We start from the raw sequence: 276,695 nt of genomic DNA, 5'->3' as shown, positions 1-276,695 counted from the left end.
CTTTTTGCTGTCCTTGTTTTTGGGTTTGTTTGTTTCACTGAATTTTTTAGAAGGTCTTCTATTTGGTCTGTTGCTTTTTCAAGGTCTCCTTCCTCTATTAAAGTTTCTATATGTGTTATTTGTTCTTGCTGGTTTGTTAATTTTTCTATACCTATTTTTCTTTGTGTGATATGGTGGGTCTTTCTTGCTGGCAGTGATGTGATGTTATTTATTTTTATCTTCATTGGAATGTGCTTTCGTATAGGAGTAATGGAGTCATGCCATACTGGTTGAATACTTCCTTTTATTTCTCCTCTTGTTAATGCGATATCAATGGTGCTTTTCCCATTGTGGCATATGTATGTATGTATGTATGTATGTATGTAGGTATCTATCGTTCAGTAGGGTGAAACCATCTTCTTCTAGGGTTTCAATGACTATTTTGTTTTATAGTTCTCCGTGTCTATTCTACAGTTGAGATCGGCTGCAATAATGGTGGGTTTGCTGTCGCATTGTTTGACGAGTATGACTACTTCGTCAATTATTTCTACAGCATTTGTGTGCGGTTTAAAATGGGCTACAATTTTATTGATTTCAGGAATTGCAATTGTCCCACCGCAAGTACATTGTACAGTGTGGTGTTTTATGGTTTTATTTATTCTAGTACATTTTGGCACTTACAAAATAATTTATGTATTAGAAAGTGTGAACAATAAGGAGAAAATTGTGGCGGTCGCTGGCAGTTTGTACGCTACGTGCTTGTACATTTCTCTAAAGAAAAATTTCACAATACCTGTAAAATAATAGACATAACACAGTGACTAATAATCGACAATAATGAACAAAGAGCCAACATTTTATTGGTGGTCACCAGTAAGGCTGGTTTATACAACTCCTCCCTGCCTTATACACTTCTTTGAAGACGCCTACCCCCCCCCCCCCCCCCCCCCCGTCACAAATGTGTTTAGTTTTATTGAAATAAAATAAGTGGTCTTAGTGAAACACACATACCATTTGCGTTGCTTTCTCCATCTAAAAACAGTTCATTACAAAAGATGTCGATGTTAGTACTTCAGATGTTTGCTCACACGGGGGAGAAATCTACATGGGGTCCCAGCCTTTGCAGCATCGTTGCCCTACCTGCATGTCGATCCTCCTGCTGTTCTTTTTCCCTTCCCTTCCCTTGGGGAACATGTCTGGGGTGTTTTCAGGAATGTGCTGCACTGTGCATAGCTGACATACGAAAAGTCTCGCCACTGTTTTCTGTTCCTTTTCTCATTCACCTTCTCCTATCCTTCCTCCTCTTCACCGTTTGAGGCTCATCTTTTTTCTTCTTTCTCCCTATGTGCTCCTGAAGGCAGCCCCCATGAGTCTAACGCATAACAGGGTAACACATAATTCCCAGCCCCGGGTCGACAGGTAGGGTTCGTACGTACCCCCTGGTACAGGCCAGGCCCAGAGAGTGTGATTGCCTGAGCTGCTACCTTCCCAAATTGCCAATTGGTCCCTCTGTCAGGTGTTCGTGAGGTGTGAACAGTCACCTAAGGCAGATGTGCCCCCTTGTGAAGGGAGACCCCAGTTGGAAGGAGCATGCCATTGGAGACGCTGGCAATCATCTTCACAATCACTGTCTACAAAACGTAAATGGAATGAGGCTAATGATTCAAGACCCCCTCAGCTGGAGACTACGTCTGACTCTCAAGCACAACTGCTTGCGGCTTCACTTCTCCATGGCTATCCTATTCTGCGTTGAGGCCCATCAAACACTGAATTCTTCCTGTGGAGTTATTTACACTAGGCTGCTCAACGATCTGATTGAGGCCGAAATCAAAACATACATCTCTGATCAGGGTGTCATTGCCATCCATTGGGTGATGAAAAAGGTAGATGCCTCCTTGCCCACATGCACATGAGACCTCAAATTCAGCTCTGAGATTGTGAAATCACCCATTGTCATTGTAGCATTGCCGTCCCCTTGTCCAGCTGTGCAACAAGCTATCAAACTCTTACCTTACAGGGTGAAGTCACCAGCTACACAACTGGCAGGACAGAAAGAATGCTCCCATGAAGACTTCCTAGACCCTCAAGCCAACCAACACCCAAGTCTCGACATTTGCTAATGATTGCATAGTGTGGATTTCGAGCACGGCGTTCTGGAGTTGACCATCTTGTTACTTTGTCCACCCATGTCATGAAGGGTTTTCTGTGGAAACCCCATAATGTGGCCGTGTTTTTTCGATTTGGAGAAGGCCTACACCTGCTGGAGAACTGGTATCCTCCATACTCTTTACACGTGGGGCTTCCTTGGGTGCCTGCCCTGTTTTCTTTGGGCATTCTTATAAGACCGAGATTTCAAGGTGCGTGTGGGTTCTGCCTTGTAGGACACCTTTATCCAGGAAAACTGGTGTGCCTCACGGCTCCATTCTCATCCTCTATGCTATCACCATTAACGCTATAAAGGCCTGTCTCCCGCCGGACATCTCCAGCTCTCTTTTTGTACACAGATTTTACCATCTGTTGCAGTTCTCCATGGACCTGTTACTGAGAGGCATCTTCTGCATTGTCTTGGTCATCTGTACTCCTGGAGCATCAACAATGGCTTTCGCTTTTCCCCTGACAAAACTGTCTGTATGAATTTCTGGCAACGCAAATGGTTTCTCCCACCATCTCTACATCTTGGGCCTGTTGCCTTCCATTCGTTGAAACAATGTTTCATCCTTGATAGGAACCTCTCTTGGTCCTGCCACGTGTCTTACCTGGCAGCCTGATGTACATGGTCCCTCAATCTTCTTTGTGTCCTCAATGGTACCACCCCTGCACGTCCGGGGGTTGGAATAGGCCTGAGGTATTCCTGCCTGTTGTATGAGGTGATTAAAAGGAGTTTCACACGTTTCGGCCTTTATGTGATGGTCCCCTGTAGGGTTTGACCTCCATTCTTCAAAATTTTCCCAAAGAGCGAGCCAACTGGGGAAGGGAGCCTTACAAGGTGCATTGTGCATTGAGATCTTTAGCCCACTTTCTCGTCGCCGCACTGCAGTCCTGCCCATTCTCCATCTCTTGGTTGAGGACACCTTCCTGGGTGCGTTTTCCACCATGACTATGCAGTGTTGATTTCTGCATTAATGATGACCATGGATTTCTTTGCACATGATATCCAGCACGGCAACCAGTCCGTTGTGGGGGGGCCGCCATGTACCCTGTTGGTTGTAGCCCTCTGACCACACACGGATCGCTCTGCTGATGCCTGTGCCGTTAACTCCCCATGTATGCCATGGGGTAGATGCCCAGCCACCTGGGGCATTGGGAATCCCAGCAATGGCCATCCTGCCAGGTGGCCTTTGCTGCGGCTGGTGGCACCCATGGGAAGGGCCCCTGGTCGGACTGGGTGGCATCAAGGCGGATGACACAAGCTGAAGCATAGTCCATCATCTCTTGCTGGTGGTGAAACACCAGCAGTCTTTAAGCAATCACGAGCTCAATTCAATGCACAGAAGTACGAACCCTAATCATTCCCCTCCCTGGCCACACCATGGGAGGAACATCAGGCCAAGGATGGCAGCGGATCTTATTTGCCTTGGTACCTTGTATGTACGAGAACTGATGGAGAATCTTTCATGATGATAAAGCCTCAGTTTTTTGTTGAGCATTCAGAGGACAAGTTCGGGGACGTGGAGGACTTGTCCAAAATCATCCTCTGCCCAGTCACGGGAGTTACTCACCTGTGACAAGTTGGGGGGTGTTTCTGTAACCATAACACCTCATAAGAGCTCACATATGATCCAGGGTATAGTATTTCACAGAGACCTTCTTTTGCAGTCTGACAATGAATAGCGCACCAATTTAGAGTGGCGAGGTGCACATTTCGTCTGGCATGTCCACCGGGTCCGAAGGACAATCAGGTTGCCACCAGTGCCTTCATCTTGGCCTTCGAGGGTAATACATTGCCCGAGAAGGTCAAGGTCAAGGTGACGGTCTACCGGTGTGATGTAAAGCCCTATATCCCTCCTCCGATGTGGTGCTTCAAGTGCTGAGAGTTTGGCCATATGTCTTCCCACTGTACTTCTAGCGTCGCATGCCGAGACTGTGGATTCCCATCACATCCCAATACTCCATGTGCCCCGCCTCCCATCTGTGTCAACTGCGAGACCACCATTCGCCTTGCTTGCCTGACTGCAGGATTCTCCAGAAAGAAAGGAAAATAATGGAGTACAAGACCCGGGACAGACTGACCTACACTGAGGCTAAGAGAAAATTTGAACACCTGCATCCCGTGTGTATGACATCGTCTTACGCCGCCCCTACAACAGTTCTGGCACCATCAGCTCCACAATGCAGGTCACCTCTCAGAGCCGGAAAACTACACCTGCCCCCTTGATGGTGGGGGGGCATATCCCTCCCTGTTGCTCCTGCACCACCTACTTCGGGAGCAACACCTCCCCCAATTATCGGGGGTGTCTGTCCCCACTTTTAAGCCGGAGAAGCGTAAGTCCTCTTCGGCTTCTCTCGCTAGGAAGAGTCCCTTGGGTAATTCCCTTCCCAGGTTTCTTCTACTTGGAAAGACGACACCCGCCATTGGCTGAAGGGCCCAAAAGCAGCTGGTTGTAGGGCTTCACGCTCATCCTCAGTCCCAGTCAGAATTTCTGAAAATGTGATATTCTCTTTTCTCTGTGAGGTTTTGGACGGATTAAATAAAAGGTTGCGAACGCTAGGAGTTTTCTTTGGTTTAACAAAGGCTTTTGACTGTGTTGACCACAAAATTTTACTGCAGAAGTTGGACCATTATGGAGTAAGGGGAGTAGCTTACAATTGGTTCGCCTCTTACTTTAAGAACAGAAAGCAGAAAGTAATTCTCTGCAATACTGAGAGTGGTAGTGATGTTCAGTCCCAATGGGGCACTGTTAAGTGGGGCGTTCCCCAAGGGTCGGTGCTGGGGCCACTGCTGTTTCTTATTTATATAAATGATATGCCTTCTAGTATTACAGGTGATTCAAAAATATTTCTGTTTGCTGATGATGCCAGCTTGATAGTGAAGGATCTTGTGTGTAATATTGAAACAGTATCAAATAATGTAGTTCATGAAATAAGTTCGTGGCTTGTGGAAAACAATTTGATGCTAAATCACAGTAAGACTCAGTTTTTACAGTTTCTAACTCACAATTCAACAAGAACCGATATTTTAATCAGACAGAATGGGCATGTTATAAGCGAGACGGAACAGTTCAAGTTCCTAGGCATACGGATAGATAGTATGCTGTTGTGGAAAGCCCATGTTCAGGATCTTGTTCAGAAACTAAATGCTGCTTTATTTACCATTAGAACAGTATCTGAAATAAGTGACACTTCAACACGAAAAGTAGTCTACTTCGCATATTTTCATACGCTTATGTCGTATGGTATTATTTTTTGGGGTAATTCTTCTGATTCAAAAAGGGTATTTTTGGCTCAAAAACGGGCTGTTTGAGCTATATGTGGTGTAAGTTCCAGAACCTCTTGTCGACCCCTATTCAAAAATCTGGGAATTCTGACATTGCCCTCACAGTATATTTTTTCTTTAATGTCGTTTGTTGTTAGCAATATTAGCCTATTCCCAAGAGTTAGCAGCTTTCACTCAGTTAATACTAGGCAGAAATCCAATCTGCATGTGGAATGCTCTTCCTTGACTCTTCTGCAGAAAGGAGTACAGTATTCTGTTGCACCCATTTTCAATAAGCTACCACAAGAACTCGAAAATCTTAGCAGTAGCCCAAATTCTTTTAAGTCTAAACTTTTTCCTCATGGCTCACTCCTTCTATTCTGTCGAGGAGCTCCTGGAACATCTAAAAAATTAAGCAAATTCCAGTGTTACATTGTTGATTTTCTTTATTTAAACTTACTTGTCACCTGATATGTTTTTTATATTTCATTTTATCTGTTTCTAATATCGTGTTATAATTTCATGTATTGACTTGTTCCATGACCATGGAGACTTCTCCTTAATTTGGTCCCATGGAACAAGAAATAAATAAATAAATAAATAATAATAATAATAAAAAAAGAGACTGAGCCAGTGAAGTCTTCCGAGCCAGGGAAACCCAAGGAATAGCAAGAGAAATCCAAAAACAAAACCCCTAAGACCAAGGAAATTGCAGCGGCACCCACACCACCGCTACCTACAAGCTCTGTGGCTGAGGACGGGGTGGAGATTTTAGCGTCAGCTGAGAACCTAGATCTCGCCAGACCATCAGACACAATGGCAATAAATCTGTAGCAGCAGGTGACTCTGAGGTATAAACTGCCTTATTGAATGTTCCATGCCTTCTCAGTCTCACGGTGTCGTCCTCTAGTGGAATTGCAGTTGTTTTTTCCACCGACTGGCTGAGTTACGGCAACTGTTAAGCTTTACACCTGCTATCTGCATTGCCCTCCTGGAAACCTGGTTCCCAGCAATGCGGACCCCTGCCCTCCATGGCTATAAGGGATATTACAGGAACCATAGTGACTGTAATTGAGTGTCAGGTGGAGTTTCGTTTATGTCCTAAACTCGGTCTGTAGTGAAGCTCAGGTTGTCAGCATAAGGACGATGCAAGAAATAATTTTCTGCAATGTATATTTTCCTCCAGATGGTGCAGTCCCCCTGAGTGTATTAGCTGCACTGATTGATCAACTCCCTAAACCTTTTCTACTTCAGGGAGATTTTAATGCCCATAACCCCTTGTGGGATGGTACCATGCTTACTGGCCGAGGCAGAGATGTCGAAACTTTACTGTTGCAATTTGACCTCTGCCTCTTAAATACTGGGCTGCCACACATTTCAATGTGGCTCATGGTAGTTACTCGGCCATTGATTTATCAACTTCAACCATCCATCCACTGGAGAGCACATGTCTACCTGCTGCCCCAGCGTCAGGCACATGGACGCCTGCCCAGATGGGCTTTGAACAAGGCGGACTGTGAACTTTCACTTCTGCTGTCACCGCTGAATCTCCCCCACATGGTAACATCGATGTGATGGTTCAGAAGGTGACTAGCACAATTGTATCGCAGCAGAAAACGCGATCGCTCGCTCTTTAGGGTGCTCGAGGTGTAAGGCACTCCCTTGGTGGTCGCCTAAAGCCGCTGAAGCAATTAAGGAGCGTCGACGAGCTCTACAGTGGCATAAGGAGCACCGTTCCCTGGAGCACCTCATAGCCTTCAAATGGCTCCGTGCCCGTGTTGGCTACCTTATCAAACAAAAGGAGGAGGAGTGTTGGGAGAGATACGTCTCCACCATTGGGTGCCACATGTCACCTTCCCAAGTCTGGGCAAAGATCAAACGTCTTTTCTGGTACCAGACCCCAACAGCTGTCCATAAATGCCGAGCACTTTTTTGCCGAGCCTCTGCGTTGGAGAATTACACCCCCCCCCCAGCATTTCACATACTCAAATGGTGGCTGGAAGGGAACGCCCTCTCATTCACTACACGCTGAATCCTATAACACCCCATTCACAGAGTGGGAGCTCCTCAGTGCCCTTACACATTGCCCCGACACAGCTCCTGGGGCTGATCGCATTCACAGCCAGATGATTAAACATCTCTCATCTGACTACAAGCGACATCATCTCGTCATCTTCAACCGGACCTGGTGCGATGGAGTCTTTCCATAGCAGTGGCGTGAGAACACCATTATTCTGGTGCTCAATCCTGGTAAAAACCCACTTGATGTGGACAGCTATCAGCCCATCAGCCTCACCAACATTCTTTGTAAACTGCTGGAACATATGGTATGTCAGCGGTTGGGTTGGGTCCTGGAGTCACGTGGCTTGCTGGTTCCATGTCAGGGTGGCTTCAAGCAGGGTCACTCTGCCACTGATAATCTTCTGTCCATCGAGTCTGCCATCTGAACAGCCCTCTCCAGACAGGCAACATCTGATTGCCTTTTTGTGACTTACGTAAAGCATACGCCATGACTTGACGAAGAATATCCTTGCCATATTGTGTGAGTGGGGTCCACATTGTGAGAGTGGGGTCTCCGGGGACCACTCCTGATTTTTATCCAAAACTTCCTGTTCTCCACACTTTCCATGTCCAAGTTGGTGACTCCCATAGTTCCATCCATATCCAGGAGAATGGAATCCTCTATATAGAGTGTCTCTCTATTTTTAGTGGCTATTAATGGTCTAGCAGCAGCTGTCGGGCCCTCCAACTCACCTTCTCTGTATGCAGACGACTTCTGCATTTCGTACTGCTGCTCCAGTACTGTTGTTGCTGAGTGGCACCTCCAGGGAGCCATCCACAAGGTGAGTCATGGGCTCTAGCCCACGGCTACCAGTTTTCGGCCGCAAAGTCGTGTGTCATGCACTTCTGTCGGTGTTGTACCATTCATCCGGAACCTGCACTTTACTTTAATGATGATCCACTCACTGTAGTGGAGACATATCAATTCCTAGGTCTGGTTTTTGATGCTCGATTGACTTGGCTCCCTCATCTTCGTCAGCTTAAGCAGAAGTGCTGGCAGCACCTCAATGCCCTCTGTTGCCTGAGCATCACCAGTTGAGGTACAGATTGGTCTACACTGATGCAGCTCTACAGAACCCTTGTCCAATCCCTAATTGACTATGGGGGTGTGGTTTATGGTTCAGCAGAGCCTTCAGCATTGCATTTACTCAACCCTGTGCACCATTTTGGGGTTCGATTAGCGACAGGAGCTTTTAGGACGAGTCCGATGACCAGCGTACTGGTGGAGGCTGGTGTCCCTCCACTGCAGATCAGACGTGCGCAACTGCTTGTCAGTTACACAGCACACATTCATAGTTTCCCCTGAGCATCCGAATTACCATCTCCTTTTTCCGCCTGCGGCAGTCCATCTCCTGCATCGGCGGCCCTGATCGGGGCAAACAATTGCGGTTCACGTGCAGACCCTTCTCTCCGAACTGGAGTCATTCCCTTTACCACCTGTACTTGCGGTCCGTTCACGTACGCCTCCATGGTGTACGCCTTGGCCGCAGCTTTGTCTGGACCTTTTGCATGGCCCTAAGGACTCCGTTAATCCTGCCGCTCTCCCGTTACTTCCTCTCGACTCTTGACATGTTCCGGGGCTCTGAAGTGGTTTACACAGGCGGCTCAATGGCTGATGGTCACGTAGGCTTTGCATATGTTCAGGGAGGACATACTGAGCAGCACTCCTTGCCAGTTGGCTGCACTGTTTTCACTGCAGAACTTGCAGCCATATCTCATGCTCTTGAATACATCCACTTATGCCCTGGCAAGTCATTTCTCCTGTGTACTGACTCATTGAGCAGCCTACAGGCTATCAACCAGTGCTATCCTCGCCACCCTCTGGTAGCATCCATTCAGGAGTCCATCTGTGCCCTGGAACAGTCCCACCATTCCGTGGTGTTTGTGTGCACCCCAGGACACATCGGAATCCCCGGGAACGAACTTGCCGGTAGGCTGGCCAAACAGCCGACTCGGAAACTGCTTCTGGAGATAGGCATCTCCGAAGCTGACCTGCATTCTGTCTTACATCGCAGGGTTTTCCGGCTTTGGGAGACGGAATGGCATAAGAGCACGCACAGCAAACCGTGTGTCATTAAGGAAACTATGGATGTGTGGAAGTCTTCCATGCAGGCCTCTTGCAGGGAATCAGTTGTCCTCTGCTAGCTCCAAATTGGCCATACGTGGCTAACGATTGGTTACCTACTCCGTCGCAAGGACTCACCTCAGTGTCGCTTTGGCTCCCAAATGACAGTCGTCCACCTCTTGTCGCTCTGCGCAGACTTTTAACTTTCCCAGCACCCTGTCTTCGGTGTTGGGTGACAATGCTCCACAGGAGCTTTAGTTTAATATTTTATCCGTGAGAGTGGGTTTTATACTTCTATGTAGGTTTTCGCGCATGTCCTTTGTCCCTCTGTGTACTCCACCCTAGTGCTTTTAGGGTGGAGGTTTTAATGTGTTGGAGAGTGGCTGGCTTTCCCTTTTTATTCTCGTGGTTGTCCAGCCACTGTAATCTGCTTTCATGTTTTACTCTCTTCTGTTTCCTGTCCTCTTTTGTTCCTTTTAGTGTTCATTGCCTTCCCTTCATTCTTGTGGCTTTTCCTTTCTTTCCGTTTTGTGTTATATGTTTCGTCCGTTTTATTCTCACAGTTTGTTTTCTTAGGAACAAGGGACCGATGACCTCGGAATTTGGTCCCTTCTCCCGCCTTTAAACCAACCAACGATCTTCCATTTGTTGAAACTACGAAATTCCTGGGGCTCCTGCTCAATAGGAAACACTCTTGGTCCTCCCACGTCTTACCTGGCAGCCCACTGCGCGCAGTCCCTCAATGTCCTCAACGGTACTTCCTGGAGCGCAGATCGAACCACCCTCGTTAGTTTGTACTGGTTCCTTGTCCATTCGAAACTAGACTATAGGTGCTTTGTTTATGTATCTGCACGTCTGTCCCTCTTGTGCTGTCTCAATACTATCCACCATCGTGGCATCCGTTTGGCCACAGGTGCCTTTTACACTAGACTGGTTGAGGGTCTGTATGCAGAAGGCGCTGAACTACTGTTGTCTTACTGCTGCGACTTCCTCCTCATCAGATATGCATGCCGTTTGTCTGCCATGCATCGCCACCCATCCTGTGCCTTCTCCTTCTATGACTGCTTTGATCGCCACTATGGGGCACATCCGTCTTCTCTGTTTCCTCCTGGAGTTCGTTTTCGGCTCTTGCTCCGGCAGATTAGTTTCACACTCCCTGCAGCTTTCCTGGTGGGTGTGGACTCACCACCACCTTGGCTTCGTGCGGCGGCCCGTGTTCACTTTGGCCTTCAGCTGCTTCCTCAGGACACCACACCAGCCTTGCTGTATTGCCTTCATTTTCACATGGAATTTCGCGGTAGTACCTTTGTGTTCACTGATGGCTCTTGGACTGATCATTGTGTCAGGTGTGCCTTTGTCGTTGGTACCAAAGTCTCACACTGTTCAATATTTACAGCAGAGCTCTCTGCCCTATATCAGGCCATGGAGTAAATCCGGCGACAGGCTGGACAATTGTGTCATCAGCTCAGACACTCTTGGCACCCTTCAGAGCCACTGTGCACTGTACACCATCCATCTCTTAGTGCAATGGGTCCAGGAAAGCTTGCACTTGCTCACTCTTGATGGAGCCACTGTGATGTTTACGTAGGTTCCTGGTCATGTCGGTATGACAGGAAACGAGGTTGCTCACACTGCTGCCATGGCTGTAATCCTCGTACCATAGCCTATGAGTTCTTACATTCCCTCTGATGATCTCTGTGTTGCCGTTTGTCAGGAGGTGGTGTGACTTTAGCTTTCCTTTTTGGCCATCGCCATTTGTTAAGTGGCACTCCCACACCACTTTGTGGACATTGCACCCAACTTTTAACTGTCTGCCATGTCCTGATGGAATGCCCTTTCTTTTTACCTATTATGTTCTTGTTTGAGTTTTCTGTCTGAATTACTGCCTTTTTAGTGAACAGGACTGTTCACTGCGTTTTACTTTTTATCCACTTTAGCAATATGACGAAGAGCATTTAATTTTTAGTTCTGGACCTCTATTTCTCTATTGCGTATTTTATAGATTTTTCTCCATGTCCCTGTTTTTAGCTGTCTGCTTTTCCATTGTTGGGGACTGACATGTAGTCTTTTGAACTTCTCTCCTTGTCTTAGTGTTTCACAGTTTTGACATGGTCTCGTATGACCGTAGTTGTTTCTGCACCCTAAAGCAAAACGAAACAGAATGGGGGAGAAATATGGAAGTCCTTACATTTTTTGTTGTTGTCAACTTATGTCTTTACTTACCTCCGAGATCTTCATATTTGTAAGAGAAATATGCTGTACTTGTCGGGAATTTCACTAGGGGAAACTTGTGGCAACCCTGATTGTACCTCTAATGTAGGTAACGGTAGGAGAGTGAATGAAAATGTTTGAAACTAGTCACTAAGAAAAGTTTTATGAGCAACTCAGATGGAAAACTTAGTTAACAAATTACAAATATATTGAGCTGTTGACCTGTTGGTCCTGATACCAACACAATTACATACATACACGAAAACAAACTGTGTCTTAGTGGTCACATTCAGGATTGGAGCTATAACACAACCCACAGGTGTGCTGCGTTATGACGATCTGCCTCTAGACTCCAAGAAGTCAGCGATATATTTATTTTATTTACTGATAGTTTGAGGAAGTGGGTTCTATTGAGAACAGTTACTGTTAGTGAAGCATAATAACTCCACCACACACACACACACACACACACACACACACACACACACACCACTGCACGATGGAATGGATGTGTTCTAGATAGTAGCTAACCATGAGCTGGATTAGGTTCTAGTAACTGGGGATTTTATACAATTTTGATAAAAGTATTGAATTACATGGTTGGGTTTGTAAATATTCTTATGGGAGGGGCTTTAATGTAAGTACTCCTTTCTGCATTTTCTGTGGGCTGATAACATTAAACAGCCTAGATAACAGGATTAGTTTTCTACACCAAAGAATTATCTCCTTCACAAGCAACCAGCGGAACAGTTACTACGAGGACTGTTCAAAAAATTCCAGGACATTCGTAATTTTGCGCCAGTGGTGTGTTGGAGCACAATGCAGTTGGCATCCCCGCACATGTCTGTGTTACAAATGGTTCCCACTGTAGAAAAATGGCCAGGCAGAAGTTATAGATGACCCTCATTGAGCGTGCCCTCCAATGTCTACTGACGACACTCATGTCGGGAATGACAACGAAATTAAGCATGCCAATCAAAGATTCACTGTCAGAGATATTGCAGTAGACGGGGGGAGGGGGGGGATGCAGAGCTTTGTTTTGTATGAAATTTAAAGTACTTTACTTTTCCACTGGGAAACAATTTCATTAGAAGCTGCGGTTTTCAAGTTATTTGAGATAAACAAAAAAGTGACCTTGAAACCCATCCCCACCCATCACTCACATCCCACCCAGATTAGGATTTTTAGTATGCTGTTCATGACACGGCTTCCTAGCACTGTGCAAAAATTTGTGACTGTGAAGTTCCCCTCCCTAATTGACCTTTCTTAGTTTTCGTTAATTGGGCTATCTACCTAATACCATAACACAACCACGAAACTTGTGAGAAATCTTCTCTAAAATCTTACTCAAATATTCTGCCACTATTCTCAAGGTAAAGGGTCTGTAAAAGCTGGCAATAAGTGTTTGATCCACCTTTAACACTTAAGTCACCCAACAAACAAATTATTTTACATGCAAAATCTACTAACTTCAATAAAAATTGTATTATTTACAGCTATAAACATTCCGCCGTCACCACTGGCATTAAGGTATTTCTGCAATATATATTCCAACTTGAATTTGTAATTTTATTCCGTCTAACATCTGGTTTTAAACAGTTTTCTGCCCCCTAGTACTACTTGGGTGTTGTTACTGTTTATAAGAGAGATAAGTTCCTGGAACGTTCCATAGATGCTCATGCAGTTAGCTAGTATATACTACAGTTTACAAATGATTAATTAGGTTTTGGATAAATGTATTTCACAAAGTATTTACAAAATAGTGAATTATACACTGAACAGGAAAGTATATTTCAAGTTTCTTACACATCATTATGTATTTTCTACATTCTCTCCACTCATTACACGAAAAAAATTGAGGCAGTCAAGTTCGACCCATAATGTCCCTATCAAAGTTTGCCAATGCACAAGTAATGTGAACCTGGTGCTCAGTCAATTTTATCGGCAAAGGCTGTGTGTGAACTTTGTCTTTAATGTACCCCCTTAAAAAAAAGGTGTGCAAGACACACAATAGCTGCTTCCTGTATGTAGTGTATACCTGATATGGTATCATGTATTAGTATTACCCCACAGGCGTTATGCAGTTGGCAACGGAATTTCAAGTTTCTATCAGATGCTGATAAGTCGCATGGGCTCTGTCAGATCCAATGGTGCACATCCGCTGAGCCTCACCTCCAGTGCCTCGTTACAAGTGCCCTCTGCTGCCACAATATAGGATGGCCAGCAACAGTTAGACACACCATTCGCACTTGGATCCTTTTCGCTGTGCGATGCCACTGAAATGTTTTTGACCTCCTCCTCATGTTTGGAGCTGAGTCAGAACACTCGCATTTGTTCTGAAACGTGATGTATCGTGTGTTCATTTATCTTTAATGTGACTCAGTTGCAAATAATTGCCTTCTTCATGTGGAGGTTCTGCAAAGCAGTATCTCTGTAGAACAGTGTGTTGCCCTGGAAAGACTTGAACTCTTCTCCTTTGCAGCTGTTACTAGTGGAAGGAAAAGCAATACCTACTATAATTACGAAATTACATCAACATCTTATCATTGGGGTCTTGTATTGGTTTCTAAGGGTGTACAGATCACAATTACTCTCTAACTTGGAGCAGATACAATATAAATTAAGTAGAATGTCCACCTTGAAGGTTCGACAAGAATTAAGTGACATTTCATTTTAGAGCTTCCTTTGTTCATTGCTGTTTACATTCTTGGAGAGGGTGTCTGCTCCTTGACAGTGGAAACACCGCCAAGGCACGACGTCAAAACATAAAAAGCCCCATCCACAGCAGATGAAGACATTTACTTGCTGTCACACCTTGCCATTTACTCTAACTGTACACCTCTCCTTTCAACCCTGCACAAATGTGAAACAAAATGACTGTACAAAGTTTGTTTTTCACGACTTATTCCCTACCTAATGCTACTTTATTATTTTGTCATGATCACCTTTTCTTGTAGTAATAGGAGTGGGAAATGTCATTTGCCTAAACAGCATTTAACGTTACACTGTGCAGTCACAGCTCTGACATCACTAATTGTGCTTAGTTTAGAGCGCCTCTTCCTCATTGCTATTGCCTGAGCTGGACTCTATTTCTTGCTGCATTATTTGTAATGAGTCTTCGTACACTTGGAGAAACACAAGTTAAGCAAATCTTCTGTTTACTGTGTTAACTTACACATTAATCATTTCTACTCCTGTCCAGCTTTCCTATGACAACAGTTGCCACACTACTCTGCAGTCCACCACTACTTATTACCGTGTACAAAGTCGTACTCAACACATGACCTATTAAAGGGTATCCTGCAATCCTCCACTTGGTAGTGGAGGTAGAGAACCCTGCATTGACATCATCACGGAATTGCCTGAGTCTTTGGCTTAAGACTTCCACTTGGCTCTAAAACAGAAGTATCAGTATCACATCTAGAAATGCTCCTGCCCAATATTAAGCTCTCTTCACCACCTGTGAGAACTGAAAATGTCTTCTGAACCTAGGTGGCAGGCATCACTCATCCCAATATGAGTCAAGAATTGCAGGTGGGTACACCCAGTGCACTCGGTCACTCCTGGCAAAGCCTCCTCCACATCTTGGGACATATCCCCTGACAAGGAAACTGAGTGGACACTGGCCTTTCTTCCTTCCTGACCTGTGCTCACTATTTCTTTAAGGGGCTCCACCACCTGCCTAATGCTGGATCTCTAAATGACAAGCATTCCCACTATCTGTGCTTGTTCAGACCTTTCAGGTTGATCACCTCCATCCCAACATACAAGGTGTCCGTACTGACTCTGATGTACTTTCGGCAGTCTGCCTTTGCTGAAACCTGTTTTTAAGCCTTAAAAGGAACAACTGGATAGCCAGTGTCCAGAGATTTGTGCCCCTGTTCACTTTGCACTCTCAGGTTAGTGGCGACCAGTTAGGATCAGCAAATCTGAAGGCACTATGGCATCAAGAATGCCAAGTGATGCTAAAGGCACAGTATGTGGCAAAACACTCGCTGGTATGACTAAGAAGTGAAGAATAAAATCTGAAAGAATTTTGTTGATTTCCGCCCATAACAATGTGCAGCGTCTCACAGAAAATCTTTTTGTTGTGTAAGACAATGTTTGTGGAGATTATATTGACATGATTATTGACTGTATGCTGCCAGAAAGTCAACTTTATAAAATTTTCTGGAATTACATTAACCAACAAATTAAGTTTCAGTTTCTCCCACCAAGAGCAAATCTGGCATTGTTCAGTATCTCATAACCGTTTCTGGTGCCCATATTGAAGAAATTAAGTAGCTGTTAATCTGTTAATAATAAATTCAGCATTATGCCTTTCTCACACTTCTGACCTTATCTACCCACACCCCATCCCTAATCCATTATATATGGAAACATTTCTGTATGTCTTTCTTGCATTCACATTGCCAGATTTTCAGTTGGTGGGCAAAATTAGAACAAATCCCCCCCCCCCCCCAAAAGCGAAAATCGGTTCTGCATTAGTGTGTCAATAGTTTCGCTGCCATAAAATAATTGCAGTCCACACTAGACTTCTGCCAGTAACTGCACTTTAATTATAACCAACTTGTATCTCGACCTTGTACAAATGAGGAGACATTAATACATTCAGAAGCAAATAAGTATAAAAAGTATTTGTAATAAATATGTTTGCATTTTACTTTTTGTGTACATGATAACTTTTTCATTATGATGCAAGGTCTACCAGAGTTGCTGCTCAGGCTCCATGCAGTAGGCTCTCAAAATTTGTGTCTTCTACAATATCTGCCACCCCAGAACAATTGACAACTGTACACATTGTATATGATACTACAAGGAAATGAACACCCTTAGCTGCTTACAGGCGTTGACATACGTCAATGGGGACAGATGAAAATGTGTGCCCCGACCGGGACTCGAACCTGGGATCTCCTGCTTACATGGCAAACGCTCTATTCATCTGAGCCACCGAGGACACAGAGGATAGCGTGACTGCAGGGATTTATCTCTGGCACGCCTCCCACGAAACCCACATTCTCAACATATGATACTGTTTGGTGACATCATAATGTCTATGTTGTGATATCATAGTGCAATTGGTTTATGGAATTTATTAGAGAAACCGTGTTCATGGAATTAGAGTTCTTGACAGGAGAAGAGTTTGCAGGAGCTCAAACAATTTACAAACTGTGGTTGCCTTTACGCAAAAGAAACACTGCGCACACATTTATGCAGTGTAAGTTGTTAATAAATGAATAATTTTATGGAATACTGAAAGTTTGTTGGAACTGTTCAGTCGGAGTAGTCAGGGTCCAGATTTAAATTTGTACAGGTAATCATATTCTTGGAATGGAATACAGGTGCTCACGGTGTTCTTAACTGGACCTTAGAAATGGAAGGTTGCTTTGAAAGTTTAGTGCACCATAAATGGATATTGGCAATATCTTTCCAAAAGTGGCACAGAATACATTTATACAACAAGAATTTTACAATGAAGGTGAAGGTGCCTCTATTTAATTACATAGTGACAAGCTGTATCTTAAATGGCTACCTATGTGAAAGTGTCTCTAAACATGCAAATTTTTGAGTTTAACACCTTAATATACAACAGATAAATTTATGTAATTTTTCTTTGAGATTTTTTTTTTCTCAATGCAGAGGTTTCTCTCAACATAACAATACCCTTGATACTTTTTACAATGAGAATTATGCAAGTATTCCATACTATCTCTTCAAGATTATTGCCCAGGTTCCTTAGTTTTGTATATCATCTTCTTATGCACCAAATCTTTTCATGTCATCTGACCATTTTGGAACCCAGTAGTCACTGGTTCCTCAGTTTTCTACTTCACTTTCAGGTTTGGTACTCTTGTTTCCTCCATGTCTGTACCACTTCGGTCCAGCACATCACATATATTCCTTTCAGATTAAGACTGAGACTTGAACTGTGGACCTTTGCCTTTTGCTGGTTAGTGCTCTATCAACTGCTTTACCCGAGCATGGCTCATGATAATGGCGACAACAATGACGACATATCATCCGATGTGCTTGTGTAGTTAAGTTGGTAGACCACTTGCCCGCGAAAGCAGAGGTCCCAAGTTCGAGTCTAGATCCAGTATAGAGTTTTAATCTTTCAGAGAGTTTCACATCAGCACATACTCTGCTGCAGAGTAAAAAATAATTCTGGAAATACCACATATCTTTTCACTTCCATTATCTTTATTACATCGATGTTCTTTAAGTCCTCTTTCGGTTTCTGATTTTCACCATAAATCTATCTGTAATACTTCACATAGCTTCAATGTCTCTGATTAGGTGTCTAGGATACTGCCCCATACAGGACTATAATATCAGCTTGAGTATGGGTCTCTTAGTTCTGTTCATCACATTCCTGCTCCGGAAGATTGAATTGAGCAATCCAACGACCTTGCTTCTGTTACTAGGATTCTTTTATTAATTTAAGTTTCCCTCTTTTTCTGAAGTGGACATCAAGGAACAAAATATTCTGACCTTTTTGGTTTTTTCATCCTTTATGTACGGACCAGGAGTTACCAATCTGGAGATTTGGAAATATGGTTATTCATCAAAATAATGGAGATATAACACTTAAGGAAATGAAGCTAGGTTATATTACTACAGTCAAACCTTGATATAACAAATTTCATGGGACCATGAAAATTAAATTGTTGTACCAGGGCTATTGTTGTAATGAGGTTTTGATATCGTGACTCGGAGCAAGGAGCCATGTTTTCATGGCTGGGAAGTACATTACTGAAGTATTTTTCTGATGAAAAATGACGTTAAAAGACAAATAATCAAAACCTATTTTGTTCACTTTATTTATTAATCCTGTATCTGTAGAATATCTTACTTTTGTGTACAGAAAAATCCCCTTATTTTCCTTTGTTTCTTTTTTCTTAAGGATTCTCTTCTGAATATTGTCTTTGTCTCCTCTAATGCAGTCAATTGCTGTGCTGAAACAACGGGGATTGAAGATGCTACTCAGTGAATGGTTTCCAACTGGCCTATTAGCTCCATCAGAGGCGGGGGATTCGCACTTACCACATTACTGTCATTGTCAGAATCTTCAACAGTCGAATTACCCTTTAACTCCTCAATGATAGTCATTGGTATATGCTTCAAACACCAATATGCCTCATCATCCACTTAAAAGTATTCAACTAATGAAGCATCTATAGTTTTATCAGTAACTGGTGTATAAATCTCCAAGTTACTCTGAATATCATCCTGCGTTATTTCATCCACCACAACTTTCTCACCAACATCCTCACTTTCGGAAATTCTTGCATTTTTCCAGCAGTTCACAATCATATACAGCTGTACACTGTTCCAGGAACTAGCAATCATGTCACAAGCCTGCTTCACATTGAAACTGTAGCAATTGCTCACCTTTCTTTCAATGATTGCGATCACCTGTTGAACTAAACGTAAGCGGTATTTTGTCTTAAAGTTCTTAATTATCACCATATCTACTGGCTGAAGAATATGTATATAATACATTATTTTGTACCAGTGATAATGTTGGGATACAAACAAAACCTGTAGAGAGATGCTCTTCAATTGACTGATTTCTGTATCTCCACCTGTTTGCCTCTATACATGGTAGCGGGCAGACATAAGAAGAGTTCTGCTGTTGTAGTGTTGTTCAAAACTGTGTATTCTAACCATACATTAAAGAAGTGTTATAAAAGTTATTAGGGAGATGAAGTTCATGTATTGATATTTATATACAGGGTGATTATAATTACAGTTAAACTTTCAAACCGCAGTAGAAATAACATCACTGGTCAGAATGACATCAAATTGTAACAGAATATAATTAAAGAAGGAGGAAAATGTATGGCAGAAGAAAAATAAACAAATTGTAACAGAATATTATCAAACAAGGAGGAAAACGTATGGTAGAAGAAAAATAAATAGTTGCAAAGTGTAGCATTACATGGTGTGTGAGCATCATAATTTAATAGTGGTAGACTACAAATGAATCATACAACAATGCCTGAGGTGTATGTTTGGTGTTAAACAAACTGTACTACTCAGTGTGCTTGGTTGTACAGATGTGATACTGTTAGTTACGTAAGCCCATCCACCACAGTAAGGTCATATCACAAAGAATGGGAAAAAAATCACTTTTTAATTGTCCTGAAGCTAAAAACTGCATAAAAAGCATCAATCAAAATCAAATCGAATTACCTGTATTAATTTCCATGTGACTGGCATAAAACATGTTCAATATGCTGTCCGCCATTTTCTGCAACAATTTGAAATCAAGAAACAGCAATGTTCCACAACTAATCGAAGTGTTTCCGGTGTCACGTTCAGAATGTGTTGCACAGTGTGTGCCTTCAATGCAGCTAAATTTGCAATCGGAACACTGAACACATCTTTCAGATAGCCCCACAGCCAGAAGTCACACGGATTAAGATCACATGACTGGGACGAGCAGGCTGTAGGGAAATGGCGGATGATAATTCTAGCATTTCTGAAATGGTGCTTCAACAGCTGTTTAACTGGATTTGCAATGTGCAGAGGTGGGCCATCTTGCATAAAAATGATCTCATCCACGCTGTTGGAGAGCTGGAATGACGTGGTTGTGCAAAAGACACTCATAGCACTAACCAGTGAAGGTACAGGTAACAAGACCGGAAGCAACTGTCACTTAAAAAAATATGGCCCTATGATAAATGATGTCATAAACATGACCTTTTCAAGATGAAGTGGTACTGGTTGATTTGAATGTGAATTTTCTGTTACCCATATTCAACAGTTCTGTGTATTGACATATCCTGTCAGATGTAAGTGGGCTTCGTCTGTCCACAAAATCTTCCACAGCCAATCATTGCACACTTCCATGAGAGCAAGAAATTCTAAGCAAAGATCTCGCTTGCTGGCAGGTCAACAGGAAGCAATTCGTGCACGTGGGTAATTTTGAATGGATAGCAAAGAAGGATGTTTTATAGGACTTATGCAGTGTGCACACAGTTATGTCCAACGCTCGGGCAATTCTTTGTGCACAACATTTTTGTTCACCACTGCTCATCTTCTCATGAAACTGCTGTGGCCACTGCTTCCAATGATGTCGAATAAATTCGTTTCGTCCCTTTACCAAGTTGCACACCAAAAGAACCCATCTTTTCAAATTTCCGAATCATTTACTCCAGACCCACGGCAGTCATCAGACCAAAGCCTTTTCCCAAACCGTTCAGTGGCCAGAACTTCAACAGAGCGACATGTGCACAGTCATCATTCTTGTAATACAGCTTTACAAGCAGAGCGTGATCCTGCATTGAGACAGTCGTGGCGAAAGTTGCAGACACAAAATGAGGAAAAGCTGCATACCCGGCGTGTTTATACCAACTTCAATGGGTCGTGCACATGACAGGTGTTTTCATTTACGTATTCTCACACATACAGCGCCATCTACTGATCAATTTTCACACTCTTTTTTTTTTCTCCTTCTTCTTCTGCTATAGGTTTTCCCCGTTGTCTGATAATATTCCATTGCATTTTACTTCATTTTGACCAGTGGTGTTATTTCTATAGCATTTTGAAAGTTTATTTGTAATAACCCTGTATATAACCCCATCCGTTCATCATTTCGCCCGCGCCGAGAATCGTGCATCAAGAGGATCTTAGCAGACAAGAGGAATTTGCGTGGGCGAATGTCATAACCAGCTCTATGCACAAAGGTGATAATCAGAAATTTAGATGATGAATGTTGATCTTAATGTATTGAATACTGAAGGTCTGTTGATATTAGTGCCAGTTAAAGTTCACTCAGAATATGAGTACATTCAAATTTTTTTTCCATTACTCTTTCCAATTCTTTTAAACATTCAAGCAGCAATTATTAATCAGTTTCCATTATATATTGTATCTTATGGCTCCCTCCATATTCTGCCACTTTTCACTGGTGGCCATGTAAAGGATGGTGCCAAGTGGAATATGAACAGACTTTTCAATTGTTGAGATAAATTATCCATTTTCTCATTACAAGAAAATAATGAGACCTTTGTTGCATGTCTGTGAGATTGGAGACAATAAAAACTTGAAGGAGCAAATTAAAATTAAATTCTGCCTACAAATGAGACACACCAGGAATGCTGATTTCAGCAGTTAAGGTAGGAAACTGTTACGCTGTATGTTTATATGGCTGCACTTGGCGCCATCTCTCTTGCAGTAGATAATCCCTTTCCTTCCAATTAATATATCCTTTACGGAAAGCACATTTCTATAGAAAAGACAAAAAATTGTATAAAGTCCAAAATAAGTCTTCCAAATTCTACAAAATTGTTCTCAGAGAATAATCAGATTCACTAAAGAATACGCACATAAATCTACTTTAATTGAAAAGTACTGATACAAAATTTGATTTTTGGAAAAACAAAATTTTTCCATATTTTTGTTAAACACTGTTCACAATGGAGTCAAAGGAAATGGCCATTGTTGAAAACGCATTACAAAATGCATTATGCCAATATGTCAGGAATCCGAGCTTGGCAACAGTTGAAAGTAACGTGACAACTCGTGAACTAGCCGATGGCTACCAAAACAACCGGATTGGCATTCCACTATTAAAAAGAAGACACTGGTAATATAACTAATGATGTCACTTTTATGACGATCAATAAGACAATTTCTCAGTTCTCACCATGAAACATTTTTTTCAAATAGTGAAAGTGAAGTGCGTGAATGTGACAATTCCATTGATTAACTGCTCACGTCGTGTATGCAATAACATGAAACAGTTCATAAAAGCAATGTTATTACTAGCGAGACACACAATTTGACACAACTCGTGCAACTAATAATACAACAGGTTACACAGCACTTTACAAGACACTGGGAAAATATAGGACAGCAGTTTACACAGCAAAATCAAGCATTTAACGATTTCAAGAATAATATTAGTCAACTGTTCAGCGAGGTGAGAAAAACTACACACAATGAATTATCTGACGAACTATTTGGGAAGTTGACAGAGCTCAGTAAACAACTAAAACAAGGAATAATTACCGACAAGTTCCGTAATATAAACACGTTAACAGAAAAAGTAACATCCATCGATTACAAGCAGGAACAACTTGCAGGCAAGTTACAAAACCTTAGAGAAGCATATTCTCAAATTCAGGAGACTCAATCTATGTGGATGTGTACAATGCAGTCAGCAAGCTGCAAGATGTATGCAAAAACCTACCTACTGAAATACAAAAGTTGAGTCTAAGAGTAGATTGTTTAAATTTAGAATCAGAATTTGCCAAACAACAGAGAGAAGTTATGTGCAGATGTAAAGGAAATAACTGAAAAAGCTGAAGCCAGGATGCTGGATAAGGGCAGCACACTTGCTGAAAAGGTAGTGTCACAGTGAAAAAATTTATGTAGATACTGTAGAAGCAGCTCTAAAAGAGAAAGATCAACTTCTAGCTAAAATAGATTCAGGTTTAAATGAAGCAGAGGAAAGGTTATGAGGCATTGTTGCTAAAACTACTGACATTCCAAAACATATGACAGAAAACAAACCCATGCTTTTAGAGAAGTTAGATACCTTTACACTGGTTACCCACAATACGGGCCCCGTCGAAGGAAAATACCGAAGGTTGCACGATGCAACTATACTTTCCAGCAATTGCACCTCTTGAGCTATGCGGTATGCCACAAGTGTATGTAAACGCGCCTGTTACTGACAGCACGGCATGTTTTTCAACACTACTTGCAGATGAGGGGTTACTTAGGCATCGATAATTTCCGATATTTATCTCTGAAGAAGAAAGCACACAGAGCATTTCGGAATGCTTTGCCTTGTACCTTGTACCTGGACCGAAGCCCAGAAAATTAGATTTGTTGTTGGATACACACAGGGTGGTGATCTGCTATAGGTTATGGACATGGCACAATGTTGCCATTACTATGAACAGTTTGAGAGAGCATTTTCTTGATAAGTATTGATCTGAGGCAGTACAAGAGAGGCTCAGACGTGAAGCATTCAACCCAGTTCCATTCAATATCAATCGGAAGTTTAAGGGGTTATTTTGAAAAATATTTGAATAAAACCAGATACTGTGCGAACCCGGTATCTCAAGAAGTGCTGAAAATTTTAAAGAGCTGTCTTACTGCCCACATTAGAGAAAAACATTATCATTCCAGAACACGATACCTAATACTTTCTTTATGTACTGGACTCAATAGATTTAATGTACACACATCACAAAAAGTTTCACTTCACCTTGGTTCTGGAACCTGTACAGAAAATTGGAATAGTGATCAACATAAACATCATTTCCACCCTTTTTATTGCTCATGAAAACCACGCATTGCATGTTGTACCACTATACAGCGAGACCTTCAGAGGTGGTGGTCCAGATTGCTGTACACGCCGGTGCCTCTAATAACCAGTAGCACATCCTCTTGCATCGATGCATGCCTGTGTTCGTCGTCCCATGCTATCCACAAGTTCATCAAGGCAATGTTAGTCCAGATTATCACACTCCTCAACAGCGATTCGGCATAGATCCTTCAGAGTGGTTGATGGGCCACATTGTCTATAAACAGCCCTTTCAATACATCCCAGGCATGTTCAGTAGAGTTCATGTCTGGAGAACAATGCTGGACACTAGTTGAGCGGCGTCGTTATCCTGAAGGAAGTCATTCCAAAGATGTGCACGATGGGGGCAAGAATTGTCATCCATGAAGATGAATGCCCTGCCAATATGATTGCAGTATCAGTCGGAGGAAGGCATTCACATATCATACAGCCATTATGGCACCTGCCATGAATACCAGCGGCATACGTCGGCCCCACATAATGCCACCCCAAAACGTGGGAACCTTCACCTTGATGCACTCGCTGGACAGTGTGTGTAAGGTGTTCAGCCTGACCGGGTTGCCTCCAAACACGTCTCTGATGATTTTCTGGTTGAAGCCATACACAACACCCATCAGTGAAAGGAATGTGATGCCAATCCTGAGACAACATGAGTCATGTACTTCCTTCCAGGTGGAATGACTAGAACTGACTGGCTGTTGGACCCCCTCTGTCTAACAGGTGCTGCTCATGCATGGTTGTTTACATCTTTGGGCAGGTTTAGTGGCATCTCTGAACAGTCAAAGGGACAATATCCACAGTCAATGTCTATCTTCAGGGGTTCTGGGAACCGGGGTGCTGCAAAACTTTTTCTGATGTGTGTATTAAGAGAGACCAGTACAACCCAAGCCTGTTAATAGGCCGATGTGCTACAGAGATTCGCGAACCAACAAAGTAAACAACAGATTCATAGTGCAACATGGATGGCAACCTTACCCCACACAGATCTATGATAATGGAAACGATAATCACAACGGCAATGGAGAAAGCCTTAGATTCAAAAGTGGATATAAAAGATCTGGGCAAAAATGTAGCAAAAAAAACTATAACTGGCAAGTAGCATGCGGCCAGTCTGTACAATATGTATAGATAGAAGCTACTGGCAATAATCAGCTGATCGCTTGACAAACGCAAAACAATACCAGACAATCGAATAACCCAAAGATAGCACTATTCAGCCAGCAAAGTAATGTGGATATGCACAGGCAAAGAGAATTTCAGTCAAGAGCCTTACAGGATACTACTTGAGGTAATCAAGCACCAACAGTCCACATAGTGGAAGTTACGCCTAAGTCAGAGACCGATGCCACCGAAACACCAGAAAACTTGAACCGGTCATGGTAAGCCCCTGTTCTGTGACCTTGGGGGAGAGTGGTCGACACCTGCTTTATCAGATATGATAATGGTAGTGACGTGAGAGATGTTCTGTATCAAGGTAATGAGGCAGAAAAACTTGACACACTACTACTAAAGCCAAAATATTTGACCATGGTGTACCCATTGTGCATGACACAGGTGCTACGACTAATTTGATATCACAGGGATTCTTTCAAGAACTGAAGAAATATGAGCGTATACCAACACTGCCTGTGCAAAATTGCAAGGTACAAACTGCCACTTGTCAGAAATCGAAACGAGTCAAGGTACAAGCTTTAATTCCTGTACAATTAGGACAGTTTCCTGCATGATGTAATTTTTTTATAGTAGAGAAATTAATAGTTGATTGTTTAATCGGTAAGGACACACCAAGTACAAACTGACACAGGAAAAGGTCAATGTCATTTCACTGTAAATAACCAATTGTTTGTAATAGAGCTAATCAGGGGAAGTACTAATGGACATAAAACTGAAGTTACTCATGACTTTGAAGTTAAATTGGTAAATCCCATAGTTATGTTTGTCACCACATATAATAACGACCAGTCGGCAGCAGAAGTAAATATTGACACAATAAGCACAAAGGTAAGTGAATCAAAATGATTGTCTCGGGAACAGCAAGCGGAACTTAGGAAACTAATACTTGTTTACATGTATTTGAAAAAAGATCAGAAATCATTGAGGATTTTATGTACAAAATTGAAGTATATCCTCACAAAACTTTTGTTTTACCTCGTACCTATACCATGGACAAAGAGGGAAGCAGTAAGAAAAGAGATTGACAGGATGCTTTAATGGGCCGTGAGTAAGCCAGATGGCAAAGTGCGCTTGGTCCTTGACGCACGTGACATTAATAAGATTATTGCACCAGTCTGAACATGTCCAGATAATTTAGAGGAACAGCTTATGAAATACCATCTAATGCCAAATTTCTTACTATAATCAACCTCCGGTCTTCATATTGACAAATAAAACTGCATGAAGAAAGTCGGAAGTATACCGCCTTTGTACGTGGGGGCAGGAGCCTCGAATTTCAAGTATTACCATTTGGACTGAATGTAAGTGCAGTTGTATTTATCTCTGCATTTGACAGAGTGCTAGGGCCTAAACTTTTGTGTAAGATAAACAGTATATGTGGACAACCTTTTAGTCAATACACCCACTTGAGAAGAACATTTAAGATTACTTGGACAGGTATTGAGCCGCTTTTGCGAATATGGAATAACAGCAAATCTCAAGAAATCTAATTTCGGACAAGAAAAGGTAAAATTTTTAGGACACACAATCTCTTCAGAAGACATACTGCCCCGGATCTAAAAAAACTTGATGACATTAGGACCTACCCTGTTCCTCAAAACAAGAGACAATTAAAGGCATACTTAGGCCTAATGTGATTTTTCAGGAATTTCATCCCTAACCAACAAATGAACAGTGATGCTTTACTCAATCTTCTCCAGAAAAACAGACCTTGGTTATGGGACAAGCAATATCAAACCAATTTCGAGAACATCAAGCAAGCCTTATTAAACTGTCATATTTTATCTCAACCAGGTATGGAGGAAGATTTTTGTTTATGCACCGACACATCTCACAGTCTGGGTGTGTGCCTTTTCCAAATGGTAGATGAAGAGGGAAATTTCATCCCTAAAGTAATTAGCTTAACCAGCTGCACCTGGGAAGGTTTGGCTGTAATTTGGTCAATTTGTTCCTTTAAAAAGTTTGAATATTCCGTTTGAGGTAAACACACAAAAGTGTACTGTGAACATCAGTCCCTATCATTTTTGTTAACTTGTAAATTGCTACACCAATGGATAGCCAGGTAGTATATATAACTTCAAGAATTTGATTTTGAAATAGTATACATAAAATGAAATCAAAACAGAATAGCTGATGATATTTCTCGACTACCACAAGGCTTAGAGGAGTTCAACGATCTGTAAAAGAGCAAAACTTACACATAATGGTGATGAAAAGTTAAAAAGCTTTTCCACTATTCACAAAGGTGTTTTGTTCCGAAGGAACCCTCCTGAACTAGAACAATGGCACATGTGTTTGCCAGAGGAATTTGTGGATGATTTTATCTTATACACACACACACACACACACACACACACACACACACACACACACACACACACACACACACACACACACAATATTTGGGGCCATTATGGCACTGCAAAATGCACTGATAGAATAGGTAAATATTGTTATTTCCCCAACCTTAGATGAAGAGTACCACAGCTGGTAAGAAAGTGTATTGTTTGCCAAAAACCAAAATATAACTACTCCAAACAGATAGAACTACATCCCATTGTGGCCAAGAAACCTCTAGAAAAGGTATCATTAGATATGGCTGGAACCTATCCCAGAGGTAAGGGGGGGAGCAAAATATATAGTAGGCCTGTATGATATTTTCACCAAATACGTGAAACTGTACGCTATACAGAAAGTTACAGCCAGTTCAATTATAAGACAAATTAAAGAGGATTATTTTGCAGGAGTAGGAAAACCAGAAGTCATGTTAACAGATAATGCTTCATATTTTGTTGGATGCAAATGGAAAGAGTTTTTAGATTGCAACCAAATCGAACACATTTTAGTAAAAGTAGCATAGATCAGTGTTCTCCAACACTGGAATGTTGTTATGCACCCTACTATTATCCACCAGCAAGGCAATTTTCTTACTCTTCATTGACATCTCTTTATCAAGCAAAAGCAGCCACTCACTAAAAAAGAGTAGACGCCATCCATGCTTTTTTGGTTTGCCTTGTAATTGACTGCAATAGAAGAAATCACATTTACGATATGACTGTAGCAAAACATTACAGTTGAAGCTGTACTGAATTAACTAATAAATTAAAGGACGATAAAATAAAATGTATGTACCCTCATACCTGGTAAGCTTCTTACATTTTTCAAGCACTGTGGGTTTGCTGATCGTGCGATTCCCAGTGGTGTCAATTTATAAGTACCTGACACATTGCTGCAGAGACAAACAGTTAGGCATACTTTACACTGCTTCCCTCCTTTACAAGTTTCTCCTGTAAAGGCCATCGTCTTCTCTGGCATCTGCATTGTACAAGTTTTCAGGACTGTATTTTTCCTAACAGTTTACACATGGTGTTTTTCCTCCAAAGTTACGCATCACCTAAGGTGCTGATTTTTCTTCTCCGGAAATCACTTTAAAAATGATCCCAAGTCTGTCCTTAAATCTTTGCAACCATCTGTTGTTGTTGTGGTCTTCAGTCCTGAGACTGGTTTGATGCAGCTCTCCATGCTACTCTATCCTGTGCAAGCTTCTTCATCTCCCAGTACCTACTGCAACCTACATCCTTCTGAATCTGCTTAGTGTATTCATCTCTTGGTCTCCCTCTACGATTTTTACCCTCCACGCTGCCCTCCAATACTAAATTGGTGATCCCTTGATGCCTCAAAACATGTCCTACCAACCGATCCCTTCTTCTAGTCAAGTTGTGCCACAAACTTCTCTTCTCCCCAATCCTATTCAATACCTCCTCATTAGTTACGTGATCTACCCACCTTATCTTCAGCATTCTTCTGTAGCACCACATTTCAAAAGCTTCTATTCTCTTCTTGTCCAAACTAGTTATCGTCCATGTTTCACTTCCATACATGGCTACACTCCATACAAATACCTTCAGAAATGACTTCCTGACACTCACTCAAATCTACACTCGATGTTAACAAATTTCTCTTCTTCAGAAATGATTTCCTTGCCATTGCCAGTCTACATTTCATATCCTCTCTACTTCGACCATCATCAGTTATTTTACTCCCTAAATAGCAAAACTCCTTTACTACTTTGTCTCATTTCCTAATCTAATTCCCTCAGCATCACCCGATTTAATTTGACTACATTCCATAACCCTCGTTTTGCTTTTGTTGATGTTCATCTTATATCCTCCTTTCAAGACACTGTCCATTCCGTTCAACTGTTCTTCCAAGTCCTTTGCTGTCTCTGACAGAATTACAATGTCATCGGCGAACCTCAAAGTTTTTATTTCTTCTCCATGAATTTTAATACCTACTCCGAATTTTTCTTTTGTTTCCTTTACTGCTTGCTCAATATACGGATTGAATAACATCGGGGAGAGGCTACAACCCTGTCTCACTCCTTTCCCAACCACTGCTTCCCTTTCATGCCCCTCGACTCTTATAACTGCCATCTGGTTTCTGTACAAATTGTAAATAGCCTTTCGCTCCCTGTATTTTACCCCTGCCACCTTCAGAATTTGAAAGAGAGTATTCCAGTTAACATTGTCAAAAGCTTTCTCTAAGTCTACAAATGCTAGAAACGTAGGTTTGCCTTTTCTTAGTCTTTCTTCTAAGATAAGTTGTAAGGTTAGTATTGCCTCACGTGTTCCAACATTTCTACGGAATCCAAACTGATCTTCCCTGAGGTCCGCTTCTACCAGTTTTTCCATTCGTCTGTAAAGAATTCGTGTTAGTATTTTGCAGCCGTGACTTATTAAACTGATAGTTCGGTAATTTTCACATCTGTCCACAGTTGCTTTCTTTGGGATTGGAATTACTATATTCTTCTTGAAGTCTGAGGGTATTTCGCCTGTCTTATACATCTTGCTCACCAGATGGTAGAGTTTTGTCATGACTGGCTCTCCCAAGGCCACCAGTAGTTCTAATGGAATGTTGTCTACTCCCGGGGCCTTGTTTCGACTCGGGTCTTTCAGTGCTCTGTCAAACTCTTCACGCAGTATCATATCTCCCATTTCATCTTCATCTACATCCTCTTCCATTTCCATAATATTGTCCTCAAGTACATCGCCCTTGTATAAACCCTCTATATACTCCTTCCACCTTTCTGCCTTCCCTTCTTTGCTTAGAACTGGGTTGCCATCTGAGCTCTTGATATTCATACAAGTGGTTCTCTTCTCTCCAAAGGTCTCTTTAATTTTCCTGTAGGCAGTATCTATCTTACCCCTAGTGAGACAAGCCTCTACATCCTTACATTTGTCCTCTAGCCATCCCTACTTAGCCATTTTGCACTTCCTGTCGATCTCATTTTTGAGACGTTTGTATTCATTTACTGCATTATTATATTTTTTCCTTTCATCAATTAAATTCAATATTTCTTCTGTTACCCAAGGATTTCTATTAGCCCTCGTCTTTTTACCCACTTGATCGTCTGCTGCCTTCACTACTTCATCCCTCAGAGCTACCCATTCTTCTTCTACTGTATTTCTTTCCCCCATTCCTGTCAATTGTTCCCTTACGCTCTCCCTGAAACTCTCTACAACCTCTGGTTCTTTCAGTTTACCCAGGTCCCATCTCATTAAATTCCCACCTTTTTTCAGTTTCTTCAGTTTCAATCTGCAGTTCATAACCAATAGATTGTGGTCAGAATCCATATCCGCCCCTGGAAATGTCTTACAATTTAAAACCTGGTTCCTAAATCTCTGTCTTACCATTATATAATCTATCTGATACCTTTTAGTATCTCCAGGATTCTTCCAGGTATACAACCTTCTTTTATGATTCTTGAACCAAGTGTTAGCTATGATTAAGTTATGCTCTGTGCAAAATTCTACAAGGCGGCTTCCTCTTTCATTTCTTCCCCCCAATCCATATTCACCTACTATGTTTCCTTCTCTCCCTTTTCCTACTGACGAATTCCAGTCACCCATGACTATTAAATTTTCGTCTCCCTTCACTACCTGAATAATTTCTTTTATCTCGTCATACATTTCATCAATTTCCTCATCATCTGCAGAGCTAGTTGGCATATAAACTTGTACTACTGTAGTAGGCATGGGCTTTGTATCTATCTTGGCTACAATAATGCGTTCACTATGCTGTTTGTAGTAGCTAACCCGCACTCCTATTTTTTTATTCATTATTAAACCTACCCCTGCATTACCTCTATTTGATTTTGTATTTATAACCCTGTAATCACCTGACCAAAAGTCTTGTTCCTCCTGCCACCGAACTTCACTAATTCCCACTATGTCTAACTTTAACCTATCCATTTCCCTTTTTAAATTTTCTAACCTACCTGCCCGATTAAGGGATCTGACATTCCACGCTCCGATCCGTAGAACGCCAGTTTTCTTTCTCCTGATAACGACGTCCTCTTGAGTAGTCCCCGCCCGGAGATCCGAATGGGGGACTATTTTACCTCCGGAATATTTTACCCGAGAGGACGCCATCATCATTTAATCATACAGTAAAGCTGCATGTCCTCGGGAAAAATTACAGCTGTAGTTTCCCCTTGCTTTCAGCCGTTCGCAGTACCAGCACAGCAAGGTCGTTTTGGTTAATGTTCCAAGGCCAGATCAGTCAATCATCCAGACCGTTGCCCCTGCAACTACTGAAAAGGCTGCTGCCCCTCTTCAGGAACCACATGTTTGTCTGGCCCCTCTACAGGTACCCCTCCGTTGTAGTTGCACCTACGGTACGGCCATCGGTATCGCTGAGGCACGCAAGCCTCCCCGCCAACGGCAAGGTCCATGGTTCATGGGGGGGGACCATCTGTTACTTACCTTAAAATTAGAATAGCCCAGCAACTTAGCGAAAATCTAAGGCTTTTTGGCATTTCAACGGACCATTAATTGGTACATTGTGTATGTATCTCATTAAACCACCGCAGTGTAGCACTGTCTGCATCGTCAGCAGCAGCCGTCTTCATTCTTTTTCTTGAAGGGTTAAATTTGCGACCTACAAAACTATCTTCAATTTCTTTGTTTTTTAAGGAATATAGCTAACATTGATTGTGCAAGTCCATACTTCCTCGCCACATCTACTTGTGTCATTCCATTATTAATGTCTTTGAAAACATCTATTTTTCTCTCCAACCTTATTTGTTTCAGAGTTACAGCCATTGTACAAATCTTAGCGGAGTCCAAAGTGTTTACATCAACTAAAAATCATGGAGATAAGCTGCGTGTGAGCCTAGAAAAACACTTCTGTCTGCTACTGAAGCTCAACAATGGGCAAATTAAATACTCGTTCAAACAAAGGAGCTCTTTGACGTTTGTCGCTCAGTACAGCTCACCCGTGGTTGTAAGCTACTCTCTTTACCGCTAGAATAAATACGGTACTGTAGTATGTACTGAATCTTCTGGAAATAAAGCGCCAAAAGTCTAGTAGCTAAATAAACAATACTTACCACTATAGTGAGCTTCTTATAAGTAGGAAATAGTAAATTCCTCAAAATTTTGTCTTTGTTATAACAGGGTAATTAACATAGTACATATAGGAAATCAGCTGGGGCCATATAAAATTATCGCTGTACCCGGTTTTATCGTTGTATTGGTAATCATTATACGGAGGTTTGACTGTACCATATTTAAGAAAGGAGGTCGGAGGTCATACAATATGTTCAAGAAATGTATGCTTTTTATATATATATATATATATATATATATATATATATATATATATATAAGAAAAAAAAACACCAAAGTGGAAACTAATTTTACGATCCAAGAAGAACAACATGGTTTCACAGTTGATAGATCATGTACAGACCATTTTTTTGTATTATAACAGATTTTGGAAAAATATAGGGAAAAATTGAAAAGCAATGCATTAATTTTAGGAACGACATATGACATCTTTCTACAAAAACTGCTTTGGAAAGCATTACATATGGCAGACACATAGGGTCCCTTTATTAAAATAGTAAAAGATATGTGCAAAGGTAATATATGCCAAATAATAATTGGTAATATAATTTCACAGAAATTTAGTACAACCAAAAGTTTGCTACAAGGCTGGCCAATGTCACAACTGCTATTCAAAATACAGTATAACCCCACTTTTACGCTCCCAGAATTAACATTTTCTGACTATTTATGATATTTTTTATTGCTACTGTCAAATTTCATATGTCCACAACGTTAATTTGCACCCAATTTTGCATTAACATATTCATAATTTTCCCGCGATTTACGCTTTATGAGAAAATGTTTGCGGGCAAGAAACTGGCATAAAATGACACTGGTATGATGTTGACCATCAATTAGTGTTTACATATGGTACCTGGTTCAGTTCCTTGACACCAGGGAACTCTACTCAGCGGATCTGAACCAGTGAACAGGTAAATGTTGGAACAATTCACGCCATATCTCCTGCCTCTGCCAAGCCCTACTTGGCATACTGCCTGATGGAAGTAACGAGGTTAGTTCGAATAAGGATAACATGACCAATCAATCATTTCCAAACTGTCTCTACTGCGCATGTGCAGCTTCATGATTGTTGTGCTCTTCGCAACACCTTCATTGAACCACATTTTGTGCATTTCATCATTTGGCCACTTGTTGTTGTAGTTAATGCCTTTGCTCAATTTGCATTTTTAACACAGCACCAATTACATACTTCTTCATGATTAAGAAGACGTGTTCCAAGACTTTATTGTTATGATGTGCAGTAGTTATGTATGTATCTTTTGTGATGTTTCACAAACAAAGAAAATGAATAAGTGTGTGTGTGTGTGTGTGTGTGTGTTGTTGTTGTTGTTGTTGTTGTTTTCTACATAACCGAGGAGGCACAGTACCTGATCATCTCAAAAAGACGACTACAGTGCAAGAAACGCAGAACAACACTTACGCAGACTCCACACAAAAAACATATGTAAATATTTGCACTTGACAACAAGAAAAAATTCTCAAAAATGGCTCTGAGCGCTATGGGACTCAACTGCTGTGGTCATCAGTCCCCTAGAACTTAGAACTACTTAAACCTAACTAACCTAAGGACATCACACACATCCATGCCCGAGGCAGGATTCGAACCTGCGACCGTAGCAGCCGCACGGTTCCTGACTGCGCGCCTAGAACCGCGAGACCACCGCGGCCGGCAAAAAATTCTCGAAATGCCTCCTGCTAAGCATGAAAAAATACATAATTGGTGCTGTGTTATTCTTTTAAATAATGAATAACAGCTGCAGGCTTTGCAAAACATCAAATAAGACGTATGAAATTCAGTCAGACGTTTCTACTTCTCAGACAGTTACCAGCTGCAATAACTTTATTAGATAATAAACAAGTCCCTGACAAGTATTTTGATGCCTGCTACATACATATATCATACATTAAGCGCAAAAATGCAAAAGGGGATTCTATAAGTAACTTTTGCCACTCAAAATGTTATTTCCCACATTTTACATTTTCCTGCATTTTATACCATTTTTTTAAAGTCCCTTGAAAAGTGTAAAAATGGGGTTTCACTGTATGTAGATAGAGTCTCAGGAAACAATCGCATAAACACATGAGAATGGGATTAGAAATTGCAGGTGAAACATACCTGCAGCACTATTTACTCTTTTGCTGGTGACCCAAGTCATCACAGCACAAGATAGAGCAATAACACATAAAAACTAGGGCCTGCAGATAAATAAAAAAAATCTAATGATCTGAATGAACAGTAATATTTTAAATTTATTTATAAATTAATAATTTTAACTGTCATATATAGGGCACATATCAAGGTTACAATGATAAGATAGTTACTCATTTGCTTCCATATGACACTTCATTTGCAGTATTGTGAATCATTAAAAACTTGCATCCTGTTGCGTAGCTAATTCCCTCTGGCTTTGCAAGCTAGAACTCGTCTAACAATACATATAAATTATAATATCACCACAAATGGGTGTTTTATTTATCAAAATAGTTTAGTTCTGGATCCTAATTAGCACTGCAAAGCAGATGTGATAGGTATAACTTCTGTGAGCATGCAGCCATAATACTTATATTTAGAAAGAAACATGAGCATGGAATATGCAGATGTATCATGAAATATATTCATCACACTGAATTAAACCAAGGTTTTTGACTAGACGAAAGCACAACATGACAAGCAAAATTTTTGAACATGATAGTGCTTTACAAGGCTGGATGTGCTACCCCCTTGCCTTCCTTGGCCTTTAAACAGACTTATGCAGCCAGTTATATGGGGTCTTACAATTTAATGTGGCCCGAGAACCATGGTGTAACTTTACAGGTGAAAGAAGCTGTAAGTGACAGAAAAAAGACGTGAATTTTAAAATGTTCCCTGTGAATTGAATGTTAAAAGACATTTTCTATACTCCACAATATTTCGATTGTACACTTGCAGTCTTTGATGGTTCACATGAGGATTACTGATAGGTTTCCAGTCAAAATAGCATGAAGTGTAGTGAACATCATCTGGCTGCAGGCCTGCAATATCCGTGAACAGAAAATATTGTTTGCCTGAGTGAGGATTGAACCTTGCACCTCCGAATAAAGTCGAACACTTACTCACTGAGCCACTATACTAAATGTAATTTCATAAAATTTAAATAAACGCAAAATGCCGCTGAAGTGAGTTTAGTAGTTCTTGGGAGCCTGTGTGGCAAGGATATGCTTCAAGAGCTTTCTGTATAACAATGTAGCTAGTTTGCAGATCACCCATCTGAAACAAAACAATACAAATATTTTAATGCTTCTCCCTCTCGCAAGCTATGGAGTCATGGTTTCATAGTAGACACCACCTGTGCCGTACCAGTTAATTTTACTTTTCAGTTAATTATCTGAAATAGTGTATTCTGTTTCTTCTCTCCAACATTTTAGGGATACTAAAATGGTTCAAATGGCTCTGAGCACTATGGGACTTAACAGCTGTGGTCATCAGTCCCCTAGAACTTAGAACTACTTAAACCTAACTAATCTAAGGACATCACACGCATCCATGCCCGAGGCAGGATTCGAACCTGCGACCGTAGGGGATACTAAAAACTTGTGAAAACACTGGATCTACTGCACTAAGCACATCAGACAAAAAAAAAGTAGTCACCTTCCCAGGAGACATTGTGCTAATAACAAGTAACTCTGCCTCTAAGCCTGATTATACCTCTTTTTGGTGAGGAAGGGAGTTCATAAGTTTGTACACGTATGCATATCCAGCTGAAGCCATTCATTAATGATTATTTCCTGTACAGCTACCAAATTATGGAGCTGTTAATTGCTACATTTCCACCCAATATTTCAAATAGTCCCAGACAGTTGCTATAGAATTAAGACTGGGTGTTTTAGTGTGCCAGTCAAGTTTTAATAGGGTGCCCAAGTGTTTGTCAAATCAGAAATGTATGCTTGCACCCCTGTGACAAAGACTGATATCTTGGAAGGCGGAAAAATGCTCATCATGACAACAAAGGAAAAGGATAACACTTGTTCGCAGAGAATGTTGAAATAAACATGAACCAGCATGACCACAGTGACCTTAACGAGTGGGTCCAAGTCATGGTATGAAAAACACTCACAAAAACATTACAGGACCATGTTTGGTCTAAACTACACCCTTCACACACTGTGGGTTAAATGCCTTATCAAGCTGTTGGTGCACCTGACACCTGGTGCAATTTGAAAAGAGGCCAAATTGAGGCTCATCAGACAACACTTCCAACCAGGTACTGCCTTATTTCTGTGTTGTTTGCCTCACTGAAGCCATGCAGTTTTATGCATGGCTGGCCTTTTGTGAGGTAAATGATGCTGAGTGTCTTCCATCTTACAGTTCTGGTTCCGTACAACTAAATGGCTCATACACAACACATCACTATCATCACTCACATCAGTGGTGGAGGATTATACAGTTCCAGAATGAGATTTTCACTCTGCAGCGGAGTGTGCGCTGATATGAAACTTCCTGGCAGATTAAAACTATGTGCCCGACCGAGACTCGAATTCGGGACCTTTGCCTTTCGCGGGCAAGTGCTCTACCAACTGAGCTACCGAAGCACGACTCACACCCGGTGCTCACAGCTTTACTTCTGCCAGTACCTCGTCTCCTACCTTCCAAACTTTACAGAAGCTCTCCTGCGAACCACCTGTTTGATTATACAGTTGCCTGCAACTAGATCTACAGCACTCCGAAGTTGCCAGTGTGCTATTTTAATGCTAGTAAGAATATTTTGGCTGGTGAACTTATTTTATAACTACAAGTGCAATGTAGAATATGGGATCTTGCCTCCCATAAAATTCTTTTCTAGCAATGAAACTTTAAGTTTCTACACATACCATACAGTGGAACAGTAAATTAAGAGAAATGAGGAGAGGAACTACTCTTGCAGTTGACTGATGTACCATGTGTCAGTCAGCTACATGAGAGTGGTTACCTTCATTCAGTTTTATTTACTGTTTCCAAATTTGAATTTCTGTTACTGTAATGCTACAATACGCCAACAATATCATCTGAAACAACTGCCATGTTATATAATCTACAATATCTGCATCTGCTTCCAAAGTCATTAATACACACACACACACACACACACACACACACACACACACACACACACACACACACACACAAAGTGATGCTCTTACATTCCATTCAAATTCTAGGCTACTAATTATAATTTTAATATTATATTACAATCTGGAAAGATACTCCATATGAAGCATTACAAGCTACAAATGTAGGGACCTAAGACATATTAAAGGACACAGAACTATGCAACAAAAGAGTATTACAAGAAGTCTAAAACTGAACTGTTTTGACCTGTTGTTATTTTCAGAACATTGTCAAAGTTGTTTTCTTTTTCCTTGAACAACCCAAAATTATCCTCCTTCCTTCCTGCAAACAAGGGTGGGTAAAAAAGTCATCTCCCAGAACTAATGCGAGCACAGCTCCATCTTCCTTGATGTCGGCTAACATCCCATCTTCCTTTGGGTCTATAAAAGTGTGCTTGCTCCATCAGATGGCGTTACATCATCTCTTGTTAATGTGAAATCCATTGCTTTTGATAGTTGAGTACTTCATCAATAATTTCATTAATATTAAAGTTCCCTATGCATAAAGCCACTCCTAATATCTCATAAAATTACTTTCTTGGTATATAATAAAAATCTAACATATAATGTTTCCATTCTTCTTTTATCTTGTTGCCAAAATGCCCATGTCTCACTTCTCTAATACAGACCTAATTTAAGAGATGTTACGCTTACTGTCTTTCATCGTATGTTTTTCAAAGTGCTTATTATGACATTTACTCATCTCCATTAATAGGGAGTATGGGAAACATACTGGACAGGATCTTAAAATAATGATTGGTGTATACTGTTATTTCTAAACCAGCTATGTTTTATATAACGCCAAGCCCTTGTCACAGTCACATAAAGTGGCAACTGCAGAAAGTAGGGAATGTCTGAAGGCGTGTAATGAAAGTGAGGCTGAGGGCCCTACAGGAACCTATAAAATTACAGCAGGCCTCTGGTAAATATCTTGACAGCAGCAACAATGTACAAGATGGTTTTCTGTGCTGTGGAGTTGATGGAGGAAGCATTCTAACCACTGCTGTGTGTGGAAGAGGGACCTTTACACACCAAGGGAGATGACAGAAAATCAGGCATGTCAAGAGACCTCCACATATCACACCAATTATACGATTTCTCAGCAAGACATTAGTAACCTTCTATGGAGACACACAAACAGACTCATCAAACTAAGGAAATGGCTACACTGACATCAAAAAATAATAATAAATAAAAAGTTTTACTTTTCATTCACTGTTAACTAATTTATTTAGTGCAAACATATGCACAAAAAATTTTTCACACTAGCGACAGATGCCCAAGCAATATCACTGATACTGACTCTTTAAAATATCTTAGTGTAACCAGCTATCACATTTTCAATTATGCAAATGAATATGTCAAGCAAGTTATTTACCAATCAAGTCTGGTTGTATGGCATTAATATGCCTTCCAGAGGACACAGTTTTAACCCAGTTTGCTAAAATGACATGAAATTCTAGTATTGGTTACAAGTTTTTGGTATTGGTGATACTAATTGACTTTGCTTACAGTCGCAGTTTGTGAGAGATTTAGGCTGTCGGTAAGAAATTTTAGTTCCAAAATAAAAAATTTCTGAAATTTTTCTTTCTGCTTTGGTATGCTGGACCAAGCTGTGGTTATGAGTTAGTTTCCATTTACCTCCAGGGAATATCTTTTAGGCAAAAACCAAACATTTCTTGGATCTCGAGTAAAGTCTTCTACACATTCAATCCCAAGAATCAGAAGAGGACTGTGAATCCCAATCTGGAATGAAAACCTCTAAACTGGAATTCTGAGCTTAACTGTGACAGTGCAACATTTGGTGGAAATGTGTTATTCTGGATGCACATGGTAATCCTGGAAAAATCTTTCTGTTGTGATGACAGGTGGGTGCTTCACAACTATGATCTCAGTGACCTGACCCTCCTTTCCAATCTTCCCCAACCATTCATTCTTTCCCACCTGAGAAAGAATGTACAAGTTCTGAAAGTTACGGACAGTATTTTCCATTTTTAAGTGTTATTGGCTATACCAAGTGTTTACCTCCTGAAGATTAGTGGTGGTTCGCCAATTGACCACCGCCTAATTTAATAGATTTTTCACTTTAATTTTCTCACTGATACAACTACCATTAACTTTTGCCCACAATTGTGACTATTATTGTCTGTTGTAAGTATGTTTGCATTATTATTTGACTGTAGCTTCATTCTGAAGATTCTTTATCAACATGAAAGAAGTTTACCATTACCCACATAAACATTCATTTAGGGCTTAGGTGGGCAACAAGTGGCCCATGGCTGGATTCGGCATGCGATCGGTTTCAGTCCGGCCTACGGAAGAAATAATGGAAAGGAGAGGGGGGGGGGGGGGGGGCATATTCAGAAATTCGCAAAGCAATTTTTTAAGACAGCTATTGCTGTAAAATGTCATAAGTCAAGAAATATACATGCCACATAAGCAAATGTAAAGGTCTGAATAAGGGATGATGTACCCTCAAAAACACTTGTTTTGAGGCATGATTTGATAACATGGCATGTCAGGAAAAGGGTGCCATTTACATCGGTGTGTTACCCCATAAAAATTAATGTCATCGTCGCTACTGCTTTGACTTCACAGGCTAGGGGTGCTGCTACTGCATCACATGACGATGTAGCCCATGACCTTAAGACAGTATTTGAATCGGACCCGTGGTCCACCAAAGGTTGCCCATGTCTGATTTAGGTGATGTTTCTTTTCCACTATTGTTTTCTGTATAACTTAATTTAGTTGCAGGGTTGAAGGTATTTCTTATTGTTTTCATTGTTGACTGTATAGTTGTGTTTTCATACTTTTTACAACTTCCACACTCAGCCCCTGAATACCATGTGATTCTGGCTAGTTGCTGGGTTTTCCTTTGCCAGCGGTGTCATTTGAACATGATATGGAAGGGATGAGGTCAGCATAACATGCTCCCTGCTGTTGTTAGCTTTACATTACTGCTTACCATTTAAGAAGCTCCTCAGTTGGGACCATGAAGCTGAGTGCACTTCGTTCCCATCCTCCCACCAGAAAGCCTGTGGCAGTCATGGGAATTAAATTTGGGTCATCAACATTGCAGTCAGAAACTCTCACTGCTCAGCTACGGAGACAACATTTTTTGTATACATTTTCTGCAAATTTTGAATGGCTTGACTGATTATTTAATGCTGCTGTGTATTACTTACATCCAGTGTCATAAATTTATCCTTGTTTGTTCTAAGTAGTATTTTCAACATCACATACTGCATTGTAGCTGGCAATCCCCAATTTCTAATAGCTGACTTAATTTATTTTAAGTTTAGAAAAATGCATATTGAATCACATGAAGGATAATACATATTTAGGTGTTGCACCTTAAATACTTTATTCAATGGCTCTTTGATTATAATGGAATGTTACTGTCAAATGCTTTTACTTTTATGGACAGAAAGGTCTCTATCATGATTATGGATGGGCTATTTAATCTTATTTGGGGGAGGAGGGGGCAGGTGCGTTTTAGACACTAAAAAAAAATGAGAGAAGATATTTCTTGATAATTAGATACAAAAAAGATCTAAATGGAATGATGTACACAATCTTTCATCCAACATCAGTTTGACTGATGATGCACAGCCACATTAGAGCCACTGTTGCTGCCAGAGGTGACCGAATTTCACACCCTTTGCACCTCAAAATCACCTACAAATTTAATATTGTATTCTTGCTCCTGTATCATATATGTACATTATTTATTATCCTTCCTGAGAATGTAATTTTAATGGTCAGCATAGAACATCTAAAAATTGGGAATTTCAGCTGTATTTATGTACAAGGACTAGGGGTAGGATATTCATTTGTCTTCTCTTTACACATATTTTTTTCACTATTTACTGTGATGTGTATGAAAGGTGCGAAAAAGTCTGTTGTAAGAAAAATTCATTTTTACCTTCTCTGCTAGAGAGGCATGGTTGTAATGAGGTTCAAACAAATATGGCGCAAGGCAGCCAGCAGCCTGGAAGAATGCTCGAGCTTGCTCATAATGACCCCGCCTTAGTTCCAGTACACCCAGGTTGTTGTAAGCAGGTGCATGGTTACTGTCTGCACTCAGAGATAGTCTCAGGCACTGAGAAGCCAGCCCACAGTCTCCGACTCCCTACATGAACAGGAAAACCAATAAAATATGCAGAAAACATGAAACACCTCAAACATAGAAAATACTATGAAAATCCTATGTAAACTAGTCTTTGAAATATACAATCAACCAGTATATTTCATAATGAAATAAATAATTTAATGATAAAAAATAAAGAGAAATAAAATACATACAATCAACAATAAATAACTGAATGAAAATGTATGTAAGCATGAGACAATGAATTTGTTAATGTTGATTCAGCTTTCCAGCTTATGTTACTGTACCTACTATGTCATGAGATGTGGAGTGAATGCTGATAAAGCCTTCAGCTCTCTGCTCAATGTGAGACTGCTCTAGTACAGAAATCAACAGGTCCATACGCTTCATAAAACAAAGAAACTGCATGCCTATAGATAAATGTTTTGTAAACAAAAAAGGTCTGAGTTTGTCAAACAAATAGCAGATAAAACATGGGAATCAGTATACACAGAGGTAGATGCAAATGAAAAATTCAAAAATTTCATGACACTGTTCAAACTTAAATGTGATAAGATTTTTCCAGAAAGTATAACATCCATTATCAACTGTGGAACAAAATAAATGGGTGACAAAAGGTACCAAAAATCATCCCAAACACTGAAGTACCTCAATTCAATTAAAAGCAGTAAAATTAATCCACCTTTCTCGCACTGTTATAAAAAGTTACCAAACATACAGGAAAGTGTTGCTCGCAACAAAGAGGGCTCGTAATTCCAGACTCTACAGCATGCTACACCCTCCGAATTCTTACACTGGTAAGTGATATTTCTCGTATCATATCAATATATTTTGCTTATGTTCATTTTATTATTAGTTATGGCATAATCTTTTGGGGAACAAATAGAATAAATATTCAAGTTGTACTGAGACTGCAGAAAAACAGCAAGCCTGCAACATGCCTCACTGCCTCAACCTTTTTAAAATGCTGTAAATCTTAATTGTCCCTTGTGAATATATTTTTCACAGTGTATGTAAAAATATAAAATAAATAAATTTGACTACTATGTTAAAAATTGTTTAGTACACGATTATGAAACTAGAAACAGTGTTATATGCATCTGAATGGAAAAAATAATGTAACACAGCAGAGTTTATTGTACAATATCATCAAGTTATATAATAAATTACCACAATATATAATTAATTTCCTACACAATAACTGATAATAATTTTTCTTTCAATCTAATTTAATTTTTTTAATCATATATAAAGAAAATGCATTATCAATTACAGCATATGAAATTAATTTATGCTGTTAATTTTTTACTGTTTAATGTAAATTGTTTCATGGTTTAACAAAGAAATCAATCAGCCACTGCCACTGTTAATGCCTTTTTGTTCATTGTGTTATATGACAATGCCTGCATATGTCTACACTTACAGCCTGCTCTGTGTACTGTTAATTGTCCACTTATGTAGTCAGCAGACTGGTGGCCCTACTACACACAAGCTGTTATCCTCTCATCTGAAGATACAAACAATCTTTGAATAGCCAGCACACTGGTTTAATTATTGACATTTTGTACCATGCTTGTCTCCTTGCAACACGTGCACTTTGTAACATGTACAACAATTTTCCAATTTAATGAATCTCCTTACTGGACTATGGCTAAGTTACTGACTGGGCACAGCTGAAGCTGGCACAGTACTTACAGTAGAATATCTTTGGCTTCCCCCTGACAACCATGCCTCCATCCTTGCTACCCTCCCTGTTTTCCTTTCCCAGTTGCTTCATAACCTGGGTTGTGAGTAACTGAATCCACTTTCCCTTCTTCCCTTTCTTTCCCCTCTCTCCTTCCTGATGAAGGAACATTTGTTCCGAAAGCTAGGAACGTAAATTTTCGGTTCTGTTTTTTGTGTATCTATCGGCTGTACTGAGCTGAGGTAAGTACTGGCCAGCCCCTCTATCTCTTTGTTAGTATTTGTTTCACATCTTTGTATGAGATTTTCCATTAATCATTTTGACTGGGCACATTGATAGACTATGACAATACACACATGTGTAATGCTGCTTATGAAGTACCAATATTTTCAATTATGCTGCTGACAATGGCACAATGATTGATACTAGCTGCACAAGACTTTAAAACATTTATATTGCGCAACTTCAGCCAGTAGTCCTATTATTATACGAGGAATGACCTTCATTCAATATTAAATTTCAGTGTGCCTGTTGTAGTTTCCCCATCACAGATCCACCTAAAGGAGGTGCTCTGGCATAAATTCAACTGTGAGAGTGTAGAAGACATGATATGTCATTGAAAATTATCCACACTGATGGTGCAAGTTCAGCAAATAGTTAAGATGGATGGGAGAACGATAAGGTCTCATACAATATGCATGCATGGAAAACTTAAGTAACTAGTTGGACTGCAAGTAACTGACTCTCTGACTTGCAGCAACTCTAACATGAAAACTCCCCTCGAAGCCCACACACAAATGATAGCCTAAGTGTCTCCACATGTTGTTTTTTTCCACATATATTTACACTTTTCTTGCAGACTTCTTATGTAATTTCATCAATGTTATGTATCTCCAAGCTGCAATAGTAGGAGTAGTAGTAGTAGTAGTAGTAGTGTCTTTACTGATTATTTCATAGGCTCTGTTTCTGCCTGGTAGTCTATGTTATAGAACCATTGTTGAGATGTTCCATGGAAGAGACACTTTTATGCATTCTTCTAGATCAGAACAACCAGATTTTTCTCAGCAAGTTTTCACTGTTCTAGAGTTGGAGCACTAAGCCTACACCTCTATAATTAACACAGTAGTGGTGGTGGTGGTGGAAGAGGCGAGTATTGGAGGAAGGGAGTGGTCCTAGTGTCGAGAAATTACAGATTACAATATAGCTGGCAAGTTGGTGTCAAAACTTAAAAACCTATTTTGAACATGCTGATTATCAAGATATTTTTGGGCAGAAGATACACTGATCAGCATCAGTTCTCGTGTGTAAAGCAAATGTCGTAATCTCATAAGTGAGAATTCATCCTAACTTCTGCATGCCTTATGCATCTCCTCTCCTGAAATAGCACTTGATAATGAGTGTGAGGTTCAAAACTGGTTCTGCTAAAAGGAAGCAGAAAGGAGATTTTTCCAACTGAGGTGGTAACCGACCAAGCATTTCCTGTGCTATGACAAAAAGACCACAGCACTGCAATATGAATAAACTAGTATTTATAATTATGTAAAATTCTGGACGGCAAAACAATGCTGTGTGAGAAAGATCCAACAATACTACTATAGAAAAATTCTGGCTTCTGAAGAATTGAGAGCCAGAAATGTGTGCAAGAAGTGATTCATCATGATCACAGTGTTCATTAGGATGAATAATCATTAAGTATCATAAAAAACTGTATCTGGTTACACTCTGCTTTCAAACATATCAGTCACAAACTACAGTACACACTCACACTTATCGTACATAGTTAGCATAATGGACTCTGAATGAAATTATGCATCCAGTACCATATAATTTCTTGTTTGCACTTACAGTCCACATTGTATTTGTTTACATCCATTTCTCCAATTTACCTTTGATTAACTGTGACATAGACTACATTTTTAACCATAACAGAAATGAAATTAATTAAATTGTCTGTTAAAATACAGATTATAAAGCTTGTGGTGGAAGATCAAACAATAAGTCACATAATACCCACAGGTGACATGGGTTCTTATTTAACATCAGACAGCTCTTTATTTTGAGCAGTTACTTTTTCATGTTCAACTGTGGTTCTAGGCTTACATCTAACAATGTGAATAATGTAAGAAATTGGATATGACCTTGCTGCCAGATTTGTTCTGGTCTTCAGTCTGATCAAAACTATGCTCCAGAAAAAATGCCTTCAAGAAAGACTTTATATTTAAATTTGTGTTAGAGTGTGACAAATTTCTCTTTTTCCAAAATGCTTTTCTTGCAATTGCCAGTCTGAATTTTATACCCTCTCTAGTTGGGGCATCATCAGTTATTTTGCTGCCCAGATAGCAAAAAATTATCTACTATGTTGTGTGTCCCATTTTCTAATATTATATTTCTAATATTTTATCTCTGTTATCTTTAGAATTTCAAAGAGTGTATTCAAGTCAACAATGTCAAAAGTTTCCCCTAAATCTAGAAATGTTATGTATGTTTGCCTTTCTTCAGTGTATCTTGTAAGATAAGTTGTACAGGGAGCACATGGCGTGTTCCTATATTTCTCTGGAACCCAAACTGATCTTCCTAAAGGTCTGTGTCTACCAGTTTTTTCCATTTCTCTATAAATAACTCAAATCAGTATTTTGCAACCATGTTTATTAAACTGTTGTTTCAATATATGTATGCCTGTAAGCACTCACTTTCTTTGGGAGGGAACATTTTTACTGAAGTGTGACATCATTAAACTTGTCTAATATGTTGCATACTAGGTGTAGTAGTTTTGTCATGATTGCCTCTCCCAAAAATCTCGGTAATTCTGATGGAATGTCGCCTACTCCAAGTGCAGTGTTTTTTTCCTTTTCTGTTTCTATAGTATTCTTTTCAAATTTGTTTGCCTTGTACAGACCATCTAAAGATACCCTCAAGCTTTCAGCCTTGCCTTCTTTGCTTAGTGCTGGCTTACAATCTGAGCTCTTAATATCCACACACTTGCTTCTCTTTTCTCCAAAGGTCTTCAATTTTACTAGAAGTGGCATCTATCTTCCCCTTAGTTATGCATACTTCTCCTGCCTTGCATTTGCCCTCCAACCATTCCTGCTTAGCCACTTTGTGTTTTCTTTCAAACTCATTTTTAGACATCTGTATTCCTTTTTGGCTGCTTCATTTATTGCATTTCTATAATTTTTCCTTTTTTCAGTTACATTCAATAACTCTTGAGTTATCCAAGGATTTCTACTGGGCTTTGTCTTTTTATCTATTTCATCCTCTGCTGCCTTCACTACTTCATTCCTCAAGGCTACCCTTTCATCTTCAACGGTGTTCCATATGCCAGTTTCAGTCAATCATTGCCTAATGCTTGCTTTGAAACTCTCAACTATTTCTGGAGCTTTCAATTTATCCAAATCCCATTGTCTTAATTTTCTACCAACAAGTACGATCACTTTTATGGGATGGCTTGATTCCAAAACCGGACAAACTGATGATGTTTAATAGCTATTTCATACCAATATTGACCTATGGTATTGAAACATGTACCATCACAAAAAGAGAATCATCAAGGCTGCATCAGAGATGAAATTTCTTAGATCCACCATCCAGAAGACCAAGACGGACAAGTTAAGGAATGAGGACGTGAGGAAAGAAGCCGGAATAAAGACATCCCTATTAGATCGAATTGGGGCATCTAGACTTCGATGGTACAGGCATGTGATGAGAATGGAGCCAACTAGAACAGCCAAAATAAATGTGGAAAGATAGATGGATGGGAAAAGACCTCAAGGAAGACCTCGAACCCGATGGATGGACATGATTAAGGCTGATCTAGTGACCAGACGATGGACAGTGGATGATGTTCTCCGTGAACAGGTGTATTTGGACAGGACGAAATGGAAGAGGCTTATTACCAGTACCCGGTAAACTGGAACTGTAAATGATGATCAGTTTAGTAGTGTAATGTTGCAGTTTTGACCTTGCATTATTTGTCTTGTGACAGTATGTTCCACAGATCTGAAAATCTGAATGCCATATCCTGATATATGTATGGATTATGATCTGTATAGTAGATATTTTTCTTATGTTTTCTGTAATATGTTATGAATCAGATACTTCTAAACGTCCATCTGCTATCTTGGGCATCATTATGTACACTGTTTGGCATACCTTATAGTCTGTCACAAAATGTTGTAAACATACTGTTTGTGAGAGGGTATTGTAATGGGACACCCTTTTCTAACATAACTTTTTTTTTATATATAAAAACAAAGATGAGGTGACTTACCGAACAAAAGCGCTGGCAGGTCGATAGACACACAAACAAACACAAACATACATACAAAATTCAAGCTTTCGCAACAAACTGTTGCCTCATCAGGAAAGAGGGAAGGAGAGGGGAAGACGAAAGGAAGTGGGTTTTAAGGGAGAGGGTAAGGAGTCATTCCAATCCCGGGAGCGGAAAGACTTACCTTAGGGGGAAAAAAGGACAGGTATACACTAGCACACACGCACATATCCATCCACACATACAGACACAAGCAGACATATTTAAATTGTCTTTAAATATGTCTGCTTGTGTCTGTATGTGTGGATGGATATGTGCGTGTGTGCTAGTGTATACCTGTCCTTTTTTCCCCCTAAGGTAAGTCTTTCCGCTCCCGGGATTGGAATGACTCCTTACCCTCTCCCTTAAAACCCACTTCCTTTCGTCTTCCCCTCTCCTTCCCTCTTTCCTGATGAGGCAACAGTTTGTTGCGAAAGCTTGAATTTTGTGTGTATGTTTGTGTTTGTTTGTGTGTCTATCGACCTGCCAGCGCTTTTGTTCGGTAAGTCACCTCATCTTTGTTTTTATATATAATTTTTCCCACGTGGAATGTTTCCTTCCATTATATTGATAACTTTTTTTTTTATAGATGTAACCAATACCATTTATACTATTGAATCTGGTATAGGTGAACATTCTTTGCTATTTCACTGAATGAATTTCACACGATTATGAATACGATGCATTATATTTCAGGCTATAATTTATAAAAAGAAATTAATTTGTTAGTACTCTGTGTGTACAGTTAAAATTACTCTTCTTTTACAAATATTTGAAATTACAAAATTTCTGGTATACTTGAAATTCATATTATTAATTGCACAATCTGATGCAAATTATTAAATTTATTTGTGGACTCATTTACAAAGTAATGATATATTTTATCAAAGATTCTTCTTTTGTCAAGAATGTTTGTAAACTCTTTTTTTTTGTAAACTCTTTGCAATATTGTGAGTTCGGCAGATGTAGGAGTAATGGGCATACCTCTGATGGAGACAGATGTTTTTATATGATCGACACTAACAAAGTAATTTGGAATATTAAGTTGAAATTGCAAAAACGGTGTGATATTTAAAAATATTAGAAAGAATAAAGTTCAAGAAATATACAGGCAAATCGTCATCAGTTATTTAGTCATCAGGAAACCACAGCATTAAATCAAAATTTCAGCCACAAGAATGTACCCCTAGACATAAGAGTTGGAGCCAGCAACGACAAGAGAAAATGAAGATAAGTAAAAAGTTTTTCTTTTGTATATCTTATTCCTCTTGAATATTTTGAAAATAATGAAGAGACTAAGAGAAATTTAATGGTGATATGTGGGAAGGAAAGATTACACAACCTATAGATTAATGTGGAAACTCAAATAAATTTTGTTTCTGGTGGATCTCCACATCATTGAAAGGTGACTGATAGGTTAAAAAAAATATATATAAAAAAATAAAAAAAAAATCCATGATCCAGCAGGGCTTTGATCCCACAACATTTCACTGCCAAACATGTGCTTTACTGCTAGACCCAGTATCCCGGCTTCAATTCTGCTCTTGAAAATGAGACCTACAGTTTAATGTGGAATCTGAACTGTGTTTTTCTTTTGGCACATATTCACATCATTGAGAGGTAAATGCTACATTAAGACGTTGAAAAATTCATGCAACCTTTCGGTTTCAGGCACTTGTTTTGCTAGCAGACCACGAGGCCTGACTCAAAGTCTCATCACATTTTGCTCCCGTCTGGAGTTATGGTGGGTGTACCACAAGATAGCAGTACCAATGTTTTCACAGCAGTGGCGAACTTTAATTCATCACAGTTCAGCCAATTACTACGAAATATTTATAAACTTTACATACAAACCTACCTTGTGAATCGCTGTATCTGTTACTCAAAACCAGACCAAAATCCTTACAGTGGTTATCCTATAGGTTCCCAAGCTGTGACGTGATCGTGAATTGAACAGTGACCAGAATATAATTTAAATTTCCTTTACTTCACGTATATAGTCAAATTTTTTTCATCAGACTACCGGTTTTGGTCTATAATGACCAGCGTCAGATCTGTTTTACAAAAACATGTCCTAATATACTGGAACCATAGTGGCATCATCAAATGTTAAACAGAAAACCAGCATGATCAAATACACATAAATAACAGCATATGCAAGAGTTGTCTTGTTAGCAGCACTATTGTTCAGTACAGTTGTGCTGCTGACACGATGACTATATACGTGAAGGAAATTTTTTATCCTATAGCACAGTAAGTTGTGTCAGAGCAGGAAGAAATACTGAATCTACCAATATAATCCATCTTTTATCATCTACTGAAAGGTAGCAAAGTGGTATGACTCTACTAGCTCTGATATCACTCCTACTATGAATCCTATTTTTTCCTTTTCTTATTTATTTTAAGTAGTTGATGCTACACACACATAAAATACTTAATTCTTTGCTAAGATGTAAATTTCTAAATCTTATTGTTCACAGTATAATTTTCATGTCGCTGATGATAACTGTAAAACTATTTTCAGTAGAAAAACTGTGTTTAAGGAAATATTCATAATTGAAGATTCGTGAGAACCATGAGCACTTAAAAATCCAACCAATTTAATAAGTGTTAGTTTCAGGATTGACCTACCTCACCTTTGAAAGATCTATTTCCACACTATTTACTGAACATCGCGTCTGTTTTCTAAATGTTATAACTCGGGAAATATTTCATCTCAGGAAAGTCATTGTATTATCATTCAAAATTTAAAAAGCAAAATTTCAAAAGTCTATTGTCACTGCCTTCTAACCCTATATGCCCTATCTCAAAAAATGTGTAATTTTACTGCAAATATATCTTAGTTAATTCTAGGAAAATCTTGCTGGATTTTGCTAGAACATAGAGAGGAAAGTAAGTGCACGAAAATATGCTCATAAAATTAGAATCTAGCATAAAAATTATTTACAGATTATATTGCCATTGGTTAATTAAACTAACCTCATGATCTAATGTGTAAAATTATATGTCTATAAGAATCATAACTGCTGTCTTATTCCAAACATCTCATGGACAGAATGGAAATTTCTGGAACCCAGGGACCAGATGCCCCTCATCATGTCCCTCATGGTGACAATACATTCCTCATCTTGAATCAAAGTGAGAATGAACTGATGTATTTTTTACTGAATTAATTTTCACAACCCTATTCTGAATATACTGTTAACTCTCTAGTGTTGACCTGCACTGACGGGTATCTCCGTACTTCTGTACAAATTAAACTGACTATTAAAAAAGAATACTTCCACTTAGACAGTTTCTAAACATCCCTCCTCTACTACCAAACTGTGTATGAATTTGTCCAAGGTGCTACAGAAATATTACCCTCTCTTCTCACTGTCTTCACTTCTCATAATTATCGCTGTAGCCCTAATGCACCAGAAAAACCACCTCATGCCACTCATTAAATCTACCTCTTTACTCAGCAAGTCACCTTATTGTGTATAGTGGAGGGACCTTTATGTACCACTGTCACAGCCCCTCTTCCTCATTCCAATTTGAATGGTATCTGCAGAAGAACAATTTTTGGTAAGCCTCACCCCTTTTCCCTGGGAACCTAATGTGCTGACGGATGAACTACACAAACACACAAACAGGTGACAGATCCACTTCATATGTGGTATACGCTGAGGCCTGCCAGACATCAAGATTGCCACCAGTGCATTCGTTCCCACTTTTCAGGAGACTTTGAATCGAGAGTAGGTCAAAACCTCTGTTTACTGCTCCAATGTGAAGCCAATTTCCCATCCCAATGCAGTCCTTGAAATGCCAGCCATTGAAGCATACGTCTTCCCAGTGCACATATGACCAAATTTGTGGAGACTGTGGTCCAACACCCAATGTGTGCTATCATATTCAAGGAATGCAAAACCCAGGAACTGAAGATTATCCATCACCTCACGTATTTTGAAACTCAGAAATTTATATGATCATTTGTATACAGTCTCAAAGATACTGACTTTTGTCACTACTGTGGCAGGTCATTGGTAGTGCCTGGTGTATCCACTCCCTTTATGTCAACCTCTGGTAGTCACACAAATAAACTTGACACCTCTCACGGTTCCTGTGGCATCACCTTTGGGAGCACGCCCAGCTGAAGCATTATCCTCCTCCTCCTCCTCAGGAATGCTGTCCCTGGACATCTATACATAGCTATCTGACACCAGCCACTGGCTCAAGGAGCCATGGATTGTAGGTTCTAGAGCTGCCCGGTCTTTTGCCATTCCTACACCCACAGTGGATAAGCTCTGACTAGACTGTTGACTGCCAAAAGTTGTTAGAGAGAAAAAGAAGAAATACCAGGAAAAGGTTACTCTGATAATCCTGGAGGAGCCAAATTCCTCCATGCTGTTGGACTATGCTCTGATGCTTGTTGACAATGTTCTACCCCTACCAGTGACAGTGGTCCTGGGGTGTGATCTACTAGCTCCTTCGTGCCTAAGCAGAACACCCTCCATGGGTTAATTCAATGGAACTGCAATGACTATTACTGTCACCTGCCAGAACTACAACTACTTCCTGCTTGTGCAGCAGTCTGTGTTGCTCTCCAAGGAACATGCTTCACTGATGATGATTCTCCAACTCTTTTCTATCACAACAGTGCTGGGTCCAAGCGAGCATCTGGAGGAGTCTGTAACATTAGTTTGCACAGCTGTTGTCCACGAGTGCATTTCCCTCCATACCAAGTTGGAAGTTCAGCAGTGTGAGTGCAGTTCACCCCAAGCAGTCACCATTTGTAATGCTTGTTTACATCCAAGCAGTTTATTTACTTGACTTGATGTGGTCATCCTAATCCAACAACTCTCTTCCCATTTTCTCCTACTTTGGGAATTCTCTGTATACCAACCCTTGTGAGGAAGTACCATTTCATCTGATAGGGGTCTTCTGATTGACCAGACTCTTCTGATCTTGATCTGTCTTCTCAATGATGGTACTCTTACCCGCGTTAGTGCTGGCCATGCACCTTTCCAGCTATCGACCTTATACTCTCTTCCCTCAATTTTGTGGCTTTGCTAATTGGGAACTGCACAACAATCTTTATGACAATGTCCACTTTCCAGTGATCCTGTCACTCCTTGTCACTGCCTGATAGACCACTTGTCATGATGGACTTTCAAAGAGCTAACTAATAGTTATATTCCTCTATCATCACTTTTGTCCTCTCTCTGTCAGGTGCATCAACGAGGTTGTGGGAGATGTCTTCGATGGAATCACCAGCATCGTTGGACCTGCTATCCTCCTTTCTACGGGCCCACTCCACAGTCAGCTGGTGCCATGGCTGACCAAAGATATTCAACACTTTTTACCAGCTAAATGCTAAGGTCCACTATCTAATTAGACACAGTAAGAAAAGAATCCTAGGAGCACTAGTCTCCTCCTTGGGAATGTATGCCTCTTTATTCCAGGTATGGGCCAAGCTTCACTGCCTCCTGGGCTTTTGAAGATTACCAACCGTCCCAGGTCTCTTCCCTCAAGGTGGCATATCTACTGATATGTCAGTTCTTGTTGAACACCTTCGACTCACTTTGTGACAGAACTGGCTTCCTCTATTTGTCAGTTTTTTGTCCCACTGGTTGTGTTGTGTTAGAGTTGGTACATCTCTCAATTCAGCACAGGTCCGAGAGAATGGAATCCCACAGGGCTCTCTGCTGAGAATTACAGTCTTGCATGTCATCATCAGTGGGGTAGTGAACTCTATAGAAACAGTGGTCACACCCATGCTGTATGTTGATGACTTTTGCATTTGGTGTAGCTCCTAATCTGTAGCCTTGGCTGAATTCCAACTCCAATGAGCCATCAGAAGGCCCTCCACTTGGACCTTTCCCATGGCTTCCAGTTCTCTCCTTTGGTCATACTACATTCCATCCTGATCTAGAACTGTACTAGAGTACCCATTGCTTGGACATTGTTGCACAGTCCCGACTTTTTTGGAATCCTCTTTGATAACATGCCTGCCTCATATTTGTCAACCAGTAACTTGATGCAAAAGCTTAACACACTGCTTCCTTGCCCACACTTCTTGGTTGCAGACTGCACTACTCTAGTCCATATTTACTGATCCCTGGTCTTGATGCAAATGGACTATGGTCGGCAGGTTTATGGCTCAATGGCATCTTCGACTTTGAAATCATTGGGCCCAGTCAATCATCGTGGACTAAGACTGGTCACTGACACCTCTCAGGCTAGTCCCGGAGACAGTCTCCTTGCCAAAGCAGGGATCTTAACTCTTCATTTCTGGTAGTACCAACTCTTGCAATCTCGGTCCAAGTATTTCCTGACCATCCAACTTATCAAATTCTTTTTGCATACATGGGGCACAGAACCTCTCACACCTGCCGCCTGTCCTCAAGTGGAACTATCAGCTGGAGGAACACCTCTCGGCTGGGATTATTGGAATGCATCTGAAAGCCCTCTGCCTGACCCCTTCGACTGTGTTACCCATGTTTCCCTGGTCCCCCTGCCGGTTACTATACAGGCCATGAGGTAGGATTGATCTATGTCAAGGACCTAAATTTCAGCCACTGCCATGACCCTTTGGCACCTGTTTCTCTCAGTTCTTCAGGAGTATCAGAGTGCTACCATCATTCACAATGACAGCTCTAAAACCATGGATAGCACAGGGTATGTTGTTACAGTTCCCATCAGTCACGAACAACTTTTGTTGCCAAGAAAGTATATTGTTTTTACTGTGGAGCTGATAGACATTAATAGAGCCCTACATTTTGTGCAACAAACCTCCCTCGACAATGTCTTAATTTGTAGTGTTTCAGTGAGAAGCCTCTAGGCTATTGATTGATGTTACTCTGGTCACCCTATGATATCTGCTATTCATGACGTTACCTCTGACCTTTGTAATTTAAGTATTGTGAGGAATGAACTGACAGACCATTTGGTTGGAGAAGCGATTACTAGTCTAACATTCACTGTGATGATCCCATGTGCAGATCCGAGGGTACAAGTAAGACCTCTCTTCACTCAGAGATGGAAATACATCAGGTGGGCTACTGCCCCCTCTATTAAAACTTGCACTATCAAGGAGACTGCTGCTACACAGTGGTCCTCCTGCCATCATCCTATATTGCCTCCACACTGGTCATACCAGACTAAATCCTAGATTTATGTTACATAATGAGCCATCCACATATTGGGATTGTGAAGCCTTACATAAAGCACACATACATTATATAATTGGAAAGATAAAAGATCTGCTCACCAAGCGGTGGCAGAACACACACATAAAAGACAGTTGTAACTGGCAAGCTTTTGGACCCAGTGGCTCCTTCTTCAGGCAGAAGGGTTGAAGGGAAAGGAAGAGGGGTGAAGAAAAAGGACTGGAGAGGTCGAGGAAAAGGGTTAGATTTCATGAAAGTCACCCAGAACTGCAGGTCATGAGAGACTTACCATACAGGATGAAAAGGAGTAGATTTTTTATCGATCCAGTTAAATAATTTTGTCAATAATTGATTGTTTTCATTGTTATGAAACACATATACATTCACACCAGCAAGCACATCTCATGCACACATGACCACTACCACCAGCAGTTCTGACCAGAATGCGAAAGTTGCGTGGATAGCAATCTGGAGTGGGTCGGGGAGAGGATGGCAGGATACAGGTGAGGGGGGGGAGGATGGGGTGAGAAGAGCACTGTCTGGCGAGGCATGCAGGGACTTGAGACTGCCAGGCGCAGTGTTTTGAGGTGGGGCACGGAGGGGGGATGGGGAGTGGGAAAGGAGAGGAGAAGGAATGGGTAAAGGACAGGCGGGTGAACTGGCAGAGGGTGGCACTCAGTGATGGTGACGGTGAGGGTGAGGGAATGTGAAAAAGGAGGAAGTAATAGGACGAGGGGGCAGAAACTGTTGGGTGGAGGGTGTAGGGACAGTAGGTAACCGTATGATGAGGCACGGATAATTTCAGAAGCACAGTACATGTTGTAAGGATGACTCCCATCCGTGCAGTTCCAAAAAGGTGGTGGTGGACAAGAGAATCCACATGACCCACATTGTGAAGCAGCCAATGAAGTCAAGAGTGTTTTGTTTAGCTGCATGGTGTGCCACAGGGCGGTCTACTTTGCTCTTGGCCACAGTTTGGCACTGGCCATTTATCCTGGTGGACAGCTGGTTGGTAGTCACACCAATATAAAAAGCTGTGCAATGGTTGCAGCAGCAGTATACAACATGGCTTCTTTCACCGATGGCCCAGTCTTTGATGGGGCAATATAAGCCTGTGACAGACCTGGAATAGGAAGTGCTGTATGGGTGGATTGTGCAGGTCTTGTACCTGGTCTTCCACAGGGATATGATCCCTGTTGCAAGGGGTTGGGAGTGGGAGTGGTATAGGGATGGACTAGGATGTTGTGCAGAATGAGTGGGTGACAGAACACTGCCCTAGGAGGGGTGGGAAAGATCTTGAGTAGGCTGTCACTCATCTCAGGGTATGATGATAGATAATCAAAGCCCTGATTAAGGATGTGGTTCAGGTGTTCCAGTCACGGGCAGCACAGGATGAAGAAGGGCGCACGCTTTCATAGCTGGCTCTTCTAGGTGGTAGGAGGATTGAGGGTGTATGGGGAAATGGCACGGGAAATCTGTTTGCAAACTAGGTTTAGTGGACAGTGCCTGTCTGTGAAAGCCCTGTGAGAACTTCACTACACCAGGAAAGGGAGTCCTTGACACTGCAGGTATGCTGTATGGAATGGAGTTATATTGGTATGACTACCCACCATCTACCATGACGAACGGACACTGCCAAACTGTAGCCAAGGGCAAAGTAAACCATTCTGTGGCACAACATGCAGTTGAAGACAACATGCTTGACCTCAATAGCTGTTTCACAACCTGTGCCATTTGGATCCTTCTCTCCACCACCAGTCCACCACCAGCTTCTCTGAACTGTGCAGATGGGAGTTGTTCTTACAACACATTCTCCACTCCTGAAATTATTCCGGCCTCAACCTAAGGTAACCTACGGTTCCCACAACCTCCACTCAACAGTTTCTACACCCCCCCCCCCTCCCCCCCAATCCTATCAGATCCTCACTTTTCACATTCCCTCACACTCTTTATGTGCCTTCCTCTGCCAATGTACTCCCCTGTCCTCTCCCCTTCCCCACCCCTCCCCTTTTCTGCTCCCCTAGTCCAACTCCCCCCCAAATCCCACTTCCCATCCACCAATGCTGTGCCTTGCAGTCTGTGGTCTCTGGACACCCTGCCAGACAGCACTCTTCTCACTCTCTCCCCTTCCCCCTCCCACCACCCGTACTTTGCTATCCATCCCCCTTCTACACCCCATTCCAGATTGCTAATCTCGTGACAGTCACATTCCAGTCAGAGCTGCTCATGGCAGCAGTTGTGTGTGTGAGGTGTGCTTACTTGTGTGAATGTGTGTGTTTTCTTTGTTGAAGAAGGCTATGGCCAACAGTTACAATGTAAGTCTTTTTGTTGTACCTGTCTCCAACTCAATGGGTCATCTTTATGGTGAGTAGCAGTATATTCTTTTCCTAATATTGTTGATATTCCAATGTGGAGTTTCTATTGTTTAAAACAATAGTGACTGGTAGGAGAAAATATGAACAAATAACAACTTACTTTTATTCAGGTGTCAAAATGACAATTTTAGGCTTTTATACCTCCCCCCCCCCCCCCCCCCCCCCCAAATAAATTTCTGTGGATGCCTATGGTGATATGGTAGTGTTAAGACATCAAGGAATCATTTGCATGATACTTTAGGGAGCTTAGAGGGTAAACTGTTGGGAAAGAAAGAGAATGGAAAGCATCTAATAAGTAACTGATGATTTTGGCTGCAAATGCTACTCTGAGATGAAGAGGTTGGCACAGGAATAGAATTTGTTGTGGAACACATCATTCCAGACAGAAAATGCAATCACAAAAAAATTAAATTGGAACTCTCTGTACACATTCAGATGGTTCCTGCCAGTCACCAGGCTTCACTAATTGGCTCATTTCTACCCCGATTCACTTTCATTGCATATAAAATAATACTAGTTGTTTCAAAGCCCCACTGAGCATAAAATTAAAGGGTATAGCCATCCTAACAACAAAATATGTAACTTAGCATGAATTGATTTAAAAAAAAAAGAGGGGGATTTGTTCTTACAGCCGATGTGACTGGCAACATATTTGCTCCTTTCAGAAACAAATTTTCCAGTGTATTCACTTATAAGACCAACTTTTGTCACTAGTATATAAAATTTTGCTGCAGAATGAAAGTTAATTGCTTATCACGAATGGGATGTGGGCAGACTTGTTTCTGTGGCTACATCATTTGCAGTCCCAATATAGCATGCAAAGACTATGTTAACAAATTTCTGATTTGACTCAATGTCCAAAATTTCAGAACAAATATATTTACAAAATTAAAAAGAAAGTACTTACAATTGCTATATGTGCAATATTATACCATATATCAGCAATTACTTCATCTGTTGCTAAATTTAAAGCTCGTTCAAAGCATGTCAGTGTCATGTCATATTGCTGAGCATAAAAACAACAGAGTCCAAGATTATTGAAAAGCTCTGCATTGTATACTCCCATTTGCAGCAGACGTCTGAAAAGGAAATGTTATTCTTAATATTTTGCTTATTGTCTTAAAGGTAGGAGATACTAACATACATAAAAGTAATTGTAGTACACTCCAAAGTCACGTTGATGAAAAGTTAGGACAATAGGTGCTTGTAAGAGGGGTGGAGTGGGGGAGGAAGAAGAGGGGACATTTGTAAAATGTGTGTGGGACAAAGCAACATATTTCTCATCCAATCTTGGAACACAGAAACAGTAAATCTTATCATGATGCAAAACACATTTATTGCAATGTTGCTCGTTGGAGCCTGTTGACATAATTTTGATGATAAGCCATCTATAAACACACGGCTCTCCTCTAAATCTTCTATGGGTGTCTTCCTTCACATCAAAATTTTATAACGAGTTCAATAGTCTTACTTTCCAGCACTTGCTTGCAAACTGATAAGTGAGGTGATATATCGGCGAGGCATCTCTTAACCTTTTTTTATGTAGTGCCGCTGTCAATTAACCTCTCTAGCCAAAACAAAAAGCACTATCTTGTGTACCCCATGAGAACCAGGCACAAGGTACTATTTACATGAGTAGACATAGAACGAAGATAGTTATAACAAATTTTTAGTCCAGCGTGTTTGGCATTAACTCATTAACTTTTACAGCTTGCAAGTTTCAATAGAGATAATAGTACTCTTTCACTATGATGTAGAATATATCTGTTACTCTACAAATGTAATCACTTTCTCAGTGAGAAACGTGACAACATGGCTGTTTTTTATTATAATAATCTTAAATTGTCTTTATTTTTTCCATACGGTTGTTATACTTTCTCTCTCTTACTTTCTCTCTCTCTCTCTCTCTCTCACTCACTCACTCACTCACACACACACACACACACACACACACACACACACACACACACACACACACACACACAAAAATCAGAAACTCTAGGAATTATGCTACTGAAAAGAGCTGTCAATTATATTCCTCAAGTCACTGAATAACGGTGAGATTTTTATGGCTTAATACCTCACCCCTTTCTGTGTCACATCAGGGCTGAGTAATGAGTAGCGTCATTTCTCCTTCTACTGTTCTTTTTACGAATGTTACTGTTGTTTTGAACTGTGACTGATTGTTGGCAACAAACTTATGGTGGAGTAAATTCACAGACGACTGCCAGTATGCATGACTGTTTATAGAACTGTCTACAAGAGTTTCTAAAGCAGACGCTACACATCATCTTTATTAGAGACTTTTGTGCAACAAATTTCTTCCTCAGTGAAGGGTTGTTCGCAGAATATGATGCTCTGAAACATTAGTCCCCCCATGAGCCAAAAACTTTGCCAAAGACTGGTGGCATGCATGCCTCAATGATATAGATAGTTATAACATAGGTGCAATCACAACAGAGGGGTCCCTGCGGAGCAGTCAAATTAACCAGTGGTTTCTGAAAAGGGCAGCTGCCTTTTCCGTAGTTGCAGGGGCAACAATCGATAAGATCAACTGATCCGGCTTTGTAATATTAGCAAATATGGCCTTGCTGTGCTGGTACCATGAATGACTGAAAGCAAAGAGAAATTACAGCCATAATTTTTTCTGTAAGGGAGTGTAGCTGTAGCAGTTGGCTTCTTGGGTGAATTAGTCTGGAGGTAAAATAAGCCCTTTTGGATCTCTGGGCAAGGACTACTCAGGAGGATTTCACCATCAGGATAAAACAACCTGGTGTTCTACAAGTCAGCATATGGAATGTTAGATCCCTTAATCACGTAGGTATGTCAGACAATTTAAAAAAGGAAATAGATAGGTTGAAGTTAGTGAAGTGCGGCAGCAGGAAGAACAGGACCTCTGCTCACATGAGTACAAGATTATTCAAACAAAGTCAAATACAGGTAATGCAAGAGAATGCCTAATAATGAATAAGTATGTAGAAATGTGGGTAAACTACTATGAACAGTATAGTGAACGCATTATCGTAGTCAACACAGAGACAAAGCCAACACCTACCACAGTAGCACAAGTTTATAGATCAACTAACTCCACAGATGATGAAGAGATTCAAAAAAATGTATGATGAAATAAAGGAAACTATTCAGATGTGTGAAACGAAAATTTGACTGTGATAGGGGACCGGAATTTGGTTATAAGGTAATGAAGAGAAGGAAAAATAGTAAGAGAATATGGAATGGCAGAAAAGAATGGAAGATATAATCACCTCGTAAAATCCACAGAGCATAACTTAGTCATTGCTAACTCTCAGTTTAAAAGTCTTGTAAGAAGACTGTATATGTTGGTGAGATCTGAAGAAACATGCATGTTTCAGATTAATTGTATAATGCTGAGACAGACATTTTGCAACCAGATTTTAAACCTGAAGACATTTCCAGGGATAGATACTGACTCTGACCATAATTTACTGGTTATTACCTGCACATTAAAACTGGAGAAATTGAAAAACAATAGGAAATTAAGGTAATAGGACCTGGGTGAATTAAAAGAACCAGACTTTGTTTTGAGTTTCAAGGGATCATGAGGCAATATTGGTCTGAATATACCAGAATATGAATGAGTAGCTTTGACACATGAAACAGAGAAGACAGCGGAGTGTGCCAGCACAATTTATCTTTTCTGCTTTTCTGCTAACATCGAAAGTACTCAACTTAGTGGTTCTGCAGAAACATGGCCTGCCTTCCAGTGGCATTTAATGTTCCTCGGGTAAGAAAAGTTGTACACACACACACACACACACACACACACACACACACACACACACACACAGACTGCAGTCTCTGACTGCTGAGGGCACACTCCATCCTGGATTTTCCATTGTTGAATTCTCCCAGTCCTAAATTGCATGAAAGACCTCTTCTCTAATAGGCCAAATACCACTGAAGCCAATCTGCTTCTTACCTCGATGACAAAAATTGTTTCGGCTGGTATACAAGATATATGAGACAGACGGAATGCCCTCAGACTTTAAGAAGAATGTAATCATTTCAATTCCAAAGAAGGCACATGCTGAGAGGTTCCAGTGTTACAAACTATCTGTTTAGTAAGACATGGCTGCAAAATATGTCCCTCATTATTAACAGTTGAATGGAAAAACTGGTTTATGTTGAACTCTGGTATGATCAGTTTGGGTTCCGGAGACATCTAGGAACATGCGAGGCAGTACAGAGCCTACAACTTATCTCAAAGTTAGCCTAATGAAGGGGAAACTTACATTTATAGCATTTGTGGAGTTAGAGAAACCTTTTGAAAGTGCTGACTGCACTACTCTTGGGAAATCTGAAGGTATCAGGGATAAAATACAGGGAACGAAAAGTTACCTACGACTTCCATTGAAACTAGACTGCAATTATAAGAGTCGGAGGACATGAAAGGGAAGCATTAAAAGAAGGGAGTGGGACAGGGTTGTAGTCTATCCCAGTGATATCCAATCTGTATATTGAGCAAGCTGTGAAGGAAACAAAGGAGAAATTTGGAAAGATAATTAAAGAGCAGAGAGAAGAAATAAAACCTTTAATCTTTGCCGATGACATTGTTATTCTATCAGAGACTGCAAAGGACTTGGAAGAGCAGTTCAATGGAATGGTTATTGTCTTGAAAAGAGATTACAAGATGAATATCAACAAAAGTAACATAAGGGTAACGGAATGTAGCTGAATTAGATAGAAATATTGTTAGCAGATGAACTAAAAGAAGTGTCTGTTATATGTGTTAGTGAGCACTGGTTATCCGAAAATATGTTACATCACACAAGGATAGAGGGATTTACCCTTTCATCTTTTTTTTGTAGGAAAACCTCCATGCATGGAGGAACATGCATATATGTTAGAGAGGACGTCAAACACGAAAATTTAAAGTTCACTAACCAGCTAGGGGAAGAGCAAAACTTCGAAATTTCTGCTAAAGAACTGACAAATTTAAATATAATTGTTATTTGCATATATAGAAGCCCAGATGGAAACGTAACTACTTTCATTGAAAATCTTGAGAAGGCACTTAACAGTATAAAAATAGTTAGTAAAACAACCATCATATGTGGTGATTTTAATATAGATTTCAACAAGAACTCAAAAGACAGATTAAACTTTGAGGCCTTATTAAAAACCTACAACATACATACAACTATCAAATCCCCCACCAGAGTCACCAAATCGTCAAGCAGTGCTATAGATCAGATACTAATAAATACAGATAAATATTTATACAAATCTGGAAATATGAATACAGGTTTCAGTGATCATTATGCACAGTTTATTGAATTCCCAGTAGACACTGCAGGAAATACTGAACAACAAATGACAAGAAAAGGTAGAAATTTTAGCAAGCACAACCTAGAACACTTAAGGCACTTACTGAAAAAAGAAACATGGAATGATATAGACAACTATGAGGACACATGTAAAAAGTTTGACATGTTCATGGAAATATTCTCCCATTATTTCAATATTTCTTTTCCAGTTAAAAACCAAAATAAAAAAATAAAAAAAGAAATGTTACATGGCTGACGAAAGGCATTAAAATATCATGTGTTGAAAAGAGGAGACTTTATGAAATCTCAAAAACACAAAATGTTACAGAAGAATTTCTGGTGCATTTCAAGAATTATAAGAGAGTGCTTCACAAAGTCATAAAAGAATCTAAAAAAAAACAACAAATGATCACCATATAAAAATGGCCAGGAACAAAATGAAAGCCATGTGGAAGATAGTCAGAGAACAAGTAGGAAACGAGACCTCCCAAAATGTAAATCTCCAGGTAATCCAAGATGGCAAAAAAATTACAAATCCAGAACAAGTAGCCAATGCTTTTAATACATACTTTGCAAATATTAGTGAAAAATTACTATCTGACATAAAATCTTCAAATAAAAATCCTGCTACAACACCACCCAATCAAAATAGAAACTGCAACTCCCTATTTCTTACTCCAACCAACCCTAAGGAAATTATACTATCAATAAGAGAGTTAAAAACAAAATTTTCAACAGGTGTGGATGAGATTCCAGATTATGTCATTAAAAATGTGGGGGACCTCATTGCAATACCATTAGCCCACATTTTCAACAGTTCATTAACAAATGGAGTCTTTCCTTCCTGCTTAAAGACAGTGAAACTAAAACCACTGTTCAAAAAGGGTAAGAAAGAAGACATAGCCAATTATAGACCTATTGCCTTGCTATCTACATTTTCTAAAATACTAGAAAAAATTTTTCATAAGAGGTTGCTAGATTTTCTAGAAAAGTGCAAAATATTATCCACAACCCAACATGGCTTCCGGAAAGGCCGATCAACAGAAACAGCAATATATGAATTTCTGGGTGAAGTACTCGAAAAAATTGATAGTGGACAAAAAGTAACTGGCATATGCCTTGATCTGTCTAAGGCTTTTGACATCATAGACCACACTCTATTGCTGCAGAAGCTTGAAAGAATTGGTATCAGAGGTATGCCTAACAGCTGGCTTAGATCATATCTTACTGACCGCAAGCAAGTAGTAGAAATACATTTTCACAAAGAAAATAAATCAACAAGACACTATTCTGATTATAAAGCAGTAAAATATGGAGTACCGCAGGGCTCGGTACTGGGCTCTATCCTATTTTTGATATATATAAATGACCTAACATCAGCCAACCAGTACCATAGCACTATCCAGTTTGCAGATGACACAAGCATATTAGTCAGCGGGAAGACTGCAGAGATACTACAGACAAGACTGTCTGAAGCATTAACAAATGTTGTAAACTGGTTCAACCAAAACAAACTAATAATAAATAAAAGCAAAACAGTAGCATTAAATTTTCATAATATCAAGAGAAACATTGAAGAGGATATAAGAATTCAGATGTCAGATACGGATATTGCAAGTGTGCCTAATACAAAATTTCTGGGGGTCTGGCTACAGGACAATCTTAGATGGGAAACTCACATTGACAACATATTAAAGAAGCTAAGTACCATGTGTTATTTAATGAGAGTGCTAGAAAACTGCTGTCATAAGGACTGTCTAATGACAGTTTACTATTCTAATATACATTCTGTCCTAAAATATGGGATCACTTTTTGGGGTAACTCGCTATCCTGCCTAAAACTCTTCAGGATGCAAAAAAGAATAGTGAGAATCATGGCTGGAATAAAAAGGAACAAACCATGTAGACCATTATTTAAAAGGATGGGGATTCTTCCCCTTCCATGTATTTTCCTATTTGAAAGTGCAATGTTTATAAAGAAATATCCAATAACAAATCCTAGTATCCTCCCCAAAAATGAAAATGTTCATCATCATAATACAAGACAGAAAACTGACTTTCATGTACTCCATACAAAAACCAGTTTGTGCCAAAAAGGAACATTACACCATGGAAAAATTATCTACAATAAATTGCCAAGAGAAATTAAAGTAATGACAGATGTAAAAATTTTTAAAGCAGCATTAAAGAATATCTGTTGACACATTGCTTTTATAGTGTGGAAGAGTTCCTCCAAAATCCTCGAGAGTCTAAGTGATGATTATGCAAATACTGTAACCATTAATATTGGCCTATAAATACATTCAGATGTAATTCTCAAGTTTATAATGGGGTTCAAGTAAAAGTTGTATAGCGATTTGCCCAGTATATGAAGTAAAATTCTGTGAATGTAATTCTCTAGTGTACATGTCAGTTCATAGTGTAGAAGAGTTCCTCAAAAATCCTTAGAGCTTAAGTGAGGATCATGCAAATACTTTAATCGTTAATATTGGCTTATACATGTATTCAGTTGTAAACTTCAAGTTTCTAATGTGGTTTAATTATAACTTACACATTGACTTGCCCAGTATATGAAGTGCTGTAAAATTTTGTGAACATAATTTTCTAGTTTCTAAAGTGTTTTAATTATAAGATATACTTTGACCTGTCCAATATCTGATGTGCTGTACTGTACATGTAAGATTTACTGGAGCAATAAATACAATACAATACAATACAATACAAAATCAGGCAATGCTCATGGAATTAAATTTGGGAATGAGCCACTAAAAGTAGTAGATTAGTTTTGTTGTTTGGGTAACAAAATAAATGATGATGGCTGAAGCAGAGAGGATACAAATTGCAGACTGACAATAGCAATAAAAACATCTTTCAAAAAGAGGAATTTGTTAGCATCTTACATCAATTTAATTAAGTGCTAGTGTATCTTTTCTGCTTGTATTTGTCAGTAGTGTTGCCTTATACTGAAATGAAATGTGTAAAATAATCAGTTCAGAGTAAATGTGAACAGAAACTTTTGAAAAGAATTCTGAAGATCAGATGGATAGATCAAGCAACACATGAAGAGGTACTGAACAGAATTGGGGGGAAAAAGAAATTTGTGGCACAACTTGGCTAAAAGAAGTGACTAGTTGATAGGGCACATTCTGAGGTATTGAGAAATTTTCAATTTGGTAACAGAAGAGGTGTGGTGGGTAAAATTGTATGAGGAGTCCAAGGCTTGATTACTGTTAAGTAGGTTCAAGTGGGGGTGGAGGGTGTAGGTTGCAGTACTTATGCAGAGAGAAAGAGGGCTTCACAGGATGGACTAGGATGGAGAGACTCATCACAATAGTTTTCGGACTGAGGACCACAACAACACAACAAGGCATTAGTGAATGAAAATATGAAAAACATGTAAACTTTTTTACACTTGGTATAATCTTCTGCAGTAATGTAGCTGAGGTCAAGAAAGTTTTTTTTAATTTTTTTTATTTTTTTTTAAATAGAAGCATGCAGAATGAATACTGGTATTATGTAAAGGTAATAACTGAACATCCTACAGAAGCCTTATAATCACAAAACAATTTACCCCTTAATGGTAAATTAGGAAATTCACGGTCATAAACTGGAACTAAAGCTAATATCTATACAGGCTATGCGTGCCTGGCTAAGATTCATAACAGAGTTTTACATTCTTATGCAAAGGTATGTAACAGTCTGCCAATAGATCAGTCAGACATCTTCACATCTCAAAACTAAAGTAAAATCATATTAAGTAATTTAAAAGTCAGTCCCATTATTATTAGTATGATTATATTAGCAAAAACAACAATTTGTAGTCAGTATACTTTATAGATGTTGCCTGCCATGGTTGCTCTGCCTACTGATACTTAAGTGTTTCTCAGTCCTGTCATAGAACTAAGCCAGAATGAGGTGCAGACTATGGACAGTTGGAGGGAGCTGTCATTTCTGGTCTTTGTGAAGTTATTGGATCCTGTACAAGTATAAGTATGGTATAAATATATAAGAATACCAGTTACGGCTATTCTATGTGTGTGCAGGGTGGAAATGTATGTTAACATTTACAATGAAGGTTATGGTTTGAGCATGGACAATGTAGTCCAAAACTAGTCACCAAAAATAAAAATGTTTGAATGCAACTGTGACAGGAGCTGGAAAAAATGAAATTTAGTAATCCAAGTTGATCGTCCTCATTCCCATATTACACTGAACTTCATTAAGATGAAGTGTTCCATTTAAAACACAACCAGCTTCTGTGGCTACAGTTCAGCTACTTGACTTCTTTATCACCAATCATGAATAAGATGTGTAACTCTAACAATGGAATAATGACAATACTATGAAAAGGATGGATTGCTACTCAACATGTAGTAGAGATGCTGAGTCGCAGACAGGCACAACAAAAAGACTGCTGAGCAAGTAAGGCCTTCTGAATTAGACTAACACACACACACACACACACACACACACACACACACACACTTGTTCATGCAAATGCATCTCACACACACACACACACACACACACTCACTCACACACACACACACACACACTCACACACACACACACACACACACACACACACACACACACACACACACACACACACACACACACACACACGATCACCGACTCTGGCTGCTAAGGCCAAACTGTGAGCTACAGTGCATGATGGGAGAAGCAGCCTGGGTGGTGTGGATAAGGTGCAGGTTGGGGTGTGGGAGACAACAGGGTAGGGGTGGAGGAAAGGAAAGTGCTGCTTGTGGGAGCATGTACAGAGATGAGGTGGGGAAGGGCAGCTAGTTGCAGTCAGGAGGTTATACAGAGGACAGTGGAGGGGGGCATGTGGAGGGGAGGGGGGGGGGGGGAAGGAAGAAGAAAGACTGTGGGTGTGTTTGTGGAACACAGGGTTGAGTGGGAACATGGAAAGTGATAGGCAGGTGGAGGACATTGAGTAACGAAGGCTGAGGCCAGGAAGATTACAAGAACATAGCATATATTGCAGGGAGGGTTCCCACCTGTGCAATTCAGAAAAGCTAGTGTTGGTGGGGAGGATCAAGATGGCACATCTGTGATGTAGTCATTGAAATGAAGAATGCTGTGTTGGTCAGTATGCTCAGCAACTGGTTGGTCTAGCTGTTTCTTGGCCACATTTTGTGGGTGGCCATTCATGAGTACAGATAGCTTGTTGGTTGTACAGCCCATGTAGAACACAGCACAGTGGTTGCAGCTTGGCTTGTAGATCACGATAGGTTTCACATGTAGTCCTTGTAACGATTCAAGTGTATGTCACACAGCTAAGAAATTGTTCCGTTTTATTTCGTAGAAGTTATTTCGTAACTTAAAACATATGATCAGTTGCAGGGCAGTTGAAAAAACAGTATAAACCAAGCAGTGAGATGACAGAGCACTGAGGGCGCATGTACCATCTAATGGCAGCAGGGTAAAGTAAGGCAGCTTGCTGCTGTAAGGTGGTGGTCGGAGGATGTATGGGACAAGTCTTGCATCTAGGTCTATTACAGGGATATGAGCCATGAGGCAAGGGGTTGGGAGCAGGGATTGAATAGGGATTGTTACGGCATAAAGTCAGCATCAGCACACCAGTTGGGAATGACAGAGAAGAGGCGACTGTGAAAAGAGGTCATGCAATTGCACACTAACCAACCTCCCTCAGGACGACAACACGAGAGCAGCGGCTGCTAGATGAAGAGGACATAAGCACTGCGCCTGACTGGTGGCAGCCCACAGTATTCTCTAAGTAGCACAGACTTGTGTGTGTCTATTCTGAAGAAGACTAATTATTTTGTATGTCGCCCTTTCCTTGCGACACAGCTATCAAAGTTAAGTATTGTAATCGTTTCGTTGTAATAAAACTCATTAATACAAATTGTTTGATTGGTTGTATAGCAAACCGAGTATGCAGGATTCCTAGACACGAATGAATAACTTAGTGACAATCTGTTAACATTCGAACCCCAGCCATCAGCTGCCACCAATTGTCTCTGTTTTGTTTTGTCGTGGACTTTTGTGCTTTGCTGGCGCCTTAATTCTACTCTTCTCAGGAATGTGTTTGCATGTTTTAACAATGTCTTTTACAGTGTTTCTTTCTATTCAGTGTCTTTATGTGGGTGTTGCACAAATTTTCTTTGTTTGTGTGCTTGTTTTTATTGCTTGCAGTCTCTGTTTCTTGCATTTGCCTATTCTAAAATGAGCAAACCACCTCTCCCAACCCCTGCTCAGGTGCCTCAGCTGCAAGCGATAGATGCATGCAGCTAACACAGATGTTTCAGTTTCAGACGCTGCAGACTGCAAAATTTCTAAACACGGTACAGCAGTTACTCGCCGACCAAGACACAAGTACAGTGCGACCAACCAACCAACATGCAACAATTGTAGCTCTGAGTGCCACATCGCCTTTTCGCCAGTTTAACAAAAAAGAAGAGGAATAGTTCGAGTGGTCACAACAGTATGAAGCCCACATCATTGCTTACAAAGTATCAGGTACTGTGAAACCACATTACTTTTTGTCAAAGGTAGGAAGTGCAGTCTTTCACCTGTTCAGAAATTCTTCCCTAATGCCACTCCGAGTGAACTTTCCCATGATCAGGTTGTAGGTTCTCTAACTAACTATTATGACCAGCAAGTGAATGTGTTGGCAGCTAGGTACCAATTCTTTCATTGCAAGAAAAGGCCAGAACAAACTTATTGTGAGTGTGTAACAGATTTTCAGGGTATGATAAGAAAATGCAAATTCAAATGTGCTTGTGGTGATTTATATTCACATATTATATTGTGTGATGTGATCGTGTACAATGTAACCGATGTCAATCTGTTCTCTAACAGAGTTTGAAACAGTCAGATCCATCATTTCATCAAATAGTGCAAATTCTAGATCAGTATGATTCAGGTGCCTGGTGGCCGATAAACCTGAGTAACCACCAATTCATTGGGTTGACTCATCCTTTGCTCACAACCGGCCCAGTAGGCAGCAACAACACCCGTGCACCAAGCCATGTAAACAGTTCCCTAAACAGGCGGCTACATCATTGAACAGAATGAAGTCATGCCCTCGGTGCTATTCAAGGCACAAACGCCAAGACTGCCTGTCCAGACAAGCACAGCGTTACGCTTGTGGCAAGAAAGGTCACGTACAATCTGCATATTTGCAACGGAACAAATGTAAGTATTCTGCCCACTCACAAAAATCTAGTCACAAGGCCCATGTAATCAATGCAGTGTTCAAAGCCTGCTGCAGGCATTAGCAAAACTAGCAAGCAAACAGTTTCCGTAGTGCTATGCCAGTCCAACAAACTTTTTGTTCTTTTGCATCTTAATGGAAAATGTGCGAAATTTCAGTCAGACACGAGTACCTCTGTTACATTGCTGAATCGTAACACACATGAACTATTAGGCTCCCCACGTCTGTCTAAAACTAGCATGCACCTGACGGCTTGTAATGGACAAGATATTCTCATTCTCAGAAAATGTACTTTGCCTGCCATGTATCCCTCACATACACGAACTGTGACTTTCATGGTGCTACAATCACATGATTGTGAGAACATATTTGGCCTTGATTTGTTTGGCTTTAAAATTCAGGAAAAGGTGTTGTCAGTGACTGCATTCAATGCCAAAGACAATGTAGCCAGCTTGCTGAGAGTATTCCCTGATCTCTTTTCTGAAGATTTAGGCAAGGCTAACAATTTTGTTGCACATATTACTATGAAAGACAATGTTCAGCTGAAATTTTGCTGCACCAAAACTGATCCCGTTGCATTATGGGACAAAGTGGCTGCTGAACTCAGAGAATTGCAAGACAGCGGAGCTATTGCGCCCATACAAGCTAGTCAATGGGCAACTCCACTGGTTTTTCTCCCCAAACCTTCAGGTCGCATTTGCCTCTGTTGACTAAGTCTACAGTCAACCCACAAACTACGATTGCTACTCATCCATTGCCATGCCCTCAGGATCTCACGGACAGATTAGGCACTGGTCGCTACTTTTCAAAAATTGATTTGTGCGACGCATATCTTCAAATACCACTAGATGAAGAATCTAACGCTGTGTGTGTTGTGGACACTCATATGGGCTTGTTTAAATATTTGCATTTGCCTTTTGGCAGTGCTTCCACACCCAACATTTTCCAACAGTATTTAGAACATACGACTCCTCAAGTACCAAAAAGTTTAAACTATTTGAATGATATTGTCGTAGCAGTTCATACTGCAAATTTTCGTGCTTTGTTTTGGGTGTTATCTGATGCAGGACTAAAGTGTAGACTGTACAAATGTGATTTTTTTAAACCTGAGTTTCAGTATCTTGGTCATGTCATAAACAGTCAATGTGTACATCCTCTTTAGTCACATTTGTTAGCCATACGTGACCTGCCAGTTCATCGCAATGTCACAGAATTTCAGTCAGTGTAAGGGAAAACGAACTATTATATACGCTTAATATCGATTGCTGCACAAATTGCAGCTCCATTGCATCGCTTGCATTGCAAGAATGTCCCCTTTGTTTGGAGAGATGAGTGCTAAGAAGCTTTTCAAAAACTTAAAGATGCATTGCTCAGTGATTGATGCTTGGTTCACTTTGATCCTGACAAACCGGTTGTGTTGCAAGTTGATGCTTCTTCTTATGGAATCGGTGCAGTGTTTTCACACAGATTTGGTGATAAAGACAGGCCTATTGCTTTCGCATCAAAAATGTTGTCCACAGCTCAGTGTAACCATTCACAGATAGAGAAAGAGGCATTGGCTATTGTGTATGGTGTCACCAAATTCCACCACTATTTGTATGACAGAAAATCCTACTTAGTAATGGATCACAGCCCACTGCAGTCCTTGTTTCATCCAAAGAAGCTGGTTCCTCTATGAACTGCCTAAAAATTGCAAAGATGGGCTTTGTTGATGTCTCAATACCAGTACGAGATTCTGTATTGTCTGACAGCTTAAAATGGTAAAGTGAACGCACTTTCATGTCTTCCGATTGGCCCTGATACAGACTTTGATGCTTCTGCTGCATCTTGTCATCACATCGATGCTCACAATTCTGAACTATAGGAAAACTGCACAGGGCACGGAAGCTGATTCAAATTTGAACATTTTGTTAACATACATTCACACAGCTTGGCCTCACTCATTGCATAACATAAAGAACTCTATAGTGCACTGACACTTTGCACAACGACATACTCTCACTATACAGCAAGGTATGATTCTTGTTCAGAATGACAGGACAGTCAAGTGTGTTGATCCCCAAAGCTTTGCAAAAAGAAGTGTTGCAGTTACTTCACCAAGGACACTGGAGCATTGTTTATACGAAACAGTTAGCGTGTCAACACTACTTGGCAGGGTATGGGCACCCAAATAGGTCAGCCAATGCCACGAAAATTCTCTGCTTGGCCTAAGTCGCATTCACAGTGGCAACGTGTGCACAGAGAATTTGCGGGATCTTTTTGGAACAATCGTTGGTCGATTGTGGTAGACTCTTACAGCAAGTTTCCTTTTGCTGTGCCAATGAGCTAAATGATGTCACATAGCACAGCTCAGGTGTTGTCCTCTATTTTTTGCCTAAAGTCATAGTGTTGGAAAATAACCCTCGGTTTACGTCAAATGAATTTGAAACATTCTGTGAACACAATGGCATACAGCATCTAACTAGTGCACTGTTCCATCCACAGTCAAATGGCAAAGCGGAACGTTTTGTCAAAACCTTCAAGCAGCAGATGACCAAACTTTGCACCGCACACACCAGAGAGCAAACATTTCAACTGTTTCCCACCTCCTATCATTTGTATCCACGAGACGGACCACTGGTGTCAGAACTGCTTCACAGCCCCTGCCATTGGACACTGCTCGACCCACCTCAGCATCCAGCACCGATGTTTTTCAGGGCTTTTTATGACAGCAGACAGTGGGCACAAGGCGAGATCCTTTGTTGACTTGGCACATGCATTATCTCATTTCAGGCCCAGACAGACTTCTGTGCCGACCTCACAATCAAATTTGGAACTGTTACGTGCACAGCAATCCTTCTGTATCTCTTCCTCCAGATTCACAAATCCCAAGGACAGCGCGGCCACAGAAGCTGCCAGAGGGTGTCATCACGACACTGCAGGACGACCCCATGGAGATGGAGCCTTCGCCTCCTCTCGTCCTACTGATGGAGCTGGCTCCACCCATAGTGGCTGACATCTTCTACATCATGGTATGGGCCTCAGAAGGTGGACACATACCCTTATGGGCATTTTCCAGGAAACGTTTCCATCAGAGTGAAGGCTGAATGGTGGCATACAACTGGACGTCTGACGTCCCCTGCAGCTACAGCTTCTGGTCCATTAGAGTGTCCACACCCCTGCTTCTCCCCCTCCCCGTTGTCGTGCTCCATATATGACAACAGTCAGCCACTTTGGGGGTGGAGGAATGCTGCAGCGTAAAGTCAGCACTGGCACGCTAGTCGGGAATGATGGAGAAGAGACAGCTGCGAGAAGAGATCAGCCAAACACATGCTGAGCGACCTCCCCCCAGGATAACAATGCAACAGCAGTGGCCCCTAGATGAAAAGGACATAAGCGCCACGCTCGACTGAGGGCAGCCCACTTTGATAGCAGCCGCAATGTTAGCCACTTCATTAGCCAACACATTGTAGCATCTATCATTAGAATTCTCTATATAGCACAGACTTGAGTTTGTCTATTCTGAAGAAGACTGATTATTTTGTATATCACCCTTTGCTTGAAACACATCTATCAAACTTAAGTATTGTAATTGTTTTGTTGCAACAAAGCTCATTAATACGAGTTGTTTGAATGTTTGTCTAGCGAACTGAGTATGCAGGATTCCTAGACACAACAGGGATGGATGAGGATGTTGTAGGTTCAGTGGGTGGTGGAATACCACTGTGGGAGAAGAGGTAAGGTTAGCAGGCAGGACATTCCTTATTTCAGGGCACGACAAGAGGTAGTCGAAACCCTGGCTGAGAAAGTGATTCAGTTGCTCCAGCCCTGCATACTACTGAGGCATGAGGGAATGCTCCTCTGTGACAGGGTAGTAGGACTTTTGGAGGTGATGGCTGACTGGAGGAATAGGGTACTGGATATCTGTTTCTGAGCGAGGTTGCATAGTCTCCACCTGAAATGAATGTATGATTTCTTCTGACATGTCAGGAGCTGCACGTCTAGTTAATCAAATCTAATGATGAAGCCGAAACAGTGAAATAGTTAAGGAAAAAAGAAAAAAAACTTATTTATTGCACCACACACTGACACAAGTTTACTGCCTACAAGATGATTTAACACGTCTAAACTGCTGTTTCTTATATACTTTTTAATAATCACATGTGAGTTCATATATTGTTTCAAAGAGACTTTTTAAAGTTAACAGTTAAAATTTGATTGCTTTTACAATTTTACAGAATTTGGTTCTATAATATGTTACAATACAAGGCGTTTCAATCCTTCTGGGTCAAATTGAAACAAGTGACAGTGAGTCGACAACCGATTATATTGAGATAGGGTGCTTATTTATGTGTAGAGCATAACAACAACGTGTACTGCACAATGTGTACTGCATAACAACAACGTAGATCATAGTAATTGTGCAAAGTGACAACCGCCAGTTGCCTGCATGTATGTCAATGACACATAAAGTTCTGCCACACTCTCTCAAAGATCCCTGGTGTCTGTTGTACCAGGAGACAAGCAGCTTGCATTTTAGCAAGCAAATCTTTATCCATTTCTACCAGGAGTTCATAGACCAACATCTTGTTGTAACCCCAGAGGAAAAAGTCTAGAGATGCGAGACCTGGTGATTGTGCTGGCCATGGGACAGGACTTCCCCTTCCAATCCAACGATGAGGATAAATGTTGTTCAGCTGCTTGTGAACATTAATGTCGAAGTAGGCTGGTATATTGTCATGTTCAAACCACATCATTTTGCACACAACAAGGAGTACAGTCTCCAAGAATTATGGCAGCACGTCTCACAGGAACACTAGGTAATGTGGACCAGTCAAACAGGAAGACAGCAAATAAGGTCCTATTAGGCGATCACTACCAATGCACGAATGTATGTTGGGCAGAGAATTGTTGCTAGTGGCCACCAGTGTGGGTGGCATGGGGATTGTCCTCACTCCAGACATGGTTGTTACAGCTGTTGAAAATACCATCACAGGTGAATGAGGCCTCATCCACAAACAATAAAAACTGTACAAAGTTTGGCACTACAGGACTGTGATGGATAATCCATCCACAAAAGTGAGTACGGGGCTCAAAATTCACTAGTCCCAATGCTTGCACACATTCTTTATGATAGGTATGTTATACTTGTTCCACAGTACTCTCCCCACTGTACCCCTGGGATCTTTGCAAGAGTGCGGCAGAACTGCATGCACCATTGCAATACATGCATTGAGACTGGCGGTCATCGCTTTGAACAATTACTATGAGCTACGTTGTTAAGATGCATCCATATGATGCCTTTTTTGTGTTCAACTTTGCACAAGTGTGTAAATTTCTAACAGTGCAACTACGCATGTGCATTTATGCATACATAATTTCCTGGAAATGGAGGCTGTGCATAAAATGCACTTTTTAGCAGACAACAGGTAGCTGAGGCCCACGTGTGTTCGATTGTGTAATGTGTTGAGCTTAGACTGTGAAGCAAATTATGCGCAATAATGTCTGTTGACTCCAAAGGAAGCACACTTAAGTTTATACATGTTTACAGACAAAGAAGAAAGTAGTATGGAGTGCCCCTTCTGAAGATTATTTGAATAAAAATTTGAGATTTGTTGCCCCGAGTGTCAAATACTATACAAAAGTTTAGAAGTAGAAAAACTGAGAAGAATAAGCCAAAAACTTATGAAAAGTGTGGGCCTATATGAAAACTGGACGAATATTCATGCTACGGTGACTTAAAAGCACAACTGGGAAGCCTGACATTTGGAGGGGGGAGGGGGAGGAGAAGGGAAGAGTTGATTCTCATGTCTATGAAAGTCCCAGATTTTTCAAATGGGAGGATGTTAATCTTCCTATTATCTTTCATCATTAAAGTTACATAAACAAATAAAATATAAACGATGCATTGAAAGTTAATTAACCTTCACATAATGACTAAGAACCTCCCTTCAATATTTCTCAATTTCAGGAATAATTACTGAAATGCTTTGTTTTGAAATGAAGAATAGAAACTGGTATATAAGTCACCATTTAATAGCTAACAAAATTTTATTGCCAGCCTTATCACCGTAGGTTCTCAAGCAGAAATCTAAAGTCTCACTGTGACCTCCTTTGAAATTTGCAGACAAAATATTATCACCACCTTGTATCTCTCATACTGTTGTTATAAATATAATAGAGGGAAACATTCCATGCGGAAAAAATATATTTAAAAACAAAGATGATGTGACTTACCATACGAAAGCGCTGGCAGGTCGATAGACACACAAACAAACACAAACATACACACAAAATTCAAGCTTTCGCAACCAACGGTTGTTTCATCAGCAAAGAGGGAAGGAGAGGGAAAGACGAAAGGATGTGGGTTTTAAGGGAGAGGGTAAGGAGTCATTCCAATTCCGGGAGCGGAAAGACTTACCTTAGGGGGAAACAAGGACAGGCACACACACACACACACACACACACACACACACACACACACAAGCAGACATTTGTCACAAATGTCTGCTAAGGTAAGTCTTTCCGCTCCCGGGATTGGAATGACTCCTTACCCTCTCCCTTAAAACCCACATCCTTTCGTCTTTCCCTCTCCTTCCCTCTTTCCTGATGAAGCAACCGTTGGTTGCGAAAGCTTGAATTTAGTGTGTGTGTTTGTGTTTGTTTGTGTGTCTATTGACCTGCCAGCGCTTTTGTATGGTAAGTCACATCATCTTTGTTTTTAGATACATCATACTGTTGTTATTTAGATACTCATTTACCTACAGTCACTTTTGTGCTTTCTCTTTCTGTAACCTTTTCATCACAATAAACACAACAGAAGCTCCCAAGCAAAGAAGGGAATTCATAGCAGACTGCTTCCACACTGAAGTAATGTATGGACACGAGACCACCCATGCATACATGTAGTCTACCCACAAATTTTTGTGCACGCTCTTTTATTCCCACGCATCTGTGATTATACACGACAAAAGAGGCATCATGTGGACATATGTTTATGCGGTGTGTGCTGAATGTCCATAACACAATAAACATATGTTTCTGACCACTGGTTCCCTATCTCAATGTAATCAAGTTGTGGATCAGCTATCAATTGTTTCAATTTGACACAAAAGGTTTGAGGCACTTTGTATTTTTAAATCAGTTAACATTCTGAAATATCACAATTATCTTGACTGAATTGCAAAAAATGCCTTTCTACAACAATGTTTGAATTACTTTAGTTAATAACTTTATAAATACTGTTTTGCTTTGATCACTAACATGAATTTTGAAACTTTATGGTTAGCTGAAGAACACTAGCTATCACTTTTCCATGTACAAATTTCGTAAATGCTAGTTTAGACATTTGTCTACATATGTCTTAACGTATTTTCAGTTAATGATTAGATATAATGTTATGTTAATGATATTTCATGTTAATTACTCTCCTGGTGACTTAAATTCATCAATGCAGTGAATTAACAATATTACAACACAGGCTCATACATTTACACAATTTAGTGTAAACTTCGCAATGTAGTATCATATACATCAAAAAGATGCAAATTACAGTTCTTGTTAAATGTTTCCTATTCTCACATTCTATGTTGGTTGGCTGTGGAAAGATTTCAGATGCAGCTGCTTATTAATTCTGACCTTCTGCACTGCAGTACTATGTCAGAACAAACACATGTGTCTCCCAGTTGTAGACTTCTTCACCACTTCTTCTGTGCTAGCTGAAATGCTACTTTAGTATTCAGTCTCTAGGAAGGGACATACAGTTCTTCTACATAAATTATGCATGTCTTGATTTTCATTACAATATGAGGACATTTCACATGCAATTTGTTTACAGAAGTTTATAGGAGACTGTACACACAAGCAGTCTCTTTCAGCACAGTTCTCTCAAACGAGTACTGCCTTCATTAGTGTGACAGCTCCACAGTTGTCACAATCTTCGCTGTTCTATGGCCCGCAGTGCAATTCCTGGACAGGAGTCTAGGAGCATGGAATAACTGCCCAAACAACATATTGCACCCATCTACATCTGTGCACATGTACGACAGAAACAAATTCTGCCACAGTATGCGTGACAAAATTTATAACTTAACTAATAAAAAAAAAAAAAAACTCTTCCTAAAGTCACAAAGATGATTTGTAAGTCAGAGAGACATGGGGTAATGCATCATTTTCCCCAAAATGGTATGTTACAGCACAATATATAATTTGATTTGTTTCACATTTCTAAAAGCTCTGCTTCATGATTGGCTTTGTGGAACATATGTGTGATCAAATGAATAACACCTGCTTACACAAAGATGTCTACATATGATTACGATTAAACAATGCAAACTCCAGGTAGGAATATCAACAATGTAGGAAAAGACAGATTGCTACTTACCATAAAAAAGACATGTCAAGTTGCAAACAGGCACAATTAAAAGACACTTACATAAAGCTTTTGGCCACAGCCTTCATCAGTAAAAAAGAGACACACCATTCACACACATACAACCGACAACTCAAGCATCTTGGACCACAATGTCAATGCCATGAGTATGATTATTACGTTTCTTTTCTTATCTGCAGATTGTTACTGGAATTTTTAGCACGTCCTTTATGTTCAAGGTCCTCATATCTATTACTTTAAAACTAAAATTACACAACAATTAAACAAGAAAATGAGATGATCTTTTACTACATAATGGCAATCGTAAAAGTGAACCAAAGGGAAAACCAATGCTAGCTTTAGGAATACGACATTTCTTCATCAAAAATCAAGAGAAGTTTTAAAAAATGAAACTATTCCAGAATTACGTCAATAACTCAAGCTGGTTCAGAGTCAATGGAGGCACAGTGGTAAATTGAAAGAGAAAGCAACTATGAAAGCACTGTTGTGAACAATGAGTTTGGTATCTGTAGTCAATTAACAAGGGTGGTTTGACTGCAAGTCTTCAAGCATGGTGCCTTTGAAGCCTCTGGTTCAGCCTGATATAAAATATTGCATGGATCCAAAATATCTATTTAACTTCTCAAAAATAAAAACTTTGATTGGGATGTCATCTGTAGGTACATTTTAAGCACCTGGGAAATTACACACACACACACACACACACACACACACACACACACACACACACACACACACACACACACACACACACTCTTTTGAATTATTTACACAAAAATTCTAACACGGAGTACCCTTCAAGTAGAACAACAAATTAAATCATCATCATCATCATCATCATCATCATCATCATCATCATCCTCCATATGACACACCCAGGCAGTACATTTACGATATGTGATTAATGTCCTGACCTATTTAGCGGAACCCGAAACCCCACCACCCCCACCACTCTATGGCACAAGTCGAGGAATTTGCAGCCTACACGGTCGCAGAACTGTCTGAGCCTCTGATTCAGACCCTCCACTCGGCTCTGTACCAAAGGCTCGCAATTGGTCCTGTCGACGATGCTGCAGATGGTGAGCTCTGCCTTCATCTAGCTAGCAAGACTGGCAGTCTTCACCAAATAGATAGCTGCCAGAAACCAGAGACAATCTCTTCTGATCCATAGACACACACGTCATTAGTGCCGACATGAGCCACCACCTGCAGTTTGCTGCACCCTGTACCCTTCATGGCATCCGGAAGGACCCTTTCCACATCTTGGATGACTCCCCCCGGTATGTACATGGAGTGCACAATGGCTTTCTTCCCGTCCTTAGCTGCCATATCCCTAAGGGGCTCCATCACCTGCCCAACATTGGAGCTCCCAATGACAAGCACACCCAACCTCTGTGATTATCCAGACCTCTCAGGAAGACTGGCCACTGCCGCAACAGGCGAGACCGCCCTTGCTGGCTCAGAAGTACTTTCAAAGTAGGCAGTACCTCAAACCTGTTACGGAGCTGTAATGGTACAGCAGCCAGCACCAACTTTTGCCTTCCGCCCAGGGGAAGTGTCGACCGGCAGGGATGTCCGAATCCGAAGGCGCAGTGGCATCAGAGATCCCAGGCGATCATACAAGTTCCAGAGACGCCAAAGCGCTCGCCTCGGGTGTCCCAATGTCACTGCGGCCCAGGTCAACAGCCTGGAGTCTATCATCCACGGCCAACACAGCTTCCAGCTGATTACGGATGGTGGCCAATTCCCCCTGAATCTGCACACAAACGGTGCAGTCCCTATCCATCGCTAACAACTTTTTTTCCTCTCTTTTATCTCACAAGCCATTCAAAACAAACAGATGATGGATGTCTATGCGAATTTGCACTACACGGGTACCAAAACGCAATGCTACAACTCTCAAATACTATAATGCGCACGAAATTTGTGAGTTAAACTATGCAAGTACCCAAAAACACGCAGAGAAATTAAGAATTAAACTATGAAACAAATAAGTGAGCTAAGAGTACGGCTTGCTGCTGCTTATTCAACAACGGCAGGGAGCTCACTCCCGAACTGTTGTAATACTTTGGGTCCCACAAGTCAGATATTAGTTTTTCCTGGGCGCTCGCTGACCAGTACTACTTCTTAAACTTTTTCTGGAAGTCTGCCCAAGACGAAAAATTCTCTATGTTCGCTGTGCCCCACTCTGACGCTTCTCCAAAAAGGTACCCCACCGCAAATTCAATCTTTTTTGAATCTTTCCAGTTCTTTTTGGCAAGGCTTGATTAAACCTTTTCAGAAAATGAGTAGGATATACTTCCCCATCTAGCTTAAACTTCGGAAACTGTCTAGATAGTCCAGAATTTGCCCCCCATTGTAGTTCGGTCATTACCTCACTGGTTAACACCATGTTAGGAGAAATCACCTTCTTGTCTACCTTATCCTGGATAATAATATAATAGAGGGAAACATTCCACGTGGGAAAAATTTATCAAAAAACAAAGATGATGTGACTTATCAAACGAAAGCGCTGGCAGGTCGAAAGACACACAAACAAACACACAAAATTCAAGCTTTCGCAACAAACTGTTGCCCCATCAGGAAAGAGGGAAGGAGAGGGAAAGACGAAAGGATGTGGGTTTTAAGGGAGAGGGTAAGGAGTCATTCCAATCCCGCGAGCGGAAAGACTTACCTTAGGGGGAAAAAAGGACGGGTATACACTCGCACACACACACACACACACACACACACACACACACACACACACACACACACACATATCCATCCACACATATACAGACACAAGCAGACATATTTAAAGACAAAGAGTTTGGGCAGAGATGTCAGTTGAGGCGGAAGTGCAGAGGCAAAGATGATGTTGAATGACAGGTGAGGTATGAGTGGCGGCAACTTGAAATTAGCGGAGATTGAGGCCTGGTGGATAATGGGAAGAGAGGATATATTGAAGAGCAAGTTCCCATCTCCGAAGTTCGGATAGGTTGGTGTTGGTGGGAAGTATCCAGATAACCCGGACGGTGTAACACTGTGCCAAGATGTGCTGGCTGTGCACCAAGGCATGTTTAGCCACAGGGTGATCCTCATTACCAACAAACACTGTCTGCCTGTGTCCATTCATGCAAATGGACAGTTTGTTGCTGGTCATTCTCACATAGAAAGCTTCACAGTGTAGGCAGGTCAGTTGGTAAATCACGTGGGTGCTTTCACACGTGGCTCTGCCTTTGATCGTGTACACCTTCCGGGTTACAGGACTGGAGTAGGTGGTGGTGGGAGGGTGCATGGGACAGGTTTTACACCGGGGGCAGTTACAAGGATAGGAGCCAGAGGGTAGGGAAGGTGGTTTGGGGATTTCATAGGGATGAACTAACAGGTTACGAAGGTTAGGTGGACGGTGGAAAGACACTCTTGGTGGAGTGGGGAGGACTTCATGAAGGCTGGATCTCATTTCAGGGCAGGATTTGAGAAAGTCATATCCCTACTGGGGAGCCACATTCAGAGTCTGGTCCAGTCCCGGAAAGTGTCCTGTCACAAGTGGGGCACTTTTGTGGTTCTTCTGTGGGAGATTCTGGGTTTGAGGGGATGAGGAAGTGGCTCTGGTTATTTGCTTCTGTACCAGGTCGGGAGGGTAGTTGCGGGATGCAAAAGCTTTTCCCCTAAGGTAAGTCTTTCCGCTCCCGGGATTGGAATAACTCCTTACCCTCTCCCTTAAAACCCACATCCTTTCGTCGTTCCCTCTCCTTCCCTCTTTCCTGATGAGGCAACAGTTTGTTGTGAAAGCTTGAATTTTGTGTGTCTTTCGACCTGCCAGCGCTTTCGTTTGGTAAGTCACATCATCTTTGTTTTTTGATAAATTTATCCTGGATAAGTTTGAATTCTTTCCATAAATTATCTATGCCTCTCTTAGTATCATTAAGTTCTGAAGCTAAATTTGAAGAGACGTTGTCGGGACTTACCCTCTCGGCAACTTTTCGGTCAATTATTTCCTCTACCTGTTCCTCCAGATTACTTATATTTACTTTGTCTGAAGTGGCTAGTTTCTCTTTAACATTTCGTTCCATGTCATCTACTCGAATGGTCACACTTGAAATTTGAGATTAGTCCAAACTCTCTTTTAAGGTGTGCAACCGTGCTTTATAGCATCAAAAGTAACACTGCATACGCTTGGAAATGATCCTAACTTTTCACTAAGTTCAGTTTCTACATTATTAAATTTATCTTCAATATCAAATTCTAGTTTTTTATCTAAGTACTGAAATTGGTTATACTGTGTCCAACTTAAGTCAGTGAACAGTTGGTTTACATGAATTGTCAGGGAATTACTTAATTCGTTCTTTAAATCTAATTTCAAACTCTCCACTTTATCATTTAAGGCATTGAACTTAGCATTTAAAACCTCACCCTGTGCTTCTAGTTTTTCACTTAAAGTAGCACTTTGTTCCTTTCTTATACCAACTGAATCCACCTACCGTTCAGCTAATCTATCATTTAACTGAGTATTTACTGAATCTAACTTAAGACTTAGTTCTTGTTTTAAAGTAGCTGAATTTAACTGTAAACTCTGAGCTTCTAGATTTTTATTTAAGTAGTAATTTGGGTGTTTTGAGCTTTGATTAAATTCACTGCTTCAGACCAGTCTGGCATTTCCCTAGTCACTCTAATAGCTGTGGCTAGTTCTGTTAGTTGCTGTTCTTGATCCACATTCTTCCTACTTTTAGATTGGGTTATCATTAAAAATAAAATTCACCTCAGAGTATAATAACTATACTAAAAGTCTATTATTGAACAGTGTCCTTAACTTCACACTCAATTAACTGTCTTTCACTCACCCGGCATAGAGTTTTAGGTTGCATTGGTGAGCAGGCTTGCAATCTGCGCCGGTGAAATGAAAGGTTAGTTTTAGCGTCGGTGAACAGATTTGTAGTCAGCACCAATGAGCAGCAGCTGGCGTCGTTGGTGTCGGTTGCTGGTTATAGGGTCCACACCCCCGCCATGTGTGTGCGGGCTGCTTACTCCTCACACTGGATCTTCGTTATTGAATAGTTCTCGCCGTAACTCTTCTTAGTCTAAACTGTTGAAATTTTCCTTGCGCCTTTTCTTATATTATATTTATTAATCTTCACTCCTTTTTGCTGTTTATGCAGAATCCAACTCTGTGAATCATTTCCCTGTCTCGTTACTAATGATTGCTATGGCAACTCACAATATCCTTTTATCTTTATTTCATTTCGAAATTCCTCTTTCTTCGAGTCTTGATCATGTCGGTCACCACGTTCTAACGGTTTTGGTGACAAGAGAAGCGGTGCAAAGCTGGATTGTAATCTTCACACTTCTCTTACTGCAGTTGACTTACTTGAAACTTTTAGCTGATCCTCTTCTCTGGATATGCGGCTGCATCGATCATCACTGGTTAGAGGAACTAACAAATACTCTCTCTCTCTCTCTCTCTCTCTCTCTCTCTCTCTCTCTCACTAGAAATACCTCAGTGACCTCATACTTACAGTTCAATTCAGGTATATTTTCATCTCCACAAGTTTCACATAAACATACAAATTCTTGTAAGTCAACTATGACAACACCCGTTAGATACAATTAAACATAACCACAATTGTCTGGTTTTAACAAACAAATAATTTATAGATATCCCCTGTGACTTGCTTGGTTCAGAGCTAAGATATGAAGTAAGTTAAAGGTCTATAGACAAATGTTCATTTTTCTTTTTTTTTCCAACAATCCCATTCACTAATACAGCAAAGAGTAGCATTTAATTACTCCATGTCCTCTTCCACAGCGTCTGTGGTGCTTAAGGCAAACACTTGTCGGTGTCGCTTTTCTAACGCAGCTCCTGTTTTCCCTTGACAAACGTCAATCCTGCATACACAGACATGTGTTGTGCAGTAAATAGGCTCTCTCTCCAACTTATCTCTAGTTTTCGAGGCGGCAGAAAGTTCAGTGGTTCCAGAATTTACGTGTAAATTCTTAAAGCATTAAAATTGCCTCAAAACAGTATAAGAAAATCACACAGAATTGATACAAGTCATCAGGCTAACAATGTGAATCAGAGTTTTCAAGTGCAAAAATTCAATTTTTTTTCTTAATTTGAGTGTGCCACATTTATAATTGAGCTAAATGGTGATTTGTGTATCTTTCTCTTCTTTACTTTCTAAACTGAAAAAAAGAGTAATGAACTACTGGAATAAATCTAACCTGTAAAATCGAAGAGCTACCTCTGGTTGGTCTGTATAAAAGTGTTGCATCCCTATGCATGCTATAGCCTCAACATGGGTGGCATCTTCCTTCAGAATGTCTTTATAATATTTTACAGAGACTGTTATCTTGTTCATGCCCTCAAACAACCTGCAACAAAAAACAAAAATCGATAACCAGACCAAGTAATATATTTTATTAATGAAAGTTGTTCACATGTCTATATTTTAATTTTTTGTTGAGTTTATATGTACAGTACTTCAGAAAGAAAACTCCTTCTTCAAGGTTCAGGACTCAATGAACCTCTATACATCACGTGATGAAGCAGTTTACCTACATTTTTCATGTAAAACTTCTTCACCATTTACCCATCTACATCGTTTCAACTTAAGCACACAAACTGATCATCAGAAACATTGGTCACTCCTTACCTATAAATATTTACAACTCACATTCTAGAATGCAGGTAATAGCTATGGGATGATCAGAACAGTGATTTTTTTTTTTTACTTTATGTATCTCAATTCAGTAGTTCTCCACTATATGTGAATAAAGTGGCCAGAGGCTGTGGCCATGTGTGCGAGGGTGGCACTTGTGGGAATGTGTTTGTGCATGTTTTCTATTTCGGAAGGACTTTGTTCACAAGGTTATATATTTGAGCAGTTTCTCTCATTTTGCCAATCTTTGACTCAATGCCTCCCCTATGTGGTGAGTAACAATCTGTCCTTTCTGTATTGCTGTTATTCCATCCTGGATTTTACACTGCTTAAAAAATAAAGTACTTTATTATACTTCTTACAAACTTTCAATGACTGAACAGCTTACAATATACATACAACTAGCAGTCTTCATTGCTAGAACTAGCATGTCTTTATTGCTAGATATTTTGAACAATAATGATAAAGTAAACAAATAAAAAAATATACTTGGATGGAATGAATCTGCTAAGTTTTGGATTTACTCACCCTGGTTTAAAGTTTCATTTAATTCTTATTATTAACTCACACAACACTTCTCAGTTTCTAATAGCCTCATCATCAAAAGCACTGAAACCCTAATTTTCTTACCTTCTTATGAAAATCGCAAGTGGCATGCAAACAGTGGAATGAGTAGACATAGAAGTTAGTAATGAATCTGTGCAGGGGTATACTGAGAAAATCGAGAAGGCAGTATCTCACCACAAGTGGCCCCACAGATTAGATGTGGTTTTCGTTCCATAGACCAAAAAATGGCTCTGAGCACTATGGGACTTAACTTCTAAGATCATCAGTCCCCTCCCAAAAAATGAGATGATTCTCTTGGGTGTGAAACATGTCAGAAAGTATAACATAAAACATTTGAATATAATACTTATTACCCTCATCATTTGTCAGGAGATTGTCGAAAATGTGAATACAATGCGGTAAACTGGAACAGATAATATTCACAGAATTAACACGCTATCAGAATAAAACATTGTTATGCACTTTTAATAAATCTCGACTGTTGTGACCAAGTGCTGTCAAAACTAAAATCTAGCAGACATTTTTACTTAAGCTGGTTTAACAGTCTCTGTTAAGATATTGATCTAGAGTAGAAGGAGTTCCCTACCAAAAAGTCTTTCGAACTACGTTTAAACCGTGCTTTATCTGAAACCAGGTTTTTAATGGTTGCTGGCAATTTACTGAAAATGTATGTTCCTGAATATTAGACCCCTTTTTGGACCAAGGTAAGTGATTTTAGGTCTTTATGTAGAATGTTCTTATTCCTAGCACTGATACTATGTATTGAGCTGTTGGTTGGAAATAGAGATGTATTACTTGCAACAAATTTCTTTAAGGAATTAATATACTGAGAAGCAGTGGTTAGAATACAAAGTTTTGGAACAGATTTCTACATGATGTTCTTGAATTTACAACACAAATGATTTTTATCACACGCTTTTGCACCCTAAAAACTTTTTGCTTGGTTTGATGAGCTGCCCCAGAATATGATCCCGACATGCAGCTTTACTGTATGATTAAATGATGATGGCGTCCTCTTGGGTAAAATATTCCGGAGGTAAAATAGTCCCCCATTCGGATCTCCGGGCGGGGACTACTCAAGAGGACGTCGTTGTCAGGAGAAAGAAAACTGGCGTTCTAAGGATCGGAGCGTGGAATGTCAGATCCCTTAATCGGGCAGGTAGGTTGGAAAATTTAAAAAGGGAAATGGATAGGTTAAAGTTAGATATAGTGGGAATTAGTGAAGTTCGGTGGCAGGAGGAACAAGACTTTTAGTCAGGTGATTACAGGGTTATAAATACAAAATCAAATAGGGGTAATGCAGGAGTAGGTTTAATAATGAATAAAAAAAATAGGAGTGCGGGTTAGCTACTACAAACAGCATAGTGAACGCATTATTGTGGCCAAGATAGACACAAAGCCCATGCCTACTACAGCAGTACAGGTTTATATGCCAACTAGCTCAGCAAATGATGAACATCGAGTATAGATTTAAGTGTCAGGAAGTCGTTTCTGAAAGTATTTGTATGGAGTGTAGCCACAGAAGAATGCTGAAGATACGGTGGGTAGATCACGTAACTAATGAGGAGGTATTGAATAGGATTGGGGAGCAGAGAAGTTAGTGGCACAACTTGACTAGAAGAAGGGATCGGTTGGTAGGACATGTTTTGAGGCATCAAGGGATCACAAATTTAGCATTGGAGGGCAGCGTGGAGGGTAAAAATCGTAGAGGGAGACCAAGAGATGAATACACTAAGCAGATTCAGAAGGATGTAGGTTGTAGTAGGTACTGGGAGATGAAGAAGCTTGCACAGGATAGAGCAGCATGGAGAGCTGCATCAAACCAGTCTCAGGACTGAAGACCACAACAACAACAACAACAAGACATAATAGAATGAAAGCAAGCAAAGTATGCAAGTTTTTTTTATATAAATATATCTTCTACATCTGACATTATTCTCACTGCAAATGCAGACTTGTTTAGGTGCTTAAGCAATTCTGTAGTATGCCCCTCCCCACTGAATTTATTATCAAGTTGTAATCATAGAAATTTAACACTGTCAACTACTTCTGCATGTCTTCATATGTCATACACATGCTGGAAGGAAATCTCTTACAGGTTTTGAACTGCTTGTAGTGGGTCTTCTTGAAGTTTAATGACAGTGAATTATCTTTAAACCATTTATTAATATCACTGAAAATTTTATTAGTAGCTGTTTCTAAATATGTGCTTGACTTGCTACTTATTGCAATGTTTGTATAATCTGCAAACAAAACAAACTTAGCATCTGGCAATGTAACAGATGACAGGTCATTAACGCACACAAGAAAAAGCAATGGACCCAAGATGGAATCTTGAGGAACACCACATGTAATTAACTCCGAGTCAGAAGAAGACAGACTGCTTACTGCACAGGTATTTTGCAACGACACTTGGTAGCCCTAGTGCACTTAATGCGGACAACTAGACAGTTTTTGTCACTAACAGAAAGTGGATAGTCCCATGTTCACCAACATGTAGAACCAGGCTAAAAAATTTATGACCTCAACATCTGCACCCATGTCAATGTATCTTGATCTTGCTGAAATGCATTTTTAACAATGGAAAATCCAGGATGGAATAATAAAAATATTATGAAAAGGACAGCTGGTACTCAACATATAGCAGAGATACTGAGTCGCACTTAGGCACAACAAAAAGACTTTCAGCCAAAAAGGCCGTCATCGGAATTAAACACACACACACACACACACACACACACACACACACACACACACACACACACACACACATAAAAGTGCAACTCACACATACATGACATGACCATAGTCTCTGGCTGCATAGGCAGCTATCCTTTTCATAAAACTGAAATTCATTTTTGCTGTATGATAAATTTCAAGGAGAAAATTTTACAGACAGGACTGGACAGGAAAGACAAACACTGCGAACCATAATGGCTGTTTCAACCAATAATTCGACTACAAAGATAGAAAACAAAAGCATCTCATTTTAAAGCAAGGAAGATTGTTGTGTGTGATTTACTAAAGCCATGAAAGAAGATAGAACAATCCTTCTGGTGTAGACTTTTTATTATTTTACAGAATGAGGTTGAGACTTAGTTCAAGACAATCGTGAATAAGTGGTTCTTGTTTTTGGTATTTTGTGATATGGCTGGCCAGAGCTTATGATAACGTGAAATCACAGCATTGGAAAGAAAGGTTGTTTCAACTGGATCGCCTCTTAAACTTATCTGTGGAATTAAATCTTTGCTGCCAGACACAACAAATCTATGTTAAGCACAGTGTAAATACTACTGGGCCTCAGATAGTTGACAGTGCTCTCTCCAAGGGTGGCATTCTGAGCCCTCTCCTGTGAATAGCATACAAGCAAGACCTTGAAAAATGTTTTACACCAAGGGTAACTACCTTAACAGTTTGCTGTATTTAACAAGCTGCTCCCATGAAACAGCAAAAGAAATTACGTACGATTTCATAGAAAATTTTAGAATTTGGCTGAAAGGCACTGGTCTAAATTAATCCCAGAAAAATCATACAAAGATATTTTTATGTAGAAAGTGGTTCCACAGTGCCCCAATTATATGCTGCATGGAGGAACACACATCTCATTCTGGAGTCAAGTTTATAACATGAGAACTGTCTCAACATTAGTTAGGATAGCACATGTAAATTATGGGTTTGTTTATAAACAACTTTTATGCTATCACCTTATGCAATGCATTTTGGAAAATGATTCCCATTTTCAAGTGCATTTTTCTCAGTGTATTATTCCATTTTTTGTAATGTTTTTGGTGTGAGTTCCTGCATTGTTCTATTGACTTTAAGTTTTCTTATGGTCAGTTTGTGCAGAGTCTCACACAGGTTGAACATCACACACAATTTTCTGTGCACTGTATACATTCAGAATAACAAACTTACATAAACAATGTGTAACTGTTTGTTTATGTAAGTCCTTTTCCTTCTGCCTGAAGGAGGAGCCACTGGCTCCAAAAGCTTGCCCATTACAACCGTCTTTTATGTGTTTGTTCTGCCGCCTCTTGGTGAGTAGATTTTTTATCTATCCAGTTAAATTATTTTGCCAAAAATTGATTGTTTTTGTTTTTATATGTGTAATGTATTTGATGTATCCTACACAAGTATATTAAACGGCCCTAAGGCAAATAAACAGAACTATGTATTTTAGAACTGGTGATGTCGTGTCACAATGCTTTGATGAGTTTCGTTCCCATCATCTTCAAGCAAAGCCATACTTGAAGATGATGAGTATGAAACTGAACTGAGGGTGTATATTGATCTTTTCTGCAGATATCCTCCATTCCTGAAGCTTTATATGTAACCTGGTGATCGGTGTTTCCTAAGAATTTATATACCAGTCAGGACAATGCACCAATGTGGCTTCCTTTCTTGTTCTACAGTATTCTATGTTCATCTAATAATTATATCAAGAATTTAATCTGATGTCAGTGCCCCACCTGGCTATTTCTGTTGTAAGTGTCACTTCATTAGGAAAGTACTCGAGTCCTGTCTTGCAAACATCGAGTGCTGTCAGAGGCTGATCCAGACGAATATAAACCCTTGCCAACCTCAAAAATGTTTCGACCGTCTGTTGCCACTTCAGAGCTGAACGAAACTGTTGCTCTGCATCTCGCATCAGGCCCATTACAAAGTAACATTTCCCAAGTTGTACTTTCCACCACCAGTCTTTGAACAAAGAGGCCTCAGTTGCCTGCACAGCAAGTTCCATAGCCTGTAACAAGTATGATAGTGAGTAAACACAGTAACATCTCCAGAGAAGGTAACACTCTTAGTATTATCCCATCACATAATAGTATATACCCTCAATTTGTACAAGCTACAAATTTCTCTTGCACCACAGTGGGTTTGCTTCAACATTCCAGTGAGTAAAATCCCATACCCTGCAGTTCAGTTTCATACTCATCATCTTCAAGTATGGCTTTGCTTGAAGATGATGGGAACGAAACTCGTCAAAACATTGTGACACGACATCACCACCACTTGGCTGACCACCCGAGAAGATTGGAATATGATGAGATAGCCTGCAATCACAAGGAATTGTGTTTAATAAATATGTGCACAGAAGAAACTGACTTGTTTCTCAATGGCACTTATCCCCCACTGATTGTAAAGAACACATGTGACCACTGCATTCCGTTAACTTTCTGTCAAGGCTTCCATCTGAGGGGACGATGACTAAAGTAATGAGTTCTCTCCTAACAGGAGACTGAGAGGATGATAACAACTTAGATAGGGCAACGACCTTGTTGAAAATCATTGATGTGGTCTGTTGTTACCTATTTCATGAGACACTAAATATATGAGGAGTGAGACGGGGTGCCATTAAAATTTCCTTTATCATAGTGTTTATGATTCGAAGTACAATTTGTAATAATTAACAGAAAACTAGCTATGACATGAAAGATTGTTTCCACTCACCAAAGATGGCATGTTGAATTGCAGACAGGCATGACAAAAATAATGTTACACATTAAGCTTTCGGCTGAAGGCCAGTCTGGCCCGAGCAGCCACAGATAGTGCTTATGTACATGGGAGGAGTGCCTGCTTCTGTAAATGCAACTGTGTTTCTCTTTTCAGATGAAGGCTTCGGCAAAAAGCTGAATGTGTAACAAATTTTTCATTGTGGGTATCTACAACTCAATGTGTCATCTTTATGGCGAGTAGCAATGTTTCCTTTCCATTATTGTTGACATTCCTACCTGTACTTTCTGTCAGATTCCTTACATTATTACTTTAGTATATACCATTCTGGTTGGCCCACAGATGTGTTAAGCAGATCTTATACTGCTCTGCAAATGGATGTAGCCTTTCCATTATGAATTAGTATTTGTACCCCATTTTTGTTTTTATGATCAAGTTTAGCAGTCATTTGTTCAACTTTCGCAAATTTCTATGGCAAGGACTGAATCCTGAGAATGACAACAGTGAAAGCTTAGGAACTACAAATGAAATTTCACTATGTTAGATTCTACTAAAATTTCCCAGCAGCTGCTGAATGCAGGGTTCTGTGTGTATATTTAATGTAGGTGGTGAAATGCAGGTTCACAGTGTCCTATATGAAGTGTTAAATCAATTTCTCTTCAGTAAGGTGCTCTATTCATGTGTCGCTATAGCTTTTTCAGTGCTCAAAGCAATGGGATGGATGGCAGAGGGACTTTGTTGTCTTAAACATTGGTACAACATAGTAATGTTTGAATAGGTGAAAAGAAAAGACAAGTACAAAACCATCACATTACAGGGGCAAAATTTATTGTATTTTCTTGATTATGGGGTGGAGGACAGGGATCAAGAAGGCATTAATATTATTAGCAAACCTCATCTGCCAGAAAGAGAAATGGATAGAGATGTGCAAGCCCAGTGTGGCAAAAATGCATAAAAGGGTGAGAGATACATAAACTCTGATTGTATCTGCCAGATGATAGATTTTCTCACATGCTCCAGAATGGCCAGTTACTTGTTTGTATGTTCCATAGATGATAATTGAGAGCTTTCATTATGATACAGAACAAGTCAGTTTTACAATTATAGTTTATTTTCCAAACGAAAAATGTGGCAGCTTGCTGACCCTTTACATGATAACTTCGGAGGTTGTTTCTTTCCCTGCGTATAATAATTTATACTTAACTATGTTCAAATTATTAAAATTCTCTAGGCTATTATGCATTGGGCTGTTATCTAACAGAACACAGAAGACAATGGCATTATAGTCCAGGGAATTTTAGTAAATTTAACCTTTTCAGTGCAGAAAGTTTGTTAATTTTATCATCCATTAATTTTTTTTACATTAACTTGATAGATGATAAAAGATTTTTACACCTCAGTACATCACTCTTTTCTGTGCCACACTAAGGCTGAGTGATTGGTATTTAAAATGGTTCTCCTTACAGTATTATATTTAAGTGTCAGTACACCCAACTGTTTAAAGGCCTATGTACAAGAGGTTCTGGAGTAAGCATCACATAATATTCTTACTACAGGCTTCTGTGCAACAGATTTTGCTTTCCTAAATGATGAGTTACCCCTGAAAATGATGCCATAAGGCATAAGTGGGTGAAAGTAGAAAAAGTAAGACAACATTTTTAAATTTTCATCTCCAAAATATGATATTATCAGAAATGCAAAAGTTGTAGAGTTGGTACATTGTTGACGATTTGTATATTGCGATTTCCAGTTCAGTAAGTAGCTTGCAATAAGTAGCATGTCAAGTACAGATTTAGAACTGGATCCCAATCAAACTTCCACTGTCATCAATAAATAGCTTAAAGCTAATTCACTGTCATTAAACTCTGAGAAGATCCATTATATGCAGTTCAGAGCCTGTAAGAGATTTCCTTCCAGGATATGTATAACTTATGAAGACAAGCAGATTGAGAGGTTGACATTGTTAAATTTTTGGGATTACAACTCAATAATAAATTCAGTTGGGAAGGGCACATCACAGAATCGCTGAACTACCTAAACAAGTCTGTATCTGCAGTGAGAATGGTGTTAGATGTAAGTGATATATAAAAAACTTGCATACTTTCATTCCATTATGTCATATGGGATCATATTCTGGGGCAACTCATCAAACTTAGCAAAAAGTTTTTAGGGCAAAAGCGGGAGATAAGAATCATTTGTGGCGTGAATTCAAAAACATCATGTACAAACCTGTTCAAAAACTTTGTATTCTAACCACTGCTTCTCAGTATATTAATTCTTTAAAGAAATTTGTTGCAAGTAATACATCTCTATTTCCAACCAACAGCTCAATACATAGTATCGATACTAGGAAGAAGAACAATCCACATAAAGACCTAAAATCACTTACCTTGGTTCAAAAAGGGGTCCAATATTCAGGAACACACATTTTCAATAAATTGCCAGCAACCATTAAAAACTTGGTTTCTGATAAAGCACAGTCTAAACAGAGTTTGAAAGATTTTTTGATAGGCAACTCCTTCTATTTATAAATGAGTATCTTAACAGGGACTGTTAGACAAGCTTAAGTAAAAATGTCTGTCAGATTACAGTTTTCAGAGCACTTGGTCACAGCAGTCAAGATCAGGTATTATGTGTATGATAAATTTATTAAAAGTGCATAACTATGTTTCATTCTAACAGTGTATTAATTCTGTAAATATTAGGGTAGTGAGTATTATATTCAAATGTTTTATGTTTATTATGTTACACTTATTGACTAGTTCCACACCCATGAAAACCATTCATTGTTGGGTCTATTGAATGCATACAAAATCTAGTCAGGTTCTTATCAATACGACCACTTTAGAATTAAGAGTATTCTGTTTCATTTATTGACTTACCTTCATGCCTTGTTTATAAAGTGTGGTAAAGCCTTGATGATGATGATGACAATTTATGGCAGAGGGCGCTAAACAGCATTAATGACATACCAAAGATTGTGAAAATCTATGGAAGAAGATCAATAAACTGGAAAACTACATTTGATCCCACTGCAGGAATCATAAATAAACCAAGAAGGTGAGCTTCAGAAAAGCCCACAATAAAATCCCAGCAAGAGACAGCAGGATAACTAAATAAAATACCTGTAAATATGCTGTTCAAAAAAGGACAGATAACCGTGGCTGCATGATGACTTAGAAATAATACGTGACCCTGCCACTCTGTGACACATTAAGATCTCACGCTCAATATTTTGGAATTCTGGACACCACACAAAATCTTAAGACACAAACAACACTTGCCTCGTTATCATTAAAATAGGTGCAGATCTGAATGGTACGTAGGTTTCCACAAATCAACTGGAAACAGTGAATTGTATGTACTGTAAGGGGCCATGTGCCAGCTACTTCTGGCACAACGCCTGCATGCAGGATAGTCGGCTTTGGAGCCACAAGCACTTCTTGTGTAGGGTGTGTTACGAGTAGCGCAGGTACACTACATGTTATGAACACTGTTCCACTGATAAACAATCTGCAGAAATTCTGATTATTAGATGGTGCAAGATGCACTTATGAGCAGCACACACATCAGCAACAGTGGCACTGCCATTACAGGGCCTATGTTGCATCCACTATCATATGCTCGCAGAGCACTACTTTCATATTCCTCCATTGCTGCATATTTAAGTTGCAGCTCAAACTCCAGCAGGCAGCTCTTTGCTCAGCTTTATGCTTAATACTGGCTGCAACCCACACCAATCTATCAGAGCTTCCACTGAGCTCATTGCCAGTCTCACTGGTTCGTCAGCATCATCACGTCCTAGTGGCTGTAGCTGGTTGAGTATTATGTCCCATCAGCCACCAACTCTGGGTCGTTGGTATCATTCCAGCCCAGGCACCACACCTATGCTGCAAGGCATTGTGACATCACTCCAGCCACAATTGGGGATGGAGCTCAGCTAGTGCACTTTTGTCTGTTACTGTCATGACCTATGTCATGAAGGGCTCTTGTTCATATCAGATCAGGATGATCATTTAGTTGTGTCATTCAACAATTGCATTATGCTGAAACTAACTTCTGTGTGTTGTGCTAATAAAGAGTATTGTCATACTACCTGGGAATACTATCCAAAGTCTTCGATATCTATCTGTTTTAGAATTTTAGCACATATTCTGAGCTGAAAGATAAGGAGGCACGTCCCAGTTACCTTCTTCACATCACCCAGCATGGATTCCAAAAACATGTCATGCATAACTCTCGCATTTCATGCAGCATCCTGAAAGCCACAGATCAAGACAATCAGGGGGATTAAGTATTTCCTGACTTCTAAAAAAGCATTTGACTCAGTTACACATCAAAATTATCAGCAATTACACAATTTTATGGGGTATTAACAAAATCTGTGATTGGAACTAGGATTTCTTAGTAGCGAGGATGCAACATATTATTTGAATGGAGAATCATCAACAAATGTAGAAGTAACTTCAGGTGTATAGCAGGGAAGTGTGTTGGGACCCTTGCTATTCATGCTGCATGTTAATGACACTTGTGGACGACAGACTTTTCGCGGATGATGCAGTTATCTATAGTCACATAAAAACTGAAATGAGCTGTACCAATATTCAGGCAGATCTTCATAAGATGTAAAAGTGGTGCAAAGACCAGCAAGCTGCTTTAAATGTATAGAAATGTAAAGCTGTACAATTTAGAAAACACAAAAAAGTAATATATGATGTCAATATCATCCAGTCACAAGCGAAATCAAGTCAATCCAAATTACCTAGATGTAACAGTTTGTGGGAATATGAAATGGGATATAGCATAGGTCAACTGCAGGTTGCAGACTTGGGTTCATTGACAGGATACTAGGAAAATGCTGTCAGTCTAAGCAGAAGACTGCTTATAAAACATTTGCATATCCCACCTTAATATGACTAACAGGGGATTGCATACACAGATGGGCAGCACAGATGGTCCAGAGTTGACTCACTGAAAAGCATCATGGAAATGCTCTAAAATCTGAATCAACTGTCACTTAATGACATGTGTCAGTCATCCCATGAAAGGCTACTTACAACGTATCACGAACCAGTATTAAGTGAAGAATCTATTAATATACCCTGGACACATAGGTATCACTCCCAATGGGACTATGAAGACAAAATTAAGCTAATTGCACCATGCACAGAAGCATTCATGAAATCCCACATTAATGACATGGGAGTGAAGGTGGTACAACAGGAAGGGTCTTGTGCCATATGATTTATAGAGTATGTATGCAGATGTAGCAACGCTAGTTCAGTTGGACAACAATGGCGAAGGAAACTGACCATGGCCTAACTTTGGCAACCACACAGAAGTCCGAATCCCATTCCTACCTAAGGCAAGTTCAGTGAGCTAAAACTGTACAATCTTGTTTGATCTGTAAATGCCAGAATGATCTCTACTCAGTTGCATTGTAATAGCACAGTTCATCATTTAATTATGTGTGTGCCTTTTTTGTTTATATTTCATCATGTTGATAAAAACACTCATTTCAGTACTGAATAATATAAACTAAAATTAAATATATTGTGACAGACAAATATTTGATAATAAAAAAAAATAGTGAGTAAATTTTATCTTTGCTAAGGAATCATTAGTTTCTTGTTATCATAACAACTAATTCTAACAATAAAGTCTAAACAAGCAGGAGATCAACAAAACAATAATATGTATTTCCATCTGAGAACACAACATATCCAAAGAGAAACAAGTGCAAAGAAATATACGTACAGTGGTGCTTCATTGTTAGCAGCAGCATCCTCCAAACTTCCAAGTGCATGAGGCTAACTACCACTCTGTGCATAAGAGGTCAACAGTAAATTTCTTACATGTCTCACATCATTCTCGTGGTAAAACAGGTATTCAAAAAGAGGTTTAGCGATGGAAGGATTAGCAGCGTATTTTCCAAGATTTAGTCTCGAAATCTGTATGAAGGGTCCACCTGGTTCTGTCAACATGGATGCTGTTCCCAAACGCACACTTCGTGCAGAGCGGGATGTCACTGGTCTAGCTGTCCGTGCAGTACGTGGAGTTTTCAGAGCCTGTTCAATAGTTTCTGGCCGACTTGTCTGAGTACCTGGTCGAACAACTCCACTCAGTGGACGACCAGTTTGTGTCAGTGGTCTGTGAAAAATTCAAATAAATACTATACATGCTAGTTCTTCTTCTATCATATGATTATTCTGTTATCACTGGTCTAACATACCTCTGACCCTGGCTGACACCACGCTGAACTTGAGATGATGTGCGGAGCGAAGTTCCAGGGCGAGGAACCTGGGCTATGATATCATCGTCCAGTATAGCATCCGCCATGCCCTCCTCTTCAGCTTCTATATCATCCACATACACTTGTTCTGTCAAGGCTTTCATTTTAAGTGTCCATATGGCCTAAAAACAGCGTAATAGAAATTGTTCTTTACGTTCACAATGGAGTAAAAAATGTATACTCTCGGGCAAATACTATATTAGAATGAGCTCAAGTACTGTTATTCATAAATTTATATGGGTATTTACTAAATAGTTAAATAATTCATGCTGTAACTCGTGTAGTATTATACCTGATCGTATGGATTTTTCTCCAGTAATTCTGTGCAAAGTGACGCACACTGGTCATATTTTCGCCTGCGATAGGAGCTTAAAGCTATGTACAACGGGTCCATCATACACATAAACTGTTTGTCTTTTTAAACAAACCGCTGCTCTGAGCAACTCTTCTGTTCCACTTTTGTGGTATGTCAAAGTTTCTGTCCTGCAAAGCTTATATCAACAACGATGTTACACCCACAATAGCAGCTAACTTTGAACAGTAGACGTGCGTTATGCGTAAAAACGCGCGAAATGCGGGTAGCATGTGAACGAATTTAAGTAAACAAACATTGTTAGTTTTCTGTAGTCATGTTTTGCGAAAAAGCCTTCCGTTTAATTAAGGACCTCCAGAGAGCAGCGGATAACCTACCAGCATTCAATGTAATTAAGCATTGATCCGATGCATATAGTTTGGAATAACTTTTCTAAATTCTTGCTCACACTTTGACATTTTAATTTCCAGGATGATTTGGTTAGACAGGTTTTAGAAGAGATGCAAGCACTGTATGAACAGAATTTAAAGGACGCGTAAGTAAATTACAGGCTATAGTGTAGCTTTCGTTGATAAATTAGTTGCGACGAAATTTATAACAAACATATTTTCAGAAATACCACCGTCTCGGGAAATGCGTCTTATTTTCATGGTGTACACTTGCGTCATACGGCCCTAGAGAGAAATCAAAGGTGTCTTCTAGCATACATGTGAGTTCCTGTTACGTAATTTCGTGTGTAACTAAGTGGACAGTTCATTGAAATTTTTAACAGTTGCGGCATTGTTTTCCAGATACAACCGTTTGCAAAAAATTCGGAAAATGCGCTGGGAATTCGGAAGTATATTACCAGCTGACGTCAAATATAATTTATCTGAGGCAGAGGTAAGACATTTTAATGTGTTAGTTTCATCCCCCCCCCTCACTTTCTCTTTTTTTCGTTGTATTTTCTTTAATGTTATTATTATTATAATGGGACAGTAGAGCATATTCCCGTAGAGTGTCGTCCTGGATTGAGTTGTTGGCTGTGGACATATTTTTAGTTAACTAGACTTTATGCCATTATTCGGTAATTGCTGATGAATGAAGAGGGGAATCTTTCGTATACTTGTTTATAATCTCGACTCTTAGCGATTGTTGGGGAGTGGGGATCCCTTATGTCTGTAAGTTAGTAACATGCTGTGTGGATCATTTTGCACGAAAGATTGTAATGATATGAAATGTATGATTATACATTCGCATTGCAAATCAATGTGTACATGCATTCTGCACATTTCTATTTCTTTATACAAAAAGGAAAAAAAAATCATGACCTCCCCTTAAATTTACACAATAACAGAACCTTCCTCTTTGCTGATGATACCACAATTATTATATCCGACTCAAATGAACATCTTAAAGATACAATAAACAGGAGCACAACACAACTAAACTCATGGCTTAATTCAAACAGACTACTACTAAATATAAAAAAAGACAGCTGGTATTACTTTCAAAAAATTGCAAAATAAAACCCACCAGTACCAAATATATCACTGAGTGATGATAAAATCAACTATGTAAAGGAAACCAATTTTTTGGGGGTTACCATTACTGTTACATGGAGAAATCATATTGATATTACCTGCACCAAATTGAGTTAAGTATGTTTCATGATTAGAAATAATCTTGTTAACCACTGTTCCAGAATCTGAACATATTACCCCTCCCATGTCAGTACATACTGGACCTACTATGTTTCACCAAGAAAAATATTAGCAACTTAGATATAAACTCAAACTGGCACCAACATGATACAAGGTCAAAGAACTCTATATGAGTAATCCCTCAAATATATGGGAATAAAACTACAATCATCTCCCAATAGCAGTGAAGGACATTACACAAGTGAAGGATTTTAAAGTAAAACTATGGTCACTCCTAATTAAACACTGCCTCTGCAGCATACAGGAATTCCTCGAAAATAACATGCTTTAATGAAATGCTATAATGAACTGCTCAACAAAAATATCAGATAATGGATCCCAAACTATTGACCTTATGTAACATAACTGAATGTAAGTTTTATTGGTATAAATGCTAAATTCTGGTACAGAATAAATATAAGACCTGACTACATTACACATGTGATAAAAATATGTAATCATTTTATAGATTCATAGACATGCACCTCTTCTTATAAATGCCTAATATGTATCAAATGACCTGTCCTGTATCATGATGTGCATTTCTGTACAATGTATGATTCAGAGGATCAAAACAAATAAATAAATAAATAAAACCTACAAACGACCTTTTCCACATTACAATAGCAGAAATTCTTTGACAAAATAGGAGGAGTTGTCAAGGAGAAACTTCCTCAGTTTGTTATCAGAGTTTACTTTGCTATCTGTCAGATATTTTATATCCCTGGGCAAATGTCAAAATTTTTTGGTGCATTGTTGTGCACTCCTTGTTGTGCTGAAGACAAGCCTATACGGAGTAAGGAATGTCGTTTTTCCTTTCAGTATTGTTATTATGTACCTCATTGTTCCTCTTGAACTGTGGTGGGAATAGATATACTGCGAAGCAGTAGTCAGAGTTTCCGACTCCATAAACAGATGTCTACAAGATGATCACGGGTGAGCGCTACATATTTTTCTCACAGCACGTTTTTGCACAATGAAGACTTTCTTGCCTTGCTTCTTAAGGAGCAGCACTCCACTGTTGTTCATCATGATATACTCATATCAGATTTCTAATGGTTTTGAAAGTAGTCCCAGAAGGGAATGGTAGGAGAACTTTCTTTTCTTTTTTTCTTTTAATTCATGGCCAGTTTCTAAGCTGCACTGTGCAGCCACCAAGTGGAATTCTATAGCATTTGTGTTCATGCCCTGTTTCTAGAAATACGGAAGCGTCCGATTCCGCCCGTCTGCTTTGACCCATGGCGTCACAAATATGGCGGAAACAAAAACGCACACACTTTCCACAAGAAGCCTATTGACACTAACGGGACAAGCGCGGGAAATGGGGTGTTTTGGGTGGGGGGCAAACTAAATGTAAACAAATTTAGACGCCTTGCGTAGCTACAACGTGTAAGTGAAGACAGCCATGTATGAATACCCACCCACCTCCCCAGGGGTCGTAACCCCTGCAACCCGTAGAAGATGAAGATGCTTCAGTAGCTGATTAGTGTTTTTTGTCTTTTTTTTTAAAAAAATCTCACGGGATAGAACGAACAGATCAGAAAGATAAATATAATAAACTAAAACAGAAATTGGAGGAAACAGATAATTAAAAGAAGTAATAAGTGTTTTTAAATAAAAAAAATCTCACGAGATAGAACGAACAGATCAGAAAAGTAAATAAAATAAGATAAAACAGAACTGGAGACAGCCACACTCAAACCAAACTCCGCGCCGTCATGACGTCACACACGACAACACCCTTACGTCACGGGTCAAAGCCGACGCGTGGGATCGGACGCTTCTGTCGACCCCTGTTTCTCATGGTGGATCCCATTATGGCAAGGTGGAAGAACCTGCACTTTACATACTGAGAATGCGTCAAAAAGTACATCTGTACTCTGTGAACCACTGTGTAGTGTATGGCAGGGGGTAGGTCCCATTGTACCAGTTATAGGCCTCCTTCCCATTCCATTCAAATATAGGTTGCAGAAAAGAATTATTTAAGTGTCTGTGTGTGGTGTAGTTAATCTAATCTTATCCTCATTCTGTCTATGACAGCAATATGTAGGGAGTTGTAGTATATTCATAGAGTCATAATTTAAATTTGGCTCATGAAACATTGTAAGTAGCTTAGTCAGAATTGTTTCTGTCTGTCTGCCAGTTCAGGTCTTTCAACATCCCTGACACTCTCCCACAGTTCCAACATACATGTGACCATTAGTGCACTACCCTTATTTCTATATATGCAATACCCCTAATTCTATTGGTATGGGTCCCACCCACTTGAGCAGTATTGTAGGATGGGTAACATGAGTGATTTGTAAGCAGTCTTTTTTGTATACTGATTGCATTTCCCCAGTATTTTACCAACAAACTGAAGTCTGCAACCCGCTTTACCCACTAAGCCTATGTGATCAATTACATTTCGTGTCCCTACTAAGTGTTACACCCACGTATTTGTATGTGTTTGCAAATTTCAGCTGTGATTCATTAACATTATATTCATAGGATACAATGACTTTTTTTTTTCTTTTTCTCATTTTGTGAAGTGAAGTGCACAGTTTTAAATTTTTGAACATTTAAAGCAAACTGCCAGTCATTTCATCACTTTGAAGTCTTATCAAGGTCTGACTGAATATTTCATTTAGGCTGGAGTTTGTTTTAGGTAACTGGATCATCTGCAAAAAGTCTGAGATTATTATTAACGCAGTTCACAAGATTATTAATATACAGCATGAGCAACAAGGGACATAACACACTTTCATGGAGTACACGCTAAGTTACTTCTACATCTGTCAATGACTCGCGAGCCAAGATAACATGCTGCGCCCTCCCTATCAAGAAATGTGAAGCTAGTGGCACTATGATACTGACTAAGTCATAAGGATGTGGCCTCCATCCCTCACTATAGCAGCTGCTGCCTAGGTGGGAGTGTGGATACAGTACTAATATTAGAGATGGGTAGTTCTCAAATGAACGGGTGCAAAGGAACGGTTCACCAAGATGAACGAAAGGACCGAGGAACGAATTCCAACGAATGATCGGTTCGTAGTTCACTTCGGTCATGGCGGTCTACTTGTAGTTCCCGGGAACGATGAACGATCGGTTCATAGTTCACTAGTTTACTTCGGTCGCGGCGGTCACTTCGGCAGTTCTCGTTTCAGCCTCGGTCGCGTGCTCGTCTCAGTCTCGGTCCCTCTCGGCCGCACTAGTTAGTTCAATATCCAGTTCGTTTCGTTCACTGCCCTCGCCTATTTTACATGTGTTCCAAACTGTTCTTGCCCTTGGTTCTGGCTACTCAGCGTCCACAACTGGTAATCAAAAAGTATTTTAAGTTACGTAAATTACATAAAAATTTCGTTGTATGTAATAGGTACGTCTTTTCAGGTAACAAAAGGGCGTATCAGCTCACTTCATTATATCGATGAACAGCAGAAGACATACTTATAACAAGGCAAGTTTTTTTTGTTATTCATATATATTTTGATTTCATCGACTTGATTTAGCAGCTAACTTTCAACAATTTGCTTAATTTTTAGTGTAAGAAAATTCATATAAAACGATTTTCGTGTATCTTTCATAGACAAAACATTACATTTAGGAAGGCTCTAATTATTTTTGAGTTTGGTTGTTTCCAATTTGCATTACCTGCTAGTTTGGTTTCTCTGAAAAATAAAAGAAAAAGAAGAAGAGTAGGTTGTGGGTCATTTTGGCTCAGTTGGAAAAGCGGTGCCTCTCCATTTGAAAAGACATAGATTGCCATAAAATCGTATTTACTTATTATCCCAAAAACATTTGTTCAGAAGGAGCTTTCAAACCAAAAAGTTTATTGCTGCGAACTTAATTATTATTATTATTATTATTATTGCTGCATTAAGTTTAATAATGCAACATAAAAATCTAATTTTTACTAAGCGTGTGACGCAAGTATGAGAAAACCACATTTTATTTTATGCTTCCATAAAGTCTCTACTTCGCCTACGAACTCAGAGAGAACGTGAAGTATATATAGGGTGTAAACGATTATTGTCTACAACGTACCATAGCTATGCAGTGGAAGTCGAAATGAAGAATTTTGTACAAGACACTTGTGGTCTATTAAGTTGGGAAAAAGCCACCAACAGGTTTACAAGACTACATGAGCTATAGCCCATGCGCGCCACGTGAGATTTTCATGTTCTCTTCTCCAGCTCTCTACACATCGTCGTCGATTGTTTCGCAATTGTTGCTTTCATTAGCTTGTTATTTCTTCACTGCCTAATTATTACCTGTTTGTCTGTTTGTTGTATCTGCTCATAACGGGCAACACATAGTCCATAATTGGCGAGCAGTCTGTACTCGGGGCCGGTTTTCCGTGCGCCACCCTATGTTATTTTGTTATTTCCCTACGATCAGCCACACAAGGCTACAGTTGGCTAAACAAGAGGTTCTGCAGAATCACAGAAATTACTTCTAAAAGTATGTAAGAATTCTGTAATGAATAAAAAAATGGTTCAAATGGCTCTGAGCACTATGGGACTTAACATCGGAGGTGATCAGTCCCCTAGAACTTAGAACTACTTAAACCTAACTAACCTAAGGACATCAAACACAGCCATGCCCGAGGCAGGATTCGAACCTGCAACCTTAGGGGTCGCGTGGTTCCAGGCTGAAGCGCCTTGATCCGCTAGGCCACACCGGCCGGCAATGAATAGAAACTCTATACTCCAGGGGGAGGCAAGTGCCCCCTCTTGGTGCCCTCCATTCTTCAGTCACCTACACTACTAGTTTCCAGTTTTTCATAAGAACCATATACCAAGCACAAATGAACGGTGAATAAGTAAAAATGAACGGTTCCCAAAAAAGAATGATCAGCAGTGAACTAGTTCCCAAGGATGAACGAGTTTGCCCATCTCTAACTAATATACATATTAAAGGATGCCCTGCAGGACCATTTTGGCAGTCTTCTGAAGATGACAGCATGTCTTGTTGAAAATTCATGCAGAAGCATGTTCTCTACCCAGCAAAGCAAGCAAGAAGAATTGAAGTCAAGAATTGACTAAGATCTGTGATCACATGATTGATAAGTTGTGTATTTCTCATGTAATATATGTAGCTTATGTCTTTGACAATCGCTGCTAAAATACATATCGTTGTTTGTTTTAAGAGTTACTTATGAAGAATAAGTTTAGAAGCTATTGTAACTACTGCCACTGCTTGGGGACACTGCTAGATGCAGTTTCATAGTTTACGCATCTACCCCCTCCCCCCCCCCCCCCCCTCTCTCTCTCTCTCTCTCTCTCTCTCTCTCTCTCTCTCTCTCTCTCTCTCTCTCTCTCTCTCTCTCTCTCTCTCTCATTCACTCTCACTTGACTGTACAACAACAACAATAACAGACCAAAATACATGTGTAAATATGAAGTTATAAAATTAACATGGAAGTAAATGCTAGTGTGTGGAGGGGGGAGGGCACGCGCCATAAGAAATTGGTAGTGCCATACAGATAACAGATCAAAGGCAACAACATTATGAAGAGGTTAGAGTGCTTCTCCCCATAAATATGACCTGCTGAGTTGCAAATACACACAATGAAAAGACTGTTACACATTGAGCTTTCTATCAAAGCCTTCTTCGGAAAAGAAAACACAGACATATTCACACAAGAAAGAACACCTCATGCACACATGACCACTATCTCTGGCCAGATTGCATCTGTTGTGTTGAATGAAAGCAGCAATCCAGAGTGAGGGGGAACATTAGCAGGATACGGGTGTGGGGAGGCATGAGCACTGTTTGGTGGAACATGCAGGGACTAGATGACAGCAGGACGAGACTGCCAGGTGCAGCACCAGGAGGCTGTGAGGGAGGAGGGGAAGGTTGAGGAAATGTGGAGCAGGGTAAGGGGAAAGACCAGTGAGTGCGTTGGGAGAGAGTGGCGAACAATGAGCGTGAGGGGACAGATGGATGGAACCTGTTGGGTGGAGCTTCAGACATTTTTTTTAGGCAACAATTTTAAACATGAATATATTTAAGAAATGCATGTTAACTTCGCTGTTTTGAATTTTACACATTTATTCCAATTGGTTTCAGTTTTCAACCATCATCCAGGGACAAACAATATGACCTTTACATTTCATATGAGATACAGTTGAAGAGTCAAAACCGAAACCGGTTGGAATAAATGTGCAAAATTCAATACAGCAAAGTTAACAAACATTTATTAAAATATTGGGTAGAGGCTGTGAGGACAGTAGGTTACCACAGGTTTAGATCGAAATAACATTGAGAGTGGAGGGTGTATTGTAAGGATAAATTTCATCTGCGCATTTCAGAAAACCTGCTGGTGTAGGGGAGGATCCAGGTGGCCTGGGTTGTGAAGCAGCAATTGAAATCAAGCGTGTTATGTCCAGCTGCGTATTGTGCCACGGGGTTGTCCACTTTGCTCTCGGCCACAGTTTGGCAGTGGCCATTCAGCCTGGTAGACAGCTGGTTAGTAGTCATACCAACATCAAAAGCTGACAATGATTGCAGCAGAGCTGGTATATGACATGGCTGCCTTCTCAGGTGGCATGCCCTATGATGGGGTAGGGTAAGGCTGTGACAGGGTTCGAGTAGGAAGTGCTGGGTGGGTGGATTGGGAAGATCTTGCACCTGGGTCTTCTGTAGGGATATGATCACAATGGCAAGGGGTTGTAGTTGGGTGTGGCATAGGGAAGGATTATGGTGTTGTGGAGGTTGGGTAAGCGATGGAAGATCACTTCAGGAGGGGTGGGAACAATTTGGGTAGGCTGTTTCTCATTTCAGGTGTTGATGATAAGTAACGAAGCCCTGATTATGGGCTGGTTCAGTTTTTCTAGTCAGGACAGGTTGGGACTCCCAATTCTCACCTTCATTGTGCACCACACTCTGCCAACTCAACCATCAGTCTTTTCACCTTCTCTGCTCCTCTTCTTTTCTGCTCCCCCTCTCCCACTCCCCAAATCCCTCCCTCCCTTCCTCACAGCCTCCTAATGCTGCACGCCTTGTCCTACTGCCAACTAGCTCTGCACACTTTGCCAGACACTGTTCTTCTTTCCCCTACCCATACCCTGCTGTTCTCTCCCTTCTCCACTGCGCTCTGGATTGCTGCTTTCATTCAGTGTGACAGTCGCATTCTGGTCGGGGTGAAGAGAGATAAGAAGGGTTTGGGCAAAAGCTCAATGTGTAGCACTTTTTTCATTATGCCTATCTGCAAATCAGAGTGTCATCCTTACAATGAGTAGCAATGTATCCTGTTCATAATACCATTGATCTTCCAATGTGGATGCATCCAAGACATCCATAAAAGATTATGCCATTCTCAAATTCTTTCTAATTGTTAGGAGGAGAACTACCCATGGAGCTGCAGTCAGCTCTCAGGGCTTTTCCTGAAAAATATGTATTGGACAAATAGTAAAGCAAATCTGCATGACGTGATATTTTGCATTGATGTGTAGATGGTTTAATTTGCTTAGCAGATTAATCACACACCAATCAACCCACCCAGAGACGTAGAAATGGTAAATTCAAATATATCTTCGTGAACTTTCCCAGAATGAGCATAACTATGCACAATAGTTTCACACAGCATTACAGAGAATCACAGATGATACTTCGTGCTGGCAGTATTTGTGAATTTCTATTGTAATCCATTTGCATATAGATCGAGAGAAAAATTACTGTCTGTGTGCCTTTGTGCATGCCATAATCTCTATTATCATGGTCCCCACATGAGATACCTGATGGCAGCCTTGGAATTACCACTTAGTTTCACTCAAATACCTTTCCCCCTAAATTTATCTGATGAAGTTTCCTCCAATGATTGTCATTTATATTATCCAGACATCAGTGTTAACACTCTGTTATAGGGCATACCAGTCTTATTATGATGCTAGCTATTACGTATGCTTGTACTTACAGTATTAGATTTCTATGTTGTGTTTACATTTTAAGGACTCTTGTACGCTGGAACAGCACCTCCATAGGTTGCACTACATGTAGATCAGCATAACAAAATGACTGACAGTTAGGCATGGCAATTTGTTTTAAGTGTCCAGAAATGTAAAATTGGGCACTTCACAAAATAAAAAAAAAAATGTTCTCTCTTATGTCTACAGTATCAACACATCACAGTTGGAATAAGTAAATTCAAACAAATATTTGAGTGTAGTACTTCATAATGGTATGAAGTGGAACAATCACAGAGGTTTAGTCGTAGATAGAGTGGGTGGCAGATAGCACTTCATTGGTGGGACGCTAGGGAAATGCAATCAGTATACAGAGGACATTGTATACAAATTACTTGTATGACCCATACTAGAATATTGCTCAAGTGTGTGGGACCCCTGCCAAATAGGAATGAAAGGGGATATTGAACTTGTACAGAAAATGGCAGGATGAATGCTCACAGATTTGTTTGACCTGTGGGTGAGCATCACAGACATGTTGAAAAAATGTCTGTGAGTTACCTGAACTACACAGAGAAGCACCAGCATCAAAAGATGAATCTAGGTATATACTACAACTGCCCACTTAGGGCAGACCACTCCCTTAGGGACCATGAAGACAAGATTAGGCATTTAAACAGTCATTCTTCCTGCACCTCATATTTTAATGGAATAAGTAAAAGCCCTACTAACTAGTATAATGGGAAGTACCCTCTGCTGTGCACTTCACAGTGGTTTGCATAGTATTGCTGTATGTGTAGAATGGGCCAATGCTGGCTTTTCTGCATTACCTGGGCACTCAGTAAGATTCTGACAGCCACAGCTGTGCCATTTGGGACAATGTACGCACATGTTTCCCTTTGGCATATGGTACTGAGAGTCTGCCTGACATGATTGTAACACTGTTGTCACTTTTCTGTACAGTTTTGCTGCCAGTTTCAGGTATTCCATTTTGTGAAATAAGAAAATCAGCACAGAGAAATCAAGCCACATGACGAGCGACGTGGCAGCTGTAAGCAGGACAGAAAGTTCATTGAAACTCATTCTCTGATTGATTGTTTCTGCGGTAGTTGTCATGTAAACAACTAGTTGTTAATCACTTCGTTATTCTGATGAGGTTATAGTGTTTTATGTGTGATTTCCTGTACAGATGCACTGCACTTTTCCAGAATGCTCTCAATAAATCAAGGGATTTTTAATTTGCTTTTCCCACTCCTGATTTTATGTTTTTGCTTCTTAGTATTGCCCCTCAATGTTGATATGTTGTGACATCAATACTGTGCAAGCTAAAATAATCACGTATTACCACCATGTGCTTGGGGTAATTCGATGCTGTCAAGTGTAGGCAATCGTGGAATGAATCTATAACCATTGTACCAGTCTTGGTACCTGGTAGAAATATTTGATTAATTAATGTAAGTCTGCTAATCCAAGTTGGTATTCGCCATGTTAATTCTGTTGGATTCATTTTGTACATTGCTAGACCTAATTTTTTTTGTTCGCTACTGTAAAACTTCACCTCTTGGGGATCTAATCTACCTTGCTGTTACAAGTTTTGTGTGTTCTTAGAAATTTTCCTCTCCTCTGCTTTGGCCATTAACCAACTCTCATTTCCTATGTGATGTGACATTGAAGGGTCAAGTGAAACATGTGGTACCAGTTGTCAGCTTTGACCTGAAACGAAACTGAATTGTGTTGTGTGACGTCATGGTGGGGCAGCATTTATTTTTTATTTTTTTAATTTACATGTCAAGTTCTGTAGGACCAAATTGAGACCGAGCGAGTTGGCGCAGTGGTAGCACACTGGACTCGCATTCGGGAGGATGACGTTTCAATCCCGCATCCGGCCATCCTGATTTAGGTTTTCCATGATTTCCCTAAATCGCTCCAGTCAAACGCTGGGATGGTTCCTTTGAAAGGGCACGGCCGACTTCCTTCCCTAATCCGATGAGACCAATGACCTCGCTGTTTGGTCTCTTCCCACAACCAACCAACCAACCAACCAGCCAAATTGAGGAGCAAATCTCAAAGGTCATGGAACGTGTCAGTACATGAAATTACAACATAAAAGTAATAACAGATAAAAATAAATGTTTATGGACCCGAAAAAAGTCAGTCCATAAGTTTAAGTAAACACAATCAGCAATACAATAAGAATCAGTTTAATTTTTCGACAGAATAGAAGGAGTGGCCCATGAAGAAACTGTTCAGTTTCGATTTGAAAGTGTGTGGATTACTGCTAAGACTTTTGAATTCGAGTGGTAGCTTATTGAAAATGGATGCAGCAGTATACTGCACACCTTTTTGCGCAAGAGTTAAGGAAGTCCGATCCAAATGCAGGTTTGATTTCTGCCGAGTATTAACCAAGTGAAAGATGCTTATTCTTGGGAATAAGCTAATGGTGTTAACAAGAAATGACAATAAGAATATATATATATAATAGAGGGAAACATTCCACGTGGGAAAAATATATCTAAAAACAAAGATGATGTGACTTACCAAACAAAAGCGCTGGCAGGTCGATAGACACACAAACATACACATGAAATTCAAGCTTTCGCAACAAACTGTTGCCTCATCAGGAAAGAGGGAAGGGGTGGGAAAGACGAAAGGATGTGGGTTTTAAGGGAGAGGGTAAGGAGTCATTCCAATCCCGGGAGCGGAAAGACTTACCTTAGGGGGAAAAAAGGACAGGTATACACTCGCGCACACACACACACATGTCCATCCGCACATACACAGACACAAGCAGACATTTGTAAAGGCAAAGAGTTTGGGCAGATATGTCAGTCGAGGCGGAAGTAAAGAGGCAAAGATGTTGTTGAAAGACAGGTGAGGTATGAGCGGCGGCAACTTGAAATTAGCGGAGGTTGAGGCCTGGCGTATAACAAGAAGAGAGGATATACTGAAGGGCAAGTCCCCATCTCTGGAGTTCTGCCAGGTTGGTGTTAGTGGGAAGTATCCAGATAACCCGGACGGTGTAACACTGTGCAAGATGTTCTGGCCGTGCACCAAGGCATGTTTAGCCACAGGGTGATCCTCATTACCAACAAACACTGTCTGCCTGTGTCCATTCATGCAAATGGACAGTTTGTTGCTGGTCATTCCCACATAGAAAGCTTAACAGTGTAGGCAGGTCAGTTGGTAAATCACGTGGGTGCTTTCGCACGTGGCTCTGCCTTTGATCGTGTACACCTTCCGGGTTACAGGACTGGAGTAGGTGGTGGTGGGAGGGTGCATGGGACAGGTTTTACACCGGGGGCAGTTACAAGGGTAGGAGCCAGAGGGTAGGGAAGGAGGTTTGGGGATTTCAGATGGATGAACTAAGAGGTTACGAAGGTTAGGTGGACGGCGGAAAGACACTCTTGGTGGAGTGGGGAGGATTTCATGAAGGATGGATCTCATTTCAGGGCAGGATTTGAGGAAGTCGTACCCCTGCTGGAGAGTCACATTCAGAGTCTGATCCAGTCCCGGAAAGTATCCTGTCACAAGTGGGGCACTTTTCGTGGTTCTTCTGTGGGAGGTTCTGGGTTTGAGGGGATGAGGAAGTGACTCTGGTTATTTGCATCTGTACCAGGTCGGGAGGGTAGTTGCGGGATGCGAAAGCTGTTGTCAGGTAGTTGGTGTAATGGTTCAGGGATTCCAACTGGAGCAGATTCGTTTGCCATGAAGACCTAGGCTGTAGGGAAGGGACCGTTTGATGTGGAATGGGTGGCTGCTGTCATAATGGAGGTACTGTTGCTTGTTGGTGGGTTTGATGTGGACAGACGTGTGAAGCTGGCCATTGGACAGATGGGGGTCAACGTCAAGGAAAGTGGCATGGGATTTGGAGTAGGACCAGGCGAATCTGATGGAACCAAAGGAGTTGAGGTTGGAGAGGAAATTCTGGAGTTCTTCTTCACTGTGAGTCCAGATCATGAAGATGTCATCAATAAATCTGTACCAAACTTTGGGTTGGCAGGCCTGGGTAACGAAGAAGGCTTCCTCTAGGCGACCCATGAATAGGTTGGCGTACGAGGGGGCCATCCTGGCACCCATGGCTGTTCCCTTTAATTGTTGGTATGTCTGGCCTTCAAAAGTGAAGAAGTTGTGGGTCAGGATGAAGCTGGCTAAGGTAAAGAGGAAAGAGGTTTTAGGTAGGGTGGCAGGTGATCGCCGTGAAAGGAAGTGCTCCGTCGCAGCGAGGCCCTGGACGTGCGGAATATTTGTGTATAAGGAAGTGGCATCAATGGTTACGAGGATGGTTTCCGGGGGTAACAGATTGGGTAAGGATTCCAGGCGTTCGAGAAAGTAGTTGGTGTCTTTCATGAAGGATGGGAGACTGCATGTAATGGGTTGAAGGTGTTGACCTATGTAGGCCGAGATACGTTCTGTGGGGGCTTGGTAACCAGCTACAATGGGGCAGCTGGGATGATTGGGTTTGTGAATTTTAGGAAGAAGGTAGGGGTGCGTGGTGTTGGTGGGGTCAGGAGGTTGATGGAGTCAGGTGAAAGGTTTTGTAGGGGGCCTAAGGTTCTGAGGATTCCTTGAAGCTCCGCCTTGACGTCAGGAATGGGATTACCTTGGCAAACTTTGTATGTGGTGTTGTCTGAAAGCTGACGCAGTCCCTCAGTCACGTACTCCTGACGATCAAGTACCACGGTTGTGGAACCCTTGTCCGCCGGAAGAATGACGATGGATCGGTCAGCCTTCAGATCACGGATAGCTTGGGCTTCAGCAGTGGTGATGTTGGGAGTAGGATTAAGGTTTTTTAAGAAGGATTGAGAGGCAAGGCTCGAAGTCAGAAATTCCTGGAAGGTTTGGAGGGGTGATTTTGAGGAAGAGGAGGTGGGTCCCGCTGTGACGGAGGACGGAACTGTTCCAGGCAGCGTTCGATTTGGATAGTGTCTTGGGGAGTTGGATCATTGGGAGTAGGATTAGGATCATTTTTCTTCATGGCAAAGTGATATTACCAGCAGAGAGTACGAGTGTAGGCTCTTTCCTCATTACCTTAGCCAGCTTCATCCTGATCCACAACTTCTTCACTTTTGAAGGCCAGACATACCAACAATTAAAGGGAACAGCCATGGGTGCCAGGATGGCCCCCTCGTACGCCAACCTGTTCATGGGTCACTTAGAGGAAGCCTTCTTGGTTACCTAGGCCTGCCAACCCAAAGTTTGGTACAGATTTATTGATGACATCTTCATGATCTGGACTCACAGTGAAGAAGAACTCCAGAATTTCCTCTCCAACCTCAACTCTTTTGGTTCCATCAGATTCACCTGGTCCTACTCCAAATCCCATGCCACTTTCCTTGACGTTGACCCCCATCTGTCCAATGGCCAGCTTCACACGTCCGTCCACATCAAACCAACCAACAAGCAACAGTACCTCCATTATGACAGCAGCCACCCATTCCACATCAAACAGTCCCTTCCCTACAGCCTAGGTCTTCATGGCAAAGGAATCTGCTCCAGTCCGGAATCCCTGAACCATTCCACCAACTACCTGAAAACAGGTTTCGCATCCCGCAACTACCCTCCCGACCTGGTACAGATGCAAATAACCAGAGTCACTTCCTCATCCCCTCAAACCCAGAACCTCCCACAGAAGAACCACAAAAGTGCCCCACTTGTGACAGGATAGTTTCCAGGACTGGATCAGACTCTGAATGTGGCTCTCCAGCAGGGGTGCGAGTTCCTCAAATCCTGCCCTGAAATGAGATCCATCCTTCATGAAATCCTCCCCACTCCACCAAGAGTGTCTTTCCACCGTCCACCTAACCTTCGTAACCTCTTAGTTCATCCCTCTGAAATCCCCAAACCACCTTCCCTACCCTCTGGCTCCTACCCTTGTAACTGCCCCCGGTGTAAAACCTGTCCCATGCACCCTCCCACCACCACCTACTCCAGTCCTGTAACCCGGAAGGTGTACACGATCAAAGGCAGAGCCACGTGTGAAAGCACGCATGTGATTTACCAACTGACCTGCCTACACTGTGAAGCTTTCTATGTGGGAATGACCAGCAACAAACTGTCCATTCGCATGAATGGACACAGGCAGACAGTGTTTGTTGGTAATGAGGATCACCCTGTGGCTAAACATGCCTTAGTGCACGGCCAGCACATCTTGGCACAGTGTTACACCGTCCGGGTTATCTGGATACTTCCCACTAACTCCAACCTGTCAGAACTCCGGAGATGGGAACTTGCCCTTCAGTATATCCTCTCTTCTCGTTATCCGCCAGGCCTCAACCTCCGCTAATTTCAAGTTGCCGCCGCTCGTACCTCACATGTCTTTCAACAACATCTTTGCCTCTTTACTTCCGCCTCGACTGACATCTCTGCCCAAACTCTTTGCCTTTACAAATGTGTGCTTGTGTCTGTGTATGTGCGGATGGACATGTGTGTGTGTGCGCGAGTGTATACCTGTCCTTTTTTCCCCCTAAGGTAAGTCTTTCCGCTCCCGGGATTGGAATGACTCCTTACCCTCTCCCTTAAAACCCACATCCTTTCGTCTTTCCCACCCCTTCCCTCTTTCCTGATGAGGCAACAGTTTGTTGCGAAAGCTTGAATTTCATGTGTATGTTTGTGTTTGTTTGTGTGTCTATTGACCTGCCAGCACTTTCGTTTGGTAAGTCACATCATCTGTGTTTTTATATATATATAAACAAAAGCGCTGGCACGTCGATAGACACACAAACAAACACAAACATACACACGAAATTCAAGCTTTCGCAACAAACTGTTGCCTCATCAGGAAAGAGGGAAGGAGAGGGAAAGACGAAAGGAAGTGGGTTTTAAGGGAGAGGGTAAGGAGTTAGATTAGATTAGATTAGATTAGATTAATACTAGTTCCATGTATCACGAATACGATATTTCGTAATGATGTGGAACGAGTCGAATTTTCTAATACATGACATAATTAGGTTAATTTAACATCATACTTAAGTTAATATAACAACTTTATTTTTTTGTGTTTTTTGTTTTTCTTTATTTTTTATTTTTTTTATTTTTTAAATATTTTTTCTTTTTTTTTCTTAATTTATATCAAAAAATTCCTCTATGGAGTAGAAGGAGTTGTCATTCAGAAATTCTTTTAATTTCTTCTTATATACTTCTTGGTTATCTGTCAGACTTTTGATACTATTTGGTAAGTGACCAAAGACTTTAGTGCCAGTATAATTCACCCCTTTCTGTGCCAAAGTTAGATTTAATCTTGAATAGTGAAGATCATCCTTTCTCCTAGTATTGTAGTTATGCCCACTGCTATTCCTTTTGAATTGGGTTTGGTTGTTAATAACAAATTTCATAAGAGAGTATATATACTGAGAAGCTACTGTGAATATCCCTAGATCCTTAAATAAATGTCTGCTGGATGATCTTGGGTGGACTCCAGCTATTATTCTGATTACACGCTTTTGTGCAATAAATACTTTATTCCTCAGTGATGAATTCCCCCAAAATATGATGCCATATGAAAGCAATGAGTGATAATAGGTGTAGTAAGCTAATTTACTAAGATGTTTATCACCAAAATTTGCAATGACCCTTATTGCATAAGTAGCTGAACTCAAACGTTTCAGCAGATCATCACTGTGTTTCTTCCAATTTAATCTCTCATCAATGGACACACCTAAATATTTGGAATATTCTACCTTAGCTATATGCTTCTGATTAAGGTCTATATTTATTAATGGCATCATACCATTCCCTGTACGGAACTGTATGTACTGTGTCTTATCAAAATTCAGTGAGAGTCCGTTTACAAGGAACCACTTAGTAATTTTCTGAAAGACAGTATTGACAATTTCATCAGTTAATTCTTGTTTGTCAGGTGTGATTACTATACTTGTATCATCAGCAAAGAGAACTAACTTTGCCTCTTCATGAATATAGAATGGCAAGTCATTAATATGTAATAAGAACAACAAAGGACCCAAGACTGACCCTTGTGGAACCCCATTCTTGATAGTTCCCCAGTTAGAGGAATGTGCTGATCTTTGCATGTTACGAGAACTACTTATTTCAACTTTCTGCACTCTTCCAGTTAGGTACGAATTAAACCATTTGTGCACTGTCCCACTCATGCCACAATACTTGAGCTTGTCTAGCAGAATTTCATGATTTACACAATCAAAAGCCTTTGAGAGATCACAAAAAATCCCAATGGGTGGTGTTCGGTTATTCAGATCATTCAAAATTTGACTGGTGAAAGCATATATGGCATTTTCTGTTGAAAAACCTTTCTGGAAACCAAACTGACATTTTGTTAGTACTTCATTTTTACAGATATGTGAAGCTACTCTTGAATACATTACTTTCTCAAAAATTTTGGATAAAGCTGTTAGAAGGGAGATTGGACGGTAATTGTTGACATCAGATCTATCCCCCTTTTTATGCAAAGGTATAACAATAGCATATTTCAGTCTATCAGGGAAAATGCCCTGTTCCAGAGAGCTATTACACAGGTGGCTGAGAATCTTACTTATCTGTTGAGAACAAGCTTTTAGTATTTTGCTGGAAATCCCGGGAGCGGAAAGACTTACCTTAGGGGGAAAAAAGGACAGGTATACACTCGCATACACACACACTTCGTCTTTCTGCTCCCGGGATTGGAATGACTCCTTACCCTCTCCCTTAAAACCCACATCCTTTCATCTTTCCCTCTCCTTCCCTCTTTCCTGATGAGGCAACAGTTTGTTGCGAAAGATTGAATTTTGTGTGTATTTTGTTTGTGTGTCTATCGACGTGCCAGCGCTTTCGTTTGGTAAGTCACATCATCTTTGTTTTAGATATATTTTTCCCACGTGGAATGTTTCCCTCTATTAATTAATATATATATATATATATATGGTGTGACTTACCAAATGAAAGCACTGGCAGGTCGATAGAAACACAAACATACACACAAAATTGTAGCTTTCGCAACCAACAGTTGCTTCATCAGGAAAGAAGGAAGGAGAGGGAAAGACAAAAGGATGTGGGTTTTAAGGGAGAGGGTAAGGAGTCATTCCAATCCCGGGAGTGGAAAGACTTACCTTAGGGGGCAAAAAGGACAGGTATACACTCGTATACACACACATATCCATCCGCACATACTTTAATCGCTCAGGAAACTGACCATTCCTAAAGGAAAAATTACAAATATGGCTAAATACAAGGCTAACATGTGCAGCACAGTTCTTGAATATTCTGCTAGCCACTCCATCATAACCATGAGAGTCCTTAGTCTTCAGTGATCTAATTATTGACTCACTCTCTCTCTTGTCTGTATCACAGATGGGTATTTCAGACATCAATCTTGGAAATGTGTTGCATTGTATCATATATTTATTGGTTCTGTGAATCATACATTTTACAGGGGTACATAGTGATGTAGGACAAGTCAAATAATTGCAATAACTTTTGAACAGAAACTGTTGTATGGTTCACAGTATATAGCAATAAAAGCCTAAACTGTGGGGGAAAACAGTCCACAAATAAATTTTACACATACATAATTCTTACTTTTGACCTTGATTGCACGAGCACGCGCGCCGCGCGCACACACACACACACACACACACACACACACACACACACACACACGCACAGAAGACACAAATTTATACACGCACATTTCTTATTTTGGCCTTAATTGTGTAAGTTATTTAAATTTGTTCATGTATTTACATAGTAGATAAAAATTCATCAACACTATAGTAGCAGTTGTATAGCAAGTAGTCACTCACTGCAGTTTTGAATTTATGCAAGCCAGTTATTGCCTTAATTTTTTAAATGTGGTTTCTTGTACAGTTTTTTTCATGCTTGCAGGGGTCCTTTTTGTTAAAGTGTTGTATGAGGAAACTGCAAATACAAATCCTGATTATTCCTTGTGTTGTATGAATGGAGATATATACATGCAATGTTGCTGCTGTTGTCTGTGGTTTTCGTCGTAAACATTATAGGTCTGGTAATGGAAGAATATGAACCTTTTTAAATGAAGGTTTGCATGAAGGTCGAGATGCTGTGCCTTCCATGGTTCTTATATTTCTTATTTATGCAATGAAACAGCTTTTGTTGGGTGGAGAATTTCCCCAGTGATTCTGCTAGGGCGTAGTACCCATTGTTTTCATGACTTGAATTGATGTGCCTGCAGCAGGAATTTTAATTCTATAACAAATAATATTTTACTACATAGGTGTTGTGTGTAATTCTGCCATCTTAGGTCATCTTGAATCCAAACTCCTAGAAATTCAGTGGTATTTACAGTTGCAAGTTTTTTGCCTAACAGTTCTATGATTGCAGTTAGAAGCTGTTTATTCTGCACTGTGTGTAGATGCATAGTGTTCATCTTCTGTGTGTTTATTATCAAGTTGTTCATGGCAGACCATTCTGATGTGAAGTGCTCTTTTCTATTTCATTTTGAAGATCTTCTGGGATCTTTCATGTGATAAGAATATTTGTATTAGCAGCATATTTAATGTACTTACGGTTAAGCCTGGGTGGTTCCAAGTCGTTTGCAAACACCAAGAACAAGACTGGTCTCAGTATGGAACCCTGTGGCATACTGTATTCAACACAGTGGCTTTTCTGAATGATAGGAAATTAAATTTTTGATTTCTTTGTACAAGACTTCAATCATTTGTTGTCTGTTTTGTAGGTACGACTTTACCCACTCACAGGCTGGACCTCTGACACCAACATTTTCTAGCTTTATAGGCAATAGACGATGGTTAACATTGTCAAATACTTTTGACAGCTCTAGGAATGTTGCTGTTATGTGTTCTTTCCTGTCTAATGTCTGCAAAGCTTCATTTAGGAAATTGGTAATAGCTGCCTTGGTGGATTTACCTTTCCGAAAACCATGCTGTGTGGTTGAGAAAAGTTTTTTTTCTTATTTTCAATGAAATCCGTGAGTCTTTTGTAAAACTTCTTTTCAATTATTTTAGAAAAACAGACAGTAGAGAGGCTGGCCTGTAACTTGTTACATCTGTTTTTCATCTTTTTTGTACACTGTCTTCACTATAGCTATTTTTAGCTTTTGAGAGAAGATTCCCTCAGAAAGTGAGCTATTGCATATGTCAGCTGTGGCCCTAACTATTAAGGGTGCACATTTTTTAATGATATGGTATGACAAGTTATCAGCACAAAAGGAAGACTGTTTGAAGAGGGCATGTTGTGGTATCTGGTGACACTCAGATGTTGAATGTTGATGTTTGAAATATTTGTTTTTGATTGATGGTAGTAAGTCAGTGGATTGCTAGAGTGCCATTTGCTAAAATTCATATTGGAAGTGTGTCTTTGATGGTTTGTTAGTGAGTTTTTTAACATAGGCAATCATTGGCTACATATTTGTTTTTAGCTTTGGAGTTACTAGTGTGATGTGTTGTGTATGGTTAGGGAGTTAATTCTGTTTTTCATTTATTATTAGTTATGGATATGGGTATGAAGTTTACTGGCATGTTGTTGTATGCTACAAGGGGGCAATGATACGGCAACAACCATTAAACTTCTGATGTAGTATGGGCTGATTACTGCATACATAAAGCGTCACGTTTATGGTGATGTTATGATTTTAACCAAAGTTGCTGTGTCTTGGACCAGCACCAAACATATGTGGCACTGTCGGCGTGACAGAGTTTGGCGATCCACTTGGAGGGTTTCCTGGTTCTAGAAGTATGGGCTGGCCATTTGAGGTAGCCCACTGTGTTGTTAACATATTATTTTTGCTTTTGCTCATCCATTGGGTCTTGGGCTCATGTGACAGGCATTTGCGATCATTCTGTGCAGGGAGATTCGTTCAGAGTACATTAAGTAAACGTGACAGTTGGGTGGGGGAATATTGTGGAAATTGATGAGTCTGCATTTAGGAAGATGATGTATTGGAGGAGTAGTGGTGTTGTGGATGTGGAGGGAAGGCTGTTGCTTCAAGGGCTGAGTATTTTGGAATTGGTGTAGGAAGATGGGTAGACAGACAAAACTGATATTAATTGGGTTGTTTGAGGAATATATTGATGATGGGGATTTCAGCATATAGTTTTCATTCGTGGTGTGGAGTTTAAAAATTGTTAAATGGAGGCTTGTGCAAATACAATAGAAGGGTAATGGGGGAGTGTTAAATAAAGGAAGGGGGGGAAGATGCTCTTCCACCTTGCAGTCTTACATAGATGAGTACGGCCGGAGGAAGGCTTTTCCAGGTAATTTTTATCCATTCCATAGTTTGTTAAAGGTTATTGAGAATACTTAAAAGGCCAAAGGTTGTAAGTTGGTTTTATGATTGTGTTGGGGGAAGAGGAGGACACCAATGTTTACTTCAGTTTGAGTTGTTTTGTTGGGATTAATTTTGGGTTTGGATGTTGAATGTCAAGTTGATGTCTTTGTTGGGATGGAGGGGGGGGGGGGGGGGGGGGGAAGATTTGGAGAAGTGAGGGGGTATGATTCATGTTTTTATTTGGATGTTGCATTTAAGGTGGTAATGATTGATTGTGGTTGGTGGCTATCTTGAAGTTTGTTTTTGTGTTTTGTCAGATTAGGGTTTTGATAACAGCCGTATGAACGAGTTTTGATTTCTTGGTATCACGGACATGGTTTGAGCTGTACAGTTCAAATGAAGGTTTCTATACTGGATTTGTGCAACTTTCCAGTTCTTAGATGCAGATCTTAATGTTGACCGGGTCATTGTATATGATTATTAAATATGAAACTATGGAAAATCAAGGATTGCCTTGGCAGCCAGAGGCAGTGGTCATGTGTGCGTGTATGTTGTCCATTTCAGATGAAGCCCTTTGGCCAAAAGCGTATGTTTTAGTAGTCTTTTTGTTCTGCCAGTCTGCGACTCAACATGTCTGCTATATCTCACCTTTCTATGATATTGTCGTCATCAAATACAGAGCATATACAGAGAAAATATTACATGGGTGTACTCCAAAAGGAATCCAGTTGGTATACAATCTGGTTTGGAAGACTTGCCTTTATTAATTGAAAGAAATTGCTTTGCTATTTGGAGGTTATCTACTTCCAAGTTACACATTTTGACAGCTGTTCTTGGTTTGAAGTCTGGAGTATTTACTGCACCTTCTTTGATGAAGAAATTCCAGAATACTGTGTTAAATAAACCTGCTGTAGTGACACTACAGCTCTGTCGTTGGTAACTTTACTATTGCTATTGCTAAGTGAAGGTGTAGACTGTGTGTTGCTGCTGATATACTTTACATACAACCAAAATTTCTTTGGATTTTTCTGCCGCATTTCAAGATGGAGTTTCCTTGTAGAAACTATTGAAAGCATCTCACATCAAAGTCTGCTCTAATTTTCGACGTTCTGTAAAAGCTTGTCTAATACTGTCCTTTTGGACATCCAGTAGTACGAGACAACTCCTAACCCCTTCCTGATTTAGACCAAATTGCAGTATAGATACTGTGTTAAACTGTAATGACTTTAAACTGACTCAACTTTGATTTACATACTTACATACATACATACATAAATACATACATATTACTAAATTCTGGCATAGATGTAAGGATTTGGAAGAGACAGTTTTTCCTGGTTGCTTTTTGAGAAAGGGTAGTCTGATCTTGGAAGGGATAATGCTTATCATGTACATGGAATTAAATAAACTGCAGTTGCCCTCAGGATATGCCAAACTGTGTGCCTCAGTGAGCTTAGTCTTTATTGGCTGGGTACAGGTTTGAGGAAACCCAGATTTCTGAGGTAGAGACGGATGAACGCCACAAGTCCTGCAGCAGTAGAATATTGTGTGCATTGGAATGTGTGGATGACATCTTAACTGCATGGCGTGGAGGAAACATGATGGGGTGGATGGCTGTGGAGGCATAACTGTCATTAGCGGGCAGACTCTGAGGTGTCTGCTGCATGCTAGTTGTATAGGCTTATCTATGCAAGTGGGGCACATGTATGTGGACCATTATTTCCTTAGCTGCTGTGGGATGCCAACATAATCTACCAATTCTACCAAAAGATGCACCCAGTTGATTGAGAGGACTACTGGTGAGCACTAATACCCAACCGGTAAAGAGATCTTGGCTATGTAGCCTGCCAGAGCGTAGTCAAGCAAAATACATTAATAGTAACAGACCCCAGCTGCACCCAGATATTCTGTGCACCACACACTCTGATCTTCTGCACCTACGTTTAGAATGGATTCATGTTCGCACCCGAAATCCAGCATGGTAGCCACTCTGTCATGGAGGGGATTGATGTTGTACCCTCATGGTCGTAGCCCCCTGACAATGCAACAAGGCAAGGATCACACTTCTGATTACTAAGCGTAACCTCACCATGTATGCTGTTGAGTTGGTGCCTGTCCAATCCAGGACACTGGGACTCTGTGGGATGGATACTATGGCAAGCAGTCTTTGCCTTAGCTGGGTGGCGCATATGCAGAGCCTCCAGTTGGAGCGAGTGGCATCAAAGGGGATGATCTGTAATGAAATTGATCAAACTCACCCATACCAGTGGCTGTATCGTAGCTGACAGGAAACAAGAATTTAATGCAGTGGCTTACAACCCCGTGGCATTTCTGTCTTTGGCCCTGCCATGGGATGAGTGTCAGCCAAAGATAAATCAAGGCGGACAATTCACTCATTTGTGGTATGCTCTGGAACTGACAGAAAATCTTATGCAACAATGGAGCCATTGTTTCTTGTTGAAAATATTGATTTTAGTTTTGGAGAGGTTGCTGCAATAGAGAAAATGCGACATAGATCTTTGTTGGTCAAACCATTCAGGCACTTCTGGTCTGTGGCAGGGTTGGAAACACACCAGTTACAATCTCTTCTCATAACATACTCAACAGGACTCAAGGTGTCACCTTGCAGTGGAAATTAACACTACAAACAGATAAAGAACTGCACACTGACCTAGAGTGGTGTAAAGTACATTTTGTTGGTTGCATTCCAGAAGGGTCTAAGGATAATAGGGAGGACACTGGCCTTTGCATCCTAGCCTTTGATGGAGATATTTTATCTCTGAAAGTTAATGACATGTTATTAGATGCGATGTCAAATTGTATTTTCCTCCTCCTTTGAGATGTTTTAGGTACCAGAAGTTTGGACATGCTGTCCATTGTATTAATAAGGCTACTCGTGGGACAAGCGGAAGGATGACATGAGGACACAGCCCTTGCGCCTTGCGAACAACCCCAATATCTGCGGAAACTGCCCATAAACCCCCCCCCCCCTCCCCCCCCCCCTTGTTCAGCGACACACTTAGTTTTCAAGAAGGAAAAGAAATATAAAATGCTAGACTGCCTGCCTTACCAAAATGCTAAGAAAATGTTTGAATGACTCCACCCAGTTGATATGGTGTCAGACTATGTAAACCTTGAAAAATCCGGGCTGATTAAAAATGTGTGCTGCATGGGACTTGAACCTTGGACTTGGTCCTTTGTCTTTCTTGGGCAAGTGCTTTACCAACTGAGATACCCAAACATGACTTATTACTGTGAGGTACTTCAGCCGGTACCTCACAGAAGTTCTTCTTGCATAACTAGTGAAATAGCACTCCTGAGTGAAAGCATATTGTAGGGACATGGATTAGCCACATCCTGGGGGATTGTACATAAAATGAATTTTTCAATTTGTAATCCAGTGGATAGAAAAATTCTCTATTTAAGAGCAAAGGTCACAGTTATGAGGCACAGTTCAGTATATTGCTTTAATTTGCTAGTTAGTTTCAGATCAACACACATTCTGCTGCAGAGTGGAAATTCAGTCCGGAAACAATCCCACTGGCCATGGCTCAGCCATGTCTACACAATATCCTTTCTTATGTGAGTGCTACTCCCATAATGTATGCAGGAGAACTTCTGTTAAGTTTGGAAGGTTTGAGATGAGATAGAGTTGTGCTTGAATAGCTCTGTGGTAGAGCATTTGCCTGCGATAGGTAAAGGTCCCGGGTTCAAGTTATGGTCTTACACCTTTAATCTGCCAGTCTGCCAGGAAGTTTCAGATAGTGCAGAATGAAAATTCATGTTGCAAACATGTCAAATTCTACACCCGGTGTGATGACTATGTCTCTCACAGCTCTCCCTGAACCTAGCCCTATGTTGATCCCCATTTCTTGGTCTTGGGGGGGGGGGGGGGGGGTCAGCTTTGTGGACCCCTAAACCTGTAGCACTGGTGGTAACCATCTCGTTGGTGCAACCAGACATGGCTCTTCCTCCTTCGGAATCACCAAGGAAGAGTTCGCCTGGCAAGGCGTCCCCCTCCCAGGATGAAACAGGCCAGCAGTCTACCACCAGCCAGTGGCTGAAAGTGTCACAGGCTGCAGGTTGTAGGAAAGGACGGTGCTCTTCTGACCCACAATGCAAGACAAGAAAATCTTCACAGAAACCAATACCTTATAAGGACAAGAAGGAAAGATTGAAATTTAAACCAAATTCTGCTGCTTTGGTCAGCCTGTCTAACCCATCACTTCCCCAAGGTAGAGTCTATGGCTACTGATGAAGAATCACATATTCAAGTGGAGCACGAATCAATAACAGAGTAATTTGTACTACCATTTCCCTTTCGCTGCTTTCTCAGATCCCAATCTAACATTCCTTCATCAGAATGCTAATGGCTACCATCGCCACTTGGCCAAACTCCGTCAATTAATTGCTGCTGGATGTGGCACTTCAGGAGACAAGGTTCTCAGAAAGCCAACTCCCTACTATTATAAATTACATAACCTATTCTAAAAATCACGGTGACACTGAGAGGATTTCTGGAGTAGGCTGCATACTCATACGCTCTAGACACTTTCAGTGAGCAAGTGCCTCTAAGCACTGCATAGGGAACTGTGCCTGTTAGTGTCCATCTGTTATTTAGGGTAACAGTACGTAATATCTGTGTAGCACCAGACAGAACTATATTATATCACGAGCTGGTGGCATTCGTGGAACAGCTCAAGACAAATTGCTTGTGGAAACTTAATATTCTCAGATACCTCAGCAGCACCCCCTGGGGTGCAGACGGCACAGTTCTTCTGTGATTCTACAAAGCTTTTATTTTATCCTGTCTGGACTACTAGATGTGTTATCTGTGGCGTTGGTAGCACCATCATTACTGAGATCGTTAGATCCTGTCCACCACAGTGTTGTGGAGTTGGCAACTGGAGTCTTCTGTATGAGACCCATAGGCAGCCTCTTGGTGGAAACTATTACCCCACATTGAGTGTCAGTTGCAACTTTTGCATGTCATGCACTCATAGTCCATAGTGTGGCTCACAGTCTTTTGTATGCCAACCCATCCATGTTACTAGATTCAGTTTCATGACCAGCAGTTCAGACTGAATAGAACCCACGCAAAAATGGGTAGATGAGCTGGGATGCAATTGAAGGCTCTGCGGAAGTACCTCCAATTGCCCCGCCTTGGCTGTGCACATAGAGTTCTCTCTACCTGTGCTGTGAGTTCAGAACTGTGATTTGGATAGAACTCTTATTTGGATAGAACTCTTCTGTCGTTATGCTCTTGAACAAACAAGGGGTACGAGAACAATTCTCTGCTTGAATGCATGCAGTGTATACGCTGCAGAGTTGGCTGCCATAACATGAGCATTAAAACTCCTGCAACAAAGGACTTCCTGATTTGTAGCAACTCCATGAGATGTATGCAAGGCATCTCTCAGTGATACCCCAGAAACATTGTGGCTGCTAACATCCAAGACCTATCAGTTGACCCCCACAGTTCTTTCGAACCACCATCTGGACATTGAGCCACATGGTTATTCCAGAAATCAACTCTCTAACAAATTAGCAAGAGACATAAACATAAGGGACAGACTTGACCTCGGAGAACTGGGCACTTATGTGTGATTGCAATCTGGATATGGAATGGTGGGCTACCAAGACCCTCAGTAAGTTGAGGTCAATTAGTGGGATCACCAAGGTATGCGATACTTCTTTCCAAATCTCTCGGAAAGACGCCACTGTATTATGCCAACAACACATCAGCCGCACCAATCTTACACATGTGATCCTTTTACGTCAAGAGGACTGCCCACAATGTAGCAGTGGTAGTTGTCTCATGGTAGCCCATATTCTCACAGTGTGTATGCTGTAGTCTGATTGGAGATGAGCCCTCAACCTGTCCACCGCCCAACCCCAGATACGTGCAGACATTGGGGTAGCAGCCAACAATGTAATATGTTTCCTGAGGGAAAATAGACTATATTATGAACTTTAGTGCACCTCAACAACCAGTGTCAAGGATGGTTGTGGAGGGAGTACCTCTTGTTGCAATGTGGCTAATTATTTTCTAGTTCATACAGTAATCATTTCTCCCACATTTTTCCTCATATTGACTATGATGACCCCTCTTAGTGTATTCTTCAGTTTTTAGCTGCCTGGATTGTATCTCGCTTCTAACCATCTGACTAAAGCTACACCCCACAAATTTCCAGCCATGAAGAGAAAGTCACACACCTGTGAGCTAGCTACTCTCCTTTTCTTGTTTCACATTGTTTTACACAAATTTGGATTACAATGGTGGATTGATAACAAAGATGTTTAGTCCCTTTAAATTAATAGCCACCCTCACTTTCCCAGAATATGTCAAGGTAGGTTCCTTCATCTTAAAGAGTGATTGTATATTATAAATTCCACACTCTGTTTGAAATGTCGGTGTTGCAGGCATACTACCCTCATACATAAGGGTCAAGCTACATGTGTTGGGTGTTGTGGATCAGCACATGAAGAAGCACTCACATGCTTATTAACCCCAGTCTGCATGAAGTTCATAGGAAATCATGCTGCTTGAAGTTGCAGATGCATGCTCCGTGTTCTTTGAAGATCAAAAGAGACTGGAAATGTAGATAACAAAAGAATGCCCTTTACTGAAGTGAAAAGAAACTACAAGGCAATGCTTCCTCTTAGTTTTGCAACATCCTGTGCTTCAGTGACAAAGAAAACATCACCCAAAGTTGACATACCCAGCCATGTTCAAACTTGTAATACCTGTACTAATACCTGTGCTTCAAACTGCACCTACAAAGCCACACTTACCCAAATACAAACAAATATTTATACAACAATGAAGGGTACAAAATTTTAACATCTATCTGGGAAAGTCACTCGCAGCACGCTACTCCAACATCACCATTAGAAGAAAAATGGAAAGGGAAACTTAAAAAACACGAAAGATTGACCCAAAGTCATCAGACGATCTGACACTTCAATTTGTAGAGTGTATGATGGTGATTTACCTAATCAAGTAGTGAAGTTGGACACCTGTTTGACGAAACCAAAAAGACCCTCTGTATCCCACCTGACCATTTAAACCTTCCCAACTGAAGGTAAAGGAAAAGGGCAAAACATAGATAAGCCCCACCAATGAAGTGGCTCCTGTTCCACTGTGAACAGAAAATGGATTCAGGACTCATTGTAAGAACTGAAACTCAAAGCATAGTGTGTCTGCAAGTCTGGGGCTAATCCCACCTCACTCACACTGGCTGGACTTTCCGAGGCCTCATGCAAGTATACTTGCTGAAATTTCCCAATCTTCGTAAATTCCCACAGTCTTTATATCACTCTACCTGGCCACCTTAACAGATGCTGTTCTATCACAAGTATGACACCAGTCACTGAGAAGTAGTCAAATGTGTCTGAACTGACAGGTTTTTTTTTTTTATTTTTTATTTATTTATTTTTTTTTTAGTTCTCTCATTCCATGCCCTGGTACTTTGCTTTTACTGTCTTTTCTCACAACAGTCTCAGAGATTCAGAAAAGTATATTTTCTCTCCAGTATTTCATACCATTTGTAACTTATGGTGTGCCCTATTCATGATAGCCCTGTACTTTAGTCTCGTAGCAGCTGGCTGCAATGTGGTGGCAACGCAAAGCAGCAAACACTACATCAGTGAAATGCTGCTAATGTTGATGTATAACTGTGGGCAGTTGGTGAGACAGTGGCTCTCTGTGTTCCTAGGCAACAGCTTCATGCCCAAATCAAATGCAGGACAAAGTTGGCAAATGTAGCCCTCAGTGTATGGAAAGGTGTTGAACTCAAAACCAGCTTGCATGATGCAGGCTGACCATCTGCCCAACTTTCAGTTACTGTAGCTGTTCAAACTGATGACCATTAATCTCAGAGATGCACTAATGATGTCTGGAGCAATGAAAATCCATGCTCCACTCTTGTATCTTGATCATCCACGGTGATACGTTATCAGCTTATAGACTAGAATTTTAGAAGATCGAGTAGTTGCACTTTGTTTGAATTACCCAATTTGAACCATGCACTTTATCTAGTGTTAATTGTAAATGTGCTACCAAAGTTGTTGGAGCTGTATCTCTTATTGTCCACAAGAGGATATGCTGTCAACATGATTGTGCTCCACCCTAGTTCTATATTAATGTCCATCCACAACTGACCAAGGAATACCTTCAGTGTTAATTTCTTTTACCATGGTCAGTGCAATTTTCTGATGGCATTACTGGAAATCTTTAATGTTTGAAACCCCTGAAGATATGAAAGAGGAACTGGGTAGTAAAATCCTAGTGCATTCTTTGTATCGGAACTGCTTTTATACCCAGTGTCCTCTATTTTTGTATCTCACATCCAGTGTTTTCAGTTATTAGTTGTATATGTTTTTATATCAGTCTTTTCTTATGATTTTTTCTCTCTGCAGCTCTCTCAAATGCCCTTAAAGTTACTGCCTGTGTTGTAACACATGCTGTTTCATCGTGTTTCCTCTTTTCAGAAGTGTTTCCTACATATTCCTTTCCTCGGCATATATATGGAGAATCTCCTTATTTCTTACGTTATCTCAAACACTTCTATTCTCTTTCTTTTATACTTTTCATGCAGTTCATGATTCCCTTTCATATAATGCTGTGCTCCAGATGTCCACGCATTCTCATAAATTTTGTTCTAAAATAAGGCCTGTCTTTGTTTCCGAGGGAGGAGAACCCTTTCCCTCAATCTATTAGGAAAGCAAAAGCTGAAAATCTTAACTTCATTTTCAAGTGTTCCTTTACAAAGGAAAACCCAGGAACATTGCCCAATTTAATCCTCGTACCACTGAAAAGATGAATGAAATAAGTATTAGTGTCAGTGTTGTTGAGAAACAGCTGACATTGATAAAATTGAACAAATCTCCAGGTCCTGGTGGAATCCTTGTCAGAGTCTGTACTGAAGTTGCACTTGAATTAGCGTCTCTACTAACTGTAGTCTATCAGAGATCCCTTGAACAAAAAGCTATGCCCAGTTCTTGGAAAAAGGCACAGGTCACACCCATTTACAAGAAGGGTAGTAGAAGTAATCAAGTGATCCACAAAACTACCATCCAGTATCCTTGACATCGATTTATTGTAGAATCCAAGAACCTATTCTGAGCCCAAACATAATGAGGTATCTTGAACAGAGTGACTTCTTCAATGCCATCCAGCATGGATTTCAAAAACATCGATCATGTGAAACTCAACTTGCGCTTTTCTCATAGATCATACTGAAAGCTTTGGATCAAGGTAACCTGGTAGACCCAGTGTTTCCTGATTTCCGTAAAGCATTTTACTCAGAACCGCACCTACACTTATTGTCAAAAGTATGATCGTATGGGGTATCAAATGAAATTTGTGACTGGATTGAGATATTTTTGATATGGAGGATGTGGCATGTTATCTTGGATGGAGAGTCATCGTCAGATGTACAAGTAACTTAATGTGTGCCCCAGGGAAGTGTGTTGGGACCCTTGTTGTTCATGTTGTATATTAACGTCCTTGCAGACAATATTAATAGTAAAATCAGATTTCTTGCAGGTGACACAGTGATCTGTAATGAATTACTGTCTGCATAAATATTCAGTCAAATCTTGGTAAGATTTCAATGTGGTGCAGAGATTGGCAACTTGCTGTGAATGTTCTGGAGTGAGTCACTGTTTGAATTGGCCAACCTGGGTGTAACACTTTGTAGGGATATGAAATAGAATGATCACATAGGTTCAGTCGTGGGGAAAAGCAGGTGGTAGCCTACATTTTATTGGTAGAATAGTGGAGAAGTGCAATCAGTCTACAAAATAGATTGCCTACAAGTGAGTTGTGTGACTGGGTCTAGAATATTGCTCTCGTGTGTGAGACCCCACACCAGAGAGGACTAACAGGGGATATTGAACTTATACAGAGAAGGACGGCATGAATGGTCACAGTTTGTTTAATTTGTGGGAGAGTGTCACAAAGATACTGTGAAGGGACTGAACTGGGAGAGTCTTGGAGATAGACGTAAACTGTTCCGAAAATGTCTGTTAACAGAGTTCCAAGAACCGGCTTTAAAGGATTACTCCAGGGATATACTACTATAACCCTCTACATATTGCGCACATAGGGATCATGAGGATAAGATTAGAATAATTACTGCATGCACAGAGGCATTCAGTCAATCATTTTTCCCATGCTCTGTAAGTGAATGGAATGGGAAGAAACCCTATTAATTGGTACAATGGGATGTACCCACTGTCATGGACCTCATGGTGGTTTGCAGAGTGTAGATGTAGATGTACTCTGTAATCCCAATTTTGATGTTAAATTTGTAGCCATTTTCATTCCTACTGCTACTCAATATGTCTATCTTCCTTTGGCTTATCTCAGTGAATATGCTGTGGTCAATGGGCTGTTGATTCCATTGTAAAGGTCCTGCTGTTCTTCCTCACTTTCATAGAGGATAGTGTCATCAGTGAATCTTGTCACTGATATTATTTGAACTTGAATTTCAGTCCCACTTATCATTTACTTTATTTCCTTAATTGGTTCTTCAGTATACAGGGTCAATACTAGAGGAGAATGACTGTATCGCTGCCTTGCATGCTTTTTAATTCATTTACATCTCTCCTGGTGTTCCACTCTTAATGTTCCCTTTCAGTTCTTGCACATAATGAATATTATGTGTCTTTCCCTGCAGCTTATAGCTATGTTTCTGAGGATTTCAAATGTCTTGCACCACTTCGCATTGTCAGTTGACAGGTCCTATGAAAAATGGTGATTTATCTTGCTTTCATTATGAAGCATAACATCAGAACTGCCTACCTAGAGTGTTTACCACTCATAAAGCCAAACTGATTGTCTTGTTATTGTGGTCAGCAACTTAAATGCATGAGCTGTTTAGCTGATCATTTGATACACTGATGAGCGAAAGCATTCTGACCATTGCCTACTGTGAGCTTGAATGTGCATAATTGCCTTTAGGGCGTGTGATGCAGTAAGGAAAGTATATAAGCAGAGCAGAGATGAATGGGGTATCATTCTAGTGACAATACAGGCTGCAAAGGGGGAAATCCACTGTCATAAATGATTTTGATACAGGGCAGCTTGTAATGGTCCATCATCTGGAAATCACCATCTCAGAAAAAGTGAAGCTGTTCACAGCTACTGTCGTATCTATGGAAAGTGGTTGAAGAACAGTGAAAACCAAGAGTAGACGACAAGCTGTTCGATTTCCACTTTTTAGACTGTGTAGGTCAAGGGTCTTACCCGCTCTGTAAATCAGGATACATAGCAATAGGATACATAGCAATAGGATACATAGCAATATGTGTCAGATCTGATGACAGAGTACAATGCTTATGGAGGCACAAGTGTTTCGGAGTACACTATTGAGTGCACATTGTTGGTCATTGCCAGATGACCCTTACATGATTCTGTGTTTACCCAAGGAATCGTCAACTACAACTGCAGTGGACAGAGGATCTCTGAATCACATTCCTCTGTTTGTGTCCGTATATGGTGTCATTCAGGTAAAAGGCTGCTTGAAACATAAACCGTGTCACTGGTGCAGCCACCTTAATGGGGCAGTCATTTGATATGGTAGACATACACATGCATTTCCATTGGTCCTGCGGTAGTAACTGAAGGTACCATGATAGCTGTGGACCATGGGAACATTATTGTGGACCACTTGCATCTCCTCATCTTGATGTCTTCTGCAGCAGTGACGCTATCTTCTAGCAGGCCACTTGACAAGAATGTGTTATGATGAAATGGGGTGCATAATAGTGAACATACATTGGTGTCTTGGCTATCAACTTTGCCTGATATGAACCCAGTTGAACACACTGAGACACTATTGGACTCCAGATTGCACCCACAAATTTCTGGCCCGTAATTTACGGGATTTACGTGAGCAGTCCATTGACATTTGGTGCCACATATGTTCAGAAACCTATTAAGGATTTGTCAAATCCATGCAGTGCATGATCACTTTGCATTGTTTTCCAGAGGTAGTCCACCACTAAGTCGGTATGTTTCGGCTCACTGATGTTGTTTTTGTTATTATATGCCTTTGCTGTCTTGTGATTTATTTTGATGAAATTCTTTATTTTCCTTTGAATTTGCTTTTCAGTTCCCCAAACATTTTGGAAGTTTTGCAGACATGTACCTACCCCTTCTATCTTGTTGAACTGCAAGTCATCCAAAGCTCTTTCAAACTTTGACTTCAATAATGGACCTTCTATGTCTCCCATCTTCACATCCATTTCTTATTGTATCATATTTCAGGTTTTTTCTCCCTCTCACAGAGGCCCTCACTGTACTCTTTCCAATATATGCTCTTTGTTCTTAGTTTAACAGTGGGATCTCTTCTACAGGGCTGTATAAATATTGATTCCTTTACTTTTAAATTCTCAGAATGTTATTTTGACTGTTCTGTATGCTAAATTTGCCCTTCTGATGATCATTTATTTTCCAATTTCTTACAACTATTTTCCTTCGGCTTCCATGCACTGCCTAGTGATTCCTCTTCTAAGTGATTTATATTGCTGTATAAGTTTCTTTTTAATACCATTTTTTATATTTCTTTCATCACTCAGTTGGAGTCTTTCTTCTGTGGTCCACATTTTTTTCACAATTACATTTCTAGTATGTGTATTTGCCTGTCCAGCTTCTGTAATTACCCTTTGTAACAGTACGTTATCTCAGTAACCACAATATCAAAGAACTTCAAATTCACATCATTCTTCAGTATTACAGTATCCCTTTCTTAAACTTGTGCCTACTCTGTATCAGTACTAAATTATGCTGCTTGAGATTGCCTTACAATCCAATATCTGAGCTTGGAGTCTCTAGCTCACCATATTGAATCCAGCTAATATCTTTTTCTCTCTCCTGGTCATTTCCAAGAACACTTCCTCCTCCTCCTCCTCCTCCTCCTACTCCTACTCCTCCTCCTCTTTTGGATACGTTCTTCCTCTTATATTTGCTATTACTACCAGAAATTTCTTGGAGAACTCAAGAAGTCTTTCTCCTCTCTTATTCCTATTCAGAACCCGTAGCTCTGATTTCTGCTCTTTCTGTATACAGTGTTTCAGCCACTAATGATATCTATATTTTCAGCTATTCTTGCATACTGAATTACTAATTTCCACTGAAGAGCTGGAGAAACCAGTACACCTGCCTAATATCTTGTAGGGCCCCCGCGAGTACGCAGAAGTGCTGCAACATGGCACGGACTGGACTAATATCTGAAGTAGTACTGGAGGGAATTGATACAATGAATCCTGCAGAACTGTCCATAAATTGGTAAGAGTACGAGGTGGTGGAGATCTATTCTGAACAGCATGCTGCAAGCCATCCCAGATATGCTCAATAATGTTCATGTCTGGGGAGTTTGGTGGCCAGCAGAAGTATTTAAACTCAGAAGGATGTTCCTGGAACCACTCTGCAGAAATTCTGGACATGTGGGTTGTTGTATTGTCCTGCTGGGTTTCCCAGTCTGTCGGAATGCACAATGGACATGAATGGATGCAGGCGATCAGACAGGATTCTTACGTATGTGTCACCTGTCAGACACATATCTAGACGTATCAGAGGTCCCATATCACTCCAACTGCACACGCCCAACACCATTACAGAGCCTCCACCAACTTGATCCATCTGCATGATACAATTTGAAATGACACTCGTCCGACCAGAAAACATGTTACCAGTCATCAACAATCCAATGTTGGTATTGACAGGTCCAGGTGAGGCGTAAAACTTTGTGTTGTGCAGTCATCAAAGGTACATGAGTGGACCTTTGGCTCTGAAAGCCCATATCGATGATGTTTAGTTGAACGGTTCACACACTGATACTTGTTGATGGCCCAGCATTGAAATCTACAGCAAATGGGGAATGGTTGAACTTCTGTCATATTGAACGATTTTTCGGTGGTCGTTGGTCCCGTTCTTGCAAGATCTTTTTGCAAGCGATGTTGGAGATTTGATGTTTTAGCGGGTTCCTGATATTCACGGTACACTTGTGAAATGACCGTACGGGAAAATCCCCACTTCATCACTATCTGTGAGACGCAGTGTCCCATCACTCGTGCGTCGACTGTAACACCACATTCAGACTCAGTTAAACCGTGATAATCTGGCATTGTAGCAGCAGTAACTGATCTAACAACTGCACCAGACACTTGTTGTCTTATATAGGTGTTGCCGACCACAGCACCATATTCTGCCTGTTTACATATCTCTGTATTTGAGTACGCATGCCTATACCAGTTTCTTTGGCACTTCAGTGTAATTTGCTCACATTCTCTCTCTCTCTCTCTCTTTCTTTCTGTGTGTGTGTGTGTGTGTGTGTGTGTTTGTGTAGGGAGGGGGGTTGGCTTAGATTCTGATATGGGAATATTCTATTACTGAACTGTTCATGGTAACACACTTCTGCTCAACCATCCTATTCGCAAAGAAACATACCCTTGTTATACTATTTTCTGGTACTGTTGATACTACCAATGTTTCTCAGAGCAGATATGCATGTCTTCTTTTCATAAAAAAAAAAAGTGCATAAGAGTGACAGTGTCTTTAGAAAAATGAATTCTCATGTTTGTTTTGGACTTCAGTATGCCATAGTGCTTAGCGTATTAGAGTCACATTTGAGAGGAGTGGTTGTTCAAATACTCAGTGTGCCCTCCAGTATTTTTATTATTTGCATTTTATCTTTAACTCTGGGCTCCCTACATCTGAATCAGCATATGTTAGATGCCTTTGGGCAAAGAATGCACATGCTTTGGGATTTGGTCAACCCTTGTGAGGAAGCAATTCAATGGTACAGTAGCAATTAAAGTCTTTATTGTTGTATGTTGCCTGTCATTTTGTGGTTTTTATGTGAATTTCTGTGATTTAAACATACATATAAGTAAAGTTTGAAAGCGGTAGTTGCTCTGTTCAACGAAGAAATGAGAATTATCATCTGCATGCAGGAGGTGGCATTTACGAACTTCACTTGTCTGTCCTCCTCACAGTAGCCTGTTAGGTGTACAGAGGGAATTCCCTCAATTTCCTTTGGTAGTGTTGTGTGAGATCCACCTAATACCCTTTTCCTCCTGTGGTTCCGGGGGTTAGAGTAGGCGTGAGGTATTCCTGCCTGTCGTACGAGGCAACTAAAAGGAGTCTCCTACTTTTTGGTCTGATATGTTATGGTCCCTTTTTAGGGTCTGACCCCCCACTTCCAAAATTCTACAAAAGTGCAGGCTATTTGGGGAAGGATGCCCTACTTGGTACTCCGTATATCCATACTGCAATTAGACCTCTGCACCTCTTACTGTAATGGCTCTGCAACTCCTATTTGGGTGAGGACACCGTCCAGGTTACATCGTAAATTGTTCACAGCCCTCTTTCGCCCCCCTTTACAATATTGGATTTCTGGCATGGTAGCCAGTCTGTCATGTGGGATCGTCATGTACCCTCTTGATTGTAGTCCCCTGACAGCAGAGGGAATGCACTGCTGATGCCTGAGCTTCAAACTCCCCACATACGCCAAGAAGGAGATGCCCATCTTCTGGTTGGCGCCTATGGGGAGAGCCCATGATTGGAGTGGGTGGCATCAGGGCAGATGACCCACAAAAAGCGGACCAAGTCATCTTTTTCTGGGGACCAAATGGTCCCAGCATCTCTAAGAAAGGGAAGGTTGAATACAATGTCGAGACATATGACCACAAGTCATTCTTCTCCCTAACTACACCATGGGAGGAACATAAGGCTGCAGACAGAAGAGAGCCGTATTTGCCTCATTGTTTAGTGTGCAGCAGAACTGGTAGGGCTCCTTTCTGGCTACCAAGCCACTCTTTACGTAGATCACCTGGAGGATAAGTTTGGGGACGTGGCTGCGCTCTCCAAAATATGCAATGGGTCAGTATTGATTCAGACAGCATCCCCAACTCAGTCCTGGGCATTACTTGCATGTGAGAAGCTGGGTGATATTCCCATTTCGGTCACCCCACATAAAAGACTCAACATGGTCCAGGGGAGTATTTGTCGTTACGACCTCCTGTTGCAGTCCGACAATGAGCTACATGCCACTTTAGAACGTCGGGGTGTTCACTTCGTCCGGCGCATCTATAGGGGACCTAAAGACGACAGGGTTGCTACCTGTACCTTCATCTTGGCCTTTGAGGGTGATTCGTTACCTGAAAAGGTCATGGTGATGGTCTGCGGATGTGACAGCAAACCAAATGTCCCTCCCGTAATGCAGTGCTTTACGTGCTGGAAATTCAAGCACATGTCTTCCCAGTGCCATTCCAGCACCACATGTCACCACTGTGGACATCTACTGCATCCAGATCCCCCCATGGGGCCCACAGTCCCTTTTGTGGGCATGTGTGTGGTGTGCACAGGGCTCCAAGCTATTGCAGTCTCCTTCCGTGCACGGGGCCCCGAGCTATTGGAGTCTCCTTCCTTTTTCCCGGCTGCATTACCGTCCCTGTTCCTTTCCTTCCCTGTCCTTGCTCTTTTCTCCCTGCCCCCTCCTTTCCCTCTTGGTGGACTTCTTTATATCGACCTGGCTATCCTCCCGGCTTTGTTTTGGTATGTGCTATTGTTAAGTTTGCTGTTTCCATCTCCTTTTCGGCATTTTTGGTCCCCTTGGGGTTTGACCTCCATCTCCAAAGTTTTTCGTTCAGTGTGAGCCATTTGGGGACGCACTCCCGACCTAGTTTCCATGGTGCAGGCTCCACTCCCCCTCCCCTCCACTTTCCCAATGCACCCTGGCACCCTTCCTGCTAGGTCACCAGCATGGTAGGCAGTCTGTGTGGTGGGGCTGTTAAGTACCCACTTGGCTGAGGCCCCTGACAACACAGGGATCACACTGCTAGTATCTGAACTATCTCTAAGAGTGATAGTAGACAAGACACTCCTTCTTCTGATCCTTCGGCATTCCCCTCCCTGGCCACCCCTGGGAAGAAGGTCAAACTCGCCAGGTTGGGTTGAAACCTTTACCTTGGTACCTAGTTTGTACCAGGACATATGGCAATAGTTTTGCCATGACCGAGCCTTTGTTTTTCATGGAGATGATTGAAGATAAGTATGGCAAACTGGAATCCATGAGTAAAATCCGGTCCGGTTCATTGCTCATAAAGACATTTTCTGCTGCCCAATCTGCAACACTGCGTGCTTGTGACCATCTCGGTGACATCCCAGTCTCCGTCGCACCCCACCAATCTTGAACTCGGTACAGGGTATCATTTTCTACTGGAATCTTCTTCTCCAAACTGACGAGGACCTCCGTGCTAACCTTGAGCGGTGAGGAGTCTGATTTACCTGCCGTTTACAGCGAGGCCCTACAGACAATCGGACCGATGCAGGCACGTGTATCCTGGCGTTCGAGGAGGATACCCTCCCAGAGAAGGTAATGTGAAACCTTACATTCCACCACCTATGAGATGCTATAAATGCTTACAGTTTGGACACGTCTTCCCGCTGCACCAATGATCCTCTCTTCGGTGACTATGAGCGCCCCCTCCATTAGGGGAGTGCCTGTGCTCCCCCGCCAGTGTGCATCAGTTGTAATGCGCAGCATCCTCCTCACTCGTCAGCATGCCTTGTGTATGTGTAAGAACAATGCATTCGAGAGTACAAGACTTTAGACCGACTTACCTACACCGAGGCTTGTCGAAAGTATGACCAGCTCCATCCCGTTCCTCTGACTTCTACTTTTGCTTCAGTTACATCCATTCCCCTGACTTCTACTTTTGCTTCAGTTACATCCATTCCCCCACCTACCCCTTCCTCTTCCCAGCCCCGCCCCATTCGCCCCACACCTTCTGCCTCACCCTCATCTCCCACTTCCCCCCTCCCCCTCCCCATCAGAAGCCATACCCACCCCTTCGGGTGCTGCTCCCCCTCCCCTACTGGAGAAGCGCTCCCCTTCTTCAGCAGCTGCTGGTACTGGAGCTCCCTCCCGGGAGTCCTCTTCCCGGCACCCCCTGAAAGGCAATCTTCAGCTCCACATCGTAGTCGTCCGATCCGCAGCCGGTGGGTGCCAAGATTGGCAGTTGTAATTCCTTGCTCGACCTCACTGCAGTCTGCCCTTCTGTTCTTTCACAAGAGAAGAAAAAGAAACACAAGAACAAGGGCAAGGCCCCTCCGGTACCCCCTGAACTGCCGCCTTCCCCTCCTCCAACCAATGAACCGACAGAGTCTGACCCCACCTATAAGGACATTACCTCATCCTTATCAGTGTCGGATGGCGACTCGACGGCGTGACCGGCTCCAGTCCATTCACTTTCCATTTGGGCTCCAGCTTGAGAATCCTCCAGTGGAATTGTAATGGCTATTTGCATCACCTCCCAGAGTTGCAGCCCCGTCTTTCCTCCTACTCTGCTGCTTGTATTGCTCTCCAGGAGATCCATTTTGTCAGTTCTTACTCACCCACCCTTCGTGGGTTCCATGCTTTCTGTCGAAACCGAATTGGCCCCTTGCGGGCTTCTGGTGGTGTTTGCATCTTGGTCCACAAGGATTCTGTAAGTAAATGGGTTCCCCTCCATACGACTCTGGAAGCAATTGCTGTCAGGGTCCATCTGGCCACTCCAATCATAATCTTTAATCTCTACCTCTTGCCTGACAGGCCACCCATATCCCTTGCCCTAACCACCCTTCTTCAACAGATCCATTCTCCCTTCCTGCTTCTAGGGGACTTAAATGCCCACAACCCTCTGTGGGGTAGTCACATGACTACTGCCCTGGGCAGGACAGTTAAAGCTGTTCTGGCAGGGCTTGACCTCTGTCTCCTAAACACTGACACTCCCACACACTTTAGTGTGGCTCACAGCACTTTCTCTGCCATTGACCTCCCCATATGCAGTCCCAGCCTTCTTCCCTCCATTCAGTGGGGTGTCCACAATGACTTATGTGACAGCGATTACTTCCTGATTGTTTTGACCTACCTTCAGTATGTCTCACTCAGTCACCCTCCCAGGTGGGCCTTCTCTAAAGCTTATTGGGGTGCCTTCTCCTCTGCTTCCATCCTCCCTGTACTACCACACAGTAATATTGATGACTCTACACAGACTTTGACTGCCACCATTCTTGCCGCAGCTGTTTCAGCCATTCCTTCTTCCTCGGGTTCCCCATGTAGATGATGATCCCTTGGTGGACTCTGGAAATTGCTGGAACCATAAAAGGCCACTGCCGTGCTCTTCAACGCTTCTAGCGGCACCCTTCTACTGCTCTCCTTCTGGTCTTTAAACGATTCCACAACTGGGCCCGTTACCTAATCATATTTCAGAAGCAGATTTGCTGGGAATGAAATGTGGCTGCCATAGGACCACACACCCCCTCTCCACAAGTCTGGGCGAAACTCAGGCAAAATTTCTGTGCATGGTGTTGGCCTTACCCATCTGGACTTTGTCGCAGAGCATTTCGCTCAACACTTTGCCCAAGCTTCTGCATCGACTCAGTATTCGCCCATATTCCTCCTCCTTAAAGAGCACTCAGAATGACTGCTGTTCTCTTTCATTTCTTGCTGCTTGGAGCCTTATAATGCCCCATTTAGCATGTGGGAATTCGCCAGCACCCTCGCCCTTTGTCCCAACAGGGCTCCTGGACTGGATCAGATACATAACCAAATGCTCCAACACTTATCGGTGGCTGGCCACCACTTTCCAACCGTCTGTGGAGTGAGGGGGTATTTCCTATCGAGTGGCAGGAAAGCAATGTTATTCCGGTGTTGAAGCCTGGGAAGCCACCTCTTTAGTAGGATAGCTACTGTCCAATTAGCCTTACCAACACCCTTTGCAAGTTCCTTGAACGCCTGGTGAGTTGGCGGCTGTTTTGTATCCTTGAATCCCGCGACTTTTTGTCATCGACTCAAGGTGGTTTTCACCGTGGCTGCTCTATGGTAGATAACTTAGTCCACTTTGAGTCTGCTATCCGGTTGGCATTTGCCCATCAGCAACACCTCATTGCATTTTTCTTTGACTTGCATAAAGCTTATGACACCACCTGGCGACACCATAGCCTCACCACTCTTCACGACTAGGGCCTTCGTGATGCTCTGTCCGTTTTGATCCGTAACTTTCTTTCTTGTCACTGTTTTCGGGTCCAAGTTGGTTCCTCCTACAACACTTCCCATCGGCAAGAAAATGGGGTTTCACAGGGTTCCGTGCTGAGCGCTCCTCTCTTTCTCATCGCCGTTAATGGACTGGTGGTGGCTGCTGGGCTGACAGTGTCCCCCTCTTTGTATGCTGACAATTTTTGCATCTACATTGCTTACTCCGTCAGGCGCTGCAGAACGCCGTCTACAGGGGGCAATCTATCAGGTGCAATCTTGGGCTCTCTCCCATGGCTTTCAGTTTTCGGTGGCCAAGTTGTGTGTCATGCATTTCTGCCGTCACTGTACAGTCCATCCCCATCCAGACCTGTTCCTCAATGGCCAATTCCTTGAGGTGGTGGACATCCATTGCATCTTGGGTCTGGACCTTGATGCCAGTTGACATGGCTCCCTAATCTTCACCAGCTGAAGAGGATGTGCTGATTACATCTCAATGTTCAAAGTTGTCTGTGCAATACCACCAGGGGTGCGGACCACTCTATTATCCTGCAATTGTACAAAGCGCTGGTCCATTCTCGTTTAGACTTTGGGAGTCCTGTCTGTGGTTCTTCGACATTGCAGATACTAGATCCCATCCACCATTGTGGGGGGTGACTTGCGGCTGGTGCCTTCCAGACTAGCCCCGTGATTAGCCTTCTTGCAGAGGCGGGGATTCCACCACTGCAAGTTTTGCACCAACAACAGCTGATATCTTATGCACTCCGCTTTCGCTGCACCACAAAGCACCCTAATTGTGGTCTCCTTTATCCAGACATGGAGATCAACCTCCTGCGGCGGCGGCCACGATGTGGGCGCACCGTGACTGTCCACATTCAGTTGCTCTTTTCTGAGGTCCAGCATTTCCCTTTACCACCTCTTTTCTCTGCTCATGCACGTATCCGTCTGTGATGCATTCTCGGCTACAGCTCTTTCTTGATATCTCCATCAATTCAAAGGATTGTATCCCTCCAGAGGCCCTTCGCCACCAGCACTTCCCACTTCTCCTCAGTTCATTCCAGGGTTCAGAAGTGATTTATACTGTTCAGAAGTGATTTATACTGATGGCTCCATGGTTGCTGGTCACGCTTAAACCTATGTGAGACACACGGAACTTTGTTCCTTGCCAGATGGCTGTAGTGTTGTTACTGCAGAATTGGTAGCCGTCTTGCATGCATTGTACCATGTCCACTTCTGCTCAGGACTGTCCTTCACCATCTGTAGTGACTCTTTGAGCAGTTTGCATGCTATTGACCTGTGCTTCCCTCGCTACCCCTTTGTTATAGCTATCCAGGACTCCCTTTCTCTCGTTGAGCAATGTGGATGCACAGTGGTTTTCATTTGGACTCCAGGCCGTGTTGGGATCCCTGGCAATGAACTTGCAAATTGACTGGCTCAATTGGCTAATAACGGGCCATCTCTTGCTATTGGCATTCCAGAAAAAGACCTTCGCTCAGCATTATGTCATCAGGTTTTGGGACTTTGGAATGCAGAGTGGCACACACTTTCTTTGCCGCAGAAGCTCAGGGTGATAAAGGATTCTACAACTATGTGGTGGTCCTCCTTACTGGCCTCTCGTAAAGCTTCTGTCGTTCTTTGCTGGCTTCGCATCGGCCTTATTTGGCTGACTCACGGTTATCTCCTCCATCCTGAGGACCCCCCTCTCTGTCATTGTGGATCAATGTTGACTGTAGTTCACCTCTTACTGGACTGTCCCGACTTAGCCACCCTGCGACGGACTTTTAGCTTTCCTGATTCGCTACCCCTGGTGTTGCTGACAGTGCCTCAGCAGCTGATCTAGTTTTACAATTTCTTACCACTTTATTTAAGGGTGGGACCTTCAACCTTATCGGTGGGTGGAGGGGATGGCAGGCCGTCTTGCTCCCCCCTTCACCCCAGTTGGACTGGCTTCCACTGGGCTTGGTGGTTCACCCCCGCCCTCTGCCTTTCCACTCCATTCTTTATGGGGTCTGTTTTATCTTGAGTGTCTATCTTGTCTACCTGTGTTTCTTCCTTCATGCCCCTGTCATTAGTCACTTTCTTTCCCTCGTCTCTTTGGTCCCTTTCTCCAATCCAACCAACCAACCACTGCATCCAAATACTCCACGTGCCTCTCCTCCCACTTGTGTCAGCTGTGGAGAGCACCACTCTCCCTGATTGCTTGACTGCACAGTACTCCAAAAGGAGAGGAAAATTATGGAGTAAAAGACCCTGGACTGGATGACTTAGAGACAGGCTAAACTGAAATATGGAAGGCTGCACCACATTCGATTGCTGTAGTCTTATGCTGCAGCCACGACAATGTCCCCCTCATTAGCGACGACACTGTCCTTGTCTCAGCATTGTACAGTGGGCCCTCAGGGCCATCCATCTACATCCCCCCTCCTAGTGGTTGGGGGCACATCTTCTTATGTTGCTCCCAAAGGTTCCCCATTGGGACCACCGCCTCCCACAAATGCCGGGGACATCGGTCCACTCATCCCAGCCAGAGAAGCAACAGCCTCCTCTGGCTCCTCTCACATGGAAGAGCTCCCTTTGGACTCCTACATTCCAAGCTCTCCTCCTGTCCAGAAGTGGACCCAGTCAGTGGCTGAATGAGCCACAAGCTGCTGGTTGAATGGCTTCCTGGTCTTCATCCGTACCTGAAGCTACTTCTGAGAAGCCCTCCCTGCAAGCCCCTAAAGAGCAGTGAGAGGGCAAACAGTCCAAGAAGAATACTGAATTCCATTAGCACCCATGCCACAACTCCCTACCAGTTCCCCGTCCGAAGACCTAGATCTCGTCGACACCTCAGCTGCAGTGGAAATCAGTGTGGCATGGTGGAGACAGCGTCATCCTCCAGTGGAATTGTGGCGATTTTTCCCTGCGCCTGACTGAGTTATGACAACTCTTCCGCGATACACCTGCTTTCTGCACTGTCCTTCAGGTAACCTGATTTCCATCAATGTGGACACTCACCCCCCCCCCCCCCCCCTCCTTCATGGCTATCTGGGGTTTTACAAATATTGTACTGACCATAACAGGATGTCAGATGGAGTTGTCTCTAAGTCCCTACCTCTGTGTATAATGCACCTGTGCCACTTCAAATACCTTTATAAGCTGTGGCTGTTAGAGTGAGGGCAATGCAGGAAATTACCACCTGTAAAATCTACCTTCCTCCAAATGGTGGCATGCTGTACCATGTATTGGCTGCACTTATTTCCCAGTTCCCCCACCTTTCCTACTTTTGGGTGATTTTAATGCCCATAACCCTTCGTGAGAGGGAACCAAGATTGCTGGTCTTGGGAAAGGTGTTGAGAATCTACCAATTCTACTTGACCTTTGCCTCCTAAATACAAGTGCCCCTACTCATTTCAGCGTGGTGCATGGCACATACTCGGCCGTTGATCTCTCCATTTGCAGTCTTGCCCTTCTACCATCTATCCACTGGAGAGCTCACGACGACTTGTGTGGCAGTGACCACTATCTGTTCTTCCTGTCCCTCCCCGGCGTCACTTGCCCAGATGGGCGCTTAGAAAGGCTGACTGGGTGCTTTCAGCTCTGCTACCACCGTTGAACCTCCGTTGCATGGCAACAATGATGTGGTGATCCAGACCATCATTACTACCATTGTTGGTACAGCTGAATTGGCAATCCCTTGTTCCGCAGGTTGCTCCTGCCGGAAGACAGTGCCTTGGTGGTCACTGGAAATTGCTGCAGCCGTTGGAGACCCTAGGGGGGTCCTCCAGTGTCGTAAGCGGCATCCGTCCCTGGAGCACCTCATTGCCTTCAAACGGCTCTATGCCCAGATCCGTCAACTCATCAGACAACGGAAGTAGGAGTTTTGGGAATGATACGTCTCTACTATTGGAACACACCTCTCCATCCCATGTTTGGACCCTAGCTCAGATGTCTTTATGCATATCAGACCCCTGCAGGTATACCTGCAATTTCCACAAATGGAGCTGTATATACCGACCTGGACATCATTGCAGAGCTTCTTGCCGAGCATTATGCTAGCACCTCTGCGTCTGAGAATTACTGCCCCACCTTTTGCCTCCTAAAACGGTGGGTGGAAAGACAATACTTATCTATGGCTCCAAGCCACCCTGAGCTGTATAGTGCTCCGTTCAGTGAGTGGGAATTTCTCAGTGCCCTTGCCGATTTCCCAGACACATTCCTCGTGCCAGATGGCATCCATCCCCAAATGATTAAACATCTGTCAGTGATTACCAGTGCCACCTCCTTGCCATCTTCAATCACATCTGGAGTGATGAAGAATTCCTGTTGCCTTGGTGAGAAAGTATCATCGTTCCAGTGGTGAAAGCTGGTAAGGACCTGCTAGATGTGGATAACTATCGTCCTATCAGCCTCACCAGTGTTCTGTGCAAGCTGCTCGAACTGATGGTGAGCTGGCGGTTGTGTTGGCTGCTTGAGTCTCGGGGCCTTCTGGCTCCATCCCAGGACAGTTTTTGCCAAGGTCACTCCACCGCTAACAACTTGGTATAACCGGAGTCTGCCATCCGAATGGCTTTTTCCTGCCGTCAACACATTATGGCCATCTTTTTTGACCAAACAAAAGCCTATGATGCCCCTTGGCTACACCACATCCTCGCTGCTCTGCATGAGTGTGGTCTCTGGGGCCTGCTCCTGATTTTAACGTGGGACTCTTTATGGGTCCACACTTTCAGAGTTCAAGTTGGTGCTTCACACAGTGCACCCTATATCCAAGAGAACGGTGCCCCACAGTGCTCTTTACTGAGTGTTCCACTCTTTTTATTGGCCATTAATGGTTTCACAGCTGCAATGGGATCCTCAGTATCCACCTTCTTATATGCTGATTATCTTTGTATTTCCTTCTGCTTCTCTTCTATTGGTGCAGCTGAATATCGACTGCAGGAAGCCACACGAAAGGTACAGTGATGGTCCCTCACCCATAGCTTTAAGTTTTCATCCACCAAAACTTGCATCATCCACTACTGTCGTCATTTAACTGTCCATCCACATCTGGAACTTTACCTCGATGACCAACTACTTAACGCAGTGGAGTCTTACCACTTTTTAGGCCTAGTCTTCAACGCCTGCTTAACTTGGATTCTCTATCTTCATCAGCTTAAGGAAAAGTGCAGGCAGCATCTAAACATTCTTCAATGCCTGAGCCACACTTGACCGGAGTGCAGATCGCCCTACTCTGCTGCAGCTGTACAAAGCCCTTGTGCTGTCCCGTCTTGACTATGGGAGCCTGGTATATGGTTCAACATCACCCTCAGCATTGCAGCTTGTGGATCCTATACACCACTGTGGAGTTCAACTTGCAACAGGAGCTTTCTGAACAAGCCCAGTGACAGCCTGCTCATGGAAGCTGGGGTTCCTCCATTGTGGATCAGGTGAAAACATCTCCTTGCAAATTATACTGCCCATATTTGTAGTTTGCCTCAACATCGGAATTACCGTCTCCTTTTCCCCAACATGGTGTTTCATCTCCTACAATGGGGGCCCATATCGGGGATTCCAATTGCAGTCGCCCTTCTCACTGAATTTGAGTCTTTCCCTCTGCCACATTTCTTCCAGGTCTACTCGTGTAAATCTCCATGATCCCAGCCTTGGCCACAGTTTTGTCTGAAACTATCACACCCCGCAAAAGACTCAGTTCCTCCTGAGGTACTCTGCTGCCAATTTTTCTCTATTCTTGGTGAGTTTCAGGGCTCAGAAAGAGTCTACACTCATGGCCCAGTGGTTGATGGTCATGTTTATTCTCTTATACTCACGCTGAACATACTGAACAGTGCTTCTTGCCAGGTGGCTGCAGTGTTTTCACTGCAGAGTTCGTAGCCATCTGTCCTGCTCTGGAGCATACCCCTCCTGCACAGGTGAGTCCTTCCTCACCTGTAGTGACTCCTTAAGCAGCCTACAAGCTCTTGACCACTGCTTCCCTCGTCATCCTTTGGTAATGACTATCAAGGAGTCTATTTATGCCCTCAAAAACCATGGTTGTTCAGTGGCCTTCATTTGGACCCCAGGACGTATCAGAATCCCAAGAAATGAATTTGCTGACAGGCTAGCTAAGCAGGTTACCAGTAAACCGACTCTGAGAGATCAGCACGCCGAAGACTGATCGCTGATCGGTCTTTCTCCGTTAAGTTTTCAGGATCTGGGATACCTAATGGTGCACTCTCAGTACACCAAATAAACTACTTGTTACCGAGGAGACAACGAAGTTGTGTAGGTCATCCATGTGAGCCACTCGTCGGGACTCTGCATTAGCCATACTGGGCTGACTCATGGTCACCTCCTCCATCGCAAGGACCTATCTCAGTGTCACTGTGGTTCCCACATGACTGTGGTCCACATCTTGTTGGACTGCCCAGTTTTACCCACTCTGAGGCGTTTTAACCTTCCCACCACACTGCCTATGGTGTTGGGAGACAATGCCTCAACGGCTGATCTAGTTTTATGTTTTCTTCGAGAGATAGGTTTCTTTACTCAATCTAAGCATAGGGGTCTGGCCTTCTCTCACAAGTCTCCCCCCCCCCCCCCTTTTTTTTTTTTTTTTTTTTTTCTAGCTCTTCCTTGCTCTTTCTTTACTGTTTGTTTGTCTTTTCTCTGTTTGTGTTTCTTTACCTTGTGTTTTTTGGCAGGAGTTTTAGTATGTTACAGAGTGGCTGGCTCATCCTTTTTATTCTTGTGATCAACCAGCCCAGGCCATCTGCTATATTATTTTATAATAGCTTCCACTGCTTTTTTTCCCTTTTAGTGCTCATTTTCCCGTTTTTGTTTGGTTCTGCCCCCAGGGGCTTGGCACTCATTTGCCAGGTACAGGCTTGGTGACCCTGGGTTCCTGAGCTTGGGACTGGTAAGCGCCAGTCCTCTGTCACCGTAAGCTCTGGGCATGCTTCAGTGACTACCATGTGGCGCGGTGGTTTAACACTGTGTGTCTCTTGAAACGGCGATCTTGGCTTGACTACCCGGATTGCAAGGACGGAATAAACCTCTATAAAAAAAAAAAAAAAAAAAAAGACCTCAGTTTCAAGGTGTGCTACACGCTGATCGGATGCATAGCTGTTGAGATGAAACAGTTGTTAGTGGGCAACTTCTGGGGAACCTGCTGTACCTCAGTTGTATAAGGCTTACTCAGGCATGTGGGGCTCTGTCTGAGTGGGCCCTTATTTCCCTAGCTGCTTGTGAGACCAAAATGGATCCCCTGAAATTTTCTTTACCCCCTCCCAGTGAAAAGGGTGGGCTGCTAGAAGGTACCAAGACCCAGTCTAACAAGAGGGCTCATGTAGTCAGTCCTCCTTATTCAGTCGCTAGTAACAGAATGCGTGCTGTTTTGCAGAATGTGTTTCTTATAGTTAAAAGAAAAGAGGGAAGTTTTGAAAGAGTTTCACCATTTTACCTACAGAAAAGCCTTAGAAGGCATTGCTGGCACCTTAAAATTTGTGACGCGCTTGCGCAATGGGACCCTGTTGGTTGAAACATCTAGCTCCCAAGTCAAGAACCTTCAGGAAGCTTAATGCGTCAGAGAGTATGCGATAGAACCTGAATTACACACCACCTTGAACTACAGCAGAGGCGTTGTGATTGCAGGGATCTAGTTGACATTCCCCGAGAAGAACTGAAAGCCGAATGGTACCAGGAAGGCATTTTTGATGTGCAACGTGCTATGAAATGGGTGGATGGCGATCTCGCAAAGTCAGACTCTTTTTATCCTCACTTTTAACAGCAGCAAACTACCAGAACATGTGAAGGCAGGTTTCCTAAGCCTCAGTATTACTGCCTTATTACCCAATTCCAGAGTGGTGTTTTAAATGCCAGCATTTTGGGCATACTACTCTGGGCTGTAAAGGAGAAGCCACTTGTGGGAAATGTGGTAAAGCTGCCCGTGACGGAGTTGGTTGCTCCTCTCCTCCAAAGTGTGTCATCTGCTTTGGAGATCACCCTTTGTGGATCAGGAACTGCAGAGTTTTTTTTTTTTTTTTTTTTTTTTTTTTTTTTTTTTTTTTTTTTTTTTTTTTTTTTTTTTCAGGAGCGGAAGATCGAGGAGATCAAAACAACAAAGCACATCCCATTTGGTGAAGCCAAGAAGTTGTACAATTCCATGCAGCCACCCAAATTTGCTGCGTCCTTTTCTTCCATTCTGAAACAGCCAGTCCTGAACACCGATGCCACTACACAAAAGGAGGTTGCTACTGTCGGCACTAGCACCTGCGTTTGTCAATGCACATGTGCTGCTCCAGTTCCTTTGAAGCCTGCCCCCCTCCCCCAAACTTGATACAAGACCATGGTTGTTAACATCATGGACTTTCCTGCCCTTCCACAGGTGAAGTCTTGTGCACCGCCCAATGCTGCTACACCCCCTACCACTTCTGAGATAGTGGCTCCAAAGCCACCTGAGACTAAAAAATTGAAGTCAAAGAATCGCCCGCCGAAGGAGACAGGCGGTACACAGTCCAATGATGTCGATGTCATTCTATCTGACGTGTCTCTCAAATCTTCTTCAGAGTCCATGAAGGTTGATGTCGGACTGGGGCAATCATCTCACCCCAAAACTGAGCCTCCACCCACTATGGGCTCCCCGTCCTGGCAGAAAATCAGGATGAAAGTACTACCATCCTGATAGATGACTCCCATTATACAGTGGAACACGAATGGATTCAGGACACATGTGGAGGAACTGATACTCCTTGCGGAGCAACGTACCTTGCACTTGTGTTTACAGGAAACACGTTTAAAAGTGTCTTATGCTCCTGTACTAAGGGGCTATACACTATATTACAAGGATGACCTGACTAGGGAAAGGGACAAAGGAGGGGTTGCCGTGTTCGTCGATAATAGGCACCTCTCCTCTGCTCTCCCCTGGATACTGACGTGAAAGCAGTTTTCATGCACATCGGAGGCTTACAGTTTGCTCTCTTTATTTACCGCCACTGGATGCAGTACACTCTGAGGCTCTCACAGACCTTATGGAACAACTCCCCTGACAATTTCTCCTCCTGGGAGACTTCAATGCCCATCATGTCCTGTGGGGCTCAACCTCTACTTGCCCTCAGCGTCGTCAACCTCTACTTGCCCTCAGCGCCGAGTCTTGGAGAGTCTTCTGACATCTCGAGAGCTATGAATCATAAACACTGGTACTCCGACTCATTTCTGTGCTGCTTCTGGGTCATTCTCAGCCATTGACCTATCTCTCTGCTCTCCATCCCTCACTGCCTCTGTCCACTGGGAGCTCATTGATGACCTCCATTCCAGTGACCAGTTTCCCATCTGCATTCACCTACTGGATTGTGTGTTGCTATAACAGAAGCCACCAACACGGATGACAGGCAAGCTAACTGGATGCTGTTCAGCCAGTTGGCTGCGTTTTGAACACCGAGACAGCATCCAGGAATGGGTGATCACATGACACATGTGATCTATTATGCTTCTGACCTATCCATACCAAAGTCTTTCAGCCATCCGGGACAGGCATACACCTCTTCGACAGTTTAAAAGCCACCCAACAGTGGACAATCTCACCGTCTTTCGAATCGCGAGAGCCGAGGCTCGCTATGTCATTAGAGAGAGCAAAGAACGGTCGAGGCAGGAGTTTCTGGACTCCATCAACAGTTCCACTTCTTCCGCAAAAGTATGGGAAGCGATCCGGAGGATTTCTGGTACACACAGCCGTTTACCGTTAGCAGCAGTGCTGAAACTGGGATGCCTCCAAACAACACCCAGAGACATTGCACAGATGCTGGCCAAGCATTTTGCACAAACTACTGCCAATGCAAGCAAGGATCCAGTGTTCCATCGCTACCGTACGCGGTAGAGAGGTCAAAGTTGGACTTTAGGGTTAAACAGTTCTGAGGGCTACAATTCCCCTTTCTCAATGTGAGAGTTCGAATAGGCACTGACTGAGATTTACGACACAGTGCCTGGTCCTGACCACGTCTGCTACTGCATGGTTCGACATTTGCCAGCAGTGTGTTCAAGGAAATCCTCCTCGAATGTTTTAGTCTAATATGGCAGACAGACAACTTCCCCAACTCATGGAGGGAGGCAGTTCTGATCCCTCTCCTCAAAGCAGGAAAGGACCGCACATGTCCCAGTAGTTATCGGAGCATTGCCTTAACTAGCTGGTTACTGGTTACTGAAGAGACCCAGAGTGATTTTAGATTTGTTGCGGTACAGCAGAGGCAGCATTCCTCCTTCCATTTTTAATGCGGTATTTTCTGCCATTTTATCTGAGCTCCACAACCGTGTAGCTGTTTTTATGGCAGATGGGTCTAAGCAGGGTGACTCTGTTGGTTGCTCTGTCATTTTCCCGGATCATGTCCTCAATGTCAGACTGCCTCCCGAAGTAACCATCTTCGACGCAGAATTATATGCGATCCAGGCACTGGAGCAGATGAGATATTCTCCCAGTGTTAGATTTGTCGTCTGTTCAGAGTCTTTGAGTGCCCTTTACTCTCTCCAATGTTTGTACCCAGCAGATAAAGTAATCCAGACTATCCAGGACGCCCTCCTCCAACTACAGCGACTGGGGAAGGAGGTGTCTTTCTGCTGGGTACCAGGACACGTGGGAATTGTGGGGAATGAAAGGGTGGATTGAGCAGCCATGGAGGCATGTCATGATCGTCAGGTCTTCCAGTGTCGATGGTAAGATGAGTGGCTAGAAGAGACCGACAACAAGCACCATGTCATCAAGCCCACAACTCGGCCTTGGAGAACTTCCTTCCAACCACGTCAATGGGACAAAGTCCTTACTCGTCTTCACACTGGCCGCAGACCTATGACACATGGATTTTTACTCCGGTGAGAGGACTCTCCAATGTGTGGTGCTTGTGGCGTGCAGATCCTGGTGTGCCACATTTAATTGGACTGCATTTTATTTGCTGACCAGCGGACTGCGGCAGATCTGCAATCTATTTTAAGTAATGATCAAATGAATGTGGTTCGCATCTTAAAGTTTTGTGAATTGTCCAACGTTTCTAACAAGATTTTGGGGACATGTTTTTAATGTGTCAACAGAGTGGCTAGCTCACCCAGTCACATTTTGCTGTGCTTTTGTTTTAGTTCTCCTGTGTTTTGTTTCCCCTCTGTTTTAGTTTCTCTATTAGCTATCTTCCCTCGTCATTGGTTTTAGCGCATGTGAGATAGAGTGACTGTGTGGTCATTCCAAGGGCCCGTGTGTTTGACAATTTGTTCTTCTCCACATTCGTTTGTTTTATTAAGTGTCAGGGTGCTGATAACCTTGCCGTTGGGTGCCCATAAGATCCCTAAAACACACACACACACACACACACACACACACACCCACACACACTTGGTTCTTTCTTATTGTCTTTCAGTGTTTTTCCCAGTTTTACTTTCCCTGTCTCCTTTTGGGAGTGGTTTTAACTGGTTTTAACCCAAGACCTATTTGCATGCGGAAAAGGGGATGATGACCCCATAGTTGGGTCCCTTTACCCTCCAAACCAACCAACCTAATACCCTCTGCTCCATTGACCCCTCTTTGGCAATGCTAAAGAAAAGATGACCAAATGATGGTTTTCCAAAATCACTTAAAGTAATTACACAACTGGTTCCTTTGAAAAGGCTGCATCTGGTTTCCCAATCTGTCTCTATTGTAGCTAGCACCCCATGTTTTGACACCCTCATCAACAGGATGAGATGGAAGAACAATACTGAGTACTGTCCAACCTAACACCAGATATGTATCATTGTTCCCGTTGTGACGGAATTGTGGAACGATAGCATTTTACAACATTGTGGCATTAAAGAGGTTGCCAATCAAGAGTTTCACTCTTAAATTTTTTAAGGATACTAATCTGTAACTGACTGGAAAATTGTGTACAAGGTTATTGCTTTTGGATTATTGTATTAAAGAAAAGTAGGTGCTGCAACGTACATCCTAAATGTAAGTGGTGTTTTTGTCTTATGATACATCCATGGCCTAATGCAGTGGTTCCCCAAACCTTTCTGAAACCATTATGCCCGAGTGCAATCGGGTATTAGCTTATTAGGTATCCCCCCCCCCCCCCCCCCTCCTCTCATCAATATTAGTGCCTGACTGAACTTTAGAATGAACAGCAATTTTCTTTGAATGCCTTCATTTTAAATATAACTTAAGATAAATTATATTTGTTTGTGTTTTATTAAACAATGAACTAGTGAGTCTCTGATACAGTCTGTTCTGCTTGTTACTAACAACCCCTTTTTATAGCAGGATGAAGCAATTTTCAGTGTATCGCAAATGTTACTTACAATTTCTTCTCAGAAAAGAAAGCTAACTATCCGCTGTGAGGGTAGACACTTATTACAAAATTTAATTCTTATATACCACTCATCTTCCGAGTGGCTCTCGCGTCACCCACAACCTACACCCCCATCTGAAATCTACCAGATTAAAATGTTGCACTATACTTCGGCCTACTGTGTGTAATCACTTGAATGCTGGATTTCTTGCTTCTGAACTGAAAGAAATTACCACTGCCAATAATAGTAATAATAATAATAATAATATTGCGTAGGCTTTACACCAGTGTAGTAGCTATTAGATTGTTACTGTGGTGTTGTGCTTTCAATTAAACTGTTTACTGTAAAAGAAAGCATTGTCTATAGTAGGCTGCAATTATTCCTTTATTTGTTGCGAGACTGGTCAATTTTGACCCTTTAAGTCATTTTTCCAGCACTTACTCATAAGGAATTCACTGTATGCATTATGTGTTGTGGCATACAATCAAAAACACCATTCCAAATCTTTATCCTTACATCTGCATCGTAATCTGAGATCAAAAACATCATACTGGAAGCAAATAACCATTTCATCTCATAGATGAACTGCAAGATTGCCACATTCAGACAGTCTGAATTTCACAAAATTGTGAACTCGTATTAGAACAAAATAGTTCATTTATTGTTGCAAAATGAATAATGAAGCAATTTCTAGTCCATTGTACAAACTACCTACAACTCTGAGAAGACATTTTCATGTGATATTTAAGCATGTGTGCTGTATATGTCTCATTTGGACTGTCATTGAGGCATGGTACAAAGTGCAAAGTATGCGTGCAGTGGATGGCCTATGTGAGGAAGATTTACATACAAGTGTTTTGCAAGCTGTAACCTCAACCATGTAGCATCCTGGTAATTATTGGTAACTTATGTAATTAGTATTTCAGGCTTACAAAATAGTGGAAATAGTAAGAAAATTTTAAAAATTTCGTTTCGTGATCATAACACAGTTGAGTCCCCCTAGAAAATTACATTTAATCCCACAGAGGGTAATTACTCCCAGATTGGGAACCACTGGTCTAATAGGATACCTAGCAGCATTCCTATGGAGTAAAAGTATGCTATCTTGTGCATAGGAACTTACGCCACAAGTACAAATGTAGACAACTGTTGATTCAGAACTGAGCACTGTTCTATTCCCCCCCCCCCCCCCCCCCCCCCTCCCCCCAATGAACCATGGACCTTGCCGTTGGTGGGGAGGCTTGTGTGCCTTGATACAGATAGCCGTACCGTAGGTGTAACCACGATGGAGGGGTATCTGTTGAGAGGCCAGGCAAATGTGTGGTTTCTGAAGAGGGGCAGCAGCCTTTTCAGTAGTTGCAGGGGCAACAGTCTGGATAATTGACTGATCTGGCCTTGTCACACTAACAAAAATGGCCTTGCTGTGCTGGTGCTGCGAACGGCTGAAAGCAAGGGGAAACTACAGCTGTCATTTTTCCCTAGGGCATGCAGCTTTACTGTACGGTTAAATGATGATTGCATCCTCTTGGGTAAAATACTCCGGAGGTAAAATAGTTGCCCATTCGGATCTCCGGGCGGGGACTACTCGAGGACATCATTATCAGGAGAAAGAAAACTGGCGTTCTACGGATCGGAGTGTGGAATGTCAGATCCCTTAATCGGCCAGGTAGGTTAGAAAATTTAAAAAGGGAAATGGATAGCTTAAAGTTAGATATAGTGGGAATTAGTGAAGTTCGGTGGCAGGAGGAACAAGACTTTTGGTCAGGTGATTACAGGGTTATAAATACAAAATCAAATAGGGGTAATGCAGGAGTAGATTTCATAATGAATAAAAAAAATAGGAGTGCGGGTAAGTTACTACAAACAGCATAGTAAATGCATTATTGTGCCCAAGATAGACACGAAGCCCATGCCTACTACAGTAGTATAAGTTTATGTGCCAACTAGCTCTGCAGATGACGAAGAAATTGATGAAATGTATTATGAGATAAAAGAAATTATTCAGGTAGTGAAGGGAGATGAAAATTTAATAGTGATGGGTGACTGGAATTCAGTAGTACGAAAAGGGAGAGAAGGAAAAATAGTAGGTGAAAGTGGATTGGGGGTAAGAAATGAAATAGGAAGCCACCTGGTAGAATTTTGCACAGAGCATAACTTAATCATAGCTAACACTTGGTTCAAGAATCGTGAAAGAAGGTTGTATACATGGAAGAAGCCTGGAGATACTAGAAGGTATCAGATAAATTATATAATGGTAAGACAGAGATTTAGGAACCAGGTTTTAAATTGTAAGACATTTCCAGGGGCAGATGTGGACCCTGACCACAATCTACTGGTTATGAACTGTAGATTAAAACTGAAGAAACTGCAAAAAGGTGGGAATTTAAGGAGATGGGACCTGGATAAACTGAAAGAACCAGAGGTTGTACAGAGTTTCAGGGAGAGCATAAGGGAACAGTTGACAGGGATGGGGGAAAGAAATACAGTAGAAGAAGAATGGGTAGCTTTGGTAGACGAAATAGTGAGGGTAGCAGAGGATCAAGTAGGTAAAAAGACGAGGGCTGATAGAAATCCTTGGGTAATAGAAGAAATATTGAACTTAATTGATGAAAGGAGAAAATATAAAAATGCAGTAAATGAAGCAGGCAAAAAGGAATACAAACATCTCAAAAATGAAATCGACATGAAGTGCAAAATGTAAGGATGTAGAGGCTTATCCCACTAGGGGTAGGATAGATACTGCCTACAGGAAAATTAAACAGACCTTTGGAGAAAAGAGAACTACTTGTATGAATATCAAGAGCTTATATGGAAACCCAGTTCTAAGCAAAGAAGGGAAAGCAGAAAGGTGGAAGGAGTATATAGAGGGTCTATACAAGGGCAATGTACTTGAGGACAATATTACGGAAATGGAAGAGGATGTAGATGAAGATGAAATGGGAGATATGTGATACTGCGTGAAGAGTTTGACAGAGCACTGAAAGACCTGAGTTGAAACAAGGCCCCGGGAGTAGACAACATTCCATTAGAACTACTGATAGCCTTGGGAGATGCAGCCCTGATAAAACTCTACCATCTGGTGAGCAAGATGTATGAGACAGGTGAAATACCCTCAGACTTCAAGAAGAATATAATAATTCCAATCCCAAAGAAATCGGGTGTTGACACTGTGAAAATTACCGAACTATCAGTTTAATAAGTCATGGCTGCAAATTACTAACACGAATTCTTTACAGATGAATGGAAAAAGTGGTAGAAGCCGACCTCGTATTGGAACACGTGAGGCAATACTGACCCTATGACTTATCTTAGAAGAAAGATTAAGAAAAGGCAAACCTACGTTTCTAGCATTTGTAGACTTAGAGACAGCTTTTGACAGTGTTGACTGGAATACTCTCTTTCAAACTCTAAAAGTGGCAGGGGTAAAATACAGTGAACGAAAGGCTATTTACAATTTGTTCAAAAACCAGATGGCAGTTATAAGAGTCGAGGGATGTGAAAGGGAAGCAGTGGTTGGGAAGGGAGTGGGACAGGCTTGTAGCCTATCCCCGATGTTATTCAATCTGTATATTGAGCAAGCAGTAAAGGAAACAAAAGAAAAATTCGGAGTAGGTATTAAAATCCATGGAGAAGAAATAAAATCTTTGAGGTTCGCCAATGACATTGTAGGTCTGTCAGAGACGGCAAAGGACTTGGAAGAGCAGTTGAACGGAATGGACAGTGTCTTGAAAGGAGGGTATAAGATGAACATCGACAAAAGCAAAACGAGGACAATGGAATGTAGTCAAATTAAGTCGGGTGTTGCTGAGGGAATTAGATTAGGAAATGAGACACTTAAAGTAGTAAATGAATTTGGCTATTTGGGGAACAAAATAACCGATGATGGTCAAAGTAGAGAGGATATAAAATGTAGACTGGCAATGGCAAGGAAAGCGTTTCTGAAGAAGAGAAATTTGTTAACATCAAGTATAGATTTAAGTGTCTGGAAGTCATTTCTGAAAGTATTTGTATGGAGTGTAGCCATGTATGAAAGTGAAACATAGACGATAAATAGTTTGGACAAGAAGAGAATAGAAGCTTTCGAAATGTGGTGCTGCAGAATAATGCTGAAGATTAGATGGGTAGATCACATAACTAATGAGGAGGTGTTGAATAGAATTGTAGAGGAGAGAAATTTGTGGCGCAACTTGACTAGAAGAAGGGATCGGTTGGTAGGACATGGTCTGAGGCATCAAGGGATCACCAATTTAGTATTGGATGGCAGCGTGGAGGGTAAAAATCGTAGAGGGAGACCAAGAGATGAATACACCAAGCAGATTCAGAAGGACGTAGGTTGCAGTAGGTACTGGGAGATGAAGAAGCTTGCACAGGATGGAGTAGCATGGAGAGCTGCATCAAACCAGTCTCAGGACTGAAGACCACAACAACAACAACAACAACAACACTGTTCTATAAGACTTTTGGATACGTAGACTAGTATTGATATATTGTAAAACAGTTTGTCATTCATGCTGTCGGCCTTATTACTCTTACATATTTTGTTTATCTATGCAGATACAGTGGTTTAGCAACTACAGCAAAACATTGGCATCATACATGAGATCCATTGGTGATAATCATGGATTAAATTTGATGCAAGATCTGAAACCACCAAAATCCTTGTACATTGAGGTAAGTTTATAGGGTTCATTTAAATTTCAGAACTCTTTATGTGCATTTTATATAAAAAGATCTACACATGTTGGCACCTCTTTTGTGCATCAAAAACTTTCACTATTTTATGTATGCAGGTCCGTTGCCTTGTTGATTATGGTAAGTTTGAGCTGGATGATGGTGAAGTGATTGTCTTGAAGAAAAACAGCCAGCATCTACTGCCAAGATCACAGTGTGAACCCCTCATTCGACAAGGAATACTGCAACATTTATTGCATTGATGAATGATTAATATTGGACATGTTTTGTGGGGAAATAATTCAACTGCAATCTTATAAATTTTCATCCAGATGTGCTAGACATCTGTATGGGAAATTTTGGATCTTGTATCTTGAGTTGAGTGGTATATAATGGGCACACACTTTGTACGTGTAATTTTATGTTTTAGTTTGTTGGTTGGTACACTTCACTTGTTTAGGTTGTAAAGTTTTTATGTCAAGAGGTAACTACAAATTTTTGTTGAGTTTTAATTAACACAAATAAAGTGTATTATTTACAAACATTGTATTTGTTAAAGATTATTCTTGGAAGTAACAATATAAGATGTCCATAACATGCAGTTAAAAAAACTTCAGTTTGTCTGAATGTGGGCTAGAACACGTGAAGCATAATTCAGTGAAGACAAATTCTATTTCATGATTGGAAGCTGACTGGAAGCCACTTTCTAATGCTCCTACCTATATTATTTCTAATCTACAGCTATAGTACACAAGCCATCCTACATTGTATGGTGGAGGGTACTTTGCGTAGCACTATTACCTACTAATCTTCAGCTAAAAAATATAATAAAATAAGCAGCAGCTGTACAACTCCCTGTATTTGTGCATAACTGCAGTGTTAAATATTTATTTCTCTTTTATAATGTGGTAGTTTCTGCATTGCTGCATTTTGTAATAAAATTATTTCTATGTTTCTATGTACACTGATTTGGAGGGGGCGGGGGAGGGGGGGGGCACATCTGAAGGATAATATCTATTCAAATTTTGCACCAGTACCATAAGAGTGGCGTTAGCAGCATCACTATGAGAGTGAAAATCAGGTTTGCTTTAAATGCATGCTGTAATTGGGCTGCAAGAAGCTGGATGTTACTTCTGCAACATTGCAGAAAGATTTGGCAGGAATGTACATGAATGCTGGCAGTGGTGATCACAAGAAGATGCAGTTGCAAGATTACTGGGCTCTGGATGACCATGTTGCACTGCTGAGAGGGAAGACCATTGTGTTCAGTGTATGGCTTTAGTGCATCCTACTGCATCTGCAGCAGTAATCTGAGCAGCAGTTGGCCCCACAGTGACACACCAAACTGTTACAAATCGGTTACTTCAAAGACAACTTCAAGCTAGATGCCATGAGCATGCGTTTCACTGACCCAGCCACCACCAACTGTGACTTTAGTGATGTCAAGCGAGAGCGCATTGGAGGGCAGTGTGGAGGTCTGCTGTGTTTTCTGATGAAAACTGGTTTTGCCTTGGTGCCAGTGATGGTCGTGTGTTGGTTTGAAGAAGACCAGCTGAGGGTCTGCAACTAACCTGCCTGCATGCTGGACACACTGGTCCTACACCTGGAATTGTGGCCTGGGGTGTGATTTTGCATGACAGCAGGAGCACTCTTGTGGTTATCCCATGCGACCTGACTGCAGATTTGTACATCTGTCTTGTGATTCAACCTGTTGTGATGCCTTTCATGGGGGTGTTTTACATCAGGTTAATGCTCTGCCATATACCGCTATTGTAACCCAACATTGTCTACAGGGTGTCAACATGTTGCCTTAGCCTGACTGATTGCCATATCTGTCTCCAGTTGAGCACCTACGGGACATTATTCAATGACAACTTGAGCATCATCGACAACTAGAATTAACCATCCCTGTATTGACCAACCAAGTGCAACAGGAATGGAACTTCATCCCATATACTGGCTATAAATGTACCAGCATTCCATATTTGCAATGGCTTATCTCACACATTGACCTATGATCATGTAATGTTGATCACTTAAATATGTTACCTAAACAAATGTAAGCCTGAAATTTCATTACTTTGAATTCATTATTTTTGGTGTTGCAATTCCCTTTTTTTTCCAGTGGTGTATATGGAAATAGTACCTCCAGTTATTGTATTTCATTTTCAATATGTATGGTTTATTTTGTTTGTCTTCTTCGTACTAATTAGGTATTGTAGTAGTATATGACCCAGTTTACTCATCTGGCATATCATTATCTAACTACTTTTACAGCCAAATTTTCGTTGCCGTTATTTCTGCTAAGTCTACGGACTAACTGACCCTCTTTGGTTTCTTTAATACTTGAAAGATTTGGTGGTTATTGCTGAGACATCAATTATTTACAGCCATACAAGGCACTTCTCAGTAGCATTTTAATGTTGTAATCATGAGCTCACTGGCTCAATTCACATTAAATGGTGCTTTTTTCACATTCTTAAATCCCTAGATTTATTGTCAAGTTGAAATGGTAATTAACAGTATTTAAACATAATTCTTTGTTTTGTTCGCATTCGACATGAGAATGCAGAATCAGAATTGATATTCAACAAGACTTGTAAATTCCATCTTACAGCCTAAACTGTGAAAGTTATAAAATATTAAAGAGTGTTATTGATGTGTAAATTGTTTCTGTATTTAACGAGCTGCTGCGCATTTTGGTACCAAATTTTAATTTATTGTGTATACTTTCATTTTCATGTAATTGGTAGTTGAAAACAAGATGCAGTTTTTATGAAAAAATGTGATTCAGGATTTGTTAATTAATAATACAAATTCATTCATAATTGCAGAGTAAAAGTCTAAAAAACCTAGTGAGAATCAAATGAGCAACCTTTCGCATAAAAGATGAAAACTCCATATGTGGTTATCTTCTGAATGTGCAGTTGTGTGTATGGTTTTGTGTGTGTGTGTAAAAAAAAAAAAAAAAGAGGGATAATAAACATAAGTAGAAATCACTTTATGGAAAGAGAGAGAGAGAATGTAAACACACACACACACACACACACACACACACACACACACCATGTAAATGGTCTGCATATTGCCATATACTTTATGTGAGATGCAGTTATGTTCAGTATCTGCCCCCTCCCCCTGGTTAAAAACAACCACATTCAGAAGATACAAGATAGTATCAGCTTCTATGCATACATTGGACTGGCTGTAAATGTGTTTTAAAGATACAGTGTGAAAATTATTGAACTATATGAAATAAAATCATCTTAACTTCTGAACGGTCGACCTGCAGTTTGAATGCACGGTTGGCTGTGGGACATAATGGGAATTGGTATGGACATGATGGTTTGGTTTAGTGATGAAGCCCACTGTTATTTGGACGGTTCGTCAGTAAGCAAAATTGACACATGTGGAGGACTGAGAATCCGCATTTCGCAACCGAGAAGTCTTTTCACCGTCAATGGGTGACTCTGTGGTGTGCAGTGTCCAGTCACTGAATAATCGGTGTGATATTGCTTGATGGCATGGTGACTACTGAACAGTACGTGAAGGTTTTGGAAGATGATTTCATTCCCATTATCCAAAGTGACCCTGATTTCGACAAGATAAGGTTCGTGCAAGACTTAGATTCACCCCATTGAAGCAGGAAGTTGTTTGATGTCCTGCAGGAGCACCTTGGGGACCACATGTGGCTCTGGGGTACAGAAGGTCAGTGGCATGGGCCTCGATTGACCGTCATATTCTCCAGATCTGAACACATGCGACTCTTTTTTTTGTGGGGCTACATTAAAGACAACGTGTACACTGCTGACCAGAAAACCCATTCATGAGGTCACCAACAGCATTGATGTCCTGACACTTCAGCAGATCGTGCAGAATTTTGCTATTCATCTTCGCCACATCATTGCCAATGATGACAGGCATATCGAACATGTCATAACCTAAATCCGAATATCTGCAGTGACATTTACATGTTAATAAAGTGTGCGCACACCGTAGTTTGTAACTAATTTACCATTTTTTATATAATTTAATAATTGTCACGCTATATTAAATGAAGAAAGGGAACATCTGCAGCTACACGATTATTCTGCAATCCACACTTAGGTGTTTGGCAGAGGATTTATAAAATGTCAGGATTATCTCTCTACAGAAGGTAAAATCTTCTGGGTTGTTAGGCCGTGTCATATTTCTTCTGTACGATCAACTCTTCAATGCCTCTGCTGGGATCTTATTCAGGATCTTCTGGTGTCCATTGTTGACTGAATAGTGTGTGTTCAGTGAAGTGTAAATACCACAAGAGTCTGAAGAAGATTCCAGTCGGGGGGTTGAAACATCAGTCATACAGAAGAAATATGATGCTGCCTAACAGACCTAGAAAATTTTACTTTCAGTGACAATGGCCACAAAAATTTGCAGACTTATATTTCTCTACTGTTCAACTCTGAAACAGCAGTGGTAGAAATGAATATCCAAGTCTTTTCTTGTCAGCTTCTATTTCTGTGTTTTAATTGTGATAGTCATTTCTGTCTATGTAAGTGGGAGTCACTAAAATACTTAGGCATTTGGAGGGGTAATATGGCAATTGTAATTTTGTGATAAGGTGTTGCCACTCTGAAAAACACCTTTGCTTTTTAGGATTGCCAGCCCAAGTTGGCAAACATATCTCTGACATCTTCTCACCTATTTTGCAATACTGCAAAACAAGCAGCCCTTTTTGAATGTTTTCAGTGTCCCCCATCAATTCTATCTGGTAAGGATACCATGCAACACAGCAATATTCCAAAAGAAGATGGACAAGTATAGTGTTAGGCAGACTCTTTAGTATTTTTTTTTTGTGTGCAGCCGATAAAACAGTCTTCAGTTCCCATTTCTCACAGCATTTTCTAAGTGATGGTTCCAATTGAAGTTGGTCATAATTGTAATCTCTATATATTTAGCTGAATTAAAAATCTTTAAATTTTGTAATTTATCATGTAACTAAAATGTACTGGAAGTTTTTTAGTAGTCATGTGTAGGGCTTAATAGTTTTTATTGCTCAAGAGTAACTACAACTTTTTGCACCATATGGATACATAGTGTATATGAAGTTGTAATTAATTTTTATCACTTTACTAGATGGTAAATAACAGCATCATGTGCAAACAATCAAAGATGATTGTTCAGATTGGTCTTCTAAATTGTTAATGTAGATTAAGAATATGGCGAATCGATACGGTGTTGTCATATTTCAGAACTGAATATAAATGTAGTCCAATTAAAATTACACAACAGTTGACATCTGTCACTTGCCACTACAGTGTTGTCACATTTCCTGCCTCTGTTTGGTTGAAGGTGACATACAGACACAGTGGGTCACTTCACAAGTGCTGAAGCGTTGTTCAAGGGGGAGGAGGCAATTTTGGAAGTGGCTCCAGTCAGGTATGCTGGAAACAACTGATGCTCAGTCCACAGCTGATTTTAAGTGCCCAGTGACTGAACTGTGGCACGATGCATGTTGTAGCCCTGAATTAACACGAGTAACCTAATGCCATAACTTAAGCAGAACACAGAATCACGCTTGCCTTGGCTACTGTGATGAAAGCTGACCTCTGAGAGCAAACTCAAGATAAAAACATTTTTGTTTCAGCTCTTAATGTGAACTGTAACTGGCAGCTGCCAGAGACTATGGCTGTGTGTGTGTGTGTGTGTGTGTGTGTGTGTGTGTGTGTGTGTGTGTGTGTGTTTGACAAAGACCTTGTTGGCTGAAAGCTTATTTTGTGACAATCCTTTTGTTGTGCCCATCTATGACTCGGCAGCACCACTCTATGGTGTGTAGTAACTATCCTTTTAATAATATTGTTATATTCCATTCTGGATTTTCCATTGTCTAATTTTATCATTAGAATTGACTGGGAATGTGGAACAACGATCTAGTTCATTAAAACCTTCATTAGTTGGACGGTAAAGAAAGCACATCCCCAACCAATCAAAAATGATTTTATCAACTCTGTAGGAGATAATTTGCATAGTTAACACATATCTTCACATATCTTCAGGTGGCATCAGTCTACTTATGACGTACAGCACTTGTAACAACTGTACCATACCTAAAGAAATTTCAGTTTTATTCACTTTCACATTATTTCAAATCTTTGTGAAGTATGGTGTAAACAATGCTGTGTTGCCTCTCTTATGACCATATAAGGGAATCAAACTAAACACGTGCTGATTGATGGGAACTGTGAGGAGGCCTGTTTAAAACTTTGAAATAGAATTTTTAAAATATTAAAGCATAACTGTAGTCAGTTATGAAGAAAGTAAATAGATAAAAAAGTAAATAAGATAAGAGATAATAACTGAATGTTTTAAACTGTATCAAAAAGAAGCATGTATCTTTAAAGTATTGTAAACTGAAAAGAATAAATGAAAGATAGTGCAGTCTTATCCATGGGGGCAGGCAGCCTTGGCATACAATGGAAAGAAGAACCAGGCAAAGTAGTACTTTGGGGAAGATGTGTGTATTTGGGGGGGGGGGGGGGGGGTAGGTGCTGTAATTCGTAAGTTTGTACTTTAACAGTGTTCAGGTATTCACCCACTAATCAGGTTAAGTATGCCCATCATGTTGAACAGAACCAGGTGAATTGTGCTGAGGAAAAGGGATGTCAAACAGAGGCTAGCCATGATACCTTTTCAGATATTAGCAGTCATGTCTGACAATGAATTGGTAGAAAGCCTCTCAGCAAGAACGATAGTGATGTGGTTATTGCAATACCTGTGAACAAATGTTCGGACAGTTTTTATTTGGAGAAATTTGAGTAAAACAGTAGAAGAAAGGCACCAAGGAAGCAATCAGTTCACGTAATTCTGAAGATTTCGTGGTGAACCATCTAAAGATTGACACCATAATTCACTGGACTGAAAAATGCGTGTTTGATTTTATAACTTGTCATAATTCTATGGAATATCATTCTTGCTTATTCGTCCCTGATTTCGTTCAAAACACAGACAAGCAAAGAATTTCAAGAAGATGAAGGGTAAGCATTTCACAAGATTTTGCGTGTAATACATGGCTGAGCAGTGCAATTCGAAATGTGAGTACTGTCAGAATGGATAAGTCGAGGTCAACCACGTGCTTGGTGTGCCAGTGTTTGTTGCATTAAATAATATAAAAGATTACCGTTTGATTAAACACATTCCCATCAAATCTCAGTTAAACTGCAAAACATTTTACTAGCTGTGTTCACTTAATTTTTTAGAAAAGACACCATTGTTTGTGTAGACACCTGGAATATTTACGTAACACTGACTGTTACCTTAAAACTCATTATAAAAATCCTCTGAGATACTTTGACCTTAATGTATTTTTCTTTGTGGGAAGTCAGTGTCATTTTCTATAATACACTAAACTCTTGCTAATACGACCCTCAGTAGTCCGGCCTCTCAGTAGTCCGGCCTCTCAGTAGTCCGGCCTCTCAGTAATCTGGCACACTTCCAGCTTCTAGTTGTTCAACCGGATATGACGCCTTCAATAATGAAATTTCGTCTGCAACATTGTTGTTAGTTAATTATAATGTTCAACATTCCTGTACACTTTGAAACTGTGGCTCTCCGAATGGGTCATTATCATGGCTTCTAAAAGGAAACCCATTGTGCTTAACCTAAAGCAGCAACTCGAAATTAGACATAAACTGAATTGACGTTCTTCGCAGAAAACCATTGATGCTGGCTACAGTGTTGGACGAGCAACTATTAATGACCAAACTTCAGCAGAAAAGAGGTAATCATAAGCTCACAGGAAAGTTACGATGAAACTGGTGACGAAGAGGAGAGAACATGAGGATATCTCAAACTGCTGGTGCTGAAGCTGGAGACGGCATCTTGGAGTACATTATGCAACATTATGCATGGCAGGACGTATGAAATGCTTGTAAAGCCATTGTGTGATGAATCGTACTGCCGTCGTGTATCATCATGGAGACAATTAAAATTTTGGGACATGTTTTGTAGTGAATGGCGAGTGATACTAAGTTTGTTGTACAAGTGACTGTATCTTTTGACTTGATAAAAGTATGATCCCTATGTGTTTATGCTAAATTTTAGACACTCTCAACAATCTGGCACGTCCTCTAATCTGGCACCCATATGTGCGAGGAATGGCCAGTTTAGCAAGAGTCTAGTGTATATGTATTGGACGCATTACTTTTTAAGCTTAAACATTGTATTCTGGCATTATTTATTTTGCCCATCCTGGCGGACTGAAGTAGTTGGTGATGCAATTATTCCAAATTTTGATGCAATTTTACCTAAAGTGATTTCTAAATGACCTTAGTTTGTTGATGCAGTAGCCTATGTAAAACTCAGACTGTATGTAAGAAATAGACTCTCATCGAAAGCAAAACCAACAGCAGATGCAACAGAACTTAGTCATAAATTTCATGCAGGTAGATATTGTTGAAGTTGTTGGCCATTGGACAACAGATCTGAGCACTAATATATTGCATTCATGGTCCATATCGGAGGTTGAGTTACAAGAGTTGCCTTATCTGCTGGAAGTGTGTTTGGTTTTTAGAGCCATACCAAGTACAAAATTGAGAGCAATCGAAATAGAATTGTTTTCTGGCAAGATTTTGATGTGGTCTGAAATTGTATAACACATCTTGCTGGTAAGAATAATGGTAGCTTGGCATAATAAAAATCACAGAACAATTAATGGAGTCTGATTGGAAAAATTTAGCCACGTACCATTACATATTGTCATATCAGCAGATGAAGAAGCCAAGTCTGAAAAGTTAACAGAAATGTAATTCTTGTGGAGGCAAGTTTGGTTCCTAGGGAGCACAATTAGCTGTAAGGACTGTAGTAAAAGGGATGAACACAGTTTCTATTAAACTTCCTGGCAGATTAAAACTGTGTGCCCGACCGAGACTTGAACTTGGGACCTTGGCCTTTCGCGGGCAAGTGCTCTACCATCTGAGCTACCGAAGCACCACTCACGCTCTGTACTCACAGCTTTACTTCTGCCAGTATCTCGTCTCCTACCTTCCAAACTTTACTATTTAGCATCCATGTTTCACTTCCATACAAATACTTTCAGAAAGGACTTCCTGGCACCTAAATCTATACTCAATGTTAACAAATTTATCTTCTTCAGAAACGCTTTCCTTGCCATAGCCAGTCTACATTTTAAATCCTCTCTCCTCCTTTCAAGACACTGTCCATTCCGTTCAGTTGCACTTCTAGATCCTTTGCTGTCTCTGACAGAATTACAATGTCATCGGCAAACCTCAAAGTTTTTATTTCTTCTCCATGGATATTAATTCCTACTCCAAATTTTTCTTTTGTTTCCTTTACTGCTTGTTCAGTATACAGATTGAATAACATTGGGGATATGCTACAACCCTGTCTCACTCCCTTCCCAACCACTGCTTCCCTTTCATGCCCCTCGACTCTTATAACTGCCATCTGTACAAATTGTAAATAGCCTTTCGCTCCCTGTATTTGACCTTTGCCACTTTCAGAATTTGAAACAGAGTATTCCAGGCAAACATAGTCAAAAGCTTTCTCCAAGTCTACGAGGTCAGTTTTTTGTTCCACTCTTCGTCCACTCATCTTGATCAACCAGGAGTAAAATACTTTGTTAGATGGGTGCCCATAGAATCCGTATTTCTCTATTACTTAACCCAATCTACAGTGATCAATATGCTATCTTGCCTGACAGTCACAAGTACATTTCCTCGCTTCTTATCTGCTAGTCACAAAAGTATCCTAGCCCAATTTCCTTTTCATAATCCAGCGTCATTTGCAGCATAAGTCTACTAATTTTTGTTTTACTTAAAACCGTGTAAAAGATGGAATAGCACCAGTATGTTTGCGTTATTGTCATTTTGATCTTTAATATTGTGCTCCGATCTATAGACTTAATTTGTTCTTACTATTTTTTGGCTTTAGTATTACCTACACAAGCAGTGTCCCTGCTGTTAGTTTTCTGTACGTTTTCCTACTGAAAGTACATCTTCAGGTCGCGATGTTCGTACAGATTGTTACTTTTCCGTTCCGTGAGTATGCGAGTAAATAGCTTCCACCGTGCGGAGTTCTCACAATGCAAAAAGGACCGTTATACATCAGTTGCCATTTATTATTTTTCTTTTGTGACAATGGTTGTTTACAATGTGTCTTTAGCAGTGCTCTTTCCCCCAACAGAAAATTGATTGATTGTCATAATGAATCTTTCTCACCTTGGCACCTTCTGTTACCTTTTCTTCAAGGGATACTTTCTCCGTAGGCATATGCGAAATCGGTGTAACTCACTCGTTCTCCTCCCTGTTTTAGTGCGTTAGATCTGATGGTGTTTACGGAGTATTATACAGTGGAATGTTGTTAACGATTTCCTCTAACATGCCCTATTTGACGTATTCGTAGCCACCGAATGTGCGTTATCGGTGTCCTCGATTATATTCACCGCTGGATTTGGCTTTCCCCATTCCGGATTTGGGATAGGATTCGAGTGTTGGTAAGGGTTCCTTCCCTGATTAAATTGTAGCTGGTTTCCCTGGCGGTATTGTCACTGTGCATTCTGAAAATTTCTATTCGTATTGGCGGTGGTCCACACTGACTCCTATTGTTCTGATCATTACAGTTGCCGTTTCGATGGTTCGAATAACCAGGGTAATATCTGTCACCAGCCCTAAGTCTCCTTTTATGATTCGGAGAGCTGCCGCTGGCCGGGCCACGCACTGACATTGGCACCACCTGCTGTGTGTCAACAAACGTGGGACGAGCATCATGTGCTAGCCCGTGACTGTTGCCGTTATACTGCGGCCGGGTCGACGTAGCCTGCCCTTCGCCCCCCCCCCCCCCCCCCCCCTATAAACGATTCCCATTCGGGTTATTATTGCTATTACTAACCTTCATATCTTCCTTTATAAGCTCAATAGAATAGAGGACCGATAAGAAGTATCCTAAGTTAGTATGTGGGTCCTGTTTCAGTTTTTCTCTAATGTGAAATGGAAGTTTCCTTCCAAAGTGTGTAGATTATCACTAAGAACCACGGGTTCATCCCAGAAACAAGTCTTATTTATGTACTTCTCTAAATATTTTCTTAATGTTTCCTGCCTGATTTTGTATGTCTCTGGGCTTAATACTTGTATTCTTAATCTCTCCTGCACACAGCGCGACCAGTGTTTTGCAAGAAATGCATTTTCGAATTGTGATAATGTGTGATAGCTCTGCCGGCTCGGATGCCCCACGCCCCACGCGCGGCTTCACCTTGTATAAAACCTAATACATACTGGATCATTTGTTGTTGTGTAGGCAAAATGCGTCTAAAAGCTTTTAGGAAAATAAATGGATGAACAGATTTCTTGTCGGTTTTTTTTAAGAAGACTTTCTTTCTTCTAGTATAATTGATGAAAGTGTGGTGTCTGCCCCCACATTTCGTGTAACAGCGTTTTGTGGTACCATGTTTGTGCTAGCTGCTGTGGTTCTTCCTGTTAGGTATATTCTGTGTAAGTGTTCTTTGTACCTGTCCTAACTCAGTTTGTATCTTCAATACTGACTTTCACAGCTCTGTGTACAAAATGGTAATTGCTCAACAGCCTTCTGTAACGCTGTCTCTAACCAGTTATCTGTTAAGTCTCTCTCTATATAAAAGAATCGTCTACTTGTCTGACTACCTGTTGAACTGTGGACTGTACTGTTGTGTGTTCTAACCGCATTGTATCATAATCATTTTTCAGTTCTTTAATCTGTTCTGTTCTGGCATGTCTTTTGCTGTAGTTAAAAATCATGTCAGTTTTTTAATCTGTTGTGACATATCTCATATGTAGTTTTTAGTGTTGAAATGACATTAGTTATTTCTTCTAAGTCGCCGCTCATCACTACAGTGACTTGATTCGCAACGTCTGTTTTCAGAGCGTACTGCATCTGAGTAAAATTACCAACATCGTTAGTCAAAACCTCTGATCTTGCTGAAGTGTTGTCAAGTCGTTGATTGTTTTCCTCAAGTCTTTTATCAAGTTTTTGATTGTTTTCGTCAAGTTTTTGATTGTGTAAAGCTTTTGCCCTTTGATATACAGTGGGGTGGGTGTAGCCTTTGCAACTTCGGGACTAGCATTGCTCAACGGCTGTGACGTTATGTCATTTGGTTGCACGACAACACCGATATACCGTTACCCCGCAAAATTTTCAATATTAGTCTCGGATGTCGTAGGTACATAAAGTGTTCTCTTCCTGTGAAATTTCCGTAGTTGTTGTTTCAAACTTGGTTTTAAACGTGTGTCTGTATTTCCGAAATTAAGTAACCTTCTCTTTCTTAGTCGTCTCACGTTCACTATGAAAACTGTTCACATATGAAGTTCCACATCATTACGAAATATCGTATTCATGATCCATGGAACTAGTATTAATCTAATCTAATCTTCCCTCTGCTACTGAAAAACATTTCTTCGCAAAACAATTGCACGCTACTGCAAGAATGTTTCCGCCATATTGTGAAACATTTACGTAATGAAAAATTAATATGAAAATAATAAATTTTGAAACTACCAGAAAAGAAACAAATTCTATGTCTAGCATACAATGGGTCTTGTAAACAATCAGTTCTACTCGCACATTTAACATTAACAAGCGCTACGAATGAGTACAGACTTCTTTACTTGATGAGCCGTTTTGTTGCCGTCGGGGAAAATATTTCAATATCTGCTTTTTACCAGATTTTTCTGTTCTAGTTTCACGGTCTCAGTATTTTGGAGAATATTTCCTTATTGTTAGTTTGCTCAGCGTCTCGCGCGCAGTTCCACACTGTATGAAACAAACATTTATGTAACTATTATATTGCTGCTTTTTACTTACGTATATCACAAGTCTGGTAAATGTGTATAGATTTACGCTGTGTGAACGGTCGCCAGAGTAAAATCCTCTTCTGTGCGATTTGCCTTCACTGGTGGGCATAGAAAAATTGTTGACTGGTTAGTGAGAGAAACATAATTTAATAATTTTGAGAATCAGATATGCCCACAATTTGAGGATTATTCTCGGTGAAATCGTTAGTCGCAGTACACAGATTTACATTAGCGAGAGATGAACGAACTGGTTATTTCCTACTGCCATACCTAATTTTTGTGGTTAGTTTTACGATCTGGGAAGAAAAATAAAGTTTTACTTTTATGTTTTGACTGTGAAATCGGAAAGTTAAAAACTTGAAAGACCCTCTTGAAAAGGGTGAGAATAATTCTCTTAAATTTTTTTTTTTTTTTTTTTTTTTTTTTTTTTACAAGCCGCCATTTTGACACAGTTCGAACCAGCCAGGAATTAATCCGTTTTCACTGCATCCTGTTACAGCCTCGAAGAACCGCTAAACTCCTTCGCCTTCTGTACAGTAAAAGGTACCATAGGACAATAACAGTTTTGTACACTGATTTCTTCACTTGGATTGTTATTATTAAATAATAAAGTTAAGATACCAGAATGTCACAAAACACAATCCACTTCTTTTCTGTAGAGATTATAATATTCCATCTGACACCGAAATTATTCATTGTAACGTTTCAACATGGACTTAGCAATGTGAATCCTGCCAAGTTCTCTAATATTTGTGTCCAATAGGTCCTGATTTTGCCATTATTTGGACACCAAATGGTGGTCTGTGTAAAGTAAAAATGATGTGAAGTATTGGGTGAAAATTGTAGCCGAGTAATACAGGAGGATGAGCAGTGGGTCTTTTTAATGTAACTCTCTGCTGGCGTACATATACAGAATAATCTAGAAGTAATTATCATAATTATTAGTAAGAGTAGTGCAGTGCAAGTCATAATTTGTTTGTTAAACTTTACAGAAGTAGTTTCTGGCTGTTGATTTAGAACTTAACACATTCTTCATCCCAGAATGCTCTTGGAACGCAGTGACAAGTCTTTACCGTCGTGTGCCTTTCTGTAAATGCTACAGTTATCGATTACTTGCAGTAATCGCAGTTGATTTACTTATCGAGTTAACGGATAACCGAAGGTAAAAATTGAAGGGGGCACCCGGGTTTGAACCGGGGACCTCTCGATCTGCAGTCGAATGCTCTACCACTGAGCTATACCCCCGCCTTGATCAATGAAGCTACTTTATGCAATTTACTACTCTCTTCGGGAACATACATTTTTACATGTAATAACTACAAATGGTTGTGACTTCGTAATGTTGAAAGATAGATGTGGGCATACTTTACAATTGCAGGATGAATGTGCGATAACTATACATCTAGGAAAAAAAGTGCAGAACCAGCGTTTCTTATCTATATTCTGATAGATGCATCGGGATTACTAAGTCATCATGTAATACCATAGAGTAAATATTTATATTTACTCTATGTGTAATACGCATACTCAGTTTTCTCTCTCTGTCAGAGTACGATGATCAGTTAACATTTATTATCAGCTTGCAGGGGGCGATTCTAGAAGTTGGTCAAAGGGGGAGGTGAAATATCGCTTAACAAAAGGAGAGTTGGAGTCCTCCACCGACAAATTGCTAAAAAATTGGTGTTGCTAAAAGTAGTTTTTGGTAACTGTTTTGGAGTTCAGGGTAAAAAATGTGCATTAATAAATAATAAGACGCCCATTTTAAGTTAAATGATATTTACTGGTAGATAGTGGGCTATTTGCCGATGGGATTCTTTTGTTAAAATGTCTTTGAAATATATTGCAACCTATATTGCTTCATAATTATAAACAAATGATTGGAGAAGAATTAGAAAACTACAAAGCTAATAAATGAAAAAGCAAAATTCAAGAAGAATTTGCGAAACACAGACCGGAAAAATGCCTACAGAATACACTTGGAGTTAATGAAAATTACAATGGTGGACTGGCTATGTGGAGGTGGAGAGGGGGGGGGGGGGGGAGGAGAGACCTGTGCGCGGTCCAACCAGACCCCCTGGTCCTGAGAGGCCTCCAAACCTCGAGGGCTTCAGGGTGTGGAGGCCTCCAGGACCAGGTAATTTTTAATAAAATCCCAAACGGGGCCAAAATATATTTCAATATTGAATAAGTAAGAGGAAATTTGGAGCTCGAGGCCCCATACATACGCAAAGTATAAACATAAGTACCTACTTACATATTATCAGGCCATGACAAATGTTAATGAATTTGCTAAGAATTTTTAAAATTTGTGTAAAGCGCTGCACGGACATTAAATTCTTTCTTTAGGCTGTTTTAGAGCAAATAACACTTCGCTGTGATAACGAAATATATTACTAATTGTAGATAATGATGTTTAACAAACAGATAATGGTTTGTCAAAAAGTAAAATAAAAATTATTTCTTTATCCACTGAAAAATTGGCTATAATTTCAGCCCCTATAGAAACGCCATATATAACATTCATTTGAAAACGACCATCCATTTATGATCGCAGTGTTACCTGTCTGTTCTCTACTGTGAGCGTGTAGACTGAACAGAGGGGGGAAAAAAACTGTTAATGGACGTGTAGGCCATGATCTTCATGGTCTGTAGCCGGAATAATCTAGCTAATTTTTATTTTATTTATTTTTTAGTGCAAAGAATTCGCCGTCTCGCTCTCAGAAAAGAAAGCAAAGATTGTAGAGGCTATTTCACTCACTGGACCTTTCATCCAAATATCGTCCCGCGCGCGGAGAAAATAAAGATTACAAAAATTAAGGAATCAGGCTACTTTGGCTTCGGTGGACAGAAAACTATTGATGTTGCGACTACAGACGGAGGAGAAAACCCTGATGTGTGTGATATTAACGGCGACGTTCAAGTAAGTGACACGGAAAAAAGGTGATAAAAATAGTAGTGATGAGAAGACTTCTGAGAATGTATTTCAGATGCATCAATCTATCTTTGACTCCTCTTCTTCCTTGGATACGAGATCTGCAGTAAGCTTGTTCTTTCCAGTATAATACTCGTTTGTGATTTTACCTTTATGAGCTACATCAACTTTCGGTACACAGAACTGGAGGAAGTAAATTTAGTCCAACAAAGTATACAGTCTCCAGAATTACTTTGGATAAAGGACTCGCAAAACTGAAAACCCCAAATAAATTTTTGGTAATGGAACGAACTGCGATGATAGACAATACCGTTACTTGTGGCACTAAAATATGCGATGATATGGAGATTAACATTGACCTACCAGGAAGACAGTGAATGAAACAATTGCAGCTGAACTAGCTCATGTTGCTGGCCTATCGATTCAAGAAGTAGTTCGTCGATCAATGTTTGAGGGTGTCGACTTCTTTGTACAGAAACTGTCATAACGATACACGGGCCTGAAGGAAATCACCAAAATCTTTCAAATAGTTGAAACAAAATGTATGCTTCAAGCTAGTGATGAAGCTCTGCCTGTAGCACTGGAGAATCTGATAGTAATTTGCGATGAATTTGATAAGGAGCGAATGCTGTAAGAAATATAATGGTGTCGTAGGCATCTTTTAAAAACAGATATGCCACCAATAAGAGTGTGGCCATTTGCTGCTAGATTGACAACCCAAGAAATGCTTCTATTCATAATGAAATGGGATCTCAGTGAATCATTACCCTGCTGCACATCACTTATAACCCAATACTTTTTGACCATTTATGTCTCAGTCGCATCATTCGAGAGAGAAGATAAAAAATTATCTTCGCTCTATGATTAATCAAGATCGACTTGGCTAGCCAATCCGTCTGAAAGAAAAGTTTTAGACTGATTAGATTTCAACGACGATTCAGAAATTCAGTAAAGTAAAGGCACGAAAACATGTACTATAGTAATATCAATAATAACTAGTGTCTCATAATAAGGCTTAGAAACTAACCGATATTATAACTGTACGAGCTTTGTTTGCATACAAATAAATAAAATGAAATTTTTGGTTGTATACTTTACCATTTCGTTGCATTGTACTTAGTGGCTGCTGTACTAAATGCTACGTATTCTAAGTTTCTCACCTATATCTTTAAGTATGTATTTTACCATTACAGGACACACACACGTTATAAATACTTGATTTTTTTGTCTGGCATTACGTCTGCATTATTCATTTTTTGAAAAATGTACACCATAAATACATCAATTTCTAAGCAGATTGGGACCTCATTTAGATACGCCGTCCCGGACCTCCGGCGTGTTTAATCCGTCACTGGAAAATTATACGGTAATGTACTGTGTACATTTTTATACTCCGCCGCCTACAAACCCTGGAAAAAAGTCAACAGGAGCTTCCAATCACAATAAGATCATTATTTGAAGAAAAAAATAAACTCCTCCAGCAACGAAATAAAAAATGCTCGTCATGCTGAAAACTGTTTTCCTTAGATGTTATCCGATGAAATCAAATTAAATTCATGTAAATCCTATGTTACAAATGGAATCGCAACAGCATGTACAACCAAGAGATGGTCCTACTTACCATCAAGGAACACTTACGATGAGAGAATTTGGTCAAATTACGAACTGTAGTGTGAAATTCTAAATGCAGTTGAAAGAGCATCAAAACATATGTACGTTCAAAGAAAAAAATAATGGATCTTTGAACTCCCCCTTCTGTAAGCATAGGAAAAATGTCAACCGGATCTCTCAGACACAGGAAGATGACTATTTCAAGAAAAAATAAAATCAGAGTATGCTGATAGAATAGCTCCATATTTAGCAATTATATGCAACCACTGACTCAGAAAGATCTGTACCTAAAGATTGGAAAATTGCTCAAGTCACACCAATACCCAAAAAGGGAAGTAGGAGTAATCCGCTGAATTATAGGCCTTTATCACGGACGTGATGGCTAAAAGAGGAATGTGATGAAATTGAAGAACTGGACAGGAAGGGAAGATACGACTTACTATACAACAGAGTAAAGACTATGACATGGGAACAAAACAGAGCAGGAAGTGCTACTATGGAAATTTTGAGTAAAGACGAAGAGGTAGTGTAGAAAGACCGTGACGATGTCCTCCAGAGATGGGAAGAATATATAAAAGAGCTATATGACACAAATAGCAAACCAGAAACTCTGGAACTTGAATCACACAACAGTGTAAGTGATGATGAGAAAGGACCGACCATCATAATGGAAGAAGTAAAGTCTGCCATTGCTGCAATGAAAAATGGCAAAGCAGTAGGTACAGATACAATACCGGGAGAAATACTAAAATGCTTGAATCACAATGGAATAAGAGAAATATTGAGGTTATGTAATAAAATATATGACAGTGGTGAATGGCCTGAGGACTTTTTGACAACAGTAATGATTCCATTACCGAAAAAACAAGGAACCAAGAAATGCAGCGAGCACAGGACAATCAGCCTCATTTCACATGCAGCCAAAGTGATGTTAAGAATAATTAATAAAAGACTTGAAAAAGTAATAGAGGAGAATCTCGGTGAGGAGGAGTTTGGCTTTAGACGGAATACGGGCACCAGAGATGCAATAGGGCTCCTACGAATCTTGGGAGAAAGGTTTATTGAAAAAGAAAGAGACCTATATATGTGCTTCATCGATTTAGAAAAGGCATTTGACAATGTGGTTTGGGACAAGCTGGCGACTAATATGAAGGAAAAGAGAGTGGACTGGAAAACCAGAAGACTTATAAACTCATTATACCTTAATCAAAAATTTTCAGTTAAAGTGAGAGGAGAAAGTACAAACTGGATCAGACTAGGGAAAGGAGTAAGACAAGGATGCTGTTTATCACCTACTCTTTTCAACCTGTACTTGGAAAATATGATTGACCAATGCTCATTAGATGACAAAGGAGTAGAAATTGGAGGAAGAAGAGTAGGGTGCTTGAGATTTGCTGATGACATGGTCCTTCTAGCCACAGGGGAAAAAGAATTACAGGATTTGGTGGACACCATTGCAACTAACGGAAAAAATATGGAATGAAAATTAACACAAATAAAACAAAAGTATTGGCAATAGGAGGAAATAAGGAAATAAAAATTGTGCTGAATGGAGAAACACTAGAACAGGTGCAAAATTTTAAGTATCTTGGAAGCAGGATAGACACCGAATGGAAGTGCACCACAGAAATTAAAACAAGGATAGCAATGGCAAAAGAGGCGTTTTATAAGAAAAGGAGAATCTTCTGCAGCGGTCTGGACAGAGAACTCAGAAAGAGACTCATAAAATGTCTTGTATGGAGTGTTCTTCTATATGGCGCTGAAACATGGACTATGAGGAAAAAAGACAGAGAAAGGCTGGAGGCTTTTGAGATCTGGACATGGCGGAAGATGGAAAGAATAACTTGGATGGACAGAGTAAAAAATGAAGAGGTACTGAGAAGAGTGGGAGAGAAAAGATAGTTACTAGATGTAATAAAGAGAAGAAAAAGAAATTGGATTGGGAATATATTAAGAAAGAATGACGGACTGATAAAAACAGTTTTAGAAGGTTATGTAGAAGGGAAAAGGAAGCGAGGAAGGAAGAGATTCCAGATACTGGATGACATGTTGGATGGTACAACATACAGCAGCCTTAACAAGGAAGCAATGGATCGCAGAAAATGGAGAGGCAAAGGACCTGCTAATATAGCAGATAACTGGTGATGATGATGATCACGAACGTCGATTTGCAGTAGGGATTTGGAACATTTACTGTATTCGAACATTATGAAGTACCTCGAAGAATTGACACACAGTCAGCACGGTTTCAGAAAATATCGCTCTCATGAAGTAATAAGTGCTGTCGACAGGGGATGTCAAGTTGATTCCATATTTTTAGATTTCCAGAAGGCTTTCGACACCGTTCCTCACAAGCGTCTTCTAACCAAACTGCGTGCCAACGGAGTATCGCCTCAGTTGTGCAACTGGATTCGTGATTTCCTGTCAGAAAGGTCACAGTTCGTAGTAAAACAGAATTAATATCCGGCGTTCCCCAAGGAAGTGTTGTAGGCCCTCTGTTGTTCCTGATCTATATTAACGACATTGGAGACAATCTGAGTAGCCGTCTTTGACTGTTTGCAGATGATACTGTCATTTACCGTCTTGTAAAGTCATCAGATGATCAAAATGATTTAGATAAGATATCTGTATGGTGCGAAAAGTGGCTATTGACCCTGAATAAAGAAAACTGTGAAGTTATTCACATGAGTACTAAAAAAAAATCCGCCAAATTTCGATTATGTGATAAGTCACACAAATCTGAAGGCTGTGAATTCAACTAAATACTTGGGGACTACAATTAGAAATAACCGAAATTGGAACGATCACTTAGATAATACGCTTCCCACGCCCGGGTTCCCGGGTTCGATTCCCGGCGGGGTCAGGGATTTTCTCTGTCTCGTGATGGCTGGGTGTTGTGTGATGTCCTTAGGGTAGTTAGGTTTAAGTAGTTCTAAGTTCTAGGGGACTGATGACCTAAGATGTTAAGTCCCATAGTGCTCAGAGCCATTTGAACTTAGATAATACTGTGGGTAGAGCAAACCAAAGACTGCGATTCATTGGCAGAACACTTAGAAGGTGCAACAGGTCTACTAAAGAGACTGCTTACTTCACGCTTGTCCGCCCTATTCTGGAATATTGCTGTGCGGTGTGGGATCCGCATCATGTGGGACTGACGGATGACATCGAAAAACTACAAAGAAGGGCAGCTCGTTTTGTATTATCGCGAAATAGGGGAGATAGTGTCACAGACATGATACGTGAATTGGAGAGGCAATCATTAAAATAAAGGTGTTTTTCGTTGCGACGGGATCTTCTCATGAAATTTCAATCACTAGTTTTCTCCTGCGATTTTGAAAACGTTCTATTGGCACCCACCTACATAGGGAGAAATGATCTTCACGATAAAATAAGAGAAATTAGTGCTCGCACAAAAAAATTTCAAGCGCTCGTTTTTCCCTCGTGCCGTTCGAGAGTGGAGCGGTAGAGAGACAGGTTGAAGGTGGGTAGTTGAACCCTCTGCCAGGCACTTTATTGTGAATAGCAGAGGAATCACGTAGACGTAGATGTACTCCTGGTACTAAATAAAAGCTGTCTCGATCACAGTAAAAATGATACAGTGAAAAGAAGACATCATATTAAAGATATATAATGAAGTGATCAAAGACAGCATCAAAAATGCATACTCTTTTAATAACTTTTATTCTGCTCGTAACAGACAATTTACGTGTGAACACTTCCCTACGAGGACTAGATATCCTAAAGTTTTTAAGGAAAACCTCCCAAAACAAATTTGCTAAAATTCAGTTTGATCCTAGATATCTAGAAAGAGGTTTTCATGCAGTCAACTCCCTTAAGGGAAAGTGAACGTGAAAAGGAACTATTTCCATATCATACAGGAAGAGTAAATTCTCTTGATTTACTGTATAACACTGAAGTAGTCAACAGTGAATGCTATCAAGTAAAGCAAAACCAGAAAAAATTGTATTTATCTACAAATCGTCTAAAAGATGAATTTGCGAAGCTAGTTTAATTTTCGGTACCATTATCTGGGTGTTAAGGCATCTAATATCACTCAAGCTGTAGCAGGTTTCTCTCAACATCCTTAGAAATACAGGGTGTTTATAAATGAATATCGTGGTTTAACGCTTTATGATATTTATTACATTAAACTTACGGTTATAAATGATATGTCAAATGAAAGAGCAACTCAAACAGTTTTGCCAAGAACCTTATAAATGTTCAATGTGAGCACCATTTGTCACACGGCACACATCAAGTCTTGAACTTCACTGTACCCAAGTGCTGTATATGCCGCAAGGGGCCCAATGACAGGGCTTGCTTTGCATGGCCTCCACGTTCACCCGACCTAATACCATGCGATTTTTGCTTTGGGGCTTCATCAAGGATCGTGTGTACATGCCTCCGCTACCAGCAGACCTCCCTGAATTAAGAAGCCGAATTGAAGCAGCTGTTGCTGCAATCAGTGAAGACACACTTATCAAAGTTTGGGAAGAACTCGGCTATAGACTTGATGTGTGCCGTGTGACAAATGATGCTCACATTGAACATTTATAAGGTTCTTGGTAAAACTGTTTGAGTTGCTCTTTCATTTGACATATCATTTATAACTGTACGTTTAATATAATAAATGTTACAAAGCGTTAAAACCCCGATATTCATTTATAAACACCCAGTACATATGGTGTACCTCACATCTTAGGGTTTTTACTTTGAAGTATATCTGAGGAAATAACAAATATTTGTTTCATCGTATTTTTTTGGGTTTAATAATTACTACAGTGCCACGAATGATAAGTTATGTATCCACACCAAAACGTTTGTACAAAATGTGCCAGGCATAGTACAAATGTGCAATAATAATTTTCATCTGGAATAATTTTGGTGAATATAGCTGAATCCATTGTGCAGATACTGATATATGGACAGTGGATGTTCTGAAAATGTAATTTCCGAAAAATGTTGTCGCTGTAATTTTTACGCGCAATAATGCCCTTTTAGTACATTCCAGCTGCATATTTTTATTGATTAGTCAATTCTCTGTCCTCTGCATTCATTTTCAAGAGTTTCTTTCTTATGTGATCTGAGGCTTTCCCGGCGAATGTGCTGTATCCAAGGTTCTCGGGTGTCCATCCGGGCCGGCCATGGTGGCCGAGCGGTTCTAGGCGCTACAGTCTGGAACCACGCGACCGATACGGTCGCAGGTTCGAATCCTGCCTCGGGCATGGATGTGTGTGATGTGCTTAGGTTAGTTAGGTTTAAGTAGTTCTAAGTTCTAGGGGACTGGTGACCTCAGAAGTTAAGTCCCATAGTGCTCAGAGCCATTTGAACCATTTGTCCATCCGGATCCGATGGTCCAAGTTCCACGATATTTCGGCGAATAACCGGTTATTCGCCGAAGTATCGTGGAACTTCGACGATCGGATCCGCCTGACACCTGAGAATCTTGGATACAGTATCTTTCTTACTTTGAACGGCTTCGGCTATTTGCTGACAACCCGTGATATTCAAGGATTTTCATGCTGCTAACCACACCATCATTGAAAAGTGATAATACCTGCACCACACCTGCAGGGGGTAGACAAAAATATGGAAACACCAAGAACACGAATTACATGTCTAATACACTGTAGGAAAGCCGTTGGGATTCAAAACAGCTTCCAGTCGTCTCGGAATGGATAAATACAAGTCTTAAATGGTTTTCAAGTGAATCTTGTACCATTCTTCGTATAGAATAGTGGCAAGTTCAAGTGAACGATGATGGAGGTGTGTAGGGATCATGCACCCTTCTCTGCAAAGTAGTCCAAGAAGGCTCAATAATGATGAGAGATTTGGTGATTGTGGTGGCCGGGAGAGGTGCGACAGTTCACCATCGTATTCAAAAAACCAGTCCTAGACGATGCGAGCTGTGGGAAAAGGGGCCCTGACGTCTTGGAACACAGCATCACTATCGTGGTACAAATATCGTACCATTGAATGGTTCTTGTGGTCGCGTTCTCACTTCCCGAGCATGGGGTCCCGGATTCGATTCCCGGCGTGGTTAGGTATTTTCACCTGCCCGAGATGACTGGGTGTTTGTGTTGTCCTCACCATTTCATCATCATTCATGAAAGTGTCGAGATTGGAGTGAGCAAAGGTTGGGAATTTGTACGGGCACTGGTAACCTCGCAGTTGAGCGCCCCACAAGCCAAACATCATCATCATGGACTACTGGCTATTAAAATTGCTACACCAAGAACAAATGCACATGATAAACGGGTATTCATTGGACAAATATATTATACTAGAATTGACATGTGTATACGTTTTCACGCAATTTGGGTGCATAGATCCTGAGAAATCAGTACCCAGAACAACCACCTTTGACCGTAATAACGGCCTCGATACGCCTGGGCATTGAAACAAACAGAGCTTGGATGGCGTGTACAGGGACAGCTGCCAATGCAGCTTCAATACGATACCACAGTTAATCAAGAGTATTCATTGGCGTATTGTGACGAGCCAGTTGCTCGGCCACCAATGACCAGACGTTTTCAATTGGTGAGAGATCTGGGGAATGTGCTGGCCAGGGCAGCAGTCGAACATTTTCTGTATCCAGAAAGGCCCATACAGGACCTGCAACATGCGGTCGTGCATTATCGTGCTGAAATGTAGGGTTTCGCAGGGATCGAATGAAGGGTAGAGCCACGGGTCGTAACACATCTGAAATGTAACGTCCACTGTTCAAATGCGAACAAGAGGTGACCGAGACGTGTAACCAATGGCACCCCATACCATCACGCCAGATGATACGCCAGTATGGCGATGACGAATACACGCTTCCAATGTGCCTTCATCACGATGTCGAAAAACACGGATGCGACCATCATAATGCTGTACACAGAACCTGGATTTATCCGAAAAAATGACGTTTTGCCATTCGAGCACCCAGGTTCGTCGTTGAGTACACCATCGCAGGCGCTCCTGTCTGTGATGCAGCGTCAAGGGCAACCGGAGCCATGATCTCCGAGCTGATAGTCCGTGCTGCTACAAACGTCGTCGAACTGTTCGTGCAGATGGTTGTTGTCTTGCAAACGTCCCCATCTGCTGACTCAGGGATCGAGACGTGGCTGCACGATCCGTTACAGCCATGCGGATAAGATGCCTGTCATCTCGACTGCTGGTGTTACGAGGCCGTTGGGATCCAGCACGGCGTTCCGTATTACCCTCCTGAACCCACCGATTCCATATTCTGCTAATAGTCATTAGATCTCCACCAACGCGAGCAGCAATGTCGCGATACGATAAACCGCAATCGCGATAGGCTACAATCCGACCTTTATCAAAGTCGGAAACGTGATGGTACGCATTTCTCCTCCTTACACGAGGCAAGACAACAACGTTTCACCAGGCAACGCCGATCAACTGCTGTTTGTGTATGAAAAATCTGTTGGAAACTTTCCCCATGTGAGTACGTTAGAGGTGTCGCCACCGGCACCAACGTTGTGTGAATGCTCTGAAAAGCTAATCATTTGCATATCACAGCATCTTCTTCCTGTCGGTTAAATTTCGAGTCTGTAGCACGTCATCTTCGTAGTGTAGAATTGACATGACCAGCCAAAATGATCACGTTATTCTTGGCGGTAATGCGATCTTGCAGAGTACCACGAATTGACTGCCCAAATTACCACCGAATCAGGGCCTTGTTTACCTCTTGGGACGTTAACTTGGACAGATGCTGGAAACAGTGTGGAACAAAACTCATCCAGCCAAATGACTCTTCCGTTGGTCCGTAGTCCAGGTATTATGGCCTCGGCACCACGCTTTGCTGGTACGTGCATTTGCGTTACTGACGTGTGACTTTGGCATTCCAGTTCGCGCTGCAATTCCATGCTTATACTGTGTTGTTTAGGTGCTGACAAGATTCACGGGATCGGCGTTCGGTGCTGGACTGACTTTTGCAGTTGTTGAGCTGTTGTTTTTCGTCACAATCCTCTTAAATCACCGTCATCACAGTCACTCAACACACACTTCCGTCCACGTCGTGACTTGGTGGATAAAGTTTTTTGCTTTCCTTGTATGCGGTGTACATCTTCGAAACGATGTCTCGTGAATCCGCAAACACTTCGGCACTTTAGTGATCGTTATGTCATCATAGCGGCAATGGATCGTAACGTTGCCGGCCGGTGTGGACGTGCGGTTCTAGGCGCTTCAGTCTGGAACCACGTGACCGCTACGGTCGCAGTTTCGAATCCCGCCTTGGGCATGGATGTGTGTGATGTCCTTAGGTTAGTTAGGTTTAAGTGGCTCTAAGTTCTAGGGGACTGATGACCACAGATGTTAAGTCCCATAGTCTCAGAGCCATTTGAACCATTTTTGATCGTTGTGTTGTGGTCTTCAGTCCTGAAACTGGTTTAATGCAGCTCTCCATGCTACTCTACCTTGTGAAAGCTTCTTCATCTCCCAGTACCTACTGCAGCCTACATCCTTCTGAATCTGCTTAGTGTATTCATCTCTTGGTGTCCCTCTACGATTATTACCCTCCATGCTGCCCTCCAGTACTAAATTGGTGATCCCTTGATGCCTCAGAACATGTCCTACCAACCGATCTCTTCTTCTTGTCAAGTTGTGCCACAAACTCCTCTTCTCCCCAATGCTATTCAATACCTCCTCATTAGTTATGTGATCTACCCATCTAATCTTCAGCATTCTTCTGTAGCACCACATTTCGAAGGCTTCTATTCTCTTCTTGTCTAAACTATTTATCGTCCACGTTTCACTTCCATACATGGCTACACTCCGTACAAATACTTTCAGAAACGACTTCCCAACAGCTAAATCAATACTCGATGTTAACAAATTGCTCTTCTTCAGAAACGCTTTCCTTGCCATTGCCAGTCTACATTTTATATCCTCTCTACTTCGACCATCATCGGTTATTTTGCTCCCCAAATAGCAAAACTCATTTACTACATTCCATTATCCTTGTTTTGCTTTTGTTGATGTTCATCTTATACCCTCCTTCCAAGACACTGTCCATTCCGTTCAACTGCTCTTCCAAGTCCTTTGCTGTTTCTGACAGAACTACAATGCCATAGGCGAACCTCAAAGTTTTTATTTCTTCTCCATGGATTTTAATACCCACTCCGAACTTTTCTTTTGTTTCCTTTACTGCTTGCACAATATACAGATTGAATAGCATCGGGGAGAGGCTACAACCCTGTCTCACTCCCTTCCCAACCACTGCTTCCCTTTCATGTCCCTCGACTCTTATAACTGCCATCTGGTTTCTGTACAAATTGTAAATAGCCTTTCGCTCTCTGTATTTTACCCCTGCCACCTTTAGAATTTGAAAGAGCATTCCAGTCAACATTGTCAAAAGCTTTCTCTAAGTCTACAAATGCTAGAAACGTAAGTTTGCCTTTCCTTAATCTTTCTTCTAAGATAAGTCGTAGGGTCAGTATCGCCTCACGTGTTCCAACATTTCTACGGAATCCAAACTGATCTTCCCCGAGGTCCGCTTCTACCAGTTTTTCCATTCGTCTGTAAAGAATTCGCGTTAGTATTTTGCAGCTGTGACTTATTAAACTGATAGTTCCGTAATTTTCACATCTGTCATCACCTGCTTTCTTTGGGATTGGAATTATTATATTCTTCTTGAAGTCTGGGGGAATTTCGCCTGTCTCATACATCTTGCTCACCAGATGGTAGAGTTTTGTTATGACTGGCTCTCCCAAGGCTGTCAGAAGTTCTAATGGAATGTTGTCTACTCCCGGGGTCTTGATTCGACTTAGGTCTTTCAGTGCCCTGTCAAACTCTTCAAACAGTATCGTATCTCCCATTTCATCTTCATCTACATCCTCTTCCATTTCCATAATACTGTCCTCAAGAACATCGCCCCTGTATAGACCTTCTATATACTCCTTCCACCTTTCTGCTTTCTCTTCTTTGCTTAGAACTGGGTTTCCATCTGAGCTCTTGATATTCATGCAAGTAGTTCTCTTTTCTCCAAAGGCCTCTTTAATTTTCCTGTAGGCAGTATCTATCTTACCCCTCGTGAGATAAGCCTCTACATCCTTACATTTGTCCTCTAGCCATCCCTGCTTAGCCATTTTGCACTTTCTGTCGATCTTATTTTTGAGACGATTGTATTCCTTTTTGCCTGCTTCACTTACTGCATTTTTATATTTTCTCCTTTCATCAATTAAATTAAGTATCTCGTCTGTTACCCATTGTTTTCTACTGGTCCTCATCTTTTTACCTACTTGATCCTCTGCTACCTACACTATTTCATTCCTCAAAGCGACCCATTCTTCTTCTACTGTATTTCTTTCTCCCATTCCTGTCAATTGTTTCCTTATGGTCTCCTTGAAACTCTGTACAACCTCTGGTTCATTCAATTTATCCAGGTCCCATCTCCTTAAATTCCCACCTTTTTGCAGTTTCTTCAATTTTAATCTACAGTTCATAACCAATAGATTGTGGTCAGGGTCCACATCTGCCCCTGGAAATGTCTTACAATTTAAAACCTGGTTCCTAAACCTCTGTCTTACCATTGTATAATCTATCTGAGACCTTTTAGTATCTACAGGGTTCTTCCATGTATACAACCTTCTTTCATGATTCTTGGACCATGTGTTAGCTATGATTAAGTTATGCTCTGTGCAAAATTCTACCAGGCGGCTTCCTCTTTCATTTCTTAGCCCCAATCCATATTCACCTACTACGTTTCCTTCTCTTCCTTTTCCTACTATCGAATTCCAGTCACCCATGACTATTAAATTTTCGTCTCCCTTCACCACCTGAATAATTTCTTTTATCTCACCATACGTTTCATCAATTTCTTCATCATCTGCAGAGCCAGTTGACATATAAACTTGTACTACTGTAGTAGGCATGGGCTTTGTGTCTATCTAGGCCACAATAATGCATTCACTATGCTGTTTGTAGTAACTTACCCGCACTCCTATTTTTTTATTCATTATGAAACCTACTCCTGCATTACCCCTATTTGATTTTGTATTTATAAGCCTGTATTCACCTGACCAAAAGTCTTGTTCCTCCTGCCACCGAACTTCACTAATTCCCACTGTATCTAACTTTAACCTATCCATTTCCCTTTTTAAATTTTCTAACCTACCTGCCCGATTAAGGGATCTGACATTCCACGCTCCGATCCGTAGAACGCCAGTTTTCTTTCTCCTGATAACGACGTCCTCCTGAGTAGTCCCCGCCCGGAGATCCGAATGGGCGACTATTTTACCTCCGGAATATTTTATCCAAGATGACGCCATCATCATTTAATCATACAGTAAAGCAGCATGCCCCTCGGGAAAAATAACGGCTGTAGTTTCCCTTTGCTTTCAGCCGTTCGCAGTACCAGCACAGCAAGGCCGTTTTGCTTAGTGTTACAAGGCCAGATCAGTCAATCATCCAGACTGTTGTCCCTGCAACTACTGAAAAGCCTGCTGCCCCTCTTCAGGAACCACACGTTTGTCTGGCCTCTCAACAGATACCCCTCCGTTGTGGTTGCACCTACGGTACGGCTATCTGTGTCGTTGAGGCACGCAAGCCTCCCCACCAATGGCAAGGTCCATGGTTCATGGGGGGATCGTAACGTTAATAAAAATCCATCATGAAGGCCAGGAGAGTATTTATGCTAGAAAAACCAGATAAGCAGTTATTAACGTCCCACTTAGACACTGAATGCACATCATTTCGCTCCAATATCACGTACTTAGAGGGATTATGGGCAGAGTTTAGTTTGTGGCACTTTCAGGAGCAGGCTCTTCAAACTGCGACATTATGGCCGTCTTGCTTTCTACGATACGTTGATGACACCTTCCTGATATGGCCTCTTGGTGACGATACACTACAGCAGTTCGCCGATCGCGTGAATGGTGTCTATCCCAACACTAAATTTACTGTTGAGATCGAGAAGCACGGCAAGCTACCATTCTTGGATGTTTTGGTTGAGCGGAAGGCAGGAGGCCAGTTTGGTCATTCAGTGTACCGGAACCCAACACACACTGATCGGTACTTGAACGCCAATATTTTCCACAAGCTGTATGCAAGAAAGCGATCCTGAACACGTTGGTTCATAGAGCTAAGATTATCTCAGATACAGTGTGAATTGCAGAACTTAAAACGTGTTTTCAGGGAAAATGGATACAGCAAAAGAGACATCGCAAACGCTTTCAAGGGCCGCCGACGAAAGACACCTAGTGAATCAGTAGAAGAGGCGAAACGGACTGCATTCCTGCCGTACTGTGGAGCAACTAGCAGCAAGTTAGAACATCTTCTGCAGAAACATGGGCCAAGACCAGTTTTCCGGCCTGCCCCCTAGATACGAAATATGTTGCACGCTGTTAAAGACGACATTGCTCTTCGTGTGTCCGGCGTGTATGGTGTACACTGTGAATATGGCAGCATGTATATCGGACAAACAATTCGCACGGTTGCGGAGCGTGGGAGCTTGGCAAGTCGGCCATAGCGGAGCACTGTCTAGAAAACGGACGTAAAATACAGTTCGAAAATACAAAAATGTTGGCCCATGCGTCTACATATTGGGACTCCGTTATAAAGGAAGCGGCCGAGATTCGTTTAAACAATAACAATTTCAACAGAGACCAGGGGTACACACTCAGCAGGGCATGGGGGCGGGCGTTGGACATCTAAAGAAAGCAAAGACAGATGCGCGACGCGGGAGCGGCAGTTTCAAACGTGGCGCCTGCCCCTGGCGCCACCTGACGTACCGTTGCTGCCAGGGGCAATAGCTCCGCTAGCTGCCCGGGTCGACTTAACGCGCGCGCGCCACATTGGGTCTATGTACACTGCTGGCCACCGTAAATGCAACACCAAGAAAGACAAGAGGTAGCACAACAAAATTTATTTTGTAGGTAACATGTTGACCAAGTATCAAATGATTACGTTTACAGACGTCTGTGACATGTGGTTCCTGCCAGAATCAGTAGCCAGAGTAGCCGTCATTGTTGGAGGTCACCGCTGCCACACGTCTCGGCATTGAGTCAAAGAGACGTTGGATGTGTTCCTGGGGTACAGCAGCCCAAGCAGCTTCCACACGTTGCCAAAGATCATCTGGTGTGGCAGCTGGGGATGTAATCTGGGTCACTCGTTGAGCAACCATGGACCACATGTTTTCTATCGGCGAAAGATCCGGAGAGCGAGCCGGCCAGGGAAGCAATTCAATCTGGTTATTGACGAAGAACCTTTGGACAATGCGTGCCACGTGTGGTCGCGCATTATCCTGTTGAAATATGGCTGTGGCCGAGCCCTGAAGGTAAGGAAGGACAACTGGCTCCAGCACCTCGGATATGTAGCGCCGGCTATTTAAAGTACCGGCAATGCGTACTAGAGACGTGCGAGAGTAACATCCAATACCGTCCCATACCATAATACCCGGTGCATGACCAGTGTGGCGGTGCATAATGCAGCTGTCCAGCATCCTCTCTCCACGGTGTCTCTACACTCGAATCCGACCATCGTGGTGCTGCAGACAGAAGCGTGCCTCGTCAGTAAAGACAACGTCATTCCATTCTGCCGTCCACATCCGTCTGTCATCACACCATTGGCGACGGAGACGTCTGTGGTTCTGCGTCAATGGTAGACGAAGCAATGGACGTCTTGCGGACAGACCACTCTGCTGTAAACGGCGTCGAATGGTACGCGCAGACACTGGATGATGCGTTACAGACGCAATGTGCTGTGCTATGGTTCGGGATGTCACTGAGCGATCCGTCACTGCCATGTGCAGAATTTGCCTATCAGCACGTGCAGTGGTGCACCGAGGTGAATGCGATCGACCACGTCGGTCCGTCGTACCCTCCTGCATCCAACGGTCACATATCCGCATTACAGTTGTTTGGTTTCGTCCAACACGACTAGCGATTTCTCTGTATGATAATCCACAATCTCGGTAAGCCACTATCCTTCCTCTGTCGAACTCGGATACTTGATCAAACGATGTTCGCTGTTGTCTACGAGGCATAACTGATCGTCTTGCGAAACAACCATAAGGTAAACACACGTGCCGAACGTACACTCGTCGAAATCGCCAAGCCTTAAATGGCGCTATGAGGTGGCGCCACAGGCGCGCGTGATGTGCGTCTGCGCTGAAATTCTAATCAGTTGCGTATCTCATCGCTGCAAACCCATGGTGCAAATTTCACTTGATTCGGATGCTTCCTTCAGGGTGTTGCATTTACGGTGGCCAGCAGTGTAATTGGCTGCTGATGATGTCATCATGCCTATATAAGCGAGAAACCGTAGCAGCCCCCGCAGTCAGTGAACTCCTGACGACCATGGCGGAGGTGGTCATCGAAAGCTTGGGGATTTTATTCGATTTGACGCGGCTTGAAAACCGAGAACGTTTTTTTCAAAGTTTAAACTGATTGTAAATCGTTCTCTGGAGACGAATGTGCCCAGTAAGAGGATTAAGGATGGGAAGAGCCCTCCGTGGTTTAATAACCAAACTCGGAAAATGCTGAAGAAAGAGAGATTGTTGCACTCTCGGCTCAAAAAAGAACGCACAAATGTTGACAGGCAAAAGTCCGTAGAAATTCGTGCGTCCGTGAGAAGATTAATACGTGAAGCATACAACTTCCACTGTCGTAACCTTTGCGGAAGGTCTTGCTAGAACCCGAGGAAATACTGGTCACATGCAAAATCACTAAGCGGGTAGAACGCTTGTATCCATTCACTCTTCTGTGGGCTGGGGTAGCAATAGAAGACAGCAAAAGGAAAGCTGAAGTTTTAAATTTCACGTTTAAGAAATCAATCACGCAGAAGGATCGTACAAACATATCGTCGTTTGACTGTCGCACACTGTAGTTTCACTCGGGAATAATAGCATGGAAAGAGGGAAGTAACTTTTATTTTGGTTTCCGCTTCTGAAGAACACTAATTGACGGCAGCTAGGAAGTTCTCTAGGTGTTCGTAATACTTATTGTATTTCCTTTTGTAAATTATAGACCTACATTTCCAAGATGGAGCAGGCCTGTCGACAATTTATATTATACTTTACCACCAAAACTTCTTGTCAACGCCCACAGTCATCGTCAAGTAATAGTCTCTTTTTATTTCCAGTTCTTTTCTCTGTGATATCAGACTTCGTCTCTGGAAATTTTAATACGTCCTTGTGATGAAATAAGTGTTGTGGGTTGGCAGGAGAGCCAACACCTTAATAATAGAGGAAGCCGAAAGGCACGCGTTTTAGCTCACGCAGGCTGGCGTGAGGTCTGGAACAGGACAAGGAAATTAGAATTTAGAAAAACGGACGTAGCTGGTGGAATACTTAACTTTAATCCGTTAAATGTGAACGTCGGTCTGACGGTACATGATTAACAAGATCAATAGCAAATGATAATGGCGCCTTGCTATGTCGTAGCACATGACGTAGCTGAAGGCTATGCTAAACTATCGTCTCGGCAAATGAGAGCGTATTTTGTCAGTGAACCATCGCTAGCACAGTCGGCTGTACAACTGGGGCGAGTGCTAGGAAGTCTCTCTAGACCTGCCGTGTTGCGGCGCTCGGTCTGCAATCACTGATAGTGGCGACAGGCGGGTCCGACGTTTACTAACGGACCGCGGCCGATTTGAAGGCTACCACCTAGCAAGTGTGGTGTCTGGCGGCGACACCACAATAAGTAGTAGACGATTCTGCTCTGCCCATATTTAACGTAGTCATTAATGTACAGGGTGTCTCAAAAGAAAGTTTGTATTTGAAGAGCTCTCTGCACATGCGCATCAAATCTGAGGAGAGTGAGTGGTATGTTATCGCTTGCTTGGCCTTAAGGAATTCAGTCGATATAGGGTGCTTCTCGGGAGCGGACCGCACGTTCTGCGGGCGAGAATTTTACAAAAACGGTGATTCGGTATCTGTAGCACGAAGGAAATTTTGCAGAGATCGTGGACTGCACAATGTAAATGATGCTCCAAGTGTCCCCCTTTTTGGAAATGGATCAAAACACAGGCCACTTGAGTGTAACGACTCCTAAGCAGGAGTATGAGAAACCCCTTCATTCGCCAAAAGTTACTGTATGGGCTGCGATGTCGGCTCGAGGAATAACTGACCCGCACGTTTTCGAGGACGAGAGCGACCGTGCAGTTACAGTGAATTCGGAACATCAAGTTAAATGACTTTTTGGTGCTTTGAAAGGGTACAGTACCGCCCGACACTGAAAATGGGTACAACATACTTCATTATTTTTGTCAGAAGAACACATTTTTTTTGTAAAATAACTCAATTTCAATTAATACAGTGAAGCCGGATACCAGTGTGGGAAAGAATGACAATTTATTTATTTAATTGATCACATGTGCACTCCCACAAAGTAAATCCCTACATCCAGTTTGGTGAGATCTGTGAAATGAATGAATGTATGGTCGTCTGCTAACCGCAGATAGTGAATGTGAATATATGATCATCTTTGAGTCGATCCTTTGGCCACCTTTGGTGGGACCAACGAGATGAAATTTACCGGAGCTTTGAGCGCCTGAAATGTGGCTGACCAATGCGGTAGAAAGGTGCTCCCCCACTTGGACAGAGGTGGGAGAGAACCCCAAGAACGGCCATGTTTCAGCACTCTGTCGCTGGATCTTGTGCTGTTAAGACCTGTTTTAGTTGTGCTCCATAATGACGAAAGAGTGGAGACATGGTATGCATGTGGAATATTTATGAGTAGTTTGAAATAATAATTTCTCTATTTCAGGAACTTTTGTTGGGAGAATTAAATGTCAGGCAGGTAATATTAATGGGATTGTAGTAATCTTCGGAAGTGACCAACGGTCACAATGAAACCACGTGTAGCAATAAGTTGAAGTACTTCCGTGTGCTTAAGTTAAGCTGAATTACTAGCGTGTGTACTATAAGTTGAAATATTTAAGGAATGGCGTGTGCAGGACTTGAAATTAGAGACGAGTACTTCCACGTGGTGAGTACTGTGTGAGTCTCAATCTGTGTATGAGACAAAGGATAAAGAGAAGTACTCGTCCATGGTATCAGTTGAGCACTCGCGTGTGTGATGAATATGCTCTTAATATTACTTTGCGTGATATGTTTCCGTGTGACGCTGGATTCAAACTACAATACCCTGAGAGAGAAGCAAGGTGAGTCAGCCGTCTATCCAGCAACGCCACTTGGCTTGCATTGCACAGGAAGACGTGCATATATCTCCAGAGTTCATAGTAGGAAAGTAGAATTACGAAGTGGGGCAGTGTCGTGTGAAACTGTGATAAGTATTAATTGAAGTGGGAAAGCTGAAAGTGATAATGTTGTGACCATTCTCTGTGTAGTATTTCCTATTGTAGTGTGGTGTATGTCATGTAATTTGGGTATGTGTGGTTTGCATGGGAGAGTAGCGAGGTAGTTTCAAAAGATTGGTGGGTTATGCTTGTTCCTTTGGTACCGCTCGGTCTGGAGGAAAGTTTAGTGATGATGATTGTGAGAGTCGAAGTGTGAGGTATAATAAAAGATCCACCATCCTATCCAGAAAGTGCACTGTAGCGCTAAAAATAATTACGAGACCATAATATAGAGATTCACCATTGTAAAGCCATGCCCACTGGGCGGAATTTCTCATGTGTTATTGTTGTAGGTTGTAGAATTTGTGTGTTTAGGTTAGAGAATTTATCGGAATAAATAAGATAGTGAAAAGAAAAAGATTGGTGGACTTTTCTTCGAATTGTATGTTTTCATAATGTCCCGAATTTATAATGTGTGCGCCATTCATATTCAGTGCGGTGGCCACGTGGTGACAAAAGCCGTTAAATAAAAGACAAAAAGAAAATGTGGTATTGCCAGTGCGTAGTGTACAGTCAGAGTTCTGTAAATTACTGATAGTCAGATGCGTGTTTCCGTTGCGTATTAATCATATAGGAGGATAACTTGTAACTTAAGTGTGAGTACTAGAGTTCATGTTACTCGATAAATAAGAATGAATCCACTCGCTTGGCAGACCGCTCATCTTGCAGGCCTGACTGCTTGATGCCACAGTATGAGCAAGGTATGTGGGTGCCTCTCAGCTTGAACTGCAAAACTTTTCTGGTTATAACCAAAGAACATGGTTTCAGCAAGACGGAGCCACAGCAAACATGTCCAATCCGTTTAATCTCCAGGAGGGGTGACATAAACTGGCCCCCACACAATCCAGATTCGAGCCCTATTGATTTTTTCTTATGTGCGTAAGCCAAATCTAAAGTGTATGTCGATAATCCTACTTCTCTGGAGCAGCTAAAAGAAAATAGCCGTAGTGAAGTGGCAGTCATGCAAGATTTTGTTCATCGTTTAAAAGAATGATTTAGGCTTGCTGGATTGCATTTAAATGACATTATTTTTGAGAAGTAAATTCCTAAACTGTGTATTTCAATAATAAATAAAGAGTTTTTTCTATAGACGTCAACCTCTATTATATTCTTTCTTTTGAAACACACTGTATAACCCGTTAATACTCACCAAATAAGACAAGTCACTAAGTGAGTTAAAATATTGAAATCCCGTTTCGTATTGTAGCAAGAAGGAATCGCAATTCACGCTCCCTTTTACATCACTTGCATTGTAATATACTCCTAAAACAAGACCACCACCTGACCAATCTGCAATTTAATCCAACGACTTAATTCAACGGTCTTCAAGAGAAGGAATCTAAATTCACTTAGAGGCCAGACTTCAGTTGTAACGGCTCAAGCAAAAGGATTTACATAGCCTACATTCTACAAGTGAAGTGAAGTCAAATAAACATAAAATATGCAGCAAAAGTGTATCTTCTCTCCATGTTTCTATAGAGGTTTCAAGTTCGTACGCAATTGTCGATACTCAAGATATATTTGTCTTATTCACAGTCGTATTCCATCAGATTGATCATTCTAAATCATTTATAACTTACCTTCTGTATTTGTTGCCTGTAATATGTTGATATTTATATACAAAAGTTCTTATCAGAAGCGACATCATTCATATACTATGTCTGCTTCAAAGTGGTGTCGTACCAGACTTAAACTGGTTATATTAATCCATGTGTCACTACTTTTCAGTTCATGTGTGGACGAACTGAAATAACAAAAGTGGATGTACATGTGTACAGTCTACTAGAATCTATGGTCGAAGTTCTTTCCAGACAGTAAATGACATGTGCACAAAATTTGGTTGAAATCGGTCCAGTGGTTTAGAAGGAGATGCATAACAATGTAATGTTACGCATCTCCTTCTAAACCACTGGACCGATTTCAACCAAATTTGGTGCACATGTCATTTACTGTCTGGAGAGAACTTCGACCATAGATTCTAGTAGACTGGCCTTGCTGTGCAGAAGCTATAGGGCTGCTGTGGCTTTAACATAAACCACGTGACTGTTGGCAAAACGTGACAGGATTTCAAATCAGCGGTCTGCCATCCTATGTTTGTATTGTATTTTACCTACATTTCTCAATTGACTGCCAAACGCTTCCAACACAAATTACTTTTTTATTTGCGAAAAATTATGTCACAACTACATTTGACCTTGATTTGTTCACAATACCATTTATAAAATCTAACAAATACATTGAACGCCCCTCTGGTGGGCAGCGGGACGAAATTACTATAAACTATCAATTACAGTAAAATGTCGTTAAAATTCTTTTTAACAGTAAGAGTGGGCTCGTGTCAAAACTTTAAACATTGGACTCGCCGCGTTTTGAGCTCTAGTCACTTATAAAAGAAAATGGGATATGGGAATTATGTCAACTATAGGTGCCAAAATTGTCGACTTTAGGAGCAGGTCCATTTTAGAGTATCAATTTTACGTGCAATTCAAAGGTTCAGTTCCTACTACTTTTACAAAAGTTTAAAGTATCAGTTTAAAAAAAAAATGATATTTTAGATGAAAGGTGAGACTCTGAAGTTTCAGAAAATAATTTTGGAGCCTACATTTATTTAATAGTATTAGAAGGTAGAAAAAAATTCTCTTCATGTGTCGACTATAGGTGCTCTTACCTTATTATAATCTCACTTGTATACACAAAAAGGCGCTTATGTGCAGATGGCTTAAAATTTTTCCGTTTCAGGGAAAGCTGCCTTCGGTTTTCACCCTCAGGGAACCTATGAGTAGGAACGAGAAATAGTTATACTTACTTCTGTAACCGAATTATCATAGATACTTTCCAAAATGTAATATGAGTCTAACTTTACAGGCATCACTTTCAACACTTTACTTTACGTGATACTCTATTTCAAGTGTAAAAGCATATAAAAGTCACTTCAGCAGATTTCAATAAACGCATCTGCACTATCATAGAAACACTTGCACGTGAAATGTAATGCCATTTCCCCCGACAAAACGCTGAGTACAGCCATAAGCGCAACACGAAACAACGATGTTTTGCCAACATTCACGTGACTTTAGCCCAGAGATGTTGGAGCCACGAAAATGACGTCAGGGCCAGTCTATTATATTTATGGTCTAAGGGAAAGGATCACTGTGAGGTTAAGAACCACCCAACTATCAAAGGGGTGGGAGTGGCGGTGAGAAAGCAGTGTAGCCTGTGACACGAGGCTATCCATGGTTGAGTTATCCTGTATCTGAGAATGAGGACACTTAGAGACTTGCAACAAACTTTGCATATAATTTCATTTGTGATAAGTTTTGCAGAGAGTATTCAATATACCACTGAATGTACTAGAAAAACTATATCATTGCACGACATTTAGTTCAGGATGTACGACGTCATAAACCCTGAATATGTGAAAACTATCGCATCATGGAAGACGTTTAAGTTTATTACTTCGTTGCTACTAAATCTGTTCGCAACACTTTTTGCAGTAATTATCCACAATTTCCGCTGAATGTACCTACAAAAATATATCAATATACAACAATTAGTTTAGGAGATACGATGTCATAACGATTAGGCGGCTCGAAAATGAAACTGCAGGGCGAAATTCGCTAGACACACTAGTGAAATATGTGTACAAATACACATGAAATATGTTAAACATGTGTGATATGTATTTGACGTATGCGTATGCGAGCAAAACCGTGGGTAAAAATCTCATCTGAAACCTTGGAAGGATTTCAATCAAATTTGGTACACTTACTAATTACAATCTGGAAAGAAATACTGTAGAGCTAAGAACCATCAGCCTCCTATTGGGGTAAGTGTGATAATGTGGAGAGAGAAGGGAGGACGAGGAGGTTGATGGAAAGTGAGAGGGAAGGAGGAATAGGCACAGACAGGAGGAGGAGATGGACAGAGCAGGGGGAGAGAGAGAGATGGGGGGGGGGAGGGGAGGTGAAGATAGACAGAGAAAGGAAAGAGGAGGAGATGGGCAGAGACAGAGGGAGGAAGAGATAGGCAAAGGTATGTGGGAGGAGATGAACAGACAGAGGAGGAGGAGGAGGAGGAGGAGAAAATGGACAGAGAAAGGGAAAAAGAGATGGACACAGAAAGGAAAGGGGAGGAGAAGAATAGGGAGAGGGCGAGGAGGAGATGGACAGAGAAAGGGGGAGGAGGAGGTTGACTAAGAGAGGAGGAGGACAAGATAGAAGTAGAGGTGAAAGAGGAAATGGACAGAGAGGGAAGGAGTGGATGGACAAAGGGGGAGAGGAGCAACTTGTCAGAGAGTTGGGTGGAGCAAGATATAGACAGAAGTCGGGGTGGGGATCGAGAGAGATAGAGAGAGAGGGGCGGGAGACGATGGATATAGAGAGGGGGAAGGAGATGGAGAGAGGAAGGGGGCAAGTGGATGTGGACATAGAGAGGTGGCAAGATGAGATGGACAAAGAGAGGGGGAAGGAGCAGATGGACAGAGAGAGGACTGTAATATATATAAATACCTGAGCAATGCAGGGTTTCTGCTCATATCCTTCGCCTATGTACTGTTCACATTCTAGTGGTTACGATGAAATATCAACAAAGTTAATTAAGGCATGTTCTTGTGAGTTTAGTACAATTCTAAGTTACTTGTGTAACCAGTCAATTATAACTGGGACATTTCCTGACTGGCTGAAATATGCAGATGTTACGCCTCTATTCAAGAAAGGGGATAAAGAGATGCCATCAAACTACAACCCGATTTCACTTTTGCCAGCATTCTCAAAAATGTTAGAAAAAGTAATGTACAGGCAGCTTCTCAACCATCTGACCACAAATAACATATTATCAAGAACACAGTTTGGATTTCTGAAGGGTTCTGATATCGAAAAGGCTATTTATACCTACAGTGAAAATGTACTTAATTCATTAAATAACAAGTTTCAAGCAGCAGGTATTTTCTGTGATTTGTCAAAGGCATTCGATTGTGTAAACCACAACATCCTTTTAAATAAATTAGAATTCTATGGTGTCACGGGCAGTGCTGCAAAATGGTTCAAGTCATACCTCGCTAACAGGAAACAAAGGGCGTCAGTGCAAGGGACTAGTGAATTAAGTCATCATCAGAATGGGAAGAAATTACATGTGGTGTCCCACAAGGATCCATCTTAGGGCCATTGCTTTTTCTTGTGTACATTAATGATCTCTCATCAGTTACACTGCCAGAAGCAGAGTTCGTTTTGTTTGCAGATGACACAAGTATTGCAATAAATAGTATGTCGAGTGTAGTTCTAGAAAGATCTGCTAATGATATTTTCATGGATATTAATAAATGGTTTAAAGCCAACTCACTGACATTAAACTTCGAAAAGACTCACTATATGCAATTCAGAACCTGTAAGAGGTTTCCACCCAGCATATGCATAAAGTACCAAGAAGAGCAGATAGAAGAGGTTGACAGTCTTAAATTCCTGGGATTACAACTTGATAATAAATTCAGTTGGGAGGAGCACATCACAGAACTGCAGAAACGTCTTAACAAATCTGTATTTGCAATTCCAGTGTTAGCAGACATAGGCGACATAAAAATGAAAAAGCTTGCATACTTTGCCTACTTTCATTTCATAATGTCATATGGTATAATATTTTGGGGTAACTTTTCAAGTCAAACAAAAGTTTTCAGAGTCCAAAAGCGTGTAATACGTATTATTTGTGGAGTAAATTCATGGACGTCATGTAGAAACCTCTTCAAAGAACTGGGTATACTAACCACTGCCTCTCACTATATTTACTCCTTAATGAAATTTGTCCTAAATAATATATCTCTTTTTCCAACAAACAGCTCAGTTCATACATACAATACCAGGAACAAAAATGATCTGCACAAAGACTTAAAAGCACTTACTTTAGTTCAAAAAGGGGTCCACTACTCAGGAACACTCATCTTCAATAATTTGCCAGCAAACATAAAAAAATTTAGTTACAAATAAAGATCAGTTTAAAAGGAGCCTGAAAGACTTACTAGTGGCCAACTCCTTCTACTCCATAGACGAATTTTTTAATTGAAACAAATGATGTATTGTATATATTCATACTATTAGTATTGTTATTTCAGCTAAAAAAAAATTGGCATGTTCCACATCCACGAGGATCTCATCAGCATGGATCTATGGAACGAAAAACTGATCTAATCTAATCTAATATAATCTAAAATCATCATCGGTAGACGTCGAACGGCGTCGTGAACGAGGGTCACCTTTAACTTCCGTACGGCCATTTTTAAACCGTGTGAGTCATTCGTAACACCGAGTGCGACTTAAGCGCTCGTCACCGTAGGCTTCCTCCATCGTTTGGTGTGTCTCTGTAAAGGTTTTCTTGAGTTTCACGCAAAGTTTAATGCAGACGCGTTTCTCCTCCAACTCTGCCATCTCGAAATCCGCAAATTGTGCGACACAACATTCTACTCAATTCAACACTGAATAATAACTAACAGACACACAACAATGAAATGTCCGGCAGTTACACATTAAACACAGGCGTGGGCAGGGATGCCAACTGCACTTCGCTCCAGCACACCATTGGCGTGAAATTAGGAATGTTCCGGAGTTTTCTGAACAGACCTCATATTTCGGATGATCTGCATTTGCCGGCTCACCCTGCGTGCTGTAACAGTACTAACTTCGTATAGAGTGGATGCGTCAAGGATAGCATCACATTCCACAATATTCTGATGTGTAGTTTCTGTATATACACGACAGGTTGGTTATGCAGCTATATAGGTAAACTTAATGGTTGTATACTGCAATACCTTTTTACAGTTTGTAAAACTATAGAAAGTGGATACTTATTTTTGATTTTGATTTTTGTAGGTCTGAAGATGATCGAATATGACCGAAACTAAAAAATGTGCATATGAGAAGGAAAAATAAATGACATAACATTTTTGAGTTAAAAAATGTATTCTACAGCCTGGCAGTATATAGGCAATAATAACCGTAGACAGACCATAAGGGATGATGTTGTTGTATTCTACAGTCTGAAGGCTGGGGTGTTGCAGCTATCCATGCTAGTCTATCTCGTACAACTATTTTCAACTCATCATAACAACTTGAACCTACATAGACTCGAACCTTTTTGCCATGACTTCCTTTACGCTTCTTAGCATCTCACCAACCACTTACTTCCATGATCAAACTAACTCTGACTTGATGTTTCATACAAATGTCCTTCCAGAATTTGAAGACAAGTGGCAGAAAAATGGGCTGTTGGTGGATACCTGGTGGTGTGTCTATCTGCATACCCAGTCCTTGCAAGCCGTTCTGATTTCTTCAAATTCGTCATTCTTCCTAAGCAATATGGGTCTATGATCTGATAAAAACAACATCCAACTGTCACACAAATCTTAAAGATATAACAATCTCAGGTAACTGAGACATTTTTGGTTGAGTGTGGGTTTTCCAAACATGGAGTACTCTAGCCGGGGACTGATGAAGGACAACGGTCCTAATGTAACCATAAGCTCTGGACATGATCATTAACCACCATTTCGAACGTTGGTGAAATCATATTCCACGGGAAACAGAGGTGGTACAAAACTTTTTAAGAAAAGGTTCATAGCCTACACGCTGGGGATGCGGATGGCTGTGAAACGAAACTGTAATTATTGGGAAAACTTTGTGCCCATACCTTACTTTAATTGTAGTCCGCTTTATTAGACTTTTGGATCTCTGACAAAGCATGTAATATGATGCATCTATATTTTCAAGTTGTTACTATTGCTTCATTTTCAGAAGAAAAGAAATCTTTATACGATGTTGGACAAAATGCAAATAAACATTTACATACAAGTAAGTTTTCATTTCTGTGTGTTATTTGTTACAAGGCACTTAGACTCCTTAAAAGGCACAGCTACACTTTATATTTGATGCATCACGCCGTTCTTTTCAAAAACTTTTTTTTTCAGGCAATCTTGTACAACTAAAAATGGCTCTGAGCACTATGGGACTCAACTGCTGTGGTCATAAGTCCCCTAGAACTTAGAACTACTTAAACCCAACTAACCTAAGGACATAACACACATCCATGCCCGAGGCAGGATTCGAACCTGCGACCGTAGCGGTCGTGCGGTTCCAGACTGTAGCGCCTTTAACCGCTCGGCCACGCCGGCCGGCTGTACAACTAAAGTCATCAGCTGTGGGCCACTGTGAGTATTCGTCAATGCTTTTGTTTTTGCCAGGCGTGGAAAGTCGTCTGTCACACTTTTATTTAGGAATCTGCTTTGCGCCATTATAGGAATCATTTTTGAGTGGAAAACAGTTAACCGATAATGAAACTGGTTCTTCAAGAAATGTTGTGGAATCATGATATATATATATATATATATATATATATATATATATATGTATGTATGTATGTATATTATTGAATGTCTTCAAAGCGGAAATTAGAAACAGAAGCATAATTTCAAACAGCCAAGATCGCTATTGTACAGCATTTATTGTGATGACCTGTTTCAGCAAACTACGTCACCATCTTCAGATCATCTGCTGTACATTTCACTGAAACTTGACCGAATGCATATTACATCGTATCATATCATGAAATATTGTTCTTTGATATGGTACGACATAATATGCATTTGATCAAAATTCAATGAAATGTACTGCAGAAGATCTGATGATAGCAAGTAGTTTTCTGAAATAGGTCAGCACAATAAATGCTGTACAATAGCGATATCGGCTGTTTGAGGTTGTACTTCAGTTTCTGTCTGCATTAATCTGATACCCCCCGAGCTTGATAATGTCAAGCATATATGAACGGCTTATTTCAATAGTGGTACAAGTCTGTTTTTGTTCATTCTGAGATACAGAGTCCTAAAGTTAAATGAGCGCTGAAAAATCTGCAGTTGAGATGCCAGAAATATTCAAGTATCTCAGAATGAACAAAAATGGACTTGTACCACTATTGAAATAAGCCCTTCATATAATGCGGAAATTGTTATAGCCAGCTACAATTTCTTTTAACAGCTTACAGACCTAACAAATTGCTTATATAGGGTACGTCAGGAGGAAAGGTACATGCTTTCAGGGCTGATAGTATTAGTCATTCTGAACAAGAAACTCCATATGGACGTATGCCCTATTCCGAATGGTTTCCGAGATATAACACATTTAATATCACTTTTGTACGTTTTTCTTGAATAACTCGAAAGCCGTACCCTCTAGCGAAAACAATTATAAATTTACTAAAAAAAGATCCTATTCTTTTTTTGTAGAACTAATGGTTTGTGCAAAGAGAGCTCGAGAACGTTGAAAAACTCGCTCGACGCGCATGCACTGTAGCTTACGTAGTTTTTGTAGGCCAATTTGAAGTTTACAATGTACCAGAGTAACGTAGAGCAAGTTGAGACGAATAGTTTGATACGGGACACTTGTGGTCTATCAAGTCGAGAAACACCGTTCATGCCACCTTTTTGACTTTCGTTGACCTTCAAAGACGTTACTATTACACATCATTGGATTCGTCTCGATAGCCGCTATCAGAAAATAAGTACCAAACTATAGCATCCCATTAAAAAAAAAGTTGACTTTCATATCTCTGACGCGACCCCATGTAGCAACAAAAAGATTAACGTCATATTATGGCCCCCGATGTTCCATGCAACATTTGTCCCACAAACTTTTCAGCTACTATCATATTTTCGGAGTTATTCTAGGTGACAATAGTTAGTGACTCTCCCTGCATAGTGACATGTAATACATAATGGGAATGGGTGTTACCAAAAATATCGAAACATTCTTTACCGATTTACTTCAAATTTTTGCACGATCCACTAACGGAAATTTGAGCGGACAGAGGCTATGTATATATTTTTAATATACACAATATATGATAAACGTAGTTACCAAACAACTCGCAAAATATGTGACCGATTTTCTTTAAAGTTTTTGGCCGATTTTCTTCAAATTTCGACATTCAGATGAAATAAGGAAGAAAATTAATGAAAAATTTAAAGCTTAGCAAACGAAATACATCGTAGTAAACTGACTGTAATTCCTGTTGCGAGAATAAATTGCAGCGGCAATACCGAACTTACAGATAGTACCGTCAGATGTCACTAGAGAGCGGGACGAGCGAAAGCTTGTCTTTTTCCTCCCCCGTATTAGTGTTCTCCTCCCCCCTCTCTGTTGGACCATCCCCTTTCTCTCTTCACATCATCACTCCGACCCCAATAGGAAGTTGTTCGTTCTTAACTACACAGTATGTCTGTCTTCCCAGATGGTAAGTGGTATGTGTACCAAGCTTGGTTGAGATTGGTCCAGGTGTTTAGGAAGAGCTTTTTACCCGCAGCTTTGAGGCATCTACGCATGCCACATATGACACATTTTACATATTTCTGTACCTCTAGTGAATTTTGCACGCATTTATGTTTTTACCCAGCTCATTGTTTATGACGTCACGTCTCCTGAATTATTTGTCGTACAACGATATAATCTTGCAGGTACATCCAGTGGTATATATGTGGACATTGTCTGCGAAATGCGTTGTGAATAGAGTTGTTAGTAATGAAGCAAGGTCATGCCTGATACGGCAGCTTTACTGTGTGCACAGGGCAAATGTAGTATCGGATAAACTTTTTCCTTTTGTGATTTTGCAGTGTGTTTGAGCGAGAAAAAGTCTCATAAGGATTTGAAATTACGTGTAAAGTCTGTTGTAAGTCACTAAACGTCTCATTCTCAAATACTGGATGAACATGGTTTGGCTGTTTGCTTGTCGCGAGCTAGACCTCTTTTTCATTCCTAACCCCACCCCTTTGAGAGGTAGGTGGTTCTTAACTTCATAGTGGTTCTTTCCAGACAGTAAGTGATACGTGAGCAAAGTTTGCTTGAAATCGATAATGTACCATGACGCACATGCTCCAACAATACAGTACTAACTATTGCCGAAAAAGAATTTTGTTTCTTCTCACATCATCGTCTTTCCTCTAATGCAGTTCGCGCGCCTTACAGTTCATGTCGCTGCTAAAGAAAGACTTCCACGAGAAAAACTGTCACAGTAAGAGGCCTTGACAACGAAATGTTGTAGCCATCGTTTTCGTTTCAGACGTATGGACTTTAGGTCTTTGATAGATAGGGACCAGGCTATTACCACATCACGGAATATTCTTTCAGACTATAGCGAGAACCATTCAATGAAACATCATCGATATGGGCTTTCGGAACCGAAGGCCCACTCGTGTAACGTTGATGACTGCACGACACAAAGCTTTACGCCTCGCCTGGACCCGTCAACACCGACACTGGACTGCTGGTGACCGAAAACATGTTGCCTGCTCGTTTCAAATTTTTAGTCGAGCGGATAGACGTGTGCGGGTATGGAGACAAGCTCATGAATCCATGGTCCTGCATGCCAGCAGGGGCTGTTCAAGCTGGTGGAGACTCTGTAATGGTATGGCGCGTGTGCAGTTGGAGTGATGTGGGACCCCTGATATGACTAGATATGACACTGACAGTTGACACGTACGTAAGCATCCTGCTTGATCACCTGCATCCATTCATGTCCGCTGTGAAAAAAAAAAAAAAAAAGGTTCAAATAGCTCTGAGCACTATGCGACTTAACTTCTGAGGACTGTCAGTCACCTAGAACTAATTAAACCTAACTAACCTAAGGACATCACACACATCCATGCCCGAGGCAGGATTCGAACCTGCGACCGTAGTGGTCGCTCGGCTCCGGGCTGTAGCGCCTAGAGCCGCAGGCCACTCCGGCCGGCGTCCGCTGCGCATTCCGACGGTCTTGGGCAATTCCAGCAGGACAATGCGACACCCCACATGTCCATAACTGCTACAGAGTGGCACCAAGAACACTCTTCTGAGTTTAAACACTACCGCTGGCCACCAAACTCCCCAAAAATTAACATTATTGAGCATATCTGGGATGCCTTGCAACGTGCTGTTCAGAAGAGATCTTTATGGACAGCCCTGCAGGATTCATCGTGTCAGTTCCCTCCAGCACTACTTCAGAAATTAGTCGAGTCCATGCCACGTCGTGCTGCGGCACTTGTTCGTGTTCGCGGGGGCCCTACACGATATTAGGCAGGTGTAGCAGTTTCTTTGGCACTTCAATGTATGTCTATTACGCCGATTAAAATTAAAAATATACTGAAGACTTGGTAATTTTCGCTGTGTACGTCCATGCTATAAGTAATTACATGGTTGATGTATCACTGTTATGTTCAAGACTTATGATCATAGTTAAAAGTGGTTTTTCCAGGATGACGCTATCTGCCTTCTAACAACCTACACTCCTGGAAATGGAAAAAAGAACACATTGACACCGGTGTGTCAGACCCACCATACTTGCTCCGGACACTGCGAGAGGGCTGTACAAGCAATGATCACACGCACGGCACAGCGGACACACCAGGAACCGCGGTGTTGGCCGTCGAATGGCGCTAGCTGCGCAGCATTTGTGCACCGCCGCCGTCAGTGTCAGCCAGTTTGCCGTGGCATACGGAGCTCCATCGCAGTCTTTAACACTGGTAGCATGCCGCGACAGCGTGGATGTGAACCGTATGTGCAGTTGACGGACTTTGAGCGAGGGCGTATAGTGGGCATGCGGGAGGCCGGGTGGACGTACCGCCGAATTGCTCAACACGTGGGGCGTGAGGTCTCCACAGTACATCGATGTTGTCGCCAGTGGTCGGCGGAAGGTGCACGTGCCCGTCGACCTGGGACCGGACCGCAGCGACGCACGGATGCACGCCAAGACCGTAGGATCCTACGCAGTGCCGTAGGGGACCGCACCGCCACTTCCCAGCAAATTAGGGACACTGTTGCTCCTGGGGTATCGGCGAGGACCATTCGCAACCGTCTCCATGAAGCTGGGCTACGGTCCCGCACACCGTTAGGCCGTCTTCCGCTCACGCCCCAACATCGTGCAGCCCGCCTTCAGTGGTGTCGCGACAGGCATGAATGGAGGGACGAATGGAGACGTGTCGTCTTCAGCGATGAGAGTCGCTTCTGCCTTGGTGCCAATGATGGTCGTATGCGTGTTTGGCGCCGTGCAGGTGAGCGCCACAATCAGGACTGCATACGACCGAGGCACACAGGGCCAACACCCGGCATCATGGTGTGGGGAGCGATCTCCTACACTGGCCGTACACCACTGGTGATCGTCGAGGGGACACTGAATAGTGCACGGTACATCCAAACCGTCATCGAGCCCATCGTTCTACCATTCCTAGACCGGCAAGGGAACTTGCTGTTCCAACAGGACAATGCACGTCCGCATGTATCCCGTGCCACCCAACGTGCTCTAGAAGGTGTAAGTCAACTACCCTGGCCAGCAAGATCTCCGGATCTGTCCCCCATTGAGCATGTTTGGGACTGGATGAAGCGTCGTCTCATGCGGTCTGCACGTCCAGCACGAACGCTGGTCCAACTGAGGCGCCAGGTGGAAATGGCATGGCAAGCCGTTCCACAGGACTACATCCAGCATCTCTACGATCGTCTCCATGGGAGAATAGCAGCCTGCATTGCTGCGAAAGGTGGATATACACTGTACTAGTGCCGACATTGTGCATGCTCTGTTGCCTGTGTCTATGTGCCTGTGGTTCTGTCAGTGTGATCATGTGATGTATCTGACCCCAGGAATGTGTCAATAAAGTTTCCCCTTCCTGGGACAATGAATTCACGGTGTTCTTATTTCAATTTCCAGGAGTGTATGTAGTAGATTTTGTTAAGCAATCTATGTGACAGATAGTACGTATATTTTACATCTCATTAATCATGTTTTGTTGACATTAGCTTTTTATATGAACTGTAGTAATATCTTTGAGGTGCTTCGGATATGTCACTGCAGATATCGGAAAGTATCTTGATACAGGAGCTACGGAAATGCAAAACAATCACTAACATAATTTTTTTTCAATTAATGACAGTATGGTACAACAACCAGTGATAAATGTTTTGAAGAGGTAAGTATTTTTGGCTGCAAAACAGACTTTATTATTTTATATTTTGCCAATAACGCATTTCGCCTTGTTGAAGGGATATTCAGATTGGGTGGCATAACACATATGCTGCCTTCTACGCAGATGTCTTAGTAAGCAGAAACCGCTGTCAGTATTTTAAGAACGTTGCGTGGTCCCCCGATATAAAAAAGTTTGATTGCATGGGAGGTCACGTTTAAAATACTGAGGTTTTTGTGGATTTTAAACGTGACTTCCCGTGTACTCAACACTATTTTGTATCACGATACCATACAAAGTTCTTCGTATATAGACAACAGTGTCTGCCTGGTAAGACATTTGCATAGACAGCGGCGTTAGTGTTTAAAACCTGTTACGTCAGACAATCTGAAGATGCCTTAAACAAGGCGAAACGTGTTGTTGGCAAAACATAAAATAATAAGGCCTGTTTCGCAGGTTACTAATAACCAGTGTGTTAAGAAGTTTAGCTTACGTTGGTCGTCAGAAATCCGTCTTCTGCTTTTAAAATTTGCTCCTCAGTTATAACGAGAAACTAGCAAGAAGTGTGAACCCACGTATGTTCAACGGCAACTGGAACTGCAATTCAGTGCTAAGTGCACTACGTCCTTACATTCCACGTTTACGTACGTTTCGCGACACTTTAGCAGAATAAACCGTACTAAATATGACGAATATTGGAGAGTTCTTTAATTCGGTGTCTGCCGAAACTGGGTATTTTCGTAATACGCAAGTGTAAATACGGAAACCGCCAGTATGGCATGTTAAAAGGCGAGAAATATTAGCATAGAGCAAAAAGCAAACATAGGTTCTTCCGTTTTCGTATATCGATGTCTCTAATCACGCAGCCACGGGGAGAACGCGTTTTCAACGACATTATTGTTCATCTTATGATCTCCTAAAGGCTTTTACGGTCAGTGCGTCATTAATTGACATTTAATTACAAGAAATCGTATGAAGGGTGACGTGTTTGTGGTATACATATAGAAGATATAGCCCCGCGAAATCTGATGATTTTTTTTAATGCACTGTATTTTAAAGTATCCATTCAGACATCTCCTTTCATACACCATCGTTACGGGACACGGAACAAACTGGTTTGTACGGTACTGTTTGTAGCGAGAGCGCAGACAAAAGACTCACGAAGCTGTCAGATTCTCTTTGTGATTGGCGGCCCGGTCGGCGACGTCCGGCGGCTGCAGCCGACCGCAAGAATGCCGGCGCTCATTACGTGGTAACCTGAAGCTGCCTGTGTTCCAGGGATTCCCCGCCGCGAGTCACAGCGAACCAAGAAACGCGCAGATCGCGTCCGCGGACGTTGCACCTTCCCATTGTGGCGGAAAGGCTGTTGCTTTTCTTTCGCTTCCCAGCTTTACTGCTCTCCCTAATAGTGCCTGCGCGCCAAATAATTAAACCCGTCACATAAATTACTAAGAGGTTTTTTTCCAACTTTTTATGAGGCCTTGTCTTCACCGATGGTGTACAGGTTTTACAACTGGGAAGCACGTACGAGACGGAGGGAGGGCCTTCGTAGTACCTGGAAGACAGATGGGGAATACCACTGGCCATGTAAGGTCTCACAGTAGAATTCCCACAACTGTCTATCGCTACAGGAAACCTTTCAGTCGTTTTGCGGGTATTACGAGAATCGTCTAGATACAAACGACAGCTGATGCTTTTTCTTTCATGTGGAGCCACAGTCATATAAAACTTACGGAAAGATATAGCCGCCATTTGACTGTATGATATGCTTTATTACACTGTCTAGATTTCAGCCTTAGGCCATTTTCAAGCGTTACAAAGACTGGTAGAGTCTTTGATTAGTAATCAAAACGTCCTCGGTCCCGTGTTCGAAACAGGCCACCGCTTAAAATTTGATTAATAACCAGCATTGGCGGCTGAAGACTTTCGGTATAAGACGTCAGCCTCATTCTGCCAACGGCCTTGTCAACGAGGGCGGAGGGGCGGACAGAGGTTTAGGGTACTCTCTTGAAGTAAAGGCGGAAGAAACAGCACTGATCAACGGCATGAGGATGTAGAAGGCAATAGAAACCACTACCTTAAAGACACATAACGTATATCCACAGGACATGTGGCCTAAATCGAAAAAGTATCTCTCCATTCGGATCTCTGGGAGGGGACTGCCAAGTGGGACGTGACCATAAGGAAAAGACTGAATAACCAACGAAAGGAAAACGTTTACGAGTCGGGGCGTGGCTTGTCAGAAGTTTGAACGTGGTACGGAAGATAGAAAATCCTAATAGGGAAAATCAAAGGCTCAATCTAGATATATTAGGGGTGAGGGAAGTGAAATGGGAAGAAGGCAAGAATTTCTGGTTAGCTGAGCATAGTGTAGCATCAACAGCAGCAGAAAATGGTAGAACGAGAGTAGAACTCGTTATGAATAGGAAAGTAGGGCAGAGAATGGGTTACTGCGAACAGTTCGGCGATCGGGTTGTTCTTATCAGAATCGACAGCAGACCAACACTGACGACAATAGTTCAGGCACACATGCCGACGTCACAAGCTGAAGAGATAAAGAAAGTATATGAAGATATTGAAAGGGTAATACAGTATGTAAAGGGATATGAAAATCTAATAGTCATGGGAGACTGCAATGCAGTTGTAGGGGAAGGAGCAGAAGAAAAGGTTACAGGAGAATATGGGCTTGCGACAGGGAATGAGAGAGGAGAAAGACTAATTGACTTCTGTAATAATATGTTCAAGAATCACAAGAGGAGCAGGTATACTTGGAAAAGGCCGGGCATGCGGGAAGATTACAGCTATATTACATCATGGTCACACAGAGATTCCAAAACCATATACTGAATTGTATGGCGTGCCCAGGGGCAAATATAGACTCAGACGAACCTAGAAGTTCATTCAAACTGGATGTCATGTCACAGAAAAACGACGTCCTGTCAAATAGCGGTTGGTTTACACGAGATTTAAATTAGAGGCACTTCAAGTCACTTACCCCACTACTGCTGTAAATATTAAGTTGCAGAGCCCCATCACTTTGCAAAAAGTCGAAATTCAGTCTTTGCTTTAAGGACCTACTAAGGATAAAAGTAGAATTTAATGAGGGGAAAATCAAAATTCGTGGTGAATGTTCTCGATAAAATGCTGTAAAATTCTGTATTTTGCAAGGTACCGTATGTATGTTGGTGTATGTGACTTTTTAAAATATTTTTTAGAGCTAAGTATAGAATAATCGGCGATACAAAGAACTGAAACAAGAATTAACACATTATACAATTTGTTTTAAGTATCATGCGAGGTAAGCCCTGTGCGGGCGGCGAGGCGAGTTAAACAGTCAGTGTTGCCGCAGTGAATTGCTCCGATGGAAAATTTCAAAGGAATGAAGGCGTTGCAGGAGTGCGAATTCCACCCTGACGGCATGGAGCTGTCTGGGGTTAGTATGTTGCTGGACAGAACTCTGAGGCTGGCTAATACACCGATAACGCACGAACTGTATAGATTTGTTTAGAACTACCTAAATTTGAAGGAAAAGTAGAAAGACATTGTGACAAAAACAGAGTAGTTTTCTAATGTTGTTGTTGTGGTCTTCAATCACGAGACTGGTTTGATGCAGCTCTCCATGCTACCCTATCCAGTGCAAGCTTCTTCATCTCCCAGTACTTACTGCATCCTACATCCTTCTGAATCTGCTTAATGTATTCATCTCTTGGTCTCCCTCTACGATTTTAACCCTCCACGCTGCCCTCCAATGCTAAATTTGTGATCCCTTGATTCCTCAGGACAGGTCCTACCAACCGGTCCTTTTTCTAGTCAAGTTGTGCCACAAACTTCTCTTCTCCCCAATCCTATTGCATACCTCCTCATTAGTTACGTGATCTACCCACCTAATCTTCAACATTCTTCTGTAGCACCACATTTCGAAAGCTTCTATTCTCTTCTTGTCCAAACTATTTATTGTCCATGTTTCACTTCCATACACGGCAACACTCCATACAAATACTTTCAGAAACGACTTCCTGACACTTAAATCTCTTCTTCAGAAACGCTTTCCTTGCCATTGCCAGTCTACATTTTATATCCTCTCTACTTCGACCATCATCAGTTATTTTTCTCCCCAAATAGCAAAACTCCTTTACTACTTTAAGTGCCTCATCTCCTAATCTAATTCCCTCAGCATCACCCGACTTAATTCGACTACATTCCATTATCCTCGTTTTGCTTTTGTTGATGTTCATCTTATATCCTCCTTTCAAGACACTATCAGTTTTCTAATACCTATCAAAAATTAGGGGAATGTTGACTTCTAGCCTATTAAAAATTTAAAATATTCAACATCAAAGGTATTATGTGCTTGATAGATGCGACCCAGTAACAGTATGATTGTAATACGACAAGTTACGTTAAAATACAGCCATACTTAACATTCAGCAAATCACGCTAAATGGTAGACAGCTGAAGGCGAATAGTTTGGACAGCATTTTTCAGGTCAGCAGTAACTTACACCGAGCTCCCACTGTCGAGTGGAAGATGTCAGAATGCGATCTAACGCGGAAATCGAAAGAAACTGAACAGATTTTTAATAGTGTCGACAGTGGACGCTCTTCCTCTAGGCTCCCAGGGAACCTGCCTGCCGACAGTGATCAGATGTAGAATAAGAGGGGGGAGAGTGTTATAGGATTTGTAACATGTGATGAGGTTTTGTGGGGATAGCAATAGAGGTGATACTTGCATAGGAGGGGAGAGCAAAAGTACAGGAAACATACAAAGGTAGAAAAAGTATAGAAGTTGTAAGTTGTAACGAATTCTTCTCTCACACAATGGCGCCCCCTCTTCCCCCTTTCCTCTTCTAGCCGCTGCTCGTGGTTTCCATAATAGGAAGGCTGACATTTTTCCTTCGGAACTAACACTACACGTCAGTCTGTCAGCACAATCGAGATTTCGAGGCTTCGGGAGAGGGGGGCGGGGCAATAATATACTCTAGCCAAAAGCCTATACACACTACCGGCCATTAAAATCGCTACACCACGGAGATGACGTGCTACAGACACGATATTTAACCGACAGGAAGAAGATGTTGTGATATGCAAATGATTAGCTTTTCAGAGCATTCACACAAGGTTGGCGCCGGTGGCGACACCTACAACGTGCTGACATGAGGAACGTTTCCTACAGATTTCTCACACACAAACAGCAGTTGACCGACGTTGCCTGGTGAAACGTTGTTGTCATGCCTCGTGTAAGGAGGAGAAATGCATACCATGACGTTTCCGACTTTGATAAAGGTCGGATTGTAGCCTATCGCGATTGCTGTTTATTGTATCGCGACATTGCTGCTCGCGTTGGTCGAGATCCAATGACTGTTAGCAGAATATGGAATCGGTGGGTTCAGGAGGGTAATACGGAACGCCGTGCTGGATCCCAACCGCCTCGTATCACTAGTAGTCGAGATGACAGGCATCTTATTCGCATGGCTGTAACGGATCGCGCAGCCACGTCTCGATCCCTGCGTCAACAGATGGGGACGTTTGCAAGACAACAACCATCTGCACGAACAGTTCGACGACGTTAGCAGCAGCATGGACTATCAGCTCGGAGACCATGACTGCGGTTACCCTTGATGCTGCATCACAGACAGGAGCGCCTGCGATGGTGTACTGAACGACGAAGCTGGGTGCACGAATGGCAAAACGTCATTTTTTTCGGATGAATCCAGATTCTGTTTACAGCATCATGATGGTCGCATCCGTGTTTGGCGACATCGCGGTGAACGCACATTGGAAGCGTGTATTCGTCATCGCCATACTGGCTTATCACCCGGCATGATGGTATGGGGTGTCATTGGTTACACGTCTCGGCCACCTCTTGTTCACATTGACGGCACTTTGAACAGTGGACGCTACATTTCAGATGTGTTACGACTCGTGGCTCTACCCTTCATTCGATCCCTGCGAAACCCTACATTTCAGCAGGATAATGCACGACCGCATGTTGCAGGTCCTGTACGGGCCTTTCTGAATACAGAAAATGTTCGACTGCTGCTATGGCCAGCACATTCTCCAGATCTCTCACCAACTGAAAACGTCTGGTCAATAGTGGCCGAGGAACTGGCTCGTCACAATACGCCAGTAACTACTCTTGATGAACTGTGATATTGTGTTGATGCTGCATGGGCAGCTGTACCTGTACACGCCATCCAAGCTCTGTTTGACTCAATGCCCAGGCGTATCAAGGCGGTTATTACGGCCAGAGGTGGTTGTTCTGGGTACTGATTTCTCGGGATCTATGCACCCAAATCGCGTGAAAATGTAATCACACGTCAGTGCTAGTATAATATATTTGTCCAATGAGTACCCGTTTATCATCTGCATTTCTTCTTGGAGTAGCAATTTTAATGGCCAGTAGTGTACAAATAGTTTTACAGAGCAGCAGCACCTCGCGACTTTCTGATCAATACGATGACTTTCGAGAACATTCCGGAGAGACACGCAGCCTTTCAGCGGCTTTTGACAGCGCCGACGCTCTACTCCCCGGAGCGTTCCAGAACCGCCGGTTGTCACCTCCGATCCGACCGGAGACTTTTTTGCAGCCCGCTGCGCGCGTGTGGTCAGCACGTCGGAAACGCTGGGATTCTCGGCATCGTCAGCGGACGCGGAACTTTCCAGCTGACGCGTCCTCTCCCTCAGTTGTGAGCAAAGGTCTCGATTCCCAGTTCGCAGCAGTTGTCTGCGCTGCAAGAAACTCTCCAGGCACGCGCAGACGGTTCATCCGCAGCCTGCGCAGTGTCTCACGTAACGCGGTCGACACGGTCCGTAAATTAGCTGCGACCACAGGTCAAATGCACCGCATGGTCATACCTCGAGGTTATTTAAACCCGCAAACCGCCCACCAGAGCATTGTTTCACCACGTATCAGCATTATCCTTAATTTATGATCATGGTTCAAATGGCTCTGAGCACTATGGGACTTAACTACTGTGGTCATCAGTCCCCTAGAACTTAGAACTAATTAAACCTAACTAACCTAAGGACATCACACACATCCATGCCCGAGGCAGGATTCGAACCTGCGACCGTAGCAGTCGCGCGGTTCCGGACTGCGCGCCTAGAACCGCTAGACCACCGCGGCCGGCTATGATCATGAGTGTACTTAAATTTCCTACGAAAGATTCTGTTCATTTTTTGGTGTAGTACTAGTAGTCTGCGGGTAGCGAGCGAAAGGATAGGAAAATCTTACGGTGGTTTTTGAAGGCCAGATATGTCATTGTAGGTTGCATAAAACGACTTCGGTTAGAGCAGTTGAATCACCTTGTATTCGCTGTGTCACGGAATCTCAAGGGAACGATAAGAAAACAGGTGCAAGAGAGAAGCTGCGAACTGTGATTAAAATTCAGGGTGAAAGGGTATCAGCGCAAAACTTCACTGATGAAATTGCATTTGTCAGCGAAAACGAAGAAAATTACAGAACATGCTGAATCTAGTGAACAGTCTACTGATTACAAAATGCTGATTTACAGTAAACCAAAGAAAGCTGAAAGTACTGAAAAGTATTAGAGAAGAGACAAGTGATAAATTCTGTTTTATTCTATTCTATCGCTGGACCTTTTTTTTGTCCCGCAGTTACGCAGGGTCAGCCATCGTTAATTGGATTTGGCTGGAGTGGCTGGATACCCTTCCTGCCTCCACCCCCACCTGTCTGCATCGAGTGTAATCCATGGAATAGTGCGAATGTGTTCAGGTGTCTGCGAGTCGTGTAACTGAGGCGGGACATGGGGACCGGCCCGGTATTCACCTAGCGGGTTGTGGAAAACCGCCTAAAAATCACATCCAGGCTGGCCGGCTCATCGGCCCTCGTGGTTAATCCGCCGGGCGGATTCGATCAGGGGCCGGCGCGCCTTACCCGACTCCAACAAGCAGGGCGTTACCGCTCTCGGCTATCCTGGCGGGTAGACAAGTGATTGACATTGATATGGTGGGACTACTTAATAGCGCAAGAGGAGAAATTCAGCTAACTGGGTAACCAAATAAACCCATGACTAACTAAACAGTGTTTTATAAAAAGCGGATTAGTGAAGCTAAAGAGAGCATTTCTCACTACAAATGGTTAGTAGAGTACAACACAGACCATAATAAGGGAACAAATTTCTGATAACGTCCGTTTGGGACACATAAGTGCGTGAATGTGAAGCGTTCTTTGTGGGAAAGGCTAAAAAGAAAAGAACTGACGCGTTTGCAGGTACTTTGCTACAGATGGATTATGAACATCACGTGAAAACGAAGAGGTTCTGCTCAGAATCGGTCAGGATTGCAGTATGTGGAAAGCACTGACGAGGAGAATGGCAGGGACGACTGAATGTGTGTTCAAGCATCAGGCAATGACTTCCATGCCTCCCCCCCCCCCCCCCTCCCCGGTAGCTGAGCGGTCAGCACGACGGAATGTCATGCCAAGGGGCCTGGGCTCGATACCCGGCTGGGTCGGAGATTTTCTTCGCTCAGGGACTGGGTGTTGTGTGGTCCTCACCATCGTGATCTCATCCCCATCGACACGCATGTCGCCGAAGTGGCGTCAACTCAAAAGACTTGCACCAGGCGAACGGTCTACCCAACGGGAGGCTCCGGCCAAACAACATTTCATTTCGATGACTTCCACAGTACAAGGTGGTTATAATTAATGTGCACCGGCTCACGGAGGTCCACTGTCTACTACACATGTCGTGTGGTAGCGAAACTTGGTATATTCGCCAGTGCGTTATTGTGGAACAGATCAACGCTGGAAAAAAAAAAAAAAGGTTCCAATTTCGGTCACCAGATCAAATATTGTGCCGTACACTGTTTGTATGACTGTATGACATCCACACTGTCATTTGACAAGTTATAAGCTAAGTGCACAGAATGGATGTCGAGAAGAGAGATCTCGCACCTTTAGTGAAATTGTTTCATGTGAACGGCAGCAGTTACAGTTCTGCGCTGGGAGAGTATCGCCGACTGAAAGGTCTCAGGAGAGGCGCCAGTGTCGTTAATGGTTAGAAGAAGATGATAATAAAATTCACGGATGAGTTTGGTGTTGTACCTGGAAGAGGAAGGCTTCCTGCCCCGTCGGAAGTTACTGACGAAGTGGTTGTTGCTGGAACTGACACGTGTCCCGGGTAGTGGTAGTGTCCGTGCAGTGTCACGGAAACTGTGTGTCACCTTATCAACAGTACGGAATGTATTACACTGGTACCCGTACAAAATCCAGAATGTGCAGCAACTGAAACCGTACGATCCGCAGCAACGTTCTGAATTTGCTCTTTGGTTTGTGGCACTGATCGAAGTTGATGACATGTGGCCAGGAAATACTCTATGGAGTGACGAGGCACATTTTACACTACAGGACGCAGTTAATACACAGAACTGCCGAGGTTGGGGAAAATAGCGTGTTGTGCACGATGAGCCATTTCACTCGCCGCATGTCACTGGGTGGTGTGATTCACAAGCACCTGTATTCTTGGTCTGAAGAGCTCTCAGGTGCACCATGACGTCCGAACGTTCAGCATGTGGTTTCTGCTTCGGAATTGCGCAGCTGTATGGGAATTACTGTTTTCGTGCAAGGTGATTAACAGTAAAATTAACTTACGCTTTTCTCACTTGTTTGATCTTTCATGCCCAGGTACTGTGCATTATCCATTATATATATGGAAACATATCTATACGTCTTAATTGCATTCACAGCGCTAAATTTGCACCTGGTAACCAAAACGTGAACTAATTTTTTTCTAGAGTAAATCGGTTCTGCACGAACGCATTGCGTATGAATCAAGTTCCACTGTCATACAATAACTGCAGCCCACATAGGTCCTTGGTGAGTTATATGCACCAGGAACTAAGGGGAAAATATTGTATTTAGATCAAGGAAAACACTGAAATACATCGAATAAATAATCCTGAATGTTGCGCGTAAATGCTGCTGCAAGGTTCAAATGGCTCTGAGCACTATGGGACTTAACTTCTGAGGTCATCAGTCCCTTAGAACTTAGAACTACTTAAACCTAACTAACCTAAAGACAACACAAACATCCATGCTCGAGGCAGGATTCGAACCTGCGACCTTAGCAGTCACGTGGATCCAGACTGTAGCGCCTAGAACCGCTTGGCCACCCCGGCTGGCGCTGCTGTAAGGCTTCTTCTTATTAGTCGAAAGGATGTTCAAACGATGTTCATTTACACACGCACACGCAAACACACACACACACACACACACACACACACACACACACACACAAAACAATCACATACCCACACAACACTATCCCATTATACATAAAATATTAATTACACAGGGCCAGATTATTCAAGACGGTGGATTTGTGTACTGGAAACAGTCGTCGTGGAACGATCGTAATAAAATGCAGAAAGACTTGACCAAATTTCCTACTTGTAGTAATGAACCACAGTTTTATTAAACGTAGACGAGCGCTTTGTAATTTCGACAACAAAGTAGACAGGCAGACTGGGTAGTATTCGATTAAGATATTAGTCTCGAAAGTTTGGAGCTCCTTGCTTCGTTTGAATGTGAGCCATATTAAGAAACGAAGTTGAATGAGATGAACATGAAACCTTTGCAGTAAAGAAGGCAAGTGAAGACATATTTGTTGGGAGGATTCTGCGAAATCGCTGCGCATGAGTGAAGGAGAACACGTACGAGAGGCCTGATTCAACAGATGTCGACTGCTGATTCACCCTTTGCAGTCTTATGAGGTAGAAATCACGCTAGATATCGAACGAACCGTAACTGAGCCGTAAACATCATACGAAATGAAACAGAAGTGTTGGGATGGGTGAACGGCGGCGGGGGGGGGGTCTATGCTTGAAAGAAGACGACGTTGATCTAATGAAAATCTGTCTATAAAGCTTAAAGAACCGAAGTCCGAGGACATCTGTGAGTATAATGCTTACATCATCGTATGAGGTGTGTAATCTTGATCAGTATTCGAGTGAAGTAGGCCATAAATTCGTCAATATTCGTACGAAATACGCTGCTCCACTTCTTATACAGTGAGTACGCGTCTCTTATCTCTAACCTCCCACCTCCTCTACGGCTCAAGAGGTTGCAGTGCAAGCAGCTTCGGATGGTTATCGTCAAAATACTTCGCACAAAACATATCATTGAGTGAAGACACGTATCAGACACAATAGATCGCTGGTCGGAAATTACTCCTCTTTGGAATCAATTGATACATCTAAACCAAACTTACTGTCATCTGCTTTGTCTGCGCATTCGGGGTGCAGCGTAACTAACGTGGAATTGTGCGGTATAGATTAGTTAGGAACAGTACATACATGACGACCAATAATCATCAACAGTGCCGTGTATGGCGACTGAAATAACAGAATCAAGATCGGAAAATGCTGTATATTTACGGGAAAAGAACTTTGTGAGCCGTGGTAAAAACTGCTGTTTTGAAGAGCGCGCCGCAGCGCGTAGTGTGAAGCAGTCGCCCTCCGTTTCTGGCGGTGGCGTCGCTGTGGCAGTCACAGCGTTGGTGTCTCCCTCTGGTGGGAAAGGGGGAAAGGTTGCCTGTTCACGTGCATTTAAGGGGCGCTATGAGCTCGCCAGTCGGTCAGTGTGTGTAAGTCTGGGGTTAGTCGGACTCAGTCTGGCCAGTCTCTCGTCCCCAGCTTGCTAGTCTGTCTCTCGTCCGAATTTGTGAGATAGTTCGTGTCTGTGTGTCGTCCGGAGTGCTAGTATGTCTTTCGCTCGGATCAACCTCTTCTCTTTTTTTTTTGGTCATCAGTCTACTGACTGGTTTGATGCGGCCCGCCACGAATTCCTTTCCTGTGCTAACCTCTTCATCTCAGAGTAGCACTTGCAACCTACGTCCTCAATTATCTGCTTGACGTATTCCAATCTCTGTCTTCCTCTACAGTTTATGCCCTCTACAGCTCTCTCTAGTACCATGGAAGTCATTCCCTCATGTCTTAGCAGATGTCCTTTCATCCTGTCCCTTCTCCTTATCAGTGTTTTCCACATATTCCTTTCCTCTCCGATTCTGCGTAGAACTTCCTCATTCCTTACCTTATCAGTCCACCTAATTTTCAACATTCGTCTATAGCACCACATCTCAAATGCTTCGATTCTCTTCTGTTCGGGTTTTCCCACAGTCCATGTTTCACTACCATACAATGCTGTACTGCAGACGTACATCCTCAGAAATTTCTTCCTCAAATTAAGGCCGGTATTTGATATTAGTAGACTTCTCTTGGCCAGAAATGCCTTTTTTGCCATAGCGAGTCTGCTTTTGATGTCCTCCTTGCTCTGTCCGTCATTGGTTATTTTACTCCCTAGGTAACAGAATTCCTTAACTTCATTGACTTCGTGACCATCAATCCTGATGTTAAGTTTCTCGCTGTTCTCATTTCTACTACTTCTCATTACCTTCGTCTTTCTCCGATTTACTCTCAAACCATACTGTGTACTCATTAGACTGTTCATTCCGTTCAGCAGATCATTTAATTCTTCTTCACTTTGACTCAGGATAGCAATGTCATCAGCGAATCGTATCATTGATATCCTTTCACTTTATATTTTAACTCCACTCCTGAACCTTCCTTTTGTTTCCATCATTGCTTCCTCGATGTACAGATTGAAGAGTAGGGGCGAAAGGCTACAGCCTTGTCTTACACCCTTCTTAATACGAGCACTTCGTTCTTGATCGTCCACTCTTATTATTTCCTCTTGGTTGTTGTGCGTATTGTATATGACCCGTCTCTCCCTATAGCTTACCCCTACTTTTTTCAGAATCTCGAACAGCTTGCACCAGTTTATATTGTCGAACGTTTTTTCCAGGTCGACAAATCCTATGAAAGTGTCCTGATTTTTCTTTAGCCTTGCTTCCATTATTAGCCGTAACGTCAGAATTGCCTCTCTCGTCCCTTTACTTTTCCTAAAGCCAAACTGATCGTCACCTAGCGCATTCTCAATTTTCTTTTCCATTCTTCTGTGTATTATTCTTGTAAGCAGCTTCGATGCATGAGCTGTTAAGCTGATTGTGCGATAATTCTCGCACTTGTCAGATCTTGCCGTCTTCGGAACTGTGTGGATGATGCTTTTCCGAAAGTCAGATGGTATATCGCCAGACTCATATATTCTACACACCAACGTGAGTAGTCGTTTTGTTGCCACTTCCCCCAATGATTTTAGAAATTCTGATGGAATGTTATCTATCCCTTCTGCCTTATTTGACCGTAAGTCCTCCAAAGCTCTTTTAAATTCCGATTCTAATACTGGATCCCCTATCTCTTCTAAATCGACTCCTGTTGCTTCTTCTATCACATCAGACAAATCTTCACCCTCATAGAGGCTTTCAATGTATTCTTTCCACCTATCTGCTCTCTCCTCTGTATTTAACAGTGGAATTCCCGTTGCACTCTTAATGTTACCACCGTTGCTTTTAATGTCACCAAAGGTTGTTTTGGCTTTCCTGTATGTTGAGTCTGTCGTTCGGACAATCATATCTTTTTCGATGTCTTCACATTTTTCCTGCAGCCATTTCGTCTTAGCTTCCCTACACTTCCTATTTATTTCATTCCTCAGCGACTTGTATTTCTGTATTCCTGATTTTCCCGGAACATGTTTGTACTTCCTCCTTTCATCAATCAACTGAAGTATTTCTTTTGTTACCCATGGTTTCTTCGCAGCTACCTTCTTTGTACCTATGTTTTCCTTCCCAACGTCTGTAATGGCCCTTTTTAGAGATGTCCATTCCTCTTCAACTGTACTGCCTACTGTGCTATTCCTTATTGCTGTATCTATAGCGTTAGAGAACTTCAAACGTGTCTCGTCATTCCTTAGTACTTCCGTATCCCACTTCTTTGCGTATTGATTCTTGCTGACTAATGTCTTGAACTTCAGCCTACTCTTCATCACTACTATATTGTGATCTGAGTCTATATCTGCTCCTGGGTACGCCTTACAATCCAGTATCTGATTTCGGAATCTCTGTCTGACCATGATGTAATGCAGAGCTAAGTCATGTGATAGAGGATCTAGGGTTTTAATGTAAGGACTTTACAAAAGAGGTAATGATAGTGGGTAGGGTGGGAAACAGTTTGGACAGGGGTGAATCGTATGACATAGGTGGTGACTTGGACAAGATAGCCTCCCTAACTCATAGCACCAACGTACACTTTGTTGAGCTGTTCCAGTGTCATGATCGACCACACCTTGCTGGAGCTGTGAGGCGAGTGAATGTGGGCTTGGGGATGTCTCTGAAGACAGCCAACTTTGCTCCTGTTTCTCTGGTGTCCATCGGGACTACCAACAGATGGGGTTTCACTAGGCATGGCCTACACCTAAACAGGACTGGGAAGTGGAGATTTGTATAGCTGATTCACGACAGTACAGGGAGTGGATCTCGGGACACACATGGTCAAATACTTGTTGCCATAGGTAGGAAAAGTAGTTCTTTTAGGATAAATCCAGACAACAGGTTACCCTGCCTAAAGAGTATCTCCAGCACCTTAAAAATACTGAAACAATCACTCACAAGACAGATTTTAACACCTCAAATATCACATATACCAGATGTCACAAAGAAAAACAAACCACTGGAAAAAGTAACATGGAACATTTCACAGACTTAACAATCCTCCATGAAAACATGCAATCAATAAAAAATACAACACAACTATTAGAAGTTGAGCTCCAATCTTTGAACTGCAAAGTAGTTTGTATTATGGAGCACTGGTGTAGAGACATAGAAATCCAACATGTAGTATTATCATTGTATGAAAAAGCAAACTCGTACTGCAGAAATACTTCAAGGGGTTGAGTATCATGCATTTCTATCAGAAAAGGAACACAGTTCAAATCAAGACATGACCACAGTACAGTAAGTGAAGACAAACACCTTGAAATATCAGCTATTGAATTAACAGGGTTTGATATCACCAAGAAGTTAATCATGTTGTGTGTGTACAGATCGGCCGGCCGGAGTGGCCGAGCGGTTCTAGGCGCTTCAGTGTGGAACCACGCGACCGCTGCGGTCGCAGGTTCTAATCCTGCCTCGGGCATGCATGTGTCTGATGTCCTTAGGTTAGTTAAGTTTAAGTAGTTCTAAGTTCTAGAGGACCGATGACCTCAGATGTTAAGTCCCATAGTGCTCAGAGCCATTTTTTTGTGTACAGATCTCCCAATGGTAGCGTGGACACTTTTTTCAATAAGTTAACAGAAGTTCTAGATAAAATCTCAAGTACAAAGGTCAACGTAATTCTGTGTGGGTACATTAACATCAAAACTAATATCGTAAGAGAATCCAGCAGCACCTGCATAAATATTCTTCAAAGTTTTTCTATGTCCCTATTGGTCAATAGTGTAACAACTTCATTAGTAATTGACCATGTGGCCACAAGTATGGACAGGGAAAAATGTGATGTAGCTGTAAAAGATCTCGAACTATCAGACCATCTCTGTCAAATAACAACAGTATAATGATGGATCGAATCATTCCCTAAACTACAAGTCTACAAACGACATCTATCAGAAATCAAAATAAAAGATTTTTCCAAAGAACTAGAAAAACAAGTGTATAAGGAAACCAATGTGAATATGAAATTCTCTAAATTCTCCATGTTGTTTAAACTGAAATTTGAAAAGGCATTTCCAAAAGTATGCATATCTGTATCAACATCTCATAAAAACAGATCGATAGCAACAGGTATTAAGAAGTCCCCCTAAACACTTAAACACCTCAGTTCCATGAAAAAGAAGCACGATGATACCGAATTCTTGAATTTATATAATCGATACAAAAAGATCTATAGGAAGGTGCTGATTACCGCAAAAAAGTCATTTAATGAAAAAATAATATATAATGCAGAGAATAAAAGCAAAGCATTCTGGGATATTATTAAAAAAAAGAAATGGGGAGAGGCAAACAAATGCTGAATAACATACTGCTAAGGGAGAAGAATAAGGTAATAAATGATCCACAACACATAGCAAACTATGTAAACGAGCATCTTTCAAGTATTGCAGAGAAGTTGCAGCAAAAGGTTCCCCAAACAAATACATCTGTAAAATGTTCCACTAAATACAATGATGCTACTTCCAACCACAGACAATGAAGTCAATAAAACTGTTCAAAAACTAAAAAATAAAGAGTCAGTAGGCTTAGATAAATTACCAATGTCTGTAGTGAAACAATGTATAGGGATTATACAAGGTCCCTTAACAAATACAATAAATGAATCCTTCTTATCAGGGACATTTCCAGAGCAGTTAAAACAGGCAAGAGTTGTACCTTTGCTTAAGAGAGGTAATGCTGAAGATATAGAAAATTACCGGCCTATTTCCCTACTGTCACCATTCTCAAAAATAACAGAAGCTCTGATGAAAGACAGATTAATGAATTATCTGAATAAATACAAACTTTTAAGTGAATCGCTGTTTGGTTTCCAAAGTGGCAAAAATATGGAGTCAGCCATAGTAGAATTCACAAAAGTTGTTCTTGATGCTCTTGATAAAGATGAGTGTGTTACAGGCATATTTTTGGATCTTTCTAAGGAGTTTAATACAGTCGACCGCAAGATTCTATTAAATAAATTAGATGCATTAGGAATAAGAGGGGTAGCTAGTGAATGGTTTCGATCATACCTAAGAGATAGGGTACAAGGAATAGAGGTAACGCATACATCAAATATATCTAAATATTTAGTAAAACACTTATCAGAACCAAAATACATTAATATAGGGGTTCTGCAAGGGGGCCGGCCAGTGTGGCCAAACGGTTCAAGGTGCTTCAGTCTGGAACCGCGCGACCGTCTTTAGGTTGGTTAGATTTGAGTGGTTCTGAGTTCTAGGGGACTGATGACCTCAGATGTTAGGTGCCATAGTGCTCAGAGCCATTTGAACAATTTGTTCTGCAAGGTAGCATATTAGGACCAATACTGTTCCTGATACACATCAATGATTTTCCCGGTAGTGTTACTCATGGTGAAACATTTCTCTTCGCTGATGGCAGCTAATTATAGTCACTGAAAAAACAAGAGAATTCCTTGCTGAGAAAGCAAATGAAACTCTCAACAAAGTTGATGATTGGTCAATAAGCAATAAAGTGACATTGAACATAAAGGAAACTAGTGCCATGAATTTCAGTTTGAAGAGAAAAAATGACAATGTTAAATTAAATGTAGATGGCACCTCTATAGACTGTGTAACAAATGCAGAATTTCTAGGAATGAATGTTGATTCTTAATTGAAGTGGTGTGAACACACAAAGGTACTAACAAACAGAATGTCATTAGCATGTTATACTCTGAGAATCTTATCATCAGTGTGTAACATTCAGTGTCTTTTTGTTACATATTAGTCATATTTATACTCAATTCTTAGCTATTGCATTCTTTTTTGGGGAACAAATGCACAAAATATAAACACAGCTTTCAAACTCCAGAAAACAACCATAAGATTAATAACCGAAAATAACAGTCGAGCTCACTGTAAAGATCTGTACAAAACACTGCAAAACACTAAGGATTTTAAGTCCTCCATGTGAATACATTTACCAGTCAGTTGTACACATCAAAAGTAACATTGTTAATTACTGCACAAACAGCTCTGTCCATGAGCATGCAACAAGAGATAGACTCAACTTACATTTACCAAGAAAAAATAAACATGAAACTCAAAACAGGATTACTTAGCTTAAACAGAGTAGAAGTTTGATAAAAAATGTTATAAGGATAAATAATAATAATAATAATGATAATAAATTATCCAATATTCCACATAACCATTCCCTTTACGTTTCTTTTCCTTCTTTTTTCCTTTCTGGAAATATTTAGCGCCAAGCTATGCATAGCACAATAGTAACACCCCTTCCTCTTTCTGAGCTCAACATCTCACTAATTATAGAGGGATGCTCACTCAGTTTTTCAGCATAGCAAATGGGAAGTTGCAGTACAGAAAATGGCTGATATATCACTAGTGTATGTGTGTGTGTGTGTGTGTGTGTGTGTGTGTGTGTGTAGTGAGTGAAGTGTTATGAAACAATGTGTGTATAGTGTGTGAAGTGACTGATAGTGAGAAATAAGTTATTTGTAAAAAAAAGTATTATATACCAAGAGTAAATCTAATGATTGTGTAACTAGAAGTCTGTAAATATATGTGTATATGAATTAGCTTATTTTAAATTGATCTAAATTTGTAAACACTTTGACATGTCCTATATCCCTGTAAAACGAGATCCAGGGATGAATAAAGCTCCTAGTACTACTACTACTACTGCATGCAAGAAGACGATCTATGGTTTCCTTCGGTAGTACAAGTCACCGAATGTGGTTGAGGGGAAGCTGTTTCACAATTGGTGTGCAGTCCTTATCTTCACACATCGAATGCGTGTGATAAATGAAGCAAGTATGCCAGTCACAACTTCACAGAATTTACATCGCAGACACCCCGCTGTGTAACTCGTGTGATGTTGTGACACAGACAAGCACCACCTGGTGTGCAGATTGGCAAGAGGTGTCTGGTTCTTGGTGCAACAGATGTTGTTCCTAATTTGCTGTATGTCTCCTCATCAGGTTCCACTCAACAGTTCCTCTTTATGGACCCGGGATACTTCCCAGAGGTGAAGAAAAGCTCTGTGAAGTAAATTTGTGGACAAAAAGCTCACTACCGGTTTGCTGATGACAAAATAAGTATCCTTCATTTTGGGCACTTCCTTAATGAACACCACTGTGCAGTTGCCTGCAATCCAAAATACATACATTTTTTGTCCAATTTCCCTTGCAATGTCGTCCTTAACCCACTCCAGAGTTGGGTATTTCTATCGTGAAGAGCTGATCCCCGCCTCTGTCACACTTAAAACCGATATATTCTCTGGTCATCGGAATGTTCTGCTCCGGCAAACTGTATGTTGATAGTCACAATGGGCCTGATGTCTTGTTGCGACCTCCTCCTAACGACGCCGGTTTCGTGGTACTCTCGGTGGTATTAATGTTAAAAAAAATTAGAAAAAAGAAAGATGAGAAAAATAAATACATAAAGACGTTCATTGTACCTCTACTCAACATTCCCTGCACTTTCCTTCGTTATGGAGTTTGGGAAGGGGACAAGGTGGCCACACCTCTTGTTGCGACCCCTGCCCACTTTGCCCCCACCCCCTTCCTTTGGGCGCCAGGAAGGTCCCTTTAACAAAATAGTAAAGCAGCCGCTCACTATAAGTGGAAATATTGGTTCGTGTCTCAGTCTGGTAAGAAGACAAAAATAAAAGATGGTAGAGCACTAGAGTATGAAAGGCAAAGGTCCTGCGTTCGAGTCTCGGTCCTGCACACACTTTTAATCTGCCAGGAAGTTTCATATGAGTCCACACTCTATTGCAAAGTGAAAATTTTAATATGGAAATATTAACCATAACTAGAAGTAGTCAGATTCCATTAGACACACTGAGGTTCAGTTAGTTCTGGGCAGCCATTATGTTGGACATAATCAACAGCATGTGTTACAATTTAAAGAAAAAGAAAATCCTCACTACACAAACACCATACATGTTTTAATAGTTTAACTGCATGACCAGCCCCCCCCCCCCCCCCCGCACTATGACGCTTGGATGAAGCTTCCGTGGCTCAGCGATACAGGTAGCTGTACCGTAGCTGCAACCAGAACAGAGGGGTATCTGTTGATAGGCAAGACAAACGTGTGGTTCCTGAAGAGGGGCAACAATCTTTTCAGTAGTTGCAGGGACTACCATCTCGATAATCGACTGACATTATCCTGTAACACCAACCTAAATGACCTTGCCGTGCTAATACTGTTAATGGCTGAAAGCAAGGGGAAACTACAGACGTGCTTTTTCCTAGGGCATGCAGCTCTACTGTAGTGTTAAATGATGATGCCCAACACAGTAGTACAAGTTTATGTGTAAAAAAAACTACGCAGATGAGGAGGAGATGGAGGAAATGTATGATGGGATAAAATAAATTATTCAGATAATAAAGAGAGACGAAAATTTAATAGTCATGGGGGGACAGGAATACGATGGTAGGGAAAGGAAGAGGAGGAAAAGTAGTAGGTGAATATGGACTGGGGGAAAGGAATGAAAGAGGAAGCCGCCTGGTAGAATTTTGCACAGAGCAGAATTTAATCATAGCTAACACTTGGTTGAAGAATTATAAGAGAAGGTTGTACACGTGGAAAAGACCTTGAGACACCAGACGGTTTCAGATTGATTATTTAATAGTTAGACAGATGTTTAGTGCCCAGATTTTAGGTTGTAAGAGCAGATGTGGACTCTGACCACAATTGATTGTTTATGAACTGCATATTAAAACTGAAGAAACTGCAATATGGCAGAAATTTGCACGATATGGGACCTGGATAAACTGAAATAGGAACGGTTCACAAGAATAACAGGAAAGAATGTAGTAGAAGATGAATGGGTAACTTTGAGAGATGAAATAGTGAAGGCAGCAGAGGATCTTCTAGATAAAAAGATGAGGGTTAGTAGAAATATTTGGCTAGTAGAAATATTTGGGTAACACAAGAGATACTGAATCGATGGATGGAGAAAAAATAAAAATGCAATAACTGAAGCTGGCAAAAAAGACTACAAACGTTTAAAAAATGAGATCGACAGGAAGTGCAAAATGTCAAAGCAAGAATATCTAGAGGGCAAACGTAATAAGGTAGAAGCATATATCACTAGGGGTGTGATAGATGCTGCCTACAGGAAAATTAAAGAGACCTTTGCAGAAAAGACAACCATCTGTACGAATATCAAGACCTCAGATGGAAAACCAGTTCTAAGCAAACAAGTGAAGGCAGGAATGTGGAAGGAGTATGGAGAGGGGCCACACAGGGGAGATGTACTTGAGGGCAATGTTATGGAAATGGAAGAGGACGTAGAGTAAGGTGAGAAGGATGATACGATACGATACTGGAAGACTTAAGTCGAAACCAGGCCCTCGAAGTAGACGACATTTCGTTAGGGTTACTGGTAGTATATGGAGAGCCAACCGTGACAAAACGTTTAGATCTGATGAGGATGTATGAGACAGGCGAAATACCTGGTACTCCAAGCAGGATACAATAATCCCATTTCCAAAGAAAGCAGGTGCTGACAGTTGTAAAAATTACCAGACTATCGGGTTAATGAGTCACAGATACAAATTACTAACATGAATCCTATACAGAAGAACGGGAACGCTGATAGAAACTGACATCGGGGAAGATAAGCTGGGATTACAAAGAAGTACGGGAACACGAGAGTCAGTACCGACCCTACGACTTCTCATAAAAGATAGGTTAAGGAAAGGTAAATCTACGTTCATAGCATTTGTAGACTTATAGGAAGCATTTGGCAATGTTGACTCGGAAACTTTCTTTCAAATTCAAATGATAGCAGGGCTAAAATAGAGGGAGCGAAATGCTACGTATAATCTGTACAGATACCACATGGTAGATCTAAGAGTCGAGGAGCACGAAAGGCAAGAAGTGGTGGAGAAAGGAGTGAAATGGGGTTGTAGCCTGTCCCCGAATTGAGCGAGCAGTAAAGGAAACAAGAGAGAAATTCGGAATAGGAATTAAAGTCCAGGTAGAATATATAAAATCGCTGAAGTTTGCCGACGACATTGTAATTCTGTGGGAGACAGCAATGTAATTGGAAGTGCAGTTGAACCGAGTGGACATTATCTGGAAAGGATGATAAAAGATGAACATCAACAAAAGCAAAACGAGGATAATAGAATGTAGTCTAATTAAATCAGGTGATGTTGAGGGGATTGGATTAGCGTATGAGACACTTAAAGCAGTAAATGAATTTAGCTGTTTGGGAAGCAAAATAACTGATGATGGTCGAAATAGGGCGGATAGAAAATGAGGCCTAGCAATGGCAAAAATAAAAGCGTTTCTGAAGAAGAGAAATTTGGTAAAATCGAGTATAGATTTAAGTGTCAGGAAGTCCTTTCTGTAAGTATTTTTATGGGGTGTAGCCATGTATGGAAGTGAAACATGAACGATAAACGGTTCAGACAAGAAGAGAAATTTGTGGCATAATCTGACTAAAAAGAGGGATCGGTAGCTAGGACACAATTTCAGGCATCAATGGATCACCAGTTTAGTACCGGAGGAAGCATAGGCGGTAAAAATTGTAGAGAAAGACCAAGAGATGAATACAGTAAGCAGATTCGAGGGATGTGGATTGCAGTAGTTCCACAGAGATGAAGAGGCTTGCACAGGACAAAGTAGCATGGACAGCTACATCAAACCAGTCTTTGGAGTGAAGACCGCAACAAGAAAAATAGCGTGACATCATCATTTAATTGCAAGAGAAATATATGTTTCATTTCAGTTAACAGTCTCCAACCTTCAATGTCATTTAAATTTCTATAACAGCAGTTAATATCCAAACAAAACATCTATGTAAATATTTCTAATTTTATCTATACTTTCACTCTTCAAATAATGTATGCCTTGGTCCCCCCTATAAATAATTTCTTAATGGACGGTCAACTGATTGTCCGAATTATGTAAATACAAGAGGCCTGTGTACAATCTCTTTCCCGAACGCCGTTCTTATTAATGCTGATGTTCACTGTCTCTTCTCAATCAAAGCAGAGCTGATAACAGTTAAGTGTACTCAGCCTCAGAAAATTAAATGTGTACTAGTTTTTGTGGAGATGGCTGGACCTTTCTCATACTTTCGATGTCGTCATTCTTCTGTCCCTGTGTATTGAATCAAGACCAAATTTTACAGACTTGAAAATTCTTTCTTGCTCACTTCTTTCTCGCTATCTTTTTGCTAGCAATCGTCCTCTCTTGCACCTCCACTTCTTCGTTGATATCATTAAGAGCTGTATCTGTTCTTACAACATAGCATTTTACTGGAACAGTGTGACAAAGTAGCTTTTTGTAAACTTCAGCGCACCTTCTGTCGTAGCATAATGAAATTGCTTTCTCCTGTTCATTACTTTAAGTCTCTTCCCTAAGCAAAATTGGACTTTCACTGTAAAGATATGCCTCCCTTTCCGGGAACTGATCGCTCTTCACACTTTTTACTGATTAAACAACACGTCTTGTCTGTTCGTCATTACATTACCGAGTAGTATCATCGACAGACTTATTTTATTTGTTGCTTCCTCCTTAAATGAATTTTGCGTAGATAAAGCTTTTCATACCAGGCCAAAATCACCACCAGAATATCCTTGTATGTTTGTCTGTAAAGTTCCGGCAGTTTCTTGGCCAGGGTTGTGCGAACATACGATGATTATCTCTAGTTTATTACGATCCATAACAGTAGGCTTTGCTTACTGCTAACTATTGGTCATGATAAGTTGCTGGCACATATTTTTTCACTTTTACTAGTTGGTTACTGAACCAAGGTTCACTGAAAGAACAAGTCATCTTATAGTCACGTGATATGCCTCACATGCAGTTCTTTTTTTGTCTAAAGTAGGACTTTAACATTTGGTGTGGGATAGAGACAGTTTTCGTCTCATATTTGTTCTTTTATATCGTTATTGCGATTAGTTAAACATTATGAGCTGTCAGAAGAGCTTGTCATTCGTTAAGTTATCCAAGACATGTTGTCATAGGTAGCTTCATATATAAGTTTCTTTACTAGCATAAGCAATTAGCTCGTCTCTTGTTCTATCCATTTCATTTTTTGATATACGTTGATCCACGGTTGGGAATGTATGGGCTATTTAGCCCCGACACATGTACAAACTCTCTCGTATTCGTATGCTCGTGCGCATTCAAGTAACTTCCCTTGACTTGCGCATGTGCATAGATAGCGCGTGAGGCTTGTAAGGGAGCGACCGTTTGTGGCTGCAGTTTATGGCGGGTCATGGCCCATCGAACATAGGCCGGTGTGAGGTGGAGCGTACACCATTAAGTTAAGTAGTGGTTTTGACTTTGTACATATGTACTGTTTGTGTTTTCCTTTTCTTTTTCGTTTATAAATGTATAGCTATGGTGTTCTTTTAACCATAGACAAAGGTCTTCTTAGGCACTTGTGGGTTTTATTGTTGTTCTGAAGAAGGCGTAGTTATCTACCCCGAAACCTGGGTTAACACTTAGCACTAGGTGCTTTTTTCGCAATAGAGGCGGGTTTTTAGTTTTTTAATATATTAACGAACGATTGCTGACGCGCTGCGATGTTGACGGTTCTTAAATCTGTATAACCAGAGTGAGATGTATTTTTTGGGGAGAAAGCTTTTATATCTTAAAGAGAACACTGTTTAAGAATTTTTAGCATATTGCAGCCCCGTCAGCAACTGTGATGGACTAATATTTTGAAGAATCAACCTCAGCTGCACAAATTTTCTGGTCTTTACTAGTCTTCTTTAGAAGCATAAAATTACTATAACATGCCAGAGTAAGGCATAGTCAGCATTAAAATTAAGACCTATAGTACCGTGGTACCATCTCGAATAAAACTACGTAGCTGAAGTACAACCCCGGCCTCTCTTCACGTCGCGGTCTGTTGGCAGCGGCAACTAACATTGGCACCGACCGTTGCACGCGGAATTGTACTGAGCACATGGCAACTCGTGAGCGTATATCATTGGCTGTCTGGAAACTGATAACCGTAATGCGAAGGTTTCCAATCTTTGTTACGTTTGGTTTCAATTATCCCTGTTACATTGACCACCATGTTTCTCTCCTGGTTGCCGCATGCCATGTTCAGACGTCAAGCCTTCACGTGACTCATGTCACATAGAAGGCATTCCAAGCCCCTGTCACACAGAGGTCTGCTGTATAGGTGAATCTAAACAGCGGCTTCAGCTATTTTGATTGTTTAAAAGCTTCTGTTACTGCTAATAACAAGACACCAGTGCCTACGAGCTTTAATTTGTACCCTAAAGGGTTATTCTTACCAACAGTTGGTTTTACTCTGGTGTATTTGTGGTCTTTTGTTTCTTATTCACTGATCGCTATGTGAAATGTTTAACTTCCATCACTGAAGGTCATTATGTGATCGGAAATCGATGTTACTGTTCATGTTGTTGTTGTTGTTGTGGTCTTCAGTCCTGAGACTGGTTTGATGCAGCTCTCCATGCTACCCTATCCTGTGCAAGCTTCTTCATCTCCGAGTGCTTACTGCAACACACATCCTTCTGAATCTGCTTAGTGTATTCATCTCTTGGTCTCCCTCTACGATTTTTACCCTCCACGCTGCCCTCCAATGCTAAATTTGTGATCCCTTGATGCCTCAGAACATGTCCTACTAACCGGTCCCTTCATTTTGTCAAGTTGTGCCACATACTCCTCTTCTCCCCAGTTCCATTCAATACTTCATCATTAGTTATGTGATCTACCCATCTAATCTTCAGCATTCTTCTGTAGCACCACATTTCGAAAGCTTCTATTCTCTTCTTGTCCAAACTATTTATCGTCCATGTTTCACTTCCATGCATGACTACACTCCATCATACAAATACTTTCAGAAACGACTTCCTGATACTTAAATCTATACTCGATGTTAACAAATTTCTCTTCTTCTGAAACGTTTTCCTTGCCATTGCCAGTCTACATTTTATTTCATCTCTACTTCGACCATCATCAGTTATTTTGCTCCCCAAATAGCAAAACTCCTTTGCTACTTTAAGTGTCTCATTTCCTAATCTAATTCCCTCAGCATCACCTGCCTTAATTCGACCACATTCCATTATCCTCGTTTTGCTTTTGTTGATGTTCATCTTATATCCTCCTTTCAAGACACTGTCCGTTCCGTTCAACTGCTCTTCCAAGTCCTTTGCTGTCTCTGACAGAATTACAATGTCATTGGCGAACCTCAAAGTTTTTATTTCTTCTCCATGGATTTTAATACCAACTCCGAATTTTTCTTTTGTTTCCTTTACTGCTTGCTCAATATACAGATTGAATAACATCGGGGAGAGGCTACAATCCTGACTCACTCCCTTCCCAACCACTGCCTCCATTTCATGCCCCTAGACTCTTATAACTGCCATCTGGTTTCTATACAAATTGTAAATAGGCTTTCGCTCCCTGTATTTTACGCGTGCCACCTTTATAAATTGAAAGAGAGTATTCCACTCAACATTGTCAAAAGCTTTCTCTAAGTCTACAAATGCTATAAACGTAGGTTTGCCTTCCCTTAATCTTTATTCTAAGATAAGTCGCAAGGTCAGTATTGCCTCACGTGTTCCAACATTTCTACGGAATCCAAACTGATCTTCCCAGAGGTCGGCTTCTACCAGTTTTTCCATTCGTCTGTAAAGAATTCGTGTTAGTATTTTGCAGCTGTCACTTGTTAAACTGATAGTTCGGTAATTTTCACATCTGTCAACACCTGCTTTCTTTGGGATTGGAATTATTATATTCTTCTTGAAGCCTGAGGGTATTTCGCCTGTCTCATAAATATCGCTCACCAGATGGTAGAGTTTTGTCAGAACTGGCTGGATGGAATGTTGTCTACTCCCGGGGCCTTGTTTCGACTCAGGTCTTTCAGTGCTCTGTCAAACTCTTCACGCAGTATCGTATCTCCGATTTCATCTTCATCTACATCCTCTTCCATTTCCATAATATTGTCCTCAAGTACATCGCCCTTGTATACACCCTCTATATACTCCTTCCACTTTTATGCTTTCATCATCAAAATTACGACCAATGCTGACATTCTAATTTTATTTATTTTAGTTACCTTTAATTCTTGTCGTTACAATTTGTGGCTAGTTAATTAATTTTATCGTACGCTAGATTCGTTTGTTTATGGATATGATCAGTCGCTTTCAGAGATTGCGTTTATGTTGCTTCTCTGCCTTAGGTATGACGTCATTGCTCAAAGCCGACGTGTGGAATCGCACACTAGAATTGACCGTTATCTTGAATACACATCGTAGTGAATGGTGGGAATGCAGCTGCGCATGATAAGCAGTTATAAGTACTGTTTCCTGTGGGTGCAAGGATAGTGTTATACATATTTTTCTCCATTACATGATCAATTTTGGAATTGCTAGTCCCATCTTCACGTGTACCTCACCTATCCAACGAATTGATGTTGAATATAATTTCTCTGAATACTGTTTTTCTGAATTGCCAACTAGCTGTTAATAGAATGAGAAGTGTTCTCGACCTACGCACGCAACACCTCAAAAATGGCACAACAGTGAGGTGTCATTGTGTGTGGTCCTGTGGACATGGGGCTTGCATGTTTACCTTGCGGTTGACAGCCAGGTGTTATTGCGAGGGAATAATGCCTAACATTGATTATTTGTGTATTTAAGGTGTGCCTGAAGGTGAGACTATCAATTTCGAAAAGGATGGAAGTAGAAGAGCCATCCTTGAGGCCAGAGGCTATTTTATTGATTATTGCTAACTTAGGTAACTTTTATAAATGTGTAGCATTTATTATTGCTTGTTAGTAAGGACTGGATAACGGAACTTTGTAGACAGTCTATTCAGTAACTATCATTTTACAGTTACACACGTAAAAAACGAGGCAACAGCTGACGAAAAACAAAAGATTTATTTTTTTGTGTCTAACTGCTCCAAAGATTGATAATGAAACATCAAAACTGAACAAACAATAACTTGAACGCAACACAAACTAAGAAAATGGAACAAATAATAGTTTGAACAAAACGAAAACGAAGAAACTGAACAAAAAATAATAATTGGAACGAAAGAAAAAAGAACAAACGAAAACTGATAGAACAAATGAATTGATTCTTCAGCGGGTGGGAGCAGCACCTGAAGCCAGGCTGCTAGGGTCCTTGGCTGCCCCCTCCTCCGAATCTCCTCGGGGTTCTTGCTTGTCAGCAGGGTCCACCTAGGCAAACATGACATAATTGTTATAGTGGCGACAACACATTGATCAACTATAACTTAGGTAACAAAATAATAGTAGTAAAGTATATCCAGACACCGTGATGAACAAAGACTTAATGGGGGCTACCATCCTCATCATTTCGTGTGTGCTGCACCAAAGAAATGCAAGTTTGAGCAACATTTACAATAGGTAATAGCTAAGAAATAAAACCATTACACATGGGCTCTCAACATTGCTACGAACTATAAACTTCAAATTTGAGGAATTTAGTAAATGGTTTTGAGATAGAGTGAATGCAGTGACAGGCCGCCCTCAGAGGCAGCTAACTGTCACATAGCAGCGGACAAATTGTAACATAATACCTCCAAGTGCGGATCAAAATGGGTCAGTCGTGTTCACCAGAAGAAGACCAAGCCTCATGGTCCAACTGCGAATCAGTAATACACGGATACAGTGGACCAGCCAGGTCAGGTACTTAGGTGTCTTACTAGGCAATGAATTCACATTCAGGTCACACATACAAGCAAAGAAAGAGAAGATGAGCGGACTAATTCGTGCCATACATAGATCACTAGGAAGCGGAAACGTGAAAGGCAATACAAAAATAAGATATTGTAACGCACTGATGGTTAAGGCCATGAAATACGGAAGTATTTACGGCACAGTATGCCAGACAAATATAAAAAAATCTTGGAGATGCTTAAGACTCATTCCGAGAGAACACTTTTCGACTAGAACCAGGGACCTGCATAGTGAGCTTAATACAGTCATGAGCTGACTGAACAAAGTAGCAGAAAACTGCTCGAAGAAGTTGAAAATCTTAGATCAACCTCACGACATTTAAAATATACGGGAACAGTCCAGCCGAAAAAATGGCACTAGGCAAGAGTTTCACACGCAGTGATAGAAGCTTTCAAGTTATAGAATAAGCATAGCCAGAACCAGAGGAGCGCAATAGGACTGGAGGCCAATGTCATGATAATGTCCGACAAGCCCTAAAATGATACTGAGACACAACAACAAGAAGCCCAGCCTTCAATGAAGGCAGCACATCTGATATCTTTAAAAAAATGGAAGAGAAGTAAATGGTTAAAAACAGTAGTATTCTGTTATCGCATACAGTACAATGTGGTACCGCTGAAGATCAACCTATTGTCTATGAAGCTGTAACTAGCGAAACACTGAAATAATTTCTGTTTCGTTATCAGTGAAGTTGTCCTTTCACAGTAAGTCCTTCCAAGCAGTCTTCTCTACTGGGATCCGCGCAGCTCGTTGGTGTACTGCTGCTCGATGAAGAACTATGCGTCAGTTGTAAGCATTATGTGATTTCAGCTCTTATGTGTGCTCCAAAATTCCCCCATTCCCCATTCCCTCTGTGCACAGCTACTTATTGAGTGCATTTTGCACGAAGTGACTTCATTGCATTCAGGACACCCAACGTAATTTAAAGCAAATACGGTAATATGTGATTTATGCTGGGTATCAGTGCGGGAGGGAGTCTGATGCAGTTAAATTATGGATGTAGCAACCAAGAAAGACCACTCATTGACTGCGTCTACACGTTGTAGGGTGCCACGTACGCAGCTGCCTCACTGTGGAGCCGCAGAGTCCCATGTCACTGGGAGGAGGAGTGGCTGGGTGTGGCTGATGAAGCCCACTACCTGGCTGACATGAGCCTCATTCCCGCCAGCGAGGCAAGATAAAGTCATCATTTGCGTCCTGATTAGACACTGGCCATTGATACATGTATTCCTCTTCAAGAGAGTTAACTTGGTCAGTGGGTGGGGTTTGTCGTATGAATACTTTCAACAGCTGAAAGCAAGAGGAAATTTCTCACGAGTTGATCTAATTATGGACAACAAAATGGGAATGCAGCCGAATAACTTAATGAACGTGATATCGTATCCAGATAATCACGAATCCCACACCTACGTTATGTTAGTGCAATAGGCTTCCAGCTCTGCAGATCATTAGGAGATGTAAATAATAAAGGTTGAGCTAGAAGAAATTAGTCGTTGCATCAAAAGAGGCAGAAATGTAATTGTGGAGGGGGCGAGAATTCGACAGTAGGAAAAGCATGAGAGGGAAAAATTGTAGGGCAACGGGAACTATGGGAAAATTATTAAAGAGAAAAGTCACCTGGTAAAACTTGCGCAGAAATCAGTTGAATGTGGGTTAAAAAATGTGAAAGGAGGATGTATATCTTCTAGAAATCTTTAAATATCAGACTGCTTGAGATGGGTTATGTGTGATAAGACAGATGTTTAGGAACCACATTTTAACTTCATATAGAAGTGGAAAGATTATCAGAAAGGTAAGAAATCAAGGAAATCGATTTTCAAAATGGTTCAAATGGCTCTGAGCACTATGGGACTTAACATCTGTCCCCTAGAACTTAGAACTACTTAAACCTAACTAACCTAAGGACATCACACCCACCCATGCCCGAGGCAGGATTCGAACCTGCGACCGCAGCAGTCGCGCGGTTCCGGACTGCGCGCCTAGAACCGCTAGACCACCGCGGCCGGCGAAATCGGTTTTAAAAAAGTTAAAAATTCTTCGGTGTCTATTGTTTCAAAGGGAACCTTAGGCATCCACTGACTGAGTAAGGAAGAAATATAGCAAAAAAAGGCGAATAGTTAGTTTTGAGAGATGAAATACTGATATAAGCGTAGTATCAAATGGAGAAAAAGACACAGTGCCCAGAACAACTCCTTTGATACTGAATTTTACTCACGACAGAGGAAAATATCAAAATATAGAAAATTAAGCCGTCAGATGTGAACACACAAGGCTAAAAAAATGGAGAAGAAATTCAAAGCTTGACCTTGTAAACGATAGATTATACACATAGGAAAATTTAAGAAAACTTTGAGGAAAACTGTATGACGCCAGCGAATACCTAGAGTTCAATTTGCAAGACAGTATGAAGCAAAGGTTCAAATGGCTCTGAGCACTATGGGACTCAACTTCTGAGGTCATTAGTACCCTAGAACTTAGAACTGGTTAAACCTGCCTAACCTAAGGACATCACACACATCCATGCCCGAGGCAGGATTCGAACCTGCGACCGTAGCGGTCTCGCGGTTCCAGATTGCAGCGCCTAGAACCGCACGGCCACTTCGGCCGGCATGAAGCAAAGGAAGAAAGACTGAAACTGGGATACAGTGTATAATTAGGTACAGCAAAGGGTACCAACTTGGAGTGAATATTATCGAAAGGAAACACGAATTGCCTTAGGATAAGTAGGGACTTAGTACACAGTTAGCATTTGTTTTTCTTAAGATAACAGGTATAGAATACGAGACGGAATGAGAAAGGTTTTCAGCCTATTCCACATGTTATTCAGTGTATAAATTCGGCAAGCAATACTGAAAGGAAACAGGAACATGGAACGGAGATTTTAGTTCTGGGAGAAAAAAAAACTTTTTTTGACTCAATGACAGCGTAATTCTATCTGAAACTGCACTTACTTGGGACATCGGTTGAATGGAATGAATGGAATGGGTACTGTCTTGAAAAGAAATTAGGTGAATATTAAAAAAACTGAAACTAGGGCACTAAAATGCAGTAAATCAAATCAGAGCTACGAAGGGAAACGGATTACAAAATGACATTGAAAGGAGCAAATGAGGGCTGCTGTTTGGGCGACAAAACAGCAGACTAATGCTGAAGTACAGAAGATGTACAATTGAGAACACAAATTTGTTAACAAACAATATAAATTTTGAAGTCAGATTGTCTTTTCTGAAGGTATTTGTCCGTAGTCTAGCGTTCTAGATGAGTAATCGCTGACGATAAAAATTTCGGGGCGGAAAAGAATAGATTGTTTTGAAATGAGGTATTCGAAGAGGGTGCTGAAGATCACATGGACGGAACGCGTGGCTTAGATGGGGAACTCAATCGAACTGGTGGGGAAATAACTTTATGACAAAAAGTGAATAAAAGGCGGGATCTGTTGATACGATGTGTCATAAAGCTTCGGGGGTCATCAGACAGGTAATAAAGGGATGTGTGAGTGTGGACATGAAGGGTGGAGGGGATGTAAAATTGTGCAGGTAGATTTAGTCTTCAGCACAATAAGTGGAATCAGATGAACGTCGCTTGTCATAGTTATGAAGAAACGAAGGGGCTCTCACAGGAGTGGCTAGTGTGGCGAGCTGCATGGCGACATCCTTCAGGCAGGAGACCTTAAGAGCAAGAGCTGTGCCACAGATTGATTCTCTAATAGTTCCCAGTAATTCATAACAAAACAGTGGATGAGGCTAAATAGACACGAAAAAAATTCTGTCCCCTACATTCTGGTAGTAGTGGTGACTGAATGTAAGTAATATAGGAACTGTTCTTACATCTCCACGAACAGTAGTTTCATTAAACTTTAACATTCAACACACTATCATTATCGCACTCTTCTGTAAATTCGTTGTCGGTTCTTACTGTCATATCACATGGTAACACGTTTACCGTCATTTGGCTTGTTACGTTACCCATCGCCTTTTCTGAAAGCCGGCCGTGGTGGCCGAGCGGTTCTAGGCGCTACAGTCTGGAACCGCGCAACCGTTACGGTCGCAGGTTCGAATCCAGCCTCAGGCATAGATGTGTGTGATGTCCTTAGGTTAGTTAGGTTTAAGTAGTTCTAAGTTCTAGGGGACTGATGACCTCAGAAGTTAAGTCCCATAGTGCTGAGAGCCATTTGAACCATTTTTTTCAGAAACATTCGGTAATTATCACTGTGCCACAGAGGCCTAATCTGAGTGAAGATAAACTGAAGGTGCATGGGAGATTATATCCGAAAGACTTAGTCTAAGGATTGGTCATAAAAATATCCATGAATCTTCCGTCTGCCATCCGACCCACCCTCTGACTGAACAATAGCCCTCGTTGGTTTAGCAATAGAGACAGTCTGAGATACAATTGCCATTCCCTCGCTCCAAACTTAGTGGTCGTTTATTCCTGCTAGTTCTTCATTACACTAATAATAGTAACTTACCTCAACTGGATCCTCGCGTGGTGGATCAATGAATTCCATCTCTCTTTCCTTGCCAGTAATCTCTGTTTCCACAGTCACTTTACAATCGTCGTCCTGAATCGGTGGAATTTCTTCCGGCTGAAACGTCACGTTGAAGCGCCCAATGACACGGACCTGTGGGTGGTTTGACCTTATCATCACTGACTCAGCTACAAAGGCATATATCTAACACGTAAAAAACCTTAGACACTAACTTTCTTAAAGAGATTTTATATTAAGTAAGCATCCCTATGTGTAGGTTGTAATAAAAGTGAATAACGGTGCCACAGATGTCTGTCAAAAAGAGAGGTATCACATACGGTAGAGAACTGAGAGGTCAGGTCCATAAACGTAAAGGCGTGAGAACGAATTATGTGTAGGTTGACGTGAAATCTGGCAAGGCAGCGAGGAATAGTTAATTGGGCACTTCTAAGTAAAAATTGTTAATATACGCAGAAGTTGGAATATAAGAAGCAGGTAATTTCGTACGCAGTGCTTGGTGCACACAGCGATACAAAATGATTGTACTATGCAGAAGAATGAAACCAGCTAAGAGAGTGATGATCCAACAACATGCATTGTCTTTGATCAGTGTGGTATGCAATGTTTGTGATGGTTGTTCGTTTACTGTTTACAATAAAGCATATACAGAAGTACACCAAATACACAGTAAAGCACGCAGTCAACTGTAAACAAAGGAATTCGCTCAAGAAAACATTGATTTCCTTATCTATTACACTCTGAATCATATGATAGTTACATAATATGTACAATAATAGTTATATCGTTGGGAGTTAGTAATAGTATATTTATCAGTTGTCCAGATAATTAATTACTCTTATAAATAAAAGTGTTTAGCTGATCTCTTATGCTTTGTCTCCACGAAATAGAATTACTTCGAAATGCATTATGGGTATTCACATTGTGGAGTAATTTATTTCTCATCAACTGTTATCTTTTAATAAATCTTTTCTGTTTACATTTATATCACGCTTTAGTACTCATCCAGTGGTCATACGTGTTCATCTAGCAATATCGCTGTGTTATCTCTTGGAACTATTTTGTCTACATTTATAGGTGCCACTCTCTTCAGTCAAATCAATCCAGCTGACGTGTGAGGAGCATTTTTTACGTTACCCCAACTGTTCCAGATCGCCTCATTCAGTAAAGTGTTGGCTTCCCTAGGATATCAGATAACCAATGTATTATCATCAACGACACAATATTTAGTCTGAAAAGGTATTATCCGACGTCTCTCTAGCAGCGCAACTGTGGCAGGGTGCACAAGTATGTGCAAAGTGCCTGCTATGTCAGCCGCCATGGAAAAAGCGTGCCTGACTGGGACGTAACATCCCATCGTTGACGAGGCCATTATTAAACTCGGTCTAGATATGGGAATGGACGACGGGTGATACAGCATGTGTGCTTTCCTACTGGATGCATCCTTGCTGTAGCTTGGCGGAACAAGCGAAACCCATACATAATACTGATCACACAACTTTCCGTCTCCTGCTAAGTTATACATTTACACTGATTAAGTCTTTGAGGTGGACACTGGTCACACATAATACTCTTCTGCGGCTAAGAAGCGCAATCTTCTAGCAAAGACTATTATATATGTCCTATATCGCAGATAGTTTTCTTCGGATTGCGTGACTATAAAGTTCGTTGTAGAGTTTGCCTCTGAGTCGATGCTCAGCCTGTGAAAAGAGGTTCAAATGGTTCAAATGGCTCTGAGTACTATGGGACTTAACATCTTAGGTCATCAGTCCCCTAGAACTTAGAACTACTTAAACCTAACTAACCTAAGGACAGCACACAACACCCAGCCATCACGAGGCAGAGAAAATCCCTGACCCCGCCGGGAATCGAACCCGGGAACCCGGGCGTGGGAAGCGAGAACGCTACCGCACGACCACGAGATGTGGGCGTGAAAAGAGGTAATCCACAACGTTGTTACATCCACATTTTAAACAGTTTAGCCACGAAGGCAGACTATTACTCTGAGCAGAAAACCAAATTTATGCCTGATTCATTTTTATAAATTTCTATCTACTAAAGGAGTCGTAATACAATACTAACCATCTTTAACTTGGGTATTAACAATGATCAATACCGCTTTGGACTTACAGACTGGATGGCATATGGTTCAGTTCTGCTAGTAAGTCTGTCATAAGCTGTACCGAGATGACTACGCCACCCTTCATTCTCTCATTATGGCTTGTGCCATTGATTCCACTTGGCCTTTGCCAACTGCTCTTATGCTCTTACAATTTTTTGTACTGTTACATTCTACTCATCCCGATATTGTGCATTAAGAACCTAATTGCAAGATCACGTGAGCCTCAACATTAGAACAATCGTCGGCAGTATCACAACAGGGCAAAACAGACCCCACGAAAGTGTAACTGAAGCACTTTGTGTGGGAGGTAAGTTCGAAGGTAGATGAAGAGTTCCCGTGGAGTGCCCTTTGTGTATGTCACAGAATATTTCATAAGTTCGTTTCGAACTTTTACGAGGGATGGAACCATCGTACCCGTTATGAAGCTTAATGAACTGATGTAATAGTTATTCCGTTTCTATCGTCTGTGTTAAGTGGCACATTCACCTTCTCGTCGGCAACAATCCTTGTGTTGTTATAATTCTTACTGTGCACTTTACCTGTCCCCTACCCCTACATAACATGTTAATTTATGGTATTTACACTCATTTGTTTCCCGCTCTTGGCTTCACATCCCATCACATCCAGTTCAAGAGAGTAGTTCAACTAACAGGTTTGCCTAACGTTGCTTACACAATTATAGACGTGCATCACAGTTTTTCGCTTAAATACTTATAGGTCTTCGCAGTAATATCTCTGTTTAGTGTGTTTTGGCGAGACGATTCTGTGCATCTGCAGTCTAGATTTACTGTACAGGTAGGCGGGTAGCCGACGTCATCTGTTCTTTCCATAAAATGGCTAAGGAAGCAATCCACTGGTAGCAACAAGTCAAATTAAGCTTATTTGCAGGCAACTGAAGTCCAAATTTGTTGCAGCAAAGTATTACATCTTTCTGAAAGACGCAAGCTAAACAAAGATGTATTTCCGCAAGAAACCGCAACTTGGTGAGTTGGTTAAGTCAAAGGACTTGCAATCAGTATGGCTGTTAATTTCACTTTTGCCACCGGTATTTAAGTTTCCCACGTTTTCGTAAATAGCTTAACACAGTTGTCGTCGTAGTCGCGTTAATACTGAGACAACCGATGTCAGTCTCCCTCGGCCCACAATTCGAAATCGCACTACGTGTATAATGCCTCGTCACAGTCCGAACGTCAGCCACTAACCTCACACGTTTACCTCGAGCTTACTACACTGACGGACAGAAGACCAGCAGTAGAGATCGGTGAGTTTTGGATCACCAAGACTGTCGTCTATAATCGGGGCATCTCAAGATCTTATACACTGACATGTGTCACGCTGGTGATATTCCGAACTCATGGCAGTGTTACAACTGAAGCTCACTGCATCTCCGTAGAATTATTGCGTTCCAGCTTAAGTTTACTCTAACGTCCTGTAACCAATGCCCGTTAGTATTACTGGATTGTAATAAAGTGAATCCCTTTTATAGTCCTTCGTATAAATATGACGAATGAGTCCATTTTAAAGTCATGAAGCCATGTCTGGAGCGAGAGAGATTCGAAAAAAAAAAGAATCACGAAGAGTGGGTGATTCTGCAATGCATGCAACGGAGGTGTAATTGGCTTTCCTGCGCTGTCGCCATGTCAGGCCGTTTCTTCCTGCTGGCTATTCATGGTATTAATGGCACTGACTTACCTCAGTACGGCCCTCCTGCGGCGCATCCTGCAATTCTATCTTTGGTTTCGTCGCGAAAATTTCTGGTTCAGCACACATTTCGCAAGTGTGGTCCTCAGAACGTGGAATATCACCAGCCACCTCTTCCTCGCCGAAGTCCCAAGTAAAATCCACCTGTGGGAAATTTGAGATTATCATCACTGACTCAGCTAGAATGGCGTCTATGGAGGTTGAGCGTTTCCCAGTAATATTATCTGGCAGAGTAGCTGAATCCGCAGTGCATCTGAGATACAAACTGCTTACTTTTCATGGCAGTAATGATAATGACTTACATAAAGGGGCTGCTCGTGTTTCTTCTGTCGTCTCTTCCTGCGGTTGCGAGCTTGTGCAGGCAGCTGGCCGTCGTGGGCAACAAGCGGTGGAATTTCTTCTGCCACATTTTGCACCTTGAAGCGCCCAAATACACCAACCTGTGGGAGTTTCGTATTTACCAGCATTAATTCAGGTAAGACGCCATAGACATAGCGTATATAAAAGTTTAGATATCTGACCTGTAATAATTAAACAGATTATACATTAAACAAGCAGACCAGAAGTGTAGCTTTTAAAGAATTTGAACGCGGTGCTATTCATCTGTGCTAAAAGTTAAGTTATCGAATAAGGTACAGAAGTGAGAGGTGCAAGAGCGAAAATGCGAGAAAAGATGTTTATGGAGCACACTTAGTGGAGTTAAGTCTAGTTTGGTACGACTCCTGCTAAGGTATCCTGGAACAGTTAACCAGGCACTGGAAAGGTGAAACTGTGAAAATATGCAATGCTTAGAATAGAAGAAGCAGCTTATTGCCGGCGTAGTGTGTCATGATTAACCCCTGACGAATAATGGTAACAGTCAGGGAACTTATGATCTAAAAACGCCGTGAACTGTGTATAGTATGTTTCGTAGTTATCGTTTGTGATACTTTTTCTTGTTTAGTAGTTACGACACTGCACAAAAAAATTTGAAGTGCAAGTACATTCTGAAATACGCAGGGAATTGCCAGTGAGAGAGTTTACTAACGAAAATGTAAATTCATTTTAATAATTCTCCCAGTTTCCACAGTAATTTCTCTTAGCTTCTTCTTCCCATCATCACGTGAATTCACGTGATGGCTCGCAATCAACTGAATTCCGATTCTGGAAGACTACAGGGGGATTCTACGACAGCATTGTTATCTTTTGTTTAAGGGTCTCCGCACTCTCTGACCCTCTGCAACGTCTCCCTATGGTGTGTTGCAGCTACTTATCTTCTTATCAACTATTTTTTCGATATCTAAACCTTCTCCTGCACGAGGTCTTGGAAAGCGTCACAGACATTGGAACTGTAATCTACGTTACATCACTCAGGCATGCCAACATTTAGACGCAATGGATTCGTACTACTTCCCCAGATTACTGCACACAAATTTCTATTTCGTCTTTTTTTTTTTTAACGATGGCATACATTTATACCAGTGTATGGAACTGCTTAGTTTTATGCACAGGTACTCAAACTAACACTCGGGCGTATCTTGTGTGCTGGACGTAAGGTATCACGTCGAAAGCCCTTGCGAGACCTCGTAGGACTGAATTAACTGTTAACCTTCGTTTTTCATTTGGTGAAGGTCGAGCTCCGAAGAACTGTATTACGTGTCAAACGAGTGATAGACTCGGAACCTCCAGCAATGTTACAGTGGAAGCTTACTGAACAAGTACTACAATTGCGTTTCACCTTACATTTACCGTAGGTTCTTGTAAAACAGTGCACGATAGTCTTATTAGATTGTAATCAGATGCATTTCTTATTTAGTCCTTCTTCTACAAACGGAAGAGTTATCCGGAAGAGTAATAGATTCTGCAAAGGGTACAATTTGAACTTAATTTTGTTGTTCTTCGTTCTTGTTCCCTCTTATACTTTCTTCGTGTTTACTTTACGTAGTGGTACTGATGTTGACTTACCTGTGCACAGCCGTCCTTCAGCGGATAGTCCACACTCTTCTCCCCATCCTTAATACGACTGGCGGATTCCGGGTTCCATTGACAGGGAAAGATCTCGAAGACAGACGGTACTTCTGCCACCCTCTTCTTTCTCAAGCGAGCATACACCTGAAAGTGTGGGTGGTTTATTTTTACTATTACGACTCACATGGGATGTTGTGTTTCTAATAAATGTGAATATTTTAGACACTTGTCTTACCAGGTTGGGTCAGATTTGTATAAAGGAAGCTGTCGATAGTTGTGACGTTTGCAATGTGAAGTGTGGTGGTACGTACGGCGGTTATAAATTAAGACATCAAATAAGTTAGAGAACTGACAGCTACAAAATGAAAAGGTGAGGTAAGATTTTTATGGAAAGCGATAAACAGAATGATAGGAACGTTAATGTCACTACTGCTACAGGATTTTGTAATATTTAATCAGAAACTTCAAAGGAAAAAATTGTATGTATTCAAAAAGTTTAAAACATGTGAAGCAAAACTGCATAGATATGTACACGAAACACCTAGTGAAATATGAAGGCCAGAATATGCCAGACTGTGAGTTTGGAAGGCAGGAGATGAGGTATTGGCGGACGTACAGCTGCGAGGACGGGTCGTTGGTCATGTTTTGTTAGTTTTGTCGATGAGCACGTGACCGCGAAATTCAAAGTTCCCGAGTTCGAGTCACGATGCTGCACACAATTTTAATTTGCCACGAAATTTCAGATATGTAGGCAGTCATAAACATAAAAGCTTGTTAACAAAAATGTATCTTTATGGTGATAATACTACCCTAAATCCTCTGCCGAATCAGATTGAGTTAACAGTACATCCTGTACGGTTGTTAATAACATATACATCAGAGGCTCTGATAGATGAATTGTTGCAAGAAAAGTACTATTTCTCAAAGACAGCATGCCGCTGTCGCCAGCATTGTAACTGATCGTGACGTTGCGTATAGAAACTGCGTCCTAGTACAGCGAACTTAAGTGCATAGTTTTCTTCCCCCAGACCGTTAACATCTGCATACACGTAATACAATATACAGACTCCGTAAAAACAGAGATTGTGTAAATGATTGTTATATTTGCGTCGATGGGCTAAAATGACGATTGCAAAAATTTGTTTCTCCTGTTCATGAATCTCAAAGGGCGAAAATATAAAATATGGGTAACATGTGACATAAGGAAACGTTAGTGGGTCTGGGATGCGGGAATGTATAGCCGGAATGATTAGGGCGATCACTAGCGATAAGCGGTAAATCTCGTTCGAGCCCCGTTCGCGAACAGGTTGTCATGTCAGACTAATAAAGCAAAAGGAAGAAGGCTAAATGTATTCGAAATTTGTGAATCTAGTTCGTAATTTTAGTGTTTTCTTTTCATCAGTTCAGTTTACTAGCTTACTTCCAAACATTAGTGTTGTTACTATTAATTATTAATGTTTATCAGTTCTTTATGTAAGCAGGTATAGCTATGACGGTGATCCGAATACCACAGCAAAGAGGGCGGGCAGTCTTATGGGGCTGACGAACACGAAGTTGTATGTGTGCTTCGATCCACATTTATTTCACTGTCGCTATAAATGTATTGACAACAGGGTGCAGTGAGTGTGTTCTAAACAAGGAGCTGTCCTTTGACGATGACTAGAGAAGCTACGACAGTCTTGTCGAGTCCAGAAACCGATACAGTGAGATTCAGTGTGGTGTTGCGGCAGTGACGATATTGACTTTGAATGTAACTGGTCTTTCGAGTCACTGTGGGGCTTTTCATAGACCTTGGAGTTGCTCAATGCTCACCTTCTCCATGTCCACTTTACGGTCATTATAGACTTCTGTCGAACGCCCTTTCTTTGATTTGTCCCCAAAACCACGTGTCTTCCTCCTGCAGGGAAGACACAGACAGCATAAAATGCTGTATAGCACCTGCGAACACAAAAGAACGTTACAACACGTGTGATTCAGGGTTTATACATTAAGTCAGAAATATGACGCCACATAAAACTTTTAACGGAGAGCAGTCAGAAAATTGGTAATTTTTTGTGGAGTTGACCCTTTCCTCAGTTTGTTATAAAAATAGCCTAAAACTATAAAATATCACACGAAGACTGTTGGAAGCCCACGGACTATTCCCCTCCTTCCTCTATTGCAGGTGAACAGGGTGTCCTTGTCATGTCGTGAGGCAGGCACACCAGCAGTGTTCAGGACTCCCACGACGAATGAGAGACGTTATCAAGACACAAAAAACATCTCAAGCATCATATTAACAACCGAACTACTGTCCCCCACCGTAGCAGAGCTATACACGAGAGAGTTAACAAATGGTATATTAAGGATTATTACTTACCACGGTTTTCAGGATCGTTCAATACAGTGATCTGTCAGAATCTTAATGAAATGTAACACTTCCATGAAAGAAGTGACTTATATGACGCTTGTTCGCCCGATTCTTGAATATTATTCATCTTTCTGGGATCCCTGTCAGGTAGGACTTATAAAGGAGATAGAGAAGATCCAACGAAGAGCCGCGTGATTCATGACGAGATCGTTCAGCTGGCAAAATAGCGTTACGGAAATGCTAAACAAACTCCCATGGCAGACGTTACTTTTGAGGAGGAGTCGGACAAAGCATTACTTCCCTCCCAAATGCATCTCGCGTATTGACCACTGGAGAGAATTAGAGAAATTGTAGCCAATACAGAGGCTTACCGACAACCATTCTTTCCACGCACTATTCGCGAGTGGAACAGGGTTGGAAGGATCAGATAGTGGTACCGGAAGTACCCTCCGACACACACCATTTGGTGGGTTGCGGAGTACGATGTAGACGTAGGTGTATATATAAACTGTAGAGCGTTCTTTGTTATCAGGTCTAGCAGACCAGGGTGGAAAGACGGGCTCCCTGTCCTGGTGTGGAAAGAAGATACTTTTTCGGAAGCACAGATCATTTCTCTACTGTAAAACTATAGATATCGGTAGCACAAATAAAATGTGTGATGTACCAGTTGCTTCATTATACTTTCCTCAGCACCTACAAATCTTTCTCAAATGTTTTGCATGGGAACATATATGCGCTCTTTTTAACATCCAACTCATCACTCATTGACAAAAAGCTAATGTAACTGTAACGCGCTCACACCCACTACCCCATCGCTGTAAGCGCTGATACTCATTCACTCCCACTTATTCATTACCACTCCCTGATACAGCACAACTCATTGACATTATATCTATGTGTCTCTCTGTCACTGTCTCTTGTCTCACAGCCACTGTCTCCTTCCTTCTGCCCTACGACTACTGTTTCCCCTCACTGTAGTTGTCTCCCACTTGCCTCTTATCCCTACTACCACATTCACCCCTTCCCTCTGCTGCTGTCTTTTCACTGTCACTATCTCTCTTTTCCTCTTTGTCATTGTTATAGGCACTGTCTCTCCTTATCACTGGCTGTCACCCACTTCCACTTGCGTGTTCTCTTTGCTGTTCCACTGCCACTGTTTCACTCTCTTTCTCTATTCGTATTCCCAAATGTTTTGGGAAATTTTTAAAGACGCCGAGAAAGGTATAATGACGTAGCTGGTACCCCACTTTTCAGTCAGAGTCTGTAAAACAGGAGCATATTCGCATTGTTTTGTCCTCCAGTAGGAGCATCTTTCAGCTATTTCCCTTCTTCTGGCGGACACGGAGGGGCGCATCACTCATATGAAGAGACTTGAGTGGAGCAGTAAAATTTTGATAGAATACATATATGAAACTCGAATATCGCGCATCTGACTTTACACCTCACACAGGTCAATACTGCAACGTGGATTTCCCAGAACTCTTATGACGAAGAAACTTTATCCGTTCTATGCTACTTTATAGACTAGGTTTTCAGCTCGCACCGTTTTACGCTTCTTCGTTCCAGATTAACAATTCTGTGATATGGTGGAATACGGAATCCTCACACATGATTGCGCAGCGTCCAATAGCCCTTAAGCTATATAACATCTCTTTATCTTGAGAAGATATCCTGACCTGCTGTAAAACAGTTCCTGAAACTAACAGGCTGTAGAAAAAATAGAACTGGATAAATTATTGTGAAACGATGAATACAATTAAGTTGTCCGCTGCGTGGAGTACAAGAAGGTAACTCATAAAGAAGTCCGCTATGGATCTTTTCTTGGAGTGGATCATAATCACTATCCTGCGCTGTGTAACCCGCCAAATCGTGCATTGACAACATTTCTACAACCTTTCAAAGATATCTAACTGGGACTTCACTTCCGCACTGAACAATTCAAATAATACTTCCAGCTTTTTGACCTAGACCAACGTCGTCTTGAGCCAGAAGAACACTTGAAAGTTTTATTAAGATCCAGTTGATACTGATGTTGGCTGATCGTCCAGTCATTCCAACACTCAGTCAACGCCAGGATCACATAACATAACCGACATTGCAGGATGGGCAGTTGGAGGAATCGCTCATGGCAGAGAAAGCGTTGTGTTAGGACGACAACATAGTAATATTCGCCGACAGTGAGGTTCTGACTGGTCAGAATAGCTATAACCCCTCCCCCCCCCCCCCCCCCTTATTGAGAGAGGCCATAGTAATACACAAAGACGAGACTAGATTCAACAAGAAAGAACAAATCCTAAAGGTAAACAGATCCTGGATTTCCGTGTTCCAGCGCATGACCGTTCCAGATAGCAAGAGGAGATCCGCACCGGAAATGACCGCAGAAGAGCACTAGGTCGTTGGCGAACCAGTTACGTATTGTCTGCGATTGCGAGCTCGTCTCCAGTCCACCACCGACAATGAAGGTTAAAAGTATGACAATGTCAGCCACTCGTACTGACGAAACGTCAGAAAAATCATCAGACGAATGTCGCCCGAAGAGTTCGAGCAAGAAGCCAACCGGCAGCTATTCAACAAGTGGTGACGAAAGCCTTAAACATTTTGAAGTGTGTTAAGTTCATATTTTGACACTGTACTGTATCATAGCAACAGTAACACGATACTCCTTTTGGATATACGTAACAGAAGAAAACACCACTTGACGAACAAATCTGTTAGTTAACTGTTATGTTCTTCTATGTTGACGCCATATTCAAGTTGTAATTTGTGCTCTTATTAAGAGTTTAATATGTGCATTGAAGATGGTCGTACAGTGACTAAAGTCGGATTGCTGTAATAAATGATATCAGACGAGTTATGTCCGTTCCTGCCGGTATTATTTTTCTCATATTCTTAATTCCAACTATGCCTGTCGTATCCTGATGTCCTGATGTCTCTTCCCCACAAAAGCTGCTCTGTTGGGGCCTCTTCGTTATGCTCGTCAGCAGATGCCAGGATTTCTGCTTAATACTGCGTGACGAATTAAGATCAGATAATTTCCCTAATTTTTCGAGGACGAACCGACAGCAAGAGGCGTGAAATTCTTTCGAACATCAAAAGAGGAAAGTGGCACCGTTTCAAAACTTAATGGAAAATACAATAGCCGTGGTTCTATAAACGGATCCAGCGCACATATCCTAGTATACTTTCTTCAGTGTATTAAATGTGACTGATCTCTCTATCTCAAAATCAACATGGTACTTCGCTACAGGTTGACGACTCTTTTACATACTGAATAACGGAATCCTCACAAATTATTCCATAACGTCAACTAGCGCTTAAGGATACAGGGTACCTTTCCGGCTCAATGTTATGTAAAAATCAACACCTTTTTCTATCGGGCACTGTTTATAGTGTGGATGTTTTACAGATTTTTTGTTGATATCAGGTAATGCAGCAAACTTACTAAACAAATTAGAAGTATTTTAGTATTTTTGAAACTGCTTAGGATTATTATAAAAATTACAAAGAAATTGGTGCAGTTTTATTTCCTAATTACTTCCTCAAATTGAGGTACCATTTAATGCAATGTTATACATTTGAAGAAGACCAAATTTTTACCAGATGCGCATGACGTGATGGCTGAGGTACTAGACCTATTTAATTCCACCTATTATAAATATAACAAGGATAAAAAAAATCGCATCTTACTTTTAAATTTCTATAGCTTTTTCCGTGATAAAAATGTTATTTTTCTATAATTCATCTGATTCTGCAATAAAGCTTAGGTTACTACATAAGTATGGACTATTGCACGTTATAGGAAAAATTAGAGGTATCCTTTATAAACTGTAGGAAAAAAATTAGAGCTATGCTTTATAAACTGTAGGAAATATTTGTACCTGTATTCTCAAAAATACAACTTGCAGGAAATTGCGAATGAAGATGTGAGTAAAATTAAACTGTGCCTCAGAACATTCCTGAAGAATAGTCTTCGTCCTGCAGCAATTCTTCATCATCAAGCTTCCTCTTGGCATTCCTTTTAGCACTTTTTGCTTCTTTGGTAACTTGAAGAGCGAATCTTTAACTACGTTCATCCGTTGTCTGATCTTCCAAATTTGAGCCACATCTAATGCATAAATTACTTGGGACTTGCAACCTTTCTATCACTCCATCATTGAAACATATCATTGCAATTAGTACACCAACGTTTAATGGATTTACTCCTACAAAAACAGCTTTGGATAATGTTTACCATATACAATGGTTGATACTTTCATTTGTATTCTGAGTGCCCCTATGAAGACATTTACTAAGCAAATAGGGTTACTCAGGTCTCTAAAAATTTGTTTTTTTTTTTCGTTCACAACAAGCTCAGGAAGAGAATGCTTTTGATGGTATTTTTGACCACTTTCTTTTGCTTTTTTGTAACCACGCCAAGAATCTGTTCCTTTAGGCCAAAGTCTTTGAACAGGGTGTTCATCTGTGGACAACTTATGAAAGAAGGGACCCCTTCAGTTTTTCTCATTGCTGTAACATCATTCAGAGGTGTAGTTCGCCTAATGGCCAGTCCGTAGTAACTCTGAATTCTGTGAACGTAGGAGACAAGGTACTGGCAGAATTCTGTAAAGGTATGAGACGAGGTACTGGCAGAATTGAAGCTGTGAGGACGGGTCGTGTGTCGTGCTTGGGTAGCTCAGTTGGTAGAGCACTTGCCCGAGAAAGGCAAAGGCCCCGAGTTCGAATCTCGTCCGGCACACAGTTTTAATCTGTCACGAAGTTTCATATCAGCACAGACTACGCTGCAGAGTGAAAATCTCATTCTGGAAACATCCCCCAGGCTGTTGCTAAGTAATGTCTCCGCAATATCCTTTCTTCAAGGAGTACTGGTTCTGCGAGGTTCGCAGAAGAGCTTCTGTGAAGTGTGGAAGGTAGGAGACGAGGTACTAGCAGATTTGAAGCGGTGAGGACGGGTCGCGAGTCGTGATTATGTAGCTCAGTTGGTGGAGCACTTGCCCGCGAAAGGCAAAGCCCTAGAGTTCGAGTCTCGGTCCGGCACACAGTTTTGATCTGTCAGGAAGTGTCAGTCCGACTGTAGATTAATCTCTCTCCTAGGGGAAATGAAAGAAATTCTTCCGCACATAGGATCTACATCGAAAATATGTCGTGTTTGCTGTCTATTGGTTTAAGCATGCGACTCGGTGTGTGTCATCTATCTTTGGATTCAAAGAGATGCTACATAGATGCATTTGGAATCCCATTCCTATATCAGCTTACAAAACTAGAAATTCTGTATTACAATTTGATGAAAAATTGCTTTGGCACAGTGCGTTCAAGTGTCTGTGCTTACGTTAATCCTTACTGGACTCACAATGTTCGTGCTTATATTGGTGGTTTGTGATTTCAAGTGAGTTCAGCAATACTAAGTGTATTTATTGTCTCGAAGCTGAAATACTCAAAGCGGTTTCGTCTGCCCCATATTTTCCATTTTTACAGCAGAGGCGACAGTGATTCGGGAGATTCTCACATCTGGTCGTCCTGCGGTGCTCCAGAACGTTCTGTGGAGTCTTACTCCACCTTATGGAGGTGGAAACTGGCCAAGCAAAATGGGCAGAATGTTGGGGCCTTTTAGTGTAGCCTACTATAGAAGTCAATACAACATTGCGATACAGGCACTAATTAGAAGCTCCACCTGGTTTCGGAAACTTCAGAGTGCAAGAAGCTGATAATCGTACAAATCATCGTTCAACTACTTCCAACGTACGTCGGATAGGCGTCAAGTATAACCCTTCCAGTGACTGTCACGAGATAGAAATTGGAGATATTAGCAGCTAAGTGTTTTCCTACAGTGACATCGAAACACAGCCAAACATTTACTGCAAAATCTTGAAGAAGTCCCATCAAGTGCTCCTGTTTTATTGTATCATGAGATCCTCAAATATCCTTCTTCGTTCTAACGAATCATATACTCAGCATCGACGTTTTATTTATTTTTTTCAGAGTCAGGTAATTAACAGAACTTGCTGTGTCTGATTGTAGGTTATACTTTACACCATGCGTTTTCTGTTCGTCATTTGTTTCCTTTTCTATAATCTCCCAGTTAGTTTCAGTATCGAACTGAAGACAGCTATTTATCGAAATGATAGCGTGGTTTGGAAAAATGATGGTAATTCCAGGTTGTGTGTGTTTATATCCTCCGCTATAGAAAAAGAGAATGTTTACTGGCTCACAACAGTTAAACGATATATTTTTTCGATGTACGACATCGTGATGTATATTAACGCCTCCAAATTTTTAATTCTGTTCTCAATGTCGGTTGAGGTACTACATGTCATGTGTATTACTCAGTCGACTTTTCCACTTCACTGACGCAAGTTGCAAAACTCTGGCGCTAGAGTGCTCCGGATTTTAGCGTGTAACGTGGCTGTGTGTCATGTAGCTGTGTCGTTGCGTGAGAAACAGAATCACAGAAAACAATAAAGCAAGAATTTTAAGATTTCGTCCACACATGGAAAGCAAACGAGCGCTGCGACATCAGCAACAATCCGTCGCTTTGTGTTTTCTGTCATCGACCTTCCTCCATACAGTCCAGACTGGGTCCCATCCCATTTGCATCTGTTTTCACAACTTAAACATTACCTACGAGGCCTCCACTTTGGTAGTGTAGAAACGGTGCAAGCAAAGATGAGGTTATAGCTCCGTCAAACAAAGCGAAACATTGTACAGTGACGTTATGAACAAACTGATCTCTCGTTGGGAGTAATACGTTCGTCACTGGAGTGACCACGATGAGAAAGAAATATGTAGGCGTGAAAAATACACATATCGAACATTAAAAGCGTATGTTTTATTTAAAAATCTATAACAGTTTCAGATAAAAATATCGGAAGCATTACGTTTCAATACGTCCTCGTAGCAGTAGCTACACAGTCAACAACGACACATAGACTCACAGTCACAATACAGGATAAAAGACGTAGAAGAAAGTGTAGAAGAAGAGGCGGAATGTGATGACAAGACTGACCCATTTAGAATGACGAAATACCCCCGAACACCAAACCCTCAGCCGATACTAACAACAAAGATGTTCCATGCAATGTATCTTGTCCACCTGAGCCGGCCGGTGTGACCGAGTTGTTCTAGGCGCTACAGTCTGGAACCGCGCGTCGCTACGGTCGCAGGTTCGAATCCTGCCTCGGGCATGGATGTGTGTGATGTCCTTAGGTTAGTTAGGTTTAAGTAGTTCTACGTTCTAGGGGACTGATTACCTCAGATGTTAAGTCCCATAGTGCTCAGAGCCATTTAGACCAAATGATGAAATTAGATTCACGTGAATTAACGCAAATAGCATACGTTGCTCACATCGGCAGTTCGGTAGAAAAAAAAGGCCCATGCTGAGCCAGCCTTAAGTCCTTTGGGGACATGGGAGGTCATCGCAAATCCTCTTAAATATTCGAAATCTTGTATTCGGTCGTTCGATTGACCATACTGGTATCGAAATGGTAGACAGTAAAGAGAAAACGAAAATAATGAATTCGATTTTTCGAAAATTTTTCACCAAAAACGATCGTAATACGGTTTCTACTTTCGGTTGCCGCACAAACGCCTAAGTGGTAGTTTCAAGATAAGTTACTACGAAAAAGAAAATCAAGTAAAATCGCTCACGGCGGGAAATACATTGGGACCAGATGAGATACTGAGACATTCTATACAGATTATTCGAAGAACTTATGACCCTCCAAGTACAACTTATCGTTGGTCGCGGGAGCAATTGAGAGTACCATTGGATTGGAAAAGCGCAGGAGAATGGTAGCTGGATAGATTCACCTAAGTATATGCCTCCATTGCCACGACGATCTGTTGAAGAATAGTGCAACATGTTTTATGTTCACACATAACGAAGCTTTTGCAGAAAGAAAATTGAAAAAAATTCTTCTGAAAACACAGATCTTATTAAGCTTAGTGGTTAACGTCGGGTACTTTCCATGAAGATACACGAAGGCAACTTTGTTGTCTACAGGGAGATTGCAGTGACAAAAGACTGTAAGCGAAATAGAGAAATTTCTGCGGCGAATCGATTAGTACCACAGGAATTGTTCAACTACGACACTGGCGATAAATCAACGGAAATTGAAACAACGATAAAATACCTGTGATTAACAATCCGAAGCGACCTGAAGTCGAATGATGACTTAAAACTAATTGTAGGAAAAGCAGGTGCCAATGTGAGACACACTAGAAGGGCCCTGAGAAACTGCAAATCATCCACGAAAAAGATGCTTTCAAAAGTCTTGTTCGACGAATTGTTCAGTGTTACAGATTAGTCTGGGCCCTTTACCAGCTTGGAATAATACGGGAGTTGGAGGAGATCCAAAGGAGATCGAGAGGTGTCACGGGACTGTTTAGTGGGCGCGAAAGCGATATGGAAATTCTCAACTCCAGTGGCAGCCCCTACAGGCGTTGTTGTGGACGATGGAGAAGCTGTCGTCAAAAATCCGAGAGACTAAGTTCCGGAGAGGATCGGGCAGCACTCTATTTCCTCCCCTACAGCTCTCGCGAACTGACAGTGACGTGAAACTGAGACTAATTAGAGCCCTTACGGTAGCGACTTATTACGCGATCTTCTCAAGCACCTCTCGCTAATACAAAAATAATGGTAAGGTGGTTTGCGGAGCAAAGATTTCTATGTACAGCGATACGCGATTCACACCGGAGACTGCGATCTCATATGGTAGGCACTCAGGATATATCTATTAACAACCTCCGATATTGCTTTGATTGACTTCGCATTCAAACTCTGTGTTATTGTGATTATGACGTATGAGATCACAGCAACCAACAGTAGCAGTTTTCATAGTTGAATTAGATAGTATGGGGTTTCTGCGTGGACGTTGGTGATGGCTGAGTAAAAATGATTATTGGTCACTTACCTCCACTGGCTTCATCGCTTTCTAACTCTGATATCTGCCTGTCTTCTACAGTTAAACTTGTTTCGGCGTTGACTTAAGCTCCTCCTACAGAAGATATGCAGCACACCTCGGTTTTCACCAAATTAGCTTCCTACAAACTCCGATACACACTCGAACAACGTCAATTCACCAGGCAGACAAATGCTAGGCAACGCACGCACCACGTCCAGCGATGTTTCATTGTTATGAGCCTCGGCTGGGAACAATACTAAAGAGTTACCGTAGCTTGTGACAGAAAAAAAAACAGTTTTTCTGACCATTCGCGAACTTTCTTTATAGTAGTCGTGGTTATACATTACAACAATTCTCGTACGAAAACAAAATAACGTAGTTGTTGTTGTTGTTATCTTCAGACCTGAGACTGGTTTGATGCAGCTCTCCATGCTACTCTATCCTGTGCAAGCTTCTTCATCTCCCAGTACCTACTGCAACCTACATCCTTCTGAATCTGCTTAGTGTATTCATCTCTTGGTCTCCCTCTACGATTTTTACCCTCCACGTTGCCCTCCAATGCTAAATTTGTGATTCCTTGATGCCTCAGAACATGTCCTACCAACCGGTCCGTTCTTCTTGTCAAGTTGTGCCACAAACTCCTCTCCTCTCCAATTCTATTCAATAACTCCTCATTAGTTATGTGATCTACCCATCTAATCTTCAGCATTGTTCTGCAGCACCACATTTCGAAAGCTTCTATTCTCTTCTTGTCCAAACTATTTATCGTCCATGTTCACTTTCATACATGGCTACACTCCATACAAATACTTTCAGAAACGACTTCCTGACACTTAAATCTATACTCGAGGTTAACAAATTTCTCTTCTTCAGAACCGCTTTCCTTGCCATTGCCAGTCTACATTTTATATCCTCTCTACTTCGACCATCGTCAGTTATTTTGCTCCCCAAATAGCAAAACTCCTTTACTACTTTAAGTGTCTCATTTCCCAATCTAATTGCTTAGCATCACCCGACTACATTCCATTATCCTCGTTTTGCTTTTGTTGATGTTCAGCTTATATCCTCCTCTCAAGACACTGCCCATTCCGTTAAACTGCTCTTCCAAGTCCTTTGCTGTCTCTGACAGAATTACAATGTCGTCGGCGAACCTCAAGGTTTTTACTTCTTCTCCGTGGACTTTAATACCTACTCCGAATTTTTCTTTTGTTTCCTTTACTGCTTGCTCAATATACAGATTGAATAACATCGGGGACAGGCTACAACCCTGTCTCACTCCCTTCCCGATCGCTGCTCCCCTTTCATGCCACTCGACTCTTATAACTGCCATCTGGTTTCTGTACAAATTGTAAATAGCCTTTCTCTAACTGTATTTTACCCCTGCCACCTTTATAATTTGAAAGAGAGTATTCCAGTCAACATTGTCAAAAGCTTTCTCTAAGTCTAGAAATGCTAGAAATGTAGGTTTGCCTTTCCTTAATCTTTATTCTAAGATAAGTCGTAGGATCAGTATTGCCTCACGTGTACCAATCTTCATCTACATCCTCCTTCATTTCCATAATATTGTCCTCAAGTACATCGCCCTTGTATAGTCCCTCTATATACTCCTTCCACCTTTCTGCTTTCCCTTCTTTGCTTAGAACTGGGTTTCCATCTGAGCTCTTGATATTCATACAAGTGGTTCTCTTTTCTCCAAAAGTCTCTTTAATTTTCCTGTAGGCAGTATCTATCTTACCCCTAGTGAGATAAGCCTCTACATCCTTACATTCGCCCTCCAGCCATCCCCGCTTACCCATTTTGCACCTCCTGTCGATCTCATTTTTGAGACGTTTGTATTCCTTTTTGCCTGCTTCATTTACTGCATTTTTATATTTTCTTCTTTCATCAATTAAATTCTATATTGCTTCTGTTACCCAAGGATTTCTACTAGCCCTCGTCTTTTTACCTACTTGATCCTCTGCTGCCTTCACTATTTCATCCCTCAGGGCTACCCATTCTTCTTCTACTGTATTTCTTACCCCCATTCCTGTCAATTGTTCCCTTATGCTCTTCCTGAAACTCTGTACAACCTCTGGTTCTTTCAGTTTATCCATGTCCCATTTCCTTAAATTCCCACCTTTTTGCAGTTTCTTCAGTTTTAATCTACAGTTCATAACCAATAGATCGTGGTCAGAGTCCACATCTGCCCCTGGAAATGTCTTACAATTTAAAATCTGGTTCCTAAATCTCTGTCTTACCATTATATAATCTATCTGAGACCTTCTAGTATCTCCAGGATTTTTCCATGTATATGACCTTCTTTTATGATTCTTGAACCAAGTGTTAGCTATGATTACGTTAGGCTCTGTGCAAAATTCTACCTGACGGCTTCCTCTTTCATTTCTGTCCCCCAATCCATATTCACCCACTATGTTTCCTTCTCTCCCTTTTCCTACTCTCGAATTCCAGTCACCCATGACTATTAAATTTTCGTCTCCCTTCACTACCTGAATTATTTCTTTTATCTCATCATACATTTCATTAACTTCTTCGTGCTCTGCAGAGCTAGTTGGCATATAAACTTGTACTACTGTAGTACGCATGTGCTTCGTGTCTATCTTGGCCACAATAATGCGTTCACTATGCTGTTGGTAGTAGCTTACCCGCACTCCTATTTTTTTTATTCATTATTAAACCTACTCCTGCATTACCCCTATTTGATTTTGTATTTATAACCCTGTATTCGCCTGACCAAAAGTCTTGTTCCTCCTGCCACCGAACTTCACTAATTCCCACTATATCTAACTTTAACCTATCCATTTCCCTTTTTAAATTTTTTAACCTACCTGCCCGATTAAGGGATCTGACATTCCACCCTCCGATCCTTAGAACGCCAGGTTTCTTTCTCCTGATAACGACGTCCTCTTGAGTAGTCCCCGCCCGGAGATCCGAATGGGGGACTATTTTACCTCCGGAATATTTTACCCAAGAGGATGCCATCATCATTTAACCATACAGTAAAGCTGCATGCCCTCGGGAAAAATTACGTCTGTAGTTTTCCCTTGCTTTCAGCCGTTCGCAGTACCAGCACAGCAAGGCCGTTTTGGTTAGTGTTACAAGGCCAGATCAGTCAATCATCCAGACTGTTGCCTCTGCAACTACTGAAAAGGCTGCTGCCCCTCTTCAGGAACCACACGTTTGTCTAGCCTCTCAACAGATACCCCTCCGTTGTGGTTGCACCTATGGTACAGCCATCTGTATCGCTGAGGCACGCAAGCCTCCCCACCAACGGCAAGGTCCATGGTTCATGGGGGGAAAAACGTTAACGATTTATATCTTCATCACCGAAAATATTGAATGTAATTTGAAATTCATTCAAAAGAGCAAAATACGTGCTTAATAGAGACATTCAGCAATTCCTAAATCTTTTGCAGTTTGTTTGACTGGAACCGTTCCTCGATTACTTTTATTGTGATCAGATGCATATTTTGATATTGTGGGAACAATGAGCCAAAATATGATTATTGGAGGCATTCACCATGAAAAATGTAAAAGTGTGCACCAAAGGAACAAGACGTTCTATAGTGCGTTGCAATGTGTGGAATTTTATATCAGGTTTTGGAGAAAACAACCGACACTGAATTGGGGGAGAGTCGTGAACGACTGATTTTTAGTCGTAAATATCATGTTAAGAAGAGTGAACGATTTGACTAAGGAGTATTGCATACAGTCGTTTCTAGATTGTGCTGTCTGCCATGGGGTAGACTTGTGAAGTACTAAATAGCAGAGCTCTGTGTGAAATACCATTCTCAGAAAATTCATTATACACATATGACTGAAGGCCTTAAACATGTAACGTATGCTAATACAAAAATGCTGCAGATGGGTTGTCTATGTATACATTGAAAGGTCTCTGTTGGATTCCTTTCATGTTTAATTTCTTAAATCTGTTGTCATTTACGGCATAAATTCCTCTTCTAAATTTACTGTGGCGTTTCTGAGTATCTGGGAGGAGACTGAGTAGTGGAACGTGTTACTTTTACACATAAACAAGAACGATCTGTCACACTACTACACTTTAAAACACAGTTTATATGTAATTCATGTCACACAGTCTCATACGGAACCTACGTCTGTTTTCTTTTATATACTGTATATGATAAGATACTGTCATCCCCCTTCCCTTCTGTGTGAGAGGATGAATGAGCAAATGTGTTTCTAGTTGCATGCTTGAGGGTAGCAGACAAGCCTGTCTGCTAGAGAACAGTAGGACCAACGTCGGAACAGGTAGCTACGCATTCTAAAAGTGGAGAGGTTTCTATTCTTAGCATGGTCCTGGCCGTCCGTTGTCATGTTGGTATAGGAAGCTGCCCCTGTGGCCACTTCCGTTTGTCTTTGTGAGCCACCCTCAGGAAACACGCTCGGCAGTAGGCAGTTGCAGTGTGGCCGTGGCGAGCGTCTGAAGTGGTAAGATCTCCGGCTAAGCGCGTGTCTGCTAAGTCCGTAGGACAATGGATTTCTTAAGTTCAGCCTAACTGAAAATTTAATCACCTTTATTTCAGGTTTAGCTCTAAAATATCTAATGTTATCTTAAATTGCAGCGCAGTGTAATTCTCGTGTGAAGTTCAGATTATTTTCCGGTATTTGCTTTGTCACTACTTTGTGAGTAAAGTGGAACCACGTGTTGATCAGTAACTCTAACTAAGATCAATCTTAAATGCGAATGCTTGTGTGATTATAACGTCTCGTCTTGACAATATTTTTCAATATAGCAACTTTTCTTTATGTTCAACCCACGTGGGGTGTACTTTGCGAGACCAGTACCATATGCTTATATAACTGTTTGACCCATCAGGTTGATAGTAAGACGTTGGTAATCAGTTCGAGGTTTTTCTTTTGTAAATTGCTTTTCGATCTAATTTATTTTAATTATCAAAATTATTGTGGAGTTATACGCTTTGTGTAAACCAAGTTGACCACGTGAAGCACGTGGTGTAATCATCAAAGTAGCCCTCAGCTATTCTTTTTGGGAAGATTTCACAGAGAGTTAGTATGAATTTAGTATACCAGTGTGTGGTAATTACATGACGGACAGGATTGTGCTACGAACGTAATTTCTTTGGGTGAAAACTGAATCGGTTGGTTGTGGTTAATTTCCTCTTGCTTATCTTTCAACGTTCTTCGTGTGTTATTTTATGAATGCAGTGTTGTATGCAGTCTCCCAATCTTGGCTCCATATTTTATGTGTTCCGTAAGATTACAATCTCACATTATCACAGTCCTAAATAAGGCACCAGCTCAGTTATAACTCACGTTTAATATGCTGAAATTTCAATGATCAATCTTAAAATAAATTTCCAAATATAAACTGATTTCTTTCTTTTTTTTAAATTCTCCTTTATATATATATATATATATATATATATATATATATATATATATATATATATATATATATATATATATATATATATATATTACTGGTTACTGGTTGTTGTATGACTATTAAAAGATTATAATTAATGTTAGTCTGTTTGGGAATTTGGTAAACGCGCAGTAATGCAAGGTTAACTTCCCCAGACAGCTCACAGCTTTTAACCCGCTTTTATTGTCTATCTGTACCCCTGACATAGCAAATTAAAGTAACAAACTTACAACATTTCTAGAAGAGTGCAGCGTGTGAAAGGAACGGAAAAAGTGAGGAAGAAAGAAGACTGGGGTTAACGTCCTTGAGATAAAGGGTGAGAACGGAGTAACTGAATGGATGAGGTCATTTCATATTAAGGGAAAAGGAATGTACCTGGCCGAAAGGTGCAGAATACGTTTCATATCAAAAATTGTATCAGTAATCAAGGAGTGATAGAACGCCTTTAATCTTTGTTTGAAGAGCTACGTAATAGCCGTAAATTAATCACATGACTTTTATCTTACAATTCTACCCAAAAACTGTGATCAGCCACATTCATAATTCGCAAATGAGCCTTCGAACGCAACGTAGTAATTGATATGGTATGTAGTTATCCCCCGTAGCTTTCTAGTGGTGTGTCACGTTTTCGGCCAATACTTTTCAGATTCAGAGACATAGTTCTCATTTCAGGTTGTGAATATTTTCCCTGACGTAAATTTTGTCTCCTATCGCATTTCGATGTGAACAGATATTGCCACCAATGTGAAGTAACAACAGACAATCGTACAGCAAATATGGTCGACTGTGCAAAGGAAAAATGGTGCTTATGGGTATAAAATCTCAAATCCGTAGGCACCTCTAGACATCAGCTTCTCTCCTGTGGCTAACCAATCTCTCGTGGCTAACCTACAAAAGTGTACAGCCACAGAGAATAATGCTTTCCCCTGTCAGATCCTGATCACGAGCGGCCCTATTTTGATACTAACATCGAAGATAAGCACATCTTTCGTGCCCATACAGTAACCGTTTGCCAGAGAGGCCATAAAATCCTGAACGAAATAGCAACAGTTGGCCCAACAAGTTTCCAGCTTTCACCAAGACCGCTAAGAACATACCGAAATGTAATTTTAATCGGTATTGTGGATTACAAAAAATGGTTCAAATGACTCTGAGCACTATGGGACGTAATTTCTGAGGTCATCAGTCCCCTAGAACTTTGAACTACTTAAACCTAACTAACCCAAGGACATCACACACATCCATGCCCGAGGCAGGATTCGAACCTGCGACCGTAGCGGTCGCGCGGTTGCAGACTGTATATGGATTACACATCAAGCGTTTGGGCTCATGGAGCCAGACCGTTTAGGACAAGTCAGACTCTACGTCGAGCACAGGTATGTGTACTACTGCACCTGATTAGAGCATGTAGATAAACACCGTCTGAGGCGCTGCTAGTGGTATTACTTCTAGACCTACCGTAAGAAAGAAATGTCTACAATATTGGCCCAAGATGGGCGAACGTGGTAAGGTAAAGATGATGCTGGGCATAAGAGCAATACCGAGTAAGGAAGTAAAGGCATGCATCAATAGAGAATGACAAGAAATCTGGGAGAGGGCAGGAACTGTGAGGAGAGCTCACCAATCCCTTCCTAACCTGAAATGAAGGACGAGAGTGTTATACTTCCTTCCGAGAAAAGGATCTATACACTACCTGTAGGGTCATGGTCCATAGCCAGTTAGCTATTTACTGAAAGTACGAAAACGCTCCACATACTCATACAGATGTTAATGTGGAACAATCAGCACCCGAATAGCATAGTCTAAGAATGCACCATCAAACTAGATGCTACAGATAACTTAAGCATCGTCTTTGGTAATACAACAGCCTCTAACATAATAATGAAACTGTGGCATCAGCTGAGCTCGACTGAAGCTAAAATATCAGTTTATGAACTTCAAACCATAACAGCTACTTCACAATTTCCACACCTTTGGTGGCATAGAAGCACGGCCCCTGTGAATGCTGAGTGTACCTCCGTATGCCATGGAATAACTACCGAAACAAATAAGAAATCTAACTTGGTTCTGATAACTCGTGTATAATACCGTAATCTGCAAACATAAATTACCAACTTCGTACTCCATCAATGTGGAACAGTGTAATAGCAAGCAAAATATACTTTTTAAATGCCGAATGTGTGTGTGTGTGTGTGTGTGTTTGTGTGTGTGCCACATGGCAATATGGTAGTGTGTAGACTTCTTCACTCTTTTTATGCAGATATTTATTGTTGATTTATTTCCCTTAAACAATTACCATTCCGGCATTTGGCTGAAGCAAGTTAGGGAAATTGGAAATTACGGAAAACCTAACTCAAGAGGGCCAGATGCGGGCTTGAACAGTCGTCCACCCTAAAGCGAGTCCACACTCGTGTACTCCAATGAGAGTCACCCAATTCAGGATGGCCAGATTTTGTGGAAGAAGGTAAGTGTTTGGATTGCCGTTTACAGAGATGTCATTAGAGAAGGTACAGAAACTGGGATTAAGAGACTGTGAAGGACATCGGCAGTGCGCCTTCAGAAGAACCGTCCCAGGATTTGCCTCAGGCGATTTAGGGAAATAACGGAAAACCTAACTCGGGATGGCCAGATGCGGCCTTGAACCGTCGTCCACCCGAAAGCGAGTCCACACTCGTGTAATCCAATGAAAGTCCCTGTAGCAAAAGCGATGATCTTTACGCGAAACGTCTCTGAGGAAATTTAGAGAACCGGCAATAGGGAACAGGTGAATTTATGTCTATGAGGAATACGCAGAACGCTTTTTGTCTAATACAGGCCAGTGTTTGTATTTGACTAGAAATGGGATGCGATTTATTATAACAGTTGCATGAACCACTATTTCTGGAGCCTGATTTGTAGCAGTGCTCGTTCGTGTGCATTTTCTTGAGTAATATGCACAGTCTCATGACATATTTTGATGGTGTTAACGAAAGTGAGAGGTGGTTTGAGTTGCTCAGAGTCTACCCGGGAACCAGCCTGCGTATATTCTGCTGTAAGTTAAGAAAAAATCCACCAATTTCTCACCAGTATGCACTGTACTCCTGAAAATGTATGCATTTCCGACAGTCCGACTATGTGGATGTTTTACAAGCAGCATAATGTAATGGTTTGCAGTTTTCTGTAATAACCACAGCATAGTGTGTGGCTTCACACATGGATACCATACTACTAGAGTCTCACAGCTGGCAACGGAACCGCAAGTTTCTTTCCAATAGCGATAGCGGTCTTGCGAGATTTGGTGGCCCCAATGGTGCAGGGCAGCTGAGCCACGTCTCTGGGCTACAGGCGCCTTCAGTCGCCAAGAGATGAACCCGCCGGAGGAAGCAATACGAGCCAATCGCACTCAGGGCCAGTTCATTACATGACGCTAAGCAGACGCTGCATATATGACGCTGCCTATATGTGGCTCTGACTCCGTCGTTTGTGCTTTAGTACAGAGACCCTCATTCATGTTGCTGCTGTACCACTTGGACTCTGTTTCTTGCTGCATTGTTTGTAATGAGTCTTGGTACACTTGGAGAAATGCAAGTAAATCTTCTGTTTACTGTGTTAACTTGTTCGCTAGTCATTTCTGTTCCTGTCCAGATTTCCTACAACTTCTTTTTCCGAACATTCTGTAGCCCACCTCTCCCTACCGTTGTACATGAAATTACACACAACACTGTGAAGATCCCGCACTACTCAGCAGGTGTTGACAAATGCTCCAGCAATGCTCTTGCAGTGAGCGAGAGAGTGCGGGAAACGTGAAAGAGCACAAGAGCCAGCACAACCAACAACTGGAAAGTGGTAACTGGGGCGAGAGGGTGTAGTCTTTCGATAGCTCTGGATCGAGCAGAGTGAGTAATACGCTTGGCGGCTGACGGCTGAGCGGTAAGATGTACGAGTAACTGGGCAGCGCAGTGGTCGAGGATGACAGAAAGGTTGTTATTGTGGTCTTCAGTAAAGAGACTGGTTTGATGCAGCTCTCCATGATAATCTATCCTGAGCAAGCTTCTTCATCTCCCAGTACCTACTGCAACCTACACCCTTCTGAATCTGCTTAGTGTATTCATCTCTTGGTCTCCCTCTACGATTGTTACCCTCCACGGTGCCCTCCAATACTAAATTGGTGATCCCTTGATGCGTCAGAACATGTCCTACCAACCGATCCCTTCTTCTAGTCAAGTTGTGCCACAAACTCCTCTTCTCCCCAATTCTATTCAATACCACCTCATTAGTTATGTGATCTACCCATCTAATCTTCAGCATTCTTCTGTACCACCACATTTCAAAAGCTTCTATTCTCTTCTTGTCCAAACTATTTATCGCCCACGTTTCACTTCCATACATGGCGACACCCCATACAAATATTTTCAGAAACGAATTCTTGACACTCAAATCTATACTCCATGTTAACAAATTTCTCTTCTTCAGAAACGTTTTCATTGCCATTGACAGTCTACATTTTATATCTTCTCTACTTCGACCATCATCAGTTACTTTGCACTCCAAACAGCGAAACCCATTTACTACTTTAAGCGACTCATTTGCAAATCTAATACCCTCAGCATCACCCGATTTAATTCGACTACATTCCCTTATCCTCGTTTTGCTTTTATTGATGTTCGTCTTATATCCTCCTTTCAAGACACTGTCCATTCCGTTCAGCTGCTCATCCAGGTCCTTTGCTGTCTCTGAAAGATTAACAAGGTCATCGGCGAACCTCAAAGTTTTTATTTCTTCACCATGGATTTTAATTCCTACTCCGAATTTTTCTTTTGTTTCCTTTACTGATTGCTCAATATAGAGATTGAATAACGTCGGGGAGAGGCTACAACCCTGTCTCACTCCCTTCCAGCCACTGCTTCCCTTTCATGTCCCTCGACCCTTATAACTGCAATCTGGTTTCTGTACAAATTGTAAATAGCCTTTCGCTCCCTGTATTTTACCCCTGCCACCTTCAGAATTAGAAAGAGAGTATTCCAGTCAACATTGACAAAAGCTTTCTCTAAGTCTACAAATTCTAGAAACATAGGTGTGCCTTTCCTTAATCTAGCTTCTTAGATTAGTCGTAGGGTTAGTATTGCCTCACGTGTTCCAACATTTCTACGGAATCCAAACTGATCTTCCCAGAGGTCGGCTTCTACCAGTTTTTCCATTCGTCTGTAAAGAATTCGTGTTAGTATTTTGCAGCCGTGACTTATTAAACTGATAGTTCGGTAATTTTCACATCTGTCAACACCTGCTTTCTTTGGGATTGAAATTATTATACTCTTCTTGAAGTCTGAGGGTATTTCGCGTGTTTCATACATCTTGCTCACCAGATGGTAGAGTTTCGTCAGGACTGGCTCTCCCAAGGCCGTCAGTAGTTCTAATGGAATGTTGTCTACTCCCCGCGCCTTGTTTCGACTCAGGTCTATCAGTGCTCTGTCAAACTCTTCACGCGGTATTATATCTCCCATTTCATCTTCATCTACATTCTCTTCTATTTCCATAATATTGTCCTCAAGAACATCGCCCATGTATAGCTCCTCTATGTACTCCTTCCACCTTTCTGCTTTCCCTTCTTTGCTTATTACTGGATTTCCATCTGAGCTCTTGTTATTCATACAAGTGACTCCCTTTTCTCCAGAAGTCTCTTTAGTTTTCCTGTAGGCAGTATCTGTCTTACCCCTAGTGAGATATGCCTCTACATCCTTACGTTTGTCCTCTAGCCATCCCTCCTTATCCATTTAGCACTTCCTGTTGATCTCATTTTTGAGACGTTTGTATTCCTTTTTGCCTGCTTCATTTACTGCATTTCTATATTTTCTCCTTTATCAATTGAATTCAATATATTTTCTGTTACCCAAGGATTTCTATTAGCCCTCGTCTTTTTACCTACTTTATCCTCTACTGCCTTTACTACTTCATCCCTCAAAGCTACCCATTCTTCTTCTACTGTATTTCTTTCCCCCATTCCTGTCAATTGTTCCCTTATGCACTCTCTGAAACTCTGTACAACCTCTGATTTAGTCAGTTTACCCAGGTCCCATCTCCTTAAATTCCCGCCTTTTTCCAGTTTCTTCAGTTTTGATCTACAGATCATAACCAATAAATAGACTGTGGTCAGAGTCCACACCTGCCCCTGGAAATGCCTTACAATTTAAAACCTGGTTCCTAAATCTCTGTCTTGCCATGATATAATGTATCGGTAACCTTCGAGTATCTCCAGGCCTCTTCAAATGTATACAACCTTCTTTTATGATTCTTGAACCAAGTGTTAGTTATGATTAAGTTATGATCTGTGCATAGTTCTACCAGGCGGCTTCCTCTTTCATTTCTTACCCCCAATCCATATTCACCTACTACGTTTCCTTCTCTTCCTTTTCCTACTATCGAACTCCAGTCACCCATGACTATTAAATTTTCGTCTCCCTTCATTATCTGAATAATTTCTTTTATCTCATCATATATTTCATCAATTTCTTTGTCATCTGTGGGGCTAGTTGGCATGTTGTTGTCGTTGTGGTCTTCAGTCCCGAGACTGGTTTGATGCAGCTCTCCATGCTACTCTATCCTGTGCAAGCATCTTCATCTCCCAGTACCTACTGCAACCTACATCCATCTGAATCTGCTTAGTGTATTCATCTCTTGGTCTCCCTCTACGATTTTTACCCTCCACGCCGCCCTCAAATACTAAATTGGTGATCCCTTGATGCCTCAACATATGTCCTACCAACCGATCCCTTCTTCTAGTCAAGTTGTGCCACAAACTTCTCTTCTCCCCAATCATATTCAATACTTCCTCATTAGTTATGTGATCTACCCATCTAATCTTCAGCATTCTTCTGTAGCACCACATTTCAAAAGCTTCTATTCTCTTCTTGTCCAAACTATTTCTCGTCCATGTTTCACTTCCACACATGACTACACTCCATACAAATACTTTCAGAAATGACTTCCTGACGCTTAAATCTATAATCGATGTTAACAAATTTCTCTTCTTCAGAAACGCTTTCCTTGCCATTGCCAGTCTACATTTTATATCCTATCTACTTCGACCATCATCAGTTATTTTGCTCCCCAAACAGCAAAACTCGTTTACTACTTTAAGTGTCTCATTTCCTAATCTAATACCCTCAGCACCATCCGATTTATTCGACTACATCCATTATCCTCATTTTGCTTTTGTTGATGTTCATCTTATACCCTCCTTTCATGACACTGTCCATTCCATTCAACTGCTCTTCCAAGTCCTTTGCTGTCTCTGACAGAATTACAATGTCATTGGCGAACCTCAAAGTTGTTATTTCTTCTCCATGGATTTTAATACCTACTCCGAATTTTTCTTTTGTTTCCTTCACTGCTTGCTCAATATAAAGATTGAATAACATCGGGGATAGGCTACAACCCTGTCTCACTCCCTCCCCAACCACTGCTTCCCTTTCATGTCCCTCAACTCTTATAACTGCCATCTGCTTTCTGTACAAATTGTAAATAGCCTTTCGCACCCTGTATTTTACCCCTGACACCTTCAGAATTTGAAAGAGCGTATTCCAGTCAACATTGACAAAAGCTTTCTCTAAGTCTACAAATGCTAGAAACATAGGTTTGCCTTTCCTTAATTTAGCTTCTAAGATTAGTCGCAGGGTCAGTATTGCCTCACGTGTTCCAACATTTCTACGGAATCCAAACTGATCTTCCCAGAGGTCGGCCTCTACCAGTTTTTCCATTCGTCTGTAAAGAATTCGTGTTAGTATTTTGCAGCCGTGACTTATTAAACTGATAGTTCGGTAATTTTCACATCTGTCAACACCTGTTTTCTTTGGGATTGGAATTATTATATTCTTCTTGAAGTCTGAGGGTATTTCGCCTGTTTCATACATCTTGCTCACCAGATGGTAGAGTTTCGTCAGGACTGGCTCTCCCAAGGCCGTCAGTAGTTCTAATGGAATGTTGTCTACTCCCATGGCCTTGTTTCGACTCAGGTCTATCAGTGCTCTGTCAAACTCTTCACGCAATATTATATCTCCCATTTCATCTTCATCTACATTCTCTTCCATATCCATAAGATTGTCCTCAAGTACATCGCCCTTGTATAGACCCTCTATATACTCCTTCCACCTTTCTGCTTTCCCTTCTTTGCTTAGAACTGGGTTTCCATATAAGCTCTTGGTATTCATACAAGTAGTTCTCTTTTCTCTGTAGGTCTCTTTAATTTTCCTGTAGGCTGTATCTATTCTACCCCTAATGAGATAAGCCTATACATCTTTACATTTGTCCTTTTTGCGCTTCCTGTCGATCTCCTTTTTGAGACGTTTGTGGTGGTGGTTAGTGTTTAACGTCCCGTCGACAACGAGGTCATTAGAGACGGAGCGCAAGCTCGGGTTAGGGAAGGATTGGGAAGGAAATCGGCCGTGCCCTTTGAAAGGAACCATCCCGGCATTTGCCTGAAACGATTTAGGGAAATCACGGAAAACCTAAATCAGGATGGCTGGAGACGGGATTGAACCGTCGTCCTCCCGAATGCGAGTCCAGTGTGCTAACCACTGCGCCACCTCGCTCGGTTTGAGACGTTTGTATTCCTTTTTGCTTGCTTCACTTACTGCATTTTTATATTTTCTCCTTTCATCAATTAAATTCAGTATTTCTTCCATCACCCAAGGATTTCTACTAGCCCACGTCTTTTTACCTACTTGATCCTCTGCTGCCTTCACTACTTCATCCCTCAAAGCTACCCATTCTTCTTCTACTGTATTTCTTTCCCCTATTCCTGTCAATTGTTGCCTTATGCTCTCCCTTAAACTCTGTACAACCTCTGGTTCTTGCAATTTATCCAGGTCCCATCTCCTTAAAATCCCAGCTTTTTGCAGTTTCTTCAGATTAAATCTACAGGTCATAACCAATAGATTGTGGTTAGAGTCCACATCTGCCCCTGGAAATGTCTCACAATTTCAAACCTGGTTCCTAAATCTCTGTCCTAACGTTATATAATCTATCTGAAACCTGTCAGTATCTCCAGGCTTCTTTCATGTATACAACCTTCTTTCATGATTCTTGAACCAAGTGTTAGCTATGATTAAGTTGTACTCTGTGCAAAATTCTACCAGCCGGCTTCCTCTTTCATTTCTTACCCCCAATCCATATTCACCTACTACCTTTCCTTATCTCCCTTTTCCTACTGCCGAAGTCCAGTCAACCATGATTATTAAATTTTCTTCTCCCTTCACAATCTGAATAATTTCTTTTATTTCATCATACATTTCTTCAATTTCTTCGTCATTTGCAGAGCTAGTTGGCATGTAAACTTGTACTACTGTAGTAGGCGTGGGTTTCGTAGTTATCTTGGCCACAATAATGCGTTCACTACGCTGTTTGCAGTAGCTTACCCGCATTCCTATTTTCCTATTCATTATTAAACCTACTCCTGCATTACCCTTATTTGATTTTGTGTTTTAGCCCTGTAGTCACCTGACCAGAAGTCTTGTTCCTTCTTCCACCGAACTTCACTAATTTCCACTATATCTAACTTTAACCTATCCATTTCCCTTTTTAAATTTTCTAACCTACCTGCTTGATTAAGGGATCTGACACTCCACGCTCCGATCCGTAGAACGCCAGTTTTCTTTCTCCTGATAATGTCTTCCTCTTGAGTAGTCCCCGCCCGGAGATCCGAATGGGGGACTACTTTACCTGCGGAATATTTTACCCAAGAGAACGCCATCATAATTTAACCATACAGTAAATCTGCATGCCCCCGGGAAAAATTACGGCTGTAGTTTCCCCTTGGTTTCAGCCGTTCACAGTAACAGCATAGCAAGGACGTTTTGGTTAGTGTTGCAAGGCCAGATCAGTCAATCAACCAGACTGTTGTCCTTGCAACTACTGAAAAGACCGCTGCCCCTCTTCAGGAACCACACGTTTGTCTGGCCTCTCAACAGATACCCCTCCATTGTGGTTGCACCTACGGTACGGCTATCTGTATCGTTGAGGCATGCAAGCCTCCCCACCAACGGCAAGGTTCACGGTTCATTGGTCGGTGGGTGGGGGGGGGGGCGGGGGAGGGGGACAGAGAGGTAGCAGCTCCGAATGCACGGGAGGCTGCCAGAGGAAGTGGTCAGCCTTTTTCCTAGGGTCTGCAGAATTTTTGTGATTGATGTGCACGAGCCGTGTCTGTCCCTTGCGTGTTGTGTTGTATTTAAGATTCCTTAAGTAAAACAATCCTGTTGACTGTCTTCTGATCTGCCAAAATTAGCATTAAAGTTGCTGCATATGCCATTCCTTACAACAAATCTGATCTACGTTGACAGCGGTTCCACTGCTCTAGTTTGTTTCTCCCTAGGACAATACACAGCTGTCGACATATCTCTGGTCCCAACGACGCTGAGAGTAGAATACAAATGACGAACCCACTGGCTGTTACATGTAAGTATCCTTGGAGAGGGGCGTGGACTTCTGGGGTTTTTCATTGTAATACATATAATTTCTTGTTGTAGTAGGGATATTATAACATTTGGCAAAATTTTTGTCTCCACAATGTCCCACAAATGCCGTGCAGGACATCCGAAAACTAATGTCATTGATCACATAGAGTGCTTATTTTCAATGTTTTCTTCTTATGTTTGTAAAGATATGTCTTCAGTGAAAAGCAAAGAAAACATCAAAATATGATTAGGAGCAACAAAGATGAGCACTCAGAAATCTGAATGCAAGGGCTTGTATGGAGTAGGCACTGTCAAAGATCGGATGTCAAGTAGCTCATGATGACAATGATTATTATGACTTAATGCAACCCTAAAGCTACGGTGTGCTGACTTTCTTACTCTGTAAGTTTCTGAGAGTCTGCTGCTACAATTACAAACTTCTGTTTCAGTCTACTCATAAAATTTTCGGAGTGTAACGGATTTACTAACTTTACCGGCACACGAACAGTTCACTTAATCCAGAGATTTTTTCCTTCCATTATCAACAAGAGTTCTGCCTGGTTTGATGCGGACCGCCACGAATTCCTCTCCTGCGCGAACCCCTCCATCTCGGAACAGCACTTCCACCCCACGTCCTCAATTATTTGCTATGTGCTTTCCAGTCTGTCTCTCCTTACAATTTATACCCGCACAGGTCTCTCAAGTGTTCCCTTTTGCTTTAACGCATGTCTTATCATCATGTGTTTTCTTCTGTTCAGTGCTTTTTATACGTTCCTTTCTTTACCGACTGAACGGAGAACCTCTTCATTCCTTATCTCATCTGTCCACCTGATTTTCAACATTCTTCCGTAGCACCATATCTCAATCGCTTCGATCCTTTTTTGTTAGACCGACCATTGTGTCCGAGGGGTTCTAGGCGCTTCAGTCCGGAACCGCGCTGACGCTACGGTCGCAGGTTCGAATCCTGCCTCAGGCATGCATGTGTGTGATGTACTTACGTTAGTTAGGTTTAAGTAGTTCTGAGTCTAGGGGACTGATGACCTCAGATGTTTAGTCCCATAGTGCTCAGAGCCATTTGAACCTTCTTTGTTCCGATTTTCCCACTAACGCGTATAACAGCATACGTAACATTTTTCCTTGATTTCTGTTTACTTGTTTCAGTCAGGTACGAATGCGAAGGATGTGTCACTGTCTGCTATGCGACCGATTTCTGTATTGCTTACCACGCCCGTGTTCCCGGGTTCGATTCCCGGCGGGACAGAGGTTTTCTCTGCCTCGTGATGACTGGGTGTTGTGTGATGTCCTTAGGTTAGTTAGATTTAAGTAGTTCTAAGTTCTAGGGGACTGATGACCATAGATGTTAAGTCCCATAGTTCTCAGAGCCATTTCTGTATTGCTCAATTAAAGTACTAGATGTTTATTTCGAGCATCCTGCAGGACAAAGATTGGACTGGCTGATTTCTGTATTTGGATTACACAAATGCAGTGAAGTATTCAGCTCGAAGATTAATAAACTTATGCATTTTCCAGTGTATCTGTGGAATAATTAAAATATAATTTCTTTTGAATCCCATTAAACTGATACCTATCCCAGAAGATTTAAACGAGAAAAAATGAAAATAATTTATTTTGATATTGCGTACAGTTTTGAAAATTTGTAGCACAGCATTGAGATTCCAGATATCCGTCTCTATTCGTTTCCTCGAGTTTAGCACGTCTTTCGTTCCTGGAAAGTAGCCTAATGAGATTTACCAGAAGTAAGAAAATACCTCTGGATGAAATCGCAAGAGGAAATCGCTATTTATTGTCTGCTCAGTAATAACGCGATAGTATCGGAAAAGTAGAGCACGTCACATCGTATAAGTGATATGGGCTGATACAATGAAGTGAGACGAAACGGAAAGAAAGTGGACAGTTAGAACCGGCCAACGCCAACGGATGACTGAGATCTGTTGGAAGGCTGCTGTAGGAGTGTGCTGTTACGTAAAGGAGATTTCTATAGAGATTTTAACAACGTATTCGCTATTACTAGCTGAAATTTGTTGCATACCTAAGTTAGTGTTTCTCTTTCCGACTACCAGGTCTATATTCTCCCGTCAATCTTTCTTTGGCTTCTTCCTGTACTTCACCTTCCAATTAGGCAAGTATCTTCTTGTACATACTGAAATGCCCATTCAATATCCTCATGTTCCTTCTCTATGTCTTCAACTTCTGCTTGTGAGGCTGGTATGTATAACTGATCTAGTCTTGTTGGTGTTGGTTTGATGTCGATGCTGATAAGGACAATCCTATCTCTGAACTTTTCGCAATAAATTTCTGCCCTACCTTTTTGTTCTTAATAAATCCTACTCCCGCTACACTATTTTCCGCTGCTGTTGATGTACGTCTGAGCTGAAAACCTTCCTTCCATTTTACTTTACTGACTCCCATGAACCGCCATGAATCTCCTAATTCCTCATGTTCTTTGTCTACAATGCCTTACATCTTGTTCGCGTGTGATTATCGTTGCTTTTCGTAGCAGTAAGTAATGAAGAACTTTGTTTGATTGGTACCTGTGTATCATTGTTATTCAGTGTTTCTCTTAGTTATCTGCCATGTCTACTTCAATTAATACCTACAATTGCAACACCCATATAACGTTATTCTTTCTATTTCAACGTGAGATTTATATGAAAAATTTGTTAATGTAAATTTGTTAATGTCCACACGAGCACAGTTTTCCGTAATTCCTGCCCTATCGTTCTTCTAGTCACCATCTCACCAGTTTGTAACTTACCGTTTTGTAGGAAAATTAATGTAGTTATGTTTTGTAATGGGCTAAGTCTTCGCTAAAGGCCGCAGTTTCGAGTTATTCAAGACAAGAAACTTATGAGACTGAGTTTCAAACCCACCACCACTCCTGCACTCCACCGGTCAGGGTGTCAAGCATGTTGTCCAAGGCACTCCCTCCTACCACTGTACAAAAATGTGCGACTGCAGGAATTATTTCCTACATTCGACCATTTTGACCTTCGCTGACTGGCGCCATTACGCCTTGGGCTTAGTAGACCACTTACAAATTGTAGAAGTGACGTTTTCGAAGTTCTCACCTAACATTTTTGTTAATTTGAACAGAATAACATCGGTCAGGATTGCAATATGTGGAAAATATTGACGAGGAGAATGGCAGGGACGACTGCGTGTTAAAGCATCAGGCAATGACTGCCATAGTACCGGGTAGTTATAATTAATGTGCAGCGACTCACGGAGGACCACTGTCTACTATAAATGTCGTGTGGCAGCGAAACTTGGTAGATTCGCTTATGCGTTAGTGTGGAACAGATCTACGCTGAAAAAAAGTGTTCCAATTTCGGCCACCAGATAAAATCTTGCGCTATACGCTGTTTGTATGTCTGTATGGCATCCACACTGTCATTTGACAAGTTATAAGCCAAGTGCACAGAATGGATGTCGAGAGGAGAGACCTTGCACTTTTAGTGAAATTGTTTCATGTGAACGGCAGCAGTTACAGTTCTTCGCTGGGAGAGTATCACCGACTGAAAGGTCTCAGGAGAGGCATCAGTGTTGTTAATGGTTAGAAGAAGATGATAATAAAATTCACGGATGAGTTTGGTGTTGTTCCTGGAAGAGGAAGGCTTCCTGCCCCGTCGGAAGTTACTGACGAAGTGGTTGTTGCTGGAACTGACACGTGTTCCGGGTAGTGCTAGTGTCCGTGCAGTGTCACGGAAACTGTGTGTCACCTTATCAACGGTACGGAATGTATTACACTGGTACCCGTACAAAATCCAGAATGCGCAGCAACTGAAACCTTACGATCCGCAGCAGCGTTCTGAATTTGCTCTTTGGTTTGTGGCACTGATCGAAGTTGATGACATGTGGCCAGGAAATACTCTATGGAGTGACGAGGCACATTTTACACTACAGGACGCAGTTAATACACAGAACTGCCGAATTTGGGGTAAATCGCGTGTTGTGCACGATGAGCCATTTCACTCGTCGCATGTGGCTGGGTGGTGTAATTCACAAGCACCTGTATTCTTGGTCCGTTCTTCTTTGTAAAGAATACACCCGAGGAGCTCTCAGGTGTACCATGACGTCCGAACGATCAGCATGTGGTTCAAGTGCGCAGCTATATGGAAATCACTGTTTTCGTGTAAGGTGATTAACAGTACAATTAACTTACGCTTTTCTCACTTGTTTGATCTTTCATGCCCAGACCCTGCTCATTATCCATTATACACTCCTGGAAATGGAAAAAAGAACACATTGACACCGGTGTGTCAGACCCACCATACTTGCTCCGGACACTGCGAGAGGGCTGTACAAGCGATGATCACACGCACGGCACAGCGGACACACCAGGAACCACGGTGTTGGCCGTCGAATGGCGCTAGCTGCGCAGCATTTGTGCACCGCTGCCGTCAGTGTCAGCCAGTTTGCCGTGGCATACGGAGCTCCATCGCAGTCTTTAACACTGGTAGCATGCCGCGACAGCGTGGACGTGAACCGTATGTGCAGTTGACGGACTTTGAGCGAGGGCGTATAGTGGGCATGCGGGAGGCCGGGTGGACGTACCGCCGAATTGCTCAACACGTGGGGCGTGAGGTCTCCACAGTACATCGATGTTGTCGCCAGTGGTCGGCGGAAGGTGCACGTGCCCGTCGACCTGGGACCGGACCGCAGCGACGCACGGATGCACGCCAAGATCGTAGGATCCTACGCAGTGCCGTAGGGGACCGCACCGCCACTTCCCAGCAAATTAGGGACACTGTTACTCCTGGGGTATCGGCGAGGACCATTCGCAACCGTCTCCATGAAGCTGGGCTACGGTCCCGCACACCGTTAGGCCGTCTTCCGCTCACGCCCCAACATCGTGCAGCCCGCCTCCAGTGGTGTCGCGACAGGCGTGAATGGAGGGACGAATGGAGACGTGTCGTCTTCAGCGATGAGAGTCGCTTCTGCCTTGGTGCCAATGATGGTCGTATGCGTGTTTGGCGCCGTGCAGGTGAGCGCCACAATCAGGACTGCATACGACCGAGGCACACAGGGCCAACACCCGGCATCATGGTGTGGGGAGCGATCTCCTACACTGGCCGTACACCACTGGTGATCGTCGAGGGGACACTGAGTAGTGCACGGTACAGCCAAACCGTCATCGAACCCATCGTTCTACCATTCCTAGACCGGCAAGGGAACTTGCTGTTCCAACAGGACAATGCACGTCCGCATGTATCCCGTGCCACCCAACGTGCTCTAGAAGGTGTAAGTCAACTACCCTGGCCAGCAAGATCTCCGGATCTGTCCCCCATTGAGCATGTTTGGGACTGGATGAAGCGTCGTCTCACGCGGTCTGCACGTCCAGCACGAACGCTGGTCCAACTGAGGCGCCAGGTGGAAATGGCGTGGCAAGCCGTTCCACAGGACTACATCCAGCATCTCTACGATCGTCTCCATGGGAGAATAGCAGCCTGCATTGCTGCGAAAGGTGGATATACACTGTACTAGTGCCGACATTGTGCATGCTCTGTTGCCTGTGTCTATGTGCCTGTTGTTCTGTCAGTGTGATCATGTGATGTATCTGACCCCAGGAATGTGTCAATAAAGTTTCCCCTTCCTGGGACAATGAATTCACGGTGTTCTTATTTCAATTTCCAGGAGTGTATATGGAAACATATCTATACGTCTTAATTGCATTGACAACGCTAAATTTGCACCTGGTAGCCAAAACGTGAACTAATTTTTTCCAGAGTAAATCGATTCTGCACGAACGCATTGCGTATCAACCAAGTTCCACTGTCATACCATAACTGCAGTCCACATAGGTATTTCGTGAGTTACTGCACTTTAGTTCTATGCACCAGGAACTAGGGGGCAAATATTGTATTCAGTTGAAGGAAAACACCGAAATAATCCAATAAATAAACCTGAATGTTGCGTGTAAATGCTGCTGTAAGGCTTCATCATATTAGTCGAAAGGAGGTTCCCACGATGTTCATTTACACACACAAAACAATCACATACCCACACAACACAATCCCACTATACATGAAATATTTATTACAGAGGGCCAGATTATTCAAGACGATGGATTTGTGTACCGGAAACAGTCGTTTTTGAACGATCGTTATAAAATGCAGAAAGACTTGACCAAATTTCCGACTTGTAGTAATGAGCCACTGTT

The 276,695-nt window shown here is 41.4% G+C and overlaps 2 protein-coding genes and 1 non-coding gene across 3 annotated transcripts; 1 reads left to right on the top strand and 2 right to left on the bottom strand.

The window, feature by feature from the left end:
- Window positions 1–35,324: 35,324 nt before the first annotated feature.
- LOC124802865 (tetratricopeptide repeat protein 8) lies at window positions 35,325–97,695 on the bottom strand. Its single transcript, XM_047263904.1, has 8 exons — window positions 97,515–97,695; window positions 97,163–97,344; window positions 96,786–97,080; window positions 89,946–90,220; window positions 84,473–84,622; window positions 58,298–58,469; window positions 41,689–41,895; window positions 35,325–35,886 (listed from the first exon to the last, which is right to left on the bottom strand). The coding sequence occupies exons 1-8, from the start codon at window positions 97,623–97,625 to the stop codon at window positions 35,770–35,772; spliced, it is 1,509 nt and encodes a 502-aa protein (XP_047119860.1). The 5' UTR covers window positions 97,626–97,695; the 3' UTR covers window positions 35,325–35,769.
- A 67-nt stretch (window positions 97,696–97,762) lies between these two features.
- On the top strand, window positions 97,763–156,812 carry LOC124802866 (DNA replication complex GINS protein PSF1-like). Its single transcript, XM_047263905.1, has 6 exons — window positions 97,763–97,923; window positions 98,006–98,070; window positions 98,149–98,244; window positions 98,327–98,417; window positions 156,154–156,270; window positions 156,390–156,812. Exons 1-6 carry the CDS (start codon window positions 97,852–97,854, stop codon window positions 156,531–156,533), a joined length of 585 nt encoding a protein of 194 aa, XP_047119861.1. The 5' UTR covers window positions 97,763–97,851; the 3' UTR covers window positions 156,534–156,812.
- Window positions 156,813–170,264: 13,452 nt separating this feature from the next.
- Window positions 170,265–170,336, bottom strand: Trnac-gca. The gene has a single exon. It is a non-coding gene; the product is annotated as a tRNA-Cys (tRNA).
- Window positions 170,337–276,695: the final 106,359 nt, after the last annotated feature.

The sequence above is a fragment of the Schistocerca piceifrons genome, chromosome 6 (assembly GCF_021461385.2).
Source record: "Schistocerca piceifrons isolate TAMUIC-IGC-003096 chromosome 6, iqSchPice1.1, whole genome shotgun sequence".
NCBI lineage: Eukaryota > Metazoa > Arthropoda > Insecta > Orthoptera > Acrididae > Schistocerca > Schistocerca piceifrons.
The sequence above is the reverse complement of the archived record's forward strand: the minus strand, read 5'-3'. Positions and strand labels throughout refer to the sequence as shown.

Bases quoted from the DNA above. Each gene is read 5' to 3' on its own strand.
- LOC124802865 (XM_047263904.1), bottom strand. From the start codon at position 97,625: ATGTGTATGATGGACCCGTTGTACATAGCTTTAAGCTCCTATCGCAGG. The intron at 97,345-97,514 runs GTATAATACTAC...CGCTGTTTTTAG, and splicing joins AGAAAAATCCATACGATCAG to GCCATATGGACACTTAAAAT. The intron at 97,081-97,162 runs GTATGTTAGACC...AATTTTTCACAG, and splicing joins GGTGTCAGCCAGGGTCAGAG to ACCACTGACACAAACTGGTC.
- LOC124802866 (XM_047263905.1), top strand. From the start codon at position 97,852: ATGTTTTGCGAAAAAGCCTTCCGTTTAATTAAGGACCTCCAGAGAGCA. The intron at 97,924-98,005 runs GTAATTAAGCAT...TTTAATTTCCAG, and splicing joins ATAACCTACCAGCATTCAAT to GATGATTTGGTTAGACAGGT. The intron at 98,245-98,326 runs GTGAGTTCCTGT...ATTGTTTTCCAG, and splicing joins AGGTGTCTTCTAGCATACAT to ATACAACCGTTTGCAAAAAA.